We start from the raw sequence: 244,010 nt of genomic DNA on the forward strand, positions 1-244,010 counted from the left end.
TTTGAATTTAAGAAAATTGTATTATAAACTGGTAACTGGTGACATCATATTTTCTCTAAAAGACAAAAAAAAATGGGGAAAAGGAAAATAAAATGGAATGTCACATTTTCCCTTGTGCATGGAAATTTTCCTGGAGAAGGGTATATTTTGCATCCTTCTCATAAAAGGCAATATTATTTTCTCTGTTCTAGCCCCTGGGGGTTGATATTATTTTGTCCATCTGGCTATTCGTAGAAGTGCAACCCAATCCCAGATCTGCAGTATCTCAGGAGGACAAAAATCCCAATGTACAGTCTCCCTGGTAGGATTGGCTAATGGTTAACTACATTTGACTAAAGATTGTTAAACTTCAAAGCTATTTAAAGAAATTATTAGATAGCTGCAAACTTGTGGTTCCTATAAATATTTACATAATAAATGCAAAACAGGTATGTCAGATATCAAATGTAATTTAATTAGTTATCAAATTTCTACACTGCCCACTTCCTCTGAGTCATTCTGGGTGCTTTACAATAAAAAAAAGACAGTGTTAAGAACTGGAAAAAAGCGAAAGCAGTTTGTGTAATAATTTTGGTGTTAACTTCTGCTACTTATGTACCTTGGAATGCAAGTGATATTTTTTTCTTCTGAAGAGTTTGAAGCACTGCCTGAAAAGCTGAACTGTTGCTTGATTTGTTTGTTGCTATATTATTCCAGTAAATATTTCCTCCTCCCAGGTTTTTGTGACCAAAAATAAACATAAAATGAGAAAAGGCCGGTAATAGTTGGAAGAAATCAGCTGAGAAAGCCAAACTGCTGAAGTGAGGTTTGGTGGTTCAGACACTGCCTGAAGAGCTATGAAGAACTGGCTGCTCCTGGCTGCTGCATTTCTTCTCTGGCCAGGCTGCTCTTCTCAAAATGGTAAGTTAAGAGGAAGACAAATCAAAGGGTTACTAATGGAAACAGTTTCTGCTGCAATCATTAAAAGAGTTCCATTTTTTATTTATGGCTTTCTTGAAATTTGTAATACCAGATTTGTTAAGAATGTCATAGACTGATAATTACAATCCTCTTATCATATGCAAAAATTTTCAGCAACTGATTTGGTGAATAGCAATTTGTATTATAAATTCACACCTGTTTGGGGGGGACTTTGTTTTGGGTAATAAATATTTTGATACTGCAATAACCAAGTGATTATCATATCTAATAGTGCTACTTTAAAACTGATGTACAAGTTTACTCTTTGATTTCATTGAAGTATTTGTGTTTAATGGTTTATTTTACTTATAAACAAAAAAGTTGAAATGAACAGGTGTAAAGTGAAATATATTTATTGAATATATTTCTACATCACTTAACTACTCAGATGCTAATGTACTAAAATCAGAGATTACAGAAATAGAGACTTTTCGTAGCAATAAATCCTGCTGAAGTTTTGCTACTGAAGTTTTTCCCCTGTGCATATGTAGAAAAACATGTTGACAGTAGTGTAGTTATCTATACTTTCCCCCAAGTCAACAAGAGGGTGTTAACTAGAATAGATTCTTTTTCTCTATATTTTCCTATAGATGAGGTTATTTTTATAATGCCCTTTATTAATGCTCTGGTCTATCGCTACAGCACATAATATCTCCATAAGTGCATTGATTATGCAGGGGACATGTCTGCGGCTTCTGTACCATTTTATGCAAAGGAAATGAGCCTTCATAAGTCAGAAGTTTTAAATTTTAGAGATGCATTACGTCAAGATAAAAATAAAATCAATTAGTAAATACATAAAGATACATATAAATATTGGTAGCATGAGTGATGTGGTCTTCTAGTAGTGAAGATGCTCGCCTATCACTTGGACGGTTAAGAGTCAATCCTTGGTAGTAGCATATGTTTCTCTCCTAGGGCGCAAAGTAAAAATATCTGCTGTGAACTCCGTTTGGCATCAGGAAGGCATCCAGTCAGTAAATGCTCAGCTCCCTTCAGTCACCCAGTGTCTAACCAAATTAAGGGATTACAGAGTTGTAAAAAGGGAGGGTTTTTAAAAAATAAATATTGGTAGCATAGGAATTTGTTTAAAAAAAATGTAAAAGTTGTTTAAAAACATGTTAATATCATATCATTAGGAAAGAACCATATTTTGCATGATGAAAAATCTCTTTTTTCTTTGAAATAGGTTGGATGACATTATCATATAGTCATGGTAATAGTAAGGTACCTGAGAATATGACTGCACTTAATATTTCTGCATATATTTGTTCCAAACTGTTTGGGTCACAGAGATCTTTGCTTGAAGATATTTAATTTTCTGATTCTTATAATAATTTTGTAGCCCACAAAAATAGTCCAGAAGAATTTAATAGATAATTTTCAGAACTATCACTGTTTGTTGATCACTTAATTGTTGGTGGATCCCTAAATCTTTTTGTGAATTTTCAGTTCAGTTTCAGTTTTATTTCAGTTCTATTCGGTTAAGATAGAAATATTTCAAAACAACATCACATATTAATGGTCAAAATCAGAAAGTGATGCAATCTTTTGTAATCATAAATTAAGAGTGAATTTTGTAAATTTTGTAACTACTTACTGCAAAGGATCACATCTTTTTCTGTTTCTTTCTACACTTTTGTTTTCCTTCCTTCCTTTCTTCCTTCCTTCCTTCCTTCCTTCCTTCCTTCCTTCCTTCCTTCCTTCCTTCCTTCCTTCCTTCCTTCCTTCCTTCCTTCCTTCCTTCCTTCCTTCCTGTGTTTTGTAAAATTTTAATTAAAAATTATAGAAAGAGAAAATGATATATATACAGTATAATTTAACTTGGAGGACATTTGATGTTTACATCAACGTATAAATAGTATATTTTGCTATGCTCAGAACGTGTTAGATTGGACTAGACAATCCTTGTCTTTTCTGAAACACTTGCCCATCCACATTTCTGTGATGGGCTAAGTTGCCTTTTATCTCTGACCATTCCCTTGGCTGCATCTCCTCTCACTTTTTCCCAAGGTCATTCCTATATGCCATTACTTCATGTATTTTCTATTAAGATGTTGACAATTACTTGGGTCAACCCAGAGCAAAGATGATTTCAACATATAGCAAAAAATAAAGGGAGTTGTGAGCAAGTAGGTGTATTTGAGTTCTGTTGAGATGTAGATTGTATTTTGATGATAAGTCTCACTTATTTATGAAGGAATTCTTTTTAAAAAATAGGTGGTATCTTGTTCTTTCAGAAAAGATGAGATAATCTGTAATAGTTACTTTAAATCAATTTCTTTGAAATTATTATTATAAGGAATGTCAGCAATTCAGCTAGAAATTCCTGGCCTAAAATGTAAGTGTCAATGTAATCAATTTAATCATATCTTTATTGTCAATCAACTTGAGTTTGAAACTGTATCTGAAATTTGTGGTTTAAATTGTTGTGAAGTATGACTTATGGAATGAAGAGTTGGAATAAATAAAAAAATGGAACATCAGTTTATGTAAAACTTGAAAACATGTTAAGATTATCCCTTGAAACTGATGTTGAAATGATTTTATGAAGAGATTTGATTCTAAATGTATTAGAACTCTTCAGACTACATCAGAAAGATTAAGCATACATGGGACTTCTTGTGAAGATGGCCAACTGAAGGCAAGCTCAGGGAGAGTTCTCTGGGGCTCCCCGAAGGGTTTTTTTCCCTGGGCTGTTGCCTTTTTCATCTTACTAACAGAAGGACTAGGCATTCTTTTGGTTGATATGACTCTACTGGGTTAGGGAGACTCCTAGAACCACCCCACAAGATCTTCCATCCTCTATTCAGACCTCAAAACACATTAAGTGTATCCTTTGGACTTGAAGTTGAAATGAATTTATGTAGAGATTTGATTCTGAATTCATTGGAACTCCTCAAAAATTAAATCAGAAACATTCAGAACTGAGTCATATTAATTTTGGCTTCATTTTAGAAGAATATTTTAACAAATAGAAATATGGGTAAATGTTTTTCACGTTAAAGTTGTAAATGGTATTTTGAATTATATTCTAAAATCAAGAAATCTAACCATTTTTCTGGAACTGCGAGGTTATATCATACATGTGGAATTCAAGAAACATAATTATCAATTTTGGAAAAGGCTATTTTTTCTGCTAAGAAAATAAATGATGCTGTATAAATTTTGTCATAGATTCATAAAAAGAGCAGTTTATGTTTATGTATAAGTTGCACACTTATATAACTTGCAATGTATTTAGCTGGTGTATATCAGTTTAATGTGTTAATTCTAAGTGGAGGCATTGTTAATTTGACTATTCTTTCTGCTTTTGTAGCTGCTTTTGCATTATATTTAACAACTACTTAGATTATCTGTTCAATAGATATATATTGCTGTTTTTTTCTGTGTATATTTTAAAAATACTATAAACACATACAACTTGGATGGATGCTTATTAAAACAGATTTATTGGTGTCTATTTAATTGGTCAGAAAATACTGATAGGTAATCACAAAGCTTTAGTTTGGAGTATGGGCAAAGTCTTTTCATTCTTTCAGATTTAATAGAAAGAGGGGAAAACTGCAGTGCTCCACCAAGGATTGAGAATGGAGACATTACTACTTTATCTGAGAAGAAGTACAGATCTGGCTCTTCAGTAGAATTCAAATGCCAAAAGTATTATGCCATGGAAGGCCAGAACAGATCTTTCTGTGAAAATGGGACCTGGACAAAGGTGCCCATTTGCCTCGGTAAGCAGAAAATTTTGTTTTTGTTAGCTGCGAAGTCGTGTCCGACCCATCATGACCCTATGGACAACGTTCCTCCAGGCCTTCCTGTCCTCTACCATCTTCTGGAGTCCATTTAAGCTCATGCCTACTGCTTCAGTGACTCCATCCAGCCACCTCATTCTCTGTCGTCCCCTTCTTCTCTTGCCCTCAATCTTTCCCAGCATTAGGCTCTTCTCCAGTGAGTCCTTCCTTCTCATTAGGTGGCCAAAGTATTTGAGTTTTAGCTTCAGGATCTGGCCTTCTAAAGAGCAGTCAGGGTTGATCTCCTCTAGGACTGGTTTGATCGCCTTCCACTCTTCTCCAGCACCACAGTTCAAAGGCCTCAATTCTTTGGCACTCAGCCTTTTTTATGATCCACCTTTCACTGCCATATATTGCAACTGGGAAGACCATAGCCTTGACTATACACACTTTTGTTGACAGGGTGATGTCTCTGCTTTTTAGTGTGCTGTCTAGATTTTCCATGGCTTTCCTCCCCAGGAGCAAGCGTCTTTTAATTTCTTGGCTACAGTCCCCATCTGCAGTGATCTTGGAGCCCAGAAAAATAAAATCTGTCACTACCTCCATTTCTTCCCCATCTATTTGCCAGGAATTGAGAGGGCAAGATGCCACGATCTTGGTTTTGTTAATGTTAAGTTTCAACACATGTTTTGCACTCTCCTTCTTCACCCGCAACAAGAGGCTCTTTAGTTCTTCTTCACTTTCTGCCATTAGAGTGGTATCATCTGCATATCTTAGATTGTTGATATTTCTTCCAGCAATCTTAATTCCAACTTTTGACTCATCTAGCCCTGCCTTTCTCATGATGTGCTCTGCATATAAGTTAAATAGGCAGGGTGACAATATACAGCCTTGCCGGACTCCTTTCCCAATTTTGAACCAATCAGTGGTTCCGTGTCTAGTTCTCACTGTTGCTTCTTGGCTCACATATAGGTTTCTCCAGAGACAAATAAGATGGTCTGGTACGCCCATCTCTTTAAGAACTTTCCACAGTTTGTTATGATCCACACAATCAAAGGCTTTAGCATAGTCAATGAAGCAGAAGTAGATGTTTTTCTGTAACGCTCTAGCTTTCTCCATGATCCAGCGTATGTTGGCAATTTGATCTCTAGTTCCTCTGCCTCTTCGAAATCCTGCCTGTACTTCTGGTAGTTCTCGATCCACATACTGCTGGAGTCTAGCTTGTAGGATTTTAAGCATAACTTTACTAGCATGAGAAATGAGTGCAATGGTACGATAGTTTGAACATTCTTTGGCACTGCCTTTCTTTGGAATTGGAATGTAAACTGATCTTTTCCAATCCTGTGGCCACTGTTGATTTTTCTAAATTTGCTGGCAAATTGAGTGTAGCACTTTTACTGCATCGTCTTTTAAGATTTTGAATAGCTCATCTGGAATACTGTCACCTCCACTAGCTTTGTTGTTGCTCAGCTTTTCTAAGGCCCACTTCACTTCACATTCTAGGATGTCTGGCTCGAGGTCAGTGACCACCTCATTGTGATTATCAGGGTTGTTAAGCTCATTCTTGTATAGTTCTTCTGTGTAATTTTGCCACCTCTTCTTAATCTCTTCTGCCTCTGTTAGGTCCCTGCCATTTTGGTCCTTTATCATGTCCATTTTTGCATTAAACGTTCCCTTCATCTCACCTATTTTCTTGAAAAGATCTCTGGTCCTCCCTATTCTATTGTTTTCTTCTATTTCTTTGCACTGTCCATTTAAGAAGGCATTCTTATCTCTTCTAGCTATTCTCTGGAACTCTGCATTCAATTGGGCATATCTTTCTTTTTCTCCTTTGCCTTTCGCTTCCCTCCTTTCCTCAGCTATTTGCAAAGCTTCCTCAGACAGCCATTTTGCTTTCTTGCATTTCTTTTTCTTTGGGATGGTTTTGGTTGCTACCTCTTGTACAATGTTGCGAACCTCTGTCCATAGTTCTTTAGGCACTCTATCAGATCTAATTCCTTAAATCTATTTGTCACCTCTACTGTATATTCAACAGGGATATGATTTAATTCATACCTGAGTGGCCTAGTGCTTTTCCCTACTTTCTTCAGTTTAAGCCTAAACTTTGCAATGAGAAGCTCATGGTCTGAGCCACAGTCAGCTCCTGGTCTTGTTTTTACTGACTGTATAGAGCTTCTCCATCTTTGGCTGCAGAGCATATAGTCAATCTGATTTCTGTGTTGACTGTCTGGTGATGTCCATGTGTAGAGCCGTCTCTTGGGTTGTTGGAAAAGAGTGTTTGCTATGACCATTGTATTCTCTTGACAAAATTCTATCAGCAGAAAATAGTCTTCACCTAATTTTGATGAGCATTTCTAATCATTAGGATCCATTCACTGCTTTCTTTTTCTCTTGCTTAAAGATGACTTATATGATTTCAGTTCTAAGTCTGAGTTGAACTGGTAGTAGGTGAAACCTAAATTCTATTATTAGACCTTAGCAACAAGATTTGGATTTGCATTTAGATCCTTCTCTAACAGATTAATTTTCTTTTTCATCTGAGATCCCTGTATGATTCCCACGGCTGAACTGGAAAGGCAGAAGATAGAAGTTAAAGATGGAATGGATGCCTCTGAAAATATATTTGTGCAACGTGGACATTCTATAGAGTTGATCTGTAGAACAGGATATGTCCTTGCAGCAGATTCTTCCCAATCAGCCTCTATAATCCATTGTGATGGCACAACCCCCATGATTCCTAAATGCAAAGGTGACTCAAAGGATTTAATTTTACAAACCATGGCTAATTTAGTACAAAAATAGCACACAGCATCCTTGAGAGTTTTTCCAAAAAGATTGCTCATTCATCAATGCAGGATAATATATCTGCATGGCAATACCATTTATATCATTAAATGGTATAGTACAGCTCATATCCATAGCTGAGCTACTATATATTTCTATTTTTAAAGAATTCATAAACTATTGCCATACCAAAATCTAATTTAGTTACTGCTAAAGAATATTGGTTTACCTCTGATCTTGGGACTAGTAGATTAGTGGATGCCTAATGTGGTACATTTCACAATTTTAGAAGTTTAATGTCTCCCAGTACCAGTAGTTTCACCACAAGCATCAGAAAAACATAATGGAAATGTTTGTTTATGCACATTTCTCTATCATATTTTTCCTTATGGATTCTAGGCAATTAACAGATATAAAAATAGGAATCAAAGAATAAAAAAATGCACACTTATACACACATGTTCCTGTAACTCTTCACCTGTAGGTAGCTGATCCCAGAGCAGGGGAGCTGCAAGGAGAAAACTTAATATCATTCCCTGACCAAAATGATAGTTTGGGACCCTTAGTGAATGTTGTCTTGCCCTCCAAGGTGGACAAGCAGTGATTATTTGGAAAATTTAATGTCACAGATAGCCCACATCCAGCTTTAAAGGTAATGAGCAGCTCCTTGGATTGCATCCAAAGGAACACTGGTAGCCAGTGAAACTTCTATAGCAGTATTATAATATTACAGAATTAAGTTTACATCTGTGAACATGCAGTGTATTGAATTCTAGACCAGCTGACATTTCCAGGGTACCCCCAGGGCAATCCCAGGAAAAACAAATTGATTAATTATACGTCATGAAGTTGGTATCAACTCATCAATCACATAGATTTTTTTCCTCCAGGACAATCTATCCACAGTCTTGTTCTTTAGATTTACCAACAATAGCAATAGCACTTAGAGCTATATACTGCTTCATAGTGCTTTACAGCAGTGCATCCATCACCACTGTAATTGGGCCCATTTATAACAGGCAAGATGTGGAACCCCTAATTTGCAATACTTCCAGGTGGCTGAAAAGGCTATTGTGATCAACAGTGGGAGTGAATAGCAAATATGACGGTATCAAATTGTAACTTTATATTTCAATTTCAACACCAAAGTATAGGAGATGAATAGTTATAGTAACTTGCTGAATTTATTATTAATCTTCAAAATAAATACAAAGGTGGTAAAAGTACTTTAATCAAGATGGCTAATTTCACAGTATATTTTAGATACTAACGGGAAATTTGAAATTACTTGGTGCCCATCAATAGGCATGATTATTGATTAAAATAGTGTCATGATGTTATATAGTATATTAATGGTATTGTTTCTATGCTGTTAGAAAAAATTCTCATAATCCAATATAAGCACAGATTTTTCTTTTTTTAAATATAACATATGATTTATTTTCTCTAGAAATTACATGCAACCCTCCAAGCATATTGAATGGTTCTTTTCGATCTCAAAGAACTATATATCATGATGGGGATCTAATTCGAATTCATTGTGATAGTGGATTTACTCTTGAACCAGATAATGGGGAAAAAGTGGTTGAATGCACAAGAAATGGATGGTCACCTTCACCAAAATGTGTTGGTAATAGAACTTGCATGTATTACTATGATTATGGAAGGACTGAGCTATTTAACTCTGAAGAATTGTACTTTTAAACATTATTTTCTGTAATTTTCCCAATTATTTTTGCCTAAGGGACATATCTCACTCAGAACATTTTAGCAGATTTTGCACATATCTAAAGTTCTTATTTAGTTGCAACAGGATACAGGGCAGACATGAAGGGACAAGATTGTAGAACTGCATTTCCACCAATTCACCTTGAAAAGATTCTAAATACAAGTCGGATGGATGCAAGAAATGGGTTTCAATGAAGTGTGGAATATCAGCTTGTCAGCTTGGTGGAGCAGTGGGCTAATGCCTCCTTAAGTAACACCAGCTGCCTGCAATTAGTGCAGGTTCGCATCCCACCAGGCTCAAGGTTGACTCAGCCTTCCATCCTTCCGAGGTAGGTAAAATGAGGACCCAGATTGTTGGGGGCAATTAAGCTGACTTTGTAATAATGCCGCTGGGGTGTGTGTGAAAGCCCTAATAAGCAGGCATATACATAGAATGAAGGCTACTGCTAAGCTTGTAAGCCGCCCTGAGTCTTCGGAGAAGGGCGGGATATAAATGGAATAAAAATAAAAATAAAATAAAATAAATAAAGAATAACCAAAGTTATAGGCAAATTCACAGGTGCTCTTTCAGAACTTGTCACTTTGTGATTTTCTCCAATTCTTGTTTTCTATTCTAATTTCCCCTGATATTGCCATATCAAGTATCCACACTTTCTTATTATCAACCACTATTTTACCTGGTGTGTTATGAGCCAAGACTTATGAGTTTTTATTAGGAAATTGCAAAATATTTTAACTTGCTCATTTGCAACAACTTCTATGTGCCTATCTTTTCTTTTGTTACTGGAACTTGATAATTTTGACAGGTGTTCCAGTGTATCATTTTGGTGACTGTGGTATTTTCTTGTTTAGAATCTTTTTGTGAATAAATTCTCTAGGTCCACTTCAAGAACTACAGTATGGGGATCTCTCCTCATTTTGCAGTACATTAGTTTCATAGACAGTAACTTATTGACCATGTATCTATTCATATTTCTCCATAGAAATTCAGTGTTCCCCTCCAGAAGTGAGGAAAGGCCGTATTGAACCTAGACGATCTCAATATATGTACAATGATGAAATCGAGATAATCTGTTATAGATGGATTTTATTTAGAGAAATCTCAAGAAGGTACATTTCTAAATGTACTGCTAATGGTTGGAGTCCCTATCCTCTCTGTGAAGGTAAGCAGTGTTGTTTTTTAAAAATTTTTCTTTGTTTTTTCTTTCCAAAACAGAAATTGCTTTATTGTTTATGAATGATATACCTATGTTATGGTGGATGTGATGAGATGATAATGGGGGCAGGACACTAGTTTATTATAACTAGCTGTAGTAATTTAATTTTTCTTCTTAGAAACAGCCCCAAAGCTTTTTATAATAGTCATAAAATTGTTCCATAAAAAGTAAGGAAAAAAAATGTAGCTAAAGCAGATTAAATAATAATGAACTCTTTCCATAGAAGATTTGCTCCATGCTATCACTAATCATAATCCATAAACTAGAGAATAGGAAAATTCATTGACTTTCTTGCATCTTATGGCCACTGAGACTTACAAGTCAACGGCAAAGTCCTGCAGCCTTCTCACAAGGAACAGTTTTCCAGAGCATAGTGGGCAATTTCTTGGACTTTCTTTATCCAAGGAGGCTCTGCTGGCTAAGGCTTGTCATCCAATCACCACAATATCATCTCCACTCCTTCAGAGACATAGAAGTCTACCATTGTTCATACTTGTAAATTCTACACGGATGTCAGATCTGTTTATATTCTGCTTCTGATAGGTAAATTTATATGTGAACATTCTTCTAGAAGATTTGAAACCTTTTATCATTTGTACAGTAACCAAATTCTATGTTCCCATGATTAAAATAAGACATAACCAGTCGCAGATAAAATCTTTTATCTTGTATTCATCATTTCTGGGAGGTGAGACCCAGAGTCCATTTATCCCAGCTACACCAAAATGGCTGAACTTGAATGGAAACACTGTCTATCAGTTCAGACTCACAAGATGATCCCAGAAATCTGTTTTGCAAATTGTCTGGAGAATGTTTGGGTCTATTTCTTGAATTTTCCTTGCTTCCAGAGAATTCTTCAGGCACCAGGAAGCCAGCCTAGGCCTCGAAATAAATAAGTTGTGGATCATCTGGGGGAATTTGAAGCTGTTAATCCTGATCATTACTGTAGCCATCTGTATAATACATCCATGTTCCTCATCATACACTAGGTCCTCTCATGATTAGTGAATTCTTACTTGAGAGAGGGCTTTTTTTATTCAAAAAGTCTTTGCTAGCAGAATGAATATTGTCCAGTCCACCCCAACCTTTTTACACTGAAACAATTGCTTGATAGCTAATGCTGCAATCACCAATCTTCCAGATGATATTGTTCTCTGGTGTTTTCCCTATGTTCTGTCCTCACTACATTTTACCCTGTGTGTAGCTCAACATGTAGCTAAAGTTTCCTATCCTTCAATAATCCAGACCATAAACACAGAACTAGATACTTTATTTAAAAACAGGTTGAGGTTAATGCTATGCAAGGGATATAGATTTTGTCCTCAGAAGAACATGTGCTGCGGACTAAGCTGGATTCTTCTAGATGCTTCTGTCACCTCAGAATGCTACAAAATGGAGTATGGCTTTTCAGGATGCACCTTTTTTCCAAAATGAGAGATGATGGGTGCTCTATGTGTATGGGATCAAACTTTTTACCAAACCAGTTTCTAAACAAGGAAAGATTTGTGTTTGGCCACCAGAGGGAGCTCAATATATGTTAAAGAACAACAACAGAAATAAAAACATACAAACTATATACTGGAGGCAGACCAATGGAGAAAGTAAGAAAGATTGCTTTTACAGATGTATGCAAGAACTGTTGTCTAAGGGCTAAAACATTTTTAAGTTCAGAAAAGCAGGATAACATTTGGAAGGCTCTCAGAACTTTTCCTATTTACTGAATGAAGGAGGAGAAATATAGCACAATCGTATGCGTAAGATATTATTATTATTATTATTATTATTATTATTATTATTATTATTATTATTATTATTATTATTATTATTATTATTATTATTATTATTATTATTCATTACAAATTTCAGTGAAGGTAGTCTTGAGCTTCCTTAGCCCACCCATCTTAAGAGCCATGGTGGCGCGGTGGTTAGAATGCAGTATTGCAAGCTAATTCTGCTGATTGCCAGTCAGCAGGCTAATTGCCCGAGCTCTGCCGTTCTAATCTTACCAGCTCAAGGCTGACTCAGCCTTCCAGCCTTCTGAGGTTGCTAAAATAAAGACCCAGATTTTGGGGGGCAATATGACATTATAAACCGCTTATAAATGGCTGTGAAGCACTGTGAAGCGGTATGTAAGTATAAGTTCTATTGCTATTGCTATTGCTATCTTGTGAAGTTGACAGAACTGAAGCACAATAGACAGAGAAAGGTCCCACAGCTTGTGGTACTTGCAATTGAAAAAAAGATCATAAAAAAATAAATTCTAAATAAATTCCACTTCAAGGTTTATAGCATGAGGATCTCTCCTCATTTTGCAATGCATTAGTCTCATAGGCAGTGACTTATTGACCACGTATCCCTATTCATATTCCTCTGTAGAAATTCGGTGTTCCCCTCCAGAAGTGAGGAATGGCTTCATTCAACCTAGACAATCTCAATACATGCACAACGATGAAATTGAGATAACCTGTTTTAGATGGTTTTTCCTTAAAGGAAACAAAAAAATCCTTTCTAAATGTACTGCTAATGGTTGGGATCCCCCTGCTTCCTGTTAAGGTAAGCAGAGGGTTTTTTTTTGTTTTTGTTTCAGTTTCCTTGTATTTACTTTCTGTCTAGAGCAGAAATTGTTTTATTGTTAATGTATGATAAATTTCTTAATTGACAAAGAATGATTGTTTATGAAATAATAATGGTGGCAGGAGACTAGTTTTTTTTATAACTAGCAGTAGTGATCACACATTTCTATAATTTTTCTTCTTAAAAATGTCCTAAAGCCTTTGTAATAATCATAATATGATTCCACAAAAAGCAGAGAAAAAATGCAAATTCAATAGTAATAACCTTACTATTTTGATGCTCCATCCTGTTATTAACCATAATCCATAAGCCATAACACAGGGAGTACCTCTCTGAATATTGTAGGGACCTGAGAAGATGATTTAATCAAATGATTCTTTAAAGAAGCCACATCCTATCACAGTCAGAGAAGTGCTACAGTGCTACAAAAATGAATTTACAACTTTTATTGCTTATTTTCTGAATTAAAAGCTTAACACTTAACACATTCACAGAGGGACACGTACTTGCCCAACTCAGGATCTGAACCTGACATACAGGCAGAAGCATACAGACGTGCTAGGGAAACAGTGGACTGTCCTTGTATCATGCACACAGACTGCATGGATTTGCCCCAAATACTTCCTGATTAGTATCTAATGGTTGATCCTCCTGTGCCTTCATCAGCTACACAAGTCTTGTCAGATATCAAGACAAGAGCACAGTGATTAGAATGCTGTATTGTAGGCTAACTCTACTCATTGCCAGGAGTTCTATTCTGACCGGCTCAAGTTGACTCAGCCTTCCATTCTTCCTAGGTCGGTAAAATGAAAATCCAGATTGTTGTCAGAAATATACTGACTCTGTAAACTGCTTAGAGATTGCTCTAAAGCACTATGAAGAAATATATAAGCCTAAGTGCTATAACTGAAATCTCTTATTCAACATGCAAAGTCTCAAAGCAGGTTAGTGGCAGAAATGTAATACTGAGAAAAATGTGGGAGAAGAGGATAAGGTGACAGTGTTCAGAGGCCAAGAGGGCATGGCAGGCCACACAAAACTTGCACTTTCTCCTTCTTAATTAGTAATTTTAAAGAAATATTTCAGTCGCCTTGCTCAAACAGGAAGTTTTTTTAATAGCTATTGTAATCCTTTAAAACCAGAAATATGTTTGCTTTGTGTTTATGCACTTGAGTTTGAATGTTCACAAATGCTTCAGCTATTTGGGGAATAGAGATAAGATAAGATTAGATCTCCTACTTCATACAGATAATCTGCCACTTAGATTTTTTTTTTATCATAAGCTACAAGCCTTCTGAAAGCCCCATATGACAGAAAGAACAGTGAACCAGTCTACCAGTGGTTTGAAAAGACTAGTAAATGTCCATCAAAAAACAAAACAAAACAAATTGGACAAATCTCTGGAAGGAAGAAGGGGTGTGTTAGAGATTAAACTTGATTTGGGTGACAATATTATATAATGGAGTAAAAGCACCTTTAAGGAGTTAAACGGCCTAAGGGTGTGGCTGTAATTATTCCACATAAAAGAGAGTTAGATGTTACACGTAGTTGCTCTTGTATATGTGTTTGATGTTAGTGTTTGGATACCTCTTGTTCTCTTGTTTGCTAACTTGATATTTATTCTCTCAAGAATCAACTGCTTGCTACAGTGTATATTGTTTTTGATATTGGTAAGCAGCTTTTGTATTTTGATACTATATTTTTTTATGGACTGACTTTTATGTGCATGATACTGGATTGATACTTGGACTATTTCTTACTGTGTTTCTTTTTGTTGTCTGAGTAAAAATAAGTTATAAAACTCATGTTAGTGCATTACTGTTTGCCTAAAAGTCCCAGTACAACTTCCACTGTGTATTAATAATACTCTGTTAAACAAACCATTTTTTTTTTAACAACATATTCTATCAATGGTTATGGGCCCAGATCCAGTGTGGTGCTGAGGACAGGCACAGTATTGTATTTATATTTCCTAACTGAGTTTTCAAATTCAGACAATGGCACAAGGACTATTCAATCCATTCTGCATTACCCGGCTTAATGGGTCAAACTACGTATCCTGGTCTACACAATGTAGTTTGCTATTACAAAATCAAGGTCTTTGGAAAATAGTCCATAATCCTCCTGATGTAACTGCCTGGGATCCAACTAATGAAGAAGATAACAAGAAGATTGTAGACTTCAATAAAGACAATGATAAGGCTTTATCTATCATTGGGCTAACATTAGGAGACCAACAGCTAGTCCATGTGCGTGGAGAAGAATCTGCTGCTAAATGTTGGGCTAAGTTGAAAAAGATTTTTGTTCGGGACAGTGTTGGTGCTCATATAAATCTTACCAGAAAGCTATTTAGAACTAGACTGGAAAAGAATGGCGATATGTTAGCTCACCTTAACTTTATAAAAGCAACTTTGTTGGAACTGCAAGAAAAAGAACTTATTTTTTCAGAGCTTCACCAGGTTTACATCATTTTATCATCATTGGATGAGAGCTACGATGCCTTTGTATCGTCCTTGGAGGTTTTGTCCAAAGAAGACCTAACTGTTTCTTCAATAACTGGAAGGTTGTTGGAAGAATCAAGATGTCGTATGGAGAGAAAACAGTTGAGAGAGCCATTGCAACAAGAAATAAAGAAGACTGAATCTGCTTATATTTTAAGGAAATGCTTTAATTGTGGGTTAAAGGGACATATTGCTAAGTTTTGTCAGAATAGTAATTGTCAGAGAAAGGAAAGCCATAGAAAGAATAAAAAGCTGATTAATGTAGCTGTAGCTAATAGAACTACTAATAACCACAATTGGTGGGTGGTAGATAGTGGAGCTACACACTGTATTTCAAAAAATAAAAAGGGATTTTGAGAATATAAGGTCTAGTACAAAATATGTTTCTATGGCTAATGGCTGGAGAGTCAAGGTCTCTGGAGAGGGTAAGGTTTACTGTTCATTTTTAAAACAAAATTTGGAAATGCTATATGTTCCCAGATGTGATTATAATCTATTATCAGTTAAGGCATTATTGGAAGCAGGTTTTAAAGTTACTTTCCAAGGGGAGGAATGTCTTATTCAAAAGAATGAAGTGAACTTAATAGCTAATATGAAAGACGGTTTGTTTGTAATTAGCAATGATCCTATTATAATGGCTACTACTTGTACAAATCAAAAACCACATGATGAATGTATTCATTTATTACATAGAAGATTGGGTCATGTGAATTTTAATACACTAAAAAGAACTGTAGCTTTGTCTAATGGGTTTAAGTTAAAGGCTTGTAAGAAATATCTGCAGTGTAACGTATGTGGTAGAGAAAAGAGCAGGGCAGCACCAGCTAATAGGTTAGATGGATTTAAAACCAAAACTCCATTAGAACTGGTATTTATGGATTTGATAGGTCCTATGAAACCCAGTTTAGGGGGTGCTTGCTACATATTAAATATTCTAGACCATTATAGCAGATATGGGTTCTGTTATCTCCTTACGTCAAAAACTGAAACTATACAAACAATATCTAATTGGCTCAAGTTTGTACAAAGGAAAACTCAGTTAAATGTAAAAACCATAATAACAGACAATGGAACTGAGTTTGTTAATAAACAGTTCAATGAGCTGTTAGTTTCAGAGGGAATAGAGCATAGACGTACAGCTCCTTATAGACCTCAGCATAATGCATTTGTTGAACGGAGGGGCCAAACATTGCAAGCTATGATTAGATCTATGATTGAAGATTCTGGTTTACCTGATAGCTTATGGGGAGAAGCAGCAAAATGTGCTAATCATATTTTAAACAATGTGGTTAGTTCAGCTACAGGTAAAATTCCTTATACCTTATGGTATAAGAGAAAACCAAATCTTAGTTATATTCACACATTTGGGACACCTGCTTGGGTACATATTCCAAGTTCAATAAGAAATAAAGGAGAACATAGAGCTAAACAATTATTTTTTGTTGGCTATGAGTTAAACCATAAGTCTTATCGGTTCTGGGAGAAAGGTACTAAAAACATTTATTGTAGTTCTAGCGCTGTTTTTCAGGAACAGTCAGGCTGGGAAAGGGTAGAAGATATTGTATATATTCCTCAACAAGATTTAACTAACTCCTCAAATGAAAGTGATATAGAAGAGGAGGAACCTGCTAGAGAGATCAAACAAGAACCACTGATAGTGGAGACAGGAGAGGAAGAAGATAATAATGTAAATGTACCTATAAGTCCAATAATTCTCAGAAGGTCTAACAGGGAAAGACGACAGCCTGATCGTTTTGAGGCAGGTTTAATTTGTCAAATAGACATTGAACCTTCTAATGTTGAAGAGATAAAAATGTATCCTGAGAATGAAAGAAAGAATTGGAAAGTAGCTATGGATAAAGAAATAAAGTCTTTGCAAGATCTTAATGTTTATCAAGAGGTTAAAATACCTAAAACAGAAAAGTTAATTGGATGTAAATGGGTTTTTAAACTGAAAGAAAGTGTTACAGGAGAGGTAATACATAAAGCAAGATTAGTTGCTCAAGGATTTGCACAAAATAATAGTGATTATGATGAAGTATTTTCCCCAACGTTAAGAGCTTCCACTCTTAGGGCTGCTTTAGTTTGGGCAGCAAATAAGAATTATAGTATAAAACATGTAGATATTGAAACTGCTTATTTGCATGCAACATTAAACCATGATATATATATGAAAGTTCCATCAGGAATAGAAAGTAAGGTAGGGTACTGTTGGAAACTGAATAAGAGTTTGTATGGTTTAAAACAGTCAGGTTATGAGTGGAATAGATGTTTAGTAAAAGAGTTAAATAGTTTGGGATTTAAAGCTAGTATTGCAGATCCTTGTTTATTTATAAAACAGCAAAATAGTGAATTATCATTGTTATTATTATTCACTGATGATATTGCTATTATAGCAAAAGATGAAACAGAAACTGAAAGAATAATTTCAGGGTTAAAAAGAAAATTTAGAGTAAAAGATCTAGGAGCTATTAGTCATTATCTAGGGCTGGATATTGTCAGGACTAGTAAAGGATTTAAACTGTCTCAAGCTAAGAAAATTAATGGTTTGCTGAAACGTTATAATATGGAAAACTGTAAACCAGTAAAAACACCTATGGTTCAAGGTTTTGAGAGTTCAGCGGATAATAGCAATGTCTTTGATAAAAAGATATATCAATCATTAATAGGCAGCTTGATGTATTTATGTAACTGGTCAAGACCTGACATAGCATTTACAGTTAATCATTTAGCTAGATATTGTGAGAATCCTACAACCAGATGTTGGCAAGGTGCGAAAAGAGTTTTAAGATATTTGAAGCACACCATACATTATTCTCTATATCTAGAGCCAACAAAGGAATTGGAACTAAAAGCATTTGCAGATGCTAGTTTTGCATCTGATACTGTAACCAGGAAATCCACTTCAGGATTGGTTGTATTATTGGGAAACGCTTTAGTAGGATGGAGGTCTAACAGACAGAAGCATATAAGCTTATCAACAACTGAATCCGAATTTTCTTGTTTATCTTTATTATGTACTGAGCTATTGGTATGGAAACAATTATTGTTTGATATGGGTTTAAATTGTAATGAACCAATAAAAGTGTATGAAGACAATCAAGCAGCTATAAAATTAGCAACTAATGCTGCAGTGAAAACTAGATCAAAACATACAGATCTACGGTATCTAAATGTCAGACAATGTGTTAAAGATAATTTGATTAAACTGGAATATTGTGCAACTGAAGATAATATTGCTGACCAGTTTACTAAAGCTCAGGGTGCTATAAAGCATAAATCTGTTTGTGATATGTGTAATTTGAGATTGTAAAAATATATGTATAATATGCCACCCAAAAGGGGAGATTGTTAGAGATTAAACTTGATTTGGGTGACAATATTATATAATGGAGTAAAAGCACCTTTAAGGAGTTAAACGGCCTAAGGGTGTGGCTGTAATTATTCCACATAAAAGAGAGTTAGATGTTACACGTAGTTGCTCTTGTATATGTGTTTGATGTTAGTGTTTGGATACCTCTTGTTCTCTTGTTTGCTAACTTGATATTTATTCTCTCAAGAATCAACTGCTTGCTACAGTGTATATTGTTTTTGATATTGGTAAGCAGCTTTTGTATTTTGATACTATATTTTTTTATGGACTGACTTTTATGTGCATGATACTGGATTGATACTTGGACTATTTCTTACTGTGTTTCTTTTTGTTGTCTGAGTAAAAATAAGTTATAAAACTCATGTTAGTGCATTACTGTTTGCCTAAAAGTCCCAGTACAACTTCCACTGTGTATTAATAATACTCTGTTAAACAAACCATTTTTTTTTAACAACATATTCTATCAGGGTGCTTCTTCCACACTGGTATAAAATATGTACACTTTCCCCTTCTTTCCCTGTTTCCCCCCCACACCTTTTATTAAAGGTAAGGTAAAGGTTCCCCCGCACATGCGTGCTAGTCGTTTCCGACTCTAGGGGCCGGTGCTTATCTCCGTTTCAAAGCCGAAGAGCCAGCGCTTGTCCGAGGACATCTCCGTGGTCATGTGGCCGGCATGACTAGACGCCAAAGGCGCACGGAACGCTGTTACCTTCCCACCGTAGTGGTCCCTATTTTTCTACTTGCATTTTTACGTGCTTTCGAACTGCTAGGTTGGCAGAAGCTGGGACAAGTAACAGGCGCTCACTCTGTTACGCGGCACTCGGGATTCAACTCGCCAAACTGCCGACCTTCCGATCGACAAGCTCAGCGTCCTAACCCACTGAGCCACCGCGTCCCTTTTATTACCAGCATGCAAATGAAATATTCTGATTTTTAGGTATCTTACAGTTTTCATCATTGGCTTTCCTTATCCCACTTTGAATCAATGGTTATGCCCAAATTAGCTCAGACTTCTTCAAATAAAATTGATATAAGATTACTTCATGGAGATGAAAGGGAAGAAGATGACTTTTTCTCAATCATTTTAACCCAAATGGTCCTTCGGATAATGGAGAGGGAGAAAGATTGAATGAACTCAGAAAGTTTTTTAAAAAAATATATTTTAAGGGTATCTATGGATTAAAAACGTGAAATATTTAACAAACCCAAAAGATATCTGGATAAAATAGAACTAATTTTATTTTCTGCAGTTGTTCTAAACCAGGGAAATTCTTAAGAATTCTGTGATTTAAATCAGTTTCCTTTCATTCAGAACAACAGAGGGGAAATGTCTATATCTGTGATGGGTGGTATATTTAAAAACAATGAGGATTGGATCAGAGAGATACAAACAGTTGCCATAATTTCATCTCTTCCTGAATCCTGGTAAAGTCCTGGGGCTCTAATTTATCCTCTTATACTCGCTGATTTCAATGGCCCCATTGCAACAAGTTTGGTTTGAATCAGCCTAAATTTTTCATTTAAATTTTTGGTTTGGATCCAACAGTCCATTGCAATCAAAGAAGTTCCATTTACTGATATATATATATAGAGAGAGAGCCTTGGTGGAGCAGTGGGCTAATGCCTCCTTAAGTAACACCAGCTGCCTGCAATTAGTGCAGGTTCGCATCCCACCATATATATATTTGTTTTCTGAGGTTTTCGCGGGTGTTTGTATGTGGATCTTTGGTCATTCGGGTTTTTTTCCCACGTAGAATTGAAGGTGTAAGAGCAACGTTTCGACGGAATCCCATCCGTCATCCTCAGGCTGGTGGCTTCATATATATATAAATTTGGGGTCACACTTTTACACTAAAAATTAAAAAAACATTTTCAATTCACCAATGATTTTTTAAAATAAAGAAATTATTTACCTTTCACATGTAATCAATCACTGTATACATGTCAGTTGTGTAATGAAACACAGTGGTCACCACCTGCAGTAAGCACTCAGTGTATGACCAAACAACCAACCAATCACAAGCCGAGCAGTGCCACAAGCCGAGTAGCGCCATCACAACCAGTGCAGACGAAGTATGCATGCATTGGACTTGACACAAAAGCAGCCTGCATGCAACATTTTAATGATTTTGCTGCCGACCTGCTATGCTTGACAGGGTGATTCAAGTCCACATGGACAAAACATCAAATTTTCAAAAGCTACTTTTAAAACTTGGAAAATCTGTTGAAAAAAGGTGCCAGAACTTTGTTCCAGTGCATTCTATGACAAAAAAGCACTGCATCTAATCTATCCAATAGATTTCTGAGGGAAGAAGTAAATTGGGATTCAGCCCAGTTCCTTTATTCATTTTAAAGGTTATGCTTGAGGATCACTCTGCCTGCCAGAGCACTGGCTCTTCGGCTTTGAAACGGAGATGAGCACCGGCCCCTAGAGTTGGAAACGACTAGCACACATGTGTGGGGGAACCTTTACCTTAAAATGTTTAAGGTTTTACTGTATTGTGATTTTTTAGAGAGGAACAATAGAAGTAAGCAACTGCTTAGTGACAGAATGCTCTACAATCTGTTCTAGAATGAGTGTCCATTAGGCCATAAGATTTAACATATTGAGATAATTATATTTGATATTTCCTCCATATTGCCCATGTGTGGAATCAGTTTAATATTATAAAATTATCAAGTGTGCATTCTGTTCTAGATGAAGAGGTATAATAAATAGTTCTTTAAAATATAACTTGCAAACTTACATTTTATTTTCTAGGTCTATGGAGATGAATGAAGCAGCTCTTTTTAACCAGCATTTGGATGTCAATAATCATGGATCATTCTCTTTAATACCTCTACATGAAACTTGTGTTTGTTCTGGAAAATATATGTACTCTTCAGTTGTTCACAATGGATCTTGAAAATAAAAGCCTACTTTGCAAAAGCTAGATTATTATTATTATTAAAATAATGCATTATTCAGCAAATATATGGGCCATCATTAACCATTATAATTTAACATATATTTTTCAAAATGTACCTGAAATCAATAATGTACACCTTTATGCATAAACTTGTAGCCAAAATATTTGATTAATGAGAATTAGCAACTATTAATCCTTTTTAAAGCAGTTTGAGAACACTCAAAATGGTATTTTAGAAAGAGGTGTTAAATTCATTAAATGAATAATAAACCCATATGTAAAAATGATTTTTATTTTTTAAAGAGATATAAATTCTCACTGATATTAGCCAAGATGAATAGCCAAGATTGCTGATTGAGTTCAATGCTTTCATCTACAAAGCTCTTTCAGAAGAACAACACTTTTATTCATAAGGAGCATTCACTGTCATTTACGATTATTTACATTTCTATTTATATATCGTTTAAAAAGCCTTTTGCAATAGTTCTGGGAATAAATTTTGCAATGTTAACCAAAGCTATGATTCAAAATCCTGTCCACACTAAATACTGGAAGTTATTCTTGCAAGACTGTACTATGACGTATTTCATCCATCCTGCAATAAATCGTCCTCTTATATTCAGACATTATATTAAGAGTTGTGCCACAGACAAGAGAGAAAAACACGCATCCTTCTATTTTCTCATCCTAATACCAAAACTGTGATGAAGATATATTGTTGGCTACCCAGAGACCATTACAAGAAGGGATTGATTTTCTTCTGGAAATTGTTAAAGGCCTTCCTTCTCATGATACTTTTTCAGCTCTTTTACGTGATACACAAATGGACAAAAACTGTGGTTCTGGGCAGATTCCTTGGGCATGAAAAATGTAAAGAGTAAGAAGTTCCCTGAAGAGAATATGCAGTTGCTGATCATGAGCAAATATATTCTTATACACATTGGATGCATAGGATTGCAGCTCCAATCAATAAAAAAAAAATTCTGGTAATTTAGGAATTGAGTCTTTGTGTGTAGGTATTTGGTTTCATTTTCACCAGAGATACCTACATATAACATGAATAATAAGTATTATCTTAGAATAACCACATTTCCTTTCATTAACATGCAAAATTATCTGTTTCAATTTTCTTCTGAATCTATGGGCTATTTACATGAATTGTTGTTGTTGTTAGCTGCAAAGTCGTGTCCGACCCATCGCGACCCTATGGACAACATTCCTCCAGGCCTTCCTGTCCTCTACCATCTTCTGGAGTCCATTTAAGCTCACGCCTACTGCTTCAGTGACTCCATCCAGCCACCTCATTCTCTGTCGTCCCTTTCTTCTATTGCCCTCGATCTTTCCCAGCATTAGGCTCTTCTCCAGTGAGTCCTTCCTTCTCATTAGGTGGCCAAAGTACTTGAGTTTTAGCTTCAGGATCTGGCCTTCTAAAGAGCAGTCAGGATTGATCTCCTCTAGGACTGACCGGTTTGATCGCCTTGCGGTCCAAGGGACTCGCAGGAGTCTTCTCCAGCACCACAGTTCAAAGGCCTCAATTCTTTGGCGCTCAGCCTTTCTTATGGTCCAACTTTCACTGCCATACGTTGCAACTGGGAAGACCATAGCCTTGACTATACGCACTTTTGTTGACAGGGTGATGTCTCTGCTTTTTAGTGTGCTGTCTAGATTTGCCATGGCTTTCCTCCCCAGGAGCAAGCGTCTTTTAATTTCTTGGCTACAGTCCCCATCTGCAGTGATCTTGGAGCCCAGGAAAATAAAATCTGTCACTACCTCCATTTCTTCCCCATCTATTTGTCAGGAATTGAGAGGGCCAGATGCCATGATCTTGGTTTTCTTAATGTTAAGTTTCAACCCAAGTTTTGCACTCTCCTTCTTCACCTGCAACAAGAGGCTCTTTAGTTCTTCTTCACTTTCTGCCATTAGAGTGGTATCATCTGCGTATCTTAGGTTGTTGATATTTCTTCCGGCAATCTTAATTCCAACTTTTGATTCATCTAGCCCTGCCTTTCTCATGATGTGCCCTGCATATAAGTTAAATAGGCAGGGCGACAGTATACAGCCTTGCCGGACTCCTTTCCCAATTTTGAACCAATCAGTGGTTCCGTGTCCAGTTCTCACTGTTGCTTCTTGACCCGCATATAGGTTTCTCAAGAGACAAATAAGATGGTCTGCTACTCCCATCTCTTTAAGAACTTGCCACAGTTTGTTATGATCCACACAATCAAAGGCTTTAGCATAGTCAATGAAGCAGAAGTAGATGTTTTTCTGGAACTCCCTAGCTTTCTCCATGATCCAGCGTATGTTGGCAATTTGATCTCTAGTTCCTCTGCCTCTTCAAAATCCTGCCTGCACTTCTGGTAGTTCTCGATCCACATACTGCTGAAGTCTAGCTTGTAGGATTTTAAGCATGACTTTACTAGCATGAGAAATGAGTGCAATGGTGCGATAGTTTGAACATTCTTTGGCACTGCCTTTCTTTGGAATTGGAATGTAAACTGATCTTTTCCAATCCTGTGGCCATTGTTGAGTTTTCCAAATTTGCTGGCAAATTGAGTGTAGCACTTTTACTGCATTGTCTTTTAAGATTTTGAATAGCTCAGCTGGAATACTGTCACTTCCACTAGCTTTGTTGTTGCTCAGCTTTTCTAAGGCCCACTTCACTTCACATTCTAGGATGTCTGGCTCGAGGTCAGTGACCACCTCATTGTGATTATCAGGGACGTTAAGCTCATTCTTGTATAGTTCTTCTGTGTAATTTTGCCACCTCTTCTTAATCTCTTCTGCCTCTGTTAGGTCCCTGCCATTTTGGTCCTTTATCATGCCCATTTTTGCATTAAACGTTCCCTTCATTTCTCCAATTTTCTTGAAAAGATCTCTGGTCCTCCCTATTCTATTATTTTCTTCTATTTCTTTGCACTGTTCATTTAAGAAGGCATTCTTATCTCTTCTAGCTATTCTCTGGAATTCTGCATTCAATTGGGTGTATCTTTCTTTTTCTCCCTTGCCTTTCGCTTCCCTCCTTTCCTCAGCTATTTGCAAAGCTTCCTCAGACAGCCATTTTGCTTTCTTGCATTTCTTTTTCTTTGGGATGGTTTTGGTTGCTACCTGTTGTACAATGTCGCGAACCTCTGTCCATAGTTCTTCAGGCACTCTGTCTATCAGATCTAATTCCTTAAATCTATTTGTCACCTCTACTGTATATTCAACAGGGATATGATTTAATTCATACCTGAGTGGCCTAGTGCTTTTCCCTACTTTCTTCAGTTTAAGCCTAAACTTTGCAAGGAGAAGCTCATGGTCTGAGCCACAGTCAGCTCCTGGTCTTGTTTTTACTGACTGTATAGAGCTTCTCCATCTTTGGCTGCAGAGCATATAGTCAATCTGATTTCTGTGTTGACCATCTGGTGATGTCCATGTGTAGAGCCGTCTCTTGGGTTGTTGGAAAAGAGTGTTTGCTATGACCATTGTATTCTCTTGACAGAATTCTATCAGCCTGTGCCCTGCTTCATTTTGCACTCCAAGGCCAAACTTGCCTGTTATTCCAGTTATCTTTTGGCTTCCTACTTTAGCATTCCAATCCCCCATGATGATAAGAACATCATTTTTTGGTGTTAGTTCTATAAGGTGCTGTAGTGCTTCATAGAACTGGTCAATTTCATCCTCTTCAGCACTGGTGGTTGGGGCATAGACCTGGACTACTGTGATATTGAATGGTTTGCCTTGGATTCGAACTGAGATCATTCTGTCATTTTGAGGATTGTATCCCAGTATTGCTTTTCCTACTCTTTTATTGACTATGAAGGCTACTCCATTTCTTCTGAAGGATTCTTGCCCACAGTAGTATACCTGATGGTCATCTGAATTAAATTCACCCATTCCTGTCCATTTTAGTTCGCTGATACCTAAGATGTCAATGTTCAGTCTTGTCATCTCTTGTTTGACCACGTCCAGTTTTCCTTGATTCATGGATCTTACATTCCAGGTTCCTATGGAGAAAAAATCTTTACAGCATCGGACTTTCCTTTCACCACCAGACATATCCACAGCTGAGCGTCCTTTCGGCTTTGGCCCAGTCGCTTCATTCTTTCTGGCGCTACTAGTACTAGCCCTCTGCTCTTCCCCAGTAGCATATTGGACACCTTCCGACCTGAGGGGCTCATCTTCCAGCGTCATATCGTTTTGCCTTTTGGTACTGTCCATAGGGTTTTCATGGCAAAGATACTGGAGTGGTTTGCCATTTCCTTCTCCAGTGGATCACGTTTTGTCAGAACTCTCTGCTATGACCTGTCCGTCTTGGGTGGCCCTGCACGGCATAGCTCATAGCTTCATTGAATTACGCAAGCCCCTTTGCCACGACAAGGCAGTAATCCATGAAGGGGATTTACATGAATACTGATTGCCTAAAGTAACTATAATTAGTTTTAAATGAATAGTATAAAAAGAGCCACTAATTCTATAATGTTGATATTGTAGCCATCCATGATAAATAAAAAATCAGGCTCCATAGTTTCCTGGAACTTGTGGAACTAAAACAGCATACTTTATTGTCTTTTAATTTTAATTGATCAGACTTAAAATGTCCAATGCCTTTCTTCAGAACAGGTCATTATTGTTCTTAAGATCATTTGGGGCAAACATTTATTGAGTTGTGTCTAACTCAAAGTTTAGAAAAAGGCATTTGTTTCGTTTAGGGACAATCTGGGTGATAGCAACACAAGCTATTTTTGGAAGCATGCATTAGAGGCAGAATTGAGCCACAGAAGATCAGTTGGCCACAGGCTAGAGTTCAGTGGAAATTCTATTTCAGATGATGCTTTAGATTGTCCATGTAAAGAAGGCGGGATAACCTGACAGATGTTTTTGATGTTTTATAGGTATTCCTTGATTTGTTTAGTATTGTTGAAAGAAAAATTGGTGCAATGACAAACAGTAGTGATAATAGTGAAGCTCCTTGAAAGATTCCTATCTTGATATTACCTCTTCCAGCCTATCATCGTTGACAGCACCTGTGTCTTCCACTGTGCTTTTGATCCTTGTACAAGTCTTCTGATGTTTCTACTGATTGCTATTATTTCTAAGCACTTGATTATCAAATCATGTCACAGGGAGTTGGTTGTCTTCTTGTAATCCAGCAGGCCCCAAGCTTTTGGGCACCAGGGACTACTTCCATTGAGAGAGGCTTTTCTGTGGATTGGAGAGGGCATGGTTTTGCCTGCTGTCTGCATCCTGTGGATGGGGCTTTGCTTGTTTGCTCATCCTGGTTTCTTGTTGTAGTCAACCAAAACTATGTTTAAGTTGAACTTCCTTCACTTGCAGTTTTCCAGAATTAACTTATCAATTAGGGGCTGATATTTTGTTCCTCTGCTGTTTGGGTAGTTTCCTTTCGGACTGCTTCAGCTACTAATATACACACACAATAATGTGAAATCACAGTTGCCAGTTTTTTAGCTAGTTTTTGCCTTCATTCGTATCAAGTTCTTCCCAGAAACCTAAGATATCATAATATATCAGGTTAGCATATGTGTAGATCCAAGTAGTATAGCCTTTGTAGAGGATGGATGGAAATTTTGTCAATGTGCAGATGTTTTAAATGCTATCCAAGATTTTGTGTTATGGCACTTAGTGTACCAATAATGACTGGGACCCATGGTGGTGAACCTATGGCATGCGTGCCACAGGTGGCACAAAGAGCTTTCTCTGTGGGCACATGTGCCATCACCCCAGTCCTAGGCCTTCAGTCCCATCCATGAGCAACCTGCATCAATACCAATGCAGGGTAAGGTTGCCATGCCCGCCCCACCTCCCCAAGTGTTTTTTACTAACCTGCCTTTTAGCTGCATTCCATTTCTCCATTTGCTTCTCAGCCTTCGCTGCATGTTTGTGGGACTATCAGTAAAAAAAAAAAAGTTCCATCAGACTTTCTAACTTCTCGTGAGATCTTAAGAAGTTAGAAAGTCTGGTGGAACTTTTTTTTTACAGATAGTTCCACAAACACGTGGCAAAGGTTGAGAAGAGAATGGAAAAACAGCATGCAGCTGAAAGATAGGTTAGTAAAAAAACACTTGGTGGAGGTGAAGGCATCTGGGCGGGGGTGGCAACCTTACCCTGCATGGTGGTGGGAGGGTGGGGTGCATGCCCTTCCCATGCCAGGCCAGCCCCTTCAGCCCCAGGGAGGCCGTTCTGGGTGGCAGTGGGCAGGGCATTGAGGTGGGGGCTGGCAGGCTGACCAAAGCAACAGGTGGAGTGCCGAAGGCTCAGGGTGGGAGGGTGCTGAATTGAGTGATCGGGCTATTGGCAAGAGCAATGCATGTGAGCATAAAGCGGCCTCGGAACAAGTGGGGCTGGTAAGGAAAGAAATCCTCGCTCCCCCCAGAAATTGCCTTTCTTTCCTTACCTGACTCCCAGCCCTGTGCTGTTGCTCCTTCGCAATCCACCACTGCCATGTGCAAGGAAACAAAGGAAGGTTTTTTTTGGGAAAAAAGGTGAACACAAAATCTGTAAAATTGTATCTTGCAAAACTGCCTGAAGTATGAATAAAGCTGAACTTAATCATTGCATCCCCCTAACTTCTACACAGATTTTGAAACAACTCACCAACATTCAGAAAGTAGATATCTAAATCCAAATATACTCCTTGGCTAGACATTCTACATCTTTCAGACAAAATCTGAAGCAAATCATCTTCTGCTTTGAGGTTCCTTGAGTTTTCCTCAGAGGCTACTGAAAGATGGGAGCCCTTCTTCCAATCTGCAGCCAAGTGCACTTTTTGTCTTAAAATGCTCTTTTCCCTGTCCAGCAGGAAATGAGGAGTGGGCAGGGAAATTCAGTATGAGACCAAAGTCATATCTAATGGATTGTGAATTATATTTCAGAGGTTGCAAACTGGTATTCTTAAGTTTAGAAATGGAAAGAGAAATAAGGAAGAAGGAAAAAAGACATAGGGCGAAGGATGCACAAATGTTCCTGATGAGACAATCAAAGTATTTTTTTACTGGAAAGATTCATTTCTAAAATTAGCTGAGAAAAGCATTTTTTAAGGATCAAAGCAATATAGGGTAGTCCTCAGCTTCTGCAATTTATGCAATTTTTGCAGTTTCTTGAACAAGGGAAGAAAATTTGAGACACAGCAATATTAACAGCTGAGGTGGAAGGAATGGGATAAAATATGTTGTGAAGATGGAAATACAGTTGAATTTCAGCCACACCCATATTCCAGATCATTTAAAATTCTTGGGTTGCAATCAAAGAAATTGTGTTTAGTGATGACTTGTCCAATTTATCCAATGGATTTCTGAGAGGGTCTACTCTGAGGAAATGTAAATTTGGATTCAGTCCATGAACAATATCAAGAATGAGAAATAAGAGAGCAGAGGCTAGCAGATAAACATCAATTTATAATACAAAATAAAGTATTCACAGAAGCAGAATTGGAAGAAGGTTCACCCAGGACAAAGAAATCAAAACCTTGTCAGAAGTAACAAATCTGCCACCAATGTTTGTCATGATGATGATTTAAATATAAACCTCTCAGTGCAACTGAAAGAAAAGATCCAAGCAAATTTAAAACTTTAAAGAGGACAAGTTTCATACTTTTTCTTCATTAATATTAATGAGATTGAGAAACCCTTGAGAAAAAGAGAAGTTTATAATTACTTGATAGGTATCCCAGAGAAACAAAAAGATTTTATTCTATGAGGATAAACTGGAAGGATTGACATAAATTTAATGGGTTAATTGGAATTAGGATGGATTTTTATCAGTCCGTTATATGAAACTGAAAGAGTGCTTTAATGTAGCTGTATGTTTGTAAAGTGGCTTTGAAAATGTATTTTATTTCTTTATATATGATTAATCCCTTAAGCTTGTAAAATATTATTGAAAGTGTATTTGAAAATATCTATGTTAAGAGGTAGTTAAAAAGAAGTATTAGAATGTATTGATTTTACAAATATTTTTAAAGAAAAGTTAAGAGTTTTTAAATGGATGTAAAAGAAAAGATTTTCCCTTTAAGATTAAAGAATCTGATAGAGTATAGTGATTAAAATTGCTAATATCAATGATGATCATTTGTAAAGATTAATAACTGCTAGTAGAAATTTATATTATTTTCCACAGCAAGAAAAAAAGTAGATAGTTAAATTGATTGCTTTATTTAAAGAAAATACAGTAATATACTATTATTTTTATTTGGGAATCACTTGTGGATTTGTGCTTTAGAAAAAAATGAAAATTTGACTTTAGTTTTGCTGATCAGATAGTTTTGTTATAGAAATTGTGGTATATATTACTATATAAAAGAAAAAAGTTGAGGTTGTAACATTATTATACTCTACAGTGCAAAAAAGACTTGGAAATCAATGCATTTTTTTTCATTTTCCCTTTCATCTCACACTTTCTCTTTTTCCTATTTCCCCTGCCCTAGTTTCCCATTATTTTCATTTTCTTTTGTATTTTATATTTTGATAAACTAATAAAAAAAATTAATACAGAAAGACTAAGGATACATGAATTGATATATTTTAGTTATGTGCAGTTCTGGCTTCTTTTTGGAAGAACATTATAACAAATAGAAATATGCATAAATGGTTTAATCTTAAAGTTGTAAACGGTATTTTGCTATTTTGAATTAACTAATTCAAGAAATCTAACCATTTTTGAGGAACTGCAACACTTTATCATATACATGGACCATAAATTCAGAAAACTACTACTATTTAAATATCAAAAACTGAATTCAAGAAATGTATAATTATTAATTTTAGAAAAGGTTATTTTGATAAAAAATGGTGCCATATAATTTTTGTTGTAGATTCATAATAAGAACAGATTATGTTTTTGTGTAATTTAAAATATTATTAATATATGTGCAATATATTTAGGTGATTTATATCAATTTAGAGGAAGCATTGTTAATCTGTTCATTTTTAACATGCTTTTATATTAGCCATTACTTAGATCAGGGATGTCAAACTGCTGGCCCATGGGCTGGATGCGTAATGCTGAAACCACACCCACCCCATTGCTGGCAATGGAAAAAAAGTTGTGATACATCGTGACACATCACGTGACGTTGCGAGTTTGACACCCGTGACTTAGATTATCTGTTCAATATATGTATATTGCTGTTTTTTCTGTGTATATATCAAAAATACAATAAACACATACAACTTGAGTATTCATTAAAACAGATTTATTGGCATCTTTTGCAATCAGTCAAGAAATATTGATAATCTCAAAGCTTTAGTTTGGAATTTGGCCAAGGTCTTTACTTGTCATATTTTAATGTTTAATAGAAAGAGGGAAAAACTGCAGTGGTCCACCCAAGATTGAGAACGGAGACATTACTACTTTATCTGAGAAGCAGTACAGGTCTGGCTCTTCAGTAGAATTCATATGCCAAAGGTATTATGCCATGGAAGGCCAGAACAGATCTTTCTGTGACAATGGGACCTGGACAAACGTGCCCATTTGCCTCGGTAAGCAGAAAAGAAAATCTTTGTTTAATTTTCATGAGCAGTTTCAATCTGCTTTCTTTCTTTCTCACATAAAAATGGTTTAATTGGTCTTCCCTGCAGCCTCTCTCCTTTATATATGGTTTCAGTTCTACATCTGAGGTGAACTGGCTAGTAGTTGGTGAAAGCTAAATTCTATTGTTAGATCTTTGTGACAAGATAATATGATACATTTGGATCCTGACTGCCTTCTCTAACAGACCTATTTTCTTTTTCATCTGAGATCCCTGTATGATTCCCAGAATATATAAACAACAGTTACATATAGGATTTTTCCCCAATATTCCTAGAAATAATGATCACATCAATATAATATTTCCTTTCTATCTAATCATTTTGGTTGCCTCATCTTATATCCTGTTACAGTCCTTATTTAGATTTGTTTCTCCCATAAAGTTCAAAGTATTCTTGCTGGTTAAGATTTTCTCAACAGTTAATTACATTTAAAGATTTAAATCCATTTTTCCCATATAAACCATCTCAACACTTTTACATTTCTTAAAGAATAAGTAAAAACAGTAAACAAAAGGAAAAGAGAGCAAGAGTAAAGAAACATAAAAAGTAAAATGCTACTTAAAATATGTATTCCTCCTAAGCTAATATATATTCATTCCCAAACTTTCTTATTCTTTTTAACCATAATTAAAAATATATTTAATCTTTAAATATTCCATTTAATGTGTCTAGTCATCTAACCCTTTAACTCTTATTCAATTTTTTTCCTTTTTTTATACATTATAATTTCCCTAAATTCAAATACTTTTAATTATCTAAAACATTTCCTTCATTAAGGCATTTCAACAGTATTATATTACTTATATCAGGAAATAAAATAAAAAAGGGGGAGGGACGCATACTATTATTTAAGGAATTCATCCCTCTTAGAATGATATACTGTATGTATTCAGAATATTTTATATTTCTTTCTTTTTTTTAGAAGATTTTATTGGGTTTTATTTATTTATTTATTTATTTATTTATTCACATTTATATACCGCCCTATTCCCTGAGGACTCAGGGCGGTTTACAGGAAATTAAAAAATCCACCATACAAAAGTTAAAAAACCAAATTAAAAAATATTAAATTGACCCTGTATACTTAAAACCCCAATTAAAATTTCTCCTCAGCCTGGGCCCGAGAGCTCAAAGAGCCAGGTCTTCAGGCCCCGGCGGAATGATCGGAGGTCGGGGGCAGTCCTCAGCTCCACCGGCAGCTGGTTCCAGAGGGCAGGCGCTCCCACTGAGAAGGCCCTATCCCTGGGTGTCACCCGCCGGCAATCTCTCACCGGCGGCACCCTGAGCAGACCCTCCCTGTGGGAGCGCACTGGGCGAAGGGCGTTTGATGCCGGCAGCAGGTGTTCCCTCAAATAGCCCGGACCCAGGCCATGTAGGGCTTTATAGGTAATAACCAGCACCTTGAATTTCACCCGGAGGGCAACCGGAAGCCAATGCCGCTCACGGAGTAGAGGTGTTACATGGGAGTATTGGGAGACTCCCATAAGGAGTGGAAGGGTAGGGGTTAGGGTTGGGGTACAAGGGAGGTTGGAGTCAGGGTTGGGGTTGGGGTTTCCCCCAGTAACATTCAATATTTGGGAAACAGCATATTGTCTGGGTAGATATATATACGTGACAGTAATAAAACTAATGATTGATAACAATAGTAAGTATAGTTAATTATCATAAACAATGTTAGTTTTTTAATCCATAATATTATTCTTGCTAAAATAAAGTCAAAACTGCATATCACATTCCTTTCTCTCTAATTCATTTTTCTAGCCATTGATAAAATTTATTCCAAGTTCTATAGTAAACTGAATGCTTTTTCTCTTTAATGTCTAAAGTTAGTCTATCCATTTCTGCACAATCAAGTATTTTCTTAATTAATACTTCTTCAGTCAGGAAGTTTTCATTTTTCCAATATTGGGCAAATACAATTCTCGCTGCTGTTAGTACAGGTAATATTAAATATCCGCTCTCCTTATCATAGTTAGGACCTATCATTCCTAGCAAAAACAATTCTGGTTTAAATTCTATTTGTTTTTTAATCATCTTCTCCAGCCATAAGTGTATCTTAAGCCAAAACCTTTTAGCTTTAGGACATGTCCACCAGATGTGATGATAGGTACCTGGTCTTTGATTACATTTCCAGCAAACATTTGAAGTATTTTTAAACATTTTTGCTAATCTCACTGGTGTCATGTGCCATCTATAAAACATTTTATACAAGTTTTCTTTATATGATACAGCTTTGGTTAATTTAATATTTCTGTCCCATAGTTTTTCCCATTCTTCAAGCTCTATGACCAAAGTTTTTTGCCCATGTTATCATTGTTTCTTTGACTTGTTCTTCTTCCATCTTTAGATTAAGCAGAAATTTTCATATTCAAACAAATGTTTCTTTTTTATATATTGTCTCTGGTAGATCCCATCATCTATTTTCTTGATTTTCACTTTAATCTTTTTCCTTTGACCAGTATCTTTTTTGATCAATATGTTTTGCTGAATCAAAAAGTTTATCGATATATTCATGACTGTAAGTATAAGAAGTAAATCGAATAAAGTGTCTTTATATGAGGCTTTTGCATTTCCATGTTTCTTGAAAATCTTTTTCTTTTTCTCCTTCTTTGCTTCTCTTATCACTTCCTTTCTCTCTGATGTTTTCAACATCTCTACATTCCATTTTATACAATCTGGTTTTTTGTCCTCAGATTTATTTTGTAGTCTTAAAGGATGAGTTGTTTTTTCCATTTCTTGTAAATTTTTCCCCACTAGGATTAAATCATGTTTTCTTGCTTTGTTAACTTCTGTCTTTGAATCTCTATTTTCAGTTTTATGTCCACTTATTTGTTTTCTCTGTTCCTTCTCTGTTGTTGTTTCCTGGAAGTTTTTTTGGTTGTAGAGTTAACTTAGAAATAGATTGATTTATATTTTCAAATTTATTTTTGATTTCTTTGTGATTTGCACTCAGTGTTCTTTGAATTAATTGCAATATTATTTATTTTATTTATTTATTATTGGGACTTATATGCCGCCCTATCTCCCGAAGGACTCAGGGCGGCTAACAACAATAAAACACAATAATACAAATGTTAAAAAAAAGATTAAACTAACAAGCCCCAGTGATAAAATATTAAAAACATTTTTCTTTAAAAAACCCTATCGTCAGTCCAGATATATACTATATATATCTCCTCCTGAGAGGTATTTATGTTTTCTTGATGTGTTCTATCTACATGTCTCTGATCCATGATGGCCAAAAGTTTTTCTTCTTATCTGCAAATAGCTTTAGAGTCCCAGTTAAATAGATATTTGTAATCCAAAGAGTTCTAAAAAGATTTTTTCCCCTAAAGTTTATAATTCTTTCTTTGTTTGCACCCCAGATTGTTGTCTTTTTTTGTCACAGTTGTTTTTTGTTATTAAAGCTTTGAAGGTCACAGCTTTTCCCAAATTTTGGCAAGTTCTCTATGGAAATTATAACTGTCACAATCTTCATCCATCACTGGGTGTCAGCATCTACTTAGTTTTCAATATGTAGAACGGTCTTTAAAATTAGAGTCTTAACCATTCAACAGTTTTAAACTTGTCCAAAGTTAAATTTTAGCTTTCAAGTTTATAAATTTGTTTCACTACCATATATTTTGATCCTCCATGGAAATTTTAATTTATCACTTCCGTTAGTATAAGGGTGGGGCGGAAGTCCCCCTCCTTCACTTTCAGAGGTATTTTGCTTCTTGGGGATCTTTTCCAAGAAATTAAGTGTAGAATAGAAAAGGGAAAATCAGATTCCTCACCCTGTTTCAAGCACTCTGTTTACTGCTTTGCTGGTTAGTTGTTTTGGACTTTGGTTGCAAGTAGCTTGGGCTGATCGGTGAAATACAGCCTTTCTCCTGTTGGGTTCGAAGATTAGAACAGAATGACCACCATCATTCCAGAGTTGCCGGGGCACCTTCTTTCTTCTCTCTTCTCTGGGGCAGCTTGGACCCATTAGGGTCTCCAGGCAGGATGAAAATTAGCCGTGGGGGTACGGCGATCTGCAAGTCTCTTTCTTTCTTTCTTTCTTTCTTTCTTTCTTTCTTTCTTTCTTTCTTTCTTTCTTTCTTTCTTTCTTTCTTTCTTTCTTTCTTTCTTTCTTTCTTTCTTTCTTTCTTTCTTTCTTTCCTTGTAATTACATTTTTTCCAGCTATGCATCTCTAGTTTAGGATTGACATGATTAAACACTTTATAAGTCATTTTACCCTTTTTAAAGTTTTGCCCACCATCGCATTTTACAGATGCACTGGTACTGCAATTCATATAAATCCAAAACAGGGTGACCTCTGGCATTCTTAGGGAAAGCTGGTCTATCCAGTGGTTGAATTTATCAATTTATCAATATAATTATCTTCATCTAAGAAAACTAATGGAATTATTCTGAGTGGTTGTAAAGCTTTCCTTTTAAAAAAGAAATAATTTTAACTTAGTTTTTTTTGTTACAAACTATGGAATAAGATTTGGCAGCTAGGTTTTGCTGAATGCTGTTTCTTTTTCATTGGTGTCTAGCTAAAAATGCATGTGGACCACCTCCTAGAAGAGCACGTGAACAAGCTACGGAAGAATTGGATGCAGAGACATATGTACATGGATACATAATATCATATAAATGCCATCCTGGGTATGTTAAAACTTGGCCTATTAAACTTCATTGTAATAATGGAGTCTGGCAACGATTGATACCTTTTAAGAACTGCACAGGTAAGTAATAAAATAATGTTTTGCAAAATTGAGTGAAGAAGGATATTGAAATGTTTAAGAAATGTTTTTCCCCATTTCTGATTAGTATTTTTGATTATAAGCCATCAAGTTGATGTTGGCTCTTAGTAATCATGTAGATAGATTTTTCTCCTGGGCAATCTGCCCCCAACTTGTCTTTCAGATTTTCTAGAAGTGAACTCACCATTGCTATAACTGTGTGTATCAACTTTGCTGCCAGGGTTTGAAATGGACTCCTAACATTACTAAAAAAGCACAACAAAGAATGTTCTTCCTACATCAACTCAGGAAGTTCAGATTGTCTCAGGAGCTGTTGATACAGTAATAGAAAGGAGCTATTGAATCTGTCATTTGTACTTCCATAACTGTTTGGTTTGGTACAGCAGCTAAACAGGAAACTATCTATTTCAATGGATAGTTAAGACAGCAGGAAAAAAAACAATTGCAACCAGCATGCCTTCCATAGAAGACCTGTATATTGCATAGGTCAGAAGGAGGGCTGGGAAAGTATCTATAGACCCCTCACATCTGAATTTAAGTTGTTTCAACCCTTCCTCTCAGGATGCCAATATAGGGCATTGAATCCCAAAACATCTAAGACATAGGGAGAGTTTTTCCCTCAAGTCATCCCTCTGCTGAACATCTAATTCTCACAGTACTGTCTTATAGGTAAGTATATTTACTCATGTTGTATGGCCGTATTACTATTATTATTATTATTATTATTATTATTATTATTATTATTATTATTATTATTATTATTATTATTATTATTATTTTCTTCTTCTTCTTCTTCTTCTTCTTCTTCTTCTTCTTCTTCTTCTTCTTCTTCTTCTTCTTCTTCTTCTTCTTCTTCTTCTTCTTCTTCTTCTTCTTCTTCTTCTTTCCCTGTTATCGGTATCATTATTATGATTATTATTACTTTGTTGCCTTGCACATACACTGAGAGCTTTTGCACCTGAGACAGACAGACAGATATGGCCAATAATCTATTCTATTCTGTTCTGTTCCGTTCTGTCCTTTCCTGTCATATTCTTTCATTCCACTTTTCTTAGTGTTACGGATTTCATCAGAAAGCTAGGTCTTTGCATAATGTGTTTAAAGTAGGATTCATCCAACCCACTAGGCATTTCATATGGTTACACATCATTCAGATTATCAGAATGTACACACGAATGAGGTGAAGCAGGAGTGCAAGATTTCTGAATGTCATAAGACCAGGTTTAGTTCATAATGACAGTGAGATAGGAAAGGTGAAATAGGCAAGGGGAGATGTAAGCGCTGAGCAATCTGAGCACTTCCCAAATGCTAATAGTTTTGCTGTATTGCATTGTATTATTATTTTTTTAAAATTTGCAGGAATATCTTGTGGCCACCCAGGAGATTTTGATTATGCCAGTTTTGAACTTGAAAGTGGAGAGGATTTTACTTTTGGTGCCCGTGTTTTTTATACGTGTAATGAAGGGTAATATTTTATAGTTGTTTTTAAACTTTCTAATTATTTATTTTATCTATAGCCCCGTGTATTAAGTAAAACAAAGGCTCTGTCTCCCAAAATAATGCAGTTATATTGCATTATAGTGTGGGAGTCTGTAACATATCCCTAGAGTCCTTCTCTCTTGACTGTATGTAGATCTTGATATGTGACTAGTCCACAAGAGAAAAAGGAAGCCAAAAGAGAGATAATAGAAGAAAAATAGTCCATGTTATTCACAAACTCTCTCTCTCTCTCTCTCTCTCTCTCTCTCTCTCTCTCTCTCTCTCTCACACACACACACACACACACACACACACACACACACACACACACACACAGAGAGAGAGAGAGAGAGAGAGAGAGAGAGAGAGAGAGAGAGAGAGAGAGAGAGAGAGAGAGAGAGAGAGAGAGAGAGAGAGAGATCAGTTTGCTGTAGTGGTAAAGATACTGGCTCAGAAACTAAGAAACTAAAAGACTTTGAATTTTAGGTTTCCCTTTGGGAAACATGGTAGGCAGGATTAGATTAGATACGTTATTAGATATGTTTGCTGCTTTGAGTCATATTTAAAAGACAGGATAAACATGCACACATGTATATATGTATACATATACAGTCACTTTAAGATTGGGGCAAGATGAGAGTCTGATGTGATGTAATCTATAGCTCCTGTCTAGCCATCAAGAGGGTTGACACTGATTTAAGAAACATCTCAACAATAGCATAAGTCTATTCTATCCACCTTTAGGCATTCAGTGGGATTCTAGATCTATTGAAGTAGAGATTGTGCACTTGTTCTTGTTAGGGAGTAAAGCTAACACCTAAATAAATACTTGTACTTATATCAGAACATAGTATGATAGTGCCATCTTCAACCCTGATAAAAAGTCATCTAATTCCACCCATTATTTTATATATGAAATCCTTATTTATTCAGGTGCAATTATTCTCAGGAAATATAATACTGGGTGTTTTATCTTCAAGTGTCATGGATTTTTTTAGTTGTAGTCCTCCTGGAGTGTATTGGAACACTTCAGTCTTAAAATCATAAAGGTGGAAGAGGCTCAGTGAAAAAATACCAGTTAATACATTCATACGTATACATATACATATAAGTTAAATGTTAAGACCGATATGATCATTTCAAACTTATTTGTTCTCATCAGTCAGCCATAACCTTCTGAGATTCGAACCTGGGCCGACTGTGTCTTGAGCAGTTGTTTTAACCCCCCCCCACACACACAAACTTCACTTAAATAACTACAGTGAAGAAGAGTGCACCACTTCTCTGAGTGATTGGTTTCACTGTCAATCCAATTTGATGAAGTGTTTTGTTTCTTCCTCTTAAGATTCATTTGCAATCTTTTCTATATTGTACCTTAAAAGCATTATTCTAGGTTTTCTTGATTGTTTCTGATGTATGGCATCCTTTTCATAGCCATCTTGGTTTTCTGTAGTGGATTGAGTGGTCAGGCACATTTTCATAAAGTTGTGCAGATATCAATTTTATTAGAAGATGTATAGATGGTCTTTATGCATTGCTGCAGAATATTTGTGCTCATCTGAATGATGTACATATACAGCTCCTTTTATGGAAAGTTGGGTTATTATCTTCGTAAGAGGACCACTTGGTTATTGTGGATAATTTTCAATAGCCTTGTGTTTCTAATTTGCTGCAATTTCTTCTGCTAATGAAGGAAGTAAAGTGTGTTTCTTCCATTGTGAATTTTATTCCTTTGAAGATGTTGATTATTTCATATGTCTTCACTAGTTGTCCCTTGAACATTATGAGGAAAGTATCATCTACATACCAGATCCTTATTTTGGGTTGTATGTGTGGGAGCTATAGTTTCTAGACAATGCATTACAGTCTCTGCTATGAATCTAGAGAATGAAGATCCCATGGATGTACCTCTGATGTGTGGTATATTTCTCCATCAAATTGAAAGGAGGTACTGAGGCAGAGATTGACAAGGTACATGATTCTGGATATTTCATTCTTAGTGTATTTAGTTAGGGCAAGTGTGTTATGAAGTACTGCCATCATGGATTATTTCTATGGCTTTCTGAGTCTATCAATAAAAGGGTGCTGTAACATCAAATGAAACCATAGTCTCATCTTCTCTTATTATGCCATTTTTCTGATGGCACTGTATTTGCTTCTCCCTCAGCTGCCCAAGCTTTTTCTAAGTTCTTTGGCTATGTTGTATATTAGGGTCCCTGATAATGAGACAGTTGGATGAAGAACTATGTCATATTTTTGTATTTTGGGGCATCCATCGAAGTTTGGCTTGGTGGAACATAAAAAACAGAGTTAAAGAGAACTTTGGCTGAAAAACACAATGGAGGCCATGCATTTTATTGTCAAGAATCCAATGCAGAAAATAATAAAATAAATAATATTTCTGGAGGAGCAACAGTTTGAATTTGAGGGTATCTGATGAATTATAAAGCTTTAAGGAGATTTATACCCTTTTCCACAAGCTAACCATAATAACATCAGACTATCTGAAGTATATCATTTATTTTTGTAACATACTTCATTTTGCAGTGTTGCCACACAATGTCATCATGCTCTTGAAATTTTCCCCTTATGCATCTTCATTAAATATTTGGAACACACGAGGGCACAAGGGATACTTACTTGAAAGTTTCATTTATACTTTCTGAGCATTTATACTTTTCACTCTAGTACATATGTACATGTTTATATTTGTGTGAGAAATCCAAACAAGACAGTCTGGTTAAAACTGGATTAGAGGGAGGAAGGATTACGCGGAGACAGCAGATTCGGCTTGCTTGGTTTATTGAGGTACACCAAGGCAAAACAGTGGGGTTACAGCTCCCTTATATAGTCCGCTGAATGTTGGTTCTGCCAATCACTGGACCTGCTGCTTTCCCGCTCGACGGCAGGGCCAATCGTCTGCGTTGATTTCTGACAGCTAGGGTCCGCGTGTGGAGCTGTCAAAAGCTGCGCTTGCGTGTTGGTTGCCGGCAATTTGACAGCTGTCAAATTGCCGCATGCTGAACTGTCAAGGGAGATTTACCTCACGAACCTTTTCCAACTTGCTGTAACACAACTAATTAATATGTTATTAACATGTGAATACTTATGACAATAACTGATGAATACATATCACCCCTTACCCCTCCCCTGAACTGGTGCCGTTCCTCTCCCTTCGTTGTTGTGTTTTGCCCCCCCACTCGAAGTCTCGTAAATATGCTGGCGGTTGTCTTTTTCGGCAGGAGCGTTTTGGGGTTCCGACGTTCTCTTGTTCCCCTTCCCCCGGTGCTGGATGGTAGAATGTGGGGATTTGCCGGGTTTCAGTTTGTATTTGTGGTGCAGTGCGGGGCGGGGTGGGTGGAGGAATGTTTTGGGGTTGTCGCTTCCGTAATTGATCTAAATGTCTGCGGATGTGTTCGTTGTGTTGGGTTTGTATAGTATACGAAAGTGGCCCTGTTTGGTCTATTATGGTACCTTGTAACCATTTTGGACCTGATGCATAGTTACGGGCCCAAACGGTTTGTCCAATGGAAAAAGCTCTTGATGGAAGGGGATGTTCGTTTCCGATGTTGCCTCTGTCTGGGTGCATTCTGTCTAAGCGGGTGATTAGTCTTCGTCCCCATCGTAGTTCCGCTGGTGATTTTCCGGTGGTGGTACAGGGTGTGGAGTGCTGGGCGAGAAGGTATTGGGAGAGTCTGCGATGCCAGTTGCCTTGAACAATTTTTCTGAGGGCGTCCTTGGTGGTTCTCACCATGACTTCAGCCATCCCGTTGGAGGAGGGGTGGAAGGGAGCCGATGTTACGTGTTTAATAGAGTTGCCCCTCGTGAATATCTGGAATTCGCGGGATGTAAATTGGGGTCCATTGTCAGTGACAAGGGTGTCAGGGAGGCCATGTGTTGCAAAAAACCCTCGTAAAGCCTGAATTGTATTATTAGAGGTGGTGCTATGGATTGGGGCAATTTCCAGCCATTTGGAGTAACTATCTACGGCAATGAGGAATGTTTGCCCTTGGAACGGTCCTGCAAAATCCAGGTGGACCCTGGACCATGGGTTCTTTGTTGCCTCCCATCTGTGTGGTGCATTTTGCGGTGGGGCAGATCTTGTCAGCTGGCAAGGGTAACAGCCTGCGACATACTTTTCAATGTTGGTATCTAGGTCCGGCCACCACACATAGCTTCTAGCTAGGGCTTTCATTTTTACGATCCCTGGGTGGCCCTCGTGCAGTGTTATTAATGTTCTCTCTCTGTGCTTTTGGGGAACTACCACCCTGTTTCCCCAAAGAAGGCACCCTAAGTGTGCAGAGAGTTCGTGTCGTCTAGCATAGTATGGTTTAAATTCCTCTCCAGGGCATGTCGTTGGCCATCCTGCAGAGACCCATTGGTATATTCTGCTGCAAATTCTATCAGTGGCTGTGGCTGTGGAAATGTCCTTAGCTGTCAGGGGGGTTTCTGGCAGTTCTGAGATCACCAGGATCCGCCCTGCCGGAGCTGGGTCTGGGTCAGATTCAGGCAGGGGAAGTCTGCTAAGCCCGTCAGCGTGCCCTAATTCCCTCCCCGGTTTGTGGACTAATTTGAACGAATACGCTGATAAGAAAGTTGACCAGCGTAATGTTCTGGGTGAGAGTATTTGCGGGGTTAGCTTGTTCCACGTGAATATGCCCAGAAGGGGTTTGTGATCGGTGAATATAGTAAATGTTCTACCATATAGGTAGTCGTGGAACTTTTTAACCCCCGCAACGATGGCAAGCGCCTCTCTATCTATTTGGGCATAATTTCTTTCTGCTTTAGTTAGGGTCCTTGAATAGAATGCTATGGGTTTTTGTTCTCCCGAGTCCAAAAGATGACTTAATACTGCCCCAATACCGTATGGCGATGCATCGCAGGCGATGCAGAGGGGAAGGTCCTCCCTGAATAGTGTCACTGTAGAACTATGGCACAGGGCGTTTTTGAGTTTTTTGAAACTGGCATCGTGTTCCGATGTCCAGAGCCAGGGTCGTCCCTTGTCTAGGAGGCGGTGCAATGGCTCGGCTAGGGTTGCTTTATGTGGTAGAAATGCATGATAAAAGTTCAAGAGTCCTAAGAACGCTTGTAACTCCTGCTTATTTTTTGGTGTTGGGGCTGCTTTGCTAGCTTTAATTTTGGCATCGGTGGGGTGTACCCCTTGGGCATCAATTTTATAACCTAAAAATTCTGTTGAGGGGACTCCTATCTGGCATTTTTGTTTGTGAAGTTTGAGACCAGCTGTTCTGAATCTTGTCAGAACAGCTGACAGGCGCTCTGCTAAATTTTCTTCGTTTTCGCCTGCGATTAGGACATCATCAAAATAGGGGCATACCCCAGGAATTCCTTTTAACGTTTTTTCCATTATTTCTTGGAAGATTCCTGGGGCAGCCGAAATGCCAAATTGTAAGCGTTTGACTTTAAAAGCCCCGCGGTGAGTTACAATCGTTTGCGCATCTGCGGTTTCTGGAGTTACTGGAAGCTGCAAATACGCTTGCGCCAAATCGAGTTTGGCAAAGATGGCGCCGGACCTGATCGAAGAGAGGACGTCTTTCACCGCGGGGACCGGGTAAGCATGTGCGTTGAGTGCCCTGTTTAGAGTAGCTTTATAATCCGCGCATAAGCGAATTTGGCCATTAGGTTTTATAGGAGTAACTATAGGGGTTTCCCAGGTCCCTCCGTCAGTGGGTTCAAGGACTCCTATTTTGACGAGGCGGTCCAGCTCGTCCTCAATTTTTTGTTTGAGGGCGAACGGGACCCTTCGGGCTCGTATTCTAATGGGAGGTATGTCTGGCTTTAACTTAAGGTTGATGGGGGGCCCAGTGTAAGTTCCTAGGGAACCGTCAAAGACGTCTGCAAATTGTTTGCAGACGTCTTCGAGGTTTGCGGCCTGTACCCTGTTGATGCCAGTTAGTTGAATGCCAAGTGCCCTGAACCAATCTAGGCCGATTAGGTTCGACCTGTTTTCTTGTGTCACTAGGACTTTGAGGGCCCCCCGGAATTTTTTGAATTCCACTAGAATTTCTGCTTGGCCCCTCAGGGGTATTGGGGACTTCTGGTAATCTGCTAGGTTCACCTGGGGAGGTTTTAAGGGAATTTGCCTCCTGTTTATCCGGCAAATTTCCTTGAAGGTCTGCCCTGAAATGAGGGTGACGGCAGAGCCGGAGTCAACCTCTAGTTCACAAGGTACCCCTTGCAGTTTGGCTTTAATTTTTACTTTAGGGGTTAACTTGTGGCTGCCCCCCCCCACCTTCCGTTCTGTTAATCGCCTGCACTAGGTGGCTTGGGGGCCTGATTTTTTCCCCGCTTCGGGGTGTCATACCTGGGGACGTTGTTTCAACTTCGTGAAGCTCCCCACGGTTGCGGCTTCTGCATGCGGTTTTGATGTGCCCCAATTTTCCGCAGTTGTGGCATCGAGCGTTTCTAAATCTGCAGGAGGACCTGATGTGGTTCCCTCCGCAGCTGGCGCAAGTGACACGGGGCTCTCGGTTGATATTCTTGGGTCTTGCCCCTTCCTTGTTGTCGGGTTTTCGGCTTTGGAGTTTTTCGAATCGACGGTGGATGGCGTCCACGTCGGTGAGAACTTCTATTTCGTCTTGGTCTCTGGGGACTATTTCCCCATGATTCGCGGCCCTGGTTTGATTTTGTTGAGCCTTGGTGAAGTCTTCGGAGTGGGTGTCTTCGTATGCCTGAATCTCTCTAGTGACTTCAGCTAGATTCAGGGCTGGTTTTGCCATTATTTTCTTTTGGAGGTGCTCGTCTCGGAGGCCGATGACCAGTTGGTCTCTTATCCGGTCCTCCAGGTCCGGGAAGTGACACCATCTGGCGGCCTGTCTCACACCTGATACGAAGTCTGCTGCCGTTTCCCCGGGTCTTTGGCGACGCCTCGTGAACTGGACCCTCCAGTAGATTTCGGAATGGGTCGGCATGTAGTGCTTGCTGAGCTTCTCTGTTAGCTCCACGTAGGTCACCTGCGCGACCGGCTCTGGGCTGCACAGACTGACGGCCACGTCGTATACCGCGGTTCCGCTGAGGTACAAGAGTGCAGCCGCCTTAGCTCGGTCGTCTGTTATCTTGCTGACCAGCAGGTAACCTTCAATTTGGCCAAGGTGCGATTCCCAGCGCTCGGGAAATCGAGTATCAAACTCGCGTATCTGGCCGAAGGCTGCCATGCTGTCTCGGTTCTCCTTCGGCTTGCTTGAGGTGGAAGTTACAACTTCCCGTGACTTAGCTCAGAGCCTCCAGAAGGAACCCTTCCTAAGCTCAGTGACTTCAGCTAGCAAGCCGATCCCACCTTCGTCGCCAGTGGATTAGAGGGAGGAAGGATTACGCGGAGACAGCAGATTCGGCTTGCTTGGTTTATTGAGGTACACCAAGGCAAAACAGTGGGGTTACAGCTCCCTTATATAGTCCGCTGAATGTTGGTTCTGCCAATCACTGGACCTGCTGCTTTCCCGCTCGACGGCAGGGCCAATCGTCTGCGTTGATTTCTGACAGCTAGGGTCCGCGTGTGGAGCTGTCAAAAGCTGCGCTTGCGTGTTGGTTGCCGGCAATTTGACAGCTGTCAAATTGCCGCATGCTGAACTGTCAAGGGAGATTTACCTCACGAACCTTTTCCAACTTGCTGTAACACAACTAATTAATATGTTATTAACATGTGAATACTTATGACAATAACTGATGAATACATATCAAAAACAGACTGCAATTTTAATACATTTTAGTTTTATATAAGGTATGTAATAGTTTGTATTTTATAAAAGATTATAATTGTAATGTAGCATATGTCTTTTAGATACTGATTTCTATTTAATACATCTCTTAATACAAGAAAGAACTCTAATATAGATAATCATTCCTGGGATTTTCATTATAAAACTTCTAAATACTTTATTACAATGAGGTACTAGCACAAGTTGTTTTTAAAACATCTGTAAACATCTGTGCTTCTTAAAACATGGAACTTTGCTTCATGGGATATAATATTCCCTTTCTATGACCTTGTAGTCCCTATTCAGGGATGAAGCTGAGTGTTTACTGGCCTTCCTGATGCCTGTACAGAATTTGCAGCAGTTAGTTTTTATTTGCACCCTAGGAGAGAAACATCTACCTCTACCTAGAATTGAACTCACAACCTTCCAAGTGGGAGGCGAGCATGTTTATCACTAGGCCACCCTGCTGCTCAATTCATAGGTACAATCATGGGATTGTATTCTTGCTGTATTTAATATGTACAATGTTGCTTTTATATTATTTTGGGCTGTGTGAATCTCTCTGTTTTTTTAAAAAGTTTTTTTTTAAAAACCTGAATATTATACACTGTTTTGGAAATATAATATATATTATATATAATACAAAACTGTATATCCAGAAGTGTTTTTTAATTTGGTGATAGTTTCAAACATTTTGAAAGGGAAAATAAATTTAAAAGTTGAGGAGAATGAATTTTTCAAATACCAAACTTGTTTCAGGTAAACACTTCTACAGTTCCAAGAATGATCAGTAATAATTAGAATCATGCATTTTCTCAGTATGTTCTAAACTATTATAAAATGTGCTTTGATATATAATTCTATTGCAGTATTAGTGTGTTTAGTTCACTATTTTTTAAATTATTAGGTATAAGATGCTCAGCCAATTTGATTACCGTGAATGTCGAGCAAATGGATGGACCAATGAGGTTCCTCATTGTGAAAGTAAGTAGGCTGTCAAAAATATTGTTAGGGATCAAAGTGGTACAAATTGACTTCAATCCCCGCATAATGCCATGGTTATCAAGCAATCCCATTTCTGACCTTAGTTGTGAGTTTCAAAACAATTCCATTTCTCTTTTTTATTCCCACGGAAATGAACTTCTCACTGAAATTTTTATAAATCAAATATTTTTAATCATTTTTACTACTATGTTTTTCTTCTAAATAAATTACATATTGTTTCAATTTTTTCAAATAATGAAATAAATTTCTGTTTTGAGGTTGAAGGGTTTGCTTCATTATATGTCACATGAGGGATTTAAAGTCTATATGCCAAAACTTAGGAAAAACCAATATCGGTAGCGCTTAACTTGGTGGTTCATCCTTAGTTTGTTGCATAGTTTCTTCTGTCACTTCCATTTGCTTTTTGTCCATGTCTTCTTTAAATGTTTCTAGGAAATTTCATGATGTAAAAACTGAGTTAGTCAAACTCTCTTATAGGAGATGATGAGGCTGTGCCCAAGGAAGGGTAAAACACATGAGTTTTATGCACACCCATCTAAGTCCAGCCCATCTTGAATACATCTCTTATTTCCCGCACATTTCTCTTAACAGCCAGTTGGCCAGATTCTTGTAGAGAGTTTAAGCTTGCAATAAATCTTTATACTCATTTGAGCTGCCTGATCCTATCTCTTGATTTCCCAAGCTTGACACCTTGACTTGACACCTCTACTATTTAAAATTAAAAATCTTTCCTTCCAATTTGTCTCAAAAATGGTATCATTTTATGTTTGAGCTTTTTGATCAAAAAGTGAATTGTCATAATTTGATAACTACCTGTACTCATTTTTCAAAATATACCTAAAGTCAATAATGTACACCTTTTATGTGTAAATTCTTAGCTACAATATTTGATTGAGAATTACCAATCATCAGCCCTTCTTGAAGTAGTGACAATAGAACTTAAAAAAGATATTTTACCATAAAGCAGTTTTGAATTCATTACACAAATAAAACTCATCTGCAAAAATGATTTTCATTTTTTATTTTCAAAACCTATTGTTGTGGAAAAACCCAATGAAAGAAACAAGAGACAGCAACACAAAACAATACTTCTTACTTTAAGATTCAGAGGTGTATTTCATTAATAATTTGAAACACATACATGAATATCACGTACATTAAAAGCCCATTGCAATGAGTCCAGTGACACAACAATCTCTGCAAGGACGTTATTAACCAGTGGCCCCAATCTGTTTCTGAAGTCCATCTTTTATACCTTTTTCCTTTTACCACATACAGATGGTCATTATCTTGCAACATTAAGGAACTAGTTCCTTGTTCTTTCTTGTGGACCATTAATTTCCACACATACCCAAGTACATCTGAAACCACCATCCATGTGCTACTATCAGTTCTCTATTTCACACAGTTCTAACATTCTTGTTCCAAATATACTTATGAAACTGTCTACTTTGCAAAATCATATTATACAAAAAGCAGTTGCATAACAAATTACAAATAGTTCTTTCATATTGTGAAAACACTCCACTTTGGTTCATATCTCTTTCATGAGGCCTGTTTTGATTTACCTAGACCACGGGTCGGCAAACCGTGGCTCCGGAGCCGCATGCGGCTCTTTGAGCCGTCTCCTGCGGCTCCCAGCCGCCCGGTGCGCGCGTACCTCTTCGAACGGGCAGTGGTGCGCGCGCAACTCTCCAAATGGAGAGTGGCACCACCCGTTCCAAGAGGTGCGCGTGCACCTTTCCGAAGGGCGGAGGCGCGCGCACACCTCTCGAAGCCGCCGCCGTCCCGTCCAGAGACCGGCCGCGTTCACGGCAGCTGTGCAAACGGGATGGCGGCGGTTTGGAGAGTGCGCATGCACTCGCCCAACCGCCGCCATCCCGTCCGGAGACCTGCTGCATTCGTCAAACATTGACGAACACGGCAGCTGTGCAAACAGGATGGCGGCAGTTTGGAGAGTGCGCGCGCACCTCTCCCAAGCCGCCGCCGTCTGGAGACCTGCCGACGTTTGGGGAGGTTTGGGGAGGTGCGCATGCACCTCCCCAAACCTCCCCAAACGTCAGCAGGTCTCCGTACCTCTGCACGAACGGGCAGCGGCCCGTTTGTTGCGAAAGCTGCCGCGGCCCGTCTGCAAAGCTGCCGAAAGCGGCGGCTTTGTAGACGGGCCGCGGCAGCTTTTGCAACAAGCGGGGCCGCTACCCATTCTGAGAGGTGCGCGCGCACCTCCCCAAACCTCCCCAAACGTCTGCAACTTTTCATGGTGGCTGAAGTGTGAATCAGGTAAGCCATTCCCCCCCTCCTCTGAATCTCTCTTCTGCTATGAATTGCTTCTGTGTTTTGGGGAGAATCAGATTGGGGAGGGGAGCAGTGCATACCTGAAAGTGTTTGTACTAACACTGGAGGCTCTTGAAAAATCCTCACTGGATTGAGGGAACTGGAGCAAAACTTCATAAAGTCCATCCCAATACCTGGAAACTTCCCAGACTCGACGTCAACTGACCCCTCTACTTCGGGCACTGCTGCACCCCAGTCTCACGGGGGTGCGGGCCATCCCGGGTGCCCTCCCCTCGAAGTGGCCCCTCCCCTCGCCCCGCTCAGAGTGGCCCCTCCTCTCGCCGGTGAAGGATCCGGGCACTTGGACGTCCTTGGAGTCGGTGCGTGGTGCGGGAGACCATGGCTTGTGCTCGGCTAGTTTCCCTCGCGCTGGGCTGCCTCGTACTGGCCAGTTCCTGCAGCAGAGGTGAGGTGAGGGGGGGGCGGCCTCGCAGACCCAGCTCCCGGCAGGATGGAGCCTCTGCAGTTGCCCCCACTTGGCGCGTGGCGCCTGGAAAGAGCGCGCGTGTTTTGCGCTCTCTAGTCCCGCGCGCGGCTTCTTTCCCTTGGCGCAGGGCTTCTAAGCGGACCGTTGCCTGCATGGAATGCCACCCAACCCGGGAGTGCGGTTACCTGGCCTGCCCACCTCCGGGGGACGGCTTGGGCTGGCCTGGGCGTCACGCCTCTGGGGCTAGAGAAGTGAGGCGTAGTTCTGTCTGCACCGTTGGAGAATACGCCACCTGTCTCCGCTCTGCTCTGTTCTAGGGTGCAGCAGCTACTTTGCAACTACTGGGAGGAAAAGATGGGCAGCATTTTTTAAAATAATAATAAAATTAAAGATGAGTGCGTTTGGGTGCAAAAAAAGGGGACACTGCACAGGAGCTGGGGAGCTGCAGATATGGGGGATGCAGAAATGCAGTACCTTAAATCCCCCCCTTTGATTTATGACACTTGGCCACCCATCCATAGGGCACCGCCCGTCCTCGTTGGCAAAAGGCGGCGGTGGAGGGTGAAAAGGATTTAAAAATTGGCCCTCCACCTCAGGTAATAGGAAAGGGATACCCTGGGACACCCCGCCTCCGCCTCGCTTCCCGAGGAGGCCGCTTTGCTGCAACCTCGGTTGGGTGACTTTTGCAAACTCCTCACGGCTGAGACCTAAGTACAAACCCTTCACGTCCCCCCAGGTTGCTGTTACTAGGATTGATGAAAAGCTTCACACGGGTTCGCGCGGAGGTACGGAGACCTGCCGACGTTTGGGGAGGTTTGGGGAGGTGCGCACGCACCTCTCGGAATGGGTAGTGGCCCTGCTTGTTGCGAAAGCTGCCGCGGCCCGTCTGCAAAGCTGCCGCTTTCGGCAGCTTTGCAGACGGGCCGGCGCTGTCGCGCAACCGGGAACCGGTTCCATCACACATAAAAAAAAGGCAACCGCGCGCGTCCGCGCATGCGCAAGAAACGGTTTTTGCGCATGCACGTGCATGGACACACGCACGCGGCTCCCACTTTTTTTTATGTGTGATGGAACCGGTTCCCAGTGGCTCTTTTCCTTTTTCGGGTTGCCGACCCCTGACCTAGACCCAATTATACATAAAGAATCAATAGGCCATATTCTCATTTCTCACACTGTAAATTCTCACAGATATTACCTAAGATGTCCTGATGCTGATTGAGTTCAATGGTTTCATCAAGGCTTATACCTACAAGGTTTTTCCAGAAGTACAACACAATTATTCACAATGAACAACATTGCCATGTATGATGATTTACATTTTTGTATATATCATTTAAACAGCCTTTTTCGCTAGTTCCTGGCAATAAATTTCAATTTATCAAAGATATGGTTCAAAGTCCTTCTCAGACTGAATACTGGAAGTTATTCTTGCAAGACTAAGCTTGGACTTACTTTATCCATGCTGCAATAAATGATCCTGCTTTTCACTTTTCTAAACACTTTTGTAAACTTATATTGTCATATATTGAGGGTCCTGCCACAGAGAGCAGAGAAACACATGCAGTCTTCTAATTTCTCATGGTGATGCCATAACTATGATGATGAGGTATTGTTGGCTAGTCAGAGAGCATTATAAGTAGGGACTAATTTTCTTCTGAAAGTTGTTAAAAGCCTTCCTTTTCATGATGCTTCTTCAGCTTTTCTGCATGATAAAATAATGGTCAAAACTGAGGTTCTGGATGGATTCTTTAGACACAAAAAGTGTAAAGAGTAAGAAATTCCCTGAAGAGAACTTCAGTTGCTGATCATGGGCAAAGTGTAGAAGGATTTCTGCAGAGAGGGAAAGGGTCTGTGATATCAAGCATATGTTGTTATGCAAACAATTATTTTACATGTACAATAATCTCCTGACCTATGTGACATAAATTGTGGTTTATTGTCAGATATCAATTTTGTGACTTGATGATGTGTGGATGGGGCTAAAGGAAAAGAAATGTAGAAAAGTTCATATTAAAGCTGATTCTAGCCCTATAAAATAAAGTATTACATTTATTGTATCAGCTACAGTCATAGAATCTTGCAAGTCTACAGGTCTTTCCCTCTCCCTCTCTTCATGTGAATTAAGAAGGGGCTTGTCTGAGACATTCCTTCAAGTTATTTTCTGGGCCTGGTCTCAGGCTCCTCTTATCTCACAGCTGCCTTGGTAATGGCTCTTCTTGTCCTCCAAGGCCATTCCTTCTTCCCTCTACAGGTCCTGGAGGAGATAAACACTGTTTACACTAAACAAAAGATTTTTAACTCAGTTCAAATCATATGAAACAGATAATGCACATATGGTTTTCTTCAGAGAAGGTAGATGGAATTGGCATCAAAGAATCCTTCTTATGCACACCTATAAAAATAATGAGATTTTGAATTTTAGAAAAATATATTATAAAATAGTGACACCATATTTTCTCTAAAAGACAAAAAAGAGAAAAAGGAAAATAAAATGTAAAACCACATTTTCCCTTGTAAAAGGGAATGTTCCTGGTTAGTAAGGGAAGCAGGGTAGATCTTGTATTCTGATGAGGAGATGATGTCTTACTTTATCTGTTCTTCTGGTCTCTGGATATTTTGACCTTCTGGATATTCTTTTTTTTTTTAGAAAAAATTTATTGAATGTGCATTTAAAAACAAAAGTGGACATGTTACAACTTCCCTGGCTACAACACTGCTATTAGTATTACCTGATGTAACAAAAAGAAAAACAGAAAAGAAAAATACATTCTATGACAGGACAGAATATAACAAAATGTACGTATAACATCTGTAAGTTTTCTGGTAAACAATCTTTCAGTCGTCTACATTGTAAATAAATATCTTCCAATTCTGTCCTGATACAGGTGCTAGTAAAAAGTCTCTGCGTTATCAACTAATCAATCGATAGTTATCTCAGCGTTCCTCCTTAACTCTAACCATTTGTACAGAATTTTCCAAATTTCATAATACTCTGTTTCAGTTTTATTTTTCATCTTTAATGTTAACCTGTCCATTTCAGTGCAGGATAGAATTTTGTTTATTATTTCTTCTTCAATAGGGGTTTCCTTTCTTTTCCATTTTTGAGTGTAGCCAATCTTGCTGCGGTTAAAATATGCAATAGTAAGTAAAAGGATGCTTTGCTTAATTTATCATTAATAATCCCTAATAGGAACATTTCTGGTTTTAAATCAATTTTTTGTAATAATATTCCTTCAAGCCAATTCTTTACCAGGTGCCAAAAATTTTGTGCTTTTAAATATTCCCACCACATGTGATAGAAGGTCCCTGGAAGCTTTCTGCATTTCCAGGATATTGGTGAGGGTTTTTTAATCTATTTTTGCTAGCCTTGTGGGGGGAAGGCGCCATCTATAAAACATCTTGTATAAATTTTTTTATAGGAGGTGGCTAACGTTAACCTCCTGTTTCTATCCCATAGTGATTGCCAATTGTCTAGGTCTATGCTATAACTGAAATTTTTGCTCCAGATTAGCATTGCATCTTTTACCTGTTCTTCTAACATATCTTGTTCTAATAAATATTGATATATCTTTTTTATCATTTTGTCTTCTGTTCCTAGAAGGATTTTATCTAATTGTGTATGCTCTAATTTTATCCCTGGTTCTTTTTTGTCTTTTCTGTATCGTGACTGTATTTGTACATTCCAGCTCTATACAGTCTTCTAATAGTCTTTTCCTTGTTTTCAAATCTCCATTCTCATCTAAGATATCTTTATATGTGATTACTCTTCCAAAGTTTATAAATTTGGGGTGCATGAATATCTCAAATATCGATAGCCATTTGGAGATTTCTATATAGTTTTTTAAAAATTTTTAATCCAAATGTCTAATAGTGCCCATCTGATATAATGATTCTGGAAGTACTGATGAGCCTTGTATTTCCCGTCCCACATTATGGCATGCCACCCTATCTGCATGTCATGGCCTTCTTATGCTAGTAGTCTTCTATTCCTTAGGTGTATCCAATCCTTTATCCATACCGATATTGTCACCTGATAATATTTTTCCCAATTTGGGAGGCCGAGCCCTCCTCTTTCCTTTGCATCCTGTAATAATTTTAATTTAATTCTCAGTTTTCTACCTTGCCAAATAAATTTGGATGTAATTCTGTTTAAATTTAGAAAAAAATCCTTGCCTAATTTAATTGTACACATTGGAATAAAAAGAGTAATTTGGGAAGTATATTCATCTTGGTTGTCACTATTCTCCCCATAAAGGAGAGCTGCAAGTTTTTCCATCTGTTTAAGTCTGCTGTAATTTGGTCTATTAACTTGTCATAATTTTCTCTTTTAAGTGTAATACATCTTGCCGACAGTTGTATCCCCAAGTACCTTACTCTTTTAGATGTCTGGATGTCAATTTTTTATACTAGCTCAGTTTCTTGTAAATTGGACATGTTTTTAACTAACATTATAGTTTTTTCTTTATTAATCTTCAACCCCACAACATCTCCATAATTTTCCAGCACCTGTAGTAGTCTTGTTCCAGATTCTAAGGGGTCTTCCAAAATAAAAACTAATTGTCTGCATAGGCCTGTAATTTCAATGTCTCTTTTCTGATTTTTAGTCCTTTAATCAGCTTATCTTTTCAGATTATTCTTGTTAGTACTTCTAAAGAAAGAACAAATAATAGAGGAGATAGTGGGCAACCTTGTCTCATGCCTTTTTGTATTTGAACGCTATTTGTTAATTCTCCATTTATAGTTACTTTTGCTTCTTGTTTGGAATAGATTGCTTTAAACATGTTTATAAATCTTTCCCCAAATTTCTTTTGGGGAACTTTTTCAGGTTTGTGTGGCAAATGGCAGCTGAAGTAAGATCCTAAGTCAGTTGCAGTTTCACTGAGTTAAGCATTGCTTAACAACCGAGTGGCTGGTCCCAATTGTGGTTGGTAAATGAGAACTACCTGTATTTCTATGTCCTTTTTGGTGGGGTAGAGGGCTTCAAATTCAGGAAAACTTCCTAAAAAAGGACCAGAGAGTTACTTTCCCCAGGCTAGGAGTGTCCCTGAAGTACACACACTTGAACAGCAATTCAACACATAATCTCACTTCTGTACCCATGCCAGCTTTTCAAAACCACACCACCAGCAGGGGATCCCACTTCAGTTTCCATTTTACAGCTTTACCCTGTGCAGCAGAAACCCAGCAGCTGCAAAATTACCCATAACACAGCCTGGAATTAAAGGATTCTGCCCTCGGCAGCGATAGGTAGGCAGTTGAAGCAATCAGTGAAGGTCTTCCATAATTTTATGTTATACCGCTGTTTACCACAAATTTTGAGTGGGGCTTCTAGTTCCAACAAAATGGGCTGCCTCAGGAAGATCTCTCGTGACTTCAGGCATATGCCCAGAATCTCATTTTCTATGAGCTGAACATTCTTGCCTAGACGTGATCCTTGCACTTCAAGTGCCCAGCACAGGAGCCCGTGCGTGAAAATAGCCCGGCAGAGGAGCCAGAGTGGCTCTGCTGCTGGGGGCGCATCTCGGCCGGGCCTTGCAGGATCCGGGATGGGCGCCTCTGCTCGCCCTCAGCAGCACCCGGCAAAGTAGCTCGCGCGCGAAACAAGTCCGGCAGAGGAGCCGGAGTGGCGAGCAGAGGCGCCCGGCCCGAATCCTTCAAGGCCCCTGCCAAGATGCACCCCCAGCAGCGGAGCCGCTCCAGCTCCTCTGCCGGGCTTCTTTCACGCACAAGCTCCTCTGCCAGGCTTGTTTCGCGTGCGAGCTACTTTGCCTTGAGCTGCTGAGGGTGAGCAGAGGCGCCCGGCCCGGATCCTACAAGGCCCGGTCAAGACATGCCCCCAGCAGTGGAGCCACTCCAGCTCCTCTGCCGGGGTTGTTTCACATGCGAGCTACTTTGCCGGGTGCTACTGAGGGCGAGCAGAGGTGCCCGGCCCAGATCCTGCAAGGCACGGCTGAGATGCGCCCCCAGCAGCACCCGGCAAAGTAGCTCGCACGCAAAAGAAGCCCGGCAGAGGAACTGGAGTGGCTCTTTCTCTGGCCGCCTCAAGTCTGCCTTCCTGCCTGGGCACCTCTCCCCCTCACTGGCTGGATGTTGCTTGCCCTCCCCCCCGGCATCCCACCTTACTCCCTCCTACCTCCTACCTCCTCCTCCTCCACTTTTTTTTTGGAGCTGCAGGAGACTAATGAGCTGCAAATGGTGCTGGGCTCCACCAGCCCACATGCACTTGCCACCTCCTTCTGAGCAAGTGCTCAGCCAGGCTGGAGCCAAGGTGGTGGGGGCTGGACCTTTGTAATTTCTGGGAGAGTTGTGCGGGCTGGATTCAATCATGTGGCGGGCCGTTTGTGGCCCACAGGCCTTGTGTTTGACATGTCTGATCTAGAGGAACGTCTCGGAGTTCCCGTCACTTTGTGGTCTACCAGCTTACCCAATGGGCTGGATAGTCTTGTGTCCCTTTGTGCTCCTGAGTCAAGGGGATTCAATGCACTCTGGCTGGCCTCACCAGGTTGGCCCACCCGAGACTGTTCAGCAGAGTAGGCACAGTGGTTGCTGAAGTTCTGTTGGCTTGCTCCTTCAGGAGATCCATGTTGCACTCCAGAGCTCCCCAGTTCTCCCTCTGGTTCCACCTCAGTGAAGAAGGAAAAGTCCTGATAGTCCATGTGAGGGCTGGCTTGGCCGCAGGTTTGAGGACCTTGGGAGGGACTTATGATAAAGTCCTCGCTTAGTGACCATTCTGGAAACTGTTTCCTGAGCTGATCAATGTGTCATCTGACAACTCGCCCTCTCTCCACCCCCACTTCATAAGATAGGGGTCCGGGTGCCTTGGTGATTTGACCAGGAACCCACAGATTCCCATGACCATAGTTCCTGGCCCAAACCCAATCATCCATGTTCAGCCCCCTCGTGGGTTTTGGTCGAGAGTCTTCTGCTGTCACTCTATCTGGATACAACCTGTCCAGTTTAGTAATCAAACGCCTCCCCCAACGTAGTTCTGCAGGACTTTTGCCAGTAGCAGTGCAGGGCATAGAATGCTGGCAGAGTAAACAATCTGCCAATCTGTGATGCCAGTCACCTGTAACAATGCGCTTGAGTGCTTCCTTCGTTGTCCTCACCATGTGTTCAGCTTGACCATTAGAAGATGGATGAAAAGGTGCAGACATTGCATGTCTGATGAGATTAGCTCTAAGAAAGGCCTGAAATTCAGCAGCAGTGAATTGGGCCCCATTGTCAGAAACTAAGACATCTGGCAACCCATGTGTGGCAAAGAGTTTTCTCAGCACCTGGATGGTCCTAGCAGTAGTCATGTTAGGAACTGGAATTACTTTCAGCCATTTTGAGTGGCTATCCACTACTATCAGGAAGAGCTGCCCCTGAAAAGGCCCAGAGTAGTCTATGTGAACCCTGGACCAGGGAGTGTGCATTTCCTCCCACCTGTGAACTGGAGCCTGTGGCATTTCAGACCTAGATTGCTGGCATGTATAACAATCATGGACTTGACCCTCAAAGGCCTTATCAAGGCCAGGCCACCAGAGGTAGCTTCTAGCTAAAGCTTTCATTCTGACAATGCCTGGATGGCTTTCATGTAATGATTGTAAAACCCTGTCTCTAAGGGAAGTGGGAATTATGACTCTGTTCCCCCATAAAATGCACCCTTTATGTGCAGACAACTCATGCCTCCTGACAAAATAGCTTTGAAATTCAGAGTCTGGACTTTTTTCCAACCAGCCCATGTATACCCATGACAACACTCTACTAAGTATTTTATCTGTGGCAGTTTCAGCAGCAATGTCCCCTGCATGGAGGGGAAACTCAGGTATGTCCTGTATGGACAATATTCCAGCAGCAGGAGCCAGATCTGGATCCATTAGTGGCAGTGGTAGTCTGCTGAGGCCATCAGCATGGCCCATTTCCTTGCCCGGTTTGTGAATTAATTTAAAATTGTATGCAGATAGAAAAATAGACCATCTCAACATTCTTGGAGATAGTATGTGGGGGGTTTGCTTGTCCATTGTGAAAAGTCCCAACAGAGGTTTGTAGTCAGTGTAGACCGTGAAATCCCTGCCATATAAATAGTCATGGATTTTTTTTATTCCAGCAATGATGGCTAGGGCCTCTTTGTCAATCTGGGCATAGTTGCACTCAGTAGAAGACAATGTCCTTGAGTAAAATGCTATTGGAACCTGTTTCCCATTTTTTTCTATGTGACTTAAAACTGCTCCCACCCCATAGGGAGATGCATCACATGCAAGACATACAGGTTTAGACTCTTTGTAGTGAGTTACAGTGGACTTTTCTGACAAAAGTGCTTTTAATTCCTGGAAACATTTTTCATGTAAGTTAGTCCATTTCCATGGAGCTTTCTTGTCCAACAGCCTGTGGAGGGGCTCTGCTATCGCAGCCTTATGAGGTAGAAATATGTGATAGGAATTTAGGAGACCCAAGAATGCTTGTAGCTCTCCTTTTGATTTGGGCCTGAGAGTCATTTTAATGGCCTTCACTTTAGAATCAGCAGGGTGAATGCCGTTAGCATCAATTCGGAAACCCAGGAATTCTGTTGAAGAAACCCCATTACTACACTTGTTCTTTTTTTAATTTGAGGCCTGCTTTGCGAAGCCTCTGCAAAACAGCCTTGAGCCTACTGGCCAACAGTTCTGGGGATTCCCCTGCAATAAGAACATCATCAAAATAAGGGCAGATGCCCTGAATACCCTTGAGTGTGCGCTCCATTAATCCTTGAAAAATACCCGGTGCAACACTGACTCCAAACTGTAAGCATTTAACTTTGAAAGCCCCCCTGTGAGTCACGATCGTTTGTGCCGTGGCTGTGGCCTCATCAACTGGCAATTGCTGATAGGCCTGTGCTAAATCAAGTTTAGCAAAAATAGTACCCCCTTGCAAGGAGGCTAAAATATGGTTGACCACTGGAACTGGGTAAGCATGTTGCTTGAGGACTTTATTTAGTGTGCATTTATAGTCAGTGCAAATGTGAACTTCCCCGTTAGCTTTAAGTGGGGTGACTATAGGAGTTTTCCACTCCCCACCATCAACAGGCTATAACATGCCCTGTTCTACAAGCTTATCAATTTCGGAATCAATTTTATGTTTTAAGGCAAAGGGGACCCTACGAGGCTTAACCCTGATTGGAACTACGTTGTGATCAAGCTTAAATGAGATAGGTGGGCCTGTGTATGTTCCAAGGGTTGAATCAAAAACATCCGCGTATTCCTCGCACACTGACACGAGGTCTGCAGTTTGTGTCTGGTTTATGCCAGTAATCTGAATACCTAAGGCATCAAACCAATTGAGTCCAATGAGACTCGTTCTCTGGCCCCCTACTACTATTACATCCAGGTGCCCCAAAAACCCTTTAAACTTAACCAACAAGGTGGCTTCACCCTTAACTTTAACATGCACATTCTGAAAATCCATTAGGATTATATCTGAGGGTCTTAGTTTGGCCCAATTGTTACTGCACCTACACATGAAGTTAAATGTGTCTTGAGAAATGATTGAGACTGCAGAGCCAGAGTCCAATTCCATCTTACATGGAACTCCTTGTAGCTCTACCATGAGCTTAAGTTTGGGCTTGAGGGGGTGTCAAGCCCTGGTGCGGCATATGCTTCTACGGCTTCTGAAGAATCCCACACTAACTGGACCCTGGGCCCCAGTACCTCTCCTAGTCAGTTCTTCTGACTGGTGTTTGAGTCTCTCTGGCGGGCTCGCAAACCACTGTGATGTGGCCTGTTCTTCCGCAAGCTCTACACGTGGCTGAACGAAATCTGCAGTTGGCACGGAAATGGTTGCCGCCACACCCCTTACATCTCGGTAAGAGAGCTGGCTTGTAATTTGTCCTCTCGTGGCTGGCTGTTGCGGTGTGGTGCATTGGGTTGCTTTTGGAGTCATATGATTTCAGGTTCTTCTTCCTTGGAGAGTTCTTCGGTGCGCTTGGTGTCTTCCCGGTGGACTGTTTCTTCTAACTTTGTCAATTTGGCAGGCTGTACAGTTTGAATGGCACCCCCGGCAGCTTCATCGGCCATCACCTCATCTTGTGCTTCAGAAAAGGTTAAATCTGGCCTAGCAAATAGTTTCTGCTGAAGTGTTCTGTCCCGTAGGCCGCTGACGAGCCTGTCTCATAGTCACTCCTCTAAATTTGAAAACTTGCATAGGCGTGCAGCCTGCCTTAGGCCCGCTATGAAGTCTGACGCTGACTCCCCAGGAAGCTGCACTCTTTGGTCAAACTTGAACTGCCAAGCCATCTCAGACATCTTGGGCTGGAAGTGCCCAGTTAGCCTCTTTTTGAGATCTGCATAAGAGACCGCTTCGATTGGTGTCGGTGCGAAAAGATTCTCGGCTAAATCAAAGGTAGCAGGGCTGCATACGCAGAGTGGCGTTGCGGCCTTCAGTCCTTCTTCTGCAATCTGATTGGCTCTGAGGTAGTTTTCTACTTGCAATAGATATGATACAATTATACAATGGGTATGATTGTATCAATTAATTCTTGTTCAATTAATTCTTATTGGTCTGAGCTCTCAATTCAATTACAGTTTATCCCTTTTGTTTTAGAAATTTTTTAAAGCAATTACTTTACTTCTTAACTTATGATTGTCACTCTTCCCTCATTTAATGCTAATTGGTCTTCAGTTCTTATTCAAAATGTCTGCTCTCTCTGCTCAGTCCTCACTGTCGCTCTTCAAGATTTTTTTAGCTGCTTCTTCTTGGCTTTGCTGCAGGAGCCAGAAAGAGAAACCATCCTTGTTCACCAATCCTTACCACCTGTGAGTCTGTTGCTTTAAGGTAAAATCTCTTTTTCCCCCTGTCTCCTTGTCACTGCTATCTGACAGGGGAGATGATTTTTCCCCTTTTGCTCTGGGGCTTCCCCTCTTTTCTTCTCTTCTTTGAAATTCTCTGGAATGATTTCACGATCCGGAACACTTATGAAGGTTCCCTGAGTACTCACTCCGCCAGGTTAGTTGAATCACTGTCCCCCTGATTCACTGCTGTTTCTGTCCAGCTGACAGCTGCCATTTCTTCATGGCCGCCATAATGGGCTGTCTCCTTCACCTGGCTTTCTCCGAGGCTTTCCTGCTTTTTGTGGTTCAGACCGCCATCTCGAACCATTCAGCTGGGCGCCTCCATTTCTAATCTCCCTCCAAGAGATCTTGGGGCTTTAAAAAAACCCCACTGGGAACAGAGAAGTGGCTGTGAAATCGGCACGCTCATTCGGAGTGGCGTCTCAGCACAGCCATTCCATTTGACAGCTGGCTCTGCCTCCCCAACCTTCTGGATATTCATAGAAGTGCAACCCAATCCTAGAACTGCAATATCTGTGAGAAAAAAACCTAGTGTACAAATAGTCTACCTGATATGATTAGTTAATGGTTCTTATTATTAAACTCCACAGTAATTTAAGGAAAGTATTGTATAGCTGCTAACCTTTGGACATAATAAATGCAAAAAAGGTATGTCAGATATCAAAAGTAATTTAATTAGATATCGAGTTTCTACACTGCCAGTTTTACCTGAGTCACTCAGGATCATTTACAATAACAATACAGTGTTAAGTCCTAGAAGAATGAGGAAATGGTTTACATAACAATTTTATTGTTAATTCTGTATACTTATCAACCCTGAAATTCAAGTGGTGATACTTCCTTCTGAAGAGTTGAAAGGACTGCCTGAAAAGGTGAACTATTGATTGATTTGTTTCTTGTCATATCAACACAAAGTTTCCAAGATTCTCATGTCAAGATTCTCATATTCTTATTCCTCCTCAAGATTCCTTGACAACAAACAAACAAGCATAAAATGAGGAAGGCATGGTAATAGCAGGAAGAAATCAGCTGCAAAAGCCAAACTGCTGAACTGAGGTTTTGTGGTTCAGATATTGCCTGAAAAGCTATGAACAACTGGCTGCTCCTGGTCATTGCTTTTCTTCTCTTCCCAGGCTGTTCTTCTCAAAATGGTAAGTTAAGAAGAAGTGAAATCAAGGGGTTACTAAGGAAATCAGTTTCTGCTGCATTCATTAAAAGAACAGTTACTTTTAGCAACAGCAAAGAGTTCCATTTTTCATTTGAAATGGCAGATTGTTTCAGAATATCACAGACTTATAAGTACAATCCCCTTGTCAAATACAACATTTTTCAGCAACTGATTTGTGAATAGAAAAATACTTTGCATTAGTATTGGAAATTCACACCCATTTTGAGGTACTTGATTTGAATTAATAAAGAACCTGCTGTGATAATAACCAAGTGATTATCATTTCTAATAATGTACTTTAAAACTGGTGTAAAAGTTTAGTCTTTGATTTCATTGAACTATTTTGTTTAATGGTTTATTTTACTTATAAACAAAAAAAATCACCAAATTTGAAATGAACAGTTGTAAAACTGGTATATATTTATTGATTATATTTCCCCACCATTTAAACATTTAGATGGTATTATTCTAAAAACATATACAGTAGAGAAAAAGGACTTTTCTTGGCACTAAATCCTACTGAAGATTTCATACTTAATTTTTTCTGGGCTTATACAGAAGGATATGTCAATACTACAGCTATGTATACTTTTCCCCAAATCCACAAGAGGGTATTAACTAAATAGGTTCTTTTTCTCTACACTTCCCTATAGATGACATGATTTTTTATGACAGCCTTTATTAGTGCTCTGGTCTGCCACGATAGGACATAATGTCTGCATAAGAGCATTGATCACACAGGGGTCATATTTGTAACATTTTATAGAAAGGGATGCGGTGGCTCAGTGGGTTAGGATGCTGAGCTTGTCAATCACAAGGTCGGCAGTTTGGTAGGTCAAATCCCGAATCCCGAGTGCCGCGTAGCAGAGTGAGAGCCTGTTACTCGTCCCAGCTTCTGCCAACCTAGCAGTTCGAAAGCACGTAAAAATGCAAGTAGAAAAATAGGGACCACTACGGTGGGAAGGTAACAGCATTCCATGCACCTCTGGTGTCTAGTCATGCCGGCCACATGACCACGGAGACATCCTCGGACAAGCGCTGGCTCTTCGGCTTTGAAACGGAGATGAGCACCGGCCCCTAGAGTTGGAAATGACTAGCACGCATGTGCAAGGGAAACTTCACCTTTACCTTTTTATACAAAGGAAATGAGTCTTCATAAGTTAGAAGTTTGAAATGTTAGAGATGTATCTCAGGTTTACATCAGGATAAGTACAAAAGCAATTGGTAAATAATTCACAGTGAGAATATCCTTTAGGAGAAGACACAGGGGAATAATATTCATGTTACAAGATTTGTTTATATTGATACTAATTGAGCCTTTGAGCCAGTCATTTATTTAGCACTGTTTCTGTGTGCATTTTAAAAATAGTATAAACACATACAACTTGAATTGATGCTCATTAAAACATATTTATTAGTGTCTTTTGTAAATGGTCAGAAATACTGATGGGTGTTTTCTTAGTTTGGAATATGGACAAAGTCTTCAATCTTCATGCTTTCATGTTTAATAGAAGGAGGAAAAAACTGTAATGGTCCACCCAGGATTGAGAATGGGGACATTATTACTTTGTCTGACAAGCAGTACAGATCTGGCTCTTCAGTAGAATTCAAATGCCAAAGGTTTTATGCCATGGAAGGCCAGAAAATATCTTTTTGTAACAATGGGATCTGGACAAAAGTGCCCATTTGCCTCGGTAAGTAGAAAAGAAAATCTTCATCCAATTTTTATGAGCAGTTCTAAGCATTAGGATCCATTCATTGCATTCTTTCTCTCTTGCATAAATTGGTCTTGTCTGGCAGCAACTCTCCTTTATATATGATTTCAGTTCTAAATCTGAGGTGAATTGGTTGTAGGTGAAACCTAAATTCTATTATTAGACCTTTACAACAAGATTTGGATTTGCATTTGGATTCTTCTCAACAGATTAATTTTCTTTTTCATCTGAGATCCCTGTATGATTCCCACGGCTGAACTGGAAGGGCAGAAGATAGAAGTTAAAGATGGAATGGATGCCTCTGAAAACATATTTGTGCAACGTGGACATTCTATAGAGTTGATCTGTAGAACAGGATATGTCCTTGCAGCAGATTCTTCCCAATCAGCCTCTATAATCCATTGTGATGGCACAACCCCCATGATTCCTAAATGCAAAGGTGACTCAAAGGATTTAATTTTACAAACCATGGCTAAGTTAGTACAAAAACAGCACACGGCATCCTTGAGAGTTTTTCCAAAAAGATTGCTCATTCATCAATGCAGGATAAAATATCTGCATGGCAATACTGTTTATATCATCGAATGGTATAGTACAGCTAACATCCATAGCTGAGCTACTATATATTTCTATTTTTAAAGAATTTATAAACTGTTGCCATACCAAAATCTAATTTAGTTAATGTTAGAGAATATTGTTTTACTTCTGATCTTGGTACTAGTAGATTAGTGGATGCCTAATGAGGGACATTTTGTATTTCTAGAAGTTTAATATTTCTCAGAAACAGTAGTTTCATCATAGGCATCAGAAGAACATTATGGAGATATTTGTTTGTTTGTTTATGCATTCATGACAGTTGCCTAATTGATAAGAGGATGCCTAATGAGAGTCATTTCTCAATTCTAGCAGTTTAACATCTCCCAGAATCAGTAGTTTCTATAGGAATACAAAGGCATAGGAAGAAGTTCATGGAGATGCTTGTTTGTGCATTCATAGCATTTGTCTATCATGTTTTTCCTTGTGGATTCTAGACAACTTACAGATTTAAAAATAGAAATCAAAGAATAAAAAATGCACACTTATACACACATGTCCCTGTAGCTCTTCAGTCACCTGTAGGTGAGGAGAGAGGCTACAAGCCTCATCTTAAGGCAGCTGACCCCAAAGGAGGGGAGCTGCAAGGAGAAGACTTTATATCATTCCCTGACCAAACCGATAATGATCCTTTGCAAAAGTTGTCTTGCCATTCAAGCAGAGGTTATTTGAAAAATTCAGTGTCATAGACAGCCCATTCTTGAACCATATCCTGCTTTAAAGTTAGTGAGCATCTCCTTGGATTGCATCCAGAGAAACACTGGTATTGAATGTAACTTCTACAGCAGTGCTGCAATATTACAGAACTAAGATTGCATAGCAAACATGCAATATATTGAATTTTAGATCAGCTGACATTTCCAGGGTTCACCCAGGGCAATCCCAGGAAGAGCAAATTGATTGATTACATGTTGTGAAGGTGGTTTCAATTCTCAACAACCACATAGATCAATTTTCTCCAGGACAATCTATTCCAAGTGTGATCCTTTAGGCAAGTATGGCAGGGACTGCAGCACTTAACCAACTATAAGGGCAGCATGAGGAGCATGGCAAACACCGATGCCTCGTTGGCTGAGGAGCTGAATATCTTCTTCGCCTGCTACGAGGTTAAAAGACCAGACCCCGTAGCCTCTGCTGGCCGGCCTTCTGACTCTCAGCCACTCACCCTGTGTGAACACCAAGTGAGAGCTGTATTGAAGGCTGTGAATCCCAGCAAAGCCGCAGGCCCAGATGGGGTGCTGGGGATAGTGGTCAGGAATTGTGCCGATCAATTAGCAGGGGTCCTGACAAGGATTTTTAACATCTCCTTGCAAACGGCATGTGTACCATCATGCTTGAAGGCAGCTACCATTGTCCCAGTCCCCAAGAAAACTACAGTTGAGTGCCTGAATGACTACAGACCTATTGCATTAACGTCTGTAGTCATGAAATGCTTCGAAAGATTGGTTCTCCAACATCTTAGGACATGCCTCCCACTGGACTTTGATAAATATCAATTTGCCTACAGGGGAAATAGGTCGACAGACGATGCCATAGCTACTGCTTTACACTCTGTAGCAAGTCATCTCGAGAAACCTGGAAGTTACGTCAGGATGCTTTTGGTTGACTACAGCTTGGCTTTCAACACCATTTTGCTGAGCATTCTCATCGAGAAGCTGACTGACTTGAAATTCTCCCCCGCTATCTGCGATTGGATTCAAGACTTTCTTAGGGATCGGGTACAAACAGTGAGGGTCGGGTCTGCTTTGTCCACCCCCCTGAAGCTTTGCACCGGCACGCCACAGGGCTGTGTGCTTAGCCCCTACCTGTACTCTTTATACACTTATGATTGTGTATCATCTGACCCATCCACTGCGATAATCAAGTTCGCAGATGATACAACTGTGGTGGGTCTTATTACAGGTGGGGATGAGACAGCATATAGGGCGGAGGTACAAAAACTATCCATATGGTGTAGTAACAACAACTTGCACCTAAACATCAGCAAGATGAAAGAGATGGTGTTAGACTTCCGGAGAAAAAAGGAGGAACCTGCCCCACTTTACATCGGGGAGGACTGTGTAGAGAGAGTTTCCTCCTTTAAATTTCTGGGAGTCTACCTCTGTGAAGATCTGACCTGGAAAGTTAACACAACCCAGGTGGCTAGAAAGGCCCAACAGAGGCTTCACTTTCTTAGGATCTTGCGGAAGAACAGGGTAGAACAATAGCTAATGACCCTCTTTTACCGGTCTACCATAGAGAGTGTCCTCTCGTATGGTATTGTGGTTTGGTATGCTGGTCTGACAGCCGCGGACAGGAAAGTATTACAGAGGGTAGTGAGCACAGCACAAGACATTGTGGGCTGTTCCCTGACACCACTGGATGACATCGCCAGGGCTCGTTGCCTTGGAAGAGTGAGGAAGATTCTCAGGGATGACTCACACCCTGGACGGTATCTCTTTACTCTACTACCATCCGGTAGGAGATACAGGAATATAGCCAGCTGTACCAACAGGCTGAAAAATAGCTTTTATCCGTGGGCTGTTAGGCTTTTAAATGGGACATAATCTTATGCAGAATTGACTTGGGAGACCGGTGTGTGGTGTAGTTGGTTCACATGGTGTGGTAGGATGGAGGGTTTGTTGTCACTGTGTGTTGGGGGGAGAGAGCACGGGGGGAGGCTCAGTTAATCTCAATGTACACATGTTGTACTTTGACAATAAAGGTTTATTTATTTATTTATTTAGATCAGGGGACTTCAAACTTGGCCCTTTTATGACTTGTGGACTTCAACTCCCAGAATTCCTCATCCAGGCATGCTGGCTGAAGAATTCTGGGAGTTGAAGTCCACAAATCATAAAAGGGCCAAGTTTGAAGTCCCCTGCTCTAGATCTTACAACAATGCATCCATCACCATGGTAACTGAGCCCATCTATTGCATCAGGTAAAAGCAGAACCATTAAAATGTGTAACTCCTAATTTGCAATTCTTGAGGAAAACAACACTGGGATTGACAGTGGGACTGAATAGCAAGTATGGAAGTATCACATGGTAGTTTTACATTTTAATTCAACACTAAACTGCAGGGGAAGAATAATTATAGCAACTTGTTAAAATTTATTTACGATCTTCAAAATGAATATCAAGTTACTAAAAGCAGTTTTAGTTTGGATGGCTTATTTCACAGTATATTTTCAGTATCAGTGGGAAGTTTTAAATTAGTTAGTACCCATCAGTGGCTGCTGATTAAAATTGTCTGATAGTGCTATATATACATTTTCAAAATAATAATATTGCTTTTTTCTGTGCTAATACAAAGCAATGCACATCATGTGATATAAGTGCAAGGTTTTCTTTTTTCAATATAAGATATGATTTATTTTCTCTAGAAATTATATGCAACTCTCCAAGAATATTGAATGGTTCTTTCCGACCTAAAAGAAGTATATACCGTGATGGGGATCTAATTCAAATTCAGTGTAACAATGGATTTACCTTTGAACCAGATAATAGAGGACAGGTGGTTGAATGCACAAAAAATGGATGGTCACCTCCATCCAAATGTGTCTGTAAGTAGAAATTGCATACATTCCTATGATTTTGGCCAATTTAACTCTGTACATGTGTAATTTTTCACATTATTTTACATGAATTTCTTTCTTTCTTTCTCTTTCTTTCTTTCTTTCTTTCTTTCTTTCTTTCTTTCTTTCTTTCTTTCTTTCTTTCTTTCTTTCTTTCTTTCTTTCTTTCTTTCTTTCTTTCTTTCTTTCTTTCTTTCTTTCTTTCTTTCTTTCTTTCTTTCTTTCTTTCTTTCTTTCCAAATCTCACCCAGCACATTTTAGCAGATTTTGCACATGTCCAAAATACTTATTTAGTTGCAACAGGATACTGTATAGGACAGACTTGAAAAAAAGATGTTCTATCAGAAGAGAATAAACAAAATTGTACAATTGCATTCCCATTCAACTTGAAAGGGTTCTAAATACATACAGAATATGAACAAAAAATGGGTTTCAACAAAGTGTGGAACATCTGCTTATCAAACAAACATATATGAATAACCAAAGTTATAGGCAAATTCACAGGCAGATAGGTACACACTGGAAAAATAACACAAACAGTAGTACTTTTTCTTAGCAAATGAATAGGCCTATTGTAAACATAGATACAAATGATAGATTGGTGAACCTAATGTTTCCTAAATTTTGAACTAAAGAAACAGGAGGTGTAAAAGTTGTTAAACAGCTGGAAATGTTAAATGTTGCAGTATGAAATGAATAGCTTTTTAGAGAGTGAAAGAAAAAGGCAGAAGATAATTTATTACAACTGCCTTGTTCCAGAAATAAGAAGAATCTCACTTCCTGATTGATGTACAAATGTTTGTTTGTTTACTTACTTATTAATTTCATTTATATAGCTGCCCATTGTGTACCAGGTATTGGGTGGCTCACAACCAAAATATAAAGTCCCATCTATCAACAATGAAAAATATTAAAAACCTAGCATTATAATCAAATGTAGGTCACCTTAGTCCATTTCTGGAGGGAGGGGCGGAGGAAGCTAGATCTCAAATGCTTTTTGAGAAGTGAAAAGATGTTCCATTGGTCAGGGACTATCATGGAAAAGATAAGCTTTCTAGATCTCCTAAGATGGCAACATATAAGGGAAGGGACTAGCTAGGTGCATGCATAATGTATCTGATCTGGTAGGATGGTCCTATGCCATATAAGACTTTAAACTTAATAAGTAGTTCTGTCATGACCCCAGCTTCAGATATAGATCTGAAGAAGTTGCTCCTGTTGAACCTGTGGAATATCAGTCTCAGGAGACACAAAGACAAGATTCAGATGAGGCTGAAGAAACACAGGGATTCCCTGGACAGCTGAAGAAGTCAGATGTGGATGCCAGGCCTCCAAGTCTCTCCACCAAGCAAATATGATTCCATGAAGTTTCTTCCCCAGCAAGGGAGTAAATCTCTTAATTATTGACAGGTGGCTACATCCTGATTTAAAAAGCAGCTGTGACCATATTTCCTTTGCTGAAAACAATGTCTAAACCTTGGTTCTATTGTGAGGTTCTTGCAAATTTTGTTCATGTAAGAAGTCTTGAATCTCTGATAATTGGACTGGCTGACAACCTGACCTGGCGCTTGGAACCCTGGAATGGAATTGGACAATTCTTCTGCAACCTTGAAATATATTTGCTAAATAATATTTCCATAGCAACCATATTTGAACATGAAAAAAATTTAAATTCTTTCCTTTAACTACAAATTTTGCTGATTTTCTAGTAACAGCAATTTCATTCATTTGTTATCTAGAAAGAAAATGAATCAACTACAAAACTAAAAGGGAAACTTTTCTTGTTTTTCCCCCTTTTGACTATTTCCTTATGTCCTTAAGTCTTTGACACTCAGTAATTTTATAGTCACATGGTCTCTCTCATTTTGCATGATTGCATTTTCCTTGCCGTTATTTTGCAAAGTCCATCAATTCTCTTTTCACTAAAACTTTAAACAATCTGCATTCCCATTAAAGTATGTACTATTTATTTATTTCAGAAGTTATCTGTAAAAATAATATTTCAAATTTGACTGGGTTTCTAATTCATTTAATACTTATATCATGATCTTGTCAAGCCTTTTGGTGGTGACTTTAAAGTCTTAAAATTGTTATTTCTTTTCTTTAATCCAGAATGAAAGCTCCCTCGTCAAGTGTTTGCTGTTCTGAAAAGCCCTTTTAACTTTAAAATAATTTTAATCTGAATGTGCTTAAGTGAACCCAATGCCCTTAAAGGTTTCATTGTGTTACCTTGGTTATTCTTCTTCCTCAGGGATGGTTCTAATCAGTGTTGATTGAAGGTGTAGCTCACAGCTCTTACTTTACAGCAGAGGTGTCAAACTCACAACATCACATGACATGTAGTGACGTATTGCAACTTTTTTTGGCATTGCTGACAATAGGATGGGCGCAGTTTCAGTATGATGCATCTGGCCCACGGGCTGGCAGTTTGACACACCTGCTTTACAGGTTGCCTCTGTGCTCAACACCCTCCCCACTTCTGCTTAATATTAACATGAATAGACTGGGTGAGGCTGAAGGCATTTCATTTGATTGTGAAAATAACTGAACAGTAGATGGCTTTAAGATTGATTATGGTCCATTCCCAGTGAGTGTGATAAAAGAGTCATTTATTCAATCTAATCCTACCTAAATCCTACTAGGATGAAAAATGAAATTAGAATTACAGAATGTCTTTTCTAATAATTTATGTTTGATATCTAGCATTTCTCTTTTTATTATTATTCCATTGATTACAGAGAATATTCATGAAAAAAACCTGTTGTTTGCATTTTATAGTAGAAATAACTTGCCAGGCAAACCACATTGAACATGGAACCATATTATCTCCAAATTCTATTTACAAAGAAGGTGAGAAAATACAATTCTCATGTAATGAAGGATACAGATATGTTGACAGACCAGATGCCTTATGTACTAAGAATGGATGGAGTACAAAACTTCAATGTACACGTATGTATATGTTGCTAAGGTCATGGTTACTCTGAAACTTAAACATATTGGGTGCATAGGCTTGCAGCTCCAATCAGATAATTTAGGGAAGGAGCCTTTGTGTTTGTATTTGATTTCATTTTCACCAGAGATACTTATATATGACTTGAATAACAAGTATTGTCTTTTTCTGAGCCATCTTTCTTTTCTTTAACATGTAAAAAATGCTGTTTCAGGTTTCTTCTGAATTTATGGCTTATTTATATTAATGCTGATTGCCTAAAGTAGCTATAATTAGTTTTAAAGGAATAATTTAAAAAGTGCCACTAATTCTATAATTTCAATGTTGTTACCAGTCATGAAAAAGTAAAATTTGGGTCCATAATTTCCTGAAACTTGTGGAACCAAACTGCATTCTATATTGTCTTTTAATTTTAATTGATCAGACTTAAAATGTCTAAGAGAAGGGCATTATTCTTCTGAAGATCATTTGTCACAAGCATTTATTTCTGTCTGTAATCTGCCATACATAGTCTGACTCTGCAATAAACGTGGGGCCAAATGTTTCATGCATCATTCCTTGGACAAGGGAAATGTAATTAATCAGGACAGACATCTTCTGACTCAAAGTTTAAAAAAACACATTTGTTTCCTTTAGGGACAATTTGGGTGATAGTCCCACAAGGGAGCAAAACAAGCTATTTTTGGAAGTATACATAAGAGGCAGAACTGAGACACAGAAGTTCAGTTGGCCATAGGATAGTGGTCAGAAGAAATTCTATTTCCTATCGTGCTTTTCTATACAGCTTCAGATTGTCCACATCAGGGGTCTTCAAACTCGGCCCTTTTATGACTCATGGACTTCAACTCCCAGAATTCCTCAGCCAGCATGCCTGGCTGAGAAATTCTGGGAGTTGAAGTCCATGAGTCATAAAAGGGCCGAGTTTGAAGACCTCTGGTCCACATCAAGGAAGTGTGATTGCCTGGCAAATATTTTTGAGGAAGGATCCTCTTAACAAATTTCAGTGAAGGTAGTCTTAAGCTTAAATTAGTCTTAAGCTTAAGACCAGCCATCTGATGAGGACTGAACTGAACTGAAACATATGAATCAGAGAAAGTGCCTCAGCATGTGTTACAAGCAAATTGGGGAAAAAACACCCATTAAACAAAATAAATTGTATAGCTCCACTTCAAGGTTTATAGCATGAGGATCTCTCCTCATTTTGCAATAAATTAGTCTTATAGGCAACAAATGACTTATTGACCATGTATCTCTATTCATATTCCTCCATAGAAATGGAGTGTCCCCCTCCAGAAGTGACAAAAGGCCACATTGAACCTAAGCGATCACAATACATGTACAATGATGCAATTGAGATAACCTGTTATAAACGGATTTTTTCTTTTAAAAGAGTCCTTAGAAAGTACATTTCTAAATGTACTGCTAATGGTTGGAACCCCCCTCCTCTCTGTTAAGGTAAACTGCTTTTTTATTTTTTTTGGTTTTAGTTTGTTTCTAGAGCAGAAATTGCTTTATTGTTAATGAATGATAAATTGATTTATTCCCAATGAATGTTTATGAAATAATAATGGTAGCTGGAGACTAGTTTATTATAATTAGCAGTAATAATGATAACATTTCTATAACTTTTCTTCTTGAAAATATTCTAAAGTCCTTTAAAATATTCATAAAATTGTTTAACAAAAAGCAAGGAAAAAATGTATTAAAACCAAATTATATAGTAATAACCTTATTCCATAGCATGAAGCTACTGCACAGAAGACTTGCTTCATGCTGTCACTAATCATAATCCATAAGCCACAGCACAGGGCTCTGAATATTGTAGGGACCCAAGATGGTGATTTAATCAGAATGATTAACCCATCCAGAGACACAAAGGGTCTGCTGCCGGCAAGATGGGGCTTACCAGTTTCAGTCCGTTGGAGAGGTTAGCTTGGAGTCCCATCCTGGGTGCCAAATTGTTGAAGGAAAAGTCTTCATCCTGGTTCAGTCCAAGCCGGGAATAAACAATATGGCAACTGCTTTAGAAAAAAACCTTGCAGTTTATTGAAGAGGAGAGCCAGACGGAAAGATGGCTCTGGAAGAAAAGAGGAGAGAGCACATGTAAGGAGTGGGTTTTCATACTCTCTGGGGCTTTTGTTTGGAGTTGTTTCCTGTTCCTCTTTGAGGCTTTGTATTTCCTGTGTCATGTAGTCTGACTTGAGTCTGGATGTGCCCTTTGACATCTGTGGGTTAATCCTATTATGTCCTGTCTTAGAGTTTGGGTGGGGTATGTAGATTTTAGGTGTCTTTGTCTTCCTAAACTTCCTAATCCAGCCTTCCTGGATTATTTACATCTGCATCTCTACAGAGCTGTTTTCTGCTTGGGGAGGCTTTTCTGCCTCTTTAAGATCTTTTGAGGAAATATATTTTTCTGCCCTTTTAATATTTCCTTCTCTGGGGGCTGACTTCCCACAACGCTGACTCTGTGAACTGCTTAGGGAGGGCTGTAAAGGTAATACTTAAGCGAGTATGTAAGTCTAAGTGCTACTGCTATTGTTATAATTGAAATCTCCTATTCAACTTGCAAAGTTTCCAAGCAAGTTAGTGGCAGAAATGTAACATTGAGAGTAATGTGGGAGAAGAGAGTAAGGTGAGTGTCCAAGGGCCAAGAGGCATTCCAGGCCAATTGAATTTTTTCCTTGCTAATTAGTAATTTTAAAGAAATCTTTCAGTCACCATAGACCAGGCATGTCAAACTGCCAGCCCGCAGACCGGATGCATCACTCTGAAACCACGCCACCCCATTGCCGGCAATGGGGAAAAAGTCGCAATACATCATGCGACATCACATGACATCACGAGTTTGACATGCCTGCCATAGACAAAGAGGAAGTCTTTTCTAATAGCTATTGTGATCCTTTAAAACAAAAAATATTTTTGCTTAGTGTTCAGTTCATGCACTTCAGTTTGAATGTTCACAAAGGTTTCAACTATTTGGGGAGTAGAGATATGATAAAAGATTAGTTCCACTTCTTTGTACTGATAACCTGCCACTTGGATTGCTTTTGACAATGAGCTACAAGTCTTCTGAAAGCTTCATGTGACAGCAAGAACAGTAAACCTGTCTACCAGTGGTCTGTAAGGCTAGTAAATGTCCATCCAAAAATAACCAATTTGATAAATCTCTGGAAGGATTAAATAGCTGAGGTGGCGCATTGGTTAGAATGCAGTACTGCAGCTACTTCTGCTGACAGGCAGGTTGGGGACAATGCTGTGTATTCATACTCTCAACAAACTGTTAAAGGAGGCCTCTTTGCTTCAAGAGAAACAGTAAATGTAGATGACCCTATAGGAACACACGCAGTGAAATTTTCTAGCACTTTTTTCCCATGGCACACGAATAGAATGATTGCAACATTAGGAGCAGACTCATAACCTGAGGACCATAACTTTGATTAAATGAGGAATGGAAGGAATATTACTAAAATGGCAGGGCAGAAGGGCTGAACACCAGGAAAAAGGTTGAATGGAAGTGATTGCAGGAATGAAATTATTAGTTATAAAGAGGGAAAGGAAAAGACAGTAAATGTTTCATGTGGAGTCAGTAAATACAATACAAGGCTTCACTCTGCAGAAGCCATGTTGTTACATAGAGAGGGAGCATACAACAGGAACCAGAAATGCATCACAGAAACAATAGAGATGAATCACAGAGTAGCAAAGTGACCTAGGAAACAAATACAATAGAGATGAATGATAGAGCTGCCTATAAGGGAAACTTAACATCCATAACAGTAAAACTTAGAACTGTCTAGGTCTAGAAAAATAGAAACACAAGGATCTCATGCCCTGTTTGGTTTACAGGTCCTTGAGAAATGAGCACACTCCAATCTCTATAAAGGTTGTCAAAAGCCACACACTACTTAAGCACTATTGAAATCTATGTGATCCAGAAATTGTTAATGGTGACTTATCCAAAGGTGATAATTTGGAAATTAAAGATGTGGGTATAGTTAGCAATTCTGATGCTAAAATAGTTTTCTATAAAAATTGAACTTTAAAATAAAATAACCTTAAAGAGGTAAGGACAACAATCAAATAAAAAATAAATTAGCCAGAAGGTTGCCCAGTAGTTGAGCTTTGGCAGCATCTTCCTAAAATGCTCCAAATTTCCTCTTTAACCACCACTGAACACAAAATCTGTAACTCATGAGGAATTGACATGTCTTCTCAAAAACACCGAATTTTGAAGAACTACCTTATTATGCTAAATCACAATGAGATATGAGATATGATATTATGACAATATCATTATCTGAATGAATTGTTTAGAAAAAAGATATTCTGGGTTTTTGGTGTGTGTGTGTGTGTGTGTGTGTGTGTGTGTGTGTGTGTGAATCTGCTTAGATTTGTATCCTGATTCAATATCCAGCTATTGTATCAAGTTATCTAACATGTTGCATGGAAAAAAGGAATGTAAATCTTTCTGGTCCTAGCCCATAGATGTAGTATGCATTATGGGAGCTCCCCCAAATGGCTGGCAATTTTGATGGGGAAAAAAATAAAATTCCAAAGGAAATATTGATCACTGAACATAACAGCAATTCTGAAATTCTCTCTGTTGAAAATCTCCTCAACGATACTAGTGAGATTTTATATTCTCATCAGAGATCACAAGATACTTTTTAAATTTATATCTCGTGAAGCTGCCTGATGTATGCATAAAGCTGAATTTAATCAATGGTCTTACTAACTTGTACAGTGACTTTGAAAAAACTCAGCAACATCTAGAAAATGGATATCTAAGTCTGAATACATTCTTGTCTAGACATTCTACCCCTTTCAGGTAAAATCTTAATCAAATCATCTTCTGCTTCAAGGAATTTTTTTCTCAGAGACTGCTGGGAAGATGGAAGTCCTTCCAAATTGCAGCCAAGTGCCACTTTTTGTCTTAAAACACCTAACTCTTTTCTAAAATCATCAGGAAATGAGTGGGTAGGAGATTTCAATCTGCAACCAAAGTCATATCTACTGGACTATGAATTGTATTCCAGAGCCTACAGTCTGCTATTCAATCTATAATAACAGTATTAAATAGTACTACTTTATCTATCTAATGATACCCCTGTATCTGAACAGCAAAGTTTCATGATCTTAAGCTTAGAATTGGAATGATGCACAATTTTTCCTGATGAGACAATCAAAGAATATTCAATGGAAAGATTTATTTGTTAAAGTATTAGCTGATGAAAGGGTTTTTATTTTTTAGGACCAAAGCAATATATATTAGTCCTTATGTTGTGTATGTAAATAGTTATTAACAGGGTACTTAACAGATTGCAAACAGATTGCAGCCTAGCAGGGTTTAGAGCGGGAAATAAAGGTGCATTCATTGGTTGCAATAACCTAGGAGCGGGAAAATAGACTCCATTGATTGGTTACAGTTCACACACTTCTCATATAAAAGGTTGCAACATTTGACAGTTAGTCAGTTGACTTTGTGTATTCAATAAACTCGTTCATTGTTAAACCACTCTGAGTCCTCGTCTATCAGAACCAAACAATTGGCGACGAAGGTGGGATAGACAGAAGACCAGAGAATCGGCGGAATTGTCGCGCAAAGGCGGCAAATTCAGAATGAGTCACAGTCAACCGAGCGGCCGCGGCAGAATAAAAAAAAAAAAAAAAAATCTCCGAATGGCGCAAATCGGGTCATTGAAGGAATTCGACCCAAACTTCCCCGAGGATTGGGAAGAATACATCGGACAAGTCGAAGGGTTCCTGTTAGTAAACGGAATCACAGACGACCGTAAAAAAGCGGCAGCTTTACTAACGATTTGTGGCACACCGGTTTACCGAATCGCTGTCGGACTGTGTCAACCGCAACCGGTCTCAAGCGTGCCTTATGCCGACCTCCTAGCCAAACTAAAGGTCCACTTTACACCCAGGAGATCCGAGCTCTTCTGGCGGCGCATCTTTGAGAAGAGGAACCAGAGACCGGGAGAATCCATACAAAAGTTTGTCGCTGCCGTCAGGGAAGCCGCAGTACGATGTAAATACGATAATTTAGAAATTAGAATTCGGGACCGAGTAGTACTGGGCTTGCGTGACGAGCAGCTACAAAACAGAATAATCGCCAAACCCACCGGCGATTTACAGGAAGTGATCGACGAACTTTTAACTTACGAGTCAACCGGGTATCGCGACCCCCCCCGCAGCAGCATGGCAGCAACGTCCGAGATCAACCAAGAGGGCTATGTGGACTGCGGGGAGGTGGACCAGCAGTGGGAGGAAGATATCGCTGAAGTCTCCAGGCGATTCGGAAAATTGGCGCCAAGACAACCCAGAAGTGAAGGGCCTGATCCTAACCGCCGACAACAAACCGCAACTCCGCAAAGACAAGCGACGGGGGCACAACGACCATGGAGGGACACCGCAACCAAACCGCGAGACATCGACAACCAGAACCGGTGCGGCAGCTGCGGCGGCAACCATCCCCGCGCCTCTTGCCGATTCCGAACCGCAAAGTGCAGGGCATGCGGCAAGACCGGCCATATCCAGGCCATCTGCAGGAGCCGTGCTCGCGACAACCGCCTTCACGAAGTCGATGGGTGGCCCGAGGGTAAGGTAACCCCTAATTTCAGTGGCAAGGAGACCCCTAAACCCCGGGTTAAGGTCCCAAATCTAGGGGAGGTGGCGCGAGTCAACCGGAGGAGACGGGAAAAGTCACAATTTTCCAATAGGAAAATTAAAAATTACAGTCCAGCTGCAAGGGGTCCCTTGCAGAATGGAAATTGACTCAGGGGCTTCAGTGTCAATAATTTCCACTGAAACCCTTGAGAGGATTGAACAAATAAGTGGAAGAAGAATTCCACTTAGTTCAACAAATATTCAATTAACTGACTTCCAAAAAAGCCCCATAAAAATAAAAGGGAAGACCAGCCTTAACGTTAAATTTAAGGGATTTAAGGGGGTCTTAGAATTAATTGTTACGGAGGGACATAGGACTAGTTTAATTGGACTTAACTGGTTCCCTGCCCTGGGCATTTGGATTGGGGGGATAAATTCAGTGATTAAGAAGAAGACCCTCGAATCAGTCTGCAATGAATTTGCAGACATATTCGATGGATCTTTGGGGAAGTACAAAGGGCCCCCAATTAAATTTAATCTAGACCCCTCAGTAAAACCTATCAGGCTTAAGGCCCGAAGGGTACCGTTCGCCTTAAAGGAAAAAATCGAGGCCGAGCTCGACCGGCTTGTAGGCCAAGGGGTATTAGAGCCTGTTGAGGGTGGTTTGTGGGAAACGCCGATTGTCACACCCCTAAAACCCAATGGGGATGTGAGAATCTGCGCTGACTACAAAGCCACCCTGAACATTGGAATGAAAAAGCATGCTTACCCGGTCCCGACGGTGAAGCAGGTCCTCGCGACGATCCAGGACGGCGCCATGTTTGCCAAGTTAGACTTGGCGCATGCGTACTTACAGTTGACTGTTTCTGAAGAGGCTGCAGAAGCACAGACGATAGTTACCCACAAGGGGGCGTTCCGGGTCCACAGACTGCAATTTGGTATTGCAGCTGCTCCAGGCATCTTCCAAGAAGTGATGGAGAGGACCTTAAAGGGCATACCTGGTGTATGCCCTTACTTTGATGATGTCCTGATAGCTGGAAAAGATGAAGAAATGTTAGTAGAGCGGCTGGAGCAGGTACTGGGCAGATTTAGGGGGGCTGGATTGAAACTAAAAAAGGAAAAATGTAGTATAGGGGTTAAATCCACTGATTTTTTGGGGTTCAGGATTGACAAAAGTGGAATCCACCCTACCCCTGACAAAATTAAAGCAATAAAATGGGCCCCTGAACCAAGGAACAAGGCGGAACTACAGGCCTTCCTTGGCTTGGTAAATTTTTACCACACGTTTGTGCCACACAAGGCTGCCATTGCAGAACCCCTCCACAGACTCTTAGATAAGAAGACTCCCTGGCAATGGCTGAACAAACACAAAGTGAGTTTCCAAACCTTAAAAGACATTCTTTCCAGTAAATCAACTGTAACCCACTTTATAGAAAACAAACCAATTTATCTGGCGTGCGATGCTTCGCCTTATGGTGTTGGGGCTGTGATCAGCCACATAGACAACCAAGGAATACAAAGACCCATTGCATATTATTCCCGGACACTAACCAAGGCAGAGCGGAATTATGCTCAGATAGACAGGGAGGCATTAGCAATAGTGGCAGGAGTAAAAAAGTTCCATGACTACCTTTATGGTAGGAACTTTACCATACTGACTGACCACAAACCCCTGTTGGGACTGTTTACCACGGATAAACAGACTCCCCAAATTATGTCGCCCAGAATGCTGAGGTGGTCCATTTTCCTCTCAGCATACTCATTTTCCCTCCAATACAGACCGGGCAAAGACATGGGACACGCTGACGCCCTTAGCAGATTGCCCCTTAGCATAACAGAGGAGGACCCTGCACCTGTGGGACAAATAATGTCCCTACAGGATATTCCTGATTTACCCCTAACTGCTAAAGACATAGCTGAGGCAACAAATAAGGACCACACCTTAAAGAGAGTATTGGCCTGGGTTATGAGCGGGTGGCCAAATGCCAACCCGGACGAAAAATACAGGCCCTATTTTAGAAGGAAGGATGAACTATCAGTTCATTTGGGATGCTTACTCTGGGGAAATCGTGTGGTTATTCCAGGAATTCACAAATCAGCTATTTTACTAGAATTACATGAAGGACACCCTGGAATAGTACGGATGAAGGCGCTGGCTAGGAGTCACTTGTGGTGGCCAGGACTGGACAACGATATCGAGGAATGTGTTGCCAATTGCCATCTGTGCCAACGTTCTAGGCCTGAACAACAGCACATCCGTATGCATAAGTGGGAGTTAGCTAGGAATCCTTGGTCCAGGATTCATATTGATTTCGCTGGACCTTTCCAAGGGTTAACATTTCTAGTAGTGGTTGACAGCTTCTCTAGATGGCTAGAGGTGGTACCAGTCAGTTCAGTAACTTCAGCAAGAACAATACAGGCATTAAGGGGCCTCTTTGCCACTCATGGGTTGCCGGATTTAATTGTGTCTGATAATGGGCCACAATTCACATCTATTGAATTTCAGGATTTCCTCAAGGCCAACTCGATTAAGCATAAGACATCAGCACCCTTCCACCCATCCACCAACGGCTTGGCTGAACGGAACGTGCGGACCACGAAGGACGCTTTAAAAAGAATCATTCGGGGCGACTGGCATCAGAGACTGGCCGAGTTCTTGTTGGCCCAACACACGACCCCATGTTCTGCTACAGGGAAAAGTCCAGCTGAAATGAGGTGGGGCAGGAAACTGACTACCAAATTGGACAGATTACACCCTGACAGACTTCAATCAAACACTGAATTGGACATTCCTAACAGAACATTTAAAGTGGGGGATTTGATCTGGGCCAGGAACTACGGCCAAGGGAATAAATGGATTCCAGGGGTGGTGACTGAGGTCTTAGGTCCCCTATCGTACACTATTGAGGGGGAAGGGAATAGGATCTGTAAAAGACACATAGATCAGCTGAGGAAGAGATCCAGTGGATGCTTGCCAGTAGAGGGGGACCAAAGTATATTGGGGGGAAACAGTACATCCAGATTCAGGGATAACAACATGCTAGAAAGTGCGGTAGAGGAATGGCAAAACATCTCATCCCCTGGTTCCCAACAACAACAACATCAATTTAGTCAAATTGACTGGGAGGTACCCCTGCGAAGTAGGCCAGTGACCACTGATTTTCAAACACAAACTAATACACAAAACAGCAGCAGAGAAACATCAGAGCCTAGCATCCCAGAGCCCAGGTCCAATAGTGACATGCAGCCAAGCAATCAATCAGGAAGAGAGGTCCCTAGCAGCCAGAATAACAGATACCCTTCTAGAATACATAGGCCACCAAAATATTTAAAGGATTTTGTAAAGAAATAACATCAACTGGGGGGTAAGGGGTGTTGTGTATGTAAATAGTTATTAACAGGGTACTTAACAGATTGCAAACAGATTGCAGCCTAGCAGGGTTTAGAGCGGGAAATAAAGGTGCATTCATTGGTTGCAATAACCTAGGAGCGGGAAAATAGACTCCATTGATTGGTTACAGTTCACACACTTCTCATATAAAAGGTTGCAACATTTGACAGTTAGTCAGTTGACTTTGTGTATTCAATAAACTCGTTCATTGTTAAACCACTCTGAGTCCTCGTCTATCAGAACCAAACACCTTAGCTTATGCAATTTATGCAGTTTTTGAAGTTCCTTGAATAACAAGTGAAGAAGATTTGAGGCGCAACAATATTAACAGCTGAGGTGGAAGGAATGGGATAAAATATATTGTGGAGATGGAAATAAAGTTGAATTTCTATGTAAACGAATTACTTGCATAAATGGAAAAAGCAACTATCCATATTGCATTAATATATGTATACTTTCCCCTTCTCTCCTTGTTTTTTTCCATCTTTTATTACCAGCATGAAAATAAAATATTCATTCAGACAATTACAATGGCATTCCTTTTTAACCAGCATGGAGATGTCAGTAATCACGAATCATTCTCTTTAATAACCCTACATGAAACTTCATTGTGTTCTGGAAAATTCATGAACTATGGATTGTCTGCAACTTTTCACAATGCATCTTGAAGATAAAAGCTTACTTTCTAAAAGCTACATTTTAGTACTTATTATTGATATAGGCCATCTTTAAATATTATAATATGTGATATACATTTTTCAAAATGTACCTGAAGTCAATAATGTAACCTCAAGGTATAAATTTTTAGCCAAAGCATTTGATTAATGAGAATTACCAATCATCAGCCCTTCATAAAGCACTGACAAGAGAACATTGAAAATGATATTTTAGCACAAAGTGTTCATTAAATGAATAAAATTCATCTGCAAAAATGATTTTCATTTTTATTTTCTAAAAATATGTAAATTCTGACAGATATTATAGCTAAGATGAATACATGTTCTGATGCTGTTTTCCTCATGACTTATGCCTAAAAAGCTCTTTCACAACACTTTTATTCACAGGTAGCATTTAGTGTCATGTGTGATGATTTATATTTATATAAAGGTAAATATTTCCTTGTCAGTTATTTCTGACTCAAAGGTATAATGATCATTTCTGATTCTTGGCCGAAAGAGGCAGCATTGTCTGAAGACAATTTTGGTGGTCATGTGGCCAGCATGGGTATACGCCAAAGGTATACCACCAAAACAGTACCTATTAATCTACTTACATTTGCATGCTTTTGAACTGCTAAGAGGGCAGGACCTGGGGCAAGTACTGAGACCTCAGCCTGTTGCACGGAGCTTCGGCCTCAAACATGGGCTGTCAGCTCTCCAGGTGATAAGCTCAGCATCTTAAACCACTGAGCCACACACAGAGTCCTAAACTTACAACAGTTTATGTAATGACTGTTCAAAGTTAAAATGACACTGGAAAAAGTGACTTATGATGTTTTTTCATATTTACGACCATTGTGGCATCCCTGTGTTCACGTGATCAAAATTCAGATGCTTAGAAACTGACTCATATTTATGATGGTGGCAGTGTTCCAGGGTCATGTGAACCCCTTTTGTGACCTGACATCAAGGTCAATGCGGAAGCCAGATTCACTTAACAACCATGTTACTAATGCAACAATTGCAGTGATTCACTTAATAACAGTAGTAAGAAAGTTCATAAAATGGGACAAAGCTCACTTAACTAATGTCTCACTTATCAACAGAAAGTTTGGGCTCAGTTGTGGTCATAAGGTGATACACACATACTAGAGATGTAAAATTTCTGGAAATTTAGAAGCCATGAGGAAAAAAAAATTTTCCTGTAAAAAAATACACATTTTGGAAAAGTTGGAAAACTTTTTTTAGTGTAGAGTAGTTTTACAAATTGTGTGAAATGGAGTGTATGTTAAAGTATTATGCTTGCAATAAAACAAGTAACGACCCCCCTTTCCCTCAAAAGCAACAAAAAAGCAAGAAATTATCAAAATAAAAAATAATAATCAGATGTGCTCCTTAGCACCAATAGCAAATAAAGTTAATGTCAATCTCAATATTTAAGCTTTGTAGAAGGCTTACCTTTTGAGTGGTGCTTAAAAAAAGAAAAGAAACAGAAGACACAACATATACATGCAGTTTTCTTCTTCCTCTTTGTCATTTTTCTCATGGACTTCTAAAAGCTTTAGGTTTGCATGGACAGAAACAAGCTTTTCTACCCTTTCAGAGTTCAGTTTGTTTCTCGATTTGGTATGAACATTACCAGTCATAGACCAGATTCTGTCTCTAGCAGCAGAAGATGCACAAGTCTGCAGTAAGCGAGGTGCAAGAGGTGTCAGAAGTTGTATGGTGCAGAGACCCTGCCACCATGTTGCAGGAAGGATATGTTTTGCAGAATCCCAGAATGCATTCCTTGCCCAAATCCCTGAAGATGGTCTAACGTTTGAAAGTACCTTTCCAACAACATGTACTAAGTGCACAGCTTGTTTCATAATCCAGTCAAATGCAGCAGCTGTATTCTCATCACTCACACCACTGCCTTCGAATCTTGGACCCAATAGATTTGCAGCAGCATGTCTTGGATAGCAACAAAATTCTTCCTGTTTTTTTTTAAAATAAAATCTTTCACTTTACTTTTTTCAGAAGTTGTAAGTAGAGATGCACTTAGGTTTCCAAAAACAGATATTTTTATCGTAGCCATGTGCTTAGAAATTTCTGACAAAAGTGCAGGGTCTCATTCAGATGCATGGATTGCTGAAAAAAAATGGTGTTAAAATCAGTAGGGAGTTCTGCAGCTGAACTCAAAACACATCCTCATCAAGCACAGTGTTCCTTATATTGTTGGGAATTTTAAGATCCTCAATTATTACTGTTGCTTGAAGAGCTTCTTTATTTTTCAGTAAACTTTCAAAGGAGATCACCACTCCACCCCAACATGTTTTACTATAGAGCTTCAGTGTCACTATTTTATTCTGTGCACTTTTTTCTTCTTGCTTCTTCTTGAAGACTCTGGTGACAACATGAGTAGCTTTTACATATTCGATAACTTCTTTAGCTCTTCTAAAATCCTTTGAAGGCTGTCCAGTTTCATGAAGTCACTAAGAAGTAAGTTTAGTCCATGAAATGTGCATCCTACTGCAGTAATATGCAGATACTTGTGCATTATACTTCCCAAGCAGCTTTCATATTACTACAATTGTCAGTCAGCAAAGCAAATACTTCACCACTCTCAATTTTCTCTAAAACTGTACATATTTCACTGCTGATATAAGTCTACACTGTGTCTGTTCTCTCCAGTTTCAATACTTTTATAAAAGACTGATTGAGGTGTTCTTATCACAGAATAATAATAATAATAATAATAATAATAATAATAATAATAATAATAATAATAATAATAATAATAAATAATAATAAAGTTGGAAGGGACCTTGGAGGTCATCTAGTCCAACCCCCTGCTCAGGCAGGAAACCTTATACCATTTCAGGCAAATGGCTGTCCAGTCTCTTCTTAAAAACCTCCAGTGTTGGAGCATTCACCACCTCTGGAGGCAGGTTGTTCCACTGGTTAATTGTTCTAACTGTCAGGAAGTTTCTCCTTAGTTCTAGGTTGCTTCCAGTGGCGTAGCGTGGGGGGTGCAGGGGGGGCTGGCCACACCGGGTGCAACATCTGGGGGGGCACGTTCAACGGCGCTGGGATCCGGCAGGGCGGAGGCACCGGAGCCCCAGCCGGGAAGGGCCTGATGCCCCACGGCGCGCCACACACACACACACACACAAACACACAACCACACAGCGTGACTCCTCCTTCGGGCCGCTCCGCCTTCGCTCCGGCGCTGGACGGAAGCGGAAGCCTTCTCTCCCTCCTCCCCCCCACAAAGGAGAAGGCGGCTCCTGAGCGTGCACAGAGCGCGGCCCTCCTGCAAGCCCGGGGCTCCGCTGCGGAGGCTCTCCCAAGGCGCTCCCGGGGTTGCCAAAGGCGGGGGGGGGGCGCAGCGGGGCTTGAAAGAGGGTGGATTTCCCGCGGGGGAGGATCGCTGCAGCGTCTCTCCGGGGGTCCCTGCTCTGGAACGAAAGCTGCGTCGGCAGGTTGCCGATCCAACCGTGCATCGGCGATTGGGACCGCCCCCCCGACACACGTCGCCAGCAGCGAGAGTTTCCAGCCAGGCCGGTGAATCTTTGGGGTGAGGTGCCAAAGAGAAGGAGGCGGCTTGGCTTGGATAAGCAGCGTCTGGGCAGAAAATAGGTCGGGCGCCGCAGCAAGTATGAATTCCTGGGGTTCAGCCTAAGCAGGCAAAGCTGCAGGGTGGGTTGGTTGGCTTTTCCAGCTTTGGAATAACCTTGGGAAGCCGAGGCATTGTAAGTTGGAAGTCATTGTTTGTCGCCTAACATGTTGGGTCAACCCCACGCCACATGCTAAGCCATAAACCGTGGTTGGTATCCAGGGTTTAGGACAAGATGGAGAAAACTAGCCAATTGTGGGATCATAAATCTTGATGAAGCCCATCATCGCTCCATGTGATGTATGCACTCAATCTACAAACGTAGTCCAAGCCTATTCACATCTGTTGTAAGGTCATTCTCTCGTGGGGTTTATCCTGACGTCCACTAAGAGTGGAACAAACATGCCCCATTAACCATTTTCAACACCATGTCCTCTCTTTGTCTCATCCTAAATCACAGCTGAGGCACCTTAAAGTTGCCTTGTTTCAGTTTTAAACTAGCATTTTCCCTCTTCTCCAGAGACCCTTTTTTGCCTTGAACCTAACTCAGGGGTAGGCAACCTTGGCTCTTTTATGACTCATGGACTTCAACTCCCAGAATTCCTGAGCTAGTGGAAGAGACTCGAGTGCTAAAATCCACAGGTTAGGGGGCGCAAATTACTTGCCTTGCCCCGGGTGCTGACAACCCACGCTACGCCACTGGTTGCTTCTCTCCTTGACTAGTTTCCATCTGTTGCTTCTTGTCCTGCTTTCAGGTGCTTTGGAGAATAGCTTGACTTCCTCTTCTTTGTGGTAGCCCCTGAGATATTGGAACACTGCTATCATGTCACCCCTCACCCTTCTCTTCATTAAACTACACATACCCAATTCCGGCAACCGTTCCCTATATGTTTTAGCCTCCAGCCCCCTAATCATCTTTGTTGCTCTTCTCTGTACCCTTTCTAGAGTCTCGACATCTTTTTTACATCGTGGTGACCAAAACTGGATGCAGTATTCCAGGTGTGGCCTTACCAAAGCATTGTAAAGTGGTATTAGTACTTCACTTGATCTTGATTCTATCCCTCTGTTAATGCAGCCTAGCACTGTGTTGGCTTTTTTGGCAGCTGCAGCACACTGCTGGCTCATATTGAAGTGATTGTCTACTAAGACTCCGAGATCCCTCTCACAATTACTACTATTGAGCAAGGTACCACCCATACTATACCTATGCATTTGATTTTTCCTGCCTAAATGTAGAACCTTACTTTTTTCACCATTTTATTTCATTTTGTTAGATAGCGTCCAGTGTTCGAGTCTGTCCAGATCCTTCTGTATCTTAAGCCTATCTTCTGGAGTATTGGCTATTTCTGTCAGCTTGGTGTCATCTGCAAATTTGATGAGTTCCCCATCTATCCCCTCATCCAAATCATTAATGAAGATATTGAAGAGCACTGGGCCCAGAACAGAGCCCTGGGGCACCCCACTACACACTTCCTTCCATGTAGATGCGGTTCCATTGAGGACCACATGCTGAGTACGGCCTGTCAGCCAGCTACGAATCCATCTGGTGGTAATGCTATCTAACCCACATTTTTCTATCTCATCAAGTAGTAGGTTGTGATCTACTTTATCAAATGCCTTACTGAAGTCCAAGTAAATTATATTTACAGCATTCCTCTGGTCCACTAGTTTTGTCACTTGGTCAAAGAATGTAATAAGATTTGTCTGGCATGATCTGTTTTTGACAAACCCATGTTGACTTTCAGTGATGATTTTGTTTGCATCAAGGTGTTCTCTGATTTGTTGTTTGATTATCTTTTCCAGAATCTTCCCAGGTATTGAGGTCAGGCTGATAGGTCTGTAGTTTCCTGGATCTATTTTTTTTCCTTTTTTGAAGATGGGAACTACATCAGCTCTCTTCCAGTCCTCTGGTAGTTCCCCAGTGCTCCAGGATCTGTGAAAAATATAGTTCAGTGGTTCTGAGATCAAGTCTGCCAGTTCCTTGAGAACTTTGGGTTGTAATCCATCTGGTCCTGGTGATTTGATCTCGTCTAGGTTGGACAGGTGCTCACTTACCATTTTCTTGCCTATCTTAACTTGCATTTCTATTCTGTTTTTTATGGCACTGGTTTGGGTAGGTTGGACTGTTTTTTCCCTTTTTGTAAAGACAGATGCAAAAAACAAGTTAAATAGTTCTGCTTTCTCCCTGTTGCTTGTCACTTTCTTGCCACTTTCACCCACTAATGGACCAATCATTTCCTTAACTTTTTCTTGTTTTTTATATGTTGAAAGAAGCATTTTTTGTTATTTTTGACTTTGGTCGCAAGCCTTAGTTCATTTTGAGCCTTAGCTTTCCTCACTTCATCTTTGCAGGCACGGTCTATTTGCTGATATTCTGACTTAGTTATGTGCCCCTCTTTCCAATTCTTATACTTGTCCTTTTTATCTTTCAATTTATCAGAGAGTTCTTTATGCAGCCATGCTGGTTTCTTTTGAGAGCTGTTATTTTTCTTCTTTGTTGGTATTGTACTAGAGTGGGCCTTTATTATCTCACTTTTCAAAATTTCCCAAGCTTCTTGAGTTGTTTTCCCCTTTAGGATTCTCATCCATGGAATTCTTCCCATGGTCTTTCTAAGTTTATTGAAATTAGCTCTTTTAAAGTCCAAGACTCTAGTTTGGCTGTGTTCTATTGCTTGTGCCTCCAGAGTGTTGAATTCCAATATTGCATGATCACTTTCCCCCAAGGTTCCTGTGGCTTCAACACCTTCTATCATTTCATCTCTGTTTGTGAGAATTAAATCCAATATGGCTAATCCCCTAGTTCCCTTCTCTACTTTTTGGGAGAGAAAGTTGTCTGCTAGGTTTGACAGGAATCTGTTTGATCTTCCACTTGGTGCAGAGTTTGTCTCCCAGCTGATATCAGGGTAATTAAAGTCCCCCATTACTATTGTGATGTGCTTCTTACATACCTTAGTTAGCTGACTAGCAAAAAGTTCATCTATTTCCTTTGCTTGGTTGGGCGGCCTATAGTATACACCTATGGCAATGTCATTTTTCCCCTTTTATATTGACCCAAATGCTTTCAGGTTTACAGTTTTTGTCATTGTTGTGCTCTATTTCTGTAGAGATAAAGTTATTTCTTATATATAGAGCAACTCCTCCTCCTCTTTTATTTAGTCTGTTTCTTTTAAATAGTTTAAATCCCTCTAGCTGTGTGTTCCATTTGTAAGTTTCGTCCCACCATGTTTACATAATGGCAACAATATCATATCTGCCCTCATTTACCTGAATTTCTAGTTCACCCTGCTTACTGTTCATACTCTGTGCATTGGTGTATAGACATTTGAGTCCTTTATGACTGACCCTGTGTTTACCTGCTGCATAACTTGTGTGGTGCCTGGCTTCCCCTATTTTCTTAGATTGCCGGGGACAGTGATGTTCTGTATCAATTAACTCACTATCCCCATTATTTAGTTTAAATGTTCCTCCAAAAAAGCTGTGATTTTATTGCCAAGTAACTCAGTCCCTTTCTTGGATGGATGCAGACCATCTCTTTTATACATTTTTTCATTGGACCAGCTACAGATATCATGACTAATATAACCAAAGCCTTCTCCTTTACACCACTCCTTTAGCCACATATTAAATTCTGCTATATGCTGGCCTTTTCCATTTTGCTCCTTATACACTGGTAAAACCTCTGAAAAGGTAAGCCTACAGCCTATTCTGCTAAGTTCCTGCCCCAAGCTCTGGAAATCATTCTGCACAGACAGTACATCTTTTTGGGACAGATCATTAGTGCCAAGATGTACAATAGCCTCCACATCACAGTCCTTGCTGGCATTCTTGATTATTTTAGAAATACGCTTCTTGTCCCTACTGGCAGTAGCACCTGGAAGACACCTGACCTCTTTCAAAACCTCTGTGTCCTTTCCTAAATTTACATCCCTTATAATTGAATCACCAACCAGAAGGTGGCTTCTCTTTTTGGATGCCTTTCTGTTCTTGCATGACTGGTGTGTAATACCAGATTCACACTTCTCCCTGTCGAAAACAAGTTTTTCATCTTGGACCACGATCCCCTGCTTATTTGAGTTATTATCGCAGATACCTTTACCTGTCTCCTTAATGTCCTTATTAAGGTCAGAAAGGGCACTGTATTTGTTGTGCAGGGACACAGCGAAAGCTTTGGGTTTATGGTTCACAGATCTCACCCTGCCAGATCCCACGGTTGTCCACACTGCCCTTCTCCTGCAGGATCTTTGTGGTAGAGGGGGCTGATAGCACGGAGGCTCAATAGGGTAGAAGGGCTGAACTGGACACGTAATTTCTGCCTGAAGAGCACAGATTACAGACCCTAGATAAATAATCTGTCCTTGTAGACTAGTGATTTGTTTACAGATAGGACAGTTTCCAAGTTTGAAAAGGGTACTGCGAAAGACAGCTACAAAACAGGTGTTGCACTGAACTAAGCCAGACATGCTGAGTTACAATGAATCTCAGATGCACTTGCCCTGAATGTACCGCTGCTGTTTTTGATATTTAGTTATATAATTCGCATGCCGTTAGGTGCGCGGGCCGCTCCTTTTTTGGTGCAGCCCTTGCAAAACTTACAGCATGGAGCACTTCCCAGCAGCTCTGAAAGTTGAAATTCTGCTGAAAAGCGATGAATATCCAATGAGGACCCCAAATACAGTTCAAATACAATGCAAACCAATCAGGGCTCTAGCTCCTTTTTTGGTGCAGCCCTTGCAAAACTTACAGCATGGAGCACTTCCCAGCAGCTCTGAAAGTTGAAATTCTGCTGAAAAGGGATGGAGATCCAAAGAGGACCCCAAATACAGTTCAAATACAATGCAAACCAATCAGGGCTCTAGCTCCTTTTTTGATGATTCCTTCTCCCCGAATATATTATAATAATAATGTTATTATTATAATAACGTCCTCGGACAAGCGCTGGCTCTTCTGCTTTGAAACAGAGATGAGCACCGGCCCCTAGAGTTGGAAATGACTAGCACGCACGTGCGGGGGAACCTTTACCTTTACCTTTTAGTCTAATGAAGAGAAGGACGAGGGGTGACATGATAGCAGGGTTCCAATATCTTAGGGGCTGCCACAAAGAGGAGGGAGTCAAGCTATTCTCCAAAGCACCTGAAGGCAGGACAAGAAGCAATGGATGGAAACTAATCAAGGAGAGAAGCAACCTAGAACTAAAGACAAATTTTCTGACATTTAGAACAATTAATTAGTGGAACAACTCCAGAAGCTGTGAATGCTCCAGCACTGGAAGTTTTTAAGAAGAGACTGGACACTCATTTGTCTGAAATGGTATAGGGTTTCCTGCCTGAACAGGGGTTTTTGGACTAGATGACCTCCAAGGTCCCTTCCAAATTATTATTATTATTATTATTATTATTATTATTATTATTATTATTATTATTATTATTATTATTATTATTATTATTATTATTATTATTATTATTATTATTATTATTTCTGTCAGTCACTTCCTTCCTTTAGGTCCTCAATCTCTGGATCTGTTTCTTCTGGTTTTCCTTCTATTTTCTGAGTTGCTAGTTCCTTCTTTGTAGTCATGTTCTGGGTTTGTAAATTTAGATTAGAAAATTGTTCTTCTATCTCCTTTGTGTTATTTCTAGTCATGAGCTAAAGCAGTAGTCTCTTGTAATGATTTTAACATGGAGAGAATTTATTTCTGATCTTCTGATATTTTCTTGGTAGTATATCAAATTGAAGATTTTGGGGACAGGTGTTAGAGATTTTTTTCACCATTTAAAGCTCAGTATGGGACATTCATTTCATTTTTGTAGGTGGTCTTTATAATAAATTTTTTCATCAATCAAAGATTTGTAATCCAAAATATTTCATCATCTCAAGTAATGAAGTGTATTTCTCCTGCAGGGAAATAGTTCTACAACACAGCTCTGAAAGTCAGTTAATATTTATATTCATAGTTCAGGCTTTAAATGGTGAAAAAAATCTCTAATCTCAATCCAAAGATTGAGGACCTAAAGGAAGGAAGTGACTGATAGATTCAGACAAGTGAGGAACTAGAAAACAGAGTGATAATATCAGAAATGGAAAATATATCTTACCAATCAAGAATTCAGGACATATTTGAGGAAAAGGAAGAACTGATTGAATGGAAGATAGAGTTGTTAGGACAACTGTGGGGAAGTGGAGAAGGAGGGAGGCTGTTTAATGAATATCAATGGGTTTGTTCTTCCAAACCAAATCGTCTTTCTTATTCCAAACAATATACACAAAATCAGAGGAAAAATTACTTGATGATTCAAATGCATTGACTTGTAAAGTTAATTGGCAAAGGAAGAAAGCTAGAGTAAGCCTGAAGAAAATAGTGGTTTTGATCCATTATATGGGATATTATATTATTAACTAGATGTTTGAATATGGTGGAGAATAGATAATTGCTAGAAATAGAAGTACTACCATAACTAGAAAGATAAGATTTGTAATTAGAATATTAGATTTGGTATGAGAAGGGAAACAGGAAAATGCTAAGAAGTTTGAATAAGGGAAGCTTTTGGTTACCCAACTATAACTTATTTTGAAATTATAAACAATAGAGACATTTTGAACACTGATGGGAAATTAAAACTAAAAAAGAAGCAAAAATAGGATACTGATTGAACATATGGATATTAAGTGCAAATGCAATTAAGATATGTTTTGATTAGAAAAGTTATCTAAAACTGTCATTATTGATATTATGAGAAAAATGTAACAAAGATATCCAATTCATATTCAATTGTATATTTATTAATATTAATATTGTTATTAATAACAGTAAGAATTGTATTTGCCTAGTGTGGGAAAACAGGTACTACTGGAAGAATAGAGCAAACATTTGATGGTGTAATATTGGATCTAGATTGAAGAACTTAATATATACCACTGAATTACTAATGGATCCAGACAACATGTTGTCTATTAAGTATGTGATTGTAAAACCAGAAAATTAATTATGTATATGTATATGTATATGTATATGTGTATGTATGTATGTATATGTACAGAAACTGTCATAGAGCCATTAGTAAACAGCCCAACCAATGAATCCTTAAGACCGCCCCCACCCACTCAGATAAGCAAGACACCAGAATATAAACTGACAGTAAACAGACTCCCTGATATGATTGGCTAATGGTTAACTACATTTGGGTAAAGATTGTTAAACCTCAGAGTCATTTATGAGAAGTATTGGATAGCTGCAAGGTTGTGGTTTCTATAACTATTGACCTAACAATTACAAAATAGGTATGTCAGATATCAATTTAATTAGTTACCAAATTTTTACTGAGTTATTCTGGATGCTTTACAAAAAAAATATGGAGTGTTAAGACCTGGAAGAATGAGGAAATGGTTTGCATAATAATTTTGCTGTTAGCTTCTGCTATTTATCTTGGAATGAAATTGCTAATTTTTCCTTCTGAGGAGTTTAAAGCACTTCTTGAAAAAACTGAACTATTTGTTTGTTGTTATATTCTTATTCCAGTAATATTTCCTTCTCCCAGGTTTCCTGACAACAAATAAACATAAAATAAGGAAAGGACAGTAATAGTTGGAAGAAATCAGGTGAGAAAGCCAGACTGCTGAAGTGAGGTCTGGTGGTTCAGACACTGCCTGAAGAGCTATGAAGAACTGGCTGCTCCTGGTCGCTGCTTTTCTTCTCTGGCCATGTTGCTCTTCTCAAAATGGTAAGTTAAGAAAAGTAATCAAGGAATTACTAAGGAAAACAGCCTCTGCTACATTCATTAAAGGTACTTTTAGTAAAAGCAAAGAGTTCAATTTTTCATTTATAGCTTTCTGAAAATTTGTAATGGCAGATTCTTTAAGAATATCATAGACTTATAATTCCAATCCCCTTCTCAAATGCAAGATTTTGGAGCAACTGATTTGTGTATAGCAAGATAATTTGCATCAGTATTGTAAATTTACACCAGTTTTGAGGTGTTAATAACATTAACAAATTTAATAAAAAATTTAATAAAAAACTTGATAACCAAATGTCTAATTCATTTCTAATAATGCTACTTTAAAACTGAAATAAAAGCTTATTCTTTGATTTCATTGAAACATTTGTGTTTGATGGTTTATTTGGTTATAAATGAAATAGATCCTGAAATGTTGAAATGAATAGGTATAAAAATGGAATATATTCCTACCATAATTCAACCAAGAACATGCTACCAGTACTGTAGAATCTATAGGTAAAGGTAAAGGTAAAGGTTCCCCCGCACATTCGTGCTAGTCGTTTCCGACTCTAGGGGCCGGTGCTCATCTCCGTTTCAAAGCCGAAGAGCCAGCGCTTGTCCAAGGACATCTCCGTGGTCATGTGGCCGGCATGACTAGACGCCAAAGGCGCACGGAACGCTGTTACCTTCCCACCGGAGTGGTCCCTATTTTTCTACTTGCATTTTTACATGCTTTTGAACTGCTAGGTTGGCAGAAGCTGGGACAAGTAACAGGCGCTCACTCTGTTACGCGGCGCTCGGGATTCGACCCGCCAAACTGCCGACCTTCCGATCGACAAGCTATACTTACCCACAATTTGTTTTCTCTTGTTCCTTCCAGATGAGGTGACTTTATGATAGCTTCTGTTATGCCTTGGGCTGCCACTAAAGCACATAATACCTACATAAGAACATTGATCATGTAGGAACCATATCTATGGTTTCTGTAACCTTCTGTGCCAAGGAGATGAGTCTTCATAAGTCAGAAGTTTGAAATTCTAGAGATATATTTCAGTTATATGTACATCAGGATAAATAAAAAAGCAATTAGTATATATCTTAATTCACATTGATAATATCCTTTAGAAGAAGAAAAAGTAGAAAATATTCATATCTCAAAACACTGAAGCTTAGACTACATTTACTTACATTCATGCTAATCAAACCTTAGAGCCAATCATTTATTTATCACTGTTTTTGATGGTTGCCTGCCAGTTGCCTTGGCTAGTAAGAGAAGCATTGACCCAGTCAACAGAGACTATGGAAGGTATTCCTTTCCCAATAATTGTAAAATTAACTGATAAACCATTGGTACAATAAGTAATGCTTACCACCCCATTTCAAGCTCTTACTTTCAAATTTGACAGCTGAAGGGTTAGATATAATTATTTTACAATTATTTTATTTCTCTGCTTCTGCCCACCATTGCTGTTTTGAATGAATATTTGCACTCTCTACACAGAATAATCTGTCTCTCTCTCTGTCTCTCTCTCTCTTTCTCTCTGTGTGTTAATATCTCACAATTGTATTCTATTATGCTCTACATCTATAAAGATAAGGAGAAGAAGGGAAGAATAAGATTTGAGAGTTAAAGCATACAGAATAATTCTCGGCTGGCACCATTTAGATTTGATAAAAAGAGAAAATGTAATAGATATTGAAAAATAAATATGAAGGCAGTACTAGTAAGGAATGAACTGTTGGCAGTTTTAATATTTTGAGTCAGATATTGCTGATGTATACAAGAAAGATGACAGGGTGATTACAATTAACAAAGCTTTATTGTTGATAATCTAATACAGGGGTCTTCAAACTCGGCCCTTTTATGACTCATGGACTTCAATTCCCAGAATTTCTCAGCCAGTTGAAGTCCATGAGTCATAAAAGGGCCGAGTTTGAAGACCCCTGATCTAATATGTATACTGTCAGAAAGATTCCCTCAGGACCACCCATGGTAAGCATGGTATGTATTGGACAAAATTCCACAGAATCACTTACAAAGAGGTTGCTTTAGGGGGCAGGTTTGATAGCCTTTCAACCTCTCTCTATCTGCCCATCCCCAGAGCTGCTTAGGTTAGGCATCAGCAAGGGAAGGTTACATATTACAGAAGTCCTTGAGTTAGGACCTAACGGAAATTTCCCATCACAGTTGCAACATGTTATGATCATAAAGTGAATCAGTTATGAGACTGACCAGATTTTATTAACATTTTTGGTGGCCATTAAATGAATTGTCACAGTCAAGTGAAAATACATATTTGTTAAGTGTTCCAGTGGGTTGTTGTTGGTGAAGTTTTGCTGTAAACCAGAAGTAAATGCTGGTTTTTTGGAAAAAGTGACATAAAACAGGGTCATTTGAACATGAGATGCTGCAAATGGCTGTAAATGCAACCCAGTTGCCCAGCACTGAAGTGGGCTTATGTGACTAAGGCAGGGGCTGAGTGTTGGAATTTTGAATCTGGGTCATAAGCACTCCACAAGTAAGTTCCTTGGAATTTCAAATGATCACTAAATTGAGGATTTACTCCTATAGTTAGGAGTAAGTGCCCAGCAGGCATTGGTTTTCTAGTTAAGACAAAATTGGGAAATAATTATCTAACTTGGATTAGAGCAGGAAATGTGTTATCTCACAGTTCATGAGAAGTTCATGAGAGTAAATACTCGTAGAAAAAGTGAGCTTGTCCAAGCAAATAAGGCAATTTTATGTAAATATAATTTCAGCATGTGAAGAACCAGAGGACATTGACTTTGGGGAAATTGTAAGTACTGAGAAAGCCAAGTATCTGGAAAATGACAGAGTGCAATACAGGTGCAACCCTGCCTATGTCTTGGAAGGACCTGAATGGATTCAGTGTAAGGGACAAAAATGGACACCTCATCCACCAAAATGCTTGGGTAAGCCATTATGCTTTTTTTGACTAGTGCAGACCTGAGAGAAAATACAGAATTCATCCAGTAGGATAAGAATTGCAGCTGCCAAATTCTTTGAGAATTAGCTTGAATTTGCATCCAGGTTTTCCATTTATGCTGAACCCATAACTGTACTGGTATCGTAGTCTTCCATTTGAAAGCTAAAAAAATTAAAATGACCTACATTGTTGAATGAGTAAGCAAATCAGTGGATATAATTAAATTACATTCAATTGGAAGCTTATTGTCAAAATCCTTTTATATTTCATTTTTAACTATCCCCCTTGAGCTAAAACCAAATCTCATCTTCCCCTGGATTCTGCCATTCCCAAGGGGGGAGATGGAACAGGCATGGGTCTTTATGGCTTTCACTTCCTCCATTAAATGTAACCTTTGTTTATTCCACCTGTCTGCTATTCATCACAATATAACCAATTGCTTTCTTAGTAGGCATTCCCTCTCAACCTATGGACAACTAGAAAAGGGGGTGGGGGGAGAAATACAAGGTTTGTTTCTCCGGATGAAGTGTGAGGAGCGGTGGAAATGATCCTGCTGCAAATGGACTGTTATCTCTCCTTTCCTACAACGGACTTACCACCTGGAGACTGGCTGATCTGGAACTGACCGAAAGAACTGTGGGGTGGGGTTTGCTTGCAGACACTTTAAAAATATCGATCTGTGAGGGAATTCCTCAGATCCTGTCTATTATGCCTGCTATCTCCTATTAGTAAAAGTTCCTGCTTGGAAAAACTTGTCTCCGAGAGTCCTACTTTCTTAAGATGTGGGCTGAAGTGGGTTCTGACAGACAGGATCTGTATTAATAGTCAACCTGGAAGGAAGAACCTTACCAGGGGACTTTGCAAAAATACAATGTCAAAAGATGAGGCAGGGAAGGAGGAAAGCTCTATGGAAAGAAAGCCTTCCCCCTGATCAAGATCCCACCAGCTATGGGGATCTGAAGCATTATATTCCTCTGGGGAACAGGTGATGGAGATGCGCGATTACAAACCACAGTGGTCAATGGGCATTGGAAGGAAAAGCGAGTGGAAAAAGGTATCAAGAAAAGTGACCCTGAGACGAGGCAGCCACCAACCCAAATGGAAGAAAGAGATGGACAAATCCCTGCACACCAGTGAAGAGGATGGGAGTTATGCACCACACTCAGACTGGATCCTAGAGAAAGCTATTGACCTGATGAAAAAAAGCCCCTTGGCTCTCTAAGGGAAGAGAAACCAGAGTCCCATAACTGCACCAGCACCTGGACCTGTAGCTGGAGAGACAGTGAGGGGGATCCAAAATTTGTAGCACTGGGGACATCCGCTGAACCCGTAGCTATCACCTCGGCAGCCCCCAACCCCTGCTGACCTGCAGATGGGGATCAGGATGGAAGGCAATACCACCAGTGGTGAAGGCACCAATCCATTCAAAGACTCCCGCCTGTGGAAGCAAAATTCAGGGGGGAGCCTCCACGCTTGGGGTTTTTAATAACTCAAGTCCTCAGTTACATGGAAGAATATGGAAGGGACATCCCCAGTGACAAAGCCCGCATACATATTGTGCAATCTGCCCTGGACAGACCGGCCGCAGACTGGGTGGTAAACCTGCATGACTCTGACGCCCCAGAGCTCAGCGATTTCAATTGTTTTATGTCCTCTTTGAGAAGGCAATTCAAGGACCCCCTGGCTGATCACAAGCCCATGAGAGAATCAAAATGGTGAGGCAGGGCAGACACCTGATGGCTGAATATACACAAGAATTCCGGGCTATTGCCAACAAGCTGAACTTGCCAGAAGACATACTCCTTAGCCATTTCAAAGATGGGCTAAACTATGACCTGTGTGATGCTTGCCTGCCTTGAGGGGACTCACACCACCTCAATGACTGGTATGTCCTGGCAGAAGAGGTGGAGATAGACCTACTGAAGAGGCACCACCAAGGAAAACCATGGGCCAGCCCACCTCCCGAGCAGACGCATGAGCCAGCTAAACCACCGGTTACAGCTAAGAAGTCAACGGGCTGTTTAAAATGCAGGAGAGAGGACCACCGCACTACAGAATGCCGCTCAAAAGCCCCTGAGTGCAAAATCAGACCCATCACCACCCGGGAAATCAGGAAGTCCCCAGCAAAATGAAAAGAGCCCATCATGAGGGGGATAGAGGATGTAGAGTCTCCAACCCCTGCCACAGAATGGGAGGGAACTCTGGCCTACAACACAGGGGTGGTGGACACCTCAGAGGACAGCGTGGAGGGTGAAACCCTGGTAAGTGGATCCATTCCACCCATCCTCAAGACAGTGACTATATTAGCTCCCTCCATGCCCGAAGCTGTCAAAGTGAAAGCCTTAATAGACTCTGGTTGCACCTGCTGCCTCATTAGTCCGGAGCTAGTGGGGAACTTGGGCATTCCAGTGAGGAAACTAAAGTAACCATCTCATTTGGCCAGTTTGATGGGTCCATTGCAGGGGGGGGGGTTGCCAGCTATCCTAGCCATCTTACCAGTTCACCTGTCCCTGGGGACCCATGAGGAAGATATGACATTTGTAGTGATCCCAGGCATGGAATGCCCAATGATTCTAGGGCTGGAATGGTTAAAGAAATGGAACGCTTGGGTAAATTGGAGAACAGCAGAACTCAATTTCTTGGAGGGAGAGTGTGTGAAGTTAAAACCCCAAAGCTCCCCCCCAAACCCCAGGAGCCAAGACAGCATCACTGGAAGAAGAGAGGGAGTTACCAGAAATACCAGAAGAATACCGGGACCTTGCTGAAGTTTTCAGTGAGGAATGGGTGGATGAGTTCCCTCCTCACCAACCCACAGACTGTGCTATAGAAATCAAACCTGGGGCAAAACTCTCAAAACCCAGGCTGTACTCCATGAGCCCCGAAGAGATGGAGGAGATGGAAATATTCATAAATAAAAACTTAGAAAGGGGATTTATTGAACTTGCCAAACCCAAAGTGGCTGCTCTGGTCCTATTTAGGGAGAAGAAGGATGGCACTTTGTGTTTGTCCATGGATTACCATGTTTTAAATGCAATTAGTGAAAGTAATCTGTATCCCCTATCTCTCATGAAGGATATGCTATTCCACCTATCGAAAGGAAGGATTTTTACCAAACTAGACCTAAGAGAAGCATACTACCAAGTTAGGATCAAAGAATGGGACCAATGGAATACCGTGTTCAATTGTCCAATGCTACCAGTTCAAAGTTCTACCATTTGAACTGCAAGGGGCCCTGACCATTTTTATGCAATTAATCAATGAAGTCCTAAGAGAGCACCTATTTAAGGTGGTCCTGGTTTACTTAAATGACATCCTTATCTTCACTGAGGCAAAAGAGGAACAAATAAATCTAGTCAGAGCAGTTCTAAAAAAATTGCAGCTGCCCGCCTATATGCCAAATTATCAAAATGCTAATTCCACCTGGAAAGAATAGACATCCTGGGGTATTGCATATCCCTGCAGGACATTGTAATGGACCCCGAGAAAGTCAGGGCAGTATTAGAATGGGCACCACCCTGCACAAGGAAGCAACTGCAAAGTTTCCTAGGTTTTGCACACTTCTATCCCCAATTCATCCCTTCATTCCCCCAAATAGCCCTACCCCTCACAAACTTGTTAAAAACGAGGAGGGGAGTGAAACTGAGCCAGCCCCTGAAGTGGACAAAGGAATGTCAAGCAGCATTCGAGAAGCTAAAGAGACATTTTTCTGCCAAACCCATACTGAGACACCTGGACCCTGGTAAACCTTTCGTAATACAGGCAGACACAAGCGATGTGGCGGTGGAAGCTGTATTATTACAGAAAAATGACAAGGGGGCACTGCAACTGTGTGTATATATGTCCAGGAAACTCATGGAGAGAAAACAACATTGGGCTGTGTGGGAAAAGGAGGCTTACGCCGTGAGCTAGTCATTACTTACAGGTGAAACTCGAAAAATTAGAATATCGTGCAAAAGTTCATTTATTTCAGTAATGCAACTTAAAAGGGGAAACTAATATATGAGATAGACTCATTACATGCAAAGCAAGATAGTTCAAGCCATGATTTGTCATAATTGTGATGATTATGTACAGCTCATGAAAACCCCAAATCCACAATCTCAGAAAATTAGAATATTACATGCAATCAATAAAACAAGGACTGGGACTTCCGGTGGCTCCGCGGCGACGGAGGGAGCCTTCCCGGGCTGCCCGCGGCTCAGCTGTTGTTTTTTTTCGCCCGAAACAGCGCCGATCAGCTGTTCGGGCGAATCCGAAGCCCCCCTCCTCGGGAGAAGAGGAGGGGGCGAGCTCCCAGGTAGGGGTAGAGTTCTCCAGGGCCGCCTGAGCTTATGGCTTGGGCGGCTGAAGGATTGAACTCCCCCGTAGCCTGGGCTGCTCCCAGCTGGCCGTCGCCTCTGCTCCTGATTCTTGGAGCAGAGCCAGCCGTCTGCGACCACCCCTGCCTGAAGGAATGACTATGATTTAAAGGAGCAGGCAGAGCGATACAAGAGGAAATGGTAAAGAGGATTACTATGTTTTACTCTCCAGCTTGATGGACTTTTTTGGATTACAAATCTGAAGTGAAAGTGCGTCATATTTGGTAAAAGATGGCGGCTAAACCACCCCCTAAAACTCTTCGGAGTGCTGGAACTTCTCCCGTGCAACAATCATTATTGCAGGCGCTGCATCCTCCTGATGTATTGACATCAAAGGACTTACAAGATGCTCTTGAAAAACATACCCAGGTAATTTTGGAATCAATTAATATTAGATTTGCACAGATGGAGGAGAAATTGGAGAAATTGGAGGAGAGAATGGAGGAGAGGATGGAACAGAAGCTCAAAGCGATGAGGGTAGACATCTTGACTTCAGTGTGTAAAGTGGCTCGGTGTGTGGAAGAATTGGAGGAAAAGCTAGAAGACTTGACTCAAAAGAATGCTATATTAGAAGCAAAAGTATTGGAGAATGAAAATAAAATGGAAAAGGAACTGTGTCTTGCTGAATATTTCCAGATGCAGTTTGCCATTAGAATTAGAGGCTTAAAGGAGAATACTAAGGAAGATCTAAAGCAGCTGGTTTCTGAGGCTTTTGAAATAGTGTTGAAACAGCCAGCATCTGAAATAAAAGGAGGCATGGACAAAGTGTTTCGTGTGAATTCATGGATTGCCAGACAGAGGAAGTTGCCTAGAGATGTGGTGGTATATTTTGCAAAAAGGGAAACTAGAGATGAAGTTATACAAGCTGCTTATGATACTAAAGTTATGATTGCTAATCAAGAAGTTTTGGTCTTAAAAGAAATTCCTCCAAAGATTCTAAGGAGAAGGAAGGATTTTACATTTCTTGTGCAAGAGCTCAAGCAACGAGATATAAGGTTCAGATGGGAGATCCCAGTGGGGTTGATGGTGACGCACGAAGGTAAAAAGTACCGTTTGGTTACTGTGATGCAAGCGCGTGATTTCTACAATAATGTTTTAAATGCAACGCCATTAACACTTTTGGAAGCTGGAAAGGGATCTGGAGAAGGAGTGCATCAAGAGGCCGAAGATGGTCAGATAGAAGACAACGGTGTTGGAGGAGATCAAGATACAACCTCGTTGGATGAATCTATAAAACAGAGGGTGACGCGTGCTGCTGCAAAACGATCTAAGAAGAGAAAGTAGCAGGAATCGCAGAAGTCTTTGGAACTTTTACGATATAGTCATGTAGTCAAGTAGGGGAGGGGGGAAAAGATTTGGGTGTAGACGCAATATATTTCTATATTTGGTGGTTTTGTGGAAAGGGTGAGCTTTTTTGGATTAAAGTTCAAGTTTTGTTTGCAATTTTTTTTTTCTTTTTTGTTGTGTTTGGAATAATTATAGATGTGGTACGGGAAGAGGAACGGTCGATTACAGAAGAGTTGACTTTAAAGTTTTTTGATTTGGGATCCTTGGTTAATTTGGAAAATTATTTGTAAGAATGTTATATCATGGAATGGATAAAATGGATGGAGTTTATTTAGGATAAGTATAGGGTTGAGAAGGGTTTTTTTTTTCTTTTTCCTTTTTTTTGTTTTTAATATATGTTTAATACTATTAAGGTTTGTTCCATTCTATATAAGCTAGAGAGTGTCCTTTTCTTATTCTAGTTTTTTTTATATATATATTTAATATTGTTAAGGTTTGTTTTATCCTATATAAGCTAGAGAGTGATGGATTTTAGAATTTATAGTTGTTAGTATATGGTTGCTTAGGTTTGCTTTTTTTTATATATATATACCTTGTATTCAGCTCTGGGAAGTAGGGGGGGGGAGGGGGGGAGGTAGGGGGGGGAGGAGGGAGGGGGGAGGAGGGGAGGTAGGGGGGGAGGAGGGAGGGGGAAGGGGGGTTTTTCAAGGGAAAATTGTATTTTAAAACTTTTCAATAAAAAAAAAAAAAAAAAAGATAAAAAATAAATAAAACAAGGAGTGTACATAGAACAATATCGGACCTCTGATAAGTATAAGCATGCATATGTACTCAGTACTTGGTTAGGGCCCCTTTTGCAGCAATTACTGCCTCAATGTGGTGTGGCATGGAAGCTATCAGCCTGTGGCACTGCTGAGGTGTTATGGAAGACCAGGATGCTTCAATAGCGGCCTTCAGCTCTTCTGCATTGTTCGGTCTCATGTCTCTCATCTTTCTCTTGCCAATGCCCCATAGATTTTCTATGGGGTTCAGGTCAGGCAAGTTTGCTGGTCAATCAAGCACAGTAATGCCATGTTCTTTGAACCAGGTTTTGGTGCTTTTGGCAGTGTGGGCAGGTGCCAGGTCCTGCTGGAAAATGAAGTCAGCATCCCCTTAAAGCTCGTCTGCAGAAGGAAGCATGAAGTGCTCCAAAATTTCCTGGTAGATGGCTGTGTTGACCCTGGACTTAATGAAGCACAGTGGACCAACACCAGCAGATGACATGGCTCCCCAAATCAACACAGAGTGTGGAAACTTCACACTGGACTTCAAGCATCTTGCAGTGTGTGCCTCTCCATTCTTCCTCCAGACTCTGGGTCCTTGGTTTCCAAATGAGATGCAAAAGTTGCTCTCATCAGAAAAGAGGAGTTTGGAACACTGAGCAACAGACCAGTCTGTTTTTCTTTAGCCCAGGTAAGACGCTTCTGACGTTTGTTGTTCAGGAGCGGCTTGAGAAGAGGAATACGACATTTGAAGCCCATGTCCAGGATCCATCTTTGTGTGGTGGCTCTTGATGCACTGACTCAAGCCTCAGCACTTTTGAATGGCCTTTTCCTGACAATCCTCTCCAGGCTGCGGTCATCCCTGCTGCTTGTGCACCTTTTTCTTCCACACTTTCCCCTTCCACATAACTTTCTATTAATGTGCTTTGATACAGCACTTTTGGAACATCCAACTTCTTTTGCAATTACCTTTTGAGGCTTTCCCTCCTTATGGAGGGTGTCAATGATGGTTTTCTGCACAACTGTCAGGTCAGCAGTCTTCCCCATGATTGTGATTCCTACTGAACCAGACTGAGAGACCATTTAAAGGCTCAGGAACCCTTTGCAGGTGTTATGGCTTAATTAGCTGATTAGAGTGGGACACTTTGAGCCTAGAATATTGCACCTTTTCACAATATTCTAATTTTCTGAGATTGTGGATTTGGGGTTTTCATGAACTGTAAGCCATAATCATCACAATTATGACAAATCATGGCTTGAACTATCTTGCTTTGCATGTAATGAGTCTATCTCATATATTAGTTTCCCCTTTTAAGTTGCATTACTGAAATAAATGAACTTTTGCACGATATTCTGATTTTTCGAGTTTCACCTGTATGTGGTGTCATTTCCTTGAAGAAAATAAAATCCCCTTCCAGGTCTGGACAGAGCACAAAAATTTGGAAACGCTAAAAACCCAGGAAACTCACTCCTAAACAAGCCTGCTGGTCTCAGCACTTTCACTGATTCCGTTTCACACTTAAACACTTGCTGGGTTGAAAAAATTTCCTGGCAGATGCACTGTCTTCCATGCCCCGATATAACAGCACACAAGCCACTGAGTCTAAAACACTTATGCCTGAACAACAACTGGCAGTGCCAGTAACCACCAGGGCCCAAGCTAAACTAAAGCCATAGCTGGATAGCCAAAGTGGAATCAAATTCTGAAAGTCTTTGGAAACAGATGAATGGTTCCAGAAAAATAGACATGTGTGCACAATCAAAGACAGACTACCCAGGGTGGGGCAGAAGTTATATATACCAGCCACCCAGAGGATCAATTTCATGCAGTTGTGCCATGATACAAAATCAGCAGGGCATTTTGGATTTGTAAAAACTTTACATTTAATTAAAAGGCAATTTTGGTGGCCATCCATGTAAAAGGACATAGAAAGCTACATGTCCAGCTGCCAAATGTGCGCAATGGCTAAGAGGCTGCAAGGGAAGTCACCTGGACTGTTACAACAAGTGACGAACTCCTCAGCTCCCTGGAAAGAAATAGCCATGGATTTTATAGTGGGATTAGCAGAAAGCAACATGAACACTGTAATCTGGGGGGTTACAGATTTGTTTTCCAAACAGGTGCACTTTATCCCTTGCCAAAAAATTCCCACTGCAAAAACCTTAGAGAAACTATTCATGCAACACATTTACAGACTTCATGGAGCATCCCAACGCATCATATCTGATAGGGGAGTGCAATTTACATCAAAGTTTTGGAAGGAATTTTTATCCCTCTTAGGAACCACTCAGGGACTGTCATTTAGTCATCATCCTCAAGTGAATGGCCAATTGGAACGTGGGAATGCAGTACTTGAGCAATACGTAAGATGCTTTATTAATTTCCAGCAAACAAATTGGACAGACCTACTCCCCTTTACAGAAGTTGCTTACAATAACACAGTCCACTCCAGCACAGGATACACTCCTTTTCAAATAGCCACTGGTCAAAGTTTCAACCCTATGCCATAACTAATCCCAAATGAACCGGAAATCCCATTGCTGAATGAATGGATTGCACAATTACAAAACACCTGGCCAATCATTAGGAAAGGTTTAGACAAAGCTAGGCAAGCATACAAAATAGAGGCAGACAAAAAGTGAGTTGAACCCACACCATTCAGGGTAGGAGAAATGGTATAATTGTCTACAAAATACCTAAAATCCCTACAGCCCTGTAAAAAACTCTGACCAAAATATATAGGACCTTTTCCAATTAAAAGAATCATAAACCCAGTAACAGTAGAATTAGAACTACCCAAAAATCTTAGGCAAATACACCCAATCTTTCACTGCAGTCTTTTGAAAAGAGAACAACAGTCACCCTTATGGCCAACACCCCCCCACCTCCTATCATGGTTGAAGAAGATCAACACTTAGAGGTAAAAGATTCTAGAAAGTACCACAGTACTTTCAATACCTAGTAGCTAGTAGCTTGGAAACACTTTCCCTCCTCAGAAAATGAGTGGGTCCATAAACGTCACATCAGAGCACCTAAGTTGTTAAAGAGGTTTCATACAGAATATCCCATAAAACCAGGCTAGCACCTATATTTTTGTTTCCTCTATAGGTGGATCTGTCCTATTTTTAAAGGGAGCAGGATGTCAGAATCCATTTATATTTCATTTCTAACTATCCCCTTTGAGCAAAAACCAAATCCCATCTTTCCCTGGATTCTGCCATTCCCAAGGAGGCGAGTGAACAGGCATGGGGCTTTATGGCTTTCACTTCCTCCATTAAATGTAACCTCTGTTTATTCCACCTGCCTGCTATCCATCACAATATAACCAATTGCTTTCTTAGTTAATTTATGGGCAACTAGAAAAGGGGGTGGGGAAGAGAGGAATGCAACCCTCAGGGATCTGGTTTGTTTCTCCAAATGAAGTGTGAGGAGGGTGGAAAAGATCCTGCTGCCATTGGACTGTTATCTCTCCTCTCCCATGATGGGCTTACCACCTGGAGCTTGGCTGATCTGGAACTGACTGAATGAACTGTGGGGTGAGGTTTGCTTGGCGACACTTTAAAAATATCAATCTGTGAGGAAATTCCTCAGATCCTGTCTATTCTGCCTGCTATCTCCTATTTCTTAGTAAAAGTTTCTGCTTGGAAAATCTGTCTGCAAGAGTCCTACTTTCTTAAGATGTAGGCTAAGGTGGGTTCTGACACTGAAGGCAGTGATTGCTGTGATTGCAACCATGAAATTAAAAGATGCTTAGACTTAGAAAGGAGAGGCTTCACCTTGCTGACAAACGTCCTTATAGTCAAAACTTTGGTTTTCTGTAAAGTAATCATAGCCTGTGGAAGATGAGGCATAAGGAAGGCCAAGCACCAAAAAATTGATGTTTTCAAATTGTGGTGTTGGAGAAGACTCTTGAGAGTCCTTTGAACTGCCAGAAGATTAAATCAGTAAATGCAAAAGGAAATCAACCCTGACCGTTCTTTGGAAGGATAGATAATAAAGCTGAAGCTCAAATGCTTTAGCCATGAAATGAGAAGAGAGGACTCATTGGAAAAGACCCTGATGTTGGGAAAGATTGAGGGGAAAAGGAGAAGGGGATAGCAGAGGATGAGATGGAGAGATAATGTAATTGATGCCATTAACATGAATTTGGGAAATCTCCAAGAGACAATGGAGAACAGGGGAGCCTGGTTTGCCATGGGGTTGCAAAGAATCAGACATCACTTAGAAACTGAACAACATCACCACTCAACAGGACAATATTTACTGGATAGGTAAAGGAATGCTTTAAAAGTTTTGTCTATCAAACCTATAATGCTGGAAGTGTTAAATGGATGGAAGGATATTTTCTGATAGGATACTGGATTGCCCCTGCTATTAACAATAATAAGCTCATTAATATGAGCAGAAAAGAGAAAACAAGAAAATCAAGTAAGCCAGGGGGCAATTTTCTGTGCTTATAAATGTTTAGATGTTTTGCATCATATTTCAGCAGAATATGGAACATTTCAGCTGTCTCAAATTTTGTTCCACTATTACTCAGTTAACTCAAAATATCTTTGCAGAAGTCTCTGAAATGGGCTGTTAACTCAACTTGAAACAATCACAAGTACATCTGGTTGTGCATGCTCCTACAAGGCAGTCCTCTATGATAAGTGTAAAATCTATAGCAGAATCATAACTTGAATATCACTAATACTGTATTCTAATTTGGCTTAATTTATTTTGGCCTGGAACTATCCATTGTGATCTGCAAATCAGGTTGATTTTCTTGTGGGTGGAATAGAAGGAAACCAATTGACAATTGTGTCTATTGATAAATCTACCTTATTTTCTGGTTTTTTTTAGCACCCTGCAGTATTACAAGACAACAGCTAACAACAAAAAACTTGCTTGTGTTTGGAAGTCAAAGAAAAGCTCGGCTTATTCAAAGTAATCATAGCCTGCAATTTCAGTGCAATGAAGGATATGTCCTTGAGGCTCCATCAGTCAGAAAGTGTGTTGATGGTTACATGGAGTTTCCTTTATGTATCTCTGGTAAGCATGCTGTCAATATGATGGATTCTTTAGGGATTGCAGCTAATTAAAACAATTAATATAACATAATGAATATTAACATTTGCTTCTAAAGTTATATTCTTTTAAAAGTGATTTAATCTTCACTGAAATCACTCATATTTTGGATAAGAATTTTAGTAGTTGTAATCTAAAACAAAAAAAATCTGAAGCAAATCAGATTGGAGAAGGATGTTCTGGCATTTTTCCAAACATACAAATTGTCTCTAAGGTTCAATCCAAAATCTTGAGCTTCAGTGAAGAATTTTACTTCCTTGTAGTTGAAGATATGCATACTATTGGTAGGCATAGGAATTTGTATCACAAATTGCAATGGTTGTATAAAAATATGTTGATGTCATATCATTAAAGGAGAATTTAACTTGAAGGATATTTGTTGGTTAAATCATCCTATAAATAAAAAGTATACTGTGCTATGCTCACATAACTGATGGATGATTTTTATGCTGATCAAGTTGAAGAGATTAAAATTAAAATATTGGGTGCCTGGTGAATTATCAGGTAGAATTGTTAGCATATTGTTTAAAACAAATGAGACAGCAACATATAAAGTTTAAAATGTTTACATCTGGTGGCCTGAAAATTACAAATACTGAATGTATTAATTATTTTTCCCAATGGAATGAGCAATTATACAAAATTGATATTACTATGCATTTATTTAATCATATTGATCTATGTGTAATAATTAATTGAATTGAATATTATCCTTTATGGTCTTTATTAAAAAGTAATCATTTGGCAGCTTTGCAAGGTGGTGTCACAGCCGTCCACGCTGAAAGAACGACGACAACGTGGTACGGGTGACTACGAGGTTTTCTTTACTTCAGAAAAGCCTAGCAGATACAAAGTCAGCATTGGGAGCTAGCCGTCCCAACGCGTCTTTTATACATTGGGGGTGATTAGCCCCACCCCTCCCCATGCAAACCAGCATCCGGCTGAGTCTGCTCAAAACCCGCCCCCTTCCCAGCTCTCCGCATGTCACCCCGCCCTTTGTGCCTGAGCTCCCACACAGACTCCAGGTGAATGTATGCCCTTAACCCCCCTTTCGCGCTCCCCCATCCCTCCTCCGTGCTCCCCTCCACCGTCCAGTGTGTCAGTGTTACAGCCCCTCTAACAGCTCCCCACAACGCCCCGCTGTCCGAACTTTGTTCTGAGCTGCCCGACGCCCCCTCTGAGCCGCCCGACGGCCCCGCCGAGGAACAGGCAGCTGGGTAATCCCAGGATGAGCTGCGGCTGCGGGTCTGACTGCCTGTGGGTCCCTTCAGCAGCTCCGTCGACGCAGACACGCCAGAAAGCCCCGGAACAGCTGCCCGTGGTTGCTAGCGGCCGTTTGACTGCTGGATGTGCTGTTCTCGGGTGGCTCCAGCAGGAAGGTTCGGGCGGGTGGTTTGCACGGCGTTTCCCCTGCTCCCCTCATGATGTCGAGCCCATGGGGCTTGACAGGCGGCCCCTCCTACCAGGGCACCACCTGGAAGGCAAGAGGAAGATGTTACACAGGTACCAATATGGACGACGGGTTCCATCCGACCCCCCCCAGGTTTGTCTGGGTGCCTACGGTGGAACGCCCTACGCAGCCGTGGTGCTTGGACGTCCCGCTCTGCCACCCATGATGCCTCAGACGCCAGATATCCCCTCCACAATAGCAGGTACTGTACCCTTCCCCTCTGCACCCTGGAGTCAAGGATGTCCTGCACTTCGTAGTGCCCGTTACGAACAGGTCCGGGGCCCCCCTTCCCCAACCCCACAGGAACGGATGCCGGTTTCAACAGACTGCCGTGAAACACCGGGTGTACCTTGCCAAGGAATTTGGGTAACCTGAGTCGTACCGTTACCAGGTTGATGACCTGGGTGACCTGGAACGGCCCTATGAATTTGGGGCCCAGTTTCTTACTTGGTATCTGTAGACATAAATATTTGGTGGACAGATACACCCAGTCCCCGACCCCAGGGGTGTGAAAGGGTTGGCGCTTCTTGTCTGCCTGTTCTTTCATAACACTGGCCGTTTTTTGTAGCGCCTCTCTGGTCGCTTTCCACACCCCTTCCAATTGCGATATCCACTCCCTGGGTTGGCAGGGAGATGCCGACCCTTGGCCGTACTCCGGGATGGGGGAGAAGTCATACCCTGACACCACTGTGAAGGGAGGGTAGCCGGTGCTGCTGTGCACTGCATTATTGTGGGCTACCTCCGCAAATGCCAGCAGGTCCGCCCAGTCCGTTTGTTGATAGGAGACATAGCTGCGCAGATACCGCTCCACTGCGGCATTGGCTCGCTCAGCTGCTCCGTTTGTGCAGGGATGATACCCGGAACTCAGCCCCTGGGATGATCCAATGAATTGGATGAACTCCCGCCAAAACCTAGCCGTAAATTGCACCCCCCGGTCCGAGATGATACACCTGGGCACGCCATGTAGGTGGTAGATGTGCGTTATGAACATCCACGCCAGTCGTCGGGCTGTTGGCAATCCTTTGCATGGTACAAAGTGGGCCTGCTTGGAGAATAGGTCTACCATTGTCCATATCACGGTATACCCTCGGCTCTCCAGCAGCTCCACAATAAAATCCATGGCTATGTCCTGCCATGGCCGACAGGGGTCTGCCACTGCTTGTGAAAGACCCATTGGTTTACCAGGCCAGGGCTTAGCGGTAGCACACGTATGACAGTGGTGCACATAGTCCTCAATGTGACATCTCATACCCGGCCACCAGAACTGTCGCCGGGCGAGGTGCAGAGTCTTAACGAACCCGAAGTGGCCAGCTTGTTTGGCATCATGGAACCTAAACAGGACATCTGCTCGAAGAGCTTGCGGCACGTACATCCTGTCCCGGTACCAGGCCAGACCCTCCCGAAGGGTCAGGAGGTGCGGGTGTTGTTGCAACCAGATATCCCCTTGTAGAGCATCCTTTAAGTGTTGCAACAGGTCATTGACGGCCCTGGATTTCACTGCTTGTATCACCTCCGATTCACATGGGGGAAGAATAGCCTGCACCACCTCCTCCCGCCGGCTATCATATTGAGGGAGGCGCGAGAGCGCATCTGCTAGAAAGTTCTTCCCCCCTGGGACATATTTCAGGGTGAACTTGAAACGCCTGAAGTACAGCGCCCACTGAACGTGCTTTGGAGCCAGCTTCCTGGGTGACTGCAAAGCCTCCAGGTTTTTGTGGTCCGTCCATACCTCAAAGGGCTTCTCCGCCCCTTCCAAGTGATGTCGCCACGTTTCCAATGCCCACCAAACGGTGAAGGCCTCCTTTTCCCAGATGGCCCAGGCCCGTTCGGTGGCTGACAGCTTCTTGGAAGCATAGGCACATGGTTGTAGTACCCCATCACTATTTCGCTGCAAGAGAACGGCCCCCACCACCACGTCGCTGGCGTCTGCTTGAACAATGAATGGTACGGTAGGGTCGGGGTGCAACAAAACAGGCTCTTTGGCAAACAACTCCTTTAGCGTCTCAAAAGCCCTTGACACTTGGCGGTCCATGCCACCCGTAAGCCTGGACGCGGCTTCACTGTCAGCTGTTTGGTCTGCAGCAGGTCCGTTAAGGGCAGTGCGATCGCGGCGAAGGACGGTATGAAGTTGGCAAATCCCAAGAAGCTCTGCAGCTGCCGTCGGGTTCCTGGGGCTTGCCACTGTTGTACCGCCTCCACTTTCTTGGGGTCCATCGCGATTCCGGCCGCGGAGATCCGGTAGCCCAGATAGTCCAAACGGGAGGTATGGAACTCGCATTTCGTGAGTTTTACGTAGAGTCGAGCTTCTAGGAGTTTCTGTAATACCTGCCGCACTAAATTGACGTGCTCGTCCATGGATTCCGTGTAAATTAGTATGTCTTCGAGATACACGAGGACCCCCCTGTACAGATGCTCATGCAGTACCTGATTTATCAACTGCTTGAAGACCGCGGGAGCCCCTTGGAGCCCGAACGGCATCACACGAAACTGAAAACTGCCGAGTGGGCAGTTAAACGCAGTTTTCCATTCGTCGCCTTCTTTGATGCGCACTCGATAGTACGCCTCCCGCAGGTCCAAGCGAGTGAACACCCTCCCACTGGCCAGATGGGATAACATGTCCGTCATCAGAGGCAGTGGGTACAGGTGCTCAACGCGCGTGATGGGCGCTCCCCCCAAGAGGGAGCCATCCACCTGTTGGAAGCGCATAGGGGTTTCCAGTCGCACCACCCCAACACCCACCTTGGCCACCACCTCTTGACCGACAAGACACCGTGTGCTACCCGAGTCAATTAAGGCCCTGAATCCCAGTGCCTCACCCGTGTTGGGGTTTGTCAGTGGGGCCTCTGCCAACTCCCCCATGTCCAGAGGCGCTGTAGCCCCAGCTGGCTCCTCTCCCTCCACAGTAAGCACAGCCCCCTGGGTTCCCTCGGCCATGTCAGAAGTAAAGAAAACCTCGTCGTCACCCGTACCACGTTGTCGTCATTCTTTCAGCGTGGACGGCTGTGACAGTAAGTCAGCGTTGGAAGCTAGCCGTCCCAACACTTCTTTTATACATTGGGGGTGATTAGCCCCACCCCTCCCCATGCAAACCAGCATCCGGCTGAGTTTGCTCAAAACCCGCCCCCTTCCCAGCTCTCCGCACATCACCCCGCCCTTTGTGCCTGAGCTCCCACACAGACTCCAGGTGAGTGTATGCCCTTAACCCCCCTTTCGCACTCCCCCACCCCTCCTCCGTGCTCCCCTCCACCATCCAGCATGTCAGTGTTACAGCCCCCCTATCAGCTCCCCACAACGCCCCGCTGTCCGGACTTTGTTCTGGGCCGCCCGATGCCCCCTCTGAGCCGCCCGACGCCCCCACCGAGGAACAGGCAGCTGGGTAATCCCAGGACGAGCTGCGGCTGCCGGTCTGACTGCCTGTGGGTCCCTTCAGCAGCTCCGTCGACGCAGACACACCAGAAAGCCCCGGAACAGCTGCCCGTGGTTGCTGGCGGCCATTTGACTGCTGGATGTGTTGTTCCTGGGTGGCTCCAGCAGGAAGGTTCGGGCGGGCGGTTTGCGCGGCGTTTCCCCTGCTCCCCTCATGATGTCGAGCCCACGGGGCTTGACAGGTGGATCATAGAGGATGTACGATCAAATGAGCTAATTCTACTTTTCTGCATGGTTACATTAGCAGAATCTTGCAATCCTAAAGTACATTCCTTCCCTTCTATGCTTTACAGCCTTTGACATTGGGAGGGTCTCTTTGAACAGTGTCAATTTAATCCATTTAATGATATTTTATTGTCAACTAAATTGAGTTTGAAATTGTATCTGAAGTTTTAAAATAACTTTAAAGTTGAAATTGGTGATATTTCTGATTGATGGGTTGAAGATGGAATATTTGTTAATAGAATTTATGTAAGACTTTAAAACTTGTTAAGGATGTCCCTTGGACTTGAGCTTGAAGTGAATTTATGAAAGGATTTTATTCTGAGTTTAATGGAACTTCTGAAATACTATTTCAGGAAGATTTCTGATTGTAGCTGATATAGATTTTTGTTGTTGCTGATGTATGAAATCTGAGGGCACATTAACTGATTTGATTTGATCATGGCCAATTTTGTTTTTCTTTTAGAAGAATATTATAGCAAATGCAAGAGTTTGTATGGTTTTTTTAAAGATGTCAATGCTATTTTGGAAAACTATTACTATTTTAAATATCAAAGAGTGTATTCAAGAAATATATAACTTATCAATTTTTGATATTTTCATTCTGCAAAGAATAAACGACATTGCATAATTTCTGTCATACATGTTATTATAAGGACAGAATATCTTTATAGGTAATTTGAAGTTATTAAAATATGTAGAATAAATTTAGATGATTTAGATCAGGCATGTCAAACTGCCGGCCCACAGGCCAGACATGTCATCTTGAAACCGCGCCCACCGCATTGCCAGCAATGGGGAAAAAGTTATGATACATCACGTGATGTAGCGAGTTTGACATGCCTGATTTAGATCAATTTAACATATTAATTCTTAGAGAAGAAATTGCTAGTTTGTTTACTTTTTCATTTACTCCATGCTTTCATACTTAATAGAAAGAGGGGGAAACTGCAGTGGTCCACCCAGGATTGAGAATGGAGACATTACTACTTTATCTGTGAAGCAGTACAGATCTGGCTCTTCAGTAGAATTCAGATGCCAAAAACATTATGCCATGGAAAGCCAGAACAGGTCTTTTTGTGACAATGGGACCTGGACAAAAGTACCCATTTGTCTTGGTAAGCAGAAAGGAAAGTCTTCATCTAATTTTCATGAGCATTTCTACTCATTAAGATTCACTGCTTTCTTTCTCTCTTGCATAAAGACCATTTAATTGCTCTTGCTTGCAGCACCTCTCTTTTATACAGTATACAATTTCATATCTGTATCTGAGCTGAAGTAGTTACTAGGTGAAAGCTAAATTCTACTATTAGAATTTTGCAATAAGATAATATGATTTATTTGTATACTGACAGCTTGTCTAACAAGATTTGCTTTCTTTTCCACCTCAGATCCCTGTGTGATCCCCAGGGTTGAACTGGAAAGCCAGATGATAGAACTTAAAGATGGAATAGATGTGCCTGAAAATATATTTGTGCAACGTGGTCATTCTATTGAGCTGACCTGTAGAACAGGATATGTCCTGGCAGTAAATTCTTCCCAATCAGCTTCTATAATCCATTGTGATGGGACAAGACCCATGATTCCTAAATGCAAAGGTGACTTTAAATGTTTACTTTATAATTCTGCTATCATCAATCCAGAGCCAAAGCACTTCATGTGCTTTATTGGTACCGATATTTGTATCCCTGTTGAATTTATTTTATTTAGCGTATGGCTGGTCACACACAGAATTAAAAGCACTTCATATTTACAAGTTAGAACAGTTAAAACATTTTTTTAAAAAAGAAGCAATTATAAAACCTAAGAGGAAAACAGAAATAACATTTCAGAGTTTAATGTTGAGTTTGGAGATCCAGTCAGTTGTTACGCAGAGGAAGTCCTTAAAATCTCCTGGGTATCTTCTATTAGTGCATTCCCTCGCTATATGTTGGATAGTCTGTCGGGGAGCCCTGCAATCACATTGCGTTGAAGATGTCTTTCCCCATTTATACAAAGAGTTGGCACACACCCCATGAGTCGTTCTAATTCTATTGTATGTCACGCATATGTGTCGGGGTAGATTAAATCCTGGAGGTATACTATTAGGATTAATATGCTCAGAAATATCTTGGGAGGTATAGCTACTCCATGCTTCCATCCACTTTTGTATAGTGCTCTGATGTTCGGCCAGCAGCTTAAGCGCTGTGAGGAGTGGTGGATTTCTTGACTTTAATCAACATCTTAAGAGATCAGAGGTATAGGTATGAATGGGTAGAGAGGAGTTTAGTACGATCTTACTATACTCCTGAATGAGAGCTTCTTGTCGTCGTAAGTGCGGGGTAAGTATGTGGCTAAGAACTGGTAGCCAGTGAATAGGTGTAGATTTTATGCACCCAGTAATTAATCTCATCGTATGGTTGAGTTGAACATAACAATTCTTGTATGTGAGCTGTTTAGCCATACAGGTGCGCAGTATTCCGCTACAGAGTAGCAAAGTAGACTGCGCATCGAAGAGTTGGAGCTGCAGCTCCCCAAGTTGTTCCGCATAGTTTTTGCAGAATGTTGTTTCTGCTGTTAACCTTTGCAGCCATATTCTGAATATGTTTTTTAAAAGACAGGGTCCTGTCTAAGGTGACCCCCAGATATTTTGGAGTTGCCTCATATGGGAGCAATTTGTTATTTAGGTATACATTGAGTTCTCTTTTTGCCAATTTATTATTAAGGTGGAAACATGATGTGACTGTCTTACTTACGCTTGGGATTAACCTCCATTGGTGGAAGTATGTGCTCAGAGTTGTAAGGTTGGCTGTAAGTACACCTTCTGTAACTTCGATGTCCTTGTGGCTATATGCTAATGCCAAGTCATCAGTGTAAGAGAACTTTGTTGATAGGATGGGTGGTATATCGGAAATATATAAGTTGAATAAGGATGGGGCCAATACAGAGCCCTGAGGGAGTCCATTATTCAGATGTCTTTGCTTACTAATTTTATCACCCATGATGACTTGAAAGGTCCTTGCTGAGAGCATGTTATTTATTAGGCGGCCCATGGTCCTACAAGGGACAGTGTGGAGGAATTTGCTTAATAGACCATCCCTCCACACTGTATCGTATGCTGCTGTGAGATCCACAAATACAACAGATGTTTTCAATTTATTCTGATAGCTGCTTTCAATGTGGCTAGTAAGACTAAGGACTTGATCGGCACAGCTCCGATAAGATCTAAACCCAGCCTGTTCAATTGGTATTTGTTTGTTAATTTTCTGTCCAATTCTGTTAAGTATCAACCTTTCAAGTAGTTTATAACAAACACTTAACAGAGCAATGGGGCGATAGTTTTCTGGCTTGTTGCTTTCTTTTCCAGGTTTTAATATGTCAATTACCTTGGTCCTCTTAAATTCTGGAGGAGCTTACTGGAAGTTAGGATATCTGTGTAGAATTTTGCCAGCCATTCTCTTGTGCGAGGCCCAGAATGGATCATAAATTCAGGCATTACTCCATCAAAACCAGATTTTCCAGCTTTGACATTCTTCAGGGCAGTATCTATTTCAGCCACTTGGAAGGGTCGAGCATGTTCCTGGCTAGGCGAGCACAAAGTTTTTAAGTGCTTTAGTTCTCTTTTCACTAATTTAGTATGTTTCTTATCATGGGGTACTCTAGTTAAGTTGACAATTCGAGTTGCTACTTGATCTGGAGTAACCTCTTGTTGTTTGCGTTGAGCTGGTTGGTCTCCTCCCAATTTTTTCAGTAGGCTCCATGCCTTCCTGCTTGAGTGTTTAAAGTCTAATCCAGACGTAGTTTGCTCCCATTTCTGCCTGTGCGCCAGGTCAAGGTTATGAAGAAGTTCATTGGCTATCTCAGCATCACCATTCTCTAGATGTTTTTGGTACAGGTTTTCACAGGTTTCATTCCATCCTGGGATATATTCCTTGCGGAAGCCACGTGGGATGGATTTTTTAGCCGATGACATGATTGCTCCGACAAAGCGATAGTAGCTTTTACTAACTGCCGGGATACGTCCTATTGTGTTCTCAAGGTACATCGTAAACTTTTCCCAGTTGGCCATCTTCAGGTTCCACCTTGGTCGGGGTATAGATCTGATAATAGGTATCTTTATTCCTGTCTTAATGATAATAGGTCTATGTTGGCTATGGGGGAAGGTTGGTAGCACTTGCTGAGAGGCCGGTACAGGTTTGGTTTTATCTTGTGTAACAAAACATAAGTCAGGGTTATACTCTTTCTTCCATGCAGCTGATTTAAAAGTACCTCGATCTTTAGCATCAAAAACTAGGTATAAGTTCGCAGAGGGTCTCGCCGTTAGTATCTTTAAGCATATATCTCCATTGGGTATGGTGGCTATTGAAATCTCCTATATAGATGCCCGGGTGTGGAATCCTTGGAAGAACTGTGTTAGGCCAAGAGATAGTAGGGGGCTTATAGATGTTGAAGTGTTCTTGGTTGGGCTGCACTTTTCTTTTGTCAAGGATTCAATGGAAACTCTGGAAATGTAGTTGAAAAACTTGACGGAAAAAAAAGATGAAAAAATGATAAAATACAGGTAGTCCTTGACTTACAACAATTTGCTTAGTGACTGTTTAAAGTTACAACGGCACTGAAAAAGTGACCATTTTTCACACTTATGACTGTTGCAGCATCCCCAAGGTCATGTGATTTACATTTGGATGCTTGGCAACTGATTCATACTTATGACTTTCTGTGTCCCAGGGTCATGTGATCAACTTTTGCAACTTTTTGACAAGCGAAGTTAATGGCTTGTTGCAGGGTGCCTGTGTTTGTGTGTAGGGAAATCCATTGGCCTCTGGTGGAGGGGGGTGGGACTGGGGTGGGTGCCTTCCCTCTCTTCCTCTCTCCCATTGTCCCTACATTTCTTCTTTCCTTCCTTTCTTCCTTCCATCCCTCTTTGTCCTTTCCTCCCTCCCTCCCTCTCCTTCCTTCCTTCCCTCTTTGTCCTTTCCCTCCTTTCCTCCCATTGTTCCTACCTTTCTTCTTTCCTTCCTTCCTTTCTTCCTTCCTTCCCTCCCTCTTTGTCCCTTCCTTTGGCAAGCAGGAAATCTTGCATGGGAATTGCAGCCGGGGATTTCTCCCCCGAACACACACACACTCTCCTTGGCTTGCCTCCCCATCTTGGTTTTCCTTCATCATGAGGAGACCTGCAAGATTTCCTGCTTGCAAAAAATTGATCACTTCTGCCTCTCTTGAAAGACAGGGATTTCTCCAGTGGAACAAACAGAGAGGATTGCTGGCATCCTCCAACAGAGAAATCCATCTTTACAAGAGAGGCAGAAGTGATTGCTCTTTTGCAAGCAGGAAATCCTGCATGGGAATTGCAGCTGGGGATTTCTCCTCCCTCTCACACACATTCTCTCCTTGGCTTGCCCCACTTGCAAAAGGGCAATCACTTCTGCCTTTCTTGAAAGACAGGGATTTCTCCAGCAGAACAAAGCAGAGAGGCAAAGACGCCTATGCTCCACGAGATGCAACCTCCTGGGTGCATGGGGTTGATGCAGCAAGGCCAGTGCCAAGGCCTGTCCACACATTCAAGGCGCACCAGGTGAACACGGAACTCCACTGATGGAAAGGGGGGTAGGCCCCCGATGCTTCCCCCTGAGATGAAGGGAAGTGGCATGCCTGTGACGAGACCGAAGCGGCGTGGGGGCAGGAGGAAGGTTGATGTAAAGATCACCTTTAGGCAGGCAGAGCTAAGACCGGCTTGTGCCGAGAGCCGCCGCTGGCCTCTCACCTTTCCGGCTGACAGGCGGGCTGGTTGGGCAGTCCAACCTGCTGCAGCCTTCCTGGGACCCCGGCCATAGGGACCCGTGTCTCACGCCTCTGCTTTCCTGAATGCAGCATGCTGGGGGCAGACATGCACAAGGTCCTGGGAGAAGCCCACTCTCTCCAGGGTCCTGCCAGTTGGCTGGCAGACACACTTCCCCCTCAAACCCCCTTCCACTCCCTCCAGGAATACGTGGCGGTCCCACCTTGCCATGGTCACTCCTTCAGCTGGGAGTGTCCTCCAGGAGGAAGTAAAGTCGCACCCATGCACTGTCCTTGCTGTGTCAACCCTGTGCGCCCAGGAGGCCACATCCAGCCCCCACCTCTGCTGATGGGCTCCAATCCACAGAGAGCTCCTGGTAGGTCAACGGCTTCTGAGCAGTGGGCCCGGCTGCTGAGGAGGCTGGGAGGGAGGTGGCAGCCCGGTGCTGGGGTTGCCCCCTCCTTTGTGTGTTGGGCCCATGGGGCTTGACACAACCATTGCTGCCACCTTCCCCCAAAGCAAGTGAGCTGGGAAGGAGCGGAGGGGGCGGGGGGGAGGAAGGCGACACTGTGTACCACCAGCCAGGTGCTCACATACTACCAGTAGTACGTGTACCACCAGTTGAAAAGCCCTGGTCTAGTGAGGGACATTTAAGAATTCTGGCAGTTCAGCTTCTCTCGGAACCAGCAGTTCCACCACAGGTGTTAAAAGGACTTCATGGAGATGTTTGTTTATGCATACCTGCCATTTCTGTGCCATATTGATCCTTGTGGATTCTAGGTAGTTTACAGTTTAAAATAGCAATAAAACAATAAAAAAATTAAAATTCAATAATATCATGACTAAGAATAAATCATAATAAAAATGTGCATATATAGACACAAAATCCTTGTGGTTCTACACTCACTACTATCTTCAAAAAAGCCAGGCCAGTGACTGACATCTTTTACATAGGCCACCTGTTCCCAAGGAGGGGAACTGCAAAGAGAAGTTCTGATATCACTCCCTGACTAACCTGAAAGCTGGTGACTCTTAGAAAATGCTATCTTGCCATCCATGTTAGACAAACCATGGCTATTTGGAAAAGTCAATGTCATATACTGTATGCACCATACTTGAGCTATAGCCAACTTTAAAAGTCGTGTCGAGAACCTTGGATTACACTCAGAGGTACAGTACATTGGTAGCCAGTGCAGCTCCTGCAGAAGTGATGAATCAGAGCAGAACTAAGAGTATACACTGAGCATACAGGATATTGAATTCTAGACCAGCCAATGTTTTGATGATATCCCCAGGGCAATTCCAGGAAGAGCTAATTAATTGTAAAATTACATGCTAAGAAGTTGATATCAACTCTAGGAAATCTGTCCCAATCTGTCCTTCAGATCTTCCAGCAATGCATCATTCACCACAGTGATTGAGTCCATCTATATTGTTGTTGGTGATCCTCCACCTCAAAATTGTCATCATGGATACATGACCACTCCTAATTCTGGGTAGAATTTGAACAGGAATGGGAAAAGGAACAAGCCCTGCAGTCTCCATTACTGCATTTGAAGGCCTGACCTCTTTTCCCTGTCACAATTAACCGTAACCTCAAATGGGAGCGGAACTACTACAATGTGGAGCCCCCAATTTTTACAATCTTGCAGGTAGTTGAAAAAGCTACTGGGATCAACAGAATGACTGAATAGCAAGAATGGGATTATCAAATTGTTGCTTTATATTTCAATTCAAAACCAAAGTGAAGCAGATGAATAATTATAGCAACTTGCTGAATTTATTTATGATCTTCCAAATAAATGAAGGGACACAGTGGCTCAGTGGGTTAGGACGCTGAACTTGTTGATCAGAAGATCAGCAGTTTAGCGGGTTGAATCCTGAGTACTGCATAACAAAGTGAGTGCCTGTTATTCGTCCCAGCTTCTGTCAACCTAGCAATTCGAAAACACGTAAAAATGCAAGTATAAAAATAGGGACCACTACGGTGGGAAGGTAACAGCATTCTGTGTGCCGGCCACATGACCATGGAGACGTCCTCGGACAAGCGCTGGCTTTTCAGCTTTGAAACAGAGATGAGCACCGGCCCCTAGAGTCAGAAACGACTAGCACGCAAGTGCGGGGGAACCTTTACCTTTTACCTCCAAATAAATGGTAGCCATGAGCTGATTTCACAGTACATTTTAGATACTAATTGGCAATATTATATTGTTTAATGCCCATTCAGTAGGCATGAATACTGATTAAAATGGTCTCATGGTGCTATGTATATTTTAAAAATAATAATACTATTTTTTATATGCTAACAATCTGATATGAATGCAAGCTTTTCTTTTTTCAATATAAGATATTATTTATTTTCCCAAGAAATTACATGCCATTCTCCAAGAATATCAAATGGCTCTTTCCGACCTCAAAGAACTATATACCATGATGAAGATCTAATTCGAATTCAGTGTGACAGTGGATTTACTTTTGAACGAGATAATGGAGAAAAGGTAGTTGAATGCACAAAAAATGGATGGTCACCTCCACCAAAATGTGTCAGTAAGTACAATTTGCATGTATTACTATGATTATAGAAGGGCTGAGATATTTAACTCTGCAGAAGCATACTTTTAAACATTTTTTATGTAATTTTCAATTATTTTTGACTAAGGCAGGGGTTCCCAACCCCCAGCCATGGCCCACTATCATGCTGTGGCCTGTTTGGAACCAGGCCGTGTGAGTCGCTGCTGATGTTGCATGAGTGGCAGGATGGCACATGCATGCCCCAGCTCAACTTTCATAAGCAATCGGTTGGAGTACACACACACACACACACACACACACACACACACACACACACACACACACAGCTTGACTTCCATGAGTGGCAGGCCAGCACACATGCATAGCTCAACTTGCATGAGCAGTGGGCCGGTCCTCTCTATCCCCTGACAGGCCACCAAGCCATAAAGGTTGGGGACCGCTTGACTAAGGGATATATCTCACCCAGAACATTTTAGCAGAATTTGCACATAGCGCTTATTTAGTTGCAGAAAGATACAGGAGACATGACAGGAGGATATGCTATCAGGACAGAATAGACAAGATAGTACAATTGCATTTCCATCCCTTCACCTTGAAAAGATTCTGGACCAATTGTAACTTTCAGATAGTCTTCAAGGGCAGTCCCATATAGAGCACATTGCAGTAATCTAATTAGGAAGTGACCAAAACATGAATGACCATGAGCAAGATCTCCCAGTCCAGGTAGTTGTGCATTTTGCATATAAGATGAATCTGTGCAACCCCACCCCCTCCCCAGCCACAGATGCCTGATGTCCTCAAGCAGGATCTGTGAGTTTAGAAGAAGCCCCAAATTGCACACTAGCTCAGTCTTCAGGAGAAAATCATGGCATATGACAAATTACCAGTAGAAATACAAAGACTGCAAGCATAGAAAGTAGTGTCCAAAAGAGACCGGGCATCTACAATGAAAAATGTGAATAAAGTGTTTGCAAGATTTAAAACAACAACTATGAACCAATCAGTTTTCCTACAGTACAGCCACTGTAGTTAAGCAGAACTGGGTATCAAAATTAGAAAACCAAAAGGAAAATCATATTCAGTCCAAAAGTGCAAGATCAGCCTGAACACCAGGTAAAAAAAGTAAGATAAAATGCAACTATTTTTTTAAAAACAATAAAAGAACAAAAATTGACAATATAAGGCTCATAACAAACCTATTAAAATAATATTGCTTTAACACCAGAAAAGTTTAAGATGTTTTGGAAATCATAAAGCAACAAGTAACAGAAATAGCTAGAAAAATGGAATGTTATGAGGCACAAATCATCCATTTAAGCAAATTATTAATCTCAATCAGACCAGGTGATTCTACCAAAGTATAAATGGCAATAAAAATTCTGAAAGTAGAAAACCAATCAAAAAAGAAAACCATCCAGTTTTAGAAAGGTCAACAGAAAACTTAAAAAGACTGTAATAAAAAAATCTACTTGAATTTAAATATGAAAAGAAGTTAGTAAAATTTAATAAAAAAAACCAAATGGAAGTACTAATAACAGCAGAAATGGTTAAAAATTATTTGAGAAAGGACTTACGGGTCTTGAAAAGAGTTAAGAGACATCTAGAGGGCAATGAAGGATGACTCCAACTGTAGACAACTTAGTAAAGGTAAAGGTAAAGGTTCCCCCGCACATGCGTGCTAGTTGTTTCCGACTCTAGGGGCTGGTGCTCATCTCCGTTTCAAAGCAGAAGAGCCAGCGCTTGTCCGAGGACGTCTCCGTGGTCATGTGGCCGGCATGACTAGACGCCAAAGGCGCACGGAACGCTGTTACCTTCCCACCGTAGTGGTCCCTATTTTTCTACTTGCATTTTTACGTGTTTTCGAACTGCTACGTTGGCAGAAGCTGGGACGAGTAACAGGCGCTCACTCTGCTATGCGGCACTCGGGATTCGACCTGCCAAACTGCCAACCTTCTGAACTACGAGCTCAGCGTCCTAACACACTGAGCCACTGCATCCCTGTAGACAACTTAGAACTGCTATTAAGATCTATCTCATTGTGGTAAGAGTGGGAAAACAGCTCTTATTGCATCTGCAGAATGTCACCCAATGGCCCTGATCAGGAGATATTGGGTGATCAGCTAGATGGCCATGCAGAGAAGAATTGTTCAACATTTGATGGAAAAAGTCACTTGGATTCACTCCCAGTTAGATCCCATCTGTGGTGCAAGTCCATGTGAGATGCCTGGTGTGAGGTCTTGCTCGATGATCTGGGAACAGGGTGATCCTGTTGGATCTGGAGGAAATGGACATACTCCTTCATGCTGTCAGTGCTACCACCTGTCAGATCCTTTTCCATACAGGATGGTGGATGCATCCAAGGTAGTGACTAATAGGTGGGCTCATTAATTCATCACTTCAGGGACTTTCTAAAGAGGTCCTGGTTCACCTTCTCCTTAAAAGAAATCTCTTGATAGCATCTATTTGGACAGTTTTCGTCCTGTTTCCCACCTTCCCTTCTTAGGAAAGGTGATGGAAATGATGATTGCCTGGTATCTTCAGAGGGTTCTGGATGAAACAGATTATCTGGACCTTTTTCATTCAGAATTCAGACTTGATTATGGGACAAAGACAGCACTGGTTGCATTTGTTGATGATCTCTGGTTAGAGCACGATGGGGGTAATGTGACCATTCTCGCTCTTCCTGATTTATCAGCAGCTTTTGATATCATAGACTATGATATTTTTTGGGCCATCTACAGCTTCTTTCTCCAAGGGTGGTCCCAATCAGTGTTAAAAGGGAGTGAAAGACCCATCCCATGGCCATTCTGTTGTGATATTCTACAGGACTCTGTAATCTTTTCACTCCCTTTAAACATCTACATGAAGTTCTTTTTGAACAGCTTGTTGGCAACAGAAGGATATTTGAAAAATAAGAGGGATGAATTTAGAGTTTCTCCTGGGTGGGACCCATTTGATCTTTTTCAAATCAATCAATTGCCTTTCACAGTATAGAAGCTGATTGAGAAAGAGTATGGCTGCATTTTTGGATCCCCATTTTCCTCTATTTACTCTATTATTTTGAATTTGTAGAGTGATCTGATTTGGCTGTAAGTAATGGCTATGATTTGCATGCCATGACTTTCATCCAGTTCTTCCTGGGAGTAGAATTTGCTTTTGATGCTTGTCTGGCTATCGGCTTTGATCTCTTAACATGTTCTTTACTCTCTTTTTTTGGTTCTAAATTAAAATCCATATTTTCACTATCACTTTCTGCTTTGGAATCACAGTTTCCTCAGCATTCTCGGGGATAAAGGGAGAAATGTCTAAAAGTTGGGAGCTCTCTATCTCAGTTTGTAAATCCCATTCCAGGGGGGCATTTCTGCTTGAGAAAATGTGGGAGACATTTGTTTATTACAGCAAAGGATTGTTTGTTTTTTTAGGAATCTGTCAACTTTCAACTGTTTGATAAGCTTGAGTGAAATCTACAAAGCAAAATGTGAATGCTGCCTTTTCTTCCTTTTCCCCATGGCAGAGATGATTTTAAAAAATACCAATCTTCACTAAAAGTGATAGAAATGCAGGTCTACAGCTGGAGGATAAAAGAGATTCAAGTAAAATAGAATAAAATAGGACGAAATCAATGCAAAAAAAAACTAGTTACAAATGTAATTAAGAAGTACATTAACAAAACATGCTACTATCTTTGGCCATTTGTCTGGTTCTTTCACTGTAAAGGAACAGGTTTTTTTTCCAAGTTCTCAAGGTAATTGTTTTTTTTTAAATAAAGCTGACCAGCAAAAGGACATATAGCACAATAAAGTATTACATTTCAGTGTTATCGCAGAGGTATATATATATATATATAAATATTTTAATACTCGTAACCATCATGATTATTATATTTTCCCATATCCTGACATCGTTTACCAAAGTATAGACTTATAAGTTGAAGAATAGGCCACTACCTTTCTCCTCTCTTTACTTTTTTTGTTGGTGTTATTGACCTGACTCATGATCTAAGCTGGACTAATAGTCAGGGAACATTTAAAAGGGCTACAGAAGATCCAGAAACATCAGATGCTGTAATGAGGAATTGCTTTTTGTGCCAAAAAATGTTTTCTGTAATCTACTGTGGTTCAAAGAAAAGAACTTGGCAAAGGAAGGTTTCTAATAATGATTGTATTAATAAATGAAGCTAGCACATGAAAATCCTAAATATTTATAAATATTAAACATTCTATATATATTTTTCTTTTTTAGCCAAACTATCCTTTATGCTTCAGTTGCCATCATTTGACAAAATCAATCATTTCTAAATCCCACAAATTTCCTTATCTGCTCTCCAAGAAGGTCAATGTTCCTCCCAGTTGGCCACTAAGAAGAAGCAAAATATAGCCTTTAAATAATCAGGGGGGGGGGAAATTAAGTTTCCACTTTGCAGAGGATTTGCAAGACTACTCTTCAGATTAATTACAAAGGATAGGGAGACCCTTGCCAATAGTAGCTGGTATCTTGAGCTCTAGAAGGTGGAGACACTGAAAGCTGGGAGATGGGGTGAAGTTGAAGTTCCTCCAATGGGAAATGTCTGTTCAAGAGGAAATGCAGCTCAACACTCTTGGTAGCGTTCCTTCTGCTTCAGCATTTCCTAATCAGGGGGTCAGCCTGACATCCAGTCTATGTGAAGTCAGGGAGACCCAGCATGAAGGAGAGATTTTAGATTAGTGCAACTTTTGTGTCTGGAAGTAGCACCCGTGGCTGCCTTGCCCGCCTAGAATGATAAAGTTTGTTTATTTTTCCACCACTTATATACAATCTAGAGATTCTTAGCTGCTTATGTATAAACCAAATATAATATTCTCAATATAATCAACTGCAGAAACAGTAAAGCAACAAAATGGGCTTAACAACCTACAGTATATATCAGTCTGTTCTCTCTCATCCAGATCTGAGGGTTTCCAAGCACAAGCAAAGACCATCTTCCACACAGCCTAGATGATCACAGTTGCCTCCATTACTTTGATATCCAGTTTAGTGAGAGACTGATTGGAAAGGGAAAGGCCAGAATAGTTCATCATGCAGAGGTTTATTAGACAACTTCTTCTCTGCATGTAGTTCATAGAGGGATTTATCTGATTAAATTTCTTGCAGGATAATCCAGTTTTCAATACAACCTTTCAGAATTGCTCTAATACACAGTTACCAATTATGCACCAACACTGTATTCTTCTTTAGCTTTTACAAACAAAATTAGTGAAGAGATTTTATACAGGTTCCCCCAACCCCCAGGTTGACACTCATCTTACAAAAGAAATTTCAGAGAAAATTATTTACCCAAACACACCACCACCATTAGTGTAAGGCTGATCAGATACAGTATTATGATAGTTGTTGTGTATTTACTAATTGTTATTATATTGAATTAAACAGAAGTTACAGGGCTGAGGTAAAACCGCGGCAGCTTTTGACAGCTGTCAAAAGCTGCCGGGCGAAACCGCACAAGCGCCAACAATTGACAGTCCAACACGCGCTACAGATGACAGCTCCGAGCTGTCAAAACCGGACGGCCCCGATTGGCGGAGACTACGGCGCGGGAACAGACTCACCCCTGATTGGTCATTCCGCCGGCAGCTGTCAGTATAAATAGATGTCTTGTTCCCTTGTTCTTTGCCTGGTTCTAAATAAAAAAGTTAGATTGTTAACTCGCTGTCTCGCCTGCTTATTAACTAAAGCACTGGTGACGAAGGTGGGATGCCTGCTTGCCTAAGCTGAAGTCACTACCTAAGGGGAGAAGAGATTTTTCCCCTTAGCCGAGCTGGTCACTTGCTGAAGTCACTGGAAAACCGAACTTTCACTCAACGCAAGCAGAGGCACCCACAAGCACAGACAGCATGACGAACCACGGCCACATCCGAGAATTCGATACCCGCCACCCTGAAGGCTGGGAATCTCATCTGGGCCAGGTAGAAGGATACCTGGTAGTCAAGAAGATCACGGATGACCGGGCCAAGGCAGCCGCCCTCCTCTGGCTCAGTGGCCCCGCCGTTTACGATGCCGCTGTGGGGATCTTCACCCCGGAGCCGGTCGCCACGATCTCCTACGCAGACCTCACCGAGGGGCTGAGTAAATACTTTATGCCCCTCAAGTCAGAACTCTACTGGAGAGTGAATTTCGCTCGGAAACTCCAGCTCCCTGACGAGCCAGCAAATGACTTTATAACCCGGGTCAGGCACGCCGCACGTCGGTGCCGGTTCCCGGATTTAGAAGACCGAATCCGGGACCAGATTGTCATAGGGCTCAAGGACGAACGGCTGAGGAAGAAGCTGATCGCCAAGCCTGAAATGACAATGACCGATGTGGCTAGAGAAGTCATCGCATACGAAGACTGCCACGGAGACGACCGACGGGTACCTGACAGCGGACCCAGGGGGTCCGTGCACCAGGAAGACGGCAGGTTCAGCGGTTCCGAAGACGACGACGGCCCCACAGACATAGATGCAGTACAACGGCGGTTCGAGAAACTGAGGCTGCAACGCAACTACAGTGGGGGGCCTGCCAGCAACCAGAGGGGCCCTAACTTCCCGACAAACAGGGCGAAGTGTGCCAGCTGCGGCGGAAGCCACCCTAGAGCAACGTGCCGGTTCCGCAGTGCCAAATGCCATGGGTGCGGGAAGACAGGCCACCTCAAAGCCGTGTGCCGCAGCCGGAGCCGGGAAAACCTGCATGATCTGGAGGTGACAGCCGAAGGTATGACCCCACACACACTCAGAGCCAGGCACGGTCCTAGAACCCTAGTGCTTAATGTAAGGGGGAGGGCAGAGAAACATACGGTCCACAGCACTCTTAAGCCCAAAATCAAGGTGGACGTTCGGATTCAGGGAATTCCCTGTGAGATGGAAGTGGACTCCGGGTCCTCCGTCTCACTAATCTCATGGCAGACTTACAGGGACATTTGTAACCGAAGTAGGAAAAGGCCCGCCCTTAGACCCACCAAACTCCGCCTAGCTGACTTCCAGAAAACGCCCATTAAACTCCGGGGAAAAGCTTCCGTCCCCGTAGAGTTCAAGAAATTTAAAGGATCCCTCCCTATTCTTGTGACCCAAGAAAACAGAATCAGCCTGCTAGGATTAGACTGGTTTGAGGCACTAGGGATAGCGTTGACAGGTGTCAACGCCATTCAGCTGTCAAAATTGGAATCCGTCTGCCTTCAATTCGCGGACGTCTTTGACAGCTCACTAGGAAAATACACGGGACCGCCTGTATCACTTAAACTGAACCCAAATGTGATGCCTGTCAGAATCAAGGCCAGAAGGGTTCCCTTCGCCTTGAGGGAAAAAATAGAAGCGGAGCTTGACAGATTAACAAACTTAGGGGTCCTCGAACCGGTAGAAGGGGCCGAGTGGGAGACACCCATAGTGACCCCAGTTAAGCCAAACGGCCAAATAAGATTATGCGCCGACTATAAGGCGACCCTCAACCTCGCATTAAATGCACATGCCTACCCGGTCCCGGCTGTCAAAGACATCCTTGCGGCCATTAAGTCAGGCGCCATATTTGCCAAGTTAGACTTGGCGCAGGCGTATTTACAGCTGCCTGTCACCCCTGACACCGCTTTGGCTCAAACAATAGTCACCCACAAGGGAGCATTCAAAATTAACCGCCTTCAATTTGGCATCTCTGCAGCCCCGGGAATCTTCCAGGAAATCATGGAGAAAACACTTAAAGGGATTCCCGGGGTCTGCCCATATTTTGACGACGTCCTAATTGCAGGGGAATCAGAAAAAGACCTAGCTGACAAACTAACTAAGGTGCTCCTAAGGTTCAGGATGGCTGGTCTCAAATTAAAAAGAGACAAATGCTCCATCGGGGTACCCTCAACAGAGTTCTTAGGTTTTAAAATAGACGCTAAGGGAATTCACCCCACGGACACAAAAATTAAAGCTATTAAAACAGCACCAACCCCCAAAAACAAACAAGAACTGCAGGCTTTCCTAGGTTTAGTTAACTTTTATCACACCTTCCTACCGCATAAAGCCTCCATTGCAGAACCCTTACATAGATTATTAGACAAGGGCAAAACCTGGACATGGACCTCTGAGCATGATAAAAGTTTTAACCTACTAAAAAACTTACTCTCTAGCAGCACAACGGTAGCCCTGTTTAACGATCAGCTGCCCTTATGTCTAGCCTGCGATGCCTCCCCGTACGGCATCGGAGCGGTCCTAAGCCATTTAACTAAAGAAGGAGCACAGACCCCTGTAGCGTTCTATTCCAGAACGCTGTCAAAACCTGAGCGTAATTACTCTCAAATCGATAAAGAGGCTTTAGCTATAGTAGCTAGCGTAAAAAAATTTAATGATTACCTGTATGGCCGACCATTTACTATTTTTACAGATCATAAGCCCCTGTTAGGACTTTTTACAGTAGACAGGCTAACACCACAAATATTATCTCCCCGCATCCTGAGATGGTCTACCTTTCTATCAGCCTATTCATACAAATTAGAATACAGGCCAGGGAAAACCATGGGCCATGCAGATGGCCTGAGCAGACTGCCCCAACCAATAGTTGACCCAGACCCAGCACCAGCTGGAAGAATACTGGCTATCTCAGAGCTGCCAGAATGCCCATTATCTGTCAAAGATATCTCCGCAGCTACCGCTGCAGACAAAATCCTAGGCAGAGTCCTAGGCTATGTCACGACGGGCTGGCAATACTCACCCCAGGATCCAGAATTCCAACCTTACATCTTAAAACAAAAGGAATTATCCACCCATCAGGGATGTCTCTTATGGGGCAGCAGGGTAATCATTCCCGACAAACACAGACTCAAAGTGCTAGAGAGCCTCCACGAAGGGCACCCGGGCACCGTCAAGATGAAGGCTCTGGCCAGAAGCTATGTCTGGTGGCCAGGTTTAGACAAACACATTGAAACACACGTAGCTGGCTGCTACTCCTGCCAGCTAGTCAGAGCCGCCCAGCCACAGGCTCCCATACATAGATGGGAAACTACAAAGACACCCTGGTCTCGCATTCATATAGATTATGCAGGTCCATTCCAGGGACAATCGTTCCTAATTGTCGTAGACAGCTTTTCGAAATGGCTAGAGGTGGCGCCAGTAGCCAGCACAACTTCCTCAGCCACAATACAAGTTTTAAGGGGATTATTCGCCACACATGGGCTCCCTGATGTTATAGTTTCCGATAACGGCCCCCAATTTACCTCCTACGAATTCCAGAGTTTCACAACGGCGAACTCTATTAGGCACACCACCACGGCTCCCTTTCACCCATCGACGAACGGCTTGGCAGAGGTGATGGTGAAATCAACCAAGGAGGCACTGCGCAAAATCATCTCCGGCAACTGGCACCAAAGACTGGCACAATTTCTCTTGTCCCAACACACCACGCCATGCACAACTACAGGGAAATCCCCAGCAGAGCTTCGCTGGGGCAAAAGATTAACCACCAGACTAGACCGTCTCCACCCAGACAGATCCCCTCCAGACCCAGAACCACCCCTCCAACAGAGAACTCTCAACACAGGGCAAGCTGTCTGGGCTAGAAACTACGGGGGAGGGAACAAATGGACACAAGGGGTAGTCATCGAACAAACAGGCCCCTTGTCATACATCATCGACATTGGACAAAATATACATATCCGCAGACACATAGACCAACTCCGCCACCGCAGTCCTCAAAACATAGGGGGAAGGGGTGACAACGAAATGCTGACAGAGGCACCACCACAAAGACTGGCACGACAAAGCTCCCCCGATCGGAACATACCATTTCAACACCCCGCCCCAATCAACGCGGAACCTGCAGAGCCAAACCCCCTGCCCCCAGAGCCAACCCGAGAAGCCCCAGGGGAAACAGAACATCCAACCGAGACAACTCCCCGATGCTCCGAGAGACTAAAGAAACCTCCCACCTACCTAAAAGACTACGAATGGGGAAACCCAAAAAAGAAACAGTTGGGGAAAATCAACTCAATCAGAGGGAGGGGGAAGGGGTGTTGTGTATTTACTAATTGTTATTATATTGAATTAAACAGAAGTTACAGGGCTGAGGTAAAACCGCGGCAGCTTTTGACAGCTGTCAAAAGCTGCCGGGCGAAACCGCGCAAGCGCCAACAATTGACAGTCCAACACGCGCTACAGATGACAGCTCCGAGCTGTCAAAACCGGACGGCCCCGATTGGCGGAGACTACGGCGCGGGAACAGACTCACCCCTGATTGGTCATTCCGCCGGCAGCTGTCAGTATAAATAGATGTCTTGTTCCCTTGTTCTTTGCCTGGTTCTAAATAAAAAAGTTAGATTGTTAACTCGCTGTCTCGCCTGCTTATTAACTAAAGCAATAGTAATGATTGAAAGCACACAGTGTCATTTCTTCAAGAAGGATAGAAACAGGCACTGTAGGAGGAAGAGGAGGTTCCATTGTCTGTAGCCTCACATTCCCTTCACCTCAAAAGGAAGCAGCTTCAGGCCTGCATGGCCATCTTGTATTTTCTGTGTCATATGATGTGCATGATCGGTTTTGGTTTCAAAAGTGGAAGCATGTTTAGAGACGCTTGCTTTGAGAAAACCAATGCATTTTATCTAAACCATTTTTTAATTACCATTTTAGATGTAAGATGTTCTTCTCCCCCTCAAATTCAAAATGGTCAAATTGTTAGTACAATAAAGGAGATGTATTTGCCTCAGGAGAAGGTGCACTATCGATGCAACTCACGTTATGCTCTTCTTGGGTCTTCTTTCATTAAATGTTTGAAGAAACGTTGGTCACAAGCACCACGTTGTGCAGGTATTTATGTACAGATCTTCACTATGTTAAAATAAAGATAGAATTGGAAATTAATTTGCTTTAACTCCACTGTCTCAGATTATTTTGAAAAGATTCTGTCAAGGTTTTTCAATATTTTATTGCTAGAATTATAAAATGTAATGTCCCTGTTGAACTGTGAAAGGAGAATATATTTTCATTAACATTGCCCCTCTTCTGCAAAATTTTGAATTTCTACTTTTATAAGGGACATGGTGGCTCAGTGGGTTAGGACGCTAAGCTTGTCGATCAGAAGGTTGGCAGTTTGGCAGGTCGAATCCCGAGTGCTGCATAGCAGATTGAGCGCCTGTTACTCGTCCCAGCTTCTGCCAACCTAGCAGTTCAAAAGCACGTAAAAATGCAAGTAGAAAAATAGGGACCACTATGGTGGGAAGGTAACAGCGTTCTGTGAGCCTTTGGCGTCTAGTGATGCCAGCCACATGACCACGGAGACGTCCTTGGACAAACACTGGCTCTTCGGCTTTGAAATGGAGATGAGCACCGGCCCCTAGAGTTGGAAATGACTAGCACGCATGTCCTCGATTTTTCGTCCTCAGAAACCCATCTTGGAGGGTATGTTAGGCTAAAAAAGCATGAGTGGTCCCAAGTCATCCTTTGAAGTACTCTGGCTGATGGTCAACTTGAATTTGGGTTCCCCAGCCCTAGGCACTGTAACCACTTCACACTGAAAACACATTTTAAAATTTCTCCTGATACACCATCTAATTTGCCTACCCTACCATTTTTTCTCCATCATTTATGGTCTTTTTGTAACTTTACCTTTGATGCTAAAATCGGTAGCATTCTTCCATATTTTTAGTTCCATCCTTCAGTCTATCCCTATTCTTTGCATATTCATGTGTGGCATCATATATGCATGCTTTTTCCAGCATCCCCTCATTTCAGTTTCATCCCAACTAATTGTATCCCTTTTTTAAAAAAACAAAAAACAAACAGAACCCCCCCCCCCCAAACCCTCCATACTGTCTACAGGAGGCTCCATGTTCAGGCTTTTCAGCTTACTCCAATTGTGCTGCATTTTCTCTGCCCTTCTTAATAATAGCAACTCTTAACTATTCTCTTTGGCTACTTTTTTGTTTTGCAATTCTCTGAGCACATTATAAATTGTCTTGCTGTCATCTTTATTTTTCTTTCCCACAACTGTTTCCTTATATATTTTTCTTGTTTACAGTCTTTTCCAGATCAACACTAAGCATTGTCTAAGCACTTAGCTGCTCACTAACATTATATTTCATGTTTATTAGTATCATACGTAATCCCACTCACTTTTGAATCATATTTTTTCAGTCTGTTACTAGCACCTTTTTCATGTTGGTTTTCTAGTAATTCTTAAGATTAATCTAATTGCTAATGTAGTCTGGGGGAATTATGGTTTGTCTTCAGTTGAATTACTTTCACCTTATTATTAATATTACTTTGCTCTATGTCCAGCATTTTTTCTGAAGACCAAAACATGTGCTGCCCGAAAACAAAAACTCGCTTAAGCTTCATTAAGTCTTTCACATTTTTAATAAACTATCCCAGGATGCTTGTAGGTTCATTTCTTTGCTACATATAGCAAAGAAATGAACAGATATATGCTTAACACATGTATTCAAAGCATAAAGCTCTATCATTAACCATTAAACCCCAAATAATTACTGTTTTTCTTCATTCTGAATGATTCACTCACTTTTTCTGTAATCTTTCATTTTCTCCCATTCTTTCATGCTCCCCAATTTTATTTTATTTTTATTTTTTTGCCCTAGATTGAATTCATTCTCAATGCTACACATGTTTTCCCAAAACCCATCTTTGGATATTTCATGATTATCATTCAGTGGAGCATAACTTGCACTATCTTCAACCTACATTTTTGTACCTTAATGCATTCCTCACCAATCTTGATGCACAAATCCACCTTTTCTCACTGGTTACCCTTAACCATCTTGAGAAGAAGACCTATATTTCTATTCCTTGGGGCTCAATCATTGCCATTTGGGCAAGGTTGGTAAAGTGATATATATTCCACTGAAATCCCTAGCCAATAGAATCTGAGATCCAGAAAGCTTTTCAATCATTGGCCAAATGTTCTTCCAATGGTTTGTTTCATGTCTGCTAAAATAATGACACAATATGTTATAAAGTTGAAAGATAACACTAGGGACCACACTGGTAATCATTTTGTGCCTATCAGTTAAATAAGCTGTAGGACATTGTTGCTTTTTAAAAATAAGAATTTGTATACTTTTGCAATGTAATTTCTTATGTATTTTAGAAGATTATTTGTGTGCATCACTATAATATTTGTAATCATGAGCATATTATATTATAAACTATAATATTTGTAATCATGCTCAATAGATTTTGTATGTATTATAGATATTGGGGGGAAATGTGGACGCCCACCTCCTGTGGAGAATGGAGACATTGTGGACTCACCCAAGGCAACCTATTTCCAGTCTGAAAGTGTAACTTATCAGTGCCAAAATCTCTATACAATGGAAGGTTCTTCCAGAGTGACTTGTCAAAATGGTCATTGGTCACCAACACCAACATGTAGAGGTATAAGTAATATCTATAATTCTTTATAGATGTATTCTTTATAGATAAATATTGTACTTTGGGAATGGAATAAATTTGATGACATCAGAGCTGTTATGTTAGTATGTTAGTGTCAGAAGATATTTTACTGCCTTGTAATGGAATTAAAAGATGTAGTATTCTGAAGCAAGATAAAGATACAAACAGAGGGCCGCATCAACATCCGGGAGTGCGTCCCCGCTATCTTCAAGTGGTGATGCGCTCCGACCCTCTGGTTTCGGCCTGTGGTTCCGGGAGCGAAGATAAACAACCACCTGAGCTCAGGCTTGTATATCTTAACGCCAGATCCATAGTCAATAAAGCTCCTCTCATCTGAGATTTGGTTGAGGGAGAATATGCGGATGTGGCTTGCATTATGGAGACCTGGTTAGGACCAGAGGGTGGTGTCCCTTTGGTGGATCTTTGCCCACCAGGTTTCCGGGTGCTACACAGGCCTCGGGCTCAGGGAAGAGGTGGGGGAGTGGCGGTAGCGGTGAGGGAGAACCTATATCCGTGGGAGGCCACTGTTGTCCAAATAGCCGGGTGTGAGTCTCTCCTCCTAAGTTGTGGCCCTAAGGCTCAGTTGGGCTTGCTGCTAGTGTACCTTTCACCTAGTCACGTAGCAGCAGCCCTGCCCGAGCTTCTTGTCATCCTCTCGGGACTGGTGGTTGAGTTCCCCAAAATTATGATCTTGGGTGACTTCAACCTACCATCCCTGGGGGGATCATCTGAGTTGGCTCGGGAGTTCATGGCTTCCATGACGGCCATGGACCTGACGCAGGTAATCCAGGGCCTGACTCATGTAGGAGGTCACATGCTCGATTTGATTTTCCTATCTGGACAGTGGTTAGATGATCTGGGTGGGGGTTCCCCAATTGTTACACCCCTGTCATGGACAGATCATCATCTCCTGCGGCTGACCTTCCGCTTTGCCACTCCCCGTCGTGGGGTTACTGAACCAATGAAATGGTACCGCCCCAGACGGCTAATGGACCCTGGGTGGTTCCAAACAGCGCTTGGGCCCCCACCTGTCTCCTTTGCTCATAGCTCGGCCGATGCCATGGTGGAAGCCTGGGAAAAGGCAGCCACAGAAGCACTTGACCGAGTTGTACCCATGCAGCCCCTGACCCGGTGCAGATCCCAGTGGGCTCCATGGTTTTCTACGGAGCTCCGGGAGATGAAACGTTGGAGACGGGGCCTAGAGAGCTGTTGGAGATCCAGCCGATCCAAATCCAACCGATTGCGACTAACGTCCTTTACGAGGTCTTATCTCGCGGTGTTGAGGAGGGCAAGGTCTAATTACTTTGCTACCCTTATCGCGTCCACAGATAATCGCCCGACCGCCCTGTTTAGGGTGACCCGCTCCCTCCTTAATCAAGAGGTGAAGGAGGATCCCTTACAGGGTCATGCCGAGGAATTTAGCCAACATCTGCTGGACAAAATCGCTTGGATCCGGACCAGTCTGGATTCCGACTGGGCAGAATCTGACGATGAGAACATGGACAGTCTTGTTGATGTTATCTGGGAAGAGTTCGATCCTGTGACTCTGGACGAGGTAGACAAGATCATGAGGAAGCTGAGCTCCACTACATCCTTATTGGACCTGTGCCCCTCCTGGCTGGTTTATGCGGCTCGGGATGGGACACGAGGCTGGATCCATGCAGTGATAACTGCTTCATTGAAAGAGGGCAGTTACAACTTCTTTGGATGATCCCAGAGAACAGAGGGTGACGCGTGCTGCTTTAAAACGATCAAAAAAGATAAAAGAACAAGATCAGCAGAAGTCTATGGAACTTTCACAACGTACTTACAGCCAAGCAGTGGGAGGTGGGAAAAGATTGGGGTGAGGAATGTAAAATTTACACAAGCTTGAAATCTAAGAGAGAATTTTTACAAAATGTTTTTATAGATGGCATTTAGATCTTAAAAAACTAAGTATGTATCTGAATTATTAGCCTAATTGTTGGAGGTGCGGTGATGAAGACGTAATATATTTTCATATATGGTGGACTTGTAAAAAGGTTAAGGTTTTTTGGATAAAAGTCTGGTGGAACATACAGAAGATTTTTAAACGGAGGTTAAAGTTTTGTCCGCAACTTTTTTTTTTGTTGGGAATAATTACAGATGCTACAGTTGTGGACACTAAGTTGATGTTGAATTTAATTACGGCAGCAAGACTTTTGATAGGTCAGTACTGGAAGAAAGAGGAACTGCCGACCATAGAAGAGTGGACTTTAAAGGTTTCCGACCTGGTTGAAATGGCGAAGATTTCGGCCTATTTGAAAGATTACTTGCAAGAACGCTATATTATGGAAGGGAGAAAATGGATTGAGTTTATCTAGAATAAGTATAGGGTTAAGAAGTTTCATGTAGTATTTGAATAAGTCTTCTTTCTTTTTTTCTTTTTCTATCTTAGTTTTTTTATATATATATTTAATATTACTAAGGTTTGTTTTATCCTATATAAGCTAGAGAGTGATAGATTTTAGAGTTTATGGTTGTTAGTATATGGTTGTTTATGATTGTTTTTTTTATATATATACCTTGTATTTAGCTCTGGGAAGTCGGGGGGGAGGGGGGGAGGGGGGAGAGGAAGGGGGGGAGGGAGAAGGGAGGGGGAGGGGGGATTTTTTTAAGGGAAAAATTGTATGTTAAAACTTTTCAATAAAAAAAAAAAGAAAGAGGGCAGTTTCCCCACAGCCTTGAAAGAAGCGGTGGTGAGACCCCTCCTCAAAAAGCCTTCCCTGGACCCAGCTGTTTTAAACAACTTTCGCCCGGTCTCCAACCTTAGCTTTCTTGCGAAGGTTGTTGAGAGCGTAGTGGCGCATCAGCTTCCTCTGTTCCTTGAAGATACTGATTATCTAGACCCGTACCAATCGGGTTTCAGGCCCGGACACAGCACGGAGACGGCATTGGTCGCTCTGATGAATGATCTCTGGCGAGCTCGGGACAGGGGTTATTCCTCTGTCCTGGTCCTATTAGACCTCTCAGCGGCTTTTGATACCATCGACCATGGTATCTTACTGCGGCGTCTCAGGAGATTGGGAGTGGGAAGCACTGTTCTTCAGTGGTTCTCCTCCTACCTTCTGGAACATTCACAGTCGGTGTTAGCAGGTGGACAGAGATCAACCCCGAGACCTCTCATTTATGGAGTTTCTCAGGGGTCGGTCCTCTCACCTCTCCTGTTTAACATCTATATGAAGCCGCTGGGTGAGATCATCCGTGGTTTTGGAGTGGGATATCATCAGTATGCTGATGATACACAGCTTTTCATCTCGACCCCAAACCACCCCAGTGATGCCCTCGACGTGATGTCCCATTGCCTGGAAGCGGTCCGGGTCTGGATGGGAACAGGCTTCAACTCAACCCGGACAAGACTGAATGGCTGTACATACCGGCATGTCAGGAAATTCATATTATTCCATCTCTTAATATTGGGGGTGAGTTATTACCCCCAGTAGATAAGGCTCGCAATTTGGGTGTCCTCTTAGATTCACAACTCTCCTTAGAAGATCATATAAGAGCTGTGACTAGAGGGGCCTTCGCCCAGGTTCGTCTGGTGCGCCAGTTGTGACCCTATCTGGACCTGGATGCCTTGCATACAGTCACCCATGCACTTGTGACATCTCATCTAGACTACTGCAATGCTCCTTACATGGGGCTGCCCTTGAGAACTACTCAGAAGCTTCAGCTGGTACAGAATGCGGCCGCGCGAGTTCTTTTGGGGGTCTCCCGATACTCCCATATTACACCTCTGCTCCGTGAGCTGCACTGGCTTCCAGTTGCCTTCCAGGTGAAATTCAAGGTGCTGGTGATGACATACAAAGCCCTACATGGCAAGGGTCCGGATTACCTACGGGAGCACCTACTGCCGGCGTCAACTTCCCTCCGTCCTGTACGTTCCCACAGAGAGGGCCTCCTCAGGGTACCACCGGTCAGAGAATGTTGGCTGGTGACCCCCAGGGGGAGAGCATTCTCGGTGGGTGCACCAATCCTTTGGAACCGCTTACCGGCTGAACTCCGGATGGCCCCCAACCTTCGCTCCTTCCGGCGTGATCTAAAAACTTATCTATTCGAACAAGCCGGCCTGGCCTGATGGATTTGGGTTTTAATATTATTTTAACTAATGTATTCTTATTTTTATTGCCCTGTACACCGCCCTGAGTCCTTCAGGAGAAGGGCGGTATATAAATCAAATAAATAAATAAATAAATAAATAAATAAATAAATAAATAAATAAATAAATAAATAAATAAATAAAGTAACTCTCTCAGGGACAAACTGCCTAATAATGGAAAATTGTACAAAATCTTCCACCATTTACAAATGTTGTCCTCATTTTGCCTCATTTTGTGTAAACTTGCTGCTGAAATTCTGCTTTCCCTAAGCTACATTTCATAACAGACACCTTTTTGGTCAATGGCATGATTGAAAAGAACTTGTAAAAATTCAGATTTTAATTTACTTGAGTTCAGATTTCCTTTTTCTTAGTATTTCACAGCTGAGAACACAGTGCACTCTAATCATCATCATCAATCAATCAATGATTCCTTGAACAAAAATTACAAAAAGACATGTTTCCCAACAATCCCATAGGATTTTTGTTTTGTTTTTGTTTTTTGAATGATAGGAATACTTGAATCTCTAGGGAACTAAAATTACTGTTTTTTAAATAGGCATTTTATACATGGAGGCAGACTGTTCTCTTTTGACTTAATCACATCTGCCCTGATTAGTCAGTGTTGAAAAAGAAGATATAAGGTGACATTTTAAGAGAAGTTGCCTGAACGTGGTCTTCTACTAATTGAGATCTTCAGTATGAGGAAATTTGGAAGAAGGAGACTAAAAAATTTTTCTTCTTCCTTTTACACACGTAACATTGTCTTGCTTTAAAGAGGTTTGTTTGTGTTAGGCAGTTTTGTTCATGACTGATAATAGTTGAAAGACAAAATGAAAAGGGAGGGACAAAGAGAGAGAAAAATTCTTTTACATAGATCTCTAATTATTTTATCCTATTTTAACATAGAATTTCTAATCTAAACTTTAATTATCTTATCAAAATGAATACTTCAAAATTTCTATATGTCATTTGATCTGTGTCCTTTTGCAGCTGCTTGTACAACAAGTGAAGAAGATATGAGAGAACACAATATAAAGCTGAAGTGGAGAAATGGGGATAAAATATATTCCACAGATGGAAATACTGTTGAATTTCAATGTATAAGAGGCCATAAACTACATCCAAGTTACAGATCATTAAGAGTTAATTGTGTGAATGGGAAATTTGACTATCCACGTTGCATTCCTGTATGTATACTTTTAGAAAAATATTTTAATTCACCAATATTAACATTTCTTTCCCTTTTCTATATCTTTATTTATGCATTGAAAAAAAATCACTTAAAATAGTTAAAAGTCTGACAGCTAAAGTTGTAGATGTAATAGATTCTGAGGTAACTTGGTCTTCTGCAGTTCTTCTAAATCAGAACACTTCTTAAGATTCCTATGAACTAAATAAATTTCCCTTCATTCAGAGCAATGGGAGAGAAGCACTATGGGGATGGGGGTAATACTTAAAAATAATGAGGAATGGGGCACGGAATGATGAATCTGCCAGCATTTCATCTCTTCTGGTCTGTTGCTGAATCCAGAGAGATTCCAAGATGAATACCAGGAGCTTTCTCTGTGCTGGAGCTGAAATGAGTGGAAACTTTAAACCTAGTGGGCTATTTTCACTGATTTCATTGGCCTCAGTCAACAAATTTAGTTGCCTGAAAATGAATTTTTCAAAATGAATGCCCATACATTTTACTTTATTTTTTTCATTTGCATTCATATTGACATATTTTCATGGCCTTTGAACTTGCATATGCAACTTACTCACTTACTTAGTCATGTGTCTACATGCATATTTATAAATACCTGTCATAAGCCACAGGACCAGAACAAAAAATAAGATGAATTGAATTAGTAAGCACTTATAATAGGAATAGCACTTAGACTTATATTCCACTTCAAAGTGCTTTACAGCCCTCTCTAAGTGGTTTACAGAATCAGCATATTTCCCCCAACAATCTCAGTCGTCATTTTACTGACCTCAGAAAGTTGGAAGCCTGAGTTAATCTTAAGCCAGTGAGAATTGAACTACTGAACTGCTGAAAGCTGGTATTTAATGATTCATTATATTGTAAAATAAGGTATCCCATGAAATATTTTCAAACTTAGAATAAATGGAAAAATATTTTGAAAAAGAAGACTCTCTGAAATGAACTGGACAAGAAAAGATACCCATCACTAAATGAAATTTTATTGACTTCAAGGGACAATCAAACCCAATCTAAGAATTATTTGCTTTCTCCTGAAAACTTTAGGACGCACACTGATTGAATTTGTTGCACTGAAGTGAATGAAATCAGTGAGAATGCCCCATTGAAATTAAATTAAAGCTTCCACTCATTTCAGCGTCAGGACAGAGGGATCTCCTGGTCTTCAATCTTGGAACCTGCTAGGATTCAGCATCAGACTATAGGAGATGAAATGATGGCTGATGTTTGTACTTCCCTGTCCCAGGCCTAACTGTTTTTAAGTATTACCCCCATCCCCATAGTACTTCTCTCCCATTGCTCTGAATGGAAGGAATTTCATTGGAATATTATTGTATGACGGGGGCTTTCATTTTAACTGCAATCAATGCAAATGGGATTAGTAAAATACCAATTTGTGTTGAGATATATGTAAATATCAAATAATTCTGTAGTGGACATTTTATTGGAACTTTTTCTTTCTTAATTAAGAAGGAAATGGGGTCTTTCTTAGCATTGCTGGACTACAATTCCCAGTATCCTTCTATTGGCTGTGTTGTCTGAGGATATTGGGAGTTTGTTTATTCACTGCATTTATATCCCATCTTTCCTCAAGTGTATCCCACTCCTATATTTAAAATGTTGGTGCTTCAGATTCATTCTGACTGCCAGAATTTATATCCCAAAATATCAGGAATTGCCTAATAAAATATTAAAGTTTATTACATGTGATTGTCTCAAAGGCCATCTTAAAAATAGAAAGAAATTGCTCAGTGATAGAATGGTCTACAGTTTTTGAATCACTTGAGTAGTTTTAGCCATTTGGCTTTAAAATGGTGATAATGACATGTCAGAATCTTATTGTCCATGTAGATTGATATCTTAACATCATTGCAGGCTGCATTCTGCTGCAGATCAGATAAAAAAAGAACTACATAAACTGTTCAGGTGCAAATTTGTTTCTTTACTGTTCATTTTTTATTTTACAGATCTAAGTAAATGAACAACAGGACATTTACAACATCCTTTGAGCCAGAAGATGAATATCTGCAATCATATATCATTCTCTTTAATATGATCACATGAAGCTGGACTGTATACAGTTAAAAATAGTGGATTCAAACCTAAAAGCCTATTTCATAAAAGACAAATTTTATCAATTGTAATTTCTGGGAAAATGGTAACATTTAAAAATAAGTTTATAGCCCATCTTTAAGGCAGATAATGTAAAATTATCAATCTTTTTAAAAATGCATAAGGAGTGAGGAATGAAGAATTTTTCTATATACATTCTAGCTTTAAACATTTGATTAATCTGAATGATCAATCAGCAATGCATCATAAAGCAATAAGAATAGATAATAGTAATATTTTTAATATATAGATGTGTTGGAGTCTTCAAAAAATAAAAAATGATTTTTATTGCCAAACAACTTATAATATATTTTCTAAAGCAACAAAGGTACATATTAATCACTTCAAATCACTATCCAATTCAGTTGTTCCTTCTTGGGTTGCCCCAGAGTTAGCATAATCAAACTAGATGTACATAATCAGAAGGCGGTTAAGCCAAATGGATTTCTGCCTGTTCTAATGTATTGATTTATTAAATTTATATGCTGCCTTTCTCACCAGCAAGTGACTCTAGGCAGTTTAAAATGACAATATAAAAGAGTAAAGCAATAAACAATAAATATTAACATTAAAATTAGCAAAGATAGCCCAAAGTATTTTATTGTATTTTATTGTATTGCCCTGTACACCGCCCTGAGTCCTTCGGGAGAAGGGAGGTATAAAAATTAAATAAAATAAAATAAAAATAAAATAAATAAAGCGGGGACTAATAAACAATGGGGTGAACATGCAGTCTTCTCCAGTATGGAATGCCTACCTGGAACATGCATACCTCCAGTATGGAATGCCTCATCCAATGCTCCCAGGTCACTCAGCAGAGCCACATTTTAATTATAATCAATAATGAAAGATTAAGCTACAACTTAGAAATCGCTGCAGGGTTTCTAACTACTTACCTTCAAAAACTGCTAGTTGACACTATATGGGCTAGCTAGAATTTGCTGTGATATAAATTCAGACTAATTCATTGAATAAGTTCTGCACAAAGTGTTGTTCAGACTAATAGAACTGTGATTCATCACGGGCACCATTACCTGTCTCTTAGCTGTAGGCTGTGATCCATCACAAGCACTGTCATTAGTGCCTTGGCCACAGGTGCCTGTAAAGTTCTACAGTTTAAAAACTCCAGCCTACTTTTGAGAAATAAGAAATAATATGGTAGCCTCAGATTCCAAAGGACAGTTTACTGGTTCCACAAACCTTTTTACTTCTTTAGACACCTCCAACGTGTGGGACAACTCAAGACATTTTTTCATAGAATGCAAGAAAACCTGTTGTTGAGGTTTTAATAGAGAAAATGGTTACTTCAGGCCCATCTTGCATGGATGTTGCAAGCTGTGTTGTAAAGTTACCGATTAGGAAGAGTGGGAAACAGAAGACATATCCCATAATGCTTAGCAAGTCTGTGAAATGGGGAATGGATTATTTTTCAGCAAAGCACACAAAGCAGGTAAGTAATTGGTTTTTTTGTATTCTTCAGTAAAGCATGATGGTAGAGATAGCACAGTAGTAGCTTATGTTTAATAATTACTGATGTGTTATTCAAATAGGCCCAGACCTCCTTTTTATCTGTTAAGTCCACCATGAGGCAGCTGCAGCCTTCCAGAACATCTTTGAAATAGGATGTGCATCATGAACACTACAGAGAGATGCCAGTAAAGAGTTCTCAAATATTCTTCTGAGGAAACGTTTGGCACATTATGGCATTCATCTTTTTGTCACCCACAGTTAGACTAAAGCAGCCATTACAGAGGTTTAATCATACCCTTAAAAATAAATTCTGTCCCAAAGGTGTTTTTTCCTTGAAAACCAAAGAACTGAAGAAGCTTCTTGGATGAGAAGTGTTATGTACACACCTGTCTGGCCACCTGATTGGCTAACCTGGCCGGCGGGAATTCCTGGACACCAGGTTGGGTGACCAGGGCAAGCGCGGGAGATTAGAGCCAGCGGGTTGGCTAGCGTCAGGCGATCCGGGCATATATATATTGGGCAACCGGGACAGGTAAGGCCAGTTCGGCCACGTGTACCAGAAATAAACGGATTAACCCTGACCTGCCTCCGTGTGATCGATCGCTGCGCCGGACATAACAGTGGTGACGAAGGTGGGTTCGGCGGAACAGTGGAGAAAAAAGATGCGAGAGCAGGAAGCGCGCGGAGCGGGAAATGCAAAGAGCCGTCAGCAGCACCAACCCCACGAACAGACGAGTGAGAATGGCACAAGTCGGCTCAATAAGAGAATTCAACCCCAGACACCCAGAAGATTGGGAGGAGTACATAGGCCAAGTCGAGGGATACATGCTGGAGAATGGCATTACAGATGATCGGAAGAAGGCTGCCGCATTGCTGACGATCAGCGGAAAGCCGGTTTACCGGGTCGCCGTGGGATTATGCCAGCCAGCAACAGTCGCCAGCGTCTCGTATGCCAACCTCTTGGGGAAGCTGCGAGAACACTTTACCCCTAAACGATCTGAACTCTTCTGGAGAAGGATTTTCGAAAGGCGGAACCAGAAATCGGGGGAATCCATAATGGAGTTCATGGCCGCAGTGAGGGAAGCCGCACTCCGTTGTAAGTACGATAACCTAGAGGTGCGCATCAGAGACAGAGTGGTCCTAGGCCTACGCGATGAACAACTACAAAACAGAATAATAGCCAAGCCCACTGGGAACTTACAAGAAGTCCTCGATGAACTGCTGACTTACGAAGCCACCGGACAACGCGACCCCCCCCCACAACAGCAACGGCACGGCTGGATCCATCCACCAAGAGTGCCTTGTGGACGGTGGGGTGGAGGACTACCCATGGGAGACGGACATCAATGAGGTCACCCGGCGATTCGGAAAGGCCACCGTGAGAACAACCCAATCGGACGACACCGACCGAACCAGAAGACCACCATCATCCCAACAAACAAGACCACCAAGGGAAGGCCTGAACAGGCATAGGGACTCAGAATCCAAATGCGGAAGCTGTGGGGGAAATCACCCCTGCACGGGCTGCCGATTCTGGAACGCAAAATGCAGGAATTGTGGAAAAATCAGCCACATCCAGAGCATCTGCAGAAGCAAACTGCGTGAAAACCTCCATGACATCAACGCCTGGGCCACAGGTAAGGTAACCCCCGGTGATAGTGGCAAAGAGACCCACAGGCCACAGGCACGAACCCCTAACCGGGGGACGGTTGAGGCCATCAACCAAGTGCTTAGCCCCAAACTACAAATTGAGGTCCATTTGCAGGGCATCCACTGCAGAATGGAGGTGGATTCAGGGGCTGCGGTGTCCATAATCTCAAGGGAAACACTGGCGTGCATCGAGGCTAGAAGTGTTTGTCGGGTCCCCATCAAACATACACACATCCAGCTGGCAGACTTCCAAAAGACACCCATAAAAGTGCGAGGAATAGTCACCCTTGAAGTCTGTTTTAAGAGTTTTAAGGGGCCACTAGAACTATTAGTCACTGAGGGGCGGAGAACCAGCTTAATCAGCCTCAACTGGTTCGGGCCACTAGGTATTTGGGTCGGGGGAATTAACAATACAGCACCGATTGTTACAGTCCGTCTGCGATAACTTCAATGGGATGCTTGGCAAATACAAGGGGCCGCCTATCAGTTTAAAACTAGACCCTACAGTACCTCCCATAAGAATTAAGGCTAGGAGGGAGCCCTTCGCACTCAAACAAAAAATAGAAACCGAACTAGACAAACTAGTGGGCCAGGGAGTGTTGGAAACGGTAGAAGGGGAACCCAGGGAAACGCCTATCGTCACCCCCCTAAAACCCAACGGGGACGTGACAGTTTGTGCCGATTATAAAGCGACTCTAAACCAAGCTTTAAATCAGCATGTTTACCCAGTCCCGACGGTGAAGCAGGTCCTCGCGACCATCCAGAATGGCGCCATCTTTGCTAAACTCGATTTAGCACAGGCGTATTTGCAACTAACAGTTACCAGGGAGGCAGCAGATGGTCAAATGATAGTCACCCACAAGGGGGCGTTCCGAGTCAACGGACTGCAATTTGGTATAGGAACAGCCCCAGGTATATTCCAAGAAGTAATGGAGAGGACCTTGAAAGGTATACCTGGGGTGTGTCCCTATTTTGATGACGTATTGATAGCAGGGGAAAATGAGGGAGTTTTAGCTGAAAGATTGGAAAAGGTACTGGAGAGATTTAGAGCTGCAGGGCTCAAATTAAAAAAAGGGAAGTGCTCCATTGGAGTAGCATCCACTGAATTTTTGGGATACAGGATTGATGCCCAGGGCATACATCCAACAGAGGAAAAAATAAAAGCAATCAAAGCAGCTCCAGAACCCAAAAATAAGGCGGAGTTACAAGCATTTTGGGGTCTCATAAATTTCTACCAAGCGTTCCTACCTCACAAAGCTGTCATAGCAGAACCACTGCACAGGCTACTAGACAAAAAAACCACGTGGCAGTGGTGGGAACAACACAAAAAAAGTTTTCAAACATTAAAGGACATACTATCCAGTAGGCCCATGGTCACCCACTTCATCGAGGGAAAGCCAATTTGTTTAGCATGTGATGCATCGCCATATGGGGTGGGAGCAGTGATCAGCCACTGGGACATTAACGGGGAACAAAGACCCATAGCATATTATTCCAGAACCCTGACCAAGGCAGAGCACAACTACGCGCAAATAGACAAAGAGGCATTAGCAATCGTGGCAGGAGTAAAGAAATTTCACGATTATTTATACAGGAGGAATTTCACAATATTTACTGACCACAAACCCCTGCTAGGCCTGTTCACAACAGACAGACAGACTCCACAAATAATGTTGCCAAGGATGTTGAGATTGTCAATATTCCTATCAGCCTATACATTCTCCATCCAATATAGACCGGGAAAAGAAATGGGTCATGCAGATGCATTAAGCAGGTTACCCCTCCCAGACACTGACACAGCCCCAGCCCCTGTGGGACAAATCCTAACATTAGAAGAACTCCCAGAATGCCCCTTGACAGCTAAGGACATCACCAATGCCACCTGCAAAGACCCAGTGCTAAGCAGAGTGGCGACCTGGGTCCTAGGGGGGTGGAAATGCGGGAACCTGGAACCACAATTCCAGGCTTATCTAAGGAGAAGGGACGAGATATCATCACACTTAGGCTGCCTGTTATGGGGATCAGGGAGATAGTGCCAGAAAAATTAAGGGAAAAGGTCATCAGTGAACTACATGAAGGGCACCAGGGGATAGTGCGCATGAAAGCCCTGGCCAGAAGCCACCTATGGTGGCCAGGGTTGGACAAGGCCATCGAGGAGAGAGTAGCAGGGTGCTACCAATGCCAGAGGTCCAGACCAGAACAGGCTCACGCACCAGTCCACACGTGGGAGGCAACACACAACCCCTGGTCCCGCATACACATTGACTATGCAGGGCCATTTCAGGGTCAAACATTCTTAATTGTGGTCGATAGCTATTCCCGGTGGTTAGAGGTGGTGCCTGTCAAGAACACGATGTCAACTAAGACGATACAGGTTCTGAGGAGTCTCTTTGCCACTCACGGGTTACCTGACGTAGTTGTGTCTGACAATGGCCCTCAATTCACATCTACTGAATTTCAGGACTTCCTCAAGGCCAATTGGATTAGGCACGCAACATCGGCTCCCTTCCATCCCTCCAGCAATGGATTGGCAGAGAGGAACGTGAGGACCACCAAAGATGCACTATGCCGGATCATTGTTGGTGACTGGCCCCAAAGACTGGCCCAGTTCTTGCTGGCACAACACACTACACCGTGCACAGCAACCGGGAAAATCCCAGCAGAAATGAGGTGGGGCAGGAGACTCATGACCAAATTAGATAGGCTCCACCCAGATAGGGCAACAGTGGAAATGGAACAGGACTGCACGGCCAGGTCATTGAACATTGGGGACTTAGTGTGGGCCCAGAACTACGGCCAAGGAGACAAGTGGATACAGGGAGTGGTGGTGGACAAGCTGGGCCCAGTATCGTACATTATAGAGGGGGAAGGAAAACGCCAGGTCAGGAGACACATTGACCAACTGAGGAAAAGGGCCCCAAAGAATACCCCACAAAAACACGGAGAAACCCAGCAGCCACCAAATAACACACACATTGACTTCCGGTGGCGACGCGACGTCGAAAGACAGCCGTTTTCGGGCTGCCCGCTCCGCAGCTGTGTTTTTCCATCGTAAACAGCGCCGATCAGCTGTTTAGATGGATTTGAAGCCCCCTCCTCGGGAGAAGAGGAGGGGGTGAGGCCCCAGGTAGGGGTTGAGCTCTCCGGGGCCGCCTGAGCTGAGAGCTTGGGCGGCTGAAGGATGAGCCCCCCCGAAGCCTGGGTTGCTCCGAGCTGCGCAGCGCCTCTGCTCTGGGATTCTTGGAGCAGAGCCAGGCGTTAGCAACCACCCCTGCCAAAAGGAAATACTTTTGATTATCAAGATGCAGGCAGAGCGGTACAGGAGGTCAAGGTGAAGTGGACTCTTTATTTTTACTCTCTAGCTCAATGGATTTTATAGCTTTAAAGTGAAAGTGCGTAATAAGTGAAAGTGGGGGAAGATGGCGGCTAAAACTTCTAAAGCTCTTCGGAATGCGGGGTCTTCCCTGGTGCAACAGACCTCACTGCAAGCTTTGCTTCCTCCTGCATCTCCCCCGGTATTGACGCTTAAGGATTTACAAGACGCTCTTGGAAAGCATGCACAACTGATGTCTGATATGATGGATGAAAAGTTGAAAAAGCTGGAGGAGAAATTGGAGGAGAAAATGGAGAAATTGGAGAAGAAGATGGAAGAGAAGCTGAGAGCAATGAGGGTGGACATCTTGTCTAAGGTTGAATCCGTAGCTGAATGTGTGCTACAGCTGGATATAAAAGTGGAGGATCTCAGTCAAAAGAACTCTATATTAGAAGCAAAGGTATTAGAAAATGAAAATATAAGGGATAAAATGGACGAAGAATTGAGCCTTGTTCAGTATAATCAGATGCAGTATGCTATTAGAATTAGGGGTTTAAAGGAGAATGGTAAAGAAGATTTAAAGCAGCTGATTTCTGAGGCTCTGGAAGGGGTACTGGGCCAGTCAGCATCTGAAATTGAGGGAAATATGGACAAAGTTTTTCGTGTAAATTCATGGATTGCAAGACAGAGGAAGTTACCCAGAGATGTGGTGGTCTATTTTACAAAGAGAGTAATTAGAGATGAAGTCATTCAAGCTGCTTATGATACTAATTTGGTAGTGGCTGAGCAAGAAGTTTTGGTTTTAAAAGAGATCCCTCCGAAGATCCTAAGGAGAAGGAAAGATTTTGCATTTCTAGTACAGGAACTTAAGAAATGTGATATTAAGTTCAGATGGGAGATTCCAGTTGGGTTGGTGGCGATGCACGAAGGTAAAAGACATCGTTTGGTTACTGTGGCTCAGGCACGTGATTTTTATAGTAATGTGTTAAAAGCAACCCCCCTATCATTTTTGGAAGCTGCAAAAGGATACGGTGTGGGAAAGTTTCAAGATGTTGCAGATAGACAGACAGAGGACAATGGTGTTGGAGGGGATCAAGCCACAGTCTCATCGGTTGCTGCAGGAGGCCAGAAGATGACGCGTGCCGCCCTAAGAAGAGTGAGACGAGAGCAAGAGCAAGACCAGCAGAAAGTTATGGAATCTTCAAAGTGTGCTTACAGTGAAGATGTAGGAGGAGAGCGGTCTAAAGAAGTTTTGGGGGTCATGACAGAGGTGCTCCAAAAGTTTTGGGGCGTTAAGATTGCTGATTAAATTTTTAGATTAGAATGTCAATGGAGTAAAATTATTATAGAGGAGAAAGAAAGTTGTTTTTTTCTTTTTTTTAATATTTTACACAATTTAAGATTGATGTTATTTGCTTGCTAGAAAAGTATATTAGGGTTATGGGCTTAAAGTATGTGTTGAACTAAGAGTGGGTATGTAAGCTCCTAATTAACAACAAGTTGTCTTAGAGATTGCCTAATTTTTTTATATATATACTCTTTTTATTTGAACTTTTATTTGAACTTAAGGATGATTTGGAACTGTGAGACATTTGGCGTGATACATGCAAGAACTATTTTTGATTATAGTTTAGTTTGGTTGGAGATTATTAAGATTAACAGAGATAAGCGCTTTTGGTGCGTAACTGAGAATTTGTTTGGAAATTAGAGAAAGGTGGGAGAATGCAAATAGCAGGTGAAAGTTTTTTTTTCTTTTCCTTTTTTTTTGAAATTAATATGAATAAGGACTGGGATTAAGAAAATTTATTTTGAGTAAAGATCTTTTTCTGTTTTCCTCTTTTTCTTTACTACTTTATTTGTAATATTAATATTGTTTGTACTCATTTTATATGAGCTAGAGAGAGATAGAATTTATAGTTTATTGTTGATAACATAGGGGTGTTTATGTTTGTTTTTTGATTTTATGCCCTGTATTTAGCTCTGGGAAGTCGGGGGGGGAGGGGGGAGTGGGGGAGAGGGATAGGGGTGGGGGAGGGGGGGATTAAAGTCAAAATGTATTGTAAAACTTTTTAAATAAAAAAAAATAACACACACATTGAACCACTCACTCTCCCAGACACCCCACCGCGACCCTACACCAGGGCTTTGGCCAGACCAACAGAGGCTGGGGGACCCAGGGCCGTCATAGCCGAACCAGGGTCACCAGAGCCAACCACCGACACAGTGCAAAGTGAACCCATCGGAACCTCACAGCCAGCAGGGCACCGGCAGATGAGTGAACAGCCAGTGCCAACGAGGCCAGTCCAAGGGAGGGAGCCGGGACCTGACAGTCCACCAGGGAGATATCCTGCCAGGGCACACAGGCCTCCGGCATACCTAAAGGATTATATAAGGGGGTGAATCAGTGGAGCAAGGACTACAAGGTAGAGAGCAGACACAATTGGGGGGAAAGGGGTGTTATGTACACACCTGTCCGGCCACCTGATTGGCTAACCCGGCCGGTGGGAATTCCTGGACACCAGGTTGGGTGACCAGGGCAAGCGTGGGAGATTAGAGCCAGCGGGTTGGCTAGCGTCAGGTGATCCAGGCATATATATATTGGGCAACCGGGGCAGGTAAGGCCAGTTCGGCCACGTGTACCAAAAATAAACGGATTAACCCTGACCTGCCTCCGTGTGATCGATCGCTGTGCCGGACATAACAAGAAGCAAAACATTTTCTAGGAAAAGAACCAAAAAAGTTCAGTTGCTTTTTGAAAAAGCACCTTTAGTAAAATTCTGGAGTAATCCTAATTTCCAGGCAGATCCGAATACTAGTAATAAATTTGCTGAATTAAAGGGAAGTGTACAAGATTGTGTGGGAAAATGTTAAAAGTAAAAGAAAAGAAAAAAAATATTTTAAGGGAGTAATCACATTTGGACTGAAAGGGAAGTTTGAAAGGGGATATTAAGAAACCCCATGAAATATTCAACATTCAAAAACTGGGGAGGAGAAGGAAAAGAGTGGTGTACTACATAGACAAGGGCTTTTCAACCAGTGATATGAGTACAACCTGTGGTATATTGGCACCTGGCAGGTGGTACGCGACCATCCTAGAAAAGTGGTAGCGGGGAAGGGGAATGGGCTGAACTGGTGGCAGCACCACACAAGCCTGAATCAGAGATGGCTGGAGCTGCAGGGCTGTCAGGGCTCAGTGGAAGTGCCAGGATCAGTGCTTCTTTGGGCCTGTCAGGGCTCAGTGGAAGACTGGGATCAGTGCCAGGCACTGATCCTGGCACTTCTGAGCCCAGAAAAAGCATCGATCAGCTGGAATGTTGCAGCACTTCCAGGGTCTTGTGATTTACAGATGCTTGGCAACTGATTCATATTTATGATGGTCAGAGTGTCCCAGGGTCATGTGAAGTGACCAAAACCTGCTGCAACCACCCAGAAGACAGGGGGAATAAAAACCAAACACTCCCCCACCCCACCCCCACTGCCAATCCTCAACAGAAATGCTTACCCTTGCTCCCTTGTGAAATGGAGGTCGACTCAGGCTCTTCTGTCTCTTTCATTTCGTTCAAAACCTTCCAGGAAATTTGCCGCTGTAGCAAGCAGCAAATTCCCTTATTTCCCGCTCAAATACACCTAGCGGATTTCCAAAAAGCACCCATATCACTTAAAGGGAGGGCCAAGATTCGGGTAGAATTCAAACAATTCAAGGGATTTTTAACAGTTCTAGTAACCCATGGTATCCGTACTAGCCTGATAGGCCTCGACTGGTTCGAGGCCTTAGGAATTGTTGTGATTCAGGGTCAGCCTGTGGGTTCGGCAGTTGGGTCGGATGACTCAGATGAGGGGGAGGAGGGGGGTGTTGAAGAACTTGCTGATGATGGCTTTGAGGCTCCGCAGAGCCCCCAGCCAGGCCCCTCCTACTTGGTGGAGAGCCAGCTGTGAGCCTGATAGTGTGGATGAAGATGACCCACAGCTGGCCCTGTTCAAGGACGCCCGACGCAGGAGGCAGTCAAGTAGGAGCAAGCAGAGGAAGGCTGTGGGACTTCTCGGAAGGAGGCAAAGAGAGGCCACGCCCTGAACTCTTTATAAAGGGAATGTTTGGGGGAGGGCTGGTTTGCTGAAAGCAACCGCTCCGATAGTGTTTCAAAGCTCCGGTATCTTGTTTCATGTTTTGTTTGTTTTTGTAATAAATTTGGCAGACGTATTCCAGCCTTTTGCCGTCTGTAAAGGGGTTGCCTTTTCTGCAAGGCCGCTAGCAGGCTGGTACAGAACAGGAATAGCCTTAACCGGAGTTTCCTAAACCTAAAAAACCTACTCACAAACAATGCCACCGTAACACTATTCATGGAAGAACTTCCCCTGTGCATCGCATGTGATGCTTCGCCATATGGGATCGGGGCAGTTCTAAGTCATTTAACTGACAATGGGACTCAAAAGCCAATTGCATTTTATTTGAGGACACTGTCTAAACCGGAGCGCAATTACGGTTTTATCTGCTTATTCTTTTAATTTGATCCACAAGCCTGGTAAACAAATGGGGCACACCGATGGGCTAAGTAGACTTCCCCTCCCTCAAAAGGATCCCGACCCCGCCCCGGCTGGCAACATCCTAGCAATTCTAGAATTACCTGAATTTCCATTATCCGCCAAGGAGATAGCCACGGCCACGGCCATGGATAAGACCATTAGCAGAATACTGAACTGGGTCACCTCCGGCTGGCAAAATAAACCCCCCGGTCCCGAATTCCAAGCATACTTCTCGAGGAGACAAGAACTGTCCTCCCATATGGGTTGCGTACTATGGGGAAACAGGGTCGTTGTCCCTGACAAACACAGACCCAAGGTGCTGCACACTTTCCATGAGGGACACCCGGGGACAGTGAAAATGAAGGCGTTAGCCAGAAGCTATGTCTGGTGGCCTGGCATTGACAAGGACATAGAGGCACACATGGCAGGATGCTACCCCTGCCAAGTGACCAGACCAGCACAGCTGCACGCCCCAGTTCATAAGTGGGAGGCAACCAAAAATCCTTGGTCCCGGGTGCATTTAGATTTCGCGGGACCTTTCCAGGGTCAAGTATTCCTAATAGCAGTAGATAGCCATTCCAAGTGGCTGGAGGTCGTGCCTATCAACAGCATGGCCACAGCTGCTACTGTTCAGGTACTTAGGGGGCTTTTTGCCACTCACGGCCTTCCATATGTACTAGTTTCAGATAATGGACCCCAGTTTACTTCCCATGAATTCCAGATTTTCACAATGGAGAAGTCTATTAGACATGTCACTTCAGCCCCCTTCCACCCCTCAACGAATGGCTTGGCTGAGTTTATGGTCAAATCCACGAAAGATGCGCTATGGAAAATCATCTCGGGGAACTGGCACCGCAGGTTGGCTGAATTCCTATTGGCCCAGCACACCACCCCCTGCACGACTACAGGGAAGTCACCAGCTGAACTGCATTGGGGGAGACGCCTGGTGACAAGACTCAATAGACTGCACCCCGACAGGGCATCGGCAGAACAAGAACAGCCCCTTCCACAAAGAACCTTACAGAAGGGGCAACTCGTCTGGGCAAGGAACTATGGGGAAGGGAACAAATGGATTCCAGGGGTTATAATAGAACAAACTGGACCATTGTCATACACTGTGGACACTGGCAACAACTACCACTTGCGTCGCCACATCGACCAATTACGGCAGCGCTGTCCGCAAAACATAGGGGGAAGGGACAGCTGGTCATTTTTAAGACCTAGCACCACCCCTGGAATAAACATCAACCCAAGCACAACACCCCCAAGTGCGACCAACAACGAAACCCCTGAACCAGACCCCACGCAAGAAACCGCACATCCGGAACCAAGAGTAGAGGAACCGAACACAGCAACACCCCTCTGCCGTTCCGAGAGAGCCAAGAAACCCCCGGTGCACTTAAGAGACTATGAATGTGGCACAAATAAATTGCAAGGGGCAACTCACCAGTTCAGGGGAAGAGTAAGGGGTGCTGTGTATTAATGTTGTGTTATGGTTATGAACATTACAAAAAGGGTTATGAGGTAAAGTTAGCCAGAGCTCACTGCAGCTTTTGACAGTTGTCAAAAGCTGCCGAAGGCTTATGTGCAGCCGCAGCGGCTTGACAGCTGTCAGCTGTCAAACCGCAGAAACAGCGCAGGCGCAGCTAAGCCGGCTGTCTAAGCCAGCCGCCGCGGATTGGACCTCACCAACCGCGGGAAACCGGCAAGTTTCTGATTGGTTACCAGTGTGCCAGCTGGAGTATAAATAGCAGCGCTAAAAGTCTGTCAGCGCCCGGTTCCCTGCCCTTATTAAAAGGTTGATACCTGAGACACCTGTCTCGTGTGTTCCTTGCTGAAGATACTACACCCCCAACCAGAAAAGTGTGGGTGAGGCCAGCTTTGCTGCCTGTTCTAAGCCAGCCCATAAGTCGTCAATATAAGAGGCCCTTTTCCTCTTCAGTAGCTGCTTATATTTCTGCCTCATGGTAATATACTTCTTATGTAATTCCATCTTTGGGCACATTAAGTATCTCCTAAGTGATTTCCTAAACTGTTTTTTGCCATTCATTATCAAACCATGATGAGTAACTAGAATCAAACTGGCCCATTGACTTAGTAGTCATAAAAAATACTTCAATTTCTGACATATTTCTGCAAAATATACTATAAGCTCTTGTTCACCCGTATTATTTGAACATATATGTGCTAGGGCTTCCATACGTGGTGAATTCATAAATTCTGTCACTGCTTTCCCATCAACCCTCTTCCATGTTAACCTTCTCTCCTGAGCTATTTCCAAGTTGAAGCCTATTTGTTGAATTATTTGGTTCCTTTTCCTTAAGTCAGAAGGCAGTGCCAGGGACATCTCAATCAGAAGATGGTCGCTTTCTGGCCTTGGTAACGTCAAGACCGAAGTGGCCCCTGATACTAAATTGTGAGAAACACAGAAGTAATCAATAGAACTACATGCCTTGGGACCAAAAAAGGTTATGGGGTACCTTCTAACCTCTGAATACTGGCCTACAATTTGAAGGTTACAATTATATATCATTGTTAGAAATTTTCCCCCATCTTTGTTCTTTTTCCTATCTTGGGAGACCCATGATTGTTGGTTATGTAAATAACCATCTGGAATTGTACCATTTTCAACAAAAGGCTCCAACGAAGGACCCACATGGGCATTAAAATCTCCTGCCAAAATTAAAGGTGTTTTTATAATTTTTTTACGTATATCTAATAGTTTTACTTCTAGTGCCTCCCACAGATCACCCATTGCTAGATTGACATACACATTTATAAATACCATTGACTTTCCTCCATATGCCAAAAGGATTGCTTGAAAAAATAAAGGGCCGGCACATGAGCATATTTCGTTTCCCTTCCAACCTAATTCGGCTTTAACCAAAATACACAACCCTCCTGAAGCTCTTCCCTTTATGGTTACCCTCTTTGCTGGCAACTGCCAAATATTTATTTATTTATTTTTTATTTTATTGAATTTATATACCGCCCTTTCCCGAAGGACTCAGGGCGCTCAATTGGAGCTCAATTGGAGCCTCATCACCACTAACCCAGGTCTCCTGCAAGGCAATTACATGATAACTGTTTAAAAATTTAATACAATCATCTGTGCACCAACTCCCTCTCCATCCTGCCACATTCCAAGAGAGGAAGTGTACTCTTGAAGAAAGTGTGTGCTAGCTATTTCCTAGTCAGGCTTCTTGAATAATCTCTTCCACCCGTCCTTCCCCATTTACACTGACACACCCTTTTAATTGCCTGCGCTCCATAAAAGTCTGTTTAGGCATCATTTGTCTGCCTGTTACTTTTAGACTTGCAGATCCATATGTTCTATTAATCTCTGCCTCCACAATAAATGATATAATAATAATAATAATAATAATAATAATAATAATAATAATAATAATAATAATAATAATAATAATAATAATAATAATAATATAAAGTTGGAAGGGACCTTGGAGGTCATCTAGTCCAACCCCCTGCTCAGGCAGGAAACCCTATACCATTTCAGGCAAATGCCTGTCCAGTCTCTTCTTAAAAACCTCCAGTGTTGGAGCATTCACCACCTCTGGAGGCAGGTTGTTCCACTGGTTAATTGTTCTAACTGTCAGGAAGTTTCTCCTTAGTTCTAGGTTGCTTTTCTCCTTGACTAGTTTCCATCCGTTGCTTCTTGTCCTGCTTTCAGGTGCTTTGGAGAATAGCTTGACTCCCTCTTCTTTGTGGTAGCCCCTGAGATATTGGAACACTGCTATCATGTCACCCCTCACCCTTCTCTTCATTAAACTACACATACCCAATTCCAGCAACCGTTCCCTATATGGAATTAAATAAATATGTTTTAGCCTCCAGCCCCCTAATCATCTTGGTTGCTCTTCTCTGTACCCTTTCTAGAGTCTCGACATCTTTTTTACATCGTGGTGACCAAAACTGGATGCAGTATTCCAGGTGTGGCCTTACCAAAGCATTGTAAAGTGGTATTAGTACTTCACTTGATCTTGATTCTATCCCTCTGTTAATGCAGCCTAGCACTGTGTTGGCTTTTCTGGCAGCTGCAGCACACTGCTGGCTCATATTGAAGTGATTGTCTACTAAGACTCCGAGATTCCTCTCACAGTTACTACTATTGAGCAAGGTACCACCTATACTATACCTATGCATTTGATTTTTCCTGCCTAAATGTAGAACCTTACTTTTTTCACCATTGAATTTCATTTTGTTAGATAGTGCCCAGTGTTCGAGTCTGTCCAGATCCTTCTGTATCTTAAGCCTATCTTCTGGAGTATTGGCTATTCCTGCCAGCTTGGTGTCGTCTGCAAATTTAATGAGTTCCCCATCTATCCCCTCATCCAAATCATCAATGAAGATACTGAAGAGCACTGGGCCCAGAACAGAGACCTGGGGCACCCCACTACACACTTCCTTCCATGTAGATGCGGTTCCATTGAGGACCATACGCTGAGTACGGCCTGTCAGCCAGCTACGAATCCATCTGGTGGTAATGCTATCTAACCCACATTTTTCTATCTTATCAAGTAGTAGTTTGTGATCTACTTTATCAAATGCCTTACTGAAGTCCAAGTAAATTATATCTACAGCATTCCTCTGGTCCACTAATTTTGTCACTTGGTCAAAGAATGTAATAAGATTTGTCTGGCATGATCTGTTTTTGACAAACCCATGTTGACTTTTAGTGATGACTTTGTTTGCATCAAGGTGTTCTCTGATTTGTTGTTTGATTATCTTTTCCAGAATCTTCCCAGGTATTGAGGTCAGGCTGATAGGTCTGTAGTTTCCTGGATTTATTTTTTTCCCTTTTTGAAGATGGGAACTACATCAGCTCTCTTCCAGTCCTCTGGTAGTTCCCCAGTGCTCCAGGATCTTTGAAAAATATAGTTCAGTGGTTTTGAGATCACGTCTGCCAGTTCCTTGAGAACCTTGGGTGTAATCCATCTGGTCCTGGTGATTTGAACTCGTCTAGGCTGGACAGGTGCTCACTTACCATTTTCTTGCCTATCTTAACTTGCGTTTCTATTCTGTTTTTTATGGCACTGGTTTGGGTAGGTTGGACTGTTTTTTCCCTTTGTGTAAAGACAGATGCAAAAAACGAATTAAATAGTTCTGCTTTCTCCCTATTGCTTGTCACCTTCTTGCCACTTTCCCCCACTAATGGACCAATCATTTCCTTAACTTTTTTCTTGTTTTTTATATGTTGAAAGAAGCTTTTTTTGTTATTTTTGACTTTGGTCGCAAGCCTTAGTTCATTTTGAGCCTTAGCTTTCCTCACTTCATCTTTGCAGGCTCAGGCTATTTGCTGATATTCTGACTTAGTTATGTGCCCCTCTTTCCAATTCTTACACTTGTCCTTTTTATCTTTCAATTTATCAGAGAGTTCTTTATGCAGCCATGCTGGTTTCTTTTGAGAGCTGTTATTTTTCTTCTTTGTTGGTATTGTACTAGACTGGGCCTTTATTATCTCACTTTTCAAAATTTCCCAAGCTTCTTGAGTTGTTTTCCCCTTTAGGATTCTCATCCATAGAATTCTTCCCATGTTCTCTCTAAGTTTATTGAAATTAGCTCTTTTAAAGTCCAAGACTCTAGTTTGGCTGTGTTCTATTGCTTGTGCCTCCAGAATGTTGAATTCCAATATTGCATGATCACTTCCCCCCAAGGTTCCTGTGGCTTCGACACCTTCTATCATTTCATCTCTGTTAGTGAGAATTAAATCCAATATGGCTAATCCCCTAGTTCCCTTCTCTACTTTTTGGGAGAGAAAGTTGTCTGGTAGGTTTGACAGGAATCTGTTTGATCTTCCACTTGGTGCAGAGTTTGTCTCCCAGTTGATATCAGGGTAATTAAAGTCCCCCATTACTATTGTGATGTGCTTCTTACATACCTTAGTTAGCTGACTAGCAAAAAGATCATCTATTTCCTCTGCTTGGTTGGGCGGCCTATAGTATACACCTATGGCAATGTCATTTTTTCCCCTTTTATATTGACCCAAATGCTTTCAGGTTTACAGTTTTTGTCATTGTTGTGCTCTATTTCTCTAGAGATAAAGTTATTTCTTATATAGAGAGCAACTCCTCCTCCTCTTTTGTTTAGTCTGTTTCTTTTAAATAGTTTAAATCCCTCTAGCTGTGTGTTCCATTTGTAGGTTTCGTCCCACCATGTTTCCGTAATGGCAACAATATCATATCTGCCCTCATTTACCTGAATTTCTAGTTCACCCTGCTTACTGTTCATACTCTGTGCATTAGTGTATAGACATTTGAGTCCTTTATGACTGATGCTGTGTTTACTTGCTGCATAACATGTGTGGTGCCTGGCTTCCCCTATTTTCTTAGATTGCCGGGGACAGTGATGTACTGTATCAATTAACTCACTATCCCCATTATTTAGTTTAAATGTTCCTCCAAAAAAGCTGTGATTTTATTGCCAAGTAACTCAGTCCCTTTCTTGGATGGATGCAGACCATCTCTTTTATACATTTTTTCATTGGACCAGCTACAGACATCATGACTAATATAACCAAAGCCTTCTCCTTTACACCACTCCTTTAGCCACATATTAAATTCTGCTATACGCTGGCCTTTTCCATTTTGCTCCTTATACACTGGTAAAACCTCTGAAAAAGTAAGCCTACAGCCTATTCTGCTGAGTTCCTGCCCCAAGCTCTGGAAATCATTCTGCACAGAGAGTACATCTTTTTGGGACAGATCATTAGTGCCAAGATGTACAATAGCCTCCACATCACAGTCCTTGCTGGCATTCTTGATTATTTTGGAAATACGCTTCTTGTCCCTACTGGCAGTAGCACCTGGAAGACACCTGACCTCTTTCAAAACCTCTGTGTCCTTTCCTAAATTTACATCCCTTATAATTGAATCACCAACCAGAAGGTGGCTTCTCTTTTTGGATGCCTTTCTCTTCTTGCATGACTGATGTGTAATACCTGATTCACACGTCTCCCTATCAAAAACAAGTTCTTCATCTCAGACCACAATCCCCTGCTTATTTGAATTATCATCACAACTACCTTGACCTGTCTCCTTAATGTCCTTATTAAGGTCAGAAAGGGCACTGTATCTGTTGTGCAGGGACACAGCGAAAGCTTTGGGTTTATGGTTCACAGATCTCACCCTGCCAGATCCCACAGTTGTCCACACTGCACTTCTCCTGCAGGATCTTTGTGGTAGAGGGGGCTGATAGCACGGAGGCTCAATAGGTTAGAAGGGCTGAACTGGACACCTAATTTCTGCCTGAAGAGCACAGATTACAGACCCTAGATTTTACTTGAGCACAGATTTTACTTGAGGCTCCGCACTTACATCATTTCTTGGTATCATTTGTGCCACTGAGGAGGACTGGGAGATTCCTTCCTGGATACCTTCCATCTCCGGTGTTCGTCCCACAGCACTTTGCACTGTCAGGTCAGCTGTCTCTGGCACTTTCTGCTGTATAGACGAGGATGTCTGGTTTCCTGAGGTTGTAAACTGCTGACTCTGGAACTGCATCATAACTTAATGGGGACAGAACTATTGGCACCAAAGGGGTGGCAGAGGAAATGGTCTGCTTCAGCAGATTCCTCGTCTCTTTTAGTTTTTTAAGTACTTCTTGCTGCTCCATTAATGAAAGTAAAGAAAAAGTTTCTAAGCAGGCAGAATCAAATATCTCATCTTGCATTAAGCCAATTGAAGGAAGTTTCACAGCTGCTGGAACCAAAGCCTCAGCCAACATTTCCTTTGTGATGCTAGATCTCCTCCCTGTTTCAGTTAACTTACTTTCCTCATTTCGTTTACTTTTCGAGTTAGCTGACCCATGCACTGCACCACTCTCCCTAGGGGCTCTCTGGATCAATGGACTGACTTCACTACTAGAAAAAACTCAGGTTGGTAAAATTTGGTAAAAAGCCAGGAATCCTCTCATTCGCGTGAGCAGACTTGGAAAGAGCTGTTGTTTGAATTTAAAAAGGATTCTGGAATAATTATTGCATTGTGGAAGTTATTCATATGCTACCAGATCTATTGCCCCCTTGTCACTCTGAGTAAGCTGTGACAAAGAGGTCACTATCTGTCTTTTTGAAGTCCATCTACCTGCATTTATCTCAGAATTATGTATGTTCAATACAATCTGCTCCTTCAACAATCGCCTTTCCCCCCCACACACCTGTGCCGTGGGATTTCAGGCCCATCCAGCTCACCATCTTTTTCTCTGCCATTACAGCCAATATGTTGTCTGCTTACTCCTTCCATCGTTTGCACCATTGATGGTGTCTGACCAGGTTGTTCTGTCTGGCAACCAGTCGAAATTACCTGCGGCTTTTCCATCTGTACCGCAGCAATAAGATTGATCACAGAGTCCAACTTTAAACGCACCTCTGCAAACTAGTCAAAAATGGCCCAAACTGTCTGAGAAGTGAGCATGCTGTGCCGGCTGATGAAATCCTTTATGCTATCACTTAGCTGGTTTTCAAGCCCTAAAGCTGATCCATTTTGATTGTCAAACTCCAACTCTAATCCCTTATCCTTATCCTGGCTTGGAACTGACTCACTTATAACTGCTGAGTCATTTGTCATCCAATTACACAGAGGGATTAGCGAGCCTCTTAACTGACTTCTTAACTGGCTCTCTTCAGCCTGCGCCTGCAGATCCCACTCCAGGGAAGAATCTCCAAACAATGCCAAAGCCTCACATCTGTCCGGCAGGAGAAAGGGGGAGGATGCACAACTTACTGTAGATGGTATAGGCTGAAAGAATCCATCAATTTTCTGTTGTTTTTGTGGGTTGTTTCTATCTTCCTTACTATTTGGTGAACACTGTGCCGTCTTTCTTTTCTTCCCCTTGGGAGAGGCCATTATTACCCTCAAGAAACAAATGAATAAAAATAGATAAGGAGCTGTTCTGTAATATTGTCTTTGCTGCTTTGGCCTACTGGCTCCTTCCAAGATTCCTTGAAAAGATTTTCCTTGAAAATCCCAGGTTCAGTTCATTGCCTTAAAAATAGGTTAAAAATAGGTTAAAAAGGTTTAAAAAGGTTAAAATAGATTAAAAAGGTTTTAAAAAGTTTAAAAAGGTTAAAATAGATTAAAAAGGGGGTAAGTTAAAATACAATGTTAATAGAGGTTAAAAATAAAATTAAAAATAAAGTAAAATAAAATAAAGCTTTTACTTCTGGAGGAGCTCTTTACAGCCTTTGCTGCCTGTCCACCATCTTCTGTATTAATGAGAATGAGTTTTCTACCACCCCAGTAAACATTTTCAGATTTTACTAACAGCAGTATAAGCATGCAGTTAATCCAGTAATTATTATTCTGAACAAGCTGGGTTTTGTTCTTCTTTTGTACCTGGAGCCTTTTCAGACTTTAGTGAGAAAGGAAAGGATTTCTATGGAAAGGGAAAAGGGTGTGGTGAGAGAGGGAGCAATATTCAGAGGAAAGTTGAAGTGGGTGTCTCTTCAATATATCCAAGATTAAACAACAAAGCAGCAACAGAGCTGACACTCACACACAGTCCCCTGTATCTATTAAGTAACTCCTCATGATATTCTTGATTCCTTGAACCTGACATTAACTATGTTTTTCGTCCATCATTGTTGGTGAAAGAGGCACTGCCAAGCACAATTGTACTTAGAGTGAAAGTAGATGTTAAGAGGAGTACAAGGTAGAAGGAATCTTGGACTCTCAAAGGTGACAGAAGGGAATCCAGTATTTCAGGGGTTTCTCAGAGGCAAAGAGTTCTTGAGAAAATGCAAAATATCCTCTATATTACTTTATTTTATATAGAGGATTTCCTTAATATGAATTATGATAAAGATTCAGGAGTTAACAGAAGTATATATTATTCCCCACAGCAAAGAGAAGCAGAGATGGTCAAACTGATTCTTTTATGCAAAGAAGAGAATATATCTAATCTTGTTTCTATTTTGAAATTGCTTCCAGATTTTGTGCTTAAAATGAAAAAAAGGAAAGAGATTTTCTTTTCTTTTTGCTAATTATATAGGTTTATTGCTATAGAAATGGCAATAAAAGTATGTAAAAGTAAAAAGTTGCGGTTGTAATGTTACTTTCCATTATGTAAAGAGTGTCGGAAGCTGGTTCCTTTTTCTTTCTGTTCCCCTTTTTAGACTACTTATTTCCCTTTCCCTCCCCCTCCTCCTACTTTTCTATTACATTTTTGAATTTCTCTTTGTATTTTATATTTTGATAAACCAATAAAAAAAGTTTGAACAAGAAAAAAAAAGAATAAATGCAAGATATGTGCCCGTACCTGAATTAGTGGAGCATTTCCACTGGTGTTTCTCAGACAAGCCATGGCTTTTCAAACTCCTGTGGTCTCACGTAAGCCAGAAGTAGTAGAGGAATAGTGCGTGAAGGCTTTTATTACAAAGAGGAGGGCCCATAGGAAGGGAATGTAGAAGCCAACAAAGTTCAGCCTTCAATTTCAAGCCTTCATTTCCCAAGAAAAAGCAGGGAAGAATTGCATAGATATTTTGCAAAAGGAGCCACCTGGCATGAAGGATTCAACAGACATAGAGGATGGTTGTGCAGCCAAGGTGTTAAATAGTGGACTCCGGACCGCATGGCCATGATGGACGACTCAGGGACATCAGGGTTCAGCATAACAACTCTTTATTGATGTAGCACAGACTTGGCAAACAAAGGGGCAACTGCCCCACTTATATACCTAGCCAGGTATACTTGGAACCAATCCCATTATCTGGATTTCCCGCCAAAGACTACCCTGCCAATCCGGACAAGGCACCCTGCCACCTGGTGGTGTCAGTGGCTTATATCTGTGTAACATCCCTATGTACATAACACCCCTTCCCCCATACAAAAAACAAAACAAAACAACAATGGAAAACAATAAACATACTCAGTGCTTTTTTTGTAAAAGAAAAAGGTGCCAGAACTCACACATGTCATATAACCCGCCTTGCCTACCCTAGAAGGTTCCATCCAAAAAAGATGCCGGAACTCCGTTCTGAGCGTTCTATGAGGAAAAAAGCCCTGAACATACTAATGAAAGAAAAACACCAGCAGTGTGGAGCTTGATTTATCACATAATCCCTAGCCTCAAGACCTTACATAGTCCTTGAGGTACGTCCTTGGCCTATGGATTCTTGCTGACCGTTTCACTGTTTGCCCTGTGTTCTGGTCAACCAGGTCTGCAATGGAGTCATCAATTTGGTCGCCAACTGGGTCCTGATTCTGAGCCCTGTCCACCCTTATGTCATTGTGCTTCCCAGCCAGATGTTGCTCTGGAATCACAGTTTGTGGTTTTTCGGGGTGTCTCTTCCTCAACTGGTCAATGTGTCTTCTCACCTCGCGACCCTCCTCTACCTCTACAATGTATGATACAGGCCCCGTTTTGTCAACTACCACCCACTGAATCCAGGTATGCCCCTGACCATACTTCCGGGCCCAAACCATTTCACCTATGTGAAGTTCTCTGGAGGTGTCCATTTGTGGTTGATCCTCTTGTGCTGCCACTCTGTCAGGGTGTAGTCTGTCCAACTTAGTAATGAGTTGCCAACCCCAACGTAACTCAGCAGGACTCTTGCCTGTCGCTGTGCATGGTGTGGTATGTTGTGTCAACAGAAACTGAGCCAACCTTTGATGCCAATCTCCACTGATGATGCACCTCAATGCGTCCTTGGTAGTCCTCACCATTCATTCTGCCATACCATTACTGTAGATGACAGGTGTGATGTGCCTAATCGAGTTGGCCCTGGTGAATGTCTGGAAATCAGCAGATGTGAATTGTGGGCCATTATCGGAGACCCATGAGTGGCAAATAGTCCCCGGAGCACTTGAACTGTCTTTGCAGTGGTCATGCTAGAAACTGGGACTACTTCTAGCCATTTAGAGTGACTGTCAACTACTACCAGGAACAGTTGTCCCTGAAAGGGGCCAGCGTAATCAATATGCAACCTAGACCATGGGGTGTGTGTTGCTTCCCATTTGTGAATGGGAGCCTGTGGCTGTTCTGGCCTTGATCTCTGGCAAGTGTAGCACCCCGCTACCTGCTCCTCTATGACTTTGTCAAGACCAGGCCACCATAAGTAGCTCCTAGCTAATGCCTTCATCCTGACAATGCCTGGATAACCCTCATGTAGTGACTGCCAAACCCTTTCCCTTAACTTCTCCGGAATAATAACCCTACTACCCCACAACAGGCATCCTTTATGAGAAGACAACTCATGCTTCCTCATGAAATATGCCTGGAATTTCAGTCCCGGGCTCTTTTCCTGCCACCCAGATGCTACCCATGTGATGACCCTGCTGAGTGCCTTGTCTGCTGTGGTGCCAGCAGCAATACCTTTCACCTGGAGGGGGCAGTCTGGAAGATCTTGGATGAGTAGGATCTGCTCCGCCAGTGCTGGGTCAGGATCAGTGCTCATTAATGGCAATCTGCTTAATGCATCTGCATGGCCCATGTCCTTTCCTGGTTTATGGACCAGTTTGCAAGCATAGGCGGATAGAAAAATGGACCACCTAAGCATTCTTGGGGATAGAATTTGTGGTGTTTGTTTATCAGTTGTGAATAACCCCAACAAGGGTTTGTGATCAGTAAAAATGGTGAACTCCCTGCCATACAGGTAATCATGGAATTTTTTTACTCCTGACACAATTGCCAGGGCTTCCTTGTCAATTTGTGCATAATTCCTTTCTGCCTTTGACAGTGTCCGGGAGTAATATGCAATGGGCCTTTGCTCCCCATTGTCCTCTATGTGACTTAATACAGTGCCCACCCCATAAGGGGATGCATCACACGGAATGCAAATGGGCTTGTTTTCTATAAAATGGGCAATGGTTGAGTCACTGGATAAAAGTTGTTTGAGATTTCTAAAACTCTGTTCATGGACCTTAGTCCATTTCTATGGAGTTTTCTTATCTAGCAGTCTGTGTAATGGTTCTGCAATTGCTGCTTTGTGAGGCAAAAATGCGTGATAGAAGTAACCCCAGAAAAGCTTGCAATTTTCAGCCTTATTTGTTGGGGTTGGAGCCAACTTAATTGCTTTTACCTTAGAGTCAGTGGGGTGAATTCCTTTGGCATCAATCCTGAACCCTAGAACTCAGTGGATGCCACACCAATACTGCACTTACTTTTTTTGAGTTTAAGCCCAGCAGAGCGAAATCTGCTTAAAACAGCTTGCAGCCTGTCAGCCAAGATCTCTTCAGATTCCCCAGCGATGAGGACATTGTCAAAATAAGGACATACACCAGGAATGCCTTTCAGAGTCCTTTCCATGACTTCTTGGAAAATTCCAGGAGCTACTGAAATACCAAACTGTAACCAGTTAACTCTGAAAGCTCCTCTATGTGTCACTATTCTCTGAGTGTCAGTTGTTTCTTTAGTAACTGTGAGTTGCTGATACGCCTGCAACAAGTCAAGTTTTGCAAAGAAAGCACCACCTTGGACAGCGGAGAGTACCTGCCGGACCGTCGGGACCGGGTAAGCGTGTGGATTTAAGGCTCAGTTAACCGTGGCCTTGTAATCTGCACATATTCTAATTTCCCCATTGTCCTTTAGCGGTTTCACAATAGGGGTTTCCCAGTCTCCCCCGTCCATGGGCTCTAACACCCCTTGTTCTACCAGCTTATCCAATTCGCTCTCAATCTTATGCTTGAGAGCGAATGGGACTCTCCAGGGCTTGATGCAAACCGGTGGAACAGTCGGGTTTAGTTTAAATTTGATGGGGGGGCCCGTGTACTTTCCCAGCCTGTCATCGAATACGTCTGCAAATTCATTGCAGACAGATTCAAGATGTTTGGGCTGGATGCTATTCACTCCCCCCAAACAAATGCCCAGGGCATCAAACCAATCCAGCCCTACTAGACTAGTTCTCCGCCCGTCTGTCACCAAGATGTCCAAGGGACCCTGGATCTTCTCAAACCCCACAAACACGGTGGCCTTTCCCCTGATTTTAATGGGGGTATGCTGGAAATCTGACAACTGTAATTTTGTGGGCTTTAATGGGACCCTCTGCCTGCTCCGATCGCAAATTCCTTTAAATGTCTCGTAGGAAATTATAGAGACTGCGGAACCAGAGTTCAGCTCCATTGTGCAAGGTACACCTTGCAGATGGACCTGTATTGTTATTTTTGGTTTGAGCAGCTGATGGATCTCCTTGTGAGACATGGTCCGCCTGTTCTTTCCAGGGATGGAGGATTTGTGCCGGGGTTTGTGCCGAGGAAGAACAGTACCTTCGAGTGCGGATGCCATAGCTTGTAATTTGTTCAGGCTGTCCCGGCTTCGATTCCAGCAGACAGCTGCGATGTGCCCCGTCTTGCCGCAGGAGCGACACTTTGCAGATCAGAACCTGCAGGTCATTCGTGGATGATTTCCCCCACAGCTGGCACATTTCTGGTTGGATGAGTTGGCTCTCCTCTGTTCCTTGCAGCTGCAACTGCACGCTGTGCTTTTGCTGGCCGATGTGTATCTCTGGTGGCCTTTGTCATTGTCCCGTCGTGATGGATGCTTCCCGGGTCTTTGCTGCATTGCATCTATCTCTGCCTCTCCATCCGTGTCGCCTCTTCCACTGCTCAAAGTACATTTGTGATGTATGGTTGCTTCTGAGCTGCTGCTAGGGCAGTGTGTGGGTTTGCCAGAGTCGTTGGCTGCTTTGTAAGCCATCACCTCATCTAAAACCTCTCGCAGATTCATTGGTGGCTTGGCAAGAATCTTTTGTTGGCACTGCTGGTCTCTCAGTCCAAACACCACCCGGTCTTTGATTCTGTCTTCGAGATCAGGGAATTTACACAGGCGGGCAGCCTGTCTCAGCACCACGATGAATTGCGAAGTTGGCTCACCCGGTAGCTGGCTGCGCTGGATGAATTGGTACCACCAATACATTGGGGCTCTTGCCGGCATGAAATGCTCCACCAACTTCGCTTTGAGATCAGCATAAGAGATGTTTGCAATGGGCGTCGGTGAGCACAGTCCCAAAGCCACATCATACATGTCCTGACCGCTTAGGCACAAAAGTGCTGCTGCTTTCATTTTGTCTTCTGTGATCTTGTTGATCATCAGGAACCCTTCAATCCACCCCAGATGCACTTCCCAATGCTCTGGTTCATCAATGCTGAAACAGAATTTGCTGGTCGCTCCAAATTTAGCCATGTTGTGCCAGTCCTTGAATGCTGCTTCATTAGGAAGGTTTCAGAAAGTTTACCTTTCCTGCTTCTGAGTGTCTTCAGCGTTAGGAAGGTTCCCTTGGGAAAGATTTGCCTTTCCTCCTTCCTTGTGACTTCAGCTCTGTTTGAAACAGCATCCCACCTTCGTCACCAGTGTTAAATAGTGGGCTCCGGACCGCATGGCCAAGATGGATGACTCAGGATATCAGGGTTCAGCATAACAACTCTTTATTGATGTAGCACAGACTTGGCAAACAAAGGGGCAACTGCCCCACTTATATACCTAGCCAGGTATACTTGGAACCAATCCCATTATCTGGATTTCCCGCCAAAGACTACCCTGCCAATCTGGACAGGGCACCCTGCTACCTGGTGGTGTCAGTGGCTTATATCTGTGTAACATCCCTATGTACATAACACCGGTATCATATCTACTCCAACTAACCAATTCTCAGGAGAATTCCAATTAAGAAGAGGATATGGAGGAAGGCAGGATTGTTTGGAGAGGAAGGTGATATGATGGAACGTAATCTAGGGTTGCAGGAGGGAGGAGGTGTTTCCCAAGGAGGAAAGAGGCATCTCAGCTTGGAATCTTTGATGTGCCAAAAGGCAGTGAAGGGGGATCCTCTCTAGCCTTTCAGAGGATATATCTAATAATTATAGAGATTAGTGCTTTAGTTTGGCAAGATTCCAGTCTATAACTGATCATAAATAAATATTCTGAAGTAACTTCCCCTTCACTAGAAGAGTGGAATAATTTTATAAAATGCAGGCTTGCATGTATTTGTAAAATAGGTTTTTTTCAGTTTTTCAAATGTAAAATATTGTTCTGTGTAAACCAGCTAGAAAAGAAGTGCACCTGTGTTTGTTTCTTTCCGGGTCTATCTCTCTGTCTCTCTCTCTGTGTGTGTGAATGAGTGCATGTGCATGCTATGCTTTTGTTTTTTCTGCACAAAAAAGGCCTATGATTCTGTTAATTAAATGAGAGAAAGTTTGCTTAGCTTGTAGTAAGAGCACAATACTGAGGCTCCAGTCATTAAAATTGTGGAGTTCTCCTTTACATGGGATAGGAGGAGTACATGTAGGGGGAAGAAGAATTATTAAAGGGCCTTCTCAGATTGGGATTATGACATTATTTCAGGGTTTGAGCCTATATCTTATTACTTCTTGGTTTGAGCCTATGACAGGAATTCCGATTCAGGCCAATGAGGATCACTTCTGGATTTTGAGCCAATCGGCTGTGTTTCTGGGGGAGGGATCTTGATGTCAATTTCATTTTTGGCTTAATAGTGTCCCTTTCAGTTTTGGATCAATCAGCAGTACTTCTAGGATACAAACATCATATCCGGTTTTGGGCCAATGAGAAGCATTTCCAGGGGTTGACCCAGAAGTGACATTTCTAATCAAAGGGACTAATATATTAAAAAAATATGTACTATAATTGCTGAACAGACTTCCAAGAGCTGAACTTAATCCAATATCAAGAGTTCCTTTAGCATGTATGTCAATGTGTGAGCCTAGTAAGAAACTATTGTTTCTTCCAGCATTACTCTGAAAGTCTTCAGCAACAAACTTTGTGGTATATATTTCCTCTTGGTGTCTTCTAGCCTTATCTGCTTTCCACAAGCTTTTACTTTGGGGATAACCAACATTTCCAATTACAAACTTTAGCTAAGAATAATTTAAAAATAACAATATCAAGTTAGAAGCACTACAGAATTCAATGCTTTTATCAAAAGGATGAAAGCAGTATCATAAATTGTGACGTAAACTCCACCCCTTTTGTATGTGTATAAGACATCTGACACTCAGACCAAAGGTGCAGAATCCTAGTTCTGCAGAATCTGGGGGGGGGGGAGGCACCAAACTGTACAAACAATCTCTCTGATATGATTGGCTAATATTTAACTGCATTTACTGAAGACTGTTAAACTCCAGAAAAAATTAAGCAAAGAACTGGATATCTGCAAACTTGAGGCTTCTACAAATATTGACATAATAAATGCAAAATAGATATGTCAGATATCAAATGTAATTTTATTTAGTTATTAGATTTCTACAGTACCTTTTTCATCTGAGTCTGTCTGGTTGATTTATAACAAAAATACAGCGTTAAAACATGGAAGAATGAGAAAATGGTTTCCGTAGCCAAGAACTTTTCATAAATGTTATAATAATAATTTCATTCTTAGATGCTACTACTACTACCTTTTGAAGGTTCAAAATTTATTAATGCTTGAATGCAAGTGGTGTTTTTTTTCCTTCTGAAGAGTTGGAAGGACTGCCTGAAAAGCTAAACTATTGCTTGATTTGTTTGTTCTTAGCACAAAGTTCACAAAGCTCTCATGAGGTCCTCTTTGAGCTATCAAGGTCATATTTCTGTTCCAGTAATACTTCCTCCTCCCCATCTTCCTAAGAAAAAAGCAAACCACCAAACAAAAAGGAGGAAGGAATGGTAGTAGCTTGGAGAAATCAGCAGAAATAGTCATACTGTTAAGCTGAATTTTAGTAGTTGGGACATTACCTGAAGAACTATGAAGGGCTGGCTGCTCCTGGCTACTGCTTTTTTTCTTTGGCCAGGCTGCTTTTCTCAAAATGGTAAGTTAAGAAGAAGAGAAATCAAGGGGTTATTAAGGAAAACAGTTTCTGCTGCATTCATTAAAGGAATAGTTACTTTTAGCAAAAGTAACATTTTTCATTTGCGGCTTTCTGGAAATTTGTAATGCTGGATTCTTTAAGAATATCATAGATTTATAATTCTAATCCCCTTTTCAAATACAAGATTTTTCAGCAATTGATTTCTGAATAGCAAACTATTTTGTATCAGTATTATAAATTCACACCAATTTTCAGGGACTTTGTTTCAGTTAAATAATAATGATAATGATAATGATAATGATAATGATAATGATAATGATAATAATAATAATGATAATAATAATAATAATAATAATAATAATAATAATAATAATAATAATAATAATAATAATAATAATAATAATAATAATAATAATAATAATAATAATTTGGAAGGGACCTGGGAGGTCATCTAGTCCAACCCCCTGCTCAGGCAGGAAACCCTATACCATTTCAGACAAATGAGTGTCCAGTCTCTTCTTAAAAACTTCCAGTGTTGGAGCATTCACCACTTCTGGAGGCAGGTTGTTCCACCGGTTAATTGTTCTAACTGTCAGGAAGTTTCTCCTTAGTTCCAGGTTGCTTCTCTGTTTCCATCCGTTGCTTCTTGTCCTGCTTTCAGGTGCTTTGGAGAACAGCTTGACTCCTTCTTCTTTGTGGCAGCCCCTGAGATATTGGAACACTGCTATCATGTCACCCCTCACTCTTCTCTTCGTTAAACTACACATACCCAATTCCAGCAACCGTTCCCTATATGTTTTAAACTCCAGACCCCCAATCATCTTTGTTGCTCTTCTCTATACTCTTTCTAGAGTACTCTTTCTAGAGTCTCAACATCTTTTTTACATCACGGTGAGCAAAACTGGATGCAGTATTCCAGGTGTGGCCTTACCAAGGCATTGTAAAGAACCTGATATGATAATAACCAAGTGATTACCATATCTAAAATGAGGCTTCCTAAGTCAAAGTGATTGAAATTATAGAGATGTTGGGTTTACATCAGGATAAATACAAAGAAATTAGTGGATGTTGTACATTCACAATTAATACATTCTTCATAAGAATACGAGGATAATATTTACTTCAGAAGACATTGAAGCTAAGACTATATTTGCTGATATTCATTCATATTTTGAGTCAATCATATATTTATCAGTGTATTTGATGGTTGTAAAAGTCATTCATGAAGGAAAAGGAAGAGGACAACTGGCCTCAATCAAGAGAGAGCATAGAAGGTATTGCTTTCCCAATAATTGTAAAATTAACTGATAGCTTATCAATACAATAAGTAGTGAATGCTACCCCATTTCAGAGTTTTATTTTCAAATTTGATACTTGAAGGATTAGAAACAGTTATCCAACAATTATTTTCTTCCCCTGGCTGATTTGAAATGTATATTTACATTCTTTATATACCATAACATCTTTGTGTGTGTGTCCTTGTGTGTGTATATTATCCCCCTATTGTATTCTTTCAGAGTTTTATTATGTTCCATTTCTCTAAAAAAGAAGGAAGAACAAGGAAAGAACAAGATGAGCGAGTTAAAAACCACAGAATAAATTCTCAGATGGCAGCATTTAGACCTGATAAAAAGAAACAAACTATAAATAATATCTGTTGAGAAAATTTCTAATTGATGATTTTTTAAAAAAGAAATAAAAAATGGATTTTTTAATTAAATCATTTTTTTTATTTTTATCAAATGTATTTTAATAAAATGCTTTTGGGGTAAAAATATATTTAACGATAGTTTTCTATTCAAGATACATTAATAATTTAGTTTATTCAGCATGAAATGGAGTTTAGTTATGTAGCATGAAGCTGTATATTCTGCAATATTTACATTTTTTGAAAACTCATTCAATGAATCCAAACTCTGCAAACTGAGATAACAGGCACTGCATTGATGCATTCACCAGGTAGTAACCATGAGATAAATCATAAAACAAAGTTCAGGAATATTCCTTTCTCCCATTGTTTTGCAAATCTATGTACACTACAAACTGTATGATTGTTTGAAGAGAAATGCATCTGTACCAGGCTTAAAGAGTGAGGAGGAACGGCAAGCACTAAAAATGAAAGTCAAACCTTCTAGCAGCTTATAAACCTTGTGATCTTACTGTACATAGTTTTAAGTGCTTTATTGCTCCCTTGAGGAGCAAAATGGCAGCAGGCCGTAAAAGAGACCCAATTTGGGAATTATTTTAATGAAGCTCCTCTACCTAGAGGTAAAGCAGGAATGCATGCAAAATGCAAGCAATGCAACAAAGAGATGCAAGGCCTGGTGGCCCAAATGAAACAACATCATGAGAAGTGCTGTGATGAAAGGACTAAGTTTGAAGAGGCTGGACCTTCAGGTTGGTAAACTGCTTTTATTTCACCATAATTTTTAGACTGCCATCAGGTACTGTTATGCTAAAACAATAATATATATCTGCTATTGTTACTGCGTGGCACTGCATTTTCATGCAGTTGCCAAAAGAAAAAAAAAGATATAATGAGTTGAAATATGCAAATATCCCTTTGTAGGCTGTACTGTGTGTGAATACAATGAGAAATTCACAATAAGCACACATGGTTTAAATAATAAAATTACAGCATTGACTTTTTTGTTTAGGTGAAACCACCATCAACATAAAAGATTCTGGAAACTATTCACTTTCTAAATTGCCATCCTCTTTTTCTACAGTTTCACAGTTATCTCTCCAGGATAGTGCATCAGTCACATCATTTAAACATATCCACAATATATCACCTAAAAGAAAGAAACCATCTGGAACCAATACATAGATAAGTTTGTGATAAAATCCAGCAGATTAGAAGAAGAGTTAATTGATGAAAAAAATGCTCGGTTTGTTCATGCAACAAACTCTAATTTCTCTCTGCTTGAAAACCCACACTTTGTTAATATGATTCAGTCACTGAGGCTAGTATACAGTCCACCAAGTAGATAAGGTGTTGCAGGGAAACTGCTGGATAAAGTATATGATGAAGAAATTATGCAATGTGCAACAAGTCTAGAAGATAAAATTGTTAACCTAAGTCTTGATGGGTGGAATAATGTCTACAATGATTCTATTGTATGTACTTGTGTAACAACAGAAGAAAGGAATGTATTTCTTGCAGAAAGAATTGATACTTCAAGAAATGCACACAGCAGCATACTTAGAAGAAGTAGCAGCAAAAGTTATCATAACATGTGGAAAAAAAATCAAATGTCAAGTACACAGACAATGCTGCAAATGTGTCCAACATGAGAAGAAATTTAGAACAACATGAAGAAACTACCAAACTAATAACATATGTTTGTAGTGCTCATTTGATGCACCTCCTACCCAAAGATTTCTGTGTCCCAGAAATAAAGAGTAATGTTGAAATTGCTAAATACTTCCATAACAATCATTTTGCAGCATCAGCTCTGAAAATAATGGGTGGAACCAAGCTAACGCTCCCACAAAATGTTAGATGGAACTCTGTAGTGGACTGTTTTGAACAATATATAAAAAACTGGCCTATTCTGATGACCGTTTGTGAGCAAAATTGAGAAAAAATAGATGACACCATCATAGCCAAAATCCTCAACATAGGGCTTAAGAGAAATGTTGAACATACGCTTAGTATCCTGAAAACCGTTTCTGAAGCTTTAAACAAAATCCAGAAAAATAGTTGTTTTATTGCTGATGCTGTTAAAATTTGAAAGGAACTGAGCAAGCACTTAGCAACAGAACTACACACTGACAAGTAGAAATTACAAGATTTAAAAAAGCGAATGGGACAAGCACTGTCTCCAGCTTATTTTCTCACAAACATTGTCAATATCCGGTACCAGGGTCAAACCTTAAGTGCTGAAGAAGAGGAGTTAGCCATGAAATGGCTATCCAGCCATCATCCATCTCTAGTGCCAACTATAATGAACTTCAGAGCTAAGGGGGAACCATTCAAGAAATATATGTTTGCTGATGAGGTTTTAAAGAAAGTTTTACCAGTGAACAGGTGGAAGTCACTTAAGCACTTGGATTCAGAAAGTGTTGAAGTAATGATTTCACTTTTAACCACAGTGGCCTCTTCTACTGGCATTGAAAGAATATTCTCTTCCTTTGGACTTGTTCACTCTAAATTGAGAAACCGTCTGGGGCCTGATAAAGCAGGAAATCTTGTTTTTCTTTTCCAGATCATGAACAAACAAGGGAACGAAGATGAAAATGAATGAGCTGCAGAAGATGGTGTTTGAAGGTTTTTTAAAATGTGGACCCAGCTGATATATTCTTTTCTTTGTTTTTTCAAAGATATTTTGTTTATGCACTTCACTTATTAAATATGGATGTTTAAGCAAATACAAGAATATGTAATATAATGTTATTGTTTTAATTAAATAAAAGAATTTGAGTAGTTCTCCAACTATGTGTGATTAACATACTGTATTAACCTAAAAATTGGTTCTGATATCACTGTTTTACTAACCTGACAGTTTATTATTCTAAATAGGAAACCTTCATTTTGTTTGCAAATAATAATACTAAAGATTCTAACTACCAGCAAGAATGACTCCTTACATTTAATGAGCACCTGTCATTTCAGATCCATCATGGCAGCACCTGTTAGTGGGCATCCACTCACCTGCTGCCCACCACATCCCTCGCCTTGTTGTGTCACTGCCACATCACCAGTCCTCCCATTAAAGTGAATGAGACTGTTGATGAGTTAACAGTGGGTCAGATGAGGAGCCACTGCAGGACAGAGATGACGGTTGCTCTTTAAAAATTATGATTTAAATCAAGTTGATTTAAATCAAGCCTTCCTCCTAGTGATTTAAATCATGATTTAAATCAACTTGATTTAAATCAAATCCACCCTGTGAGAAATAAATATCAAGGCCAATACTAGTAAGCAATGGTTTAATTTCTCTGGGAAAAGAACTGTTGGCAGCATTAAAAATAAAATAAAACTGTCAGAAATATTATTGCAGGACCACCCATGGTAAGCCAAAATTCTGACAAGGATGACATTCCACAGAATCACATACAAAGAGGATGCTTTTCGGGGGGCAAGTTTGATAGCCCTTCAATCTCTCTACCTCCCTATCCCCAGATATACTTAGATTAGGAAAGGTAATGTTGGATATTACAGGTAGTTCTTGAGTTATGACCCACTTGGAGCCAGCCCATCTTGGTCATAACTTGTTATGGTCTTAAAGCAAGTCAGTCAGTGACTGACCCAATATTATGACCTTTGTATATTGATCATTAAGCAAATTACCATGGTCATTAAACAAATCCACAGTTGTTAAGAGAAGTAATGATTTGCTGGAAATAAATGCTGTTTTTTTGGCAAAACTGTAATACAACAGGGTCACATGACTGCAGGATGATATAAATGACCATAAATGTAATCCAGTTACCCAGTGCCTGAAATACAGTCATGTGACCATTGTGGTGGGCAACTGTTGCAACTTCAAATTCAGGTTGCAAGTATCCCCTTCAGAACTTTGAACTTCATTAAGTGATGAGTTGTAAGTCAAAGACTACCTGTAGTGAACATTAGGTACCTAGCAGGTATTGATTTATTAATTAAGACAATAGTGGGAACTAATTATCTAGGAGGGTAAATAGGAAACACAAGCTTGTCTAAGCAAGTAAGATAATTTAATGTAAATCTAATTTCAGAATGTGAAGAGCCAGATGAGATTGACTTTGGAGAAATTGTGAGCACTAAGAAAGCCAAGTACCCGGAAAATGACCAAGTGCAATACAGGTGCAACCCTGCCTATGTCTTGGAAGGACCTGAATGGATTCAGTGTAAAGCACAAGAATGGACACCTCATCCACCAAAATGCTTGGGTAAGCCATCATGCATTCTTTGACCTGGGAGAAAATATAGAATTCCCTCAATAGGAGAAGAATTGCAGCTACCAAATTCTTTGAGAATTAGTTTGAATTTGGATACAAGTTTTCCTTCTACACTGAACCCACAAACTATCTGGTGTCAGCTTCTCCCATTTGAAATCTTGAGAAAATGAAACTGACCCAATTGTTGAATGAACATGCAAATCAGTCAATATAATTAAACAATATTCAATTGGAAGCTTATGTTCACTTATGTAAAATGCTGAGTAACTGAGATATGCATGTATCTGGACAAAAATTCAGTGATTAGTAAAACAGGAAAGTGAATTCTCTTAGTATGGAGTCCAGCCAATATGAATACTTGATGCAGTTACATTTCTGTAGAAGAAAAAGGTTTTTCTGTTGAGTAATTCATCACATTCCCACATTCTTTCTAAAGAACTTTCTGTAAGATAACAAAAGCTCAGACAGTTCAGTACAAGAGATTATACAAAGGACAAAATGAATTCACCAAAACATTTCTGCTCAGCACTCAGATTTCATCCATCTATCCATCCATCCATCCATCCATCCATCCGTTCATTCATATTTCATATTTCTAAATAATCCATCTCCCCCAAAGAGGAAGTTTATCTAATTGTTGTCTTGGTAGTGGTTCCTCCTCCTGTTGCTCAAGATTATTCATTCTGCTCATTACAAATGTTAGGATGGGATTAATTTATCAAAGCACTTTATAACATTTACTGGATAGCTAAGAGAATACTTTAAAAGTCTGCCAAATTTATAATGCTTATAGCAGACATGTCAAACACAAGGCCCGGGGGCCAGATCCGGCCCGCGAAGTGGTTTCATGTGGCCCGTGAAGCCATCCTGGAAACAGTGAGGGAACGGCCCCCACTGCCTTGGCCCTTGCCCAGAGACCCTCCTTCTGCCAGAGACCCTCCGATCTGTCCCACTCCTGCCCAGGCCCCCATAGGCACCCTTGATGCAAACGATGTAGAGCTGGCCACGCCCACCCAGTAGGCCATACACACTCTAGCCACGCCCACCCAATAGGCCACACCCACCCTGGCCATACCCACCCAGCCCTCTGAGGGCAACCACAATGCTGATGCGGCCCTCAATGAAATTGAGTTTGACATCCCTGGCTTATATGGTTAAATGGGTGGAAGGAAATTGATTCATAGGATACTGGATTACCACTGCTATTAAAAACAATAAGCTCACTAATATGAGCAATAAAGACAACACAAGAAAATCAAGGGAACAGGGACAAATCCTCTATGCTTAGAAATGTTGAGAATTTTTGCATCATATTTCAGCAGAATATGGAACACTCCACCTGACTCAAATTTTCTTCCATTATGGCTCAAAATATCTTTACATAAGATTTTGAATTGGGCTGTTTTTTCTTACTATGAAAAATCCCCAATATCATCCTTTGGGCATGCTCCTACAATCTAATCCTCTGTGACAGGTCTAAAAACTACAGCAGAATCATAACTTGGTTATCATTAATATTGTGCTATAATTTAGCTTATTTGTTTTTGGCCTGGATCTATCCATTCAAATTTGTAAACAAGGCTGATATTCTTGGGGATGGAATAGAGGGATACCAATGGACAAATTATCTCCCTTGAGAAGATTCACCTTATTTTTCCTTAGAATATTAATAGGGAAATTTCCCAACAATTGTATCTTATTTCTGAAATTTGTAAGTGTCTGTTGTAAATATCACTGCAGCATCCCTTGAGAATATCTACTTTATTTCTGTTTTTTTTTTAGCACCCTGCAGTATCACAAGACAACAGCTAGCAACAAAAAACTTGTTTGTTTTTGGGAATCAAAGAAAAGCTCAGCTTATTCAAAGTAATCATAGCTTGCAATTTCAGTGCAATGAAGGATATGTCCTTGTTACACCATCAGTCAGAAAGTGTGTTGACGGTTACATGGATTTGCCATTATGTATCTCCGGTAAGCATGCTGTCAATATGATGGATTCCTTCTGAGATTAGAACCAATTAAAGTAATTAATATTACATAAAGAATATGAACAATTGCTTCTAAAATCATGTTGTTTTAAAAGTGATTTATTCTTCACTGAAAGTACTCACATCTTGGCTTAGAATTTTAGCAGTTGTAATCTAAAACAAACAAACAAAAGCTGAAGTACATCACATTGGAGAAGGATGTTCTGGCAACTCCCCAAACATCTGAATTGACTTTAAGGTTCAGTCCAAAATCCTGAGCTTCAGCTAAGAATAATGATCCCATATGGTTGAAGATATGCATGTTATTGGTAGGCCTAGGAAATTGTTTCAAAAATTGTAAAGGTTATACCATTAAAGGAAACCCATATTTTGCATGATGAAAAGTCTTTTTTGTTTGAAATTGGTTGGATGAGTTTATCATATAGTCATCTTACTATTAAGGTAGCTGGGATTATGATTTTATTTAATAATTATTTATTTAAGAAACTGGAAGCTACTTTATATATTTTTTCTTCTTCCTTCCTTCCTTCCTTCCTTCCTTCCTTCCTTCCTTCCTTCCTTCCTTCCTTCCTTCCTTCCTTCCTTCCTTCCTTCCTCTCTATTTGTCTGTTAGTTTTTATGTTTAATAAAAATTTATAAGAAAAGGAAAATGATGCAAACTTATATACGTACAAGAATTTAACTTGAAGGGTTTTTGACGGTTACATTAACTACAGGTAGAAAGTATTCTTTACTATGATTATAGAACTAATGGATGACTTTTATGCTGATCAGCTCAAAGAGATTAAAATTAAAATATTGAGTACCTAGTAATTTAACTGAATATTATCCTTTATGGCCTTTATTAGAAAGCGATTATGTGTCAGCCTTGCAAGATAGACCAGACAGGATGTACAATCAAATGAGCTAATTCTATTTTCCCGGAGGGTTACATTAACAGAATCTTGCAATCCCAAAGCACATTCCTTCCCCTTGTGCTGTTTATAATCCAAGAAACTGGGAGGGTCTCTGCATGCTCTCTATACTTGGTGGGAGCTTAGTGGCACTTTATCTGATGGTTCACTTGGCTGCATTTCTTTTCCCTTTCTCTCAGGTTCATTTCCACACACCATTATATTATATATTTCTATTAAGAACTTGGTAATTACCTGGATTAACATAGAGCAAAAAAGTGGATCAACGTATAGCAAAAAAATAAAAAGAGGTTGTGAACGGTTGGGTTCACCTGTGCTTTGTTGAGAAGTAGATTGTGTTTTGATGCTGAGTTTCACATAGAGCATAACTTGCTTATGAAATAATTCCACTTTAAAAATAAGTGGTCCCTGATTTTATTGGAAAATTGGGCAGAATGTGTAATGATTTCAAACCAATTTCTTTGTAATTATTATTTTAAGGAATATCAACAACTTTGGCTAGCATTTCCCGGCCTAATGTTTTTCCCCCCTGTTTAATAGAAAGAGGGCAAAACTGTAGTGGTCCACCCAGGATTGAGAACGGAGACATTACTACTTTATCTGAGAAGCAGTACAGATCTGGCTCTTCAGTAGGATTCAGATGCCAGAAGTATTATGCTATGGAAGGCCAGAACAGGTCTTTTTGTGACAATGGGACCTGGACAAAAGTACCCATTTGTCTTGGTAAGCAGAAAAAGAAGTCTTCACCCAATTGTTATGAGCATTTATACTCATTAAGATTCACTGCTTTCTTTCTCTCTTTCATAAAGATCATTTAATTGCTCTTGCTTGCAGCAGCTCTCCTTTATTCAGTATACAATTTCATTTCTAAATCTGAGGTGAAGTAGTTACTAGATGAAAGCTAAATACTACCATTAGATTTTTGCAACAAGATTATATGATGCATTTGTATCCTGACACCCTCCTCTAACAGGATTTGCTTTCTTTTCCACCTCAGATCCCTGTGTGATCTCCAGGACTGAACTGGAAAGGCAGATGATAGATGTTAAAGATGGAATGGATGCATCTGAAAATATATTTGTGCAACGTGGTCATTTTATTGAGCTGACCTGTAAAACAGGATATGTCCTAGCAGAAAATTCTTCCCAATCAGCTTTTGTAATCCATTGTGATGGGACCCCACCCATGATTCCTAAATGTAAAGGTGACTTTAAAAGTTTAATTTATAAATCCTGCTATCACCAATCCAGAGCCAAAGCACATCGATTTCAGTTTATTTAACATTAATAAACATGGAATAAACTGCAATTATTTACATATGTCCTTTACTGGTACATATATTTTTCTCTCTCTGAAACCTCACTGGCTGGATTGAGTTTTCAATTCTGCAAGAACCCAATGGAAATTCTTGGGATGTAGTTGACATAGGACAACCTGAAAGGCTGCAGATTGCTGGAGAAAGAGTGGTGCAATTTCATAGCATTCATTAACCATTTCATAGCTAAATTAAAATAAAATAAATAAAAATAAGTTAGGGCAAAAACTGCACACTGCACCTTGAGAAACTCTGCTCTTTCACTAATGTAGGGCAGAGGTTCCCATCCTTTTTCGGATGTCAGATCAGAGGGGGAAGCATTTTAGGCCCACGCGTGAGCATGCATGGAAACAGGGCCACAAGCATGCATGCAACTAAACAGTGCAGCACTAGCACCCCTGTGATACGCGCTAGCCCTGCCCCATTTTTGCACAGCACAGTGCCTTGTTTTCATTCTGTGTGTCGTGGTGCCCAGTTTTCACACCACGTGACATGCTGCCCCATTTTCATGCCATGTGGCACAGTGCCCCATTTGCGTGGCACCCCATTTTTGCCCTGCAGTGTGGGCAACTGTGCACACATGTGCACGCACTGGTCAGACTATACTGTGGCCCAGTGGCCAGCAGGACATGGCCCGGTGGTGGACTGCAGCCCACAGGTTGGGGACCCCTGATGTAGGGTAATATATCCACAGACTGATATTTTTATATCAGTTTATGGTACAATAATTGCTTTTGCTGACAATAAATTCCATAGCCTAGCTATGTTTCTATTTTTAAAGAATTTATAAACTGTTACTATATCAAAATCTAAATATCAATACCAATAGAAATTCCAACTTGGTTTCTAACAAGATTATAGGAACTTCTTTAGTTACTGGTAAAAAAATATTGCTGTTATTCTAATTTTAGGGCTAGCAGATTAGAGGATGTCTACTGAGGGACATGTTACAATTCTAATATTTCAACCTTTCCAAGAATCATCAGGCATCAAAAGAACTTAATGCAGATGTTTCTTTATTTATCTGTAGATGCTAGTTCTGTACCATGTTGATCCTTGTGGATTCTAGGCAATTTACAGATATTAAAATGGCAATAAAATAATTAAAAAATAAAATTCAATAGTATCAAACATTAAGACTAAGATTAAATCATAAGAAAAATGCACACATATAGACACAAGTATCTGTGGTTCTACATTTACCACTAACTTCAAGAAAGTCAGGAATATCAAGTGCAGGAAATCAAGAGTCCAGGCAATATAAATAAATATAGGCTTATTGCATGCTAAAGCTTTCTACAAGAATTTGAACTACTAACAGGCAAAACAAACTGGCGGTAGATAAGAGTCACAGAATTCAAGGTGGGCTGGGCTTAAATTTCTTATAGGCTTGAAGGGACTCAAGACAGATGATATATTTGACCCCTCCTTCAAGCTCTGCCTGGATATCTCCTATAGGATAGTGGCTGTCATCCTCAATTAAGGGCAGCAGTTTCCAAGGAGGAGAATTGCAAAGACCTAATATCACTCCCTGACCAACCTGATAGCTGGGGACACTTTTTTATATGTTGTTGTTCTGTCCAGGTTAGAAAACCATGGTTATTTGGAAATGACATAGATGCCCCATAGCTGAGACATAACTAACTGCAGCAGTTGTCAACGCTGCTAACATCGAATGTTATTGCTTGACAAGAGATGAAGAAGTAGCCATTTAATATGTTAAACGTGTGTATTGCTTAAGAGATTTAGTTTAAGGTTGAGAGGGGGGACGAGTAGGATTGCACTTTCAAGGCCATTTCTAACTAAAGAAGATAAGACCTTGGCGGATTTTCTAACAGAAGGGAAACTGTTACTTTAAATTAATTGGATAATATGATTAATGACAAAATTAGAAAGGTGGAGAATTGTGTTTTAATATATTGTGCAAGGGGCAGAAATTTCAGATTCCAGCCTCCTTCCAGCAAGCATTTGGCGGTTTATTAGGCTAATAAAGGACGTTTAAGGTAAACAATGCCTCAGAGTCACTTGAAAAGCCCATAGGTCAGAAACTTGACAGCAGTGGTGTAACATAGAACTAAAAGTACAGTAGCTTTGTATTTCAATTCAAAACCAAAATAAAGGAAAAGAATAATTTTATCAACTTGTTGAATTTATTTACGATCTTCCAAATAAATACAAGACTACCAAAACTATTTTTAATCAAGATAGCTGATTTCACAGTATATTTTAGATACTAACTGGCAAGACTTCTGGTCTTGCACAATAGCGCAGCAGCCAAGGGATTTGGGGGCTGCGTGCCCTTCAGCTGATTTTCTTCCTGTTAGAGGACCCTAAATGGGCCAGAAGTCACCCCAAAGAGGCGGCAAAGAAGGAAGTCCTATGAACCATGCGAGATGGCAGTCGACCTGATAGGTCCAGGAGAAGCCTTCCAGAAACCAACAGGAGAAAGGCTAGCCTAACTTCAAAGTCTAGCCCAAGCTACAAGCAACCAAAGTCAAAAAGTATTACTTCAAGCTGATTGTAAACACTGCGTTTTAATATGGGTAAGAACATTGATTTTCTCTATCCTATCAACTTTCCTGAAGAAAAAACATCCCAGTAAGCAAAAGAAAAACCCTCTGAAAGTGAAGGAGGGGGATCTTTTCCCCACCCTTTTACTAATGGAAGCGGCAAATTAAACCTTTTATGGAGGACTAAAACATATAGAAATGAAATGAAATGAATATAAAACCTAAATTTAGATGTTTGAAATTGCTGAATGGCTAAGATTCTCATTTTAAAGGCAACTGTTTATTTTGAAAATTGAAAAATAAACCAGTGCTGACCTCTAATGGTGGATGAAGACTATGACAGCTATGGCAAAATTTGGCAAAATTTGAAAAAAAAAAAACTAATTTGTGCTTGTGACCTTCAAAGCTGTAACAATAGAGAACAGCTGTGACAAAAGAGAAAACAATCTGGGCTGCAGACAAAGAGAGACTTATAAACTTTGGAAAAAGAAAAAAAGTGCTCTTGAACTTTCTGGATTACAAATATCTACTTAACTGTGACTCTAAAGCTATTTGCAGAGAAAAGAAAACTTTGATTCATGGCCATCATGGAAAATCAGATACTTGCAGAAAGAACTTATCAAGAAAAAATAAATACCTTTCAAGAGGAGACATGATATGCTGCAACTAATTCAAACAACAATGATTTCAAACCACAAAGAAATTCAAAATAACTTTGAAAATATAAACCAATTCATCTCCAATTTAACTTTACAACAAAAAAAAACAAAAACAGAAAACAACAATAGAGAAGGAGCAGATTAAATAGATAACTGAACACAAATTCGAGGATAAAGACTTAAAGATGCAACCTAAGAAAACAAAGAAGTATGATTTAACCCAAGTGGAAAAAAATTCACAAGGAATATTGGATTTGGAACAGACAACTTATACTTTAAAACTGCAAAACAAATTTGAGGATAAGAAAAAAGACTGGACTGCAGAGATGTCAGGAACACCACTAGAACTGGAGAGACAAAAAATGATAAGAAAAACAGAGAGAAAAAGAAAGAAAAAGATTTTCAACAAACATAAAATGGCAAATGCCTCTTACAAAGATATTGTACTTGATTTATCTTTTATATCTACAGTAACACTTACAAGAATATGGAAAGATTTTTTGATTCAGCAGAACATATTGATTAACAAACATACTGGGATAAAGAAAAAGTCTAAAGTAAAAATTAAGAAAATAGATGATGGGACCTATTAGAGAGAATATTTTTTTAAAAAAACATCTGTTTGAATATGGTTAAAGAAATAGAAAGATTTTGGATATGAATTTTATTTTAAGAGGGAGGAGCCCCTCAAGTAACATAGTACTCTCTTTTTCTTATTTTATTTCTTGATATGAGTAATATAAGAGAGTTGGAATGGCTTATATAAAGGAAATGTTTTAGATATCTAAAGCTGATTGACTTTAAGAAAATTACAATGGATTAAAAATGTTTTAAATAAGAGTTAAAAGACTAGAGAACTAGATTTATTAAATGGAATATTTAAAGATTAAATATATTTTTAATTATGGCAAAAAAAACAAAAAAAATTGGAAATAAATATGTATTAGCTTATAGGAAATAGGGATTTTAAGTAGCATAATATCTTTTTTTATTCTTATTCTTTCTTTTTTTTTGTCTTATTTATTCCTTAAGAAAGGTAAAAGTATTGGGATGGCTTACATGAGAGAAAATAAGACTTAAATATTTAAATGTAATTAACTTTGAGAAAATCTTAACCAGTAAGAATGTCTGGAACAAATGTAAACAAGAACTATAAACAGCATCTACGATGAGGCAACAGAATGAGATAGAAAAGAAATATTATATTGATGTGATTATTATCTGTATAAATATTAGAAAAATTGTTATCTGCCAAAACAAGAATTGCATTAACTTAAGGTTGGCGAAAGAGAACATTATGGGAAAAAGAGGAAATCAAGTAAAGCTATTATGTGGATAACAGATCATAGAAACCAACTGTTAGTGAATGTTTTTTTAATGTAAACCCAGACAACACACTGTTTACCAAATATTAAGGCGACTATGTTAAAAAATCAATAAAATATAAAAAAGATACTAACTGGCAGTTTTAAATAAATTAGACCCAATCAGTAAGTATGCCTATTAATTAATATAGCTATAATGATTAATATATCATGGTGATATATACATACATATACACACATACACATACAAAACAAAATTATACATAATTTTGTTGTGTGGTAATAGAAAGAAGTGCCCATAATTTGATATGAGTACAAGATTTTCTTTTTTCAATGTATTATCTGATTTATTTTCTCTAGAAATTACATGTAACTCTCCAAGAATATTGAATGGTTCTTTCCGACCACAAAGAACTATATACCATGATGGGGACCTAATTCGAATTCAGTGTGACACTGGATTTACTTTTGAACCAGATAATGGAGAAAACGTGGTTGAATGCACAAAAAATGGATGGTCACCTTCACTGAAATGTGTCTGTAAGTAGAATTTGCATACATTTCTATTATTCTATGGCTGATATCTTTAATTCTGTACAAGTATATGTACAGAATTTGATATAATTTTCCAATTATTTTTGCCTAAGGTACATATCTCACTCAGAACATTTTAACAGATATGATAGGAGGATGTACTCCGAGACACGATTGCATCACTGCATTCACCTTGAAAAAGTTCTTTTTAGATACAGTATGTGGGAACTATGCAAGTAACAGTCTTTAAACAACATGCAGAATATCTGCTTGTCATATGATGAGGAATAGCTAAACTTGTAGTCAAATTAATGGCCAAATAGATACACATGCCATAAAGAAGAAAACTAACATGGCCACTATTACTTTCAATTAGTAAATAAATAGGCTTACTGTAGATATAGATAGAAATCATAGGTTGATGGACTTTGTCTTTCATAAACATTGAACAGAAGAAACAGTAGGGTTGAAAGCTGCTAAACAGATGGAAACATTGATTGTTACAGTATGAAATGAATAGCTTTAGAGAGGGAAAAGAAAAGACAAATGGTAATTTATTACCACTGCTTGTTCCAGAAGTGCAAACTAACCCATTTCCTGGTTGTTGTTCCATTTGTTTATAACATATAGCAGTTGATTGTATACCAAACTGTGGGTGGCTCATAACCAAAATATAGAACCACATCTATCTACAATAAAAAATAATATTGAAACAAAACTTAGATCACCTTAATTGAGGGGGGTTTTGGGGATGGGGTGGAGGCTAGGTCTCAAATTCTTTTTTGGAAAATTTAAGGGTGAAGCCTCCTCAACTTCAGGGTGAATTTCATAGGGCAGGAACTACCAAAAAAAGGCAAGCTTTCTAGATCTCCTCAGATGGCAAAATTTAAGGACAGGGCCTAGGATCATGGCCAATGAATCTTATTTGGTAGGATGGACAGATGTCCTTAGGGAGAGGGAGTCCTGCAAATAACCTGGTCCCATGCCATATAAATAATAAATATACAGCTTTATAGGTAATAACCAGCACTATAATGAAGCATGAAGAAGCTGATCCAGTTGAACCTGTGGAATATCAGTGTCAGGAGACATCAAATGAAGAATCAGATGAGGCTGATCAAACACAGGTACCACCTGGATCACTGGAGAAGTCAGATGTTGATATAAGCATTTTAAGCCCTTATCTAGTGACTAGTGTAAAGAGCAATATCATTGAGGCATCTTCCCAAGCAAGGGAATAGAACTCTTAATTAGTGATAGCTGGCTGCATCCTGATTTAAGAAGCAGCTCTGACCCATATTTCCTTCACTGGAAACAATGTCTGATCTTTGGCTCTTACAGTATGTGATGTTCCTGTGAATTCTGTTCATGTAAGAAGTCTTTGGCCTCTGGATTGGATGATAACTCTGACCTGGCTCTTGGAACTCTGGATTGGATTTGGACTATTCTCTGCATGCTCTTGTTTAAAAAAGCAAGCCTTTTTGTTTATTTTTTCACTGCTTAACAATTTTATTTCAAGGTTGATAACCTCCATAGCAACCATATCTGAATGTATGTAGTTGAAGTCTGAATCAGGACAGACTCCTTGAATTACATTCTATCTGATAGAGAACATTCCACATAGCAGCACTTTAAGTGCTCCCTTGGTTCTTTCTTGCCCAAGAGACATCTGGTCATCATAATAGGGCTGCTAGGAAGCTATCTGCAGATGTAATAAGGGTGGAGCTGTAACTACACTTCATCACCCTTACTGCCACAAAACAAGTCTTATACTAGAGGCTTTTACCTAATGCTCAGTTAGTGTTGCTCTTTGTGTTCTGAAAGATGGTGGATCCTATAATCTCATCCCTGAGTCCTGGTAATTATAGTCCCAGTGTTTAAGAAAGGAAAAGAGCTGAAATATTTTAGAGAAGGTAGAGAAACCATTGTTCAATGTTTAGTCCTACAGCACCTGGTTGAAAAATATTCAGCCAACAATGTGGTATCATTTTATGCTGCCCTTATTGATCTTAAGGCAGCTTCTCATTCTGTATCCAGGACCAAATTTTGGGAAATCTGAAAGTTACATCAATTAATGAAATGAAATGAAATGAACCTTTATTGTCAAAGTACAACTATGTGTACATTGAGATTAGCTGAGCCTCCCTTTGTGCTCCCACCCCCCAACACACAGTGACAACAAACCCTCCATCTTACTACATCATGTGAACCAACTACACCACACACCGGCCTCCCAAGTCAATTCTGCATAAAATTCACAAAAGTCAAAATGAAGTAAAATAGAGATGAATTTTGGCTCACCTACTTTTCAGTTTCTATACCGTTGATATGGTGAGATGTTTAAATGATCCATTGCTTTGGCAAAAGGAGCTGAAGCATTTTGAAATTCCAAACAGTAAGATAAAATCTGATGGCAGTTCAGGCAGATACCACTTTTTAAAATTTACTCGGCCATAAGAACAAGGAGGAATGCAGTACAATTAGGCTTGCAAAATATTGTTATTATAACCAATTTCAGTGAAGGTAGCATTAGGATTCCTGTTGAGTTGAGCTTATTTAAGCTGACAGTACCAAAATACATGAGATAGAGAGTGGGCCCACAGTTTGTCTTCCTAACCAATTGAAGGAAAATGATCAAAATGATCATAATAATGAAATAAATTCTATAGTCCCTATGATCTATAGCAGGGCTTTTCAACCGTGGTACGTATACCACCAGTGGTACTTTAGCACCTGGCTGGTGGTATGCGAGACCTAGCTAATTGTAGTGGGAGAGGGAAACAGTTAAAATGGAGCTGCACAGACCTGGAGGAGATCAGTTGGAACTGCAGAGCTTGCCAGAATCCCCAGGAGCTGCCATGTGGCAACATACTAATTGGAGCTTTCAGTGTACCTGGAAGAGAAAAAGAGGAGGGTGGAGAGAAGAAAAGGTATAAAAGAGGCAGACCTGCCTGTTTTCAGAGGAACAGAGAGCAAGGAAGAGTTTATTTATTTATTTATTTTATTTAGTTGCATTTGTATACCGCCCTTTCCCTGAGGACTCAGGGCGGTTTACAGGGAATTAAAAATCAAAACATACAAAAGTTAAAACCAGTTAAAAAGTATTAAATTCACCCTGTACACTAAAAGCCCCAAATTAAGATTTTCTCCTCAGCCTGGGCCCGAGAGCTCAAAGAGCCAGGTCTTCAGGCCCCGGAGGAATGATCGGAGGTCGGGAGCAGTCCTCAGCTCCACCGGCAGCTGGTTCCAGAGGGCAGGCGCTCCCACTGAGAAGGCCCTATCCCTGGGTATCACCCGCCGGCAATCTCTCACCGGCGGAACCCTGAGCAGACCCTCCCTGTGGGAGCGCACTGGGCGAAGGGCGTTTGATGCCGGCAGCAGGTGTTCCCTCAAATAACCCAGACCCAGGCCATGTAGGGCTTTATAGGTAATAACCAGCACCTTGAATTTCACCCGGAGGGCAACCGGAAGCCAATGCAGCTCGCGGAGTAGAGGTGTTACATGGGAGTATCGGGAAACCCCCATTACAACTCGCGCGGCCGCATTCTGCACCAGTTGAAGCCTCCGAGTGGTCTTCAAGGGCAGCCCCATGTAGAGAGCGTTACAGTAGTCCAAACGGGAGGTCACAAGCGCATGAGTGACTGTGCGTAGGGCGTCTCGGTCCAGATAGGGACGCAACTGGCGCACCAGGCGAACCTGTGCAAAAGCCCCCCTGGTCACGGCTCCTATGTGATCTTCAAAATTGAGCCGTGAATCCAGGAGGAGGCCCAAGTTGCGAGCCCTATCAACAGGGGGTAACACCTCACCCCCCATCGTTAGAGGTGGAATAACTTGGTTAACCCGAGACGCCGATATGCACAGCCACTCAGTCTTGGCGGGATTGAGACGAAGCCTGTTTCTCCCCATCCAGACCTGAACCGCCTCCAGGCACCGGGACATCACGGAGAGGGCATCACTGGGTTGGTTCGGGGTGGAAAGAAAAAGTTGGGTATCATCAGCGTACTGGTGATACCCCACCCCAAAACCACGAATGATCTCGCCCAGCGGCTTCATATAGATGTTGAACAGGAGAGGCGAGAGAACCGACCCCTGAGGGACTCCACAAATGAGAGACCTCGGGGCGGATCTCTGCCCTCCTGTCAACACCGACTGCGAGCGTCCCTGGAGGTAGGAGGAGAACCACCGTAGAACGGTGCCTCCCACTCCCAACCCCCTGAGACGCCGCAGCAGGATACCATGGTCGATGGTATTGAAAGCCGCTGAGAGATCTAATAGGACCAGGACAGAGGAGCAACCCCTGTCCCTAGCCCTCCAGAGATCATTCACCAGCGCGACCAATGCCGTCTCCGTGCTGTGTCCGGGCCTGAAGCCCGATTGGTACGGGTCCAGATAATCAGTTTCCTCCAGGAACAGAGGGAGCTGATGCGCCACCACACTCTCAACAACCTTCGCCAGAAAGCGAAGGTTGGAGACTGGACGATAGTTATTTAAAACAGCCGGGTCCAAAGCAGGCTTCTTGAGGAGGGGTCTCACCACCACCTCCTTCAAGGCGGCAGGGAAGACACCCTCCTTCAAAGAAGCAGTTATTACTGCATGGAACCAGCCTCGTGTTCCCTCCCGAGCCGCATAAGCTAGCCAGGAGGGGCACGGATCCAACAAACAGGTGGTGGAGCTCAGTCTCCCCATGATCCTGTCCACATCATCAGGGGAAACAGGGTCGAACTCAGTCCAGATAACATGCTCAAGACCGCCTGATTCCTCCACATCAGACTCTGCCCAGTCAGAGTCCAAGCCGGTCCGGATCCGAGCGATTTTGTCCGTCAGATGATGACTGAACTCCTCGGCTCGTCCCTGCAAGGGATCCTCCCTCACCTCCTGGTTAAGGAGGGAGCGAGTCACCCTAAACAGGACGGCCGGGCGATTATCTGCGGACGCGACAAGGGCGGCAAAGTAGTTAGACTTCGCCGTCCTTATCGCCGCAAGATAAGACCTTATAAAGGTTCTTAACTGCAATCGGTCGGATTCGGATCGGCTGGATCTCCAACTGCTCTCTAGACCTCGTCTCCGACGCTTCATCTCCCGGAGCTCCACAGAGAACCATGGAGCCCAGCGGGATCTGCGCCGAGTCAGAGGTCGCATGGGTACAACACAGTCGAGTGCCCTGGTGGCAGCCGTTTCCCAGGCCTCCACCAGAGCATCGACTGGGCTGTGGGTAAGGGTGATAGGTATCGGCCCAAGCGCCCTCTGGAACCGGTCCGGGTCCATTAGGCGCCTGGGGCGGAACCACCTGGTCGGTTCCGCCGCCCAGCGGCGGGGGATGGCATGATGGAAAACCAGCCTCAGGAGGTGATGATCTGACCATGACAGAGGGGTGATGGACGGAGAACCCCCTCCCAGATCATCCAACCACTGTCCAGACAGGAACACCAGGTCGAGAGTATGATCCCCCTCGTGAGTAGGGCCCTCAATAACCTGGGTCAGGCCCATGGCTGTCATGGAAGCCATGAACTCCCGAGCTAACTCCGACAACCCCCCCAGTGATGGCAGGTTGAAGTCACCCAGGACTATAAGCCTGGGGAACTCCACCGCCAACCCTGAGAGGGTGTCGAGCAGCTCAGGCAGGGCTGTTGCCACACAGCTGGGCGCCAGGTATGTGAGCAACAAGCCCAACTGAACCCGAGGACCACATCTCAAGAGGAGGGATTCACTCCCGGCCATCTGGACAATGGTGGCCTCCCGGGGACACAAAGTCTCCCGAATAACCACTGCCACCCCACCACCCCTGCCCTGAGCCCGTGGCTGGTGCAGCACCCGGAAACCTGGCGGGCATAACTCGGTGAGAGGCACCCCTCCCTCCGAACCCAACCAAGTTTCCGTGATGCACGCTAGATCCGCACATTCCTCCTCGATCAGATCACGGATGAGGGGAGCTTTGTTAACTACGGATCTAGCGTTAAAATAGACCAACCTGAGCTCAGGGGCCTGATCACCCTCATCCCCGGGTAGGAGGGTGCTAACCGGAGGGTCGGAGCGCGCCACCGCTTGGAGATAGCGGGGGCGCGATCCCAGATGTTGATATGGCCCTCCGCGCAAACACCTGCTGCCATTCCCTATCGCCGTGGGGATTTGAAGCCCCACCCCCACATTCCCAGAACCAGCAGCCACTTCCCCCGACCCCGTCCCGTCAGGACCTCTAACAGGACCAGACTGAGTGCCGGTTAAAGATTCCCTCCCTCCCCCCCCTCCCCCTCCCTAACCTCTTAAAATAACCGGCTAAAAATTTTATCAGGGGCCTCTTAGCATGTCTTGACTCGAGGCCCCTATCTAAGCCCAGCCACCTCTCGGAATCCCAAAGCTTGGGATCGTCATTAAGGGGAGTATGGAAACAGGCGACAGGTCGTGCCCATGAGGCAGGAACTGCCCTAAGGGCATACAAGTCCGCTTCGGAGTAATAATAAATCATACTGCGCTGGGATAGTCTTTTAGGGCAGATGTTGTGTCCAAAGGATCGCTCAATGATGGTGTATAGATGGTAAAAAAAAAAAAAGTCCAGTAGGCACATCTCCTAGTCTGCAAAGCCATCTCAGCTCTCACCTGAGATGGAAATCCAAGGGACAACCTCAGTCGTCCTCTCACTCCGGCTGAGGAGTCCAATCAGGAGCAGAGAGAGAAAAGGGGATCCTGAGCCAGGGCCACCCCAACTGGTCTCTCACACCAGTGAGGTGGTTACTGGCCAGTCCAAGACCGTCCTCCCACCACGGTCCGGTCCCAGCCACACTGGACTATCAATAGGAGGGATCTTAATTCCCATCAGGTATGGAGCTAGCCATAATGCCTGCCTGTCAGCAGGGAAAGTAAGAACAGGCAGGCCAGGCCTCTGTCAATCCTCGCATCTCCGGCCAGCGCCACCAGTCCGGGGGGGGGGGGAAGAACAGGAACATTCTTTCCCAAGCACCCATCCTCCAGTCCAGGCAATCTTCTAACGGCGGAGAGAGGCAATCCCAGCAGATGTATTAAGTCCGGGAATTCGCCAACATGTCCGCCGGGGCCGATGACCAGGCCCACCATCTGCAGCCACCATCCGGGAGGAGAAAAAGGCTCCGCGCCGCCAAAAACGGCGCCAGCCAGCTGATGATCGTAAGAAGATCTCTGACCGGTGGGGATCGTCGCCGCTGCCCCTCCGACAAGCAGAGGGTATTCACGGCGAACAGGCAGAGGAGGGAGGGCAGGGCAAGGCGTCCCGGACTTCTCGGCGCCATAGCGGAGAACAGCAGGTCGGCAGGCAGGCAAAGTCTCAAACGCCGCTAGTTCAAATCAGAAGCCGCTAGCTCGGAGGGGGGGGCTCAGCACCACAAAAAGCAGCGCCCAGCAGCTGTTTTAAGTCCCCCAATCCCCAAAGTCGCCTCGGCAAGTCAGCAGAAGAAGGAAGCAAGGCAAGGCATCCCGGACTTCACATCGCTGTCATAATGCTCAGCGCCATAGCGAAGCTCAGCAGAACGGCAGGCAGGCAATTCTCGAGCGCCGCCAGTTCGGATCAACAAGCTGACAGTTCGGAAGGGGGGGGCTCAGCGCCACGAAGAGCAGCGCCCAGCAGCTGTTCCACAGTCCTCCCGATCCCCCACAGTCCTGCCGATCCACAGTCCTGCCGATCCTCAGCAAGCCGGCAGAAGAAAGAGATCAGACAAGGCGTCCCGGGCTTCATGGCGCTGCAACAGCGTTCGGCGCCATAATAGAGCTCGACAGGTCGGCAGGCGGCAGTTCTCCAGCGCCGCTAGTTTGGAGGGGGGGGGCTCAGCGCCGCAAAGAATAGCGCCCAGCAGCTGTTTATTAACTCCCCCACCCCCAGAGTCGCCTGACCATACCGTGGGCCTCCCTAAGCGAATTCCTTGGAGCCCTCGAAGAGCGCCCGAAGCTTAGATTGCGGCCGTCGCCATCTTGGGCAAAAAAAAAAAAAGAGTGAGTGAGCAAGTGGCGTGTTTTGGGGGGAAGGGCTAGCAAGTGAACAGCTCCTTCCCAGCTCTCTTGTGGAAAACATGCTGCTTGCTAAGTGAAGTCCCAGGATCAGCAGGCTCCTGCTGATCCTGGCTTCAGATGTATCATCTGTAGCCCTGCACTGATCCTGGAGCTTCACTTAGCAAACAGCATGTTTTCCACAAGCAAGTGAGCTGGGCAGGAGCCCAGGATCGTCATGTGCAAGCTATACCTGAGCCCCGCTCCTCCGTGCTGTTTTGCTGGTTTTTGCAAAGTTGCCCCAGGTCAGTGGAAAAGCTGCAGGTCTCCCTGCTGCAAGCATGGGAAACACCAGAGCTACTGATGAACTGCGTTTAAGGGAGTGTGAGAGAGAGCCGAGCTTGACCTGCGCGGCTGGGCTGTTTCTGCTTTTCCTTTGCAACTTGGAAGAATAATAGTAATAAGAGGAAAAGTTATTGCATTATTTCCAGACATTTCCTCTCCATTCCCCCCCACCCCATCCCAATGTTCTGAACCAGCCTGCTACCGGCCTTGCAATAAGGCAAACCCCTGTTCAAACAGTAGAGACTGGAGAGCGTCTAAGGCTGAAAAGCGTCTGCCAAGATTTATTACTCAAACAACAGAACAAGAAACAAAAACACTGGAACTTGAATCCTCAAACGGAAGGGTTGCTTTCAGCAACCAGCCCCTCCCCAAACACTCCTTTTATTTAGAGTTCAGGGCGTGGTCTCCCTGTGCCTCCTCCCGAGGAGTCCCACAGCCTTTCTCTGCTTGGTCCTGCTCAACTGCCTCCTGCGTCGGGCGTCCTTGAACAGGGCCAGCTGTGGGTCATCATCCTCCGCACTATCAGGCTCACACAGCTGAGAAGAGGGCCCCAGCTGGGGGCTCTGCGAAGCCTCCAAGCCGTCATCAGCCAGTTCGTCTTCCACACCCTCCTCCTCCCCCTCATCTGAGTCATCCGAGACATCTGAGCCGGCTGCCGGACCCACAGGCTGGCCCTGAGTCACAACACCCAAGAAGCAGTATTTGTAGTTTGGACTAGCAGGCTGTTTGGCTGCTCTCCTCCTTTGCTTGTGGGCTCACGCACTGCCCTTTGCAAAAGACGGAGCCCCCAAGGTTTTGCTTTGCAAGGAGATTACTTTGCCTGAAGGAAGGGTGACTTGGTGGTGATGCGGGTTTGTCTCCCTTCCTTTGGAGGAGGGAGAAAAGCGTTGCTCTCTTCCTTGGCCTGGTTTTGGCAGGCAGCAGAGCATTCTCCTCACCACATGGAGCAGCTGAGCAAGGTGAACTGTCAATATCCAGGCCCCTGCCTGTGCATGCTCAGAGGCTGAAATTTTCTGACAGAACAATTAATCAGTGGAACAACCTGCCTCCAGAAGCTGTGAATGCTCCAGCACTGGAAGTTTTTAAGACGAGACTGGGCAATCCTTTATCTGAAATGATATAGGATTTTCTGCCTGAGCAGGGGGTTTGACTAGATGACCTCCAAGGTATTATTATTATTATTATTATTATTATTATTATTATTATTATTATTATTATTATTATTATTATTATTATTATTATTATTATTATTATTATTATTATTATTATTATTATTTTCATTAAACATGAGCCTCAGGCAACTGAACACTCAAATTGACTGGCATTAATAGCTGACACGGGTTGCTGCCAGCATCCTAGGTATCAACCAAGTATCTCCTTAAAATGTAAGATGTTCCGAGTAGCTCAGTTTTTTGTAGCTTTGCTGGAGGTATTGCAGGAAGCTGCAATTTCTTGAAGTATTTTGCAAAGTTTTTGGACATAGTTCCCAGTGCCCCAATGAAATGGGTATCACTGTTACATGTTTCATCCATAATCACGCACTTTCGATGGCCAGGTCGCGATATTTCGTAATTTTTTCCAGTTCTTTTTCTTCAACTCTGGAATCTCCTAGTACAGCGATATCAGTCAACTGTATGCTTCGGTTCTCTACAACTGCAATATCTGGCATGTTATGTTCCAAATGGTGATCTGTCTGCATTCGGAAGTCCCACAAGATCTTCACCCTCTCATTCTCAACAACTTTTTCCACCCTATGTTCCCACAACTTTTCAGACACAGGCAAGTCATATTTTTTACACAATGCCCAGTGGATTCGTTTAGCAACTCAGTCATGTCTAGCTTTGTAATCAGTTTGCGCAATTTTGCTGTACTCACATATTAAATGCGAAACAGTTTCAACTTTGTTGTTCCAAAGTCGGCAATTTGGATTGTCAGTAGATTTTTGTATCTTCACTTTCATGGCATTAGTTTGTAGTGCTTGCACTTGAGCGCCAGTATTAAGCCTTCTGTTTCTTTCTTGATGGTTCTCATCTTAAGCCATGCCCATGTCAAGTTGTTTTCACATTTTCCTTTAATGTTTTTCAAATGCTGTCCATGCAAAGTTTTGGTTTTCCATCTATTTAATCTGTCAACCAGCCATTTTTCCTTATATTCTGCCTTTGTTTCTGTTATTTTTTATAATGCTCTCTATTTTCACAGCCTGCAGCAATTTTTCTGCACTTTGATTTACATAGTCATTCAAACTTCGTTTTTCTTCTTCTACAGTTTGGTGGATTTGCAGTAGCCCTCTGCCCCCTATTCTTCTTGTCAGGTACAACCTGTCAATATCACTTCATGGATGTAGAGCGTGGTGCATATTCAAAAGTTTATGCTTTTTCTGCTCTAGGTGTTCCAATTCAGCCAAAGTCCAACTGATAATTCCAGCTGGATAGCGTATCACTGGGACTGCCCATGTATTAATGGCTTTAATTATATTTCCAGTATTCAGCTTTGATTTTAGTATTTTGTGGGCTTTCCTGATGTATTCCTTTTGCATTGACCCTTTGACTTTTCCATTCAAGTTGTTATCTGCTTCCAATATGCTTAGGTATTTGTAACCATCATCCTTTGCTAGTGCTTTCATAATACTTTCGTTTCCCAGTTCTATTCCTTCTATTTTTCCCATTTTTCCTCGCTGCATGGATAATGTAGCACATTTTCCAAGTCCAAAGTCCATTCTGATGTTGCTGCTAAACAGCTGAACTGTGTTAAGCATTGATTCAAGTTCAGTGTGGCTTTTTGCATACAGTTTTAAGTCATCCATTTATAGTAGATGGTTTATCTTGCCATGCTGGCTTGAGATGTGGTATCCCAATTTTGTGTTTCATAATATTATTGTCAATGGAATTAATGTGATGTTGAACAGTAGAGGTGAAAGAGAGTCCCCTTGGAAGATTCCTCATCTGATGTTGATTTCACCAATGTTCTCCCCATTTGCTGTTAGAACTGTTTTCCACTTTTGCATATTTGCTTTCAAAAATGTACAGATAATTTTGCTGATTCTAAAGTTTTCCAGACATGCATTAATCCAACTGTGGGATAATGAGTCAAATGCTTTCTTGTAATCAATCCACACCATATTTAAATTTGTTTTTTGTCGTTTGCATTTTTAAGTACCATTTTGTCAATGAGCAGCTGAACTTTTATTCCTCTTGATTTTTTATAATTTCCTTTTTGTTCTACCGGATACAATTTTTTTCCATCAGGTGACTGAATATTGAATTTGCCAGTATTCTTGTAAAAGGTTTGAATCTTGTTGGCAGACAAGTAATTGGGCAGTAGTTGCTTGGTTCTGTGCTCTTTTCTGGGTCTTTCATTATCAAGTATGTTCAACCAGCTGTTAACCATTCTTCACTTGTGGCATTTTGAAGCATTTCATCAAACTGAGTGGCGATGCAGTAATGGAAGCTGGTGAGATGTTTCAACCAGTATCCGTGCAGCTCGTCCAGGCCAGGTGCACTCCAGTTCTTGACCTTCTTAACTTGTTTTGCAACCATATTGGTGGTTATTACAATATTCTCCATTTTGTTTTATGTTGCTTGTTTTTGGATATCTTTGATCCAGGTGGCAGTTTTATTATGTTCCACTGGGTTTTCCCACAGTTTAAGGTTTTTTTCTTTACATGGGAGAACAGTAGTTTGGACTTGATTTTCATTAAGTGACCAATAGAAGAGGTGCTAGTTTCTTTTGAACCGAACATTTTCACGATATTGTTTTATTCGTCCTTCATATCTTTCAATTTTCTTTGCTGTTGCTATTACATATTGTTTTAGTTTTTCCATTATTTCCGTTATTGTTTTTTCCTCCAGGTTATATTTTTTGTATAAACTATTTTTCAGCTTTTTGTTTTTTAGTTTCCTTCATTCAAGTATTTCAATTTGCTGATATCTCCTCGTAGTTTTTTTGTTTTATTTTCAAGTCTAATTTTCCACTTTGGTGTTCCAGTGGGTTTCTTTTTTTGGCATTTTATAACCCAATTCTGCAGTTATAACAGCGGCTGTACTGTACATTAGTTGGTTTGTTTCATACAGTGTGCTGGATGGGATGGAAGTTAAACTGTTGTTCACAGCATTTATTAGATCTTTTACTTGTTTGCTATGCACTTCATGGATGGCAGACAGTCTTTTTCTTTCTGTGTTTTCTTTGATGTGGTTTTCAATCTTTTCTTTCAGCATTTTCACTAGATTACTTAGCTCTACACTTTCGAGTTGTTGCACAGGGGAATCTTCATTCTGTGTGGTGGCTTCTTCCGCTGGTTGGTCAGTTTGTTGGTCAGTTTGTTCAGGTATTGGAACAATTTCTTCAGCCTGTTCATCATCATTGCTTGTTGTTTTCTTTTTAGCTAAAGTTCCTAGATGTTGAATTTTCACATCTGTAAAAAATTTATTACGGACGATGAAGCATCTTTGATCCATTAATTTTTGTTTGGTTAAGTCACTTTCCGGATGCTTTTCCTTCAACAGTTGCATCATTCTTTTTTGAAATCCCCTGGCTGTTGGTTCTGTCTGGTAGTAGCATGGGATGATTTCTCAATTTTCTTTGGTTGTCCAGGTTTTGCACTTTTGTTCCAGTCGCTTTACAGTTGTACACTCTGGTTCCCCCGCAGTAACAACTGAGCCCTGTGGCCCATTTTTTGACAGATGTCCAGGAGTCATAGCATCTGACGCAGTCCTTGTTGACCCAGGTGACGACCGATCCGGTATGGGATTTTTTTATTTCTTCTCATCATTGGTGATGGGAGATGCCTGGGTTGGTTCATGGTGGCTAAGCCACTATCTATCCAAAGACTGGTAATCCCATAACCATAGGGACTGCATCCAATAGCCATCCAGGCCCAGCCATGGATGATGATGATGATGATGACGATTATCAACATCATCTTCATCAGAATCCATGATCATTTAGTATTGTACGATTTGTCAGGCCAATTAAAAGATTTCTGTGGAGGTTGGCTTTATTACAATATAAGTTAAACAATATAAGTTAGAGAGCCTTGGTGGAGCACTGGGCTAATGCCTCCTTAAGTAACACCAGCTGCCTGCAATTAGTGCAGGTTCGCATCCCACCAGGCTCAAGGTTGACTCAGCCTTCCATCCTTCCAAGGTAGGTAAAATGAGGACCCAGATTGTTGGGGGCAATAAGCTGACTTTCTAATAATGCTGCTTGGGGTAGGGGCGAAAGCCCTAATAAGCAGGCATATACATAGAATGAAGGCTATTGCTAAGCACATTTGATTTGTGCTTAGATTGTAAGCCACCCTGAGTCTTCGGAGAAGGGCGGGATATAAATGGGATTAAAATAAAAAAAAATATAAAAAATAAACAGGAATGAAGCATTGAATGGAGTATATCAAAAATCAAATCCCTCTAGAAGAGATGAAAAGATGAAAAGCACACTTTATGCAGGTTTCATCAAAAGCAATACCTGTAGGCATCAGCTGAATTTCATTCCTAGGAAGGGTTTTGTTGTTTATATACTATTCTACTGCAATAATTCATACCTATAAATTTTTTTATAAATATTTTATTAGTTTTTCTCTTACATACATATGTTAGTTTTTCAACCAACGTGCTGTCTAGATTCAAAAACACTAATACATAGTCAGTTCCTAATCCTTAATTCTTTCCTCTAGCTATTTGTAGAATGACTCTCAGGTTTGGTAGTATTCTGTTTCTTCTTTATCTTTCAATCTCATAGTTAATCTGTCCATCTCTGCGCATTCCAATATTTTTTAAATTACTTCTTCTTCTGGTGGTACTCCTTCATTTTTCCAGTATTGCATGAAGACTATTTTTGCTGCTGTTGTGACGTGTAGAACCAAATATAAACTTTGTTTATTAATCTTTTCTGGCATTATACCTAATAGAAAAAGTTCAGGATTAAATTCTACATGTTCTCCCAACATTTTTTCTAACTAGGCATGTATCTTTTTCCAATAAACCTTTGCTTTACCACATGTCCACCAAATATGATAATATGTGCCTGAGTTATGTTTACATTTCCAGCATCTTTCTGACATATTTTTAAACATTTTTGCTAACCTTGCTGGTGGCAAGTGCCGTCTATAAAACATTTTATATAGATTTTCTTTATACGAAGTTGACATAGTCAATTTATAATTTCTCTCCCATAATTTTTGCCATTTTTCTACTTCTATATTACAACCAACATTTTTTGCCCACCTTGTCATGGTTTCTTTGGCTTGTTCACTTTCCATCTCCAAAATTAACAAAAAATTATACATTTTCTTAATTAATTTCTCATCAGAGAAATTTCTTATCAAATACAATTTGTTCTTTATAAAATCCATACAGTTTCACATCTTTTTCATATCTATTTTGCATTTGTAGGTGTGCCCACCATGAAAGCTTGATACCCTGATTTTCCAGTTCTTGTTTCGATTTTAATGTCCCATCAGTATTTAGAATATCTCTATATGTCCAATTTTTTTCAAAGTCTACCAAGTTTGGATGTAAAAAAGCTTCCATCATTGATAGCCACCCCGGAATTTTTACATATATTTTAGTTTTAATTTTTTCCCATACTGTTAGCAAAGTATTTCTTATATAGTGATTTTGGAAATACTTATGAATTTTATTTTTCCCATACCACAAAAAAGCGTGCCACCCCAATTGTAAATCGTGTCCCTCCAAATATAACAAATAATAAATATATTATTTCTGGGAGTTATCCATTCTTTCACCCATTTTAATACAGATGCTTGATAGTACAGAGAGTCAAGCTATTCTCCAAAGCACCTGAAGGCAGGACAAAAAGCAATGGCTGGAAAATAATCAAAGAGAAAAGCAACCTAGAAATAAGGAGAAATTTCCTGATAGAACAACTAATCAGTGGAACAACCTTCCTCCAGAAGGTGTGAATGCTCCAACACTGGAAGTTTTTAATAAGAGACTGGACAAATCTTTATCTGAAACAGTATAGGGTTTCCTGCCTGAGCAGGAGGTTGGACTAGATGACCTCCAAGGTTATTATTATTATTATTATTATTATTATTATTATTGTTGTTGTTGTTGTTGTTGTTGTTATTGTTATTGTTGTTGTTGTTGTTGTTATTATTATTATTATTATTATTATTATTATTATTATTATTATCATCATCATCATCATCATCATCATCCATGATCATTTAGTATTGTATGATTCGTCAGGCCAATCAAAAGATGTCTGTGGAGATTGGCTTTATTACAATATAAGTTAAACAGGAATGAAGCATTGAATGCAATATATCAAAAATCAAATCCCTCTAGAAGAGATGAAAAGATGAAAAGCACACTTATGCAGGTTTCATCAAAAGCAATATCTGTACACATCAGCTAAATTTCATTTCTATATAGGGTTTTGCTGTTTATATACTATTCTGCTGCAATAATTCATACCTCTAATTATGCAAAGGTGATTTTTATAGCTGTTGCTTGTCAGCGTGAACCTTGTCCCACACCCCCACCGCCATTCACCACTATTAATCACTAGTAGATGGCCTTAGCAAATCATTTCAAAAACAAAGAGGTCAGTGGTGGGATTCAAATATGTGAACAACCGATTCTCTCTGTGGATGCCTCTTCCAGAAGTCCATTCTGGGCCTGGGCAACAAAAAAAATTAGCTATTGGTTCTGCTGAAGTGGTGCAAACTGGCTGAATCCCATCACTGAAAGAGGTGCACTTTTAAACTAGAATGCAGGAGAACACAAGAAAAAAGCAGTGATAAAACAGGAAGGTAGAAAGAAGTTCACTCCCATTTTGCAGTAGAAGATTGAAGATGTCAAATTAATACCACTCCATTCTCCCCACAGCCCTCGCAGACTGTAAGCAGAAGAAATAAGGACCTTTTATTCCCCCTTCATTCATTGTCACTGTAATGTATTGGCCTTATCTGTTTTAATTCACTTGCTTAATGTCTAACTGCTTGTTTAATGTCTGACCTACTTTCTGTGTGTTATGTAATGGTTGCTGTTACTGAGCCAGACTTGATGTCTTCAGGCTGATAATTAGGTTTGGTGCGGGAAACTGCTCCTTTAAATCTATTGGTCACTGCCTAGAGGCCAACCGTATAAATAGCAGCTATTAGCTTGCTTCTGTTCTGTTCTGAGTTAATAAACTTGTTGCTGTTTCAACACATCATCTCGCTTAATGCCTTTGTACTGGAGATATAACACTGGTGACAAACATGGGATGTGCTGCTTCATCGGAAGAGTCTGAAGTCACTAGGGGAGTGAGACCACCTCGCCCTAAGGATCCATCCTAGGGCCTACACAGAAGCCAGCAGCACAAGGCAATGTGAGAAACAAGCAACGCAAGCAACTCATGGTGAAAGTAGGAAAGCTTGAAGAATTCGATGTGACACACCCAGAGAGATGGGCATCCTACATTTCTTTCATACAAAACTACCTCCACGCAAATCATGTCGGCAAAGACGGGCTGAAGACTGTGACCCTCCTCTGCGTGTGTGGCCCAGCCACATGTGATATTGCTGAGAACTTGGTCACCCCAGTTCCGCTAGAGTCCTTCATGTACGCGGACTTGAAGCAAAAGCTCTGAGACCATTTTGAGTCAAAATTATCAGTTATAGCATGGAGGCATGCTTTTGAGCTGTGGGAGCAACAGCCCGGCGACTCGGCTACAGAATTCATCACCACTCTTTGTCAAGCATCCTGACAATGCCATTTCACTGATTTGGAGGAGAGACTAAGAGACCACGTAGTCTGTGGACTCCAGAATCGAGAGCTCCAACAAAAACTTTTCACAAAGTAGACTCTCTCACTACAGGAGGCCTTGAAGGAGGTCATGGTGGATGAAGATGCTGGAGGGGCTGTTAAAGCACTGTGGTCCTCCAAAAGTGCGTCAAGCACTGAAGCCATCCACCAAGAGGACGCCGAGCAGATGGAAGACAATGACTCAGACCACAAAGTTGACAAGCTACAGAGGCACCAGGAGAAGGGACTGAGGCCAGCTGACAAGGCAGTTCCATTCCTTAGGTGCATGGGTGGCGGAGGCTGCCATCAATGTGCCAAATGCCAATTCTGAACAGCAACATGCCGGGTGTGTGGCAAACCAGGCCACATCGCTGCCGTCTGCTGAGGTCGCCAAAGGGACCGTCAGCAGGAAGACTCATTCAGGAGAGGTACTGGGGCCCTGGGGCAACACTGAGTAGGGTTCTGCTCCAGCCGAAGGAGCATGTTCCGCACTGGTGCCCACCGTCCTCTAAAGCAGAAACTTCGACTGCAAGTCAAGCTTCAGGGAGTTCCATGCAAAATGGAACTGGACACAGGCTCAGCCATGTCCATCATCTCCAAAGGAACCTTCTGGCACATATGCAACCGCAGCAATAGAGGGATCAAACTTCAGCCATCTAACCTGTTGCTCACAGACTTCCAATACTCCCTAGTGGCGGTCAAGGGGAAAGCCATGTTTCTTGTTAATTTCAAAGGGTTTACAGGCCCACTAGATGTTGTCATGGTGGAAGGCCAATGCACGAGCCTCATAGGGCTTGATTGGTTTGATGCATTGGGTATCCAAGTAACCGGCATTCACCGAACACAAGCAGCAGACTTGTCTTCAATCTGTCAAGAGTTTGTGGATGTTTTCAGTCCAAGCCTATGAGAGTACAAGGGCCCTTCAATAGCTTTCAAGCTTGATCTCTGGTAATGCCAATCTGGGTCAAGCCTCGTCAAGTGCCTTTCACTTTAAAGCCCAAAATCAATGCAGAGCTGGATAAGCTGGCCAGTCAGAGGGTATTGCAGCCCATAGATAGTGGGCTGTGGAAGACCCCCATAATAACACCACTTAAGGTCAATGGAGAAGTATGAATATGTGCTGACTATAAGTGCACCATTAACTGGGCACTTCAGCACACGTACCCGGTGCCAGTTGTCAACCATATTTTGGCGTCTCTGCAGGGAGGTTGCATGTTCACCAAATTAGATTTGGCACAGGCCTATCAACAGCTGCCAGTGGATGAAGCCACGGCAGCTACCCAAACCATTGTTATCCATTGGGGGGGCCTTCAAGGTCAAGCACCTACAGTTTGGGTGAGTGTAGCCCCAGGAATTTTCCAGGGAGTAATGGAGCGCACGCTCAAGGGCATTCCAGGGGTCTTCCCCTACTTCAATGATGTACTTATTGCTGGGGAGTCTACAGAAGTTCTGGCTGATCGGCTTAGAGCCGTTCTTCAGCGGTTCCGCATAGCGGGACTTAAATTAAAAAAAGAGAAATGCAAGACTGTGGTACAGTCAGCTGAATTCCTTGGATTCCACATTGATGCCGATGGCATTCATCCTGTGGATTCAAAGCTGAAAGTGATTCAGCAGGCACCAAGCCCTAGGCCCAAAGGGGAGCTTCAAGCCTTCTTGGGCCTTCTTAATTTTTACCATGCATTCCTCCCACATAAGGCCACAATGGCAGAGCCATTACATCGGCTCTTAGACAAAAACACTCAGTGACAGTAGACCAATGTCCATGAAAGTAGTTTCCAGGCAGTCAAATCACTGCTGTCCTTGAACTCAGTGCTAACTCATTTTAACGAAAGGCTGTCAGTCTGCATCGCATGGGATGCATTCCCCTATGGGGTTGGAGCTGTGTTGAGCCATTTGTCGGCTGATGGGAAACAGTCTCCCATTGGTTATTATTCAAGAACCCTGTCATCTGCAGAGCACAATTACCTACAGATTAAAAAAGGAGGCCTTGTCAAAAAGTTGTTAAAAAGTTCCATGATTATTTGCATGGCCATTTCATGGTCTTCACAGACCACAAGCCACTTCTAGGGTTGTTCACTACAAACAGGCAGACACCTCAGATTCTGTCTCCTTGAATCCTGAGGTGGTCTATATTCCTTTCAGCCTACAGCTACAGGCTGATTCACAAACTGGGCAAAGAAATAGGCCATGCAAATGGCCTTAGCAGGTTGCCCTTGCCACACATGGAGCCAGATCTGTCTCCGGCTGCACACCATACAGGACTTTCCAGTGTCCTCTCCATGCTGGAGACGTAGTTGCTGAGACAGCAGCTGTCAAAACACTTAGCCACGTACTAACTTGGTTTCACACAGGATGGGTGGACAAATGTTTTTTCATGAGAAAGGATGAGCTTTCAGCTCATAAAGGGTGCATTCTTTGGGGAAGTAGAGTCATAGTCCCCAGCTCATTAAGGCCCAGGGTTCTTCAGTCTCTGTATGAAGGCCATCCAGGAATAGTCCAGATGAAGGCCACCAAAGGAGCTACCTTTGGTGGCCAAGTCTAGATAAGGCTATCGAGGCCCAAGTACATGGTTGCTACACATATCAACAATCCAGACTGGAGATTCCGCAGGCCCCTGTCCACCAATGGGAGGACACTCACACACCATGGTCAAGAATCCACATTGATTTTGCAGGGCCCTTTCAGGGAGAGCTGTTTTTAATAGTGGTCAACAGCCACTGTAAATGGTTAGAAGTTGTACCAATTTCCACTATGACTACTGCTAGGAGCATCCAGGTGCTGCACAGAATATTTGCAACACATGGGCTTCCAGACACCTTCATCTCCAACAATGGGGCTCAGTTCACCACTTCAGAATTCCAGGCCTTCCTCAGGGCAAACCTCATAAGGCACACCATGTCGGCTCCCTTTCACCCATCATCCAATGGTCAAGTGGAATGCATGGTCCGCACAACCAAGGAATCCCTGAAACGAATTGTCACAGGGGATTGTCACCACAGGCTGGCCGATTTTCTCCTCTGCCAGAATCCAACACCCTGTACCGCCACAGGCAGGAGCCCAGCTGACCTTCATTTGGACAGGCATTTAATCACTAAACTGGACAGGCTGCACCCCAACAGAGTCACCTCAGACACTGCACAGACAAAGACACCAAGAAGCTTAGAAGTGAGTGACTGGGTTTGGACCCGGAATTACAGGCACGGGGCTTTGTGAGTGGCAGCAAAGGTTGTTAAAATGTCAGGACCACTCTCCTACGAAGTGGTCCTGGATAATGGGTGAGTCATTCACCGGGACATTGATCAGCTGCATCGGCGGCTAGCAGATCAGTCGCTGGCTCAGGACTTCCAAGAGGGCCAAATAATGGGCCCACATGACAGCAGTCCAATAGAGCAGCTTGCCTGCTCTGAAAGAACTCTTGTTCATGGTGACAGAAGAACAGCCATAGAAGAGTCAAAGAGACTGTCTCCACTGTTCAGGACAGACAAACTGAACTGAGAGACAGCCCTGCAACTTCACTACACAATTGGACTTTGGTTTGGGCCAACCAGGACTGGCTAGCCAAAGGGACTGGAGTCACTATGACTCCACTGAACCTCAGAGCCTCAGAGCCCTGGTAGCCCTACCAGGCAAGCAGGTAGACCGGGAGATTCCTGTAACCCCTAGATGTTCTGAAGTCACAAAGGCTGCCTAAATATCTGCAAGATTATGTAAAACAATTGAGAGTTTGTGCTATCTAGGGGGAAGGGGTGTAATGTATTGGCCTTATCTGTTTTAATTCACTTGCTTAATGTCTGACTGCTTGCTTAATGTCTGACCTACTTTCTCTGTGTTACGTAACAGTTGCTGTTACTGAGCGACAATCACTGTCTCCAGGCTGATAATTAGGTTTGGTGTGGGAAACTGCTCCTTTAAGCCTATTGCTCACAGCCTAGAAGCCAACCGTATAAATAGCAGCGCAGCAGCTATTAGCTAGCTTCTGTTCTGTTCTGAGTTAAACTTGTTGCTGTTTCAACACATCGTTTTGCTTAATGCCTTCGAACTGGAGATTTAATAGTCACTCTGTTCTCTTTTCAGATCCAGGGCCGAAATCCAAGTCAGATTCTGCTATTGCACTAGAACAGGGGTAAGCAACCTTGGCTCTTTTATGACTTATGGACTTCAACTCCCAGAAATCCTGAGCCTGAGAGTTGAAGTCCACAAGTCATAAAAGAGCCAAGGTTGCCTACCCCTGCACTAGAACAACAACATTTAATAACAGGTACATCTCTGATGGTAGCACACACCATAGCAAAGTAAATGAACTGATAGAATATTCTGAATTTTGGGAGTGCTTTACTTTATTTTTTCTATCCCTTTTCTGCAGCAAAGGGCTGTGACTATATCCGCATAGAAAATGGAAGAATGACTGATTATTTGGAATACTACAAACCATTCCCAATACGGCACCGACAAACAATTCAGTTTCATTGCAATCGTGGTTTTCTGCCTGCAAGCAAACAGAATACATGGCAAACAGCTACATGCAACAGTTCTCGCTATGAACCAGAACTAAAGTGTTTCAGTGAGTAATTCTCCTTTGCAGTAGATATTGCCAAGTATAGCAAAACAGCCCAGATGCTATCCTCACCTTGCTTTGCCTTTCAAGAAGTAGTATCCTACAGAGATTTCAGCCTGTTTAGTTCAGAACTTTTCAACCAGTGGTATGGGTACCACCTGTGGCACCTGGCAGGTGGTACGTGACCATCCTAGAAAAGTGGTAGTGGGGAGGGGAATGGGCTGAACTGGTGGCAGCACTGCACAAGCCTGAATGAGAGATGGCTGTAGCTGCAGGGCTGTCAGGGCTCAGCGGAAGCGCCAGGATCAGTGCTTCTTTGGGGCTGTCAGGGCTCAGTGGAAGCACTAGGATCAGCGCCAGGCTCTAGCTGGAGCTCAGCACTGATCCTGGTGCTTCTGAGCCCAGAAGAAGCACCTATCAGCTGGAATGTTGCAGCATCTCCAGGGTCTTGTGATTTACATTCAGATGCTTGGCAACTGGTTCATATTTATGACAGTCACAGTGTCCAAGAGTCATGTGAAGTGAGCAAAACGTGCTGCAATCACCCAGCAGGCAGGGGGAATAAAAACCAAATACCCCCCACCCCACCCCCACTGCCAATCCTCAACAGAAATGCTCACAACAATAAAAACCTCGGACAGGAGGATGAGCGCCACTGGGCAGGCAGGCAGGTGTCTTTCTTGACTTTGGCTTGGGGGCACTTTTTTCAGTGCCATTATAATTTCAAACAGTCACTAAGCAAACTGTTGTAAGTCGAGGACTATCTGTATTTCATCACTTTTTTCCTTTTTTTTTGGTCATCAAGTTTTTGACATCTTGCTAGGCGACTGGTGGTACTCGGATGTTGCCATATCCTAAAAGTGGTACAATGAGTGAAAAAGGTTCAAAAGCCCTGGTTTAGTTCTACTGGCTGCTGGGGTGATACTTCCACTGCTGTTTTTTCTCAAGGGACCCCAAAGTTTGTTCTGCAACCTACAGTTTGCAAAAGAAGGAGTAATGAAACCTTAAATGAGAGAGGTTAAAGCTGAGTCTTTTGTAAAATATAAACAAAAAACTAGGGTTCTTTCTCATCAGTTTCCTCCTCTCTTCATATCTTGTCATCTCTGTGAATTAGATATCATGTGTCATATGAACTGCTTTCCAAGAACCATAAAAGATAAAACCAAGTTGTTCTGTTTTGCTTTCAGAAACATGTAATCCTTCTCAATATATTTATTATGGTCGTTTCATTAATCCTTACCAGAACACATACATAGAAGGTGACAACATTACATTTGTTTGTGATAAGGGATAAAGGTAAAGGTAAAGGTAAAGGTTCCCCCGCACATGCGTGCTAGTCGTTTCCGACTCTAGGGGCCGGTGCTCATCTCCGTTTCATAGCCGAAGAGCCAGCGTTTGTCCGAGGACGTCTCCGTGGTCATGTGGCCGGCATGACTAGACGCCAAAGGCGCACGGAACGCTGTTACCTTCCCACTGGAGTGGTCCCTATTTTTCTACTTGCATTTTTACGTGCTTTCGAACTGCTAGGTGGGCAGAAGCTGGGACGAGTAACAGGCGCTCACTCTGTTACGCGGCACTCGGGATTCGACCCGCCAAACTGCCGACCTTCTGATCGACAAGCTCAGCGTCCTAACCCACTGAGCCACCGCGTCCCTTCGTGATAAGGGATATTCTCTTGCAAACCAGCAGTCAACAGTCACTTGCACAAAAAGGGGGTGGTCACCTCCTCCAAAATGTGTCGTACCAGGTAAACTGTAGGAATGTCAGTTGACCTGAAATTGCTTATAATGCTTTGCTCTGTGTGTGTGTGTGTGTGTGTGTGTGTGTGTGTGTGTGTGTAGTTTCTTAACAATCTTTGTTTTCATTTTATTTATTATTGATGTGTATTGACGTTCAAAGGGGATTTGTGGTTGTCTCTAATGAAGATCTGAGGCCCACCATCAATTGTTGAATATTGGGCAATATACAAATTTAAAAATAAATGAATAAATAAATAAATGGCAATTATCAAGGAACAGTAAAATAAAGAAAATGGTAGTAAACAATAGAATTACATGTTAATACCTTTTAGCAAATATTTTGCAACTAAAGCAATTTACTGCATCTAGCAGATTTTTAAAACATATATATATATATATTTTATTTATTTTATATATTTAGTTGCATTTGTATACCGCCCTTTCCCTGAGGACTCAGGGCGGTTTACAGGGAATTAAAAATCAAAACATAAAAAAGTTAAAACCAGTTAAAAAGCATTAAATTCACCCTGTACACTAAAAACCCCAGTTAAGATTTTCTCCTCAGCCTGGGCCCGAGAGCTCAAAGAGCCAGGTCTTCAGGCCCCGGCGGAATGATCGGAGGTCGGGAGCAGTCCTCAGCTCCACCGGCAGCTGGTTCCAGAGGGCAGGCGCTCCCACTGAGAAGGCCCTATCCCTGGGTGTCACCCGCCGGCAATCTCTTACCGGCGGAACCCTGAGCAGACCCTCCCTGTGGGAGCGCACTGGGCGAAGGGCGTTTGATGCCGGCAGCAGGTGTTCCCTCAAATAACCCGGACCCAGGCCATATAGGGCTTTATAGGTAATAACCAGCACCTTGAATTTCACCCGGAGGGCAACCGGAAGCCAATGCAGCTCGCGGAGTAGAGGTGTTACATGGGAGTATCGGGAAACCCCCATTACAACTCGCGCGGCCGCATTCTGCACCAGTTGAAGCCTCCGAGTGGTCTTCAAGGGCAGCCCCATGTAGAGAGCGTTACAGTAGTCCAAACGGGAGGTCACAAGCGCATGAGTGACTGTGCGTAGGGCGTCTCGGTCCAGATAGGGACGCAACTGGCACACCAGGCGAACCTGTGCAAAAGCCCCCCTGGTCACGGCTCCTATGTGATCTTCAAAATTGAGCCGTGAATCCAGGAGGACGCCCAAGTTGCGAGCCCAATCAATGGGGGGTAACACCTCACCCCCCATCATTAGAGGTGGAATAACTTGGTTAACCCGAGACGCCAATATGCACAGCCACTCAGTCTTGGCGGGATTGAGACGAAGCCTGTTTCTCCCCATCCAGACCTGAACCGCCTCCAGGCACCGGGACATCACGGAGAGGGCATCACTGGGTTGGTTCGGGGTGGAAAGAAAAAGTTGGGTATCATCAGCGTACTGGTGATACCCCACCCCAAAGCCACGAATGATCTCGCCCAGCGGCTTCATATAGATGTTGAACAGGAGAGGCGAGAGAACCGACCCCTGAGGGATTCCACAAATGAGAGACCTCGGGGCGGATCTCTGCCCTCCTGTCAACACCGACTGCAAGCGGCCCTGGAGGTAGGAGGAGAACCACCGTAGAACGGTGCCTCCCACTCCCAACCCCCTGAGACGCCGCAGCAGGATACCATGGTCGATGGTATCGAAAGCCGCTGAGAGATCTAATAGGACCAGGACAGAGGAGCAACCCCTGTCCCTAGCCCTCCAGAGATCATTCACCAGCGCGACCAATGCCGTCTCCGTGCTGTGTCCGGGCCTGAAGCCCGATTGGTACGGGTCCAGATAATCAGTTTCCTCCAGGAACAGAGGGAGCTGATGCGCCACCACACTCTCAACAACCTTCGCCAGAAAGCGAAGGTTGGAGACTGGACGATAGTTATTTAAAACAGCTGGGTCCAAAGCAGGCTTCTTGAGGAGGGGTCTCACCACCGCCTCCTTCAAGGCGGCAGGGAAGACACCCTCCTTCAAAGAAGCAGTTATTACTGCATGGAACCAGCCTCGTGTTCCCTCCCGAGCCGCATAAGCTAGCCAGGAGGGGCACGGATCCAACAAACAGGTGGTGGAGCTCAGTCTCCCCATGATCCTGTCCACATCATCAGGGGAAACAGGGTCGAACTCAGTCCAGATAACATGCTCAAGACCGCCTGATTCCTCCACATCAGACTCTGCCCAGTCAGAGTCCAAGCCGGTCCGGATCCGAGCGATTTTGTCCGTCAGATGATGACTGAACTCCTCGGCTCGTCCCTGCAAGGGATCCTCCCTCACCTCCTGGTTAAGGAGGGAGCGAGTCACCCTAAACAGGGCGGCCGGGCGATTATCTGCGGACGCGACAAGGGCGGCAAAGTAGTTAGACTTCGCCGTCCTTATCGCCGCAAGATAAGACCTTATAAAGGTTCTTAGCTGCAATCGGTCGGATTCGGACCGGCTGGATCTCCAACCGCTCTCTAGACCTCGTCTCCGACGCTTCATCTCCCGGAGCTCCACCGAGAACCATGGAGCCCAGCGGGATCTGCGCCGAGTCAGAGGTCGCATGGGTACAACACAGTCGAGTGCCCTGGTGGCAGCCGTTTCCCAGCAGCCGTTTATGTAAAAAAAATTTTGGCTTGCTAACAAAGAATAAAGGGCGACTGATATGATCATTCGAATCTCAGAAGGGTATGGCTGACTGATGAGAACAAATAAGTTTGAAATGATCATATTGGTCTCCCTTTATTCTTTGTTAGCAAGCCAAAAAAAAAATTACACAAATATGAGCTGCCACTGCTGTGGCTACTTCCTGTAAGATGGCCTTGGGCTAGGCCGAAACAGGAAATAAGATTTGTCCCGTGTCTGGGACTATACACCTATATCTATCTATTGAAAAAAATACCTTAATGGATTGTAAGGTAACTTGGTCCTTTGCAATTCTTCTAAATCAGAACACTTCTTAAGATTCCTGTGATGTAAATAAAATTTATTCCATTCAGGGCAATGGGAGAGAAGAACTATGGGGGTAATACTTAAAAACAAAGAGGAATGGGGCATGAAGGGGAAAAAAAACATTTGCCAGCATTTCATCTCTTCTGGTCTGTTGCTGAATCCTGACAGATTCCAAGATGAAGACCAGGAGATTTCTCTGTGCTGGAGCTGAAGTGAATAGAAATTCTACTTTAAACTTAGTGGGCTATTTTCACTGATTTCAGGGTGATTTTTTTTGAATAATAGTATTAGTTGAATCTCTAGAGAACTAAAATTATTGTTTTTTTTAAATAGGCATTTATATATGGAGGCAGACTGTTCTCTTTTGACTTAATCATGTCTACCCTGATTAGTCAAAGTTGAAAAAGAAGATATGAGGTGATATTTTAGGAAAAGTTGCCTGAATGTGGTCTTCTCCTAATTCAGACTTCAATATGAAGAATTTTGGAAGAAGGGGACTAAAATGTCTTTCTTAAAAGAGGTTTGGGTATGTTAGGCAGTTTAGTTCATGACTGATAATAGTTGAAAGACAAAATGAAAAGGGAGGGACAAAGAGGGAGAAAAATTCTTTTACATAGATCTCTAATCATTTTATCCTATTGTAACATAGAATTTTTAATCTAAACTTTAATTGTCTTATCAAATGAATACTTCAAAATTTCTATACGTCATTTGATCTGTGTCCTTTTGCAGCTGCTTGTACAGCAAGTGAAGAAGATATGAGAGAACACAATATAAAGCTGAAGTGGAGCAATGGGGATAACATATATTCCGCAGATGGAAATACTGTTGAATTTCAATGTTTAAGAGGCCATAAACTACATCCAAGTTACAGAACATTAAGAGTTAATTGTGTGAATGGGAAATTTGACTATCCACGTTGCATTCCTGTATGTATACTTTTAGAAAAATACTTTAATTCATCAATATTAACATTTCTTTCCCTTTTCTATATGTTTATTTATGCATTGAAAAAATAACTTAGAATAGTTAAAAGTCTGGCAGATAAAGTTGTAGATGTAATAGATTCTGAGGTAACTTGGTCTTCTGCAATTCTTCTAAATCAGAACACTTCTTAAGATTCCTATGAACTAAATAAAATTCCCTCCATTCAGAGCAATGGGAGAGAAGCACTATGGGGATGGGGGTAATACTTAAAAATAATGAGGAATGGGGCAAGGAATGATGAATCTGCCAACATTTCATCTCTTCTGGTCTGTTGCTGAATCCTGACAGATTCCAAGATGAAGACTAGGAGATTTCTCTGTGCTGGGGGTGAAATGAGTGGAAACTCTACTTTAAACCCAGTGGGCTAATTTCACTGATTTCATTGGCCTGAGTACAACAAATTTAGTTGCCTCAAAATGAATGGTTCCAAATGAATGCCCATACATTCTACTTTAATTATTTCATTTGCATTGATATTGAAATATTCTCCTTCTCTTTAAACTTGCATATTCTTACTCACTTACTCACGTGTCTACATGCATATTTATAAATACCTGTCAGAAGCCACAGGACCAGAACAAAAAATAAAATTAATTGAATTAGTAACCACTAATACTAATATAGCAATAAGCACGTAGACTTATATACCACTTCAAAGTGTTTTACATCCCTCTCTAAGTGGTTTACAGACACAGCATATTGACCCCAAATATCTGGTCCTCATTTTACCAACCTTGGAAGGATGGAAGGCTGAGTGAACCTTGACTTGGTTAGTATCAAACTCCTGGCGAAGGGAATGCAAAGCCTGCAATACTGCATTCTAACCACTGCACCACCAGGTCTGTGTAATCATACATTATTTATTACACATAAAATAAGGTATCCCATGAAATATTTCTAAGCTTAGAATAGATGGATATATTTTACTTTATTTTTATTCATTTGCATTCATATTGAAATATTCTCCTGGCCTTTGAACTTGCATATGCAACTTACTCACTTACTTACTTATGTGTCTCAGTCCTCATTTTACTGACCTCAGAAGGATGGAAGGCTGAGTCAATCTTAAGCCAGTGAGAATTGAACTACTGAACTGCTGAAAGCTGGTATGTAATGATTCATTATATTGTAAAATAAGGTATCCCTTGAAATGTTTTCAAACTTAGAATAAATGGAAAAATATTTTGAAAAAGAAGACTCTATGAAATGAACTGGACAAGAAAAGTTACCCATCACTAAATGAAATTTTATTGACCTCAAGGGACAGCCAAATCCATCTAAGAATTATTTGCTTTCTCCTGAAAACTTTAGGACGCACACTGATTGAATTTGTTGCACTGAAGTGAATGAAATCAATGAAAATGCCCCATTGAAATTAAAGCTTCCACTCATTTCAGCGTCAGGACAGAGGGATCTCCTGGTCTTCAATCTTGGAACCTGCTAGGATTCAGCATCAGACTATAGGAGATGAAATGATGGCTGATGTTTGTACTTCCCTGTCCCAGGCCTAACTGTTTTTAAGTATTACCCCCATCCCCATAGTACTTCTCTCCCATTGCTCTGAATGGAAGGAATTTCATTGGAATATTATTGTATGATGGGGGCTTTCATTTTAACTGCAATCAATGCAAATGGGATTAGTAAAATACCAATTTGTATTGAGATATATGTAGATATCAAATAATTCTGTAGTGGACATTTTATTGGAACTTTTTCTTCCTTAATTAAGAAGGAAATGGGGGCTTTCTTAGCATTGCTGGACTACAGTTCCCAGTATCCTTCTATTGGCTGTGTTGTCTGAGGATATTGGGAGTTTGTTTATTCACTGTATTTATATCCCATCTTTCCTCAAGTGTATCCCACTCCTATATTTAAAATGTTGGTTTCTTCGGATTCATTCTGACTGCCAGAATTTATATCCCAAAATATCAGGAATTGCCTAATAAAATATTAAAGTTTATTACATGTCATTGTCTCAAAAGCCATCTTAAAAATAGAAAGAAATTGCTCAGTGATAGAATGGTCTACAGTTTTTGAGTCAATTGAGTAGTTTTAGCCATCTGGCTTTAAAAATGGCGATAATGACATGTCAGAATCTTATTGTCCATTTAGATTGATATCTTAACATTATTGCAGGCTGCATTCTGCTGCAGATCAGATGAATCAGTTTAAAAAAGAACTACATAAACTGTTCAGGTGAAAATGTGTTTCTTTACTGTTCATTTTTTATTTTACAGATCTAAGTAAATGAACAACAGGACATTTACAACACCCTTTGAACCGGAAGTCAAATGTCTACAATCCTATATCATTCTTTTTAATATGACCACATGGAATTGGATTGTATAGAGTTAAAAATAGTGGATCCAAACCTAAAAGTCTATTTCATAAAAGACAAATTTTATCAACTGTAATTACTGGGAAAATGATAACATTTAAAAATAAGTTTATAGCCCATCTTTAAGGCAGATAATGTAAAATTATCAATCTTTTTAAAAATGCATATGGAGTGAGGAATGAAGAATTTTTCCTATATACATTCTAGCTTTAAACATTTGATTAATCTGAATGATCAATCAGCAATGCATCCTAAAGCAATAAAAATAGATAATAGTAATATTTTTAATATATAGATGTGTTGGATTCTTCAAAAAATAAAAAAAAATGATTTTTATTGCCAAACAATTTATAATATATTTTCTAAAGAAACAGAGGTATACACTAATCACTTCAAATCACTATCCAATTCAGTTGCTCCTTCTTGGGTTGCCCCAGAGTTAGCATAATCAAACTAGCTGTTCATAATCAGAAGGCGGTTCAGCCAAATGAATTTCTGCCTGTTGTAATATCAAACATGGGAAAATAGCAAACAGATACAAACTTTTTTTCCTTTTTTTGTTTTTTCCTTTTTTTCCCTTTTGACAATATGAAATTGTATAAATATGTATTGATTTATTAAATTTAAATGCTTCCTTTCTCACCAGCAAGTGACTCTAGGTGTTTATTTCAGGGAAGACAATATCAGTCCAGCTCAGTTGGCAGGATGATTCAATCCTTTTATTGCCCAGACTCCAAGTGTTGTATCTTTTCCCTTCCCCTTTTCCCTCACCGTCAGTACAGGGAAGAGCTCCAGAGAGGCATAGGATGAAAGGCAGATGGCTACATTGTTATGTTTAGTATACATGGAGTGAATCAACAAAAGGTTACTTTGTAGTGAAGACAGGAAGTGAAAGCAACAAAAGTCCCCATGTGTTCCCCCTCCCCTTTTTTAGTATGACAGAATCAAGGAGAACGCAAGGGTTAGATTTTTAATCAGAGAAGATAGGTAGAAATGAAATCTAACTGGATTCTGACAATTATTGCTATTTAATTCATGCCCTATACACAAATATGAGATTTACAGTCAGGTACAATATTGTATGAGAGGGATGCGGTGGCTCAGTGGGTTAGGACGCTGAGCTTGTCAATCAGAAGGTCGGCAGTTTGGCGGGTCGAATCCCGAGTGCCGCGTAACAGAGTGAGCGCCTGTTATTCGTCCCAGCTTCTGCCAACCTAGCAGTTCAAAAGCACGTAAAAATGCAAGTAGAAAAATAGGGACCACTACAGTGGGAAGGTAACAGCGTTCCGTGCGCCTTTGGCATCTAGTCATGCTGGCCACATGACCACGGAGACGTCCTCAGACAAGCGCTGGCTCTTCGGCTTTGAAACGGAGATGAGCACCGGCCCCTAGAGTCGGAAACGACTAGTACGCATGTGTGGGGGAACCTTTACAATATGCAAGAGTTTCACTTGAAGTCACTTACAACTCAAAAGGGGATAAAACAGGGATTTTGTTCTGACACAGATCGCCTAGGTAGAGGCAGGCTTTGATAAATTTCTTTATTTCTCTGTTAACTTCCACAACAAATGGCCACTTCTTGTGTGCAAGAAAATGGCATTTCTTACAGATTGTCTAATACGACATTGTGGATACATTGTCATATCATTGTTTGTAGTCAGTCTATGCAATCTTCTTGCAGCAGGTAACTAGGTAGACCACTGAACTATTGGGGACTCCTTCCTTAGGAGCAAGATGGAAGCCTTCCTCTGCCAGATTTCTTCTAGGTTTGATACAGTCTGCCTGCCTTCCTTTGTTGTTGTTGTTAGTTGCGAAGTTGTGTCCAACCCATTGCGACCTCATGGACAACGTTCCTCCAGGCCTTCCTGTTCTCTACCATCTTCTGGATTCCATTTAAGCTCACACCTACTGCTTCAGTGACTCCATCCAGCCACCTCATTCTCATGTTTCCCAGCATTAGGCTCTTCTCCAGTGAGTCCTTCCTTCTCATTAGGTGGCCAAAGTATTTGAGTTTCAACTTCAGGATCTGGCATTCTAAAGAGCAGTCAGGGCTGATCTCTAGGACTGACGGGTTTGATTGCCTTGCAGTCCAAGGGAGTCGCAGGAGTCAAAACCCAAAAACTATTTAAGGACTTGTGAAATCTATGTTGTCTAGAAACTGTCAGTAGTGATTTATCCAAAGGTGATAATTGGGAAATTAAACAGGAATTTGGGTTTTCTTAGTAATTCTGATTTTTGTATAAAAATATTTTGTATAACAAATGAACATTTAAAATAATAACCTTAAAGATGCAAGGAGAAACAAGCAAATAAAAAAATAAGTTATGAGAACCAGGCCCAGTAGTTGAGCTTTGGGGTCACCTTCCTAAATTGCTCCAAGTTTCCTGCTTAACCACCACTAAACACAAAATCTGTAACTCAAGAGGAATTCACAAGTCTTCTCTAAACCAAAGAATGAAGTATTCATTAAGCTGAACTTAATCATTCTGTTCCCTAACTTCTACAATGACTTTGAAACAAGGAAACTTAGGAGATGAGAAAACAGCTAAATATGAGAAATGGCTGGGGTGGGGAGAAGCTTAGTTGCTTAATTTCAGAAAGCTAAGCCTTTGTTTAGTCACGCTATGCCCTAAATACAGAGAAGTCATTTATACAGGAAAGTATAGAAAGTCCACCCCATTGTAAAGGAGCTCTTGGAAATGATAGAATGAATAAATATTGCAGGTCTCCTTAAGGACATCTTCCCTTTCCTGTCTCTTTAGGAAGGCTTTTATTGTACAAAAAAGCTTTACAAACCTACTTCTTTCTTACTTTTCACTTAACACTTCCACTAAATTTATACTCTACAATCAGATTGGTATGGTCCTGAATGTGTAGGCCCTAAAAACCAAGTGATTGTGAGTTCTAGTTCTACCTTAGGCATAAAAGTAACTGGGTGACTTTGGTCCAGTCACTTTCACCCTTTCACAGTGTGGTTATGGGTGGGGAAAATAGGAGCTAGAAGTATTAACTTTGTTTACTGCATTGATTCATTTATGAAAAGGTAGGATGAAAATATAATAATAACAACAAGAATGATAATTCTTTGATACATCACTGTGCAGTGATAAAATAGGAAGGTAGAAACAAGTTGCAAAACTCTTCAGTCCCATTTTACAGTTTAACCTCCAAGGTGTCAAACCTGTTGACCTAGAATTAGGGGACAGTATAGGAAATATCAATTGTGAATATGCAGATGGCCCTACTATCTTTGGGCTCTTGCAAAGTCCTGGATGCAGGGTCATGAAAGGCCAGCAAAGAAAATACCCAATGTCCTAACCCCCCAAGAACATACAATATCTTTAGGGAAACACCCCAAAGAGAACATGTTTGTCACTTCTGCTCTCTTATCTACAGTATGCCAGACTTACTGGGTGAAATCTTTATCATATGTGTGTCAGCTTTGCTGGATGGCTTGCTTATGTAACCAGAAAGAATAAATACAAGGATTTCTTGTCTTTCGGGGCTGCTCTCATTTAGAGGAGCCCATCTTTTTGTTCAGCTGAACAAAAACATAAAGCTTGAAGGCAACTTCTGGTTTCCTGTATTTTTTACCAGCAAAACCTCAGAACCTGCATATCATTTTTGGAGAGTCTGGTTTCCAGCAGAGGTGCTTGGTTGGTCCTAGGGAGGCTCAGGAAAGGGGAAGGCACTGAGCGCAATACGGGATTTTCTGGAGGTGCCCCCCTTCTTGACTCTTCATTGTGGTTTTAACAGGAACCAGTTTTTTCTTTTTCTTTTTGGTTACCTTTTACTTGGTTCTTGCATACTCAGGAAGGCTGAAGATAAGGTAGGACACACAGATATGCATTACTTTGTTGCACCGGCTTGCTTGGCGAGTGTGTGTGTATGTGTAAATGTGTGTCTGTATCCTTGAATCATTTCCCACCATTGACCAGAGCTGGACGGAAGGGTTAATGCCAGCCACACCTAGGTCCCCCCTCTTTTTTTAGGGGGTGCTTGGGGCACTATGAAAGCAAGGGGCATTAATCTTGTACTCTTGTACTCCAACGGGTTGTGAGTGATTTGTGGTTGTTCCTTATATATATATTTCCCACTGTTGACCAGGCCTAGGCGTGATACTGATCTTAGCTGAAGGTCAGTGGATCTCCTGTGGCCCAAAAGGCTGTGCAAGTGGTGTGAGTGACTTGAACACATGGGCTCAGCCCAGGAAGACCAGTTAGAATGAATAAAAGACAGGGATATGTCCTCAGCCGCCTTGACTGTGTCATAAGAAACTTTGGTAAGCTTAAAACCCATCGAGATATGAAATTAAAACTCTGATTAAGTACAATCTCCTCTGTCACCAGGACATAACCACTGTTTGGCCCATAGGGGAATCCATAAATTTAGGAGTTTTTGAAACCATGGAGACTGTGCTTAAAGAGGCATGGATCATGATCAGCACACTTCATATGCTCTTTTGTTTTTTGTTTTTCTGGACCTTACATGTGAATAAGCAGGTACTTAAAGACTGTGGGCTGTGGTGACCTTCCGTGGCACTACCTTTTCCTGCTTTAGCTTCTGCTCCATCACTCTATAAGGGGATCTATTCCCTCACAGGGCAGGTAGCTGTTGGGAGGGAGGACACTAATATGGTCCTGGTTCATACCCCCTTCTCCACATCTGATCTTTATGCATGGGAGGACCGATTGGGTTCTTACACTGAAACCCCACACAGATATTCTGAATTGGTTCTGTCCACTAACTAGGCAGACCTCCAAGCCATGTTCGATGTCTTTTTAACAACAGAGGAGGGGCACATGGTATGCAATGCTACTAAAAGGAAGGAAGGTCCTTGGTCTGTAACTTAAAGGTTTCCAAAATATTATTCTCACTGCATTTTATTTATTTTATTTATTTATTTTATTTATTTATTTGTTTGTTTTTATATACCGCCCTTCTCCCGAAGGACTCGGGGCGGTGTACAGAGCGAGTTAAGCATACAGTAAAATAATAGTAAAAACAGATGAAACCCCAAAATCTATCAGGCCAGGCCGGCTTGCTGGAATAGGTAGGTTTTTAAGTCACGCCGGAAGGTGCGAAGATCGGGGGCCATCCGGATTTCGGCAGGCAAGCAGTTCCAGAGGGTTGGCGCACCCACTGAGAATGCTCTCCCCCTGGGGGCCACCAGCCGGCATTCTTTGACCGGTGGCACCCTGAGGAGGCCTTCTCTGTGGGAGCGCACAGGACGGAGGGGTGTTGACGCTGGCAGTAGGTGCTCCCGTAGGTATTCCGGACCCATGCCATGTAGGACTTTGTATGTCATCACTAGCACCTTGAATTTCACTCGGAAGGCAACTGGAAGCCAGTGCAGCTCACGGAGGAGAGGTGTGATATGGGAGTATCGGGAAGCCCTCAAAAGTGTTCGTGCAGCTGCACTCTGCACCAGCTGAAGCTTCCGAGTGGCTCTCAAGGGCAGCCCCATGTAGAGAGCGTTGCAGTAGTCAAGGCGAGAGGTCACAAGTGCATGGGTGACTGTACGTAAGGCATCCAGGTCCAGATAGGGTCGTAGTTGGCACACCAGGCGAACCCGAGTGAAGGCCCCCCTGGTCACAGCTCCTATGTGATCTTCTAAGGAGAGCTGTGAATCTAGGAGGACACCCAGGTTGCGGGCCCTATCAACCGGGGGTAATAGCTCACCCCCGATGTTAAGGGATGGAATACTCTGAGTATCCTGGCATGCCGGTATGTACAGCCATTCAGTCTTGTCCGGGTTGAGTTGAAGCCTGTTCCTCCCCATCCATTCCCGAACCGCTTCCAGGCAACGGGACATTATGCCGAGGGCATCACTGATGCAGTTTGGAGTCGAGATGAAGAGCTGGGTGTCATCAGCATACTGATGGTATCCTACTCCAAAACCACGAATGATCTCACCCAGCGGTTTCATGTAGATGTTGAACAGGAGAGGCGAGAGGACCGACCCCTGAGGAACTCCACAAACGAGAGGCCTCGGAGTCGACCTCTGTCCCCCTGCCAACACCGACTGCGAGCGTCCCAGGAGAAAGGAGGAGAACCACCGAAGAACCGTGCCTCCCACTCCCAATCCCCTGAGGCGCCGCAGCAAGATACCATGGTCGATGGTATTGAAAGCCGCCGAGAGGTCTAATAAGACTAGGACAGAGGAATGTCCCCTGTCCCAGGCCCTCCAGAGATCATTCATCAGAGCGACCAATGCCGTCTCCATGCTGTAGCCCGGCCTGAAACCCGATTGGCACGGGTCTAGATAATCCACTTCATCCAGGACCTGAGGAAGCTGATGCGCCACCACACTCTCAACAACCTTCGCAAGAAAGCGAAGGTTGGAGACCGGACAAAAGTTATTCAATGTAGCTGGGTCCAAGGTGGGCTTCTTGAGGAGAGGTCTCACCACCGCCTCCTTCAAGGAGGCAGGGAAGTGACCCTCACTCAGAGAAGCAGAGATGACCACCTGGAACCAGCCTCATGTCCCTTCCCGAGCTGCATAAGCCAGCCAGGAAGGGCACGGGTCCAATAAGCATGTGGAGGAGCTCAACCTCCTCATAATCCTGTCCACTTCCTTTGGAGTCATAGGATCAAACTCCTCCCAGGTGACGTCGACAAGACTGCCCATGTCCTGTTCCTCAGACTCTGCCCAGTTGGAGTCCAGGCCGGTTCGAATCCGAGCGATTTTATCCAACAGATATTGACCAAATTCCTCAGCTCGACCCTGTAAGGGCTCCTCCCTCACCTCTTGATTCAGAAGGGAGCGGGTCACTCTAAACAGGGCAGCCGGGCGATTATCTGCGGACGCGATGAGGGCGGAGAAGTAATTGGCTCTCGCCGCCCTTATCGCTGCGAGATAAGACCTGGTGTGGATTCTTAGCCGCAACCGGTCGGATTCGGATCGACTGGATCTCCAACGGCTCTCTAGGCCCCGTCTCCGACGCTTCATCTCCCGGAGCTCCGCGGTGAACCATGGGGCTCGCTGGGATCTGCGCCGGGTCAAGGGCCGCAAGGGTACAACTCGGTCAAGTGCCTCCGTGGCTGCCCTATCCCAGGCTTCCACTAAGGCATCCGCCGAGTTGTGAGCAGGGAGTGCAGGTGGGTTCCCAAGCGCTGCCTGGAACCTTTCAGGGTCCATTAGGCGCCTGGGTCGGTACCATCTGGTTGGCTCCGTACACCCACTGCGGGGGGTGGCAAAGTGGAAGTCCAGCCGTAGGAGGTGATGATCGGTCCATGACAGGGGCATAACGGTTGGAGAGCCCCCACCAAAATCATCATGCCACCGTCCAGATAAGAAAACCAAGTCAGGGGTGTGGCCTCCCTCATGAGTCGGTCCTGAAATTACTTGCGTCAGGTCCATGGCTGTCATGGAAGCCATGAACTCCCGAGCTAGCTCAGACGATCCTCCTAGGGATGGTAGGTTGAAGTCGCCCAAAACTATGAGTTTGGGGAATTCAACCACCAACCCCGAGAGGACACCGAGTAGCTTAGGCAGGGCTGCCGCTGCGCGATTAGGTGGAAGGTACGTCAGCAGCAGGCCCAACTGCGCCCCAGGACCGTATCTCAGAAAGAGAGACTCACACCCGACAATCTGAGGAACGGTGGTCTCCCGCAGGCTTAGGGACTCCCTGATAATTACTGCCACTCCTCCGCCCCTACCATGAGGCCGAGGATGGTGTAGCACCCGGAAACCAGGCGGGCAAAGGTCAACCAGAGGAACACCACCCTCTGGGCCCAGCCAGGTCTCCGTAATGCAAGCCAGGTCCGCGTGCTCACCCTCAACTAGATCTCGAACAAGGGGAGCCTTATTAGCAACGGACCTGGCATTCAGGTAGACCAGCCTGAGCTCAGGAGGCTGCACATCTTCGCTCCCAGGTCCTCGGGGAAGAGACAGAGGGTCGGAGCGTCTCACCGCTTGTAGAAAGCGGAGATGACCCTCCCGGTGTTGATACGGCCCTCTGCTTGCGCACCTTCTGCCGTTCCCCACCGTCCTGGGAATTGGTAGTGCGTCGGCTCACCTCTGGGCTTCGTCGGCGACCGAACCCCACTCCTCCCCTTCGCGGACGATCGTAGGCCTGGCCTGCGCAATGGTTGTTGGATGGCCCCCCTTTGTTGAACAACCACAGCCCACTCCCACCCCCCTCCCTAACCCCACAAAAAATTTTGCTAAGAAGTTAACCAGGGGCCTCTTGTTGGATTTATGCTGGAGGCCCCTGACCCTGCCCGGCCATCTCTCAGAGGCCCAATGGTCGGGCCCTTCATCGAGATTGGAGGTGGTAGCGAAGGCGGGTCGCACCCAGGAGAGGGGGGAACCCCCGAGGGCGTGCAGGTCCGTGCTGGAGTAGCAAAGGTGCATAGAGTCAAGAAGGATTCCAGGGAAGGCAGTCCCATAGATGGTGATTAGCAGGAGGGTCGAGTCAGGGTAGGTGGGTATCTGGACCGTCACCCAGCCACTGCCACTTAGCCGGGTGTACCCCAGAAGCAGGCCACTCCTCATCCTCTCACGATGGGTTGTGACTCTGTTTCCGGGGATAGTCCAGAATGCACTCTGGGTAAAGCATACCTCATAGAGCTCCCACCTCTATGGGGTTGCAGGTGTAAGGCCAAGCCACTCTGCCACCGTGGTTTGCACCCAGGCCCATCATGTCCTATGGGGAGAGAGTGGGCAAGGAAGGTTAAGAGCGGGCAGAAGGCAAGATGGTGCGATTCTAATCTGGCGTCGGATTCGGTGGTTCAGTCGCCTTTTCAGTTCCCTCGCCGTACTGATACTCTGGGCGTTGTTCCCGGCCGCAGCTCCATAGGCCCTTACTGGTTGGGGACCGTCCAGAGCGCGGCCTCCCAGAGGTACGGGAGTCCCAGATGCCATGCCGCCGCCGTCGCCGCCTCCGTTGAAAGTGTCTTGAAAAAAGCGGTCTGAGCCACGGCCCAGGAGCGGCCCGGTTACATCACCGTAGTGGTCGCCGCCACCGTCTTCTCTGCCCCGCTGATCTGCGGGTGTCTCCTCCTCCTCCTCCGGCTCGGAGAGGCCGTCGCCAACAAGAGTAGACCCGGGAGGATTAGAGCAGCGAGAAGACGGAGTGGGTTTTAAACGGCCGCGAACAGCCCGGGCGCTGGCCGGAGATGCCACGCCGTCACTGACACCGCCGCCGTCGAAGGCTCCTGGAAAAATGGTAGGTGGGAGGCTCGGAGATGCTGTCGCCGCCGTCGCCGCCGTCGCCGCCGTCGCCGCCGTCGCCGCCATCGTCGCTGCTGTCTCCACAGCTCAGCTGGTCTGCGGCGTCTCCTTTGATGAAGATCTGCTCGGAGACACCGCCGCCACCCAGGAGTAGACCGAGGCGGCCGAGGCATAGAGGAGACGTCGGCCCCCATTCAAAACGGCCGCAACGGCTCAGGGGGCAGGCCGGAGATGCCACGCCGCCGCTGCCACCGCTGCCGTCGAAGGCTCCTTGAAAAACGGTCGATGGGAGGCTCGTAGATGCTGTCGCTGCCGTCGCCGCCGTCACCGCTGCTGTCTCCACTCTTCAGCTGATCCGCGGCGTCTCCTTTGATGTAGATCCGCTCGGAGACGCCGACGCCGCCCAAGAATAGACCGGGGCAGCCGAGGGAGAGAGGAGATGTCGGCACCCATTTAAAACGGTCGCAAACGGCTCAGGGGGCGGGCTGGAGATGCCCTGGCGCCCCTATGGCCGGTCCGGGGAGGCAGCGGGCGGCACATTGCCCGACTCAATTGCCCAAACCTCTGACCCCACCACAGGGGTCTAGAGACATCCCTGGGGGGCTCCTGGGGGACGCCTTACTGCTGGGGCTCACGGAGCTCTCCCCAGCACGTCCGCCATCTTTGGAGCCGGAAAAAAAAAATTGCCCTCCCTAAACAGGAAATGTGGGCATAATTTATGATGTTTATCAGTTGCCAGCTGAAAGTCCCAGTGACTTCCTTGAGTGCTCCATTACAGAAGGTGGAGGGGACTTAAGGTGATGATAGACAAATTGCTGGAAGGAGGGTATAAAGCCTACACGACATGGCCAGAAGTGATAACCAGGGGGGCTGAAGAGGGTGAAAAAAACCAGTATTGTTTTGCTGGCTTAAGCTCTGTAACAGGTGCCCCGGTGCACAGCTTTTCATCCTTTTCACCCATTGTACCACTTTTCGGATACGATATCAGTTACAATATTTGAGAATACATCCCCAAAACTCTTATGCAAATACAATGCATTATGTCAGTTGTAGGACAAATAACATGAGCAAGCATTTTATTTCATCCCTGGATACAATTCCTGCAACTGCAGAAAAAGCAGCAAATGTGGAAAAAAGAGGATGTGCATTTCCTTGCTGTAGACAGTGCTTGTTTTGTAAAAAAAAAAAAAAAAGGTGCCAGAACCCACACATGTCACACAACCCACCTTGCCTACCCTACAAGGTTCCATCCAAAAAAGGTGCCAGAAATCCGTTCTAGGCATTCTATGACAAAAAAAGCCCTGGCTGTAGAACAAAGGGACAGTGAGTAAGTTAAACTTAAGAGGAAAAAGTAGGCTAAAGATAAATAAGAATAGAAACAGTTGACACTAAGCAGAGCAAGCTGCTAGAACATGATTCAGCAATGACAATATGTTTTGATGAGATTTGTAAGAAGTTTATTCTTCTTAATTTCCTAGCTTGGTTTTTTTTCCCTTTCAGTAGGATTGATTACTCCTATCGCCCAGGGATGGGAATAACTTCTTGATGCAGTTTTTGTCTTGTCTTTGTCTTTGTCTTGTCATAGGTCCTGGTGTGTTTGGGGTTAATACTGTTGTTGGTTTTTATGTGTGTGGGGGGAAGACCTGTCAGCTTTCTGTTGATTTGTTCATAGTTAATGCTTATCTTTTCCTTTGTGTTTCTTGGCTGTCTGCCCGGGACTGTTAACTTGCCAGGCGGGGGAGGAAGAGAGAGGGGAGAGAGTAAAAAAACCTCTTCCCTGGTGCTTTTATTTTATGGCTTGACTTTCCTGAGAGAAGGGGGGGGGGTTGCAGCGGCCTTTCATATTGTAATAGTTGGTTTCTGGGGCTAGGTTTTCTACTTTTTCATCCATGCTGGCTCAGGGATTCTGGGAACCGAGGTCTACAAGTCACAAGAGGGCTGAGGTTCCCTGCCCACCATGCCCTGCCCACCATGCCCTGTGGAAGTGGGAGGAAGTGGGACTTGCAGAAGAGAATGGCGAGGAGTGGTAAGGCCCCCTCAAGAGAGAAATGGGATGATGTCACCCAGATTCCAGGCACCCCCAGACCACCCGTTGCAGTCTTTTGCCCTGGAACAGGACTGGTGTTGTATATGCATGACATTTGGCCACTGGAGTAGGGAATGTCTTTTATGTTCCCCTCTTAACTGTCCTATAAGGTGCTGTTCCACAACCATGCTCTGGATAGAAAGGGGGGGTTGAGGGGCTGGAACCTTTATCTCCCTGTCCTTATGGATGATTCTTCCTATTCACCCCTGATACAAGTCAAAGTAAGAGGAGAACAATACCCTTTTTGGTTGGTACAGGAGCGTCACATTCAGTATTAAAAAAGCCCCTTGGAGACCCTTCCTCAGAAACATTTCAGGTCTTTGGGGCCAATGGCCCTTCTGTGTCAGTTGCAATACTCAACCCTTTGGAATGCTTTATGGGTGGTATTGGCCTTACTCATCTTTCTTTTCCTTTCAGCCTGCCCTATGCCCTTTTAGGATGTATTTGCTTGCTAAGTTACAAGCCACCATCATTGCTGTAATGAATAAACCCCTGTATCAGGCCACTACAGGAACAGATAAAGAACCCTTTGTGTGGACCAAGGATTGTCAGGTGACATTTGATAACATTCAAACTGCTTTAGTCAATGCTCTGGCCCTTGGCATTCCTGATGTCACTGAACCATTCCCCTTGTATTTGGCTAAAAGTAAAGCGGTGACTGCTGGGTTCCTTACTCAAATCCTTGGTACCTGGTCTCACCTTGTAGCCTATTTTTCCAAATAACTGGATCAGGTTGCTCAAAGATGCCCAGCGTGCCTTCGGGTGGCTGCAGTGCCATTCTTTTTTTTGGCTGCTGAACCATTAAACTTTGGGGCTCCTATCACGGTGGAATCACCCCATTCCATCCAGGATTTGTTAGCATCCAAGTGGGGACCATTGGCTTACAGCCTCCTGACTGGAACAGTATCAGATAGCACTCCTTGACAACTCACAAGTTCATATAGAGCACAGTAGCAGGTTCAATCCAGCGACCTTTCTTCCCCAACTGGATAGTGATCATAATTGTTTATAAACTATAACAGAAGTATTTTCTGGCTGGCCAGATCTACCTGACCTGCCATTGGAGGAAGTGGACAGGGACCTATATACAGATGGCAGTAGGTTTATAGGCAGGGAGAAAGACTAGCTGGCTATGCTGTGGTCACATTGGACCAGATAGTGGAAGCAGCAGCTCTCCCTGCAAGTACTTCAGCTCAGGAAACTGAACTCCTTGCCTTGACGAGGGCCTTGAAAGGTCAGACAGTAAGGTTAATATATTTATAGACAGTAAATTTGTGGGAAGGTTTGTGTTATACATGCACATGGGGCATTATAGATGGAGTGTGGTTCAATCACCACTCCTATTAAATATGGACGGGACATTTTAAGGCTATTGGATGCTGTTTTGCTCCTGCATTAAGGTAGCTGTCAAGCATGTGAGGGCCCATGTTAGGGTCAGTACTGTACATGGAAGAGGAAGTGCCTTGGCCGGCCGCACCTTAAAGTCTGCCACATCAGGTTTGCTGTCCCCTTGGTATATGGGTGCACTTGTACCCTCACGTTTGCCTGTGGTGGCTCCAACATATATGCACTGGATGGGCACAGAGCTTCTGAACTAGGTGCTGTTTATCATGGACGTAGGCTGGAGAAGGATCAGAAGTGCCTTCTCCCAAAACATGCATTATGGGCCCTCTTACAAAACTTGCATGCCAGCACTCATTGGGGTTACATGGCTCAGTTTCTTATAATGGACTATAAGAGGGATCTATAACAGGGCCCTCACAATGATTAGGCAATGTGTCATTTGTGGATGTAATGACCTGTGGAAATTATTAAGTTCCCCTTGGGGAGGCTTGGGGCTGGCCAGGATCCTGCTAGTTTGGGGGAATTTGATTTTACTGAGTTGCCATGGTCGCAGGGTTTTAGGTACTTGCAAGTTTTTGTGGATGCTTTCTCTGGAGGGAATGAGGCCTTTCCCTGCCATTATCCAGCAGGAAATTCAGGCCCTGGGTATTGTTTGGTGGTTTCATCTGTCCTATAGGCTCCAGTATTCAGTACACATGGGGAGGCCTGTTTCTCTTTGGGATGGTATATGGTCAGACCTTTCTTTCTCATTTGCCCTATCCACTTCCCTCCCTGTTGTTGGAGACCAGGCCCTCCGAGGATGTATACACTCTTTTGCTAATGATATTTCTTCCGTTTCTCAAGCTGTCCAAGCCCTCCATCATCCAGGGGTGGATCATCCACTCCATCCTTTCCTTCCTAGTGTTTAGGTGCTTGTCACATCCTGGACTGCTTCTGGCCCTTTAGCTGACTGCTGGGCAGGGCCCTTCATTGTTCTTCTTGCTACCCACATGGTGGTCAAGGTTGCTGGGCTTCATGCTTGGATTCGTCACGCTTTTCTTCACTCTTCATCACCTTCTGACACTGAGGACTGAGTTGCTTGGAATGTGGCCCCCTGGTGCTGAGGAAGACCTTGGGCTGAAGTTTCTGCTTAAGTGCCAACGCTGATCTGTATGCCGGGACATCTTGGTCACTGTAATACCTGTGCCCACTGGGCTTCTACACAGGCAATTTCTTCTCACTGGCTTCCTGCTTACTTACATCACGGGCATCACTTCTCTGTCTCTTGGCTGACATCTGGTTTTTTGTTTGGGTTGTTCATCCTTTCTTTTTTAGTACTCTGTCTTGTTTTTCTTTCCCTACTCCATGCTCTCTTTTGCAGGGGGGATTATGGGTGGTGGTCACCTTCAATTATGGGAGGTGGTCCCCAATTTCCTAGTCCCTCTTTGGAAGGTCAGTACTGGCATGTGGGATGGTTGACATAGATGTCATCAGACCTTTGGCCTTGACTAAAAAAAGGTCCCCTCTGCTCTTTGTAGTTTATTTGGAGCAATGGGACTCATGACTTATATGTCTGTGTTAAGAGCTTATATGCCTAAGGGGTTGGAAGGTGAACCAGGCATTTATCTTGCTAATCACTCGGACTGGTGGTTCCTTTGTGGTCAGTTTGCCTGTAAGTCTTTGCCAGCTTACTGATCTGGTACATGTACCATACGGATTATCTTTCCCTATGTTAATATTATCCAACACAAGGATACCATTCATCTCATGGAGGAAGGAATTAGGAATTACCCTAAAGATCTCAAGATTTCTACTGATACTGTGTGGGGATGGTTTAGGGAATTATTCTTGGTACTCTTTTTGTAGTATTCCTTGTTCTTGTATCCTGTTGTGTCATTCACTGCTTGTCCCTATTCACCTCTGCCTGTCCTCAACAATGTGGGCCGCATACTACAGAAGCCTATCCCATGTTCATACTTTTGCGCACTGCTCTAAGTATGAAAAGGGGAAAAATTTTTGACCTGGAATTAGGGGACAGTATAGTAAATATCAATTGTGAATGTGCAGATGGCCCTACTGTCTTTGTGCTCTTGCAAAGTCCTGGATGCAGGGTCATGAAAGGCCAGCAAAGAAAATGCCCAATGTCCTAACCCACCCAAGAACATACTATATCTTTAGGGAAACATCCAAAAGGGAACATGTTTGTTACTTCTGCTCTCTTATCTACAGTATGCCAGACTTAATAGGTGAAATCTTTATCATATGCATGTCAGCTTTGCTGTAACGGCTCAGCATCCAGCAGGGCAGGTCATTACCAAAAGAACTTTTTTGAATGTAACTGGACAATAGGGAGACAACATGGGAGTGGAATAAAAAAGGGAAAGTTATCTGGGGAATCTTTGCATGCATATCTTTAGTTCTGGCTTTTGCTATATTGTAACCAACTGGCTTTTAGTAAAAGTATACTCTTTGCTACGAATGGAATTGAGAGTCATTGTTTCCTAAGGAACCAAGATGGGGCAGGTGTGACAACTACTATGTGTCATTACACATAAACACTAATATATTCTTATAGTTTTAGGGATTCAAAATCCTAAATGTGATTTTGTTTGAGATGGGGGGCAGTGTAACCTCATCTAGAACAGAATGCTCTGATGGACTTTTCAAAATTGTCCTTTGGCACTTCCATCTTCTCTGGATTCAGAGGTGAGAACCAGTAGCTCAAGATCCACATATTCTGAAAGGCATCTCCAGAGCAGACTCAGATCAGGCTAGTAAAAATTGGAATGTATGTAGCTTATAAAGCAGTATAGCTGCTTTATTTTACATAATTAAAAAGAAAAGAAGATATCCAATGTTTCTAAAAGAAAGGGAATCCTGAATCTGCCTAATCAGACCCAGGAATTTCCCCACTCAATATGCCTATGGATTTTTCAAAGTCTTGTATCTCATACAGAGCTTTTCTTAGCTGCTTCTCAGTCCATTTATTCATGGCTTTGAAAAGAGGCAATCTTCCTCTGGCAACGCAGTTTTTCATGTATATTGGCAGCTCTGCAGAGTCCACCAAAGAGCTGATTGGCATCTCATGTCTCTGCAAGGTAAAGCAGGAGAATTGGCTCAATGCTGGTTTTTTACAACTCACTGATGGGTCACTGGCTGGTTCCTGGAAGAAAAATCCTAGTACTGTTATCTTTAGCCCTGGCAACTAATTAATAGAAGTAAATAACAAACAAACAAACAAACAAACAAAAACCACTGCTTTTCATCCTTGCTCTTGAGCTCTAGAGGATCCAGACATTGAAAGTTAGGACGTGGAATGAAGCCAAAGTTTTTGTAATGGGAAATATTTGCTACTCTATATTTCACAATTAACTTCCTTTACCTCCCCTTCTCAACCCCATGACAGCACACAACACAACTGGTTGTCATTTTAAAGATCTCAAATATTACTGCTTATGTTAACTTCTCCATCCTTTTTACATCTTCAATTATCATTCTATAATGATATACAAATCAATCTAGCTGCTTCATTCATTCCCATTCATTAATAATGTGTATTTTCTTTTTCTTTCAAATTTAACTATTTGACAGTTTGGTACAACATAGAATAATAGGTTGGAATGGACCTTGGAGGTCATGTAGTCCAACCCACTGCCCATGGCAAGAGATACTATACCATTCCAGACTTTCTTTGGATTTGAGGGGATAGATACACCTGATCATAGAAAGAATAATGCAAAGTCGCGTGGTCGCACAGAGAGACGGACACTTGAGCTGGGTAGTATTTCTTTTATTCGGATCAGGAATGAATCTGAGACAAAGGGGTTTACCAGGTGTTTCTTATACCTGCCCAGGTGAATGATGGCCAATAGAATTGAACCTGGGCTTCCCGCCAGTGCATGTGGCCAATAGGTTTAAACCCTGGCTTCCCGCCAGAGCTGACCATGCCAGGGGCTGTCAAACTTGCTCCATCCGGCTTTTCCCACCTCAGCGGTTATCGCCTGGAGCTGTCCAGCCCCCTGCTGCGCTGGCATTTCCTGTGTATGCTAGCAGCATACACTAAACCCCTTCCCCCATAGTGAGGACTTTCCTCTGTCATACCATCTCCAACTATATACACATATTTACAAAACATGGTTACAATGGATACACTTGTTGTTCTGTTGCCCCCTTATGAATGTACATAGTCAGCGAGGTAGCTTGGCGCTTTGTGTGGCCTACTTGACCTTCTTGGTACATGTTCTCCCGGAGGTATGGTGGCATGGCTATTCATTCCTTCCTGAAGCTCCTGTTGAGGAAGGTTGCTGTGTGTCTGTGTGTGTGATTTTCTGATTCCTGGTGACTGCCTGGTTTCTCTGTCAGACTCCTGCCTGTACAGGGGTTGCCATTGATCCCCCCCAACCATCCTCCTTGGTGAATGTGTTTGTATTGGCTTTTGTGTTGGATCTTCCTCCTCAACCCCCAGTGTGTCCTCTGCCGCCCTTTCAGGAGTCCTTTTCCTCAGTTGGTCCAGATGCCTTTTCCACAGGAGTCCCCCCTCCACCCTTACTCTGTAGGAAAGGGGCCCTGTTTGCTCTAAAATTTCCCCTGGTACCCATGGATAACCCGTACTGTAGTTCCTGGCCCAAATGAGGTCCCCTGAGGTAAAGTGTGTCTTGATGTTGGGGTTCCCAGTGTCTGCGGCTACTCTGTCTGGATGGAGCCTGTCTAAAGTTGTAATGAGGCGTCTCCCCCATCTGAGTTCCGCTGGGCTTTTGCCTGTGGCAGTGCTAGGTGTTGCGTGTTGGTGAAGGAGGAATGTGGCTAGTCTTTGCTTCCAATCTCCCTGTACTATGCGCTTGAGTGCATCTTTTGTTGTTCTCACGAATCGTTCTGCCAATCCATTACTGGCAGGGCAGAAGGGGGCCGAGGTGACGTGTCTAATCCCCAAGGTCCTCAGGAACACCTGGAAATCCGAGGAAGTAAATTGCGTTCCATTATCTGACACGATTACATCAGGCAACCCATGTGTAGCAAATATCCCCCTCAATGCTTGGATGGTCCCTGCTGATGTCATGCTGCTTACAGGTACCACCTCAAGCCGTTTTGAATGACTATCCACAACTACCAGGAATGTGTGACCTTGGAATGGGCCAGCGTAGTCTATGTGCACCCTGGACCAGGGTGAGTGTGTTTCCTCCCACTTATGGACTGGTGCATGTGGTTGTTCTGGCTGTGTCCTCTGGCATGTGTAACACCCCGCTACCTGTGCTTCTATCTCCTTGTCCAACCCTGGCCACCACAGGTAACTCCTTGCTAGAGCCTTCATTCTTACTATCCCTGGGTGTCCTTCATGTAGTGATTGGAGAACTCTTTCCCTGAGCCTTGTGGGAATTATGACTCTGTTTCCCCACAAAAGGCACCCTTTGTGTGTGGACAGTTCAAACCTTCTTGAAAAGTAAGCAGTGAACTCTTGCCCTGGTGATTTGTCTTGCCACCCACTACTCACCCACGAATGAACCCTGCTCAGAACCTTGTCTTTTGGTGTCTCTGTGGCTATGTCCCTTGCGTTGAGGGGGCATTCTGGCAGTTCCTGGATTGCCAGGATTTGGGCAGCCGGTGCTGGGTCCGGCTCCCTGTCCATTAGGGGCAGTCTGCTGAGACCATCAGCATGCCCCATCTCCTTCCCTGGTCTGTGTATCAATTTACAAGAATATGCAGAGAGAAATATTGACCATCTTAACATTCTAGGTGACAAAATCTGTGGTGTTTGTTTCTCTGTTGTGAATAGTCCTAATAAAGGTTTATGGTCTGTGAAGATTATGAAATCTCTGCCATACAGGTAATCATGAAATTTCTTTACTCCAGCAACCACTGCCAGTGCCTCCTTGTCTATCTGGGCGTAGTTCCGCTCTGCAGCTGACAGGGTTCTGGAGTAGTAGGTGATGGGAGCCTGAGTTCCATCCTCCTTGAGATGGCTGAGCACTGCTCCAATCCCATAAGGGGATGCATCGCACGCAAGACAGATTGGCTGATCCTCCCTGAAATGGGTGACAGTGGCATCGCTTGCTAACATGTTTTTTAGTGTTTGAAATGCTTTTGCATGTTTGTCAGTCCATTCCCAAGGCGCTTGCTTGTCAAGCAGCCTATGTAGGGGTTCCGCAATTGAGGCTTTGTGAGGCAGGAATGTGTGGTAGAAATTGAGGAGCCCTAAGAACGCCTGCAATTCAGGCTTGTTTTTGGGAGCAGGGGCTTCCTTGATTGCCTTCACTTTTGATGCAGATGGGTGGATGCCTTGAGCATCTATCCTGAACCCCAGGAATTCTGTCTCTGGGACCCCAATCTTGCACTTCTCCCTTTTGAGTTTGAGACCTGCCCCCCTGAACCTCTCAAGGACCGTCCTTAAACAGTTTGCCAGCACGTCCGGGGAGCTGGCTGCGATCAGGACGTCATCAAAATAAGGGCAAACCCCTGGTATTCCCTTAAGCGTCCTTTCCATCACCTCCTGAAAAATCCCAGGCGCTACGCAAACCCCAAACTGCAACCGGTCTACCCAGAACGCTCCCTTGTGAGTGATGATCGTTTGTGCTCTGGCAGCCCCTGGGTCTACCGGCAGTTGCTGATAAGCTTGGGCGAGGTCCAATTTAGCGAACACCAACCCGCCTTGTAGGGACGCTAAGATGCTGCTGACTGCAGGGACCGAATAGGAATGGGCACTTAAAGCTCGGTTTATGGTCCCTTTATAATCAGCGCAGATATGAATTTCCCCGTTTGCTTTAATTGGCGTTACGATGGGAGTTTCCCAATCCGCTCCATCTACTGGTGTTAACACCCCCTGGTCTACCAGCTTATCCAATTCCCGCTCTATCTTTTGCTTTAACGCGAATGGAACACGCCTCGCCTTCATCCTTATGGGTTGCACCTGGGGATCTAGTCTAAATGAGATTGAGGACCCGTGTACTTTCCCAACTGCCCATCGAACACGTCCGCGAATTCCTCGCAGACTGCTTCTAGGGACAAATGGCTCCGTGTCTGATTAATCCCTGTAATTTTGATGCCCAAGGCGTTAAACCACCCCAACCCCACAAGGCTAGTCCGCTGGCCCTTGACAAACAGCACACTTAATTTACCCTTGAATCCCTTGTACTGCACCCACACCAACGCCTCCCCCCGGACTTTAATCGGTGAATTTTGAAAGTCAGAGAGGGTCAGTCTGGATGACCTCAAGGGAACCCGTTGGCCGCTCCGCTTGAAAATGTCTAAAAACGTTCTGGCGGAGATGATGGATACGGCTGACCCTGAGTCCAGCTCCATCAAGCAGGGGACCCCTTGCAGCTTCACCCTCAGTTTTATTTTTTGGGCTAGCGCCGCAGGAGCCCCTGTTTTGAAAATGCCCGGCCGTCCCGTTGTGTGACTCACAGTCAGACCCAGCGACTGCTTCCCAGTACCTGTGGCATACTGGAACTCGGCTTCCACCTCGTGTAGGCTGTCCCGCTGCTTGCTTCTGCAGACCGCCGCGATGTGCCCCGTTTTCCCGCATGACCGACACTTGAAACGGCAGGTAGACCGGGGATGCTGTCCTCCACAGCTCGCACAGCGGGTAGCCCGGGAGCCGCTCGCGCCGTAGCCGGAGCACTGGGTAGACCGGGGCTGTCCTTAGCCGCTGTTCAGGGTAGACCGGGAGTTGCAGCCGCAATGCTGGGTAGACCGAGGGCGATTCGCGCTGTGGCCATGAGGCTGGGTAGACCGGGGTCCGCTCGCTCCGCATCTGCACTCCTGGTCTCTCTCGCCTGCCGTGGTTGGTCTTGGTTCTTTTCTGTTGTCTCGGTCGGGGTTGAAGGATCGCTGAGGTCGGTTGATGGCATCCACCTCCAGCTCTGCCCTGTCTGCGTCGGTGCCTCTTCTCACCTGGTGGATGGATCCGCCTTCCCTCGTCTCGGGCTCCTCGGCTGCATCCCAGGCTAGGAGTTCATCTTGGACATCCCTCAGGGTCAGTTTCTGCTTGGCAAAAAGTTTCTGGCGCAGCTTCCTGTCCCTCACCCCACAAACGAGCCGATCCCGCAGCCTAATTTCTAGATTTTCGAAATTGCAGAGGCGAGCTGCCTGCCTCAGAGCTGCCATATACTGTTTGGCAGACTCACCTGGTCGCTGATCCCGTTTTTTGAAGCGATAGCGCCAGGTGATCTCGGACGTCTCGGGCTTGAAATGTTCAGACAGCTTCGCCAGCAATTCGTTGTAGCCGACGGAGTGGATGTCATCGGGAGCGCAGAGACCGACCGCCAGCTGGTAGGTTTCTGTGCCGCAGCTGCAGAGCAGTACCGCCGCTCTTTGCCCGTCCTCCTTCACCCTGTTCGCCCGCAGGTAGCATTCTATCTGCCCCACGAAGGCTTCCCACTCCTCGGGGCGGCTGTTATTGAAAAGGGGATACTGACCCAGTTGTGTCATCTCGTCGTCTCGGTTGTCCTGCGTCTGGATCCGGAGCTGCCGATTGGATTCTGTCCGTGGCTAGCGTTGTCCGATGCAGGATCCCATCCTCATCGCCAGTGCAAAGTCGCGTGGTCGCACAGAGAGACGGACACTTGAGCTGGGTAGTATTTCTTTTATTCGGATCAGGAATGAATCTGAGACAAAGGGGTTTACCAGGTGTTTCTTATACCTGCCCAGGTGAATGATGGCCAATAGAATTGAACCTGGGCTTCCCGCCAGTGCATGTGGCCAATAGGTTTAAACCCTGGCTTCCCGCCAGAGCTGACCATGCCAGGGGCTGTCAAACTTGCTCCATCCGGCTTTTCCCGCCTCAGTGGTTATCGCCTGGAGCTGTCCAGCCCCCTGCTGCGCTGGCATTTCCTGTGTATGCTAGCAGCATACACTACAAATAACAAAAAACAAAATAATACAGTTGGAAGGGACCCTATAGGTTGTCCAGTTCCAACCCCCTGGCCAAGCAGAAGACCCTTTCAAATGGCTGTCAATCTCTTCTTTAAAACCTCCAGTGATGGAGGATCCACAACTTCTGTAGGCAAGCCATTCCACTGGTTAATTGTTCTTAGTTCTAGGTTGCTTCTCTCTTGATTAGTTTCCATCCATTGCTTCTTGTCCTGTCCTGAGGTATTTTAAAGAATAGATTGACCTAATCTTCTTTATAGAAGTTTTTCAAATATTAGAAAACTGCTGTGATATCACCCCTAGTCCTTCTTTTGACTAAACTAGAAATAGCCAATTCCTGCCACTTTTCTTCATATGTTTTAATTTCCATCCCCTAATCATCTTTGTTGCTCTTCTTTGCACTCTTTCTAGAGCCCCAATATCTTTTTTTATGTTGTGGCTACCAAAACTGGATGCAAAATTCCAAGTGTGTTCATACCAAGGCATTATAAAGTGATACTTTATAACGTTTATTTATTTTTATTTATTTTAATCCCATTTATATCCCGCCCTTCTCCGAAGACTCAGGGCGGCTTACAATTTAAGCACAAACCAATGTGCTTAGCAATAGCCTTCATTCTATGTATATGCCTGCTTATTAGGGCTTTCGCCCCCCCCCCACAAACCAATGTGCTTAGCAATAGCCTTCATTCTATGTATATGCCTGCTTATTAGGGCTTTCGCCCCCCCCCAAGCAGCATTATTACAAAGTCAGCTTATTGCCCCCAACAATCTGGGTCCTCATTTTACCTACCTCAGAAGGATGGAAGGCTGAGTCAACCTTGAGCCTGGTGGGATGCGAACCTGCACGTTCCCAGTATTTCGCTGTTCTACTAATTTAGTCACTTTGTCAAGAAGTGACTAAATAAGGTTTCTTTGGCATATTACTCCTCATTGCATTATTCATGTATTTAAAATTTATTCAACTTATTTACTTTCTCAATCAACAATGTGTTTTCAGTGCAAATGAAAATATGTTCAAAGTACGCTGGTTTTCTCATCTGCCCCCTCCCTCCTCGTAGATGTCTTCCCAAGAAGTAACCCAAAGCCGTCATGGGAAAGAGTCTAATTGCAGGAACAGTTAGGAGTTCTAGACATCAGGGTTAAAATGGACAAAGGTTTTTCAGGAAGAAGAACATATTCAGATATTCCCACTATACAGCATCTTAAGCGACTACACATTCGATTTGTGCAAGGTTTGAGCAGTTATTAATAGAAAGTGGGTAATAAAATTAACAAACCATTGTGTGGAGATCACATTTGTTCCAAAGCAATTGCTATCCATTTTATCACAGCTCTGACTAAGGTGTACCTTCTTAAGTTGAAAGACAATAGCAAGGCAATGTAGCAATCATTTTCTGCCTATCAGATCAATAATCTATATGACACTGTTGCTTTTAAAAATAAGAATTAGTTTTAGCATTTTGCAGTGTAGTTCCTTATAAATATGCTTAAAACTTGTGTGTGTGTATATGTGTTTGCAATCATCAGGAATGTTGATCAGTTGATTCTTTATCCAATACAGTTATTGAGGGAGGATGTGGATGGCCACCTGCTGTGGACAATGGAGACATCATGGACACACTGAAGGCAACCTATGTCGATTCTGAAAATATAACTTATCAATGCCAACATTTCTATATAGTGGAAGGATCTGCAAGAGTGACTTGTCAAAATGGCCACTGGTCACAAACACCAAAATGCAGAGGTATAGGTGATATAATTCTTTATAGATTTATTCTTTATAGAGAAATATTGTACTTCGGGAAAGGAATAAATTTCATGATACCAGAGCTATTGTGTCAGTATGTTAGTGTCGGAAGGTATTTTACTGCCTTGTAATGGAGCAGTAATGAACCAAGATAAAGTAATTCAAAGAAAAACTGCCTCCTGTGATAGAAAATGTTGAAGCCACAGGAACCTTGGGGGGAAGTGATCATGCAATATTGGAATTGAACATTCTGGAAGCACAAGCAATAGAACACAGCCAAACTAGAGTCCTGGACTTTAAAAGAGCTAATTTCAATAAACTTAGAGAGACCTTGGGAAGAATTCCATGGATGAGAATCCTAAAGGGGAAAACAACTCAAGAAGCTTGGGAAATTTTGAAAAGTGAGATAATAAAGGCCCAGTCTAGTACAATACCAACAAAGAAGAAAAATAACAGCTCTCAAAAGAAACCAGCATGGCTGCATAAAGAACTCTCTGATAATTGAAAGTTAAAAAGGACAAGTATAAGAATTGGAAAGAAGGGCACATAACAAAGTCAGAATATCAGCTAATAGCCCGTGCCTACAAAGATGAAGTGAGGAAAGCTAAGGCTCAAAATGAACTAAGGCTTGAGACCAAAGTCCAAAATAACAAAAAAGTTTCTTTCAACATATAAAAAACAAGAAAAAAGTTAAGGGCACATTTCTTCAATACCACAGCATTTGGCTGCATTTAAAGAAGGAAGATGTAGGGCACCTACTCTATTGGAGCATGCCAGGTGGGCAGAAACATTTGGAGCCAGATAGGCAAACCCTCAGACAGGAAAGAAAGTTGACATAGAGTAAAATTTGTCAGAATGGTGGGGTATTATGTGGACTGTTAGACTTTATTATTAGTATTTTAGCCTGGCATCCATGCCTCCTTTTGAAACCATGTTTTTCTTTTGAACCAAACCTTTGATGAAACAGTAGGACTCTATTCTGAAGTCCCAATGCTTCTTTATGGTCAGCAGATCTAGAAATGCTGAAGAGGCAATGCCTTTGGACTCAGAACCATATACACTATACAACATACACATATATAAAATATAAATACATACTGCAGGAAATTCTTTCAGCCTGCATTTACAGAAGCAGCAAATAGAGTTTGAAGACAGTATCAAATTTAGAACAAAGGGTCTTGGCAACTAAAATTTCTAAGGCAGACTCAGTGCTGTTGTAGCAACTGTAATGAGCACCTGTTGATAGCAGTAATCCCTGGCTCTACCTGGGCTCATACCACAAAAGACAGATTGATTGACCCAAGAATATCATACCTTTGGTATTTCCTTGGGAACACCCTGGTCATTAAATCCCAGAGTTGATTTCCATCACACAATATCCTCACATATATTATTGAAATATTATATATGTTTTGTTATTATTTAATATTCTTTTATTAAAATAGTTGTTTAAATGCATATTCAATTCTTTGGATGTTTTTCACATTTAAAGGTCTCCCTTTCTAGAAATACCCATGAATATTGCCTTATGCTGTAATATGTGACTGTTCTCATTTCATATATACTTATGTGGGACATTTTTTTTCCTTGATACTAAACTTTGCATTATTTATCAAAACTCTGGTCTAAACTCCTGTTCATACTGAAGAGTGCATGTTATTTTTGCAAGCCTGCTTCATCCAACCTGGGAAGAAGAAGAATCACATCTATTCATCCTTGTGCCCCTGGAAAAACACACACGTTCTTCTAATTTATCATGCTATTATCAAAGATGTGATATTTAAAGAGATGCAAAAAAGAAGCAGGTATTGTTTGCAATGTGCGATAGCCAGAGAACAGTATGAAGAATGGGCACATTTTTCTGCAGTTGTTAATGGTATTCCTCCTCAGATCTAGGCTTTTTTACAAGTCTTTTTGGATATGAAAGGCATGGAAATATGGTAAAGGCTAAGGAGTTCCTGGCAAGAATTTCCAATACCTGTGAGAAAGAAAAAAAAAAGTAAACCCACCCCCCAAATTTTTCCTTGTCAATAATTACTGCTAGATTCCACAGTAATCCATTTCTGATGGCAGTTTTTCCATCTTACGCTTTAAAGTTAATATTAGTATGTTCTTGGGATTTAATGTTTTTGTATTTATTTATGATTCTTCTTCCCCCCCCCCCCCAGTCATTGAGTTGGTCAGTTCCAAATCAGCTATTGTTATTATGCCTTAGTTCAATTTCTCTTTTGGACTTAATTGCAGTCATTCAGTATTTCATTTAGGAATGAGAAACATTAAGAGATAGGGGAGATTATTTTCTAATTTTTCTTTCTTTTTCCATTGAACTGGAGATGGTTTGGACTGGAAAGCTGGGTTGGCTTTTCTAATAATATGTATAGAAATAATATGTGGGAGGGCAAGAAATTGAGACATCATGTGTGACCTGACATCATCATGCAAATACTTGCAAATTACATATTAATTTCATTTGCACACTACCTTCATGACACATGTGACATAATTGTGGATTCTACTGGATATTTTTATTAATGATCTAGTAATTTTCATAGACTCTGACTAAATAGCTAATGGGATGGGGCTAGGACAAAGGAATGTAGGCAAGCCCACACTAAAAGAGCTGGGTGAGAGAAACACTTTTTCACTAAAGAAAAGATGAGATCTTTCTGACTCAGTTCAAAATGTTTGTTTCGAAATATGACATGCTTTCTGTCAAAATATTATTTGTTGTTGACAATGAAGAAACCTTCTTTAGTAATTGTAAAATTGCTCAGGCAGTTAAGAGAAAAAAAATTGCATCAGTCTGATATGGAGTGTCATAAATCTTGCAACCCTGACAAAATTTCATAGTATACTGACCTTCTGGAAATTGTTTGAAGAGCACTAAATACTACCTCAGTAGAATTTGTAAAAATAAATAAAATGTACTAAGTCTTATTGATAAGATTGGCTAATGATTAACATTTATACAGAATGATTACATTTATACAGAATGAACACAGATACAGTTTTGTTTATATAAAATATCCTCCCCATCTCCATATGTATTGATCTATACTATACGTTACCTCCTTGATTTGGTTGCTATGCGTTAGTGTCATAATCATGTGTAGGAAGACAGCATTCCCCTCCTATGAGAAAAAAATATTTTGGAGAATATTAAAAAAGGCAGAATATTATATTTCTCCAAAAGAATAATGGATAAAATCTTAGACAGAAACCACCACCAGCCAAGTCTCTCTGCCTCAAGCAGAAACCAGCTCTGTTGAAATGCAGATTTGATAATCCTTTCAGAAAGACTGGATCAGGAAGCATGGGGCTTATGGGATTATAAAGACAAAGACCCCTAGAACCAGCAACCCCTCATCCAAAAATCCAACACAGGACATAGCCATCAGCCACAGCCTTAGGGAAGCAGGACATGACATTTAGAACATAATAGGATTAATCCACCACCATCAGAATACCAAAAGGGCAGACTGAACTTCAGGTCAAAGTTCATGCCACAGGAATAGGAGCAACTGCAAATGCAAAAACCCAGGAAGGTATAAAAACCCACCACTCCCAGCTCTGTGTGGTCACGTGCCTCAGAGCCACTTGCTGTTGTGGTTCTGCTCTTCAATAAACAAGAACCTTCTGTCCACATGAAGAAACACACAGCAGTCAGCAGGAACGGGTGACAAACCAAAGTGCTTTATTCAGCCTCCAAAGGAAATAAAGTCAGTGTTGGCAGTACACTGCTCCCAACGTGCATAAATAGCCATCAGGCATAACAGCTCCACCCCCACAACACAAGCCAACATCCGTCCTTGCAGCTATATATACAATTCCCCTCCCTCTCAGTTCCTTTCTGCAGTCCTGCATGTGTGCGCCGTTTTGTTGTTCCCCTCATCTGGCATGTTGCTTCCAACACCGTAAGTACCCCATACAACCCTCACCCTGATTCCCAAAGTGTCTCGACCCCCCTGGGCCTCACCACCACACAATTGCTCCACAGGAGACCGGCCAGGAGGACCCAGGTGCCCAGCCGCGTCTACCTGGGTCCTGGAAAACCACCAGCCGGCAACCAAGGACCCAGACGCCATCAGGTGGTCAGCAGGAACAGCAGACAGGGTCCCCCGTGCATCCATGGCCGCCCGTATTCCCAGCCTCTGCAGGCAAGCAGCCAAGGGCAACGGAGCCAGCCAGGAGCCAGTGAGTCCAGGTGAGAAAGCCGTGGCGACCAGCTGGGAGGTGGCAGAAGGCAGCAGGACCAGCTGGAAGTTGGCAGGCCTGTCTCACGCCTGTGCAGATGCAGCAACCATGCCTGCGCAGCTCCCCCTACCAAGGCTCCACCTGGAAGACAAGAGGACGCATCTGAGAAACCAACCACCTGACCGGAGGGCTCTGCCCATCCCCCACCCAGCTTCCCCAGGAATTTGTGGTGGAATGCAACATCTCCCATCCCTGCAGAACAGCATGGCAGCATGAGTGCTTGTACCACCTCCTCCCTCTTGCTGTTGTATTGTGGTAGATGTGACAATGCATCTGCAAAGAGGTTTCATCCCCCCGGGATGTATTTCAGGGTGAACCAGAATCGTCTGAAGTATTGGGCTCATCGCACATGTTTCAGCAACAATCGTCGGGGTGTTTGTAAGGCCTCCAGGTTCTTGTGGTCAGTCCACACTTCAAATAGGTGTTTCGACCCCTCCAGGAGATGTCGCCACGGATGGCAAAGGCCTCTTTCTCCCATATCGCCCAGGCTCGCTCGGTGGTGGTCAACTTCTTGGAGGCATACGCACATGGTTGGAGGGATCCATTGTTGTTCTGTTGAAGGAGGACAGCCCCCACCACAACATCACTAGCGTCCACCTGAACAACGAACGGCAGGTCAGGATCCGGATGCAACAAAATGGGCTTCCTAGAAAACAGGGCTTTCAGCGACTCAAAGGCCTGCTGACACGTCGTGGACCACACCAGCTTCTGACCAGGACATGGCCTTGTCACCGACTGCCCCGTGCATAACAGATCTGTAAGAGGCAGGGCGATCGAAGCAAAAGACGGGATGAACTGCCGGTAGAAGTTGGTGAACCCCAAGAAGCTTTGCAGCTGGCGCTGGGGCCGTGGTGCCTGCCACTGTTGGATGGCCTCCACCTTCTTTGGGTCCATCTCCACCCCACCCGCAGGTATCCTGAACCCCAGGTAATCCAACTGGGTCTTGTGGAACTCACATTTTGACATTTTAACATATAGTCGAGCCTCCAGTAGTTTCGTCAGCACCTGCCTGATCAGGGCAATATGTTCCTCCACAGTGTCGGTGTAAATAAGGATATTGTCCAGGTAGACCAGGACTCCATGGTACAAGTGTTCATGCAACACCTGGTTAATCAGCTGCATGAATACCGCGGGAGCCCCCTGCAGACTGAATGGCATCACCCGGAACTGGTAACTACCGAGCGGACAATTAAAGGCCGTCTTCCACTTGTCACCAGCCTTAATCCTCACCCTGTAGTACGCCTCCCTCAAGTCCAGTTTCGTAAAGACCCGTCCTTTGGCCAGATGGGCCAGCAGGTCCTTCATGAGGGGAAGAGGGTACAGGTGCTCCACACACACCCCATTCACACCCCGAAAATTCACACATAACAGGAGGGTCCCCTCCTTCTTCTCCTTGAATAGGACGGGTGCCACAATCTTGGAGTGAGCCAGTTGGATGAACCCCCTTGCCAGGTTCTTATCAATGTACCACCTCAGCTCCTGCATCTCCCGGGGCATCATGGCATACATGCGGGGCTTAGGCAGTTTAGCCCCTGGTTCTAACTCAATAGCGCAGTCCGTTGGTTGGTGGGGTGGCAGGATGTCATACTCCTGCTCATTGAAGGTGTCAGCCAGGTCAGAGTATACCCATGGCACCTGGTCTACCTGTCCAGGCTCCGCTACACAGGCTTTCTCCTCCCCAGTCAACCCCTCTAGCCCCGCATGGGTGTGACCCAGGGGTTGGGGTCCTGTCCCAAGGCAGAGGTAACAGTAACCCCCCTCCCACCAGATCGTCAGACCCCATTTATCCAGCCAAGTAAGCCCCAGGATTACAGCCTCAGTCATGGTGGGTACCACGATAAACCAACCGCAAGGTCTCCCAATGCTCACCCATCTCCAGTCGGATGGGTTCCGTCACATGGGTCACTGGTGCTCCCCCCAGAAGGGACCTGTCCACCTGCTGGAACTTGAGTGGGGTGGTCAAGCGTTCCGTCCTAACACCCACCTCAGATACCAATGTCTGGCTGATCAGACAATGGGTGCTTCCGGAGTCAATTAACGCCCGGTACTCCCTCTTCTGTCCCATTGGCGGGCTTGCCAACATCACTGGGATTGCAAAGAGACATACTGGCGTGTTTAATAATAATAATAATAATAATTTTATTTATATACCACCCTTCTCCCGAAGGACTCAGGGCAGTGAACAGGGCAGACATATAAAAAATACAAAAATACAAAAGTATGCCCAGGCTAAAAACAGTAAATACATATATTAAAATGACAATAAAAACCCAACCCGTCCCCCATCAGGCCAAGCCGGCTTGTTCAAATAAATGTGTCTTCAGATCGCGACGGAAGGAGCGAAGGTCGGGCGCCATCCGGAGCTCGACCGGCAACCGATTCCATAGCTCCGGGGCGCCCACAGAGAAGGACCTCCCCCTGGGGACCACCAACCAACATTCTCTGATCGGTGGCACCCTGATGAGGCCATCTCTGTGGGAGCGCATAGGGTCCTCCTCCTGCTCCTCCGCACTATCATAGATCACAGGTCCGATGACTGTCGGTGTCTCTATCATCCCAGGTGCTTGACCCTGTAGCTGGTGTGCGGCTCGCGAGCGCTCCGTGGACCTTCTAGGCATAGCACCGTGTGTAGGAGGGTTGTATGGGACCGCTCAGGGTGCCAGGACTGGGCACTCTGCCACCCGGTGACCTGGTTGGTTGCACCAGAAACACCGAATCG

At 42.1% G+C, this 244,010-nt stretch overlaps 3 protein-coding genes and 1 long non-coding RNA gene across 10 annotated transcripts; all 4 read left to right on the forward strand.

The window, feature by feature from the left end:
* Positions 1-230: 230 nt before the first annotated feature.
* LOC308666466 (complement factor H-related protein 4-like) lies at positions 231-22,877 on the forward strand. Of its 4 annotated transcripts, XR_014026135.1 has the most exons (9): positions 603-900; positions 4,503-4,694; positions 7,237-7,443; positions 8,929-9,108; positions 10,190-10,369; positions 12,800-12,976; positions 13,795-13,941; positions 19,059-19,098; positions 21,633-22,877. XR_014026135.1 is itself a non-coding variant. In XM_081325328.1 (8 exons), exons 2-7 carry the CDS (start codon positions 837-839, stop codon positions 12,973-12,975), a joined length of 999 nt encoding a protein of 332 aa, XP_081181454.1. In that variant the 5' UTR covers positions 231-301; positions 717-836; the 3' UTR covers position 12,976; positions 21,633-22,877. The 4 variants fall into 4 exon arrangements, 2 of the variants coding, with proteins under 2 accessions (XP_081181454.1, XP_081181455.1); XM_081325328.1 differs by lacking the exons at positions 13,795-13,941; positions 19,059-19,098 and adding an exon at positions 231-301 and having other exon boundaries at positions 717-900; XR_014026136.1 differs by lacking the exon at positions 19,059-19,098.
* Positions 22,878-51,479: 28,602 nt separating this feature from the next.
* LOC308665051 (complement factor H-like) lies at positions 51,480-80,669 on the forward strand. Of its 2 annotated transcripts, XM_081322668.1 has the most exons (8): positions 51,480-51,794; positions 60,771-60,957; positions 62,486-62,668; positions 62,922-63,128; positions 66,652-66,831; positions 69,622-69,795; positions 71,069-71,251; positions 80,297-80,669. In XM_081322668.1, exons 2-7 carry the CDS (start codon positions 60,894-60,896, stop codon positions 71,248-71,250), a joined length of 990 nt encoding a protein of 329 aa, XP_081178794.1. In that variant the 5' UTR covers positions 51,480-51,794; positions 60,771-60,893; the 3' UTR covers position 71,251; positions 80,297-80,669. The 2 variants fall into 2 exon arrangements, with proteins under 2 accessions (XP_081178794.1, XP_081178795.1); XM_081322669.1 differs by lacking the exon at positions 80,297-80,669 and having other exon boundaries at positions 71,069-71,490.
* A 10,982-nt stretch (positions 80,670-91,651) lies between these two features.
* LOC308667065 (complement factor H-related protein 1-like) lies at positions 91,652-213,992 on the forward strand. 2 transcript variants are annotated; one of them, XM_081326142.1, is made up of 9 exons: positions 91,652-91,771; positions 94,529-94,702; positions 105,969-106,157; positions 112,227-112,409; positions 112,683-112,889; positions 119,417-119,596; positions 132,769-132,951; positions 211,243-211,439; positions 213,735-213,992. In XM_081326142.1, exons 1-9 carry the CDS (start codon positions 91,708-91,710, stop codon positions 213,738-213,740), a joined length of 1,383 nt encoding a protein of 460 aa, XP_081182268.1. In that variant the 5' UTR covers positions 91,652-91,707; the 3' UTR covers positions 213,741-213,992. The 2 variants fall into 2 exon arrangements, with proteins under 2 accessions (XP_081182268.1, XP_081182267.1); XM_081326141.1 differs by lacking the exons at positions 211,243-211,439; positions 213,735-213,992 and adding exons at positions 138,080-138,276; positions 140,261-140,814.
* A 3,598-nt stretch (positions 213,993-217,590) lies between these two features.
* LOC308665052 lies at positions 217,591-237,577 on the forward strand. Of its 2 annotated transcripts, none has more exons than XR_014025811.1 (2): positions 217,591-217,664; positions 236,852-237,577. It is a non-coding gene; the product is annotated as an uncharacterized lncRNA (long non-coding RNA). The 2 variants fall into 2 exon arrangements; XR_014025812.1 differs by lacking the exon at positions 217,591-217,664 and adding an exon at positions 231,257-231,489.
* The last annotated feature ends 6,433 nt before the right edge of the window (positions 237,578-244,010 follow it).

Source organism: Vipera berus (genome assembly GCF_964194415.1).
Source record: "Vipera berus genome assembly, chromosome: 3".
NCBI classification, from domain to species: Eukaryota; Metazoa; Chordata; class Lepidosauria; order Squamata; family Viperidae; genus Vipera; species Vipera berus.

Bases quoted from the DNA above. Each gene is read 5' to 3' on its own strand.
- LOC308666466 (XM_081325328.1), top strand. From the start codon at position 837: ATGAAGAACTGGCTGCTCCTGGCTGCTGCATTTCTTCTCTGGCCAGGC. The intron at 901-4,502 runs GTAAGTTAAGAG...TCATTCTTTCAG, and splicing joins AGGCTGCTCTTCTCAAAATG to ATTTAATAGAAAGAGGGGAA. The intron at 4,695-7,236 runs GTAAGCAGAAAA...TTTTCATCTGAG, and splicing joins AAAGGTGCCCATTTGCCTCG to ATCCCTGTATGATTCCCACG.
- LOC308667065 (XM_081326142.1), top strand. From the start codon at position 91,708: ATGAAGAACTGGCTGCTCCTGGTCGCTGCTTTTCTTCTCTGGCCATGT. The intron at 94,703-105,968 runs GTAAGCCATTAT...GGTTTTTTTTAG, and splicing joins TCATCCACCAAAATGCTTGG to CACCCTGCAGTATTACAAGA. The intron at 112,410-112,682 runs GTAAGCAGAAAG...TTTCCACCTCAG, and splicing joins AAAAGTACCCATTTGTCTTG to ATCCCTGTGTGATCCCCAGG.
- LOC308665051 (XM_081322668.1), top strand. From the start codon at position 60,894: ATGAACAACTGGCTGCTCCTGGTCATTGCTTTTCTTCTCTTCCCAGGC. The intron at 66,832-69,621 runs GTAAGTAGAAAT...TGCATTTTATAG, and splicing joins ACCTCCATCCAAATGTGTCT to TAGAAATAACTTGCCAGGCA. The intron at 69,796-71,068 runs GTATGTATATGT...ATTCCTCCATAG, and splicing joins TACAAAACTTCAATGTACAC to AAATGGAGTGTCCCCCTCCA.